Source organism: Diceros bicornis, chromosome 13, assembly GCF_020826845.1.
Source record: "Diceros bicornis minor isolate mBicDic1 chromosome 13, mDicBic1.mat.cur, whole genome shotgun sequence".
Taxonomy (NCBI): Eukaryota; Metazoa; Chordata; class Mammalia; order Perissodactyla; family Rhinocerotidae; genus Diceros; species Diceros bicornis.
In genome coordinates this window covers 43326330-43614687 of record NC_080752.1, presented here as the reverse complement: position 1 = coordinate 43614687, position 288358 = coordinate 43326330, and the positions used below count along the sequence as shown (strand labels likewise).

At 43.0% G+C, this 288358-nt stretch overlaps 7 protein-coding genes and 1 non-coding gene across 20 annotated transcripts in view; 3 read left to right on the top strand and 5 right to left on the bottom strand.

Annotated features, from left to right (window-relative positions):
• Positions 1 to 20970, top strand: part of PTAFR (platelet activating factor receptor) — a 24785-nt gene extending 3815 nt beyond the window's left edge. For 2 of the 3 annotated variants that reach the window (XM_058553408.1, XM_058553411.1), the window contains one exon: positions 16447 to 20970. In XM_058553408.1, coding sequence (XP_058409391.1) covers positions 16493 to 17521 — 1029 coding nt within the window. In that variant the 5' untranslated portion in view covers positions 16447 to 16492 and the 3' untranslated portion in view covers positions 17522 to 20970. Of the gene's footprint in view, positions 1 to 3520; positions 3598 to 16446 lie in introns of all 3 variants that reach the window. The other variant, XM_058553410.1, reaches the window with a different exon arrangement.
• Positions 20971 to 66045: 45075 nt separating this feature from the next.
• Positions 66046 to 165956, top strand: EYA3 (EYA transcriptional coactivator and phosphatase 3). 6 transcript variants are annotated; one of them, XM_058553397.1, is made up of 19 exons: positions 66055 to 66147; positions 92432 to 92468; positions 93170 to 93270; positions 104786 to 104829; positions 108732 to 108811; positions 113267 to 113333; positions 116185 to 116321; positions 122401 to 122538; positions 129405 to 129490; positions 132532 to 132715; positions 135167 to 135306; positions 139954 to 140037; positions 141886 to 141975; positions 144024 to 144082; positions 146600 to 146760; positions 148976 to 149090; positions 150359 to 150480; positions 159940 to 160040; positions 162263 to 165956. In XM_058553397.1, the coding sequence occupies exons 3-19, from the start codon at positions 93238 to 93240 to the stop codon at positions 162341 to 162343; spliced, it is 1722 nt and encodes a 573-aa protein (XP_058409380.1). In that variant the 5' UTR covers positions 66055 to 66147; positions 92432 to 92468; positions 93170 to 93237; the 3' UTR covers positions 162344 to 165956. The 6 variants fall into 6 exon arrangements, with proteins under 6 accessions (XP_058409378.1, XP_058409382.1, XP_058409380.1 ...); XM_058553396.1 differs by lacking the exon at positions 66055 to 66147 and adding an exon at positions 67415 to 68358; XM_058553395.1 differs by lacking the exon at positions 92432 to 92468 and having other exon boundaries at positions 66046 to 66147.
• A 3231-nt stretch (positions 165957 to 169187) lies between these two features.
• On the bottom strand, positions 169188 to 176224 carry XKR8 (XK related 8). Its single transcript, XM_058553407.1, has 3 exons — positions 175776 to 176224; positions 173562 to 173758; positions 169188 to 170850 (listed from the first exon to the last, which is right to left on the bottom strand). Exons 1-3 carry the CDS (start codon positions 176066 to 176068, stop codon positions 170141 to 170143), a joined length of 1200 nt encoding a protein of 399 aa, XP_058409390.1. The 5' UTR covers positions 176069 to 176224; the 3' UTR covers positions 169188 to 170140.
• A 125-nt stretch (positions 176225 to 176349) lies between these two features.
• Positions 176350 to 200029, bottom strand: SMPDL3B (sphingomyelin phosphodiesterase acid like 3B). Of its 2 annotated transcripts, XM_058553401.1 has the most exons (9): positions 199773 to 200029; positions 189930 to 190143; positions 187278 to 187375; positions 182483 to 182626; positions 181278 to 181450; positions 179960 to 180140; positions 179741 to 179874; positions 177462 to 177540; positions 176350 to 177325 (listed from the first exon to the last, which is right to left on the bottom strand). In XM_058553401.1, exons 1-9 carry the CDS (start codon positions 199831 to 199833, stop codon positions 176718 to 176720), a joined length of 1692 nt encoding a protein of 563 aa, XP_058409384.1. In that variant the 5' UTR covers positions 199834 to 200029; the 3' UTR covers positions 176350 to 176717. The 2 variants fall into 2 exon arrangements, with proteins under 2 accessions (XP_058409384.1, XP_058409385.1); XM_058553402.1 differs by lacking the exon at positions 177462 to 177540 and having other exon boundaries at positions 176888 to 177325; positions 199773 to 199966.
• Positions 200030 to 212088: 12059 nt separating this feature from the next.
• RPA2 (replication protein A2) lies at positions 212089 to 230363 on the top strand. The gene is made up of 9 exons (XM_058553393.1): positions 212089 to 212215; positions 212469 to 212575; positions 216314 to 216415; positions 216548 to 216661; positions 222096 to 222170; positions 222893 to 223009; positions 228075 to 228182; positions 228361 to 228455; positions 229658 to 230363. The coding sequence occupies exons 1-9, from the start codon at positions 212206 to 212208 to the stop codon at positions 229740 to 229742; spliced, it is 813 nt and encodes a 270-aa protein (XP_058409376.1). The 5' UTR covers positions 212089 to 212205; the 3' UTR covers positions 229743 to 230363.
• Positions 230364 to 231290: 927 nt separating this feature from the next.
• THEMIS2 (thymocyte selection associated family member 2) lies at positions 231291 to 248315 on the bottom strand. 3 transcript variants are annotated; one of them, XM_058553391.1, is made up of 6 exons: positions 248187 to 248315; positions 245742 to 245882; positions 242617 to 243027; positions 237180 to 238246; positions 234764 to 234920; positions 231291 to 234334 (listed from the first exon to the last, which is right to left on the bottom strand). In XM_058553391.1, exons 1-6 carry the CDS (start codon positions 248278 to 248280, stop codon positions 234279 to 234281), a joined length of 1926 nt encoding a protein of 641 aa, XP_058409374.1. In that variant the 5' UTR covers positions 248281 to 248315; the 3' UTR covers positions 231291 to 234278. The 3 variants fall into 3 exon arrangements, 2 of the variants coding, with proteins under 2 accessions (XP_058409374.1, XP_058409375.1); XM_058553392.1 differs by lacking the exon at positions 248187 to 248315 and adding an exon at positions 247804 to 248145; XR_009221886.1 differs by lacking the exon at positions 237180 to 238246 and having other exon boundaries at positions 234253 to 234334.
• Positions 248316 to 267997: 19682 nt separating this feature from the next.
• On the bottom strand, positions 267998 to 285876 carry PPP1R8 (protein phosphatase 1 regulatory subunit 8). 3 transcript variants are annotated; one of them, XM_058553388.1, is made up of 7 exons: positions 285797 to 285876; positions 283865 to 283925; positions 278457 to 278610; positions 276437 to 276657; positions 274668 to 274812; positions 271077 to 271141; positions 267998 to 268377 (listed from the first exon to the last, which is right to left on the bottom strand). In XM_058553388.1, the coding sequence occupies exons 1-7, from the start codon at positions 285850 to 285852 to the stop codon at positions 268024 to 268026; spliced, it is 1056 nt and encodes a 351-aa protein (XP_058409371.1). In that variant the 5' UTR covers positions 285853 to 285876; the 3' UTR covers positions 267998 to 268023. The 3 variants fall into 3 exon arrangements, with proteins under 3 accessions (XP_058409371.1, XP_058409372.1, XP_058409373.1); XM_058553389.1 differs by lacking the exons at positions 276437 to 276657; positions 278457 to 278610; XM_058553390.1 differs by lacking the exons at positions 274668 to 274812; positions 276437 to 276657; positions 278457 to 278610; positions 285797 to 285876 and having other exon boundaries at positions 283865 to 283911.
• On the bottom strand, positions 281914 to 282079 carry LOC131413283 (small Cajal body-specific RNA 1). Its single transcript, XR_009221945.1, has one exon. It is a non-coding gene; the product is annotated as a small Cajal body-specific RNA 1 (non-coding RNA).
• Positions 285877 to 288358: the final 2482 nt, after the last annotated feature.

The window sequence follows — 288358 nt, the reverse complement described above, 5'->3', positions numbered from 1 at the left end:
GTATGGCCAGCATGGCCAGGCTGGGGCACAAATGTTAAGCAACAGGGGAGGTCAGAATAGGAGGTAACTCATTTATTAAGCACCTACTATATTCCAAGCATTTTGGAGGTTTATCTGCCTTCAACGTCAGGGCTGTCCTGTGAGGTCAATGTTAATATTATTCCCGTTGCATAGATGAGTAAACTAGGACTCACAGAAGGGAAATGATTAAACTGTGGTGTTTTGGTGGTCCCAGGGAATCTAAGGGCTGGGAGTGGCTGAGGCTGGTGAGTAAGAGTTTGGAAGTGAAGGATGAGGGATAGTGTGACTCTGTGTGTGTGAATATCTATTTCGTAAATATTTCTTGAGGGTTTGCTGTGTAGGAAGCCCTATGATGCATATTGATGAAATGCCAGAAGGCTTACCCAGGGAGTTCATAACCCAGAAGGAAAGAGAAGTCAACAGCCACTATAAAGCAATGTGATGTGTTGTGTTATACGAACCAGAGGTGGCACCTCTAACTCTGTCTGGGGTAGAGAAGTAAGACTAACAGTAGCCAACATCACTGAGCTCTTATTATGGATCAGGCATTTTCTATTTAATCCTTACAACTAGCCTATGAGGCAGGTAATACTATTTTTTTTACAGATGAATAAACAGAGGCTCATGGAGGTTCAAATAATTGTCTTGGGCAAGAATTGGCTGATAGCATTCTGCCAACTGTCCCCAACTGCTATAAAAAAATGTGACTGGTTCCCAGAAGCTTTCAGGGTTAATGAAACATCTGGAAGCCTGATGGGGGTGGCTTCAAGCTGGAGTGAGCTTGATTGAGCAGTTGCAATGACAGTGGTGCTGTTTTGAAAAACATTTGATCTGATTTAATCAGCAGATTGTCTGGATTTCCTGTAGATACAGCTTTTTAGAGCTGTTGAGCGTGAATACCTTGAATTGTGCTAAGCACTTTACACACATTATTCATTGACTCTTCACACCACTCTGGGGAGATCTGTGCTTGGAATATGATCAGCTCCACTTACAAGGGAAGGACTTGAGGCTCAGAGAGTGATGTGGTTGGCCATGGTCATGAAGCTAGGATGTTTACAGAAGCAGGATTTGAAGCCGGGTTTGTCTGACTCCAGAGTCTGGTCTTAACCACTGTCCTTCCCAAATACCTTAGATCCTTTATCTCACTGGATGCTCACAAAAGCTCCATAAGGTAGATGTGTCATTGTCCCCATTTTACAGGTGAGGCCCAGAGAGGGGAGACAATTTTAGCAAAGGTTGCACAACTATTAAGTCATAAAGCTGAGCCGTATGATTCCAAGTTAGAAATATACAATGTACTTTCAAATCTGCCATCTCTCAGGCCAATTTTTTAAATTTATTTTTTTTATTCTGGTAAAAGACACATAAGATAAATTTACCCTCTTAACAATTTTTAAGTGTACATTACAGTGTTGTCAACTATATGCACATTGTTGTACAACAAGTCTCTAGAACTTTTCATCGTCCATGACTAGAACTCTATACACATTGAACAACGACTCCCTATTTCCCTTCCCCCAAGCCCCTGGCAACCACCATTCTACTTTCCATTTCTATGAGTTTGATTACTTTGCAGACCTCATTTAAGTGGAATCATGTGGTATTTGTCTCTTTATAATCGGTTTATTTCACTTAATATCTTCATGTTTCATTCACATTGTAGAATATGACAGGATTTCCTCCTTTTAAAGGCTGCATAGTACTCCATTATACATATATACCACATGTTGTTTATCCATTCATCTGTTGATGGACATTTGGGTTGCTTCCACCTCTTGGCTATTGTGAATAGTGCTGCTATGAACATGGGTGTACAAATACCTCTTTGAGATCCTGTTTTTAATTCTTTTGTATATATACCCAGAAGTGAGATATCTGGGTCATATGGTAGTTCTATTTATAATTTTTTGAGGAACCTCCATGTTTTCCACGGCTGCACCATTTTATAGTCCTCCCAATGATGCACAAGTATTCCAATTTCTCTACAGCCTCACCAACACTTGTTATTTTCTGCTATTTTGATAGTGGTCATCCTGCCTGGTGTGAGGAGATATGTCATTGTGGTTTTAATTTGCGTTTGCCTGATGATTAGTGATGTTGAACCTCTTTTCATATGCCTGTTGGCCCTCTGTATATATTTTTCTAAGAAATGTCTATTCAAGTCCTTTGCTCATTTTTAATCATTTATTTAGTTACTTATTCATTTATTTTGTTATTGAGTTGTAAGAGTTCTTTATATATTCAGGATATTAACCCCTTATCCAATATATGGTTTGCAAATATTTTCTCCCATTCTGTAGGTTGCCTTTTTACTCTGTTCATTGTTTCCTTTGCTAAAGTTTGATGTAGTCCCATATGTCTATTTTTTTTTTTTGAGGAAGATTGGCCCTGAGCTAACATCTGTTGCCAATCTTTCTCTTTTTTCTTTTTCTCCCCAAAGCCCCTAGTACATAGTTGTGTATTCTAGTTGTAGGTCCTTCTAGTTCTTCTATGTGGGACACTGCCCCAGCATGGCTTGATGAGCAGTGAGTAGATCCCTGCCCAGGATCTGAACTGGCGAACCCCAGGCTGCCGAAGTGGAATGCGTGTACTCAACCGCTGTGCCACCAGGCCTGCCCTCCCATATGTCTATTTTTGCTTTTGTTACTCGTGCTTTTGGTGTCGTACCCAAGTAACCATTGCCCATTCCAATGTCACGAAGATTTCCTTCTATGTTTTCTTCTAGGAGTTTTATAGTGTCAGGTCTTATATTTAGGTCTTTAATCCATTTTGGGTTAATTTTTGTACAGTAAGCCCCTCTTATCTGCAAGGGGTACGTTCTAAGACTCCCAGTGGATGCCTGAAACCATGGATAGGACTGGACCCTATGTATACTATGTTTTTTCCTATACATACGTATGATAAAGTTTAATTTATAAATTAGGCACAGTATAAGACATTAACAATAAATAATAATAAAATAGAATGATTATAACAATATACTATAATAAAAGTTATGTGAATGTAGTCTCTCTCTCTAAATGTCTTATTGTACTGTGCTCATCCTTCTTCCTGTGATGATGTGAGATAATACAATGCCTACTAATGAGATGAAGTGAGGTGAATGACATAGGCATTGTGACGTAGTGTTAGGCTACTATTGCCTTCTGACAATCTGTCACAAGGAGGATCATTGAGCCACGATGATGTGGATGGCTGGATGTCAGGAGCAGACAATGTAGATGGTTGGGGATGGTGGGAGATCCAACAAAGGGATGATTCACATCTCAGGCAGGACGGAGTGGAATGGTGTAAAATTTCATCACGCTACTCAGAATGGTGTGCAATTTAAAACCTATGAATTGTTTATGTCTGGAATTTTCCATTTAATATTTTCATACTGCAGTTGATTGTGGGTAACTAAAACTGTAGAAAGCGAAACTGTGGGTAAGGGGGGACTACTGTATATGGTGTACAACAAGGGTCCATCTTCATTCTTTTGCATGTGGGTATCCAGTTTTCCTGGCACCATTGGTTGAAGAGATGATCCTTTCCCCATTGTGTAGACTTGGCACCCCGTTTGACCGTATATGTGTGAGTTTATTTCTGGGCTCTCTATTCTGTTCCGTTGGTCTATGTATCTGTCTTTATGCCAATACCAGACTGTTTGGGTTATTATACTTTGTAATATATTTTGAAATCAGGAAGTTCGAGGACTCCAGCTTTGTTCTTCTTTCTCAAGATTGTTTCGCTATTTGAGGTCCTTTGGATAAGATTCCATATAAATTTTAAGATTGCTTTTTTCTATTTTTGCAAAAAAGGCCATTGGAAGATGGGCACAGATGTTAGCCCAGGGCCAATCTTCCTCAGCGAAAAAGGAGGATTGGCAACAGATGCTGGCTCAGGGCTAATCTTCCTCACCAAAAAAAAAAAAAAAGCCATTGGGATTTTGATAGGGCATTGAATCTGCAGATTGCTCTGAGTAGTATGGACATCTTAACAATATTAAGTCTTCCAATCCATGAACATGACATGTCTTTCCATTTATTTCTGTCTTCTTTAGTTCCTTTCAGCCGTGTTTTGCAGTTTTCAGTATACATCTTTTGCTTCCTTGGTTAAGTTTATTCCTAAGTATTTTATTTTTTTTGATGCATAAATGGGATTGTTTTCTTAATTTCCTTTTCTCTTAGGCCCATTTTTAAACCTTCATCTTACCAATGAGGAAACAGAGACTCAGAGTCCTGGGTGAGTTTAGAGTTTGAACGAGGATTTGATTCCATCTCCAGTGCTGCCTGGCAGGAGTAAGATGGGTGCAGAGCAGACCCTCCCCTCCCTTTGCCTTGTTCAATTCCCAACTTTGGGGAGCAAAAGTAAAAGCAAGGTCCCCAGGTCAAAGGCATCTCTTCCTGGGGACTTGCAGCCTCCGGAGCTCCTTCTTAGGCGCTATGACAGGTCCGTGAGCGGACGAGTTGGCCAAGGAGTGGTTTGCTTCCAGCAGAGGTCACAGCTTGGCCTAGGAGAGATAGGATGGGCCTTGGAGTTCAAAATCCCATTGGCCACTTCCCAGCTGTGTGACTGTGGACAATTCTGTTTCCTTCTTTGATCTCACTTTTTTCCCAGGGAAAATGGGCATTTCGTAAAACTCACCTCGCAAGCCTGATTTGAGGAAGAAATGTGATCATTGGTAAGAAGTGTCTATACGTTTAACTAGTAAGTGATGCCCAATGCCCTGAGCTTGGGTGAGCTGCCTCTGGTCCCCTCCAGTCATGCCCTCCCCACAGAGCAAGGAGTCCTTGGATCCACGTGGGAGTGCCCACTTGGAGCCTGCGCCCCTCCCACACCCCACTTCTAGTCCCCGCTCTTTGATGAGTGAACCCCCAGGCTTGTGGGGCTGTGAGGAGCTGCTGGTGCATGGGACGCACATGAAGTTGGACATGACTGATTTTATAGCTCATAAATATTTAGACATTTGTTGTACTCTTGACCCCAAATGGCCCCACAAATGTTAGCGGCCAATCTGACTGGTAAACCCAACTTCCCAACCCACAGTCTGCAATGGGGAAGTAACCAGCAAATACTTCCTTCTGGCCAGATCCTGCTGGTCCCTCCCCTCTGACTGTGCAGCTGAGGATGGGAGCTCTTTCTCCAGATTCCCTAGGGGCTGAGAATGTTTCCAGACGGACTGGAAATGGTAGGCAGAGTGGGGGTTGGCTGGAAATGGTAGGCAGAGTGGGGGTTGGGGCTGAACGCTCTGCAGGGCAGAGGGTTGGAGATCCAGGTGGCAGAATTCTTCTTGTCTCCATGAATATTTATGGCCTCCCTAGCCTACCCCCAGCTGAGTACTGGGCCTGGGCCTGCTGCCCAGCCTCGATCCATCAGGAAACCGTGCGCTCATGTTAAGATGAATGGTCTGAGCCGTCTCCTCCTTCTCCCTCCATATGCTCATTCCCTTCCTGAGCTGTTGAAAGCTTTGTTGGCATTAGCCTAAGGCGCTGTCTGGAGCTGGCAGAAAAGCAACATGCGGGTCAGAGCCCCTGGGGTCAGTGGTGACCCATAGTCCCCTCTCCTGGCTCCAAGTGGCTGGGCCAATGGGGAGAAGGAGGCCTGGCCTTTTGTGGCCACTTTGTATGCTTATCTTTGGAACCACTGTTAGGTGGTTTTTGCAGATGATTTTGCAGATGAAGAAACTGAGGCTCAGAGAGGTGAAGTCACTTGCCGAATGTGACACAGCAAGTAAATGGCAGAGCTAGCTATAAACCCAGATCTTTCTGACTCCAGAAGCCTTGTTCTCCCCACCCTACTATGCCTCCTCCAGAGAGACTAGACACTTTTTCTTCATGCCAGTTTCCTCTGAATAGTCGTCAAGGGCTTGGTGATACATTCATTCATCCAGTCCCCAATGTCTGGGGATAAAGAGATAAAAAAGATCCAGTCCTTGCCTTCAAGAAGCTCCCTGCCTGGCGAGGAAACCACTGCAGACATCAATACTTACAACGTATTGTGTCAGGTGCTACACTGAGGAATGTACCCAGTACCATGGCGACCCAGAAGGGAAGGCAACTCGTTCTCCTGGGGCAATCAGGGAAGACGTCCCAGAGGAAGCACTCTTTAGATTAGGTTTTAAAGGATGAGTAAGATTTTGCTAGGTAAAGCAATAGGCAAAAGGCACTCTCAGTAGGGGCCATAGCATGTGCAAAGGCACAGAGATTTGAGGAGAAATGGAGTTTTCAGAGAAGCAGCAAGAAGTTTGGTGAGGCTGGAGTAGAGAGTAAGTAGTAATAGAGGCTGGTAGGAGATGAGGTGGGAAAGGAGCTTGGACTAGATCGTGGGCCATGGGGAGCCATAGAAGGAGTTAGGTCAGGCAAGTATGTGGCTGGCAGTGTGTTGAGGCACAGCACTTCTCAAACTTCAGTGGGCATGTGAATGACCTGGGGAGCGTCTTAAAATACAGATTCTGATAGAGCAGGTCTTGGGTGGAGGCCAAGATTCTGCATTTCTAACAAGCTCACAGGCGATGCTGATGCTGCTGGTCCAAGGACCACAGTTGGAGTCGTGAGGTTGCAGAGGGCTCACACTGTTTTGTGTGGAGGCTTCTCTGGGGAGCAGGCAGCCACCGGTGCTCTCATGTCATTGGACAGATCAGGCCTCTGCCGTCTTCCTGAGTCAGCCCTCACAAAGGGGTCAATCTTGTTGGTTACTAGATATTTGTTCACTTGACAAATGTGTACCAAGCTCCTGCTCTGGCCAAGCTTGTGCCGAGTTCTGGGGATGGAGAGAGGAATTGAAAATGCCACTTTCTGAACTGGTCTCTCTGCTTCCACTCTTGTCTCTACCATCTAGTCTCTGCCCAGCAGCCAGAGCGAGTCAGATTATGTTACTCATCTGCTTGACATACCCCAACAGCTCTCCGATGCTCATAGAATAAAATCCAGGTTCCTTCCTGTGGCTTAGGAGCCATTTGGAGCCTGTTGCTCTCTGATCTCATCCCACTCTTCTCATTTCTCACTCCCCTAGGGCCACGCTGACCTTTCGGTTTCTTGAACGTGACAAATTTACTTCCATTTCAGAATATGACGAACTTATTCCCACCACAGATTCTTTGCACATGATACCCTTTGCCTGGAATACTTTTCTTCCAGATTTTCTCTTGATTTGTTTCTTCTCACTTTTTAGATTTTAGCCAGGGGAAGATATAGGTTTTGCAGGACCCTAAAGCTTATACAATTTGGGAGGCCCTCTTTGAAGAAAAGATACTAAATTACAAAAGTACAATTAGATATAAGGCCTAGGAGGGGGCCTTGAAGTTTAAGCTTCTTTGGCTTCGTGGTAAATCTGCTTCTGGTTTCGTTTATATGTCACCTCCTCTGAGAAGCCTTCCCTGATCACTCTATTTAAAGCAGCCCCTCACTCAATCTTCGTCATGTCACTATTTTTGTTTCTTTTACTGAATTCATCACAATTTGAAATGACCTTGTTCATTTATCTCTCTACCTATTCTTGTCTGATTTACCTGACTAGTGTAAGCTCCTCAAGAGCAGGAATCTTGCTTGTTTTATTCCTGCAGTATCCCCAACACAGTGCCTGGTACCCAGCAGGATGTCAATAACTGTCAGGTGAATGGATACACACAATCTCGGCCCTCCAGGAGCTTTGGTCTAGTGTTGCAGGAGGACATACACAGGCAGTTTCAGTGGGATAAGAAGCCATGAGCTATGGGAGCCCAGAGGATGGGCCCTTAACCAGACCTGGGGGCAGAAGGCAGGGTGTGAAAGACAGGGAGGCTTAGGAAGAACTACCTGGAGGGAAGATGGCCTGAGTGGTCTTAAGGGATGATCAACAGTCAACCAGGCAGAGAGAGGGAGGGAAGCACGAATAAAGGCGTGGAGCTGTGAGCCCTCAGACCCAGAGGAGACTTGGCTGGTTACATTTTGGGTGATTTCAAGGGTTATGTTGATGCAAAGGGGCAGCTGGGTACTAAGTGTGGGACAAGGGCCAAGGGAATGGGAGTCACATGGGGACCAGGACCTGGGATTGGGTGGAAGGCAGCAGGAGTAGGAAGAGCCAGGGTGATGGTACTGGAGGCACCAAGGGCAAGCCTTTGGGCAAAGGCAGGAGTTCCAGCCAAGACTCCCCACATTGATTCTGGTCCTGTATCTGGAAAGAAGAAGCCGACCACTGCTGGGCCTCCTGTGGAGGCCATGCGGACTGAGGAGGCTCTGGGGTCTAACAGATCTGAGTGTGTCACAGCTGACTCTGGGAAGCTGACTCTGAGATGGAGATTAGCCTGCAGGCAGATGTTTCCTGGAATATTTTAAAGCAAAGCCCAGATATTGTATAATTCCACCTATAAATACTTCAGTATGTGTACCTCATTGATAAGGAATTAAAAAATAAAAAAATATATAATCATAATATAGTTATTATACTTAACAAAATTAACATTAATTTCATAATTCCATCGAATTCTTAGTCTATGTTCAAGTTTTCCCAATTATCTAACAAATTTTTTTTTTTTTTGTGAGGAAGACCAGCCCTGAGCTAACATCCATGCCAATCCTCCTCTTTTTGCTGAGGAAGACCAGCCCTGAGCTAACATCCGTGCCCATCTTCCTCCACTTTATGTGGGACGCCGCCACAGCATGGCCTGACAAGCGGTGCGTCGGTGCGCACCCGGGATCCGAACCCGGGCCGCCAGCAGAGGAGCGTGCGCACTTAACTGCTACGCCACGGGGCCGGCCCCACAAATATTTTTTTTACAGCTAGTTTGTTTGAATCAGGATACAAACAAGGTCCACACACAACATTTAGTTGCTCAACGAAGCTTCTTGAATGAGAACTTGACATTCTACTTCCTCATCTGTCACTTACTCCTCAACTTGTGTTTCGGAAGCTGCTCTCCCTCTGATCGCGGAAGATAGATTTCATGCTGCTACATGCAGTGTTTGCTTTTCTGTCGACATCTCCCTGTGGCTTTTCACACTGTTGGCCACTTGCTCCACACTCTTGAAACTTTCTTCCGTTAGGTCTCCTGCGTGGCGCTCCCCTGGCTCTCCTCCTACCTCTCTGACCAGCCTGGCCCTGCCTCCTTCATAGGTTTCTCTCCTCCTCTGATTTCCCTTTTAATGTTGGGTTCTTCAGGGTTTAACCCTGGATCCTGCTGGATGTTTCACAGGCACTCCAAAAGTGATAGATCCCCAAGTGAATTCATTGTCCTCATCCCACACTGTTCCTCCTCAGTGTCATCTCCGGGAAGATAGACACCACGCCAGCCCCAATCATCTGGGCAAGAAACCTGGCAGTCCTTGACTCCTCCCTTTCTATCAACCAATATCCCATCCATCACCAAGTTCTGTCCACGCCATCTCTCAGATAACTCTCATAGCCATCCATTTCCCTCCATCCTCTCTGCTATGGTCCAAGCCTCCTCCGACCCTGCAGACAATTGTAGGGGTCTCTTGGCTGTCTCGTTGCCTCTGGTCTGAAGCCCCTCCAGTTCATTCTGTACACAGCAGTCAGAACCATCTTCCCCAAATCCAGATCCAGCCTTGTCCGTTCCACACTCCGTATCCTTCAGTGACTCCCCATTTTCTGCAGAATCGAGCACAAACTCCTTAGACTAATATTCAAGACCCTTCTTAAGTTGACTGACGCTTACTTTGTAGACCCTATCTCTCCTCACCCCACCTCACACTTTAAGTTTTAGCCAAACCGAATGTCTCAAGTTCCCTGAGAACAACATACATCCTTTCCTATTCTTCCAGGCCTCTGCGCATGCTGTCCCCTCTGCCCAGGATTCCTCATCAGGCTAACTCCTTCTCTTCCTTCAGCACAGGCAGGAGGTCGCTCCTGATGATCAAGTCTGGGCTGGGAGCATGATCTCAGAATTACCCTGACATCTGGAACCTCCACCATCATAACACTTATCACTTGATTTCTGAATCTCTCTCTTGCAAAATGGTCTGTGAGCCGCTGAAGGTCTGTTCTCTGAGGCCTCAGTACTCTGCCCAGGGCCTGGAGCAGTGAGTACTTGTCCAGTGAATGCATGAATGAGTGACTGAATGGGTGAGTTGGGTTAATCTGCATGTGTGCCCCATTCACATAGTGAAAAGATTTTTTAAAAAATCAATTAATGCAAAAAAAAACAATTCATGATGAATAAAATACCAAAATTTTAAATGAAGACAGGATCATAATAGTGCCAGGCAGAGTCATATTAAAGCCTGAGGCAAAAGGAAGAATCAGTAATACTGATTTTGATTTTTTAAAATATTGTGTTAAAATATTATTTATCTTAAAAAAATATTATTTATCGTGATTACTGAGGTTTTAGGCACCCCTTTAAATTTTGCACCCAGGTGAGCGTCTCACAAGCCTTACCCTAGTACTGCTCCTGGTAGGAAGACTTTCTCAACAGGCCTGGGTAGGCATGACACGGGGGCAGGGTCCAGGAGGATGTCCTGGGTTAAGTCCTCTGGCTGGAGAAAGATAGTTTCCAGAGGATAGTTGTCCCCACCCCACTGAGCTGGAGTCTAAACCCAAGAAGAGGAAGGGACTGACTTAGCAGTGGGGGTAGGGGGTGGGGTGGGTAGAGATATGACTTCCTCAAAGACCCAGAGTGAGCACCACTCACTGCCCAGCAGTGGGCTGCCTCCTTGCCTCTCTCAGGCCACAGGATCAGGGTCCCCCAAGTCCTGAGGGTCCAGCAGGAGAAAGAAACTAGGCTAGTCCTAGATGAATCGGCATCTTGGGCTCAAAGGAAAGGGGGCAGGGCTGAGATTGTAGAGATGCAATTTTCAAATCTTCTGGTCTCCAGATCTCCTTACATCCTTAAAATACATTGAGGGCCCCAGAGAGCTTTTGTTTAGATGGATTATAGCTATCAATAGTTACAATATTCAAAATTAAAACTAAGACATTCTAAAAATTTTTTGTTTTTAAATATAAAAACCAGTAATAAACTCATTCCATGTTAACATAAATAATATTTTTAGTAAAAATAACTGAAAATTTCAAAACATAAACAATTTAGAGAGGAGTGACATTGATTTACATTTTTCGCAAATCTCTTTAATGTTGGATTTAATAGAAGACAGCTGGATTCTCATATCTACTTCTGCGCTCAGTCTGTTGTGATATGTTGTTTTGGCTGAAGTATGCAAAGAAAATCTGCCCTCACACAGATGTTTGTTTGCAAAGGCAGGGATATTTTAACATCTTTTTCAGATAATTGTTGATGCTCTTCTTTGATACTACATTAAAGCTTCACAAATGGTAGTTTCTTAAAGGTTAGTTGCAATGTGGAAACTGAATCATACCAATGAACTTTTTGTGATCTGTTACTCTGCAATGTATTGGTCTAGCTTGCCCTTTGAATCTTTTACCTACACATAATTTTGAAATATTATGCCTTCTTCCTTTGAAAAATATGGGTTCACTGAGTTGTGTAGCTCTTTCACATCTTGACCTGTCATTATAAGATATCAAAAAAATTGCATTCATTGATATCACCACCTGTCTCATCAGAAAATTCTTTAGGTATTGGAAAGCTGTCAAGCTCATGCTGGCAGATACAAGTTTTCCAGAAATTCTAATTTTCTCTTGAAAGTTCAAATTTTATCTATGGCAACAAATACTGTCATTTGTTTTCTTTGAAGTGACAGGTTCACTTCGTTCATGTTTGAGAAAATGTCTGCCAGATACCCAAGTCTGAAAGCCAGTGTGCAGTCATTTTTTCGAGTGATAATGGTGACCGAAAAACACCTCAGCTCTCAACTCAAACAATGGCGTGCGTGCTTTTCCTGAAGACAACCACTGTACTGCAGTCTGCAGGAGAAGTGTTTCACGGGTATTTCCCATTTTGACACACAGAAAATTAAAAAGATGTGTACTCAAGATTTAATCAAGTCAATAATTTCCTTGCCTTATCAAGGACATTTTAAAGTGAAATTGGCTTTTTAAAAAATTAAATTAAATTTTTTTACACTGAGTGCATGACTGTGAAGAATATAACGCCTACTACTGCTGGATGCCGCTGCCCCGACTTGTGCTAAGGAGCCAGCAGTGTTGCTCATCATTTGGTACCATCAGTGCAAATATGAAAAAGGCAAATAATCTCTTGGTGTTACTATAACAACAGTTTTGATGTCATGGATCCCCTGAAAGTTCTCAGAGATGTTCCTCTCTCCTCTCTCATTTCCACAGACCACCCTTTGAAATCTATTATCCTGGAGCTATGGGATCAGATGGTGGGACTACCTTTAGGAGTGGATGAGGTCCCGGCCGAGTAGAAGCTAGCAATTTTGCTGCTGCGGAAGCAGCATAAAACTCTGTAACTCAAATCAACTATGCAATTTACAATGTGACTTGAGGGTGGGTTTTTTGTTTTTAAAGGAATCGCGATGATTTATTGGAATAATGGAACCTCTATTTATCTAATTTAACATAGGCAAACCACCACCACACTAAAGGGGGCAAAGCACAAAAATTTTCTCAATGAACAAAATTCCAATTAGACCCCGTTGTTTCTTTAAACTCACCTGTAAGGATCCATAGGCTTCTTCAAGCATTTCTGCTGCTGCGGGGCTCCCTAAGGAATGGTCATAAGAGGAAGGCTTATCACTCATTCCTTCAGTTACTGGTTCATGGTGCTGGGAAAAGTGTTGGATAGACAGATAAGGTCCTTCTCCACCTCGTGCTCACATCAAGTGCAATCAAATGCGAATATGATTACAACTGTGCTAAGATTTACGAAGAAGTACAGGGAGTTTTCAAGGGGAGCTGAACTGAAGCATGAGTTGGCATAGCCAAGTGGAAGTTGGGTGCGGGTGGGGAAGAATGGTCAAGGCAGCGGCATGGGTGTGTGTAGAGGCTGAGGCAGGAAAAGTTTGGGCTGGCTCGGAGACCCACCTGGGAAGTCCATTTTGGCTGCAGCCTGGTGGGAATGTGGCGCGAGATGAGGGTAGAGGGGCAGCTGGAGGTTAGGACAAGGGCCGTCAGGTGGCCCTCTTTTCAGTTCCTGGAGCCTACCAAGCTCTTTCCTGCCTCGGTCTTGGACCCATGTAGATCCCTCTGCCTGGAACAATCTTCCTCTGCTCCTCTTTCAGGCATCAACCGAAACGTCATCTCCTTTCTAAGTAGATCTCTTTTTTTATTCTCCATATCAGCGCCCCATTTTCTTTGCATAGCAACTATGTTTGTTTACATTGCTTTTGTCTGTCTCCCCCATGACACTGTAAGTTTCCTGAGTGCAGAGCCCTGTTGGTCGTGTTCACCCTGTATCTCTGTGCCTAGCAGTGAGCCTGACATGCAGTTGGTACTCAGAAACATTTGTTGGATGAAGGTGTGAATGGACAAACGAACACAGAGCTGGTTTGAGATCCTGGCTCCATCCTTCAACAGCTCTGTGACCTTGGACAAGTCACATAACCACCCTATACTCAGTTTCCTATTCTGTAAAAGGGAGACTTTACTTCCTATCTCAAAGGGCTTTTGTGAGACTCAAATGAGGTGTGCATGTGGAAACACCTAAAAGGGTGCCTGGCTCCAAAAGGGGTGCTCCAATGTGTTAATTATCTTCTTTACTTCTCACTCTCAATTCTGGGCTCTTTTCACTGCATTATGATATATGATAGCCTAGGGCCCTGCTGAATTCCATCTGAGTCTCTTGCCATCCCTTCCCCACTAGCTGCAACAAAACATCAGAGGGGCTTCCAAGCTCATGTGACAGCAACATAGCGGGAGGAACAAGAGGGGAGAGGAAGGAGCGACTAGTTCTGATGGAGAGTGGGTGGTGGCAAAGAACTGTTGAAAGTGGGCCGGACTTTGGGTAGCGAGGTTATGGCTGGTTTTAATCTTCTTCAATATATTTCAAAAAAACTTTTTGTCTTTGAAATAATTTTAGAGCTTCAAAAAAGTTGTAAAACAGTACAGAGAGTTCATGTCTGCCCTTCACCCAACATTCGCTAATGTTCACAATTTACAAAACCAGAATAAAATGATCAAAACCAGGAAATGAACATTCATGCAATACTAACTAAATTATAGACCTTATTTGAACTTCACCAGTTTTTCTTTTAAAGGTCTTTTCTGTGCCAGGATATAATCCAAGATCTCACATTACATTTAGTTGTCACATGTCTCCTTAATAGTCTCTCATCTATGACAGTTCCTCAGTCTTTCCTTGTCTTTTGTGACCTTGACACTTTTGATCAGTCATTTTGTAGAATGTCTCACAGTTTAGGTTTGTCTGATGTTTTCTCATGACTAAATTGAGATTACGCATTTTTGGCAAGAACACCAGAGAAGTGATGTTGTGTCCTTTTCAGTACATCATATCAGGGGTATGTGCTGTTGACATGTCTTATTAATGATGAGGTTAATCTTGATCATTTGGTTAAAGTATTGTCTACTGGGTTTCTTCACTGTATACTTTTAAAATTATATTTAAAATTTTTTAACTGCTAGAGTAATAAATGCTCCTAAAAAGTTCAAACAAACAAAAGTACAAAGTAAATAAACTTCCTACCAACCCCACTTCACTTTCCCAGTGGTTACTTACCACTGTCAACTCTTTGGGGTGTATCCTAGATCATTTTCTGTTCATATATGCATATATAATGGCGTCATACCAACTTGTTTTGTTTTCCTTAACAATGTTATCTGGGGACAACTTTCCATGTCAAGTACAATCAGATCTAACTCACTCTTTCTAATGACTGGCTAGTATTTCATTTCCTGAGTGACACAAGTATTTTACTTCTCTGTATTTTCCCAATGTTTTATAAGCACATAAATTATTATTATTTTTTTTTTTTGGTGAGGAGATCAGCCCTGAGCTAACATCCGCCAATCCTCCTCTTTTTTTGCTGAGGAAGACGGCCCTGGGCTAACATCTGTGCCTATCTTCCTCCACTTTATATGGGACGCCGCCACAGCATGGCTTACCAAGCAGTGCGTCGGTGCGCGCCCGGGATCCGAACCAGCGAACCCCGGGCCGCCGCAGCGGAGCGCGCGCACTTAACCGCTTGCGCCACCGGGCCGGCCCCAAATTATTTTTTAATATAGAACATTTTACCATCAAAATTTTTATTTCAAATTTCATCAGTAGAAAAATATACAAGTTTTGTCAGAAAATTAAAAATTTTACAATATAAATTTTCATGTATTTTAGCACCATAAATAGATAAAGCCAAAGAATAAAAAGGTATGTACATATATATTTTTTAAATTATTTTATTGAGGTCATATTGGTTTATAAGATTGTGTAAATTTCAGGTGTACATTATTATATCAGCTTCTGTATAGACTGCCTCATGTTTACCACCAATACTCTAGTTTTTATCCGTCACCATATGTATGTGACCCTTTACCCCTTTCGCCCTCCCTGCACCTCTTCCTCTCTGGTAACCACCAATCTGTTCTCCTTATCCATGTGTTTGTTTATCTTCCACATATGAGTGAAATCATACACTGTCTCTGTCTGGCTTATTTCAGTCAGCATAATATCCTCAAGGTCCATCCATGTTGTCGCAAATGGCACGATTTTGTCTTTTTTTATGGCTGAGTAGTATTCCACATCTTATTTATCCATTCATCCATTGATGGGCACTTGGGTTGCTTCCAAGTCTTGGCTATTGTGAATAATGCTGCAAAGAACACAGGGGTGCATGTCTTTTTGAATTAGTGATTTCATGTTCTTTGGATAAATACCCTGTAGTGGAATAGCTGGATCATATGGTATTTCTGTTGTTAATTTTTCGAGAAATCTCCATACTGTTTTCCACAGTGGCTGCACCAGCTTGCATTCCCATCAGCAGTGTATGAGAGTTCCCCTTTCTCCACATCCTCTCCAACACTTGTTATTTCTTGTCTCATTAATTATAGCCATTCTGACGGGTGTGAGGTGATATCTCATGTAGTTTTGATTTGCTTTTCCCTGATAATTAGTGATGTTGAACATCTTTTCACGCGCCTGTTGGCCATCTGTATATCTTCTTTGGAAAAATGTCTGTTTGTATCCTCTGCCCATTTTTTGATCAGGTTGTTCATTTTTTGTTGTTGAGTTGTATGAGTTCTTTATGTATTTTGGAAATTAACCCCTTTTCGGATATATGATTTGCAAACATTTTCTCCCAGTTGGTGGCTTGTCTTTTCGTTTTGTTGATGGTTTCCTTTGCTGTGAAGAAGTTAAAAAAGGTATATTTTTAAATGGAACAAGAGAAAAGAAATTGAACTGCCATGGGTTTCATTGAATCTCAGATGTGATCCATTGTAGAAACACACCATTATTTTCTGTAGAAAGAAAAAAAAATGCTGCCAATTAATTGAAAGATGCCATTGATTTTAGGGTTTTAAAAATGTGCAAAATGGTAGTCTTGGAATTGATGAAATAAGATAGTCCTTTGTTGGCCCTTCATTAACCAGAATTCCCGTCTGGTCTTCCAGGCACAGGCAGGACCCTGTAACCAGCTGCCTCTTCCAGCCCAGAGCGATGCAGTCAAATAATTTCTCTCGTGTGGACTCTGAGTTCCGATACACCCTCTTCCCAATTGTTTATAGCATCATCTTTTTGCTGGGGTTTATCGCCAACAGCTATGTACTGTGGGTATTTGCCCACCTGTATTCTTCCAAGAAACTCAATGAGATAAAGATCTTCATGGTGAACCTCACCGTGGCTGACCTTCTCTTCTTGCTCACCCTGCCCCTGTGGGTCGTCTACTACTACAACCAGGGCAACTGGATTTTCCCCAAGTTCCTGTGCAACCTGACTGGCTGCTGCTTCTTCATCAATACCTACTGCTCTGTGGCCTTCCTGGGTGTCATCACTTACAACCGCTTCCAGGCAGTGACAAAACCCATCAAGACCGCTCAGGCTTCCACCCGCAAGCGTGGCATCTTTTTGTCCCTGGTCATCTGGGTGGCCATTGTGGCTGCTGCATCGTACTTCTTATTCATGGATTCCACCAACACGGTGCCCAACAAGGACGGCTCAGGCAACATCACCCGCTGCTTTGAGCATTATGAGAAAGGCAGTGTGCCGGTCCTCATCATCCACATCTTCCTGGTGTTCAGCTTCTTCCTTGTCTTCCTCATCATCTTCGTCTGCAACTTGGTCATCATCCGCAAGCTGCTCATGCAACCGGAGCATCTGCAGCGCAACGCAGAAGTCAAGCACCGGGCACTGTGGATGGTTTGCACAGTCTTGGCTGTGTTCATCATCTGCTTCGTGCCCCACCACATGGTGCAGCTGCCCTGGACCCTGGCTGAGCTGGGCTTCCAGGACAACAACTTCCACCAGGCTATTAACGATGCACATCAGATCACCCTCTGCCTCCTTAGCACCAATTGTGTCTTAGACCCCATAATCTACTGTTTCCTCACCAAGAGTTTCCGCAAGCACCTCACCGATAAGTTTTACAGCATTCGCAGCAGCCGGAAATGCCCCCTAGCCACCACGGAGACGGGCATTGAAGTGGTCATGCCACTCAACCAGATCCCTGTCAATTCCCTCAAAAATTAGTCCCTGATTGTTGGGGCCAGGCCCAGAGGCTTCTCCTCCATGGACATCACAGACCAACCCGGGAGAATAAGGAGTATCTGCTGTGGTCTGGGCACCTCCTCCCTGGGCATTGGTGTCCATTAGATATGGAGGCTACCTCCCCAAGGTGGGATGATGGCAGAGCCAGACTGCTGGAAAATCTAGAACTTGAATGAGCCCCTTCAGCCTCCTTTTGGCGCATGCCATAGTAATCTTGGCTGGTGACCTCAAACTGAACCCATGAGTCTGATAGCTCTAGGAGGCATGTCAGGACCAGGGGCAGACCTTGGGGGCAGACTCTGAGCCACCCAGTTCACCCTACCAGGGCAGCAGCCCCAAGCAAGTGTGGCCTCAAGTTTTGGGCAACCATTCCCTTTACCACTATAAAGGGAGAAAAGTGGGTTTTGGGAAAAGGACACTCCCTTAGCTGTGTGACATTATCTTTGGGGCAGACTTTTGAGCTAGGATGGCGCTGCCCTGTCTCCACCCACAGGCACAAGGTCTTTGTGACACTTCTTAGGGGAAGTGGCTCGGTGGAACCATCTCCTGACTCACTCAGCAATCTGTCCTGAATGGTGACTAGAGAAGATAAAACATGCAGAGACCAAAACCTAGGATGGGGAGCTTGTTTCTCGAGGCAGATATGTCTCTCTGTACAGGCCTCACCTGAAGCCTGGGTCAGTTCTGGGAGAGTGGGAGAGACACAACCTGCACATCCATCTGTCTGTCTCAACAACAGACCCTGATGAAGTACCTTTTATGGGGCAGCCACCCACTGTGGGGTAAAGGCCCCTCAAAACCAAACTCAGGTCATCCGGGGCACCACCATGCCCAGAGGCTTCCACGGGAGTGGACACTTAGGCTGGGAAGAGCCTGGGTGTGGGTGAGGTCTCCAGAGTGGAAGGAGCCTGTCAGATCTCCTCCCCTGCCTCACTTTCTGGTGAGTCCCTCCTAATTTAGCTTCCAGGAGGTGGGAGGAGTAGTTATAGTCCCAAGGGTCCACAGGAACTTTGAATTCTGGGTGCAGAAGAGAGGTGTCAGCTTCTCCCGAGGATCTCTACATGCTTGCTTATGACTTTTTGGCAAATGTATTCAAATGAGCCTCCTCTCACACTCTGAGCTGAGTACCTGCAGTATGAACCTGGCAGCCTCACACCTTGGGGCTTGGAGAGCCTTCCCTGGTTTCCAGAGCCCCATGGTCCTTCTGAGAAATCTCCCTAGCTTGCAGCTAGAGTCCTCATAAGGTTGGGATCCTTATTTCCTATCTACTAGGCAAGCACTGGATTGCTGATTTTGATAAATGCGTCCCAATGGGCCAGTAACCTGCTTGGGTCTGCGGTGGTCGCTGTGGGCTGGACTAGCTGATGGTGACCAGGTGGATAGTGCAGCATCCTAGAGCTTTGGTGTCACTCAGACCCAAGTTCAAGTCTTGGCTTTGTCACCTCCTGCCAAGGGACTGTGAGCTGAATTTCCTACCTCATAGGGTTGTTATAAGTGGTGAATGCTGAAGCAGACACCTCTTGGTTGGGGTGACTGCTCATCCCAGATTCTCCCTTTTTCTGAGAATTTGTTCCCCTCAATCCTCCTATAGGAGCTGAATAGATGAGAGGTGAGCATCTGGCTCTAGTTGGGCCAGTCGGTTTCTCTCTCTCAGGAATAAGCAGCAAGATTCAGGGATGCTATTTCAGGCTCTGCAAGTCTCTTGCCTGATGATCCATAAACTCTGGAGCTGTGAGTGAGTGTATGTCTATGTATTTGAGGCTTGGGGGGGTGGTGGCGATGGGTGGCCACCTGTATGAGCTTATTAGAGAAAATGGCTCTGTTCAGAGAGAAGACGGAGATGCCCAGAGCAAAGCAGAGACCAGAAGGAGACCCCAGGAGCCTGGAGAGAGGAGGGGGCGGTGCTTCCAGGGGCCTGCTGCCTCTCCTCCTCCAGGCCAAGCCCTTCTCGAGGCTCAACATCTGCACTGTTTCTTTTGAGTCCTGTGAGATTCCCTTGTTAGGATACATTATCTTATTTCGCTTGAACTGATTTGAGGTGTCATCTATTACTTGCAACCAAAAGAGCTCTGAATGAGATAAATGCTTATATGCTAAAGCACAGTGTTTTTCAAATTTTGGTCATTCACGTACCCTTCTCACAATTTTTGCAATATCTATGTACCATCTATATGTTTACATAATAAATATTTTTCTTTAAATTGAGTCACTTTTTAAAACTTAAATTTAAAACGATGCTTTATAACTAAATTGTAAATGAAAACTAATATTACCTGCTACACATAGAAGGTAAACACAAATATAAAGCATATAGCTATTAAAATAAAAATATCCTTGGTGTCCTGTCTAAAGTCACCTCATATGCCCCAGCGACTTGCATAGCACACTTCAGGAAACACTGCTGTGCTGTGTATAAAGTGCACAGGGTCTACACTCAGTAAGTGCTCAATAAAGAGTAACTCTGACAGTCCCGAGATGGTAACTTGTGATTGCTCCCTTGCTTCTCCCAGAATGTTGCCCTAACACACAGGCCAGGGTCTCACTCCCTGCCAGCGCCCATGGGGGTGGGAGGAGTATTTTAGTTTGTAGTCCATGCTACAGTCCTGCTGACTTCACCACTCTGAATCCAGCCACCTTTACTCCCCTGTGACTTCTGCCTGGTTGTGACCTTCTCAGATGTCTTCTCTTCTTTTTGACCTAGCCTGGAATTCCTCCTATAGGCAGGCTTTCCTTTCTCCAGGCAGGGTAATTGGCTTCCTTCTAGCAGCATTTTAAGGCTGGGAGAGTCCAACTTTTTTATACCTTAATTACAGTGGTTATTGAAGTTTATCCATTTCAATGTCTGTTTTCCCTGTCTTGGGACAGAAACTGAATCTTAATCTCAATGTGTCTAGGCCTGGAATTGAGATCTGTCTGTCTCCAAAGCTTACTGCTTTCCCAGGGTGTAGCGTAAACAGACATATTGACATATCCATGCACCTGTTTTGAAAGGGTTTAAGGAGGCTCTTCAGGGACAAATAGAGAAGGAATTTAATACATATTCTTCCAAAGTTCAGGATAAAGATATTAGTAGTTTTCATGCAACTTTTGAGATTCTAGCCTCTAAGATATTCCTTTAGAAACTCTAAACTCAAAAGATATTTACAGTCTTTGGAACTCAGAGAGGAGGTTGAAGTAGCTACATGTCAGTTATTTTATTAATCAAAATTGTACAAATATTTCTGTTGATATTTTAAAGAAGATGTCCGGGATTTTCAGAGGATCAGAGCATTTTGGAGCTGGGAGGGTCCAATCTCTTCATCTTAGTGAGGGGAACATGAGACTCAGAGAAGCTAAGAAATTGCGGAAATTACACAGCATGGGACTGCAGCCAACACAGAATTGGCTGCTAATCTGTGTCTCTCGTTTCTTGCAACGGTGTCATGGATTATAGGACATATAGGATTATATGAGTTGTAATCCTATAGGATATAGGATTATATGAGTTGTAATTCTTTAGATGAAACATCACCAATTAGGATTTCTAGGCCATCTTGTACGTAAACAAGGCTTCACCCTTCATTTTCCTCTTATCTCAGCCTTTAGCCCAGGGAACTGCCAGTGATCTCCGTTGGAGAATGTTGGCGCAGGCGAGAACTGGCCCCTCACTTCATTGAGATGAGTCATAGGCACAAGAGCAGTAAGTGTAGGTCACAGATGACTAGAACTGGGCGTGTTTATGCCCAGTTCTAACATAGATGGTCTTTACTCATCTATGTTAAATCTGTGCTTGAGACCTAAAGCTGCAAACAGGTATAATAAAACCTCTTTGTAAAACATCTGATTTTTGTGCAGACTTGTATTTCTGTAATACAAATTATGTTTCCCCTGACATCCTGCCAGCAAGCATCCTCCCACCTACCATCCATCCATCCGTCCATCCATCTGGGTATCCAAAAAACACCTATGGAGTACCTGTTTTGGTCCAATAACTATGCTGAGCACAGTTTTTATCTGTTGTCTCACTGAAACCTCACATCCTCCCTGAAAGGTAAGTGATTCCATTCCCACTGAAATGAATAAAATAATAGGGACCGGGGCTGACTGAATAAGACAGTGGCTGCCTCCCAGGCACTTGGTACAGAGGGAAAGGGGCCTACTTTTTGTTAAGCCCCAAACATTTGCTTGTCTCTTTCACAAATCTTATCTCATTGAGTCCTCACAACCACTGTACAGAATTGATATTTTCATGCCCATTTTACGAATGGGGAAATTGACATTCAGAGTGGTTCAGTGATTTGTAAAAGAGCTAGTAAGTGGCAGAATAATATTCAAACACAGACCTACCTTAGTAAATATGGGTCCCTTCTCTTTTCTCCTCCCCGCTGTGATGGTACCCTCACCCGAGCCTCTCTAGGCACTGTGCTAGCTTTGGTGTATGCTGGGGTAGGGGTCTCTTGAGGGGACTAGTAGCTGGCAAGGGCCCCTGCCTTGCTCTTTCGAGTGTCCTCTCTGAGGGCTCTTGTGCTCCCCATGCATGCTGAAGCCCCAGCAGCAATGACTTCTTTCCAGGCTGAGGCTCCTATGGTCAGTTAGGGAGGGCGCTCCTGAAGGTGGATGGTGTACATGAATGCAGCATTTCAAAGAACTTCTGAAGCCAGGGTGTCATTGTCGCTGAAGCTCTAAGTGCGTTAAGTGGTCACCTGGCTCCTGACATCTCTGTAAGAGAAGGGAAAGAGATGAATACTCAACAGTTGCTGATGGCTTATCATGTGCCAGGCACTGTGAGGACAACGTCACACCATTATTTGTGGATAGAACTGACTCTTCCCTCTGCCTGAATTACATTTTCCCCCAGATATCCGTGTAGCTCACTCCCTCGCCTCCTTGAAGGCTTTGCTCAAATGTCCCCTTCTCAGTGAAGCCTGCCTTGACCGCCTCATTTAAAACAGAAGCTTAGAGAGTGAAGTGATTCCCCAAGGCCACCCAGTGAATGGCTGGGTCTGTCCAGCTCCAAATCTCATGCGTTTTCCATTCTACTACACTGACTTCCTCCATAGACATCCTTCATGACATGGGATGTGAAGGTCCTTATCTTCCACCTTCCAGATGAGAAAAACTAGTATCAAGGAGATGGCCTGACTTATCCAAGGTCACACAGCAATCACTTGGGAGAACTAGGATGCATTTCCTTTTTTGTGTGTGTGTGTGAGGAAAATTGGTCCTGAGCTAACACCTGTTGCAAATCTTCCTCTTTTTGCTTGAGAAAGATTGGCCCTGGGCTAACATCTGTGCCAATCTTCCTCTACTTTGTGTGTGGGACGTTGCCACAGCATGGCTTGATGAGTGGTGTAGGTCTGTGCCTGGGATCGGAAACTGCAAACCCCAGGCTGCTGAGGCAGTGTGCGCAAACTTAACCACTATGCCACCGGGCCGGCCCCCGTAGATCCATTTTTTTTAACCTCCATTTTTCAAAACCCTTCTCTTGTACATCTTTCTGTCTGAATGAATGTTATTTTCTTTCACCACCATTCTCCAGTCTCATCTCCCACAACAGTTCTAATGCATTCAATAAATATCTTTGACTTTATGTGTATCCTTGGAAAAAGTAGTGTTATTTTTTGTGCATTCTGATTTTAAATTTACATAAAAGGCATGATTTACATAAATTGGGCTATGGACCTCATTCTGGGTCTCATTTTTTTCCCACTCAGCATTGTTTTTACAGTTTAACCATGATGAAGTGCATACATCTGGTTCATTGATGCAAACATCTGCTGCCTGGTCCTCCGACGTGTTCACCTGCATTTTACTGACCTATTCCCCTGGCAATAGACACTTACATTGCCTTCAACTAGCTTTTCTATAAACTATGCTGTGAGTAGATCCCTCCAGATGTTCCCCTATGGACCACTGTAAGAATTTCTCTGGGACATATATCCAGGAGTGATATTCTTAGGTCATAGGCTACACTCATACTTAACTGGATGAAGAACTGCCATATTGCTTCTGGAATGGCTGCACCAGTCTATACTCCTACCTATAGTTACATGAGAGTTTTTATTTCCCCAAATCCCTACCCACACTTGGTATTGTCCAACTTTAAAATTGCTGGCAGGTGTGAAGTAAAATCTTGTTTTTGGTTTGAATTACTCTCAGATTACTAATGGGTTTGTAATCGTGTACTCATTAGTCATTTGAGTTTGAATTCAGGTAATTCTGACTCCAAAGCCTGCACAGTGTCATGTAATGATCAATAAGATGGCCTATGGGGCCATCTTGAGAGGTTCAATTTCTGTCTCCACCTAGTCTGTGATGTAATGTTTCTGGGTCTCTGTTTCTTCATCTGTAAAATGGGAATCATTTTACTGTCGACAAAATAGGATGGTTTTGAGGATTTAGAATTGCTTAGAACACCAAATAAGTACTTAGTGAGTGTTATGTCCTGTCCTGATAGATTGTGTCATTCTCCATGTAGACTGGTTTTTCGCAAAGTTCATATTGTGTAATCCTGAATTTCCCTTAGAAATGTGAAACTATAAAAGAGAAGAACAGAGTGTGACCAGTCTGACTTTCTTTTTATTTAACTTCCTAGGTCATTCTAAAATACATTCAGAGAGTGTTTTAAGAATTGCCACATACATGAGTCAGGGGATTTTGGCCTTTGGAAGGAAATGATTAATCAATTCCTTAAAAGAAAGGATGGAGGGTGGAGAGAAAGAAAGGAGGGGACATCAAAGGACATTCTCAACAGAGTTAACAGGCAACCCACTGAATGGGAGAAATTATTTGCAAATCATATATCTGATAAGGGATTGATATGCAGAATATATAAATAACTCCTACAACTCAACAATAAAAAACCAACAACTCAATTAAAAAATGGGCAAAGGACTTGAATAGACATTTCTCCAAAGAAGATATACAAATGACCAACAAGCACATGAAAAGATGCTCAACAAAAGCAAATCAAAACCATAATGAGATAAAACCAGAAACTAACAAGAGTTGGCAAAGGCTGTGGAGAAACGGAACCCTGGTGCATTACTGGTGGGATTGTAAAATGGTGTGGCTGCTATGTGGAAAACAGTACACAGTTCCTCAAAAACTTTAACATAGAGTTACCATATGACCTAGTAATTCCTCTTATGGGTATACACCCAGAAGAATTGAAAGCAAGGACTTTAACTCCAAAGTTCATAGCAGCAATATTCACAATAGCCAAAGGTGGAAGCAACCCAAGGCCATCAAGGTATAAATGGATAAACAAAATGTGATATATACATACAATGTAATATTATTCAGCCTTAAAAAGGAAAGAAATTCTGACACATGCTACAACACAGATGAACCTCGAAGACATTACGCTAAATGAAATAAGCCAGACAGAAAAGGAAAAATATCATATGATTCCACTTATACAAGGTGTCTGGAGTAGTCAAATTCATAGAGACAGAAAGTAGAATGGTGATTGCCAGGGGCTGGGGGAGAGGAGCATGGGGAGTTATTGTTTAATGGGTATGGAGTTTTAGTTTGGGAAGATGAAAAAGTTCTAGAGATAGATGGTTATAATGGCTGTACAACAATGTGAATATATTTAATGCCACTGAACTGTAAACTTAAAAGTGGTTAAAATAGTAATTTTATGTTACCACAATAAAAAAAGAACTTTTTAAGAAAAGGGAGGATGAGTCAGGAAGAAGTGAGGTGAGGAGGGAGAAATTCCGGCTCCCAAAGGAGCCGTTCTCCCAGTGGGCCCATCATGTTCAAGGTGCTGTTGCCTGCCATTGATTCAACAAACGCTGCTTGAGTCACTGTGTGTGCAAGAGGTTAGTCAATAAAATTCCATACACATGCGATATTGTTGGTATGTGTGGCTGTCTGAGGCAGCATGGCCTAATGAAAACAGAACGGGTGTCCTTCTTTTATTCCACCAATGTTTAATGATTGCCCGTCATAGGTAGCACTCTGCCATGTGCTGTGGGGACAAGTGAAAAGAGAGGAAGTCTCTGTCCTCACACTCTAGAGAGTGGCACATGTGTTAAAAATGCATAGAATAGAGTGTTATGTTTGCTATTCTATGGTCTGCTTGTGAGAGTCCACTGTGAGCATCTCTTCCCAATTCTGTGTTCAGAGATATTGTGTTGACAGTTTGAAATCAGCCATGTTGGGAGTATAACCACAGAAGTTAGCAAATGCTACAAATCTTTTGAATCTCAGCTCTGTCACTGGCTATATGATCCTGGGCAAATCACTTCACCTCTCAGCCTCAGTTTCCTTATTTGTAAAATGGATATAATAAATGTCATTTTCTTTCTCTTCCCTCTCCTAGGAAGAGGATAATTTGACACTTGGGATGGGGCATTGGTTGTTCTTGGATGACAGGGAGCCTGTCTCTCCTCAGATAACTGCTGATCCCCCTACCCCATCTCCTCAGTTGGCACCAATGTTGCCCCAGGCTGGGGGTTGTCCAGAGAGAGCAATGGCCCTGAAGTAACTCCACACACACTTATTATGTACCCTGTGGGCACTGGGGAGAGGGAAGAGAGGACTAGAAACGAAGGAGATGATTATTGTTTTCCACAGTTCATTGTTTCGTTGTTTATACTTGATTTATGGCCTGATAATGGCTCCTAACCATTATGGATGTTTCACAACAAATAAATTTTAACTATAGCTGCAGCCAAAATTAGTTTAGGAAGGCAAGATGGGGAATGGGGAAGAACTTGGGCCTTAGAGTTAGGTCTAGATTTGTTCTGTCAGTTCTGGTATCACTAGTTATTTGGCCTTAGGTTACTGATTGCCTGTCTTAGAGCCTCAGTTTTCTCTAATTTTAAAAATGGAGATAATGACAACTACTTCACAGATGAGTTGGAAGGCTGAGGGGAGGCCAATGGAGAAGAAACCATTTTGCAATCTGTCAGGCACCATTACATGTGCCATCGAATGTGAGCAGTTAACTGTGGTAACATTGCTGGTTGCCCAATATGTAGTCTTGTTCTCTTCCTCTTCCAAAATAGAAGAACCCTTATTTTATTTGGAGTAACAATGCACCTAGCTTCAAGACTACATTTCCTTACAGCCAGGGGTAGCCCTGTGACTAAGTTCTGGCCAATGACATGTAAGTGAAAGAGTTGATAGTTCTTCTGGAAATGCTGCTTCAAGGGAGTTGACTCAGCTAAGCGAGCCCCATCTGCCTTTCTCTCCTCTTTTCTTCTTGCCTGGAATTTGGTGCTCTGGCAGCTGTCTTTGGCCTTGAAGTGACCTTGAAAATGGAAGCTATTTGCCACGATGGTAGAACAGAAGGATACAAGTTGCCTGGGCCCATGATATTGGTGGAGTACTATTCCTGCCCTCTGCTGCCTACTTCTGGACCACTTTTATGCGAGAGAGAAATGAAAGTCTCTCCTGTTTAAGTCTATGTTATTTTGGGTTTTCCATTTTATGCAGCTAAATCTAACCTTTATTGATACTGCTAGATGGAGCTGTGGGAGACACAAGTGGAGAGCAGCTACCTCTTACTGAGCACCAGCTACGGGCTCATGTGGTTTACACATTTACGTGGTTTCAGTCTTCTTACTTGACTTCTCAGCAGCATTTGATTCTGTTGACCATCCCCTTCTTAAAACTCTCTTAACCCCTGAACAATGATCAGCTGCTAAGTAGCAGGGATGGGACTTGAATTTGGCTCTAGATGGTGGAGGAGCTGTTAAGGTTCTCGGTTGCAAGCAAGAGACACCACCTCTGCCAATTTTCAGCAAAAAAGAATTTATTGGGTGGGGCTCAAAGAATTTATGGGTAGCTAGAGAAGCACGTTTGGGGACAGACAGAAACCAAAGGAGAGATGGAGGCCCTAGGAATGGGTTGCAGACACATTTACGCCTGAGTACTGCCACCACCATGATGAATGACCTCCAACAAGATCTCCTATCTTGGCGGCACTATCTCAAAATTCAGATTCTCAGGGAAGGTGTTTGATGGGATTAGTTTCCATCATGGTCCTGTCCTCTAGGGTGAGAAGAAGAATATGGCTTCTTTAGTGAGATGGGTCGTTTGGAGTTACTTGTTGAGGGTGGTGTATCAATGATCTAGTGCTGCAGTAATGGTGCATGGCAAACGATCACATGCTCCAGAAGCATACAACAACAAGCTCATATATCTGGTGGTCTGCTAGGCAGCTCTACTGCTCCTGCTTGGACTTGCTCACATGTCTGCAGGTTGGCTGGCCGTAGGCTGATCTAGTTTGACCTTGGCTGGAAAGACTAGGGCCTCTGGCTTTGCTCCTCCAGTTGGCTAGTTCTCACACATTCTCATGGGTAATGGTGGAGGCACAAGGGGGGCAAACCCCATCACATAACTGCTTTTTAAGTCCCAGCTTGCGTTACACTTGCTAATATCTTATTGGTCAAAGCAAGTCACATGACCAAGACCAGCATCAGAGTGAGAGAGCAATGCAAATTTCACTGTAAAATGTGTAGATATATGGGGGCGAGCCTGGTGGCATAGTGCTTAAGTTTGTGCACTTCACTTTGGCACCCTGGGGTTCATGGGTTTGGATCCCAGGCGTGGACCTACACTCCGCTCATCAAGCCATGCTGTGGCAGTGTCCCACATGCAGATTAGAGGAAGATTCGCACAGATGTTAGCTCAGGGACAATCTTCCTCAAGCAAAAAGAGGAAGATTGGCAACAGATGTTAGCTCAGGGCCAACCTTCCTCACCAAAAAAAAAAAGTGGATATAGGGAAAGGAGAAGAGTTGGTGCCATTTTTGCAATTCACAGGGAGAATTGTGTGTACTGCTAAAAGGAGCCAATGTCTATGACAGAAACTGAAGTCCAAGTTCTTTCCATGTTCCACACCACCTGGGGCTCCAGCCAAAAGAGATTTTCTCCTGGATGGGCCTCTGTTCTCATTCAATGGTATCAGTAGAATGTCAGGTCCACGAGAGCAGGGATTTTTGTTGTTTTGTTCACCATGTAATCCCACTGCCTAGAACAGTACCTGATACATAACAGGTGCTTAACAAATAGTGGTTGAATGAAAATTATCTTGTGAACTTACTTTATGCATCTGATCAGGTTTTCCACTTTTGTGGGTAGGTTGTATGCTATGGAAGAAAGGACTTAGATATGGAGACAAACCAACTTGAGCTCGCATCTAGGCCTCATCATTTACTACCAGGTGACTTTGGGCAAATTATCCAGTCTTCCTGAGCCTCAGTTTCCTATAGTAGAAACCTTTTGGGGTGACTTCTCAGTGCAACTTCCTCATTTGCATCGTCACATGTTTAATGTGATGCAGCCTCTAATATTGTGTGACCCTGTCCTCCTCTCTCAACCCTACTCAACTGATTGGACTGGGGGTGTGGATCTGACCCAAAATGGGCCAGCCAGAGTCTCTTCTCCAGGAATTTGGATTTCCAGTCTTTGTCTGGTTGGCCTCTTGAATGGAGGAGATAGGAACTCAGGAACTGGCTATGGCCATTTTCCACCAATGGTCTGCAGCAGGAGAGAAGAGTATTATTCCAGACTATTTCTTAGGCCCAGGCACCTCTCAGACAGCTAGGTACATAGCTAGGTAACCATTGGTGTAATGGTTAAGGGCATAGTCTCTGGTTCTAGACTACCTTGGTTCAGATACTGGCTTTATCACTTACTAGCTATGTGACCCTGGCTGAGTCATTTAACTTCTCTGTACCTTGGTCCTTGTGGGAGATCAAGATTTGGCCATCCTAAAATATATCTCTTTACCTTGATTGTTTTCTCTGAGGGACATTTGACCTCCCCCACTAACTGCCTAAAGAATTTGAATGGTGGCTCCTTCTTGGAATAGATCTTCTATCATGATGGCTATAAAGATAATGTAGGATAGAGGTTACAATAGGAAAGGCACCAAGCCCATTTTATCAAAAACTCTGTCTCTCCCTGACCACATTATCTATAGATGACCCTGAAAAGAATTGTCTTCCTGCCCTCTGAAGTCCCAAACCACTACCCACCCCCAACACATTCTTTGCCTTTAGCTGCAATACTTAAGCAAGCAGCTTAGACAGAGGGACGAGTTGCTCATTTCTGAGTTTCTCCCGTGTATATATGTTATTAAACTTGGTATTATTTTCTCCTGCTAACCTGTCTTGTTGATTATTTGGCCAGCCATAAGAACCTTAAGGAAGAGGGCAGAGGGAGATTCTCCCTCTTCCCGCAATATCCTCATCTGAAAAATGGGAATGATATTAATACTTTCTTCATGGGGTTGCCATAATGATTAAATAAAAGTGCATAGAACAATATCTAATAAATCATAAGTACTAAGTAAGCACTATCTGTTATTATTATTCATGTCCATGGATTTCAGGTCACACCTTTTGATCCTTAAAATTAATACCCCTTCCTCACCCCCTGACCTTTTAGGAAAAGCTCACTTCAGCAGATTGTTGATTCCAATGCAAAGAACTGAACAAATACCTTTCTTCATCTGTGAAGTGAAGAAAGTTAAGAATCTTGAGTTTTTAGAGAGATAGTGAGGATTAAATGAGATGAGTGAAACCCTTGGCACACTGTAGGTACTCAATATGTGCATGCTTCCCATCCTTCCTCCCCTGCCTTCCTCAGACTCCAAGTGTTTTCGCTCACCTTGGCCAGGCTGGGGCCAAGTGTGGGAGACGGTACTTCTGTTGAGGATGGTCCTGCCCACAGCTTGGTTTGGGCCCTTTCCAAGGTGAGTCTGATCTGCTCTGACACGGTTCTTAGAACCACACATCTCACTACCTCATTCTGCACTCAGAGGAGTGAATCGTTGATCCTAAGGTGTCTTCCTCCAGGAAGACTTCATATCCGGATGTATTCTAGATTTTCTCGTTGCTGAGGAAGTCACTCAGGGCACAGCAGTCCTTGGGGGGATGAGTGGGGCAGAGAGCTGAACCTGGTTTTTCTTATTTGTCCCCTGCTGGCACAATCCTTTTCCTTGGGAGCTACATAGGAAGGGAGAAAGGTGTGCTGCTGGCTTAAAAGGACAGAGGCAAGAGGCTTGGAGATGTGAACAGAAGTTCTTGATTCATGTGATAATATGCCGGGGTGGAGAATAAGTCCCTGACAGGAAGTTTTCTTCCTCTGGGCCGGCTGCCTCAACTTTCCCAGCTCCTCCCTTTGAGGCCTCTCTAAGCCGGCCCAGCCCACCCCCTGGGCCAAGCCCGGCAAGGGCAAGAAGCATGGGTAAGTGGAGTGGGAAGTTCTAGAACCAGTTTTGTCTCCTGCATCCATTTGCCTCTGGGTGGGGCAGGTAGGGGGGTGATCACCAGAGATGAGTCAGCTGTAGTCATTGTCCCTGACTCCACCCCTTCTCTCCTGTGAGGAAAACAGTGTGGACACTGAAAAGGCCATAAAATGTTGGAGAATATTTCTGGGGACCCATAAATCCATAGTGTTGCAGCCTTTTTGTTCTGGCATGTTGGCCTGGTCCTTGACTGGGATTCTGCCTCAGTTTCCCTACCCAGTTTTCCAGTTGCTCATGAACATAGCTTCAGACTTTGTCTAGTACCTTCCTCCTAGCTGCACAAGTCAAGCTTCTGCCAAGGCCACACCAAGTTCCCCACCCGTCCTTGGATCCCAAACCTGGGACTGCCTGACTTCCTGTCCAGGATGTTCCATTTGAGCTGGTCAGTGTATCTTTTTTTTTTTTTTAAAGATTTTTATTTATTTATTTTTTCCCCCCAAAGCCCCAGTAGATAGTTGTATGTCATAGCTGCACATCCTTCCAGTTGCTGCATGTGGGACACGGCCTCAGCATGGCCGGAGAAGCCGTGCGTCGGTGTGCGCCCGGGATTCGAACCCCGGGCCTCCAGCAGCGGAGCGCGTGCACTTAACCGCCAAGCCACGGGGCGGCCCTGGTCAGTGTATCCTAGACACACCCGCCAAGCATCCTCCCCGCCTCCACCAGCCCAGCATTCCCCATGCCTGTGTCGACCGACTACAGTAATTATATTCCGAGTCTTTGTCAAAGAGACAGCCTGAGGAAGAAGCGTAGGCTCTAGATTCAGACACTCTGGGCTAGGATTCTGGGACTGTTATCACTTACTTGTGTGGCCTTGAGCTGGTCACCTCCCCTCTCTGAGTCTCAGTTTCCACATCTATCAAAAAGGTTAATGATCCTCTACCTTGGGGATGAGAGGATTTAACGAGATGATCTATCCATAGCACTTACTTAGCACGTTGTAGAAGCTTGAGAAATGGCCGCCCACTGCCCCTTCTCCACACACCACTGTACAAGGAAAAGGAGTTCTGTATCATCATTACTCTTCAACTATTTAAGTCATCCCTTGCCCCTCAGCTTTTCATAAGCCTATTATCAGATCAAGATAGCAGCATGTGCTGGGGGCTGTCTGGGAACAGGAAATTGCGCTGGAGTAGCCAGTCACTGAAGACAGAGACCAGGCAGAGGCAACAAAACAGTGGTGGACCATGCAACCCTGGAGGCGGACTGCTTGGGTTCACATCTTAGCCTTAACTCTGTTGAGCTATGGGCAAACTACGGTATTTCCTGTAGCCTCAGTTTCTCCACTTGGCATATGAGAGGCAAAATAGCATATACCGCCTAGAATTGTTTTGAGGATTAAATGAAATAATCTGTGTTGAGTGCATAACATGGGACTTGCCACAAAATAAGCACTCAAAACACCTTTGATACATAGGTCATTTCCAAGTTTTTGCTACTTTATTTTTTTTCTTCTGTACATAGTTTAATTAGAATATTGCTCCAAGAGATGAATTATTGCCTCCTAAATATTTTGCAAAATTGCTTTTAAAGGGGTGGTCCCAGTTACAGTGTCACCATCAAATTGTGTACATATTGGTTTTGTCATATCTTTTTGTGTGTGTGTGTGTGAGGAAGATCGGCCCTGAGCTAACATCTGCCAATCCTCCTCTTTTTTTGCTGAAGGAGACTGGCGCTGGGCTAACATCCATACCCATCTTCCTCCACTTTATATGGGACGCTGCCACAGCATGGCCTGACAAGCGGTGCGTCGGTGCGCGCTCAGGATCCGACCCAGCGAACCCCGGGCTGCTGCAGCGGAGCGCACGCACTTAACCGCTTGCACCACCCGGCCGCCCCAGTTTTGTCGTATCTTGGCCAGCACTGACCATTATAACTATTTTAAGTTTTTACTAATATATAAGATGCTTCATAGTTGACTCAGTTTTTGTCCCTTTAACAGCAAATGTGACCAAGATGTGCCAATAAGTAAAAGTTTATCAGAACTGGAGAGGGATAATTTCTTTCAAGAGGGAACTTAGGAAAAAAAAGATACACTTTGTAAATATCTTGAATTTGAGGATGTTGTTCTTGTCAACTACTGCTACTTCTCTTTTCTGAGACATCCATATCTATACATCTTGTTTAGCTCCCTTGGCTTTGGCACTCGTAGGTCTGGAATGTGGAAGTGTCCCAAACGATGATGACGATTTAACAGCTCGAGGCAAACTTTCGATGAAACTTTGGATCAATTTCTATGTCCCTTTGAACATGCATTTTATCATGACAACTTTCCAATTCAGAGGAGAAACTTAAATTTCTCTAGAAAATTATTGAAGATGATGAGCCTCAGTTTCTCCATCTGTAAAATGAGAGGGGAGGATTGGGATGAAGGAATCCCCAAAGGGCCCTACATTTGAAAGGGAGCAGCTTCAAAGGGTCTGCAAAGACCTGAAAGGACTTGGTTGGCAAAATATGTCTTGGGAGGAGAAGGAATTAAGCCAAGACTAAGCAGCATCGTGATTCTCAATGTCCTGCTTGTTCATCCCAGGAAACTATAGGACTACAGGGAGTTAAGAAGCCAAGATTCACTGTCACAGATTCACTGTCCTCCACCCCCAATCACATCCTTAGAGATACTGAGATGGACTCTGAGTTTCCCACTCTTCTGGGTCTGGGAGTTCAAGCCAATTTCATTTAACATCTCAGTAATTCTTGAGAAATTAAATTATTGTTTAAGTTTAAATTCTTGAGAAATTAAATAAACAAGAATTGAACTTCTCAAGAATTACTGAGAAGTTAGTACTGAGAATTTCTCCATCTAGGAAGCCAGTTTCTTTTTCTCCTTCATTGAATTTCTCATTTCCAATACTCTGCATTCTTCTTCTTTGGCATTTTTATTTGTTACTGTCTGTCTCTCTTGCTAGAATATTAACTCCATGAAGGCAGGGAATATATCTGTCTCATTCATTGTTGTATCTTCAGTTTCTGGAAGATGCTAGGTGTTCAAGAAATATTAACAGAGTGAAAGGTGACCTTGTGGGCTGGAGATGTGGGGGACATCCATGCTGCCAACTTTTGGGTTACATATATTCACTTTCTTTATAAAAATGGTCCTGTACCATACGTAATTGGTAGAGATAGGATTTGAAAACAGGCAGGCTGACTCCAGAGTCCCTATGCTTAACCATGACACTTTGTGGCTGTGCAAAAGGAAGGCTGCATAGCCATTAAATCCATGCAGCGAAAGAATATTTATTGACATGGGAAAATATTCACAATTCGTTGAGGAGTGAATAAATCAGGCTTCAATATACAGCACTTACCTCACAGGGTTATTGGGAGGATTAAATGAGTTAATGCCTGTAAAGAATATAGAACAGTGTCTAGCACAAGGAAAGTTCTTGATAAGTGTTGCCAAAGTAGTCGGTGAGCCATCTCTCATCTTCAAGATTTCTTAGGGAGAAGTCAGTCCCTGGGCCACAGTGTGGAGAGGCACCCTGTCATTAAAGAACTGCCTCCCTGGGCTTGAAATAATGTATGCTACGCCTCTCCACTTCTCTCCCTTCCCATCCTGGGGTGGTAAGATGGTGGGAACAACAGTACAGACAACAGCTGTCTCCAAAGTTATGTCTTCATCAAATCCTCTCTCCTTTCCACATTCTGACCACATTTTAATAACTTTGATTTGGCTGAGGGGTCCAAAAGTGGTAAAACTGGTTCTACACCTGTCCTTTGTAACTTCTACACAGGAGGTGGCCTCACATTCGCTTTGGGATATGATATCCATGTACTGGCATCTGTGGAAACAGAGGCAGGGAAAGGCCCCCTTTCAGCATCCTATTATGTGGCTGCTCTTATTGCCTTGGGTTCTGTGAGACCCTTGGGTTCTCATAATAAATTCTTCCTTTTCACTAGCTTGAGTGGGTTTCTTCTACTTACAACCAAGTGATTTCTGACCAAGATACAGGTCCTAATAATGACCTGACACTGTTGGGGTGTTCCTCCTAAAGTGGGCAGGAGTAAGAAGCATCGGAGCAGAGAGTCTAAGTCAAAGTCCCCCACAAGTTCAAAGGCCTAAAATGGGGCAAAAAAATGGAAGAGAGAGTTAAGGGCCAGGGCCAGGGCCCCAGAGCCAGACTGCAATTGAAGAGGAGAATTTTGAAATCAAAGTGGGGGGGCATCCTGGATAATGGCCCACTTCTGCTTTGCACCATTTTGCTTTGTGGACGCCACAGCCTGTAATGTGCAGCTGGCTTAAAGGAAAAAGGTCAGGGAGCGGGGCCACCAATATCTCCAGGCCTCTGGCCTTTGGTTTTTGTTGAATTGGTTTTGGAGTGGGATTATAAAGCCGGAAGATTTGATGCTTGGTATCAGCTACCGATGGGTTTGCTCAAAATGTTGCCAATTAGCCCTGCCATTAGCCATGTGTGAGCATATCTGGGAGCACAAAGGTGCAGAGTTACAGGCAAAGGAGTGCCCTCCTAGCATGTCCCAGGCAACTTTATGCCTTTAAGGGAAGGACAGCTGCAGGAGGAGGAGCTGCAGACAAAACACGTCAGGGAAGACAAGGCACTCATCTAGCATCCAGCGTTCCTGACATTCCTCTGGCTTCCCTCTGCTGTGGATTCCTGACTCCCACTTCTTGATTATTCCCAGTTCCTGGGCTGTGTCCTTTACAGGTTAGGCTTTTTCTAACTACATCCTCCTTCCCCCTTCACCTGCTGGCCAGTCTCACATGAGGAAAGGGTCACTGGTTCTTGCCAGTCTTTGCCTTTCCAGCCTCGAGTGGCTTCCTTGAACTCCTGAGCCCACTCTGAAAGGCCTACTGGACTCTACTTACAGGTGCTATCTGGCCAGGGCACCCCGTGCCTTCGTCTATTCTCATAACTCTTAGTGAGGCAGGATAGCAGAATGGTTAAAAGCATGGGACCTGGAACCAGATTGCTGAAGTTCAAATGCTGGCTCCTCCTGTTACAAGCTGGATAACTCTGGGCAAGCTCTTCAACCTGCTGGGTCTCAGTTTCCTCTTCTGTAAAATGGGGATGAGAATAACCTAGGGTGGTGGAGAGGGTTAGACTGAGTTAATATATGTAAAGCCAGGGGTACTAACCTAATCACAATGAGTGAGACGGACAGTCCTGTACAACAAGGAATCATCTCACCCGAAGTGCCATTAGTGCTCCTAGTTGAGAAACACTGGCTAAGAGCATGGAGCCCAAATGCCTGGGCTGTATCACAGATCTGCCACTTACTAGCTTTGTGACCCTTGACACTGAATATTTCTGTCTCAGTTTTCTCATCTGTAAAACAGGTGCAATGATATGATCTGTAAAATAAGAACAATGATAGCTTACCTCATAGGGTTGACCTGAGGCTTAAATGAAGTAATATACACATTTTATTTTTTTATTTTTATTTTTGCTGAGGAAGATTTGCCCTGAGCTAACATCTGTGCCAATCTTCCTCTATATTTTAGTACATGGGCCGCCAGCACAGCATGGCTGCTAACAGAGCAGTGTAGGTCCACACCTGGGAACCAAACCCAGGCCACTGAAGCGGAGCGCACAGAACTTAACCACTAGGCCATGGGGCTGGCCCCATATACATTTTATTTTATGAATTTTATAAAGTATATTATTTATTCATATTTATTTTAAATATATTTTAGGACAAGATCTGGCACATAATAAGCTATACATTTTAGTAACTCTTACTATTACTTGTTCCCCTTATCTGATGTTGTAGGCATAACTGGAGGTGGCATATGATATATTATAAGCATTTTCCCCACATCATAAAATAAATCCTCTTTGACTACTTCTTTTGAAAGTTATCTGGAAGAAAAGTTTCTCTCAGGAAGTTGTTAATTCCTATGTGTGTTACTCACAAGACAAAACACTTTCCTTAGGACAGGGAAAATGAAACCGGTAATGTCCTAGTTAGTGGTGAATTAGACCAGCCTGCAGAGCTAAGTTGTTTGAGTCACGGGTGGTTCAATTGCAAATAACAGAATCCGTCTCACACACTAGCCTAAGCAAGTAAGACATCTTGGGGGAGGAAAGAGAGGGAAATCTGGATGAACTCAGTGGCAAGAAGTAGACAGGTCTCATGAGGAACTAGAACCAGGAACTGGAAACTTTTCAAAATAGATCCAGACTCCCACTCTTCCTCACCACTCCCACCACCACCACCCTAGTCCCAGCTGTCATCATCTCTCGCCTGGACTGTTGCAACGTTCCCTCAGCTTCTCCTCTTGTCCCCCCACAATCCATTCTTCACACAGCAGCTAGAGTGATCTTTTTAAAATGTAATAATATTGTGTGCACAAACTTTTCAGTGGTTTCCCATTGTACCTGAGGGCAGGAATGTGTCCCTCTTGTTCACTGCTGTATCTCTGGGTGTGGCACATAGTCATGCTCAATAAATTTGTTGAATGGAAATGCACCAGGATTCACTCCTCTCTCCTTCTCCCTCTGAGGCTACGGGGTTTCTTGTCATGCTTTGTGCTTCTCTTCCATGGCTCCGCTCTGGCTTCTTGGCACCCACATTCAACGGGGCACAAAATGGCTGCCCCAGCCTGGAGCTGTGTCACCTCCTAGCTTCTGCATCACTTGCTAACACGTCTCAGAGTCCTAATTCCAAGTTTCCAGGAGAGAGAAGTTGACTGGTCCGGCCTGGGTGAGGGGTCCACCCCTGCCCACTCTGTGATGGCTGGGGACCGCTGAAACTCACTCCTGTGGGAAAGTCATCTTCAGAGAAGAGGAGCATGGGCTGGCAGACCACCCCCAGCCTGTGCACCACTTTGAAAGGAGGGTTTAGGTGTGGAATCTTCAGTCCTCAGGGAGTCCAGTCCTAGGTTTGGCTGGGCAGTTACCCCTTGTCAAGAAGATCCCAAATAGAATCTAGGATATGAAATGGATATAATAAACTAGCTACTATTTTTATTGAACTATTGAACCACGTGCCATGCATAGTTCTAAGAACTATATAAGTATTAACTCAATCTTCCTAACAATGCTATGAAGTTGGTGCCATTAAATAGATAAAGTAGGTGCCATTAAACTTGGAGGCACAGAGAGATTGTCAGTGATAGAACCAGAATTCTAACCAAGCGTTCCAACCCCAGGCTGCACCTGTTCCTTAACTACCTAAACAAGATAAGGATATAACTCCCTCTTGTGAGGAGGAAAATGAGGTTCAGAGAGAGAAAGTAAAAAAATGTACCCAAGGTCATCTGGCTATAAAGTAGCCAAGCCTTGATTGCAACAGCTCTATAGCCCTTAGACCAAACTTTCCCCATCACATAGCCCACTACAATTTTTTTTAAAAACAGCTTTATTGAGATATAGTTCACATAGTGCACAATTCGCCTATTAAAAGCGTACCATTCAATGGTGTCTAGTATTGTCACGGATAGATACAATCATCATCACAGTTAATTTATCCACAATAATTTTATGGATAACTCCATCCCCAAGAGGGGAAGTGATTAGGCAAAAGTCACACAGAGAGTAGCTGCTAGAACCCAGGACACTGTCCCAATCACTGTGAGAATGCTTCTGGAAAACCCCCATGAAAATAACTGTGTGTGTCAGAAAAATGATGGCTTGATGTGGTGCAATGGCATGGGACAGAGCTGGGAGGAGGCAGCAGCTGGCAGGACAAGAAAGTCCCCATCCCACGGAGACCATGACTGTCCAAAGCTGAAACTCTGGCCTTCACGACCTCCCCTGCCTACCCAGACAACCTCTTTTCTTCTTTTACTCCTTTGACAAACATCAACAGTTCTTTAAGCTTCAGTTCAAATATCTCCTTTACCAGGAAGGCTTCCCTGATTCATACTCTTAGGCTGGGCTCAGCGCTCCGCTATGGTGCCTGCTGGATGTCTTTCTCTATCACAATAGTACAGCTTCTCTCTGTCTTGGTCCCTCTGCCTTTGCTCAGTCCCCCCTGTGCTAAGTGCATGGACTTTGGAACTAAAAAGGCATGGATTTAAAGCCAAGCTCTGCCATGTCCTAGCTCTGGGAGCTTGGGAAAGTGCATAGTAGGCCCTCCAAAAATTCCAGTTCCTTTTACTTTTTCCTTCTGGTTTCTTGGAAGGTGCCTATTAAGCCTCAGTTTGCATTGGAATCCTGGTGTCCTCAGGTCCTACAGCCTTCTGGGATGTGGCAGACATATTTTCATTGCTCAGCCTGTCTTTTTATGGGAAATCATTCCTCATCCCCCGAATTCAGCTCAGTCCTTGTGGTTTGGGTGGTCCTGACCCCAAGTCTCAGGGGTGGGCGGAAGACCCAAGGCTGGCCCATCCAAGATCTACATCCTTTGTCCCCAGTGATTAGTCCAGAGCTAGGCCTGTGAGTTAATCAGAATCCCTTCATTAAATTTGTTATATGGACATTAGAAGAAAGAACATCCCTCTCTCTCTCATCATTGTGATTTACAAGGCATTGAAGGCTTGGCATGGCCAGTAGCCATCTTGCAGAGAGTGAAGCCAAGCAGAATCAAATAAACCTGAAAGATGGCAAGAAAGAGCTCTCTGATTGTCTTCCTGATCCACACATGCCAGAAGTCCTCTTGGACTTTTATTTCCTTAAGCTGGTCTAGGTTGGATTTCTGACATTTGCAACCAAAAGAATTCTAACCAATACACGGGTAACTTTAATATGCAAACAGGGTTGCTGGGTCTATGGTGGCCTGAAGACAAGCCAACAAGCTGTGGATAGCAGACCAATGAGAGGCAAAGAACTTGGGCCCTTGATGACACCATTAAGCTGTTGAATTAACCAACCCTGGAGCTCATCTAAATTAGGACTTCTTGTTACGTGAAACAATAAAATTTCCTTATTGGTTAAGTAAGTTTGAATTGGGTTTTTCATTACATGTAGCCAAAACCATGCTTAATTTGGTCTCCAGCCCTCTGCCCCTAATTCCTGTGATTTTGGCAAGGGATAGAGTGGAGGTGGGGTGACATATCCCTGGCTAGCCTAAGGAACAGTTTGCTTCTCACAGTTGCTCTTATTCCTCTGATGCTATTTTTTCTCGCAGGCCCTCTCAGCCCCTTCCGGACACATTCCTGATTCCTTCATTCCTCCAAGTATTTCTAACACCTAGCAAGTTCTACTGATGTTTTGGGGGAAACAGAGGGAGAAATTCAGCACAGTATAGGCATCAACTTAAAATTATCTATACGCCATCACTGTCCTAAAATTTCATGGGCCATTACTGGCAAGAGGATTTTCTTTCTAGCTATATCCCTCCTTGGGAATGATCTTGATACCATCTCCTCCAGCCTCTCTCCAGCTCCATTCTAGTTTCCAGCCATCTACTCCGAAACTTTTCTTACTCTATAATACGGAGTATAAACTTCAGGCTGAAGCTGACCCACTGAACACTCATTAAAATGTCCTTCGAAACAAAGGGCCAGTACACTTGAAAATGACACGGGTTTTTTCTTTAACAAAATTCAACTCTTAGGCTGGCCTCTGTTTCCCACCAGTTTTGGGGAAGCTAAAGAGAATACTATAACAAATAATTCTCCTCTGCTCCAAGCAAGCTTCCAGGAATTAAGGGATTTTTCCCCTCTTCTATCTATATACAATTAATAGTTGCCCCTGTGTAAATACATATTTTTTAATAACAATTTTATTTGAGATATAATTCACATATCACAAAACTCATCATTTTAAAGTGTACAATTCGGTGGTTTTTAGTATATTCATTCATGAGTTTGTGTAACCATTCCTACCATCTAATTTCAGGTCATTTTCATCACCCCAAAAAGAAACCCCGTACCTATTAGCAGTCACTTCCTCTTTCCCCTTCCCCCAGCCCCTGGCAACCACTAATCTTAACAACTGATTTTAAGAGAAAACATTCAGTGTTTCACCATTAAGTGGGTTGTTAGCTGTGGGTGTTTTGTAGATTGAGCAAGTTCCCTTCTATTCCTAGTTTGTTGAGTGTTGTTATCATAAAAGGGAGTTGGATTTTGTCAAATGTTTTTTTATGCATCTCTTGAGATAATCATGAGGTTTTTGTCCTTTATCCTATTAATATGGTGTATTACATTGATTGCTGTGTAAATACTAACATGATGATTTTAACACACTCCGTGTTGCTATGCTAAATCATCATATTGGTTTACAAGCTCAAGTGGATCTCATTTTAAGAAAATTTGATAGATGACAATCTAGACTTACACGACTATAGGCACGCTTACTTAGGTTAACAAAGATTTTTCTTCTCTACGAAGTTTTTCTGAAGGAGAAAATTCACTGTGAGCATATAAAGGAAGATGCAAAAATGAGATGTTTAGGCTTTTTAGGAACTATCTGTTAGGGTCAGTCTCTCTGAGGCTGAGAAAAGTTGCAGCATATACGATGACATTGTCCTGAGCAGTGGCCTAACTGGTCAAAATGGGCCCCAATGCGAAGTCTACAGCCTCCTCAGGCTTCTTAAGGCACCAAAGCAGCTGCCTAATTGATCCCCAACCTCCAAGGGGCAGGAGTCTCCTCTCTTGGGCAGGAAAATAGAATGAGGTTTGAATAGAGATAATGGACCACAGGAGTCCACCTTCTCCTTCCTTTTTTTCCCTTTCTTTTTAAAATTCTCTCTTCTGGAACTTTCTGCCTTGAGCACAGAAGTTGCTGCAGCAGATCTCGCTCCAGATGGAGAGAGTTGTGCGTTCAGCTTGGCTGGTTACCACTTTGAGGACATCCATTTTTGTGTGTCCAGCATTGCTTCCTTTGGGGAACATCCCTCCCACTCCCACTCCCACCCCGTATTGATACTCACAGGGCTGCCAATCACAGGACTCTACCTCTCTGACCACAGGAGTGACTCAATTCTGAGTCAACTTGACTTTCTCAGGGCTTTGGAACCTTGAGTGGAGACATGTGGGGATGGAAGGTAGTTGGAGCTGAGTCATTGGACCTGTTTACCTAGAGCAGTGATTCTCATATGGGGTCCCTGGACCAGCTCAGCATCTGGGAACTTGTTAGAAATATAAATTCCAGGCATTTACTGAATCAGAAATTTTGGGGGTAGACCCCAGCAATCTGTGTTTTAACAAGCCCTCCAAATGGTTCTGCCCTAGAGAAACTAGAAGTTTCTGCTAGTGGGATTCCCAGAGCTTACCTGGGTCTTGTCTTTTCCCGTCACTTGGCTGTTGAGATCTTCCTTAGATTCTTTGATCTCCTCAATGTCCTTCTAAGAAATTCCTTTTTGTTTTTTTTTTACTTGAGAGAGTCCGAGTTGCTTTCTGTTGCTTTCAACCTAAAGAGCCGGATTGACGCCCTTTCACCTAATCCATAGCTGCACAGACCCTTCCTGAACCACGGGCCTCCCACACACAGGCTGCGCTGGTTCAGCCTCACCTGGTCTTTGTGTTTAGCTTCAGCTGCAACCATATTAACTCTTTTCTAGACCAACGCATGGCTTCTGACCAAGCTCCATCAATGACCTGCCTGTTACTAGTTCAGTTGCCTCCCCCAGTGACACAGGCCTTTGTATCTTCCAAGACTTCTTCATAAAAACATCTTCTCCTATTCCTGCATTTATTTGACTCCTCTCTTTTCTCATCTTAGCTCCCAACCCCCTTTTTAACTATTAATAAGAACTATTAGCATAACAGTTTTTTTTCTCTGTTGGTAGGGAATAGAATTAGCTGGTTTTTTTGCTGAGGATGATTTGCCCTGAGCTAACATCTGTTGCCAATCCTCCTTTTTTTTTTGCTTGAGGAAGATTAGCCCTGAGCTAACATCTGTGCCAATCTTCCTCTTATTTTTTTGTATGTGGGTCGCTGCCTCAGCATGGCTGATGAGTGGTGTAGGTCTTCGCCTGCGATCTGAACCCGCGAACCTGGGTGGCCAAAGCAGAGCTGGTGGAGCTTTAAGCACTTGGCCATAGGGCTGGCCCCAGAATTAGCTGTTTTAATAAAGAGATTCAAAAATACAGGATACTTTTTTTAAAAAAAATCTCTTGCTTAATAGTTGCTGTTGTTTTATCTCTTTAAGCATATGAGTGGTTCCGAGTGAGTCCAGAGGTGAGTAAGTGGCTCTGCTCCAGGTAGTTATTTAAAGACCCAGGTTCCTTCTATCTTGTTGTGCTGCCATCTCCTAGGACACTCTTGACGCAAGCTCTTCACCACTACATCTACATTCCCAGCCTGAGGGAAAGGGGAAAAAGAGGAAGTAGATGGCCAACAATTTCATTTTAAGAAATGATGTAGAAGAACTGATGCTCATATCAATTCTATTCACTTTCCAATGGTGAGTACTTGCATAGTCACACCCAGCTAGCTACAAGGAGGCTGGGAAATATGATCTCGAGCTGGGCCACCAAATGCCTGCTACATCCTGGGATGAGAATTACTTTGTTACAAGAAAGAAGAAGAAAATAATGGATAATGGAGGACAACTAGCAATTTTTTTACACTTTCTAACCCTGAGTCTTATATGCACGTTTTAAAAGCTCAGATGCCTTCAGGGGCAAGCAGGTGATTAACTGAGTAAAGCAGTCTGAGGATAAGACTAGAGGAGTGAAATGACTGTGACTGTGAGGGTGACAAAGTGGGCAGCACCATGTCCTGTCTAAAGGTGGCAACAAGCTAGTTACCTATCCAATGTCCCTTCTCTCTTCTTTGCTAACAGACTTCCAAGTTTGTTTGGGTGGTAGTGTAACTAGGGCATAAATCATGATTTTCTATCAAATGAAATTTCTGTTTCTAGTGTCCCTCACCTCTCTGGGAGTGTCCATGTGACTCAGCCAATGAGAGAATTAGGGAAGTCTAGTGGGGGACTTCTGGGAAAGCTTTTGCTTTCCTAGTAAAGAGTCAGCCGTGACTGAAGCTGCCCCTTTCCTGTCCTTCCTGCTTTGGAGGTGAGTGTGATACCTGGCGCTGGGGCAGCCATCTTATGACCATGGGGTGACAAACATTAGGGGAACCCCAAAAGAACTGTGGTGATCTTGAGCAAGAGAGAACAAAGACCAGAGGCTGCCTTCCTCCAGATGTCTTGTTACATGAGAAAAACAAAAACCAAAAACATCTGTTTCTGCAATTTAAAATTGTTTAATCTCAATTGTTTAAGCAGTTTAAAATTGGTTTATCTGAACCTCATGGCCATTCAAAACTGATTAAATTCTCCCAGACCTTTTCTATGTGTATATTTACTTTGTAAAAATATGAAATACATATACTTCTTTGTAACCTGCTTTCCAGATGTACAATAAATAATGTGCAGTATTCTATGATATTAAAATAATGTACAATATTGTAAGCATCTTTCCCTGTCATTTACTATTGTTCAATATTTTTCATTTTAATGACTGCAGAATATCCACTGCATGAGTGTAGCATAATGCATTTAATCACTCCTCTATCATTGGACATTCAGGTAGTTTACAGGTTAGTTGTTTTGTTTTTGAGGGGAGGTTTGCTATTACAAATGATGCCACAGAACATCCTTGCAACTAACTTGTAAACTTCTGAACATATCCTTGTAATACATTCCTGATTCTTTCTTTCTTTTTTTTTTTTTTGAGGAAGATTAGCCCTGAGCTAACATCCTTTGCCAATCCTCCTCTTTTTTTGCTGAGGAAGATTGGCCCTGGGCTAACACCCGTGCCCATCTTCCTCTACTTTATATGGGACGCTGCCACAGCATGGCTTGACAAGTGGTGTGACAGTCCGTGCCCGGGATCCAAACCTGCGAACCCTGGGCCGCTGAAGCAGAGCGTGTGAACTTAACAGCTACGCCACCCGGCCTGCCCCCCGATTATTTGTTTAATTTTCTAGAGATGAAATGACTGAGTAAAAAGTAATAAATAGCACATTCTCTTAAGTAAAATGATACACTTGCCTTTGGTTCCATTTCTGCTACCCTGAGTAACCGGTCATTTATTTATTCATTATCTATTCACTTAACAAGCCCAAGAGGCCCACCCTAAGCACTAAGGGGCACTAAGGTGAGTAAAATGTGGTCCCTGTCTTCAAGGAGCTCATAATGGAAAAGCAGAGACAGCAGGACAACGGGTAATGACAAGACGGAGTAGGAGGAGTGACAATTGCGGTAGGCAGCTTCTAACAGGTTTCCCAGTGATCCTTGCCTCTGGGTATTTATGCCCTTGTGCAGTTCCCTACTTGTGAGTATGGGCTGGACCTAAGTGAGCTGCTTCTCATGAATGGAATATGGCAAGAGTGACGAGATGTCACTACTGTGATCTGGTTCAAAGGACTGTGACTTCCACCTTGCTAGCACGCTCTCTCTTGTCCTCTCATTTGCACGCTTTGATGAAGCCAGCTGCCGTGCTTGCTTGATGGAGAGGCCTACATGGCAAGGAACTGAGGGAGGCCTCTGGCCAGCCGCTTCTGAGGAACGGAGGCCTCAGTCCAACAGCCTGTGAGGAACTGAATCCTGCCAACAATCATGTGAGCTAGGAAGTAGATCTTTTCCAGTTGAGCCTTGAGATGACCGAGGACACAGCCAAACCATGCCTGGATGCCTGATCCACAGAAACTGTGAGAGAATGAATGTGTATTGTTTTAAGCCACTGTATTTTGGAGAAATATAGTGGTTACGCAGCAATAGAAAACTAATACACAAGTGGAGTGGTACAAATAAGCACAGTGGGCGGTAGGTGCACACACGATGGTGAGGCACCAAACCACCATGGCGGGGAAGGGCTGCTTCTGGTAAGACTTCTGAGAGGAGGGCAGGCTGGCACTCCATTTTGCAGCCTAAGAAGGCATTAGTTGGGGGAAGAAGGGAGAGACAGCATTTCCAGGCAGAGTTTGCAGAACAATCAAGCTTTGTGACCATTTCTCTAACCTGCTACCAGCTCACTTCTCACACCCTTGACTAGAGGCAAAATTTACTGTGAAATCAACAGAGCTTAAACTTCAGGGCCGCTCACCTGTGCATACCGCTTACAGAGCCCAGGAAGGCCCTAGCAGTTTTGTATAGATAATTTTACATTCTTTTTCTTCAAGAGATCCACACACTCCAGGCCCCTGTCTCAGCAGATCTGCCAAGACCCTTCCACTTCCCTGCCACTCACCCCTCCCAATCTACAGCGTTGACTTACCAGCATATTTTTTGTATTTTATTTGGCTCTGTCTCTTTGGAAACTGTTTCTCAGCAGCCCAGCCGTCCCTTCCTGCCTTCGCTTCCTTAACCTAAACAGTCTAGGTTCTGTAGTCTTTCCTCACAGGCCCTACTCTCTAACTTTTTAATCATCTTTATTGCTATTTTTGAAGTCTCTCAGTTTTCCCTTAGGTAGTGGTGCCCAGAGTGGATGTGTTTTTCTCAGCAGCAAGTCTGGCTCCTGACCAAATGGCATCTGAGCAGGGCCACTTTGGGGCTGGCTGAGTCCTGAAAACAGCCTCTGTGCCCTGTGTCGCCCCACCCCCAACTTCAGAATGACTAAGATTGAGAGAAATAAAAGAAGAAGTGACTAGAGAGAAGGTAGAAGGGCCAATAGGGGAAGGGGAGCCTTGCTATTTCCTTAGGGATGGGACCTCTCTTTTAGGACACTGGTGGCAGTATTTCAAGACAGTGATGATCTGTCAGAGGGAAGCAAACTGACATTATCCATGGCTACTCAGCGCCAGACACGTGGTCTTTCCAGTGATTATCTCATGTAATCCTCACTACATCCCTGCAAGTTAAGAGCAAGACTTCCCATTTTATAGCTGCAGAAATTGGGGTTCAGAGATGAGTAGTGTGTGTGCCTCACAGCCAGCAAGTGCAGGGTCAGGCCCAGCTGACTTGAGAGCCCAGGCTCCAGCTCCACCTCACGACCCCCCATCCTTCATTGGTTATCTCGGGGGCTTATCACCTACATTCAAGTTCTAGATGAAAATGGCTGGGCATTGCAGCAAAACTCCACCTGGAAATAAGTTTAGTAAGTGAAAAGTTCAGGCAGGCTAAATTCTTGTTTCTGGAATATCTGTGTAAATGAAGAAGACCCACCACTGAGCTGGGAGCCCTTCCAGGGCTGGAATTCATGTCTAGAGAGAAAAAAAAATGACAAGGGGTCTGGCCCAGTGGCCTAGTGGTTAAGTTCAACACATTCTGCTTTGGCGGCCTGGGTTCGGTTCCCCAGCATGGACCTATACCACTTGTCGGTGGCCAAGCTGTGTTGGTGACCCACATAGAAAATAGGGAAGATTGGCACAGATGTTAGCTCAGGGCAAATCTTCCTCAAAAATGACAACAACAGGGGCCGGCCCTGTGGCTTGGCGGTTGGGTGCATGCGATTCGCTGCTGGCAGCCCGGGTTCAGATCCCGGGCACGCACCGATGCACTGCTTGTCTGGCCCTGCTGAGGCGGCATCCCACATACAGCAACTAGAAGGATGTATGTATGACATACAACTACCTACTGGGGCCTTGGGGAGAAAAAGGGAAAAAAAAGAAGGATTGGCAATAGATGTTAGCTCAGGGCCAGTCTTCCTCAGCAAAAAAAAAAGAGCGTAGATGTTAGCTGGGGGCTGATCTTCCTCAAAACAACAAGAGAAGGCAGGAGATCTAGGCCCCAAACCAGAAGATGGGGTTGAGAAGCTGGACAGACTCTAGCATGGCAATAACAGTGAAAGTAATGAGAATAATAACTACAGTGTATTGAGTGCTTACGGAGGCCAGGCACTGTGCTAGATGCTTCCTATAGGTTAGTGCACCTTATCCTCACAACAACCCTGCTAAAAAGGGAGGATTATCATTCCTATTTTTAGGTTGGGAGCCTGAAGATGAAGAATCTTATACACAGGTAGGCAGTGGGGATATAGGGACTTGAACCTAGGTCTGTCTGGCCTCGAAGCCATTGCTTTTAATCGTTAGGCTTTACAAAGTCAAGGAGTATGCGAGCGGGAGAAGTGTAGTTCCTGTGGATGAAGACAACACTGCGAAGCGAGTGTTAGCAAGTGCCATAACTTTGGAGGGTGTGGCATAGAGGTGGCTACGGCTCCCCTAGACCTAGTTCTCTCAGGCAGCAGAAGTGACTCAGGGGATCCTCGGAGCCAGCAGTTGAGCGCTGTGGAAGGTTTCTGCAAAGGAAGCTCTTGGGTCCAGAGTGGGTGGAGAGAAGCAGAGTTTCTCAGTATCCATTGACCTCTCTCCCGATTGGCTCAGGAACTTGATGGGGGAGGGGCTTAGGCCTCAGGGATGCTGATAACGAAGCTGGAGCAGGAAGATGGAGCTTGCTCGCCCTCCTGGTGATACTGCCCCAGCATGCTGGAGTCCCACACCTGAGTTTGGTGCCTGTGGCTCCTCCTTCTGGGACCTCGGCTTAGTGATTTAATAACTTTGAGCCCCAGTTTTCTATAAAGTGGGGATAATCAGAGTATACGTAGCCAAATAATGGATAATAATTGTGCCGTTGGGAGAATTCAGTGAAGTGATGGATATAAAGGACGAACACAGTGCCTGGAATGGTGGGTGCCTGATAAATGGCCGCCATATTATTGCCAGATTCCATCCTCAGCAAAGGTGGTGATGCTTTTTCTATTTTCCGCATATTTTCACTGCCGTTGCCAACTTTTGTAGGAAAGGGAGACTATATTCCAGGGACTGAGTAAATTGAATGCCTCTCTCACCTTTCATTTGTTCATTCTCTGAATGCTTTTTACTGGTTTTATGGTTCACAACTCATTTCACAACTGTAATTTGTCTCATGCCTAGAAGATTTTAACTGTCATATAAAAGCAATAGATTTTTCAAACTAGGAATTTTCTCTATGCTCTTTTTCTAGGTCTTTTGTAGACAAAACATTGCATTAGCTATGGTTCGTTGGTTAAAAACATCAGTGACCAATGCTGGTCTTACTGACAGCAACAACAATGAAAATATGTGATTGGAAAGATATGGGATAGCTCACTAAGAAAAAACTGAATGTCGAGCCTCAGAAAAAGGCCCCAGGGTAGCTCCAAGGATCTAGGGAGCAGGAGGTGAGGAGCAGTCTCTCCAGGCACTATCAGATGTGCCTAGTGTTAATCTACCCAAGGTTAAATTCTTACAAGGGAGCTTTGATTGACCTCACGTGGGTTGTGCACTTACTCCCTTGTTCCAGGAAGGAGAGGGCACCTTGACTGAAATTCACAATGGGTGAGCATACACTGGGGGAGAGTGATGCCCGGAAGGTAAATGGAGGTTCTGTTACGGGAAGAGGGGTATGTATGCAGGGTGAGCACAAACAGCAGGTGTCCTCAACAAATACTGTTCTCTCTGCGTTGAAATATTGATTCAGAATTTTTCAAGTGTTCTCAAATATGCAGAATAGTTGAAAGAATAAAACAATGAACACTTATAGACCCTTTGTCAAAATTCAACAATTGCTAACATTTTGCTACATTCGCTCTAATGTCTCTCTGCATTTTTTTTATTTGGTGAACTATTCGACAGCTGCAGACAGCATGGCCTTTACACTTTAAATACTTCATGTACCTCCTGAAGATAACAACACTCTCCTACTAACTGCAATACCATTACCACATCTAAGAAAGTTAATAAATATTCCATAATACCTTCTAATAGCAAGTTCATGTTCAAATTTCCTCAACTGATACAAGAATGTATTTTATAGATTTTTTTTTTTTATCAAATCAGGATTGAATCAAAGGTCTCTCATTGCACTTGGTTGTTGGGTCTCTTTATTTTCTTTTAACCTAGAGCAATTCTCCTACGTTTTTGGATTTTTCATGACATTGACAGTTTGGAGAGTCCGGGCTAGTTGTCTTGTAGAAAATTTTACATTGTTTTCTCTCTGTATTTTTTATAGTAATATTTTAGTGTGGTAAAATATACATAACATAAAATTTGCCATTTTAACCATTTTTAAGTGCACAATTCAGTGACATTAAGTACATTGGCAATGGGCCGGCCCGGTGGCTTAGCGGTTAAGTGCACGCGCTCCGCTGCTGGCGGCCCGGGTTTGGATCCCGGGCACGCACCAACGCACCGCTTCTCCGGCCATGCTGAGGCCGCGTGCCACATACAGCAACTAGAGGGATGTGCAGCTATGACATACAACTATCTGCTGGGGCTTTGGGGGAAAAAATAAAGAAATAAAATCTTTAAAAAAAAAAAAAAGTACATTGGCAATGTTTAACAACGATCACTACTATGTATTTCCAGAATTTTTTCATCCTCCCAAACAGAAACTTTGTACCAGTAAATAACTCCCCATTCCCTCTTCCCCCAGCTTCTGGTAATTTCTATTCTATTTTCTGTCTTTCTGTCTTTATGAATTTGCCAGTTCTAGGTACCTCATCAAGTGGAATCATACAGTATTTGTCCTTTCGGGTTTGGATTATTTCAGTCAGTGTAGTGTTTTCAAGGTTCATCCATGTTGTAGCATGTATTAGAATTTCATTCTCTGCATTGCTTTTTAAAGTTAATCTGTTAGAGTCTTATATTTATTTTCTTATAACTTTTTTTTTTTTCGCTGAGGAAGATTCACCCTGAGCTAACATCCATTGCCAATTCTCCTGTTTTTTTTGATTGAGGAAGATTAGCCCTGAGCTAACACCTGTGCCAATCTTCCTCTATTCTTTTGAATACACCACCACAGCATGGCTGGTGAGTGGAGTAGGTCTGTGCCCGGGATCCAAACCCGGGAACCCAGGCTGCCGAATTGGAGCACACAGAACTTCAACCACTCAGCCATGGGGCCAGGCCCTAAGTACCTTTTTTCGCATGAGGACATGTATTACCAAATTTAAGAGGATCTTCCCAGACTTTTTTACTGGTCAAGTGAATTAGATCTAGATCAATGAGATCATATAGTGGGTTAATTTATCACCAAACTGGAATAAAATTAACCTTCTATAACAAACATAGTTTACAGCTTTAAATGAATAACCACTGTTTTCTATAAAAAACATTCTTTCAAAAATGTAGTTTCCTATAATAAAAATTATTAGCCTCAGAGTTATAAGTAAATACTCCTTGGAATTATCAAAACAAACATTCTAATATTATAGAAAAGCTCTTTGTATTTTTAATTAAAAGACCGTCTATTTTTATAACGACATGATTCAGAATTCATTTAGATCTAAAATTTTATGGTAACTCCTATATAAAAATTCACTAACCTTCTTCCTTATCTGTCCAACAAAGAAGAATGGATAATCCAGTGTTGGGCATTCCCTAAAGCACTTGGATTAACAGCTTGTCGTATTCTCAAATTTCATAATAAAGATCAGGACTTTAGGGTTTATTATATATATTTTTTCTCTATCTCTAAACTTGTAGAAGCTTTATAGCATAGATTCTACATCTTCATTCTTTTCTGATTTTGAGTCACTTATATAGGTATGTATCTGGCGTAATTCTAAGCACTTTACACATATTTAATCCTCATACAACTCTATGAGATAGGGCTTTTTCTCTTCTCCTCCTCCTCCAACTCTTCCTCCTTCCTTTTTTTTTTTTTTTGTTGTTGTTGAGATAAGTGCTTTTTAAAATCTCCATTTTATAGGTGAGAAAATTGAGGTACTGAGAGATTACTTGACCTGCCCAGTGTCACACAACTCTCAGTGGGAAAGCTAGAATTCAAACAGACACACTCTCTCTCCAGGGCTCTTGTTCTTAATCTCTATACATTCTCCCTATAGGAAAATTATAAAAAAAATTAAACTTGACAGATACATATAACATAGAAATGAATAGTTTCCTTAATCCTATCCACAAGAAATATCCATTACTAACAGTTTATGTTTTAATTTTAAATCTAATTACAGAGTACACAGGTAATAGCATTCTTGGGGGAAGATACAGCCATAATTAAAAGCAAATATTAATTCCATTAACAGGAAACTTCCAAGAGGCTTCAGTTTGACCCAGCTCAAGCTCTGGAATTGGACAGGGATAAGGAATGGGGATGGCTCAGCTTAGCTGTGGGCAGCAGGCAATGATTCCTACAGCAAGGGGCTGCCTGAACAGAAGGGGAACCAAGAGTGGAAACAGGAGGCCAAAGTGGGTCAGACTAACGCTAAATAGGGTGAAAGCAGGGGCAGAAACCAGGTATCCCAGATGAGTCCCGCCAGAAACTATGATCCAGCACCAGCAAGGCGAGGGGCTGGTCTGTGGTCTAGTGTTGCCCAGGAGGACAGTTCACAGTTATGTGGAATCCCAAGGCTGTGTTAAGACAGCTGCTACTGGACATCTGTGCAAGGAGATACTGTCTCAAGTGTGTTAATCAAAATAGAAAGGCATCCTAGTAGAAGAGTGTTTGATATGGCAGGAGTATGACCATGAGTGGGAATCAGGCATCCAGAAATGATTCAAGTGGGGGCCATTGTAGACAGTACAAGAATGGGTATACACAATGGCCTGTCAGTGGTTCTCAAATGTTTTGATCTCAGGATCCCTTAACATTCTTAAAAATTATTGAGAACTCAGAGTGATGTCAGCACCATGGCAGAGTGAGCTTGCCCCACTGAACTCTCCCCCTCTAAGACACAACAAAAAGGACATTCATATTCCAACAGAAGCTATTCACACAACACAGGGGATGTCTGAGGCACCCAGGCAGCTGTACACCTGAGGACTGAGGTGCTGGAATCCCCAGAGTAAGTGGAAGGAGGTAAGAGGAGCTCCCTTCCTTCCCCAAGGACTGTGACCCGGACACTGAGACCACGCAGCTCTCAGAGGAGGGGGAGGGGCAGCTCGCCACATGAAAACTGGTGCTCTCCAAGATCACTCACAGCCCATGGGGATCCTCCTATGGAGGGAGCGGAACTGTTGCAAGGGTAGTTTTAACAAGCTAGCCCCTCAGGGGAGCAGAGAGTGACAGTGAGGCGAGGAACCTCTGAGATCAGGGAGGCAAAAGTAAGCGCCCCTCCCCCACCTGGCCCACCCGACTGGCGCTTCAGCACAGCCGTGCTTCAGCTCAGCCCCGTCCCCAGAGGCAGCAGCCCCCAGGCTCCTGGGCCCCACCAGCAGGGGCAGCATGACTGCGCCCCACCCCCACAGGGAGTGGCCCCCAGGTGCCCGGGCCCACCCAGCAGAGGGGCGAGCCTGCACTCCTGCCCCAGAGGCAGCGGCAGCTCAGGCTCTACCACACCACAGCGCCAGCTGCTCCAGCTGGACCAAGCCATGGCCCCAGCTTCCCTGGCTCCACCTTGCCACGGCCCCAGCTCCTTCAGCTGGACTGTGCCCACCCCCAGCTCCTTCGGATTGATCACTCCCCCTCCCCCTGGCTCCAGCTGCTTCAGCTTGCCCTGGGCTCCAGCTGACTTGGCGCCAGCAACTTCAGCCCACCGCACTCCAGTTCCAGCTTCTTTAGCCCAGCAGTGCTCCAGATCCTCCTCCTTCAGCTCAGCACACTCCAATTCCAGCTTCTTTGGCCCAGCTCACTCAAGTTCCAGCTTCTTCGGCCCAGTGGCGCTCCAGCTCCTCCTTCTTTGGCCCAGCGCACTCCAGTTCCAGCTTCTTTAGCCCAGCAGTGCTCCAGATCCTCCTCCTTCAGCTCAGCACACTCCAATTCCAGCTTCTTTGGCCCAGCTCACTCAAGTTCCAGCTTCTTCGGCCCAGTGGCGCTCCAGCTCCTCCTTCTTTGGCCCAGTGCACTCAAGTTCCAGCTTCTTCAGCCCAGCGCACTCCAGCTCTTCCTTCTTCAGCCCAGCGCACTCCAGTTCCAGCTTCTTCAGCCCAGCGGTGCTCCAGTTCCTGCTTCTTTGGCCCAGTGGCACTTCTGCTGCAGCTGCTTCAATGCACCTGCACCCGATCCCCAGCTGCTTCGGCCTAGCTGCGCTTCAGTCTCAGCTGTTCCCACACTCCAGCTCCAGCTGTTCCCACACTTCCCCCCCAGCAGCCTCCACTCAGCCACGCCTCAGACCAGCCAGGGGCCTACAAGAGTGCCTGTGGATTGAGGAGGGCCAGAATATACAGCCCTTGACCGCCGCCCAGTGGCAGCGAGAGGAAACTGCAACCATATATTTTCACTATAAGGAAAAGTAAGCCAACACCGACAGGCACCATGCAAAAATATATTAAATCTCTAGACCAAAAGGAAAATGACAAGCAGCCAGAAGTCAACCCGGAAAGCACAGAAATGTATAACCTTAATGACAGAGAATGCAAAATAGCCATCATAAAAAAGCTTAATGAAATACAAAAAGACACAGACAGACAATTCAATGAAATCAGGAGTTCCTTCACAAAAGAGATTGAAACTATTAAAAAAAAAACAATCAGAAATCTTAGAGATGAAAAATACAATAGAGGAGATAAAGACAAATCTGGAATCCTTAAGCATCAGAGCTGACAATATGGAGGAAAGAATTAGCAATATTGAGGACAGCAAGGCAGAAGTGCTCCAGATGGAGGAGGAAAGAGAACTAAGACTAAAAAGAAATGAAGAAACTCGCTGAGAAATATCTGACTCAATTAGGAAATCCAACATAAAAATTATAGGTATTCCAGAGGGAGAAGAGAGGGAAAAAGGAGCAGAGAACTTGTTCAAAGAAATAATATCTGAGAACTTCCCAAACCGGGAAGGAACTGGAAATACAAGTGAATGAAATAAATAGATCTCCTAAATATATCAACATGAAAAGACCCTCTCCAAGGCATATAGTAGTAAAGCTGGCAAAAGTCAATTACAAAGAAAAAATATTAAGGGCAGCTAGACCAAAAAAAAATAACATACAGAGGATTTCTTATCAGGCTTTCAGCTGATTTCTCGACAGAAACCTTACAGGCTAGGAGAGAGTGGAACGATATATTCAAAATTCTGAAAGACAAAAACTTTCAGCCAAGAATACTCTACCCAGCAAAAATATCCTTCAGATATGATGGAGAAATAATAACTATCCCAGATAAGCAAAAGCTAAGGGAGTTCATTGCCACAAGACTCCCACTACAAGAAGCGCTCAAGAAGGCCCTCATCCCTGAGGAAAAAAAGAGACAGGAGATACAAAGTTTTCAACAAGGAGGAACATAGGTCGACAAAACCAGAAAAATTGCAGTTCTCTATCAAAATAGATTAGCAAACACTTAATTATAAAACCAAAGATCAAGGGAAGGTAAGCACCATGCATAAATATAACCTCATCATGTTAAACATGAAGTCACAACACAAGAAGGAATAAGATGTGACAACAATAACTTAGAAGGGGAAGAGGAAAGGGATCGAATTGACTTAGTCTAAGGGAATAAGAGGCCATCTAAAAACGGACTATGACATCCACGAGATTTTTTATACAAACCTCATGGTAACCAGTAACCAAATAATCAGAACAGAATCCCACACAATAAAGAAAGAGAAAACTAAGAGAATCCCCATACAGAACTACCAAACTGAATTGGTAGTCTGAAACACACGGGACGAGAAACAAAAGAACCGGAAAAAGAGCGATAAAATAACAACAACAAACTCCCATATATCAATAATTACCCTAAATGTACATGAACTGAACTCTCCAGTCAAAAGACGCAGAGTGGTGGGATGGATTAAAAAACAAGGCCCAACAATATGCTGCCTCCAGGAAACACATCTCAGCTCTAAAGACAAACACAGGCTCAGAGTGAAAGGATGGAAGACAATACTCCAAGCTAATGGCAAACAAAAGAAAGCAGGTGTTGCCATACTTACAGGAGACAAAGTTGACTTCAAGATAAAACAGGTAATGAGAGACAAAGAGGGGCAATATATAATGATAAAAGGGACACTCCACCAAGAAGACATATCACTTTTAAATATATATTCACCCAATACAGGAGCATCAAGGTACATAAAGCAACTATTAACAAACCTAAAAGGAGATATTAACAACAACACAATAATAGTAGGGGATCTTAACACCCCACTCCCATCAATGGACAGATCATCCAGACAGAAAATAAATATGGAAATAATGGACCTAAACAAAAAACTAGATGAGATGGACTTAATAGACATACATATACAGAGTACTCCAGCCAAACACAGCAGATTACACATTCCTGTCAAGCGCACACGGAACATTCTCAAGAATAGACCACATGTTGGGAAACAAGGCATGCTTATATAAATTTAAGAAGATTGAAATCATAACAAGCATCTTTTCAGACCATAACGCCATGAAGTTAGAAATCAAGTACAAGGAAGAAACCAGGAAAGTGACAAAGCTGTGGAGACTCAACAACATGCTAGTAAACAACCAATGGATCATTGATGAAATTAAAGGAGAAATCAAAGCATATCAAGCATATCTGGAGACAAATGAAAATGAAAATACACTGTACCAACTCATATGGGATGCAGCAAAAGCGGTCCTGAGAGGGAAACTCATAGCAATACAGGCCACCTTAACAAACAAGAAAAAGCCCAAATAAGCAACCTCAAACTACACCTAACAGAATTAGAAAAAGAAGAGCAAACAAAGCCTAAAGTCAGCAGAATGAGAGAAATAATAAAAATCAGAGCAGAAATAAACGAAATTGAAATAAAGAAAACAGTAGAAAGGATCAATGAAACAAAGAGCTGGTTCTTTGACAAGATAAACAAAATTGACAAACCTTTAGCCAAACTCACCAAGAAAAAAAGAGAGAAGGCTCAAATAAATAAAATTAGAAATGAAAAAGGAGAAATTACAACAGATACCACAGAAATACAAAAGATTATAAGAGAATACTATGAAAAACTATATGCCAACAAATTGGACAATCTAGAAGAAATGGATAAATTCCTAGATTCATAAAACCTCTCAAAACTGAATCAAGAAGAAATAGAGAACCTGAATAGACCAATCACAAGTAAAGAGATTGAAACAGTAATCAAAAACCTCCCAAAAAATAAAAGTCCAGGACCCGATGGCTTCTCTGGAGAATTTTACCAAACATTCAAAGAGGACTTAATACCTATCCTTCTCAAATTATTTCAAAAAAGAGAGGAATATGGAACACTTCCCAACACATTCTACAAGGCCAACATCACCCTGATACCAAAGCCAGGCAAAGATGATACTAAGAAGGAAAACTACAGACCAATATCCCTGATGAACATAGATGCAAAAATCCTCAACAAAATATTGGCAAACTGAATACAGCAATACATTAAAAAGATCATACACCATGATCAAGTGGGATTTATACCAGGGACACAGGGATGGTTCAACATCCACAAATCAATCAATGTGATACACCACATTAACAAAAAGAGGAATAAAAACCATATGAGCATCTCAATAGATTCAGAGAAGGCTTTTGACAAGATCCAACACCCATTTACGATAAAAACTCTCAACAAAATGGGTATGGAAGGAAAGTACCTTAACATAATAAAGGCCATATATGACAAACCCACAGCCAACATCATACTCAATAGGGAAAAACTGAAAGCCATCCCTCTGAAAACAGGGACAAGACAAGAGTGCCCACTCTCGCCACTCTTATTCAACACAGTACTGGAGGTTCTTGCCGGAGCAATTAGGCAAGAAAAAGGAATAAAAGGAATACAAATAGGCAATTAAGAAGTGAAACTCTTGCTGTTTGAAGATGACATGATCTTATATATAGAAAACCCTAAAGAATCCATTGGAAAACTATTAGAAATAATCAACAACTACAGCCAAGTGGTAAGGTACAAAATCAACTTACAGAAATCAGTTGCATTTCTATATACCAACAACGAACTAGCAGAAAGAGAACTCAAGAAGACAATCCCATTTACAATTGCAACAAAAAGAATAAAATATCTAGGAGTAAATTTAACAAAGGAAGTGAAAGACCTATACAATGAAAACTATAAGACATTATTGAGTGAAATCAATGATGACATACAGAAATGGAAAAATATTCCATGCACTTGGATTGGAAGAACAAACATAGTTAAAATGTCCATACTACCTAAAGCAATCTACAAATTCAATGCAATTCCAATCAGAATCCCAAGGACATTCTTCACAGAAATAGAACAAAGAATACTAACATGCATGTGGGGCAACAAAAGACCCCATATAGCTAAAGCAATCCTGGAAAAGAAGAACAAGGCTGGAGGCGTCACAATCCCTGACTTCAAAACTACAAAGTGATAGTAATTAAAACAGCATGGTGCTGGTACAAAAGCAGACACACAGATTAATGGAACAGAATTGAAAGTCCAGAAATAAAACCTCATGTCTATGGGCAGCTAATCTTTGAAAAAGGAGTTAAGAACATACAGTGGAGAAAGGAAAGTCTCTTCAATAAATGGTGCTGGGAAAACTGGACAGCCACTTGTGAAAGAATGAAAGTAGACCATCTTCTTTCGCTATACACAAAAATTAACTCAAAATGGATCAAAGACCTGAAGGTGAGACCTGAAACTATAAAGCTCCTAGAAGAAAATATAGGCAATACACTATTTGACATTGATCATAAAGGAATCTTTTTGGATGCCGTATCTACTCAGACTAGGGAAACTAAAGAAAAAATAAACAAGTGGGACTTCATCAAATTAAAGAGCTTCTACAAGGCAAATGAAACCAGGATCAAAATGAATAGGGAACCCACTAGCTGGGAAAAAATATTTGCAAACCATATCTGACCAGGGATTAATCTCCATAATATATAAAGAACTCACACAACTGAATAAAAAACAAACAACCCAATCAAAAAAATGGGCAGAGGAAATGAATAGACACTTTTCCAAAGAAGATATACAGATGGCCAATAGGCACATGAAAAGATGCTCAACATCACTAATCATTGGGGAAATGCAAATCAAAACCACACTAAGATATCATCTTACACCCGTTAGAATGGCTATAATCACCAAGACAAAAAGCAACAAATGCTGGAGAGGCTGTGGAGAAATGGGAACCCTAATCCACTGCTGGTGGGAATGCAAACTGGTGCAGCCACTATGGAAAACAGTATGGAGATTCCTCAAAAAATTAAAAATAGAAATACCTTATGATCCAGCTATCCCACTACTGGGTATCTACCCAACGAACCTGAAATCAACAATCCAAAGAGGCTTATGCACCCATATGTTCATCGCAGCATTATTCACTCTAGCCAAGACATGGAAGCAACCCAAGTGTCCTTTGACTGATGACTGGATAAAGAAGATGTGGTATATATATACCCTGGATGCTACTCAGCCATAAAAAAGGAAAATCGTCCCATTTGCAACAACATCGATGGACCTGGAGGGTATTATGTTAAGTGAAATAAGCCAGAAAGAGAAAGACAAACACCATATGATTTCACTCATATGTGGAAGACAAACCAACACACAGACAAATAGAACTGTTTGGTGGTTACCAGGGGCTAGGGGGGTGGGGGGTGGGCACAAGGGGTGGAGTGATGCACTTATATAGTGACTGATAAACAATAATGTACAACAAAAAATTCACAATAAAAAAACAGCATCATTGAGGCATAAATGACATACAATAAACTGCACATATTTTTAAAAAATTATTGAGAACTCCAAAGAGCTTTTGTTTATATGGGTTATAGCTATTAATATCTGCTCCTTTATAAATTAAAACTGAAAAAATTTTAAAACACAAAAATACACCAGCACATATTCCATTAGCCATCAGAGCAATGACATCATCGCATTCTCTGGAAACTCTACCACGCTTTTCAGAGAATAAGAATTAAAAAGTAAACTACTGAGTTGGTATTATTTTAAAAGTAGTTTTGATTTCACTTACTCCCTGATTGTGTCTCAGACCTCCATACTTTAAGAACCACTGGTGTAGATAATTTGGAGCATCTTATATTTGTGTAGTACTGTATAGTTTCCCAAGCTCCTTGAATCAGGAAGAGTATTCTTATTCCCATTTTTTAGCTGAAAAGCACACCCTTGTGGAGCAGGGGAGGGACCAGGCTGTCCTGCTGAGATGGTGCCCTGTGACCCTTCATGGTGCCCTGGGACCCTTCACTGCAGCAATTGCACTTCCCAAGCTTCCTATGCTTCCTGGCACTTGCCCTCTGCTACAACACTTGGCGTTCTGCTCTTGGCTTTCTCTCTGCCAGGGGGCTGATCATGTTCACAGTCCCTGGAAAGCTGTAGAGCCATCTGGGACTCCAGACAGTCTGGGAGGAGTTAAAGGCAAGAACATCAGATGCTTGGATTTCCATGTGAGGGATTCTAATGTAATCATCAGGTAACTATGGAAGGGTCTACCTAGAAGGCAGAGCTAGTGGGAACTGAGTATTTCAATTTTAATGTCATACCTTCTCACTCAGGTTTCAGTGGAGGAAACAAATCATTCTAGGTGTTTTAAACAGAAAGCAATTCATTTCAGGAAATTGGGTGCTTACAAAACCATTCAAAGCCTGGAGGAGAGAGAATCAGGAGACCAACTCCGGAATTACTGATTTCAGGAACATACCTCTACAACTAAGATTCAAGGGTCAGAAAGTTAGGATTGGATAATTCTGCCTTTGCGGCCGCTGTTGCTACAACTGCCTTTCAAAACTCATGGAGCTGGAGACTAGAAACCGAAATACTGCTGCAGAAAACCCCATGTCTCCAATAATGATCATATTGGCCAGTAGAAACAGCCAAAGTGCAGGAAAATGGCCTCTTTCTCACCTTGCAAATCTTACTCAAGTGCATCTAATTGAAATACCTAGTTTTCATCCAGAACCCTAGCTGTAAGGGAGCCTGAGAAATGCCATCTTTAACCTTCCCACCTCTGCAGCACAGGAAGGCTCACTAGAAGGAAGTGGGAATGGGTGTCGAGCCCTAGCTGAACCTATTCAACACACTACATTTCTATCTATAGATTGATTGGAATGTGAGCTCCATGAGGGCAGAGGTTTTTGCCTGATTTGTTTTCTGTTGTGTCCTCAGAACCTAGAGTGTTACAAAGTAGTTGCTAAATAAACAGGTGGATACACATCAAAATGAATGTTTCCTCGGGAGCTCTTTTAATGAATATCAGACAGATAACAGTAGTGGCAACAGGTCTAAGTGACTCTGACAATGGCTGGGGTCTGTGTTGCCTGCCTTGAATCTGGGTGAGCTCTATGACTGCTTTGACCAATAGACTAGGATGGAAATGATGCTGTGTCAGTTTCCAGGCCAGCCTTAAGAGAATGGCAGCTTCAAAAGTTGTCTCTATGGAGCCCTGAGCAGCCATCTAAAAAGTTCAACTACCTTGATGGAGAGACCATGTGGAGAGGCTCTGAGACTACATGGAGAGGGGCCAGCTGAACCTAGCCTTTTAGCCATCCCCATTAAGAGCCAGGCACATGAGTAAGGCTGTGTTGGATCCTCCAGACTAGGCTAGCTGCCAGTTAGATTACTACCAACTGACTCTGGTTGATGCCAAATGGAAGAGAGGAATCACCCAGCTGAGCCCTGCCCAATTCCTGACTCAAAACTTGCGAGATATAACACAGTGGTTGCTTTAAGCCACTGAATTTTGGGATAGTTTGTTCTGTAGCAATAGACAACCAGAATACACTTCAAGTGTGGTCTTAGTAAATACAAAGCTGACTATGGTAAGGATGCAGAAAATGTCCTATTTGTTTATTTCTGCTGGTGTAGTTTTAATTCTGTATGCATTTCTATGACGTGTTCCTAAAACACCTGAGTTTTGTTCAAGAATCATTCTCTACAAAGCAAGAGATCTTGGATGTTACCAAATGATACTGATTTGTTGGGGAAAAAGTATGAACAATAATAGTGACCATGTGGAAAAGGTGCCTGCGGGTAAAGTGAAGACAATATATTCAGGAGACGGGAAATGTTTTGCTCTGAAGACAGCAATGGTTACTGCATATCTTGAAAATGAGAATTTATTCTACTCCAAAGTTTTCTTGCTGGTAGAAATTTGGACAAAACTGTGAGAAAGACTCTAACCATCTCTACGCAGGGCCAAGTAGGCAAAAAGCGACCTGCATGCTTATTATAGCAATGACCAGATTGCTATAGATTGCTTTTTAATTAATTCATTAACTATTGTGGTAAAAAACATATAAAATTTATAATCTTTACCATTTTTAAGTGTACAATTGAGTAGTGTACAAAATATTTCCATTGTTTTGAAACAGATCTCCAGAATCTTTTTATCTTGCAGAACTGAAACTCTATACAACTTAAACTATTCCCCTTTGCCCCCTCCCTTCAGCCCCAGTAGCTGCCATTTTACTTTCTGTATTTATGAATTTGACTACTTTAGATACCTCATATATGTGGAATGATATAGTATTTGTCCTTGTGACTACTTCACTCAGCATAATGTCCTCAAGGTTCATCTATGTTGTAGCATTTGACAAGATTTCCTTCTTTTTAAAGACTGCATAGGGCCGGCCCTGTGGCTTAGTGATTGGGTGAGCGCGCTCCGCTGCTGGCGGCCCGGGTTCGGATCCCGGGCGTGCACCGGACCCACCGCTTCTCCGGCCATGCTGAGGCCACGTCCCACATACAGCAACTAGAGGCTGTGCAACTATGACATACAGCTATCCGTTGGGGCTTTGAGGGGAAAAATAAATAAATAAAATCTTTAAAAAATAAATAAATAAATAAAGACTGCATAGTATTCCATTGTATGTATATACCACATTTTGTTTCTCCATTCATCTGTCAATGGACATTTGGGTTGCTTCCACCTCTTGGCTATTGTGAATAGTGCTGCTATGAACATGAGTGTGCAAATTTCTCTTTGAGACCTTGCTTTCACTTCTTTTGGATATATTCTCAGAAGTGGGTTTGGTGGAACATATGGAAGTTCTATTTTTAATTTTTTGAGGAACTGCCATACTGTTTTCCATAGTAGTTGCATCATTTTATAATCTCACCAACTATAGATTGTTTGTAGAACCTCAACTGTCATGAATATAATAAGATATTGCTTTAAGTACAATAGAGAATATCAACAGAAACAAAATCCAGACCATTGTAGTTCAGATACATCAATCAGGAGAGTTTAAATTGATACCTGTTATAAAACATTGACAATACACTCACTAATCCTTTTTTAATGGAAATATATAATTCAGAGGCCTTATTTTTAGACACTTTTATGTAATTAGGCTTATGTTTTGATTTACATTTTGGCTTTTGTTTAGAAAGATTTGGTTATAACATTTTGGACTATTTTAATAGCTCTTCTTTTGTGTTAAATTTAGAATGAAATATTTCAAATCTACAGGAAAGAATACAAAATAATATAACAAATGTCTAAGTACTTACAAGCCAGCTTGAACAAATCATATTCTTGCCATATTTCTTTAGATATGTCCCCAGGAGTAGTGCAGTAGGGCAGGAAAAGAACCCTAAGAAACATTTCCACTCCTGCTGACTGTGACAGCAAGCAAAAATGCATGAAATCAGAGAAAAGAAACTAGTAACTAAATGATCGTACTTGGCTACCTATTACTCTTCCTGTAGTTTAAGAGGAACACGGCCCAGTAGCTAAAATCAGGGGCTCTGAAGTCAGATAGACCTGTATTCAAGTCCTGGGTTTGCTTCTTTCTAGTTGTGTGGCCTTGAGAAAGTTGCTTAACCTATCCTTGCCTCAGTTTCCTTATCTGAAAATGGAGATAACATAATAATTCCCAAGGTTGCTGGGAGGATTAAAAGAGAAATGTGCACTCTCATGTATTTACTATACATAATGACTATACAGTTAGTGACACATAGTGAAGCTTCAACAAATATTAGTAATTACTGGTTGTGTTTATTGAGCACCTACTATATGCCAATCACTCTTCTGGTGCTGAGATCCAGCAGTGAACAGAAATAAAGACTCCTGTAGAGCTTACTTTCTAGTGACAAACAACAGTGTAATTTCAGATGGTGATAGGGACCATGAAGAAAAGATAAGATATTGGAAGGAGGTGCTACTTTAGACAGGAGACAGGAGGTCATAGGAGGCCTGTATGAAACCTTCAGAGGTGAAATTGAACTGAGCAGCAGAAGGAACCATTCATTGGAAGTTTGGGAGAAGAGTGTTGAAAGAGAGGGAATGGTATGTGCTTAGGCCCTGAGGCAAGAAAGCTTGGTTTGTACAAGAAGCAGAAATGACAGGATGACAGAAGCTCAGTATGTGAGGGGAAGGGAGCGTGGGTACTACGTCTGAGAGTTAGGACGAACAGGCCAAAAAGAGCCTTGTAGTAAGGAGCATAGTAAGGAGCTTGGACTTTATTCTTAAGGGACTGTGAAGACATCGGAGGGTTTTTATTGCTAGTAGGTACAGCACCCTTTGCTCCGAGGAGGACTTTGCGTGCTTTCCTGTAGGTCTGTTTTAATTTATGTGTATGTTTATGCTGCAGGAGTAACTTTTCTGAGATACCACATTGGTTACTCATGGGCTCCCCCTGGTGGAGTTGGTGGCTAAGCTCGCATAGTTTCAGTTGCGCAAAAACAAAGAAAATGAGCAATTTATCCCAAAGTAAATGAGCAATTTATCCTTTCGTTCAACATTTATGGGGCGCCTACAATGCGCCAGGCTCTCTTGTGGTGCTGAAATGCATCCATGAACAAAACAAATAAACATCTGTGCCTTCATGGAGCTTAAATTCTGGGGGAGGCGGGGGGGGGGGGGGGGGGGGGCGTTGGGCGGGGTGGTGAGGAGAGACATTAAACCAAATTCACCAGCAAATTATTGGATGGGATAAATGTTATTAGAGAAAAATTAAGGAGGGAATTGGGCTAGGAATGCAGAGAGGATGGTAGTATTTCAATTTAAAATATAGTGTCAGGGAAGGGCTCATTGAGAGGGTGACATTTGAACAAAGATGTAAGGACGTGACAGGGTGAATGATGCAGTTATCTGAGGGAAAAGCATTCCACGCTGAGGGATCAGCAAGCACAAAGGGCTTGAGTCTATGTGCAGGCTTGAGGAACAAAAAAGGGGCCAATGTGCTTTGAGCGGAGGGATAATGGAGAGGGCAGAAGATGAGATTAGCTGTACTGCTGAGTGTCACATCTTGAGGGTCCTGTAGGCCAAAGTAAGCATTTTCTTTTCTTTTCTTTTCTTTTTTGTGGGGAAGATCAGTCCTGAGCTAACATCCATGCCAATCCTCCTCTTTTTTTTTGCTGAGGAAGACTGGCCCTTGGCTAACATCTGTGCCCATCTTCCTCCACTTTATATGGGACGCCGTCAAAGCATGGCCTGACAAGCAGTCCATTGGTGTGCCCCCAGGGTCCAAACCGGGACCACCAGCAGCGGAGTGCCCGCACTTAACTGCTATGCCACAGAGGCGGCCCCAGGATTTTCATTTTCACTTTGAAATAGGAATCCACTGGACAAACGACACGATCTGATTAAGGTTTTAACAGGAGTCTGCTGCTGTTGTATTAATAGATTGTGGGAGGGCAAGTGTATAAAAAGGGCAAACAATCACAATGACTGTGGCTTGTAACAACAGAAGCAGCAAATGGTCAGATTCTGGATAAATTTTTGAAGGCAGATCCTGCAGAACTTGCCGTTGAATTAGACGTGGGGTGTGAGAGAGAGGAGTCAAAGATCTTAATAAAGATCTTAGCAAATGTTATCACAGGAAGAGGCGATCAAACAATATATAGCCAAAAAATGTAGGAAAAAAGTATTTTAGAGGTGTATTAAGCAGTTGAGTGTGTAACTTTTCTGGATTTTGTGTTGTTGAAATTTTAAAAATTTGTAATTTATGATTTCTTTTCTCATTTAAAGATTCATTTTTATAATTAATATTTTATTTGTAATTTTGAATTTTCTTAAAGAGGACCCCCAAATTGAATAAACTTCAGGCCCCCACAAAACCTGACTTCAGTCCTGCTCCTTTCCCATAGTTGGGTAGTAATTTAAAGTTAACGAAGTATTAAAAATTTTTGTTTCTGATAAAATTATTACATAAAACAATGTGCACGAAATAGAAGTTAATTGTAAGCTCAATACAGTATTAGGACTAAACTAATATTGGGGATAAAAACATCACCTTGGGCTAGCCTCTCCCAAGTGTCTTCTAAAATTTCCCACCCATTCTTCCTCCCACAATTTTTCTAAATCTACCAAATGCAGCCAGCATTTCCCCTCACGTTCGCTTTAGGAAGGGATTACACGCATTTTAAAAGACCTTCTTGAAAAATGAGCGCTTAAGTATTTTTTACCGGAGCCGCCTGTGCCTCTGTGGCACCACGGTCCGGACGCAGGGAAAACCAGCCCACCCGCACAAGCACCACGGTGGCGCCGAGTGGGGCGTAACCAGGGGCGGGGCTCCCGGGCCGACAGAGTGGGCGGGGTCTAGGCGCTGCCCCGCTCCGCCCCGCCCCGCCCGCTCCGCTTGACGCATGCGCTCAGAAGCTTCTGGCGGAACGAGGTGTGGACTGTGAGGTGACCCTGGCCGCTGACTTCCGGTTCCTAGGGATGTGCATCCGGGTCACGCTAGCGCCGCGGTTTCCTCCACCCGCTTGGTTTTGCTGTGGGTCTGGACCGGTCCCTATGTCCTGCTGTGGGGCCTCTGGCGTCTTTGGGTGAGTCTCCGCCGCCGTCAGGGTCTGAGTGCGGCCGGTCGAGAGCAGCCTGTAGAGGGGCCGGTCAAGAGTTCTCTCCTGGTCCCTGTGGGTGAGGGTTCTCATTGCCTGTCCCTTGTCTCTACAGTGCTTCCCTCACTTCAGCCCTTTCCCTCACGCTGGCCTCGCCTCTTTCACCTGAGCTTAGCCTTTCTCGTCTCCGCGTACCTCTCGCCTCGCTGTTTTTCCGCAGCCTCATCCGCCCCTTACACGCCTAGATTTCTTGCCTTTCTCCTCAGCGCTTCCCTCAGCCACTGCCTCTCCGTTTCCGCCTCCTCTCTCCTTAGTACCTCTCATCCCCGACCCCCGATCCCGGGATCTCGCTGTTCTTCCACCGGGCGGGACGGCGCTCCTCCTCTCTGGGCTCACCCTCCTCCACTGCGAAACTGAACCTGTCTCTCTGTAGAGTCCTACGTCCTCGACCCGCAACTTTCCTCACCTTAGACCCCTACCTTCTCCCGCGACTAGTAGGTGTCTTCCATGCTTTGCTGGGGTTCTCCCGCCTTTTCTTAGCTAGAAGAGGGCTTTACCTAGTCCCGGATATGGGTCGATTTACCCGGTCTGGGGGAAGTTTTGCCTGGAGGCGCTGAGTTGGACTGAACTCTGGTAGCTTCCGTAGTTCGGGAACAACAAAGGGGTTCCCAGTTCCCGGTTCTTTGCTGGAGCACGGTTTGGGGGGCTCTCTCTAGAGCGGGCTAACAGGTGGCAGGCACACGGAACTGCTGGCGGTTGGGCTTGTGTGATCTTGTTAATTGACAGGTCATGAGGACGTGCTGTCATTTTGGCGTTCTCTCTCCGATGAGAATGGAGGTACACAGCTGGGGCAAAAATGCGATGTTCTGGGACGATCAGCTCTGTTTTCTGCATGGGCTTTACTTATAGGACAGTTGCTATGGCAGAGGACAGAGTTCCTTGGGAGATTAGCCCCAGATTTATAAGTTTATTGCCGAAAATTTTAGTACGTTGTAACTGAAACGTTTTCTGCTAAAGAGTTCACTATAGTGATTTCAAAGTACATTTTCTTTAGTTGAACTTAGCGTGCACATGGATCTTTATTCTTGCCTCTTGTACGTTGTCTTCATTTTTACTGTATTGACAAGTTTTTCTGTTTTTATTCCTGTTTCCTCCTAAGCCAGACATTACAGTACTTTATTATTTAGAATATTTTTTTATTTATTTATTTTTTTACTGTTTCCACCCTAGTCTTCAGACCACCTTTTTCTCGTTTTGAGACTTAAGTTTCTCTTGAATTTCTTAAGTTTCTCTGGAGGCTTTTAGTCATCTCTAAAATGAAGGGATTGGATTTAATAATGGTTAGTGTCCCCTTTCCCAAATTTTGTGATCTGAGGTATATTTTGAGACACAGGGTTGGATAATTTTTATCTTTGTTTTTCCAATGTTTATGGTGTATGTCTAGCATTTGACTGCAAATGTTTTTGTGTGATCAGTTCCTGTACTCATATAAATTGTGCTCTAAAATTTAGTACTTCATTGAACAGAATAAATACAGCTTTTAGCATCTGCTTCTCTTTTGACTAATGAGTTATAGAAAAGTCTCCCTCATTATATGATAAATATACATATGTGAGCATAGCATAGACCTTGGCTTATTCCAAAACTGAGCTGCTCCCTTCAGCTATTTTTAGCAAAGGACTTCGGAGCTTGGCCATATTAGTCCTAGAAGCCACAGAGAAGGACCCTTCTGGTTGGCTTTCAGGACTTATCTGACTGCTGAGGGAAGCCCTTTTGAAAGCTTCTTACCATACCTCCTCCCCAGCACCTACACTGGACATTCGAGCTTCTGTTCAGCCTGGCCTCATCATTTCTTATCCTTAAAAGCTAACCGCAATGAGTATGGGCTGACTCTCTCTGTTTCCTTACCTCCAAGTTTGTGGACTTTTTTTTTTTTTAGCCGTGGGAACTTCATAGATAGACCTATATTTGGATTGATGCAAGGCCCTCTTTCAACTTTTTTCATTTCTGAACTTGTTATTTCTTGAGCATGTCTAAGTCTAAACCTATGTAGATTTCTACAGTTTACAGCTGGAGAGAACCATCGAGTTCATACTTACCCCTTCATTTTACAAATAATGAAATCAGGACTTAAAGAATTGGTGATGATTTTTCCAAGGTCACTTTTTACAAGTGAAGAAGTCCTGTACATGCACTCAGGTGGGTTTTAGTTCCATCAAAGCTGTGTGCTGGAGAGCACAAATAGTATTTAGTGGTTCATTTCAATAAATTTATATCATAGGAATGAACATTTTAGGATAAGAAACCTGTGACGCAAATTTTTAAATTCAAATCTGAAGTCATTTTTCCTTCAAAGAGGGAACTCTAGAAAGAAACTGTGTGGTGGTGAAGTAGAAGTTGCAAAGTCTTAAAGTATCTCTTTCTCTCTCTTTTCTTCTAAAATTACTTTGGCCTATTATGATATAGATTCTGTATAAAAACCTTTATATGAAATGAACACCCCATGGTCTCATTGGATCAGTTGTGTTCATGCTCCTGGTCTTTGTACAGAACGCTGATAGACTTTCTAATTACTGAAAAGTCTGCACCTCTTACCAGCTGCCAAACAAACAAATATCACTAGAGACAGACAGACTTAGTGTATGTGTTTTTAAAGCTCAGGAGAGGAATCGTTGTAAATTTTCTGTAGAAATTTCTACTTTAGTTTGGTGAAGTCTTAGTTTGTAATTCTGAGGGCTCAATTTAAAATACATTTCTGCCCCTTAGTTTTATGCCTAACGTGTTTTTTGTGTTGACTTGTTTTGATTATTTTTTTTTCCCCCCCAAGCCCCAGTAGATAGTTGTATGTCACAGCTACACATCTTTCTAGTTGCTGTATGTGGGACGCGGCCTCAGCATGGCCGGAGAAGCGGTGCGTCGGTGCGTGCCCGGGATCCGAACCCGGGTCACCAGCAGCGGAGCGCGCGCACTTAACTGCTAAGCCACGGGGCCGGTCCCTGTTTTGATTATTTTTGATTGTTATTTTTGGTCATTTTAGTTGCTTCTGTACTTTGTTTTACTTGTTTTAATTTTTATCCTTGAACCTTAAGATATGTTTTAAGGAAAATGCTAGTTTTAAAAATTTAAGAAATAAAATACACCGCTTTCGTGTCCTTACCATTTGTACCTTGTGGTGTGATGGTTTCCGTGATCTGCCTAAGCCCACTTCATGACTTCATTCTTTTTGTTTTGCTTACAGATAAAAGGCACATAGAACTTCTCTTTTGGTAGTTGTTTGTATTTTTGTGTTTTGCATATAACAAGATGTTTTTATTGTAACTTAGCTGTGATTTAAATGGAGGAAGAATAGTTCAAAATAGAAATGTGTATTTAAGAATGTTAGAAATAGTTTATTCTTTGCATACATTCATTTAATTGGTTTATATCAAGGGGTTAAATTGTAAAGTGGAAAATAGGTGGACCTTCTATCTGCTGATTAATTTAAAAAATACAGGTGCATGTTCTTGTACAGAATATATGGCTTAAGCTATAAACTGCCTTATTGATATGTTTTATTGGCAGAGAACATAGCAAACAATGAAACATCAGCCACGTTATCATCTTGATATTTTTTATTTGGTCCCATCAACCTAAGTCCTAGGGTATCTAATTATTAAATGTAGAAATAATTAGGGCATTTTCTCTATTTATAGTATATTAAAAAACAGATAATTGAAATATGGGCTTCATAAAATTAATCTTTACTGTTTTCCCCTTTTAAATATGTAGTAGTGTTTTAAATCAGAAAAGAAAATGTATAAATAGTGCTGAATTATTGTAAGTAATTTAACAAATCGGCCCAAGGCAGTCAGTGCTTAATATCTTAAAGATCTTACTACAGATTGTGTTGGAAGCACTTTAACTTATTAGCTTGGTTGATATTTGTTCTAGTTAGATTTGTTTTTATTCACCCTAGAAAATAGTTAGCAGCAATCTTTGTAATACATTTCTTTCAGCAAATTTCTTTTGGATACCCACTATGTACAATTATAATAATACATATATAGGCTGTTTATGTGAACTAGGTGACATTATAAAGGCTGACATTTACACTTAAATTCTAAATATGATTTTATTTGTACATACCTGAGTTGAACTAAAAGACTTAACGTGACCTGCATCACCAGGGTGTAGCAAAAAAAAAAAAAAAAAGACTCAACATAATTAGGATTAAAATAAGCTTTAATCCTAAGAATATGTCACTTCTTACTAGTGACAATGGTATATGATTTTTTTAAACTAGATTTTATGATTTTCTGTTGTTTTCAATACACTCTGATTTCTCATCATTATTTGTTTAAGGTTCTTGCATTAATCTGCATCACAGCTTAATTAATATAAAATCATGTCCTTTATAGGTACAATTAAATAATTTTCATTTGGGATTCTTTTTCACAACTGAACTGTAGAAATCTGTAATGGTAAAACAGTAAAAATAAAAGCAAACTTTACATAGCCCTTACTATGTGCCAGGAACTATTCTAAGTGGTTTACATATATTAACTCTTTAATCCTCACAACTCTGTGAAGTAAGTACTTTTCCTATCTCCATTTTACAAATGAGGAAACGAAGGTATGGAAGTTACATAACTTGTCCAAAGTATGACAGCTAGTTAGCCAGAAAGCTGGATTTGAACTTAGTCTTTCTGGCTCCAGGGTTCATGACCTTTTTGTACAGAGTTCTACTAGTTTAGTGATTTCTTCTTTTATAGGTTAAGGTTAGAAATCCATTTTCTCTGAAACACAAAAGACTACTGCTTTTGGTGAGGAACCTTAGAGGGGAGTTGTACCTGGTCAGTTGCAAACCCTCTACTACCTATGTTTCTTAGATGGCAAAAACCATATATTAAGAAGATAAAACAGGATCAGGTCCATTGCTCTTAAAAAAAAAAATCTTATGGAAGTTAATTACTTTTGAGTTATTTGGAGACAAGGCCATATATTTAATAAAATGCATTCTATATTACTAAAATATCTTACTCCTTGATGTTAATTTTTTTGATGTGCAGAGTATTAAATAAATTTATGTAATAGTCTTAAACTCTGAAATCTTAATGTCCCTAATATGAATTTAACAACTTTGAAATATAAAACAGAAGACTAAAACTGAAATTTCTGGTTTACCTCTAGTCTCATTTCCAAATTTGGAAATTTGTGCAAAATTAAATACATCTATCTCTTATGACTACCATGTTTAGAGTAATGTATTTAAATTACTGTTTTTATTTTTACTTTAGAAAAGAGGAGAGGAACTTTCATACACCAATTCCTTTTTTAATTAGAAAATACAACTAGTCATATAGAATATTATTAATCATATTAATATTATTCTTTTGTGCTTTTGTTATTCCCAAATAAAAAAAATTTTTGTTGCATCTCTAAGAGAAGGAGATGATTTTATATTAGTTGAGGTGCGGCTTAATGCAAGAGTCTAGGACTCAGATATGATGAGAAGTTATTTTTCTGGGTATTTTGAAAACAACTGAGAATCTTGTTAGTATGTATTTATTTAGTGTCAGTACCTGACATTCTGTGAAATTGTTGTTTATTTGGAATAACTCTGTTAAATTATTGATTCTTACCCAGATGGTTTCCTTTTTTTTTTTTTGTTCTTTTTCAGAGGCTTGCCTTTAAAAAACTATAATTTAGAGAACTGCCAAAATTCTGAATGTCATTTCATATGTAGTTTGAAGTGGATATTTTCCTCCTTTTTAATTGGCCAGTTTATTATCTTCTGGTAAAGTGGCTTTCAGACTTTTTTGATCATGGCCCACTATAAGATACATTTTTCATTGTTACCCAGTACTTATACATACACATACACAAATGCACAGAGAGAGTAATATTTAAAGTTGAAACAAAAGTTTCATGAAACAGTATTTATCTTTACTACAGGTGATGCATTGTAATATTTTCTTTTCTATTTTGTTATATTGTATTTCATTCAAAACGAACTGTTGGTCTCCACTAAGTTGTTATGATAACCTATTAATGCGTTGTACCTGCAGTTTGAAAAATTCTAGTGACTGCTAGATTTTTTTCCAGTATTATATTTTTGGAATTGAAAATGTTTGGGTTTGCTAGTTTTTTTCTCTGAAATATAGCTTGATTCTGTTAAGCTTTTAACCTAAATAATTGTGCATAATGATTGAGAGAGGGAGACCCTATTGTTCTGATTATTGTTGCTGTCATCTCTGTTCTTTACTGTGTCTAGGCACATCATTTTTGAAACTGCAGTAGTATAGAATCATAAGATTGAAAATGCTCGGTCACATGCAGAGCTTCTCTTGTTAGAATCCTTTGCTAGTTTCCATCTGACAGTCAAAGTTTAGGTCGATTAAGTTGCTTTTCACAAACTTTGCTTCTGCTCTTGGCAACTAGTCAAAAGATTACAAAGCTGCTTTATTCTGTTTTCTTCTGGCCCCAATTCAGTCTTTGTAAACCAAGAAAAGAGAACTGAAGAGTGAAGCAGTTTGCTCCTGTGTATATGGTCAGGTGAAAGTAACACGATTGAAGAGTCATTAGGGTTTGTTACAGTGGACTGCATTTATTTATTGTCCTGATTCATTTCCTGTAATCACAAAGGGGGAAAAGATAGTAGACATATCAACAGTTCCTAGCATATCACAGCCATTAGAGTGAGGCAGGGTCAGCAGGCATATTCTACTATTTTTACCACTACCACCTCATAACAATGAGCACTTTCTATGTACCAGGCGCTATTTAAAGCGTTTCACTTTTATTAACTCATATTTACTTGGCAGGCCTGGGAGAAGAATGAGAATGAGAAAGGATAAAGAAGAAGACTTGCCTTCTTAGTATCTTCTCATTACTTGGCTTGTGAATTCTGGCTATTGGTGACTGCAGCATGGCACAGCATACATTTTTAGCTTGGTCAGCTTTTTAAAATTATCAGTCCTGTCTGTGATGTTTTATATTTAGGCACGTAGCTGTGGTTTGAGATCTCAGGCTTTAATGCTAGGCTGCCTGGCCTTGAATTCCAGGTTGGTGACTTACTAGGTACATAACCTTGGGCAAGTTACTCTCTGTGCTTCAGTTTTCTCATCTGTAAAATGGTGATGATAATAAATAGTACCTATCTTATAGTAGACTTACTGAGAGGATTAAATGAGTTGATATATGTAAAGTACTTAGAACAGTGCCTGACCCTTAAAAAACATTCCGTAAGTGTTAGCTATTAATAACTCACAACTCACAGTTGGATCTCCTGAAAGTATTTGTGACCATGATGAGTTCTGCATATTTGCTAAGTAACAGGGTGTGATTGACATTCAATGTTATATTGCCCAGGCACTTGAAAACAGCTTTTTTTGGGGACTTGTAGGAAAAGTTCTTGTGTAGGGTATTTGGGTTCAAAGCCAAGTGACAAAAGGTATCAGGGCTACAGGTCCAACTTGTTTAAGCTTTTGTAGGAATCTCTAGTTATTTGGACCTTACCCTTAATAATTTTAATATTTTGCCCTTTGAAAAACTAAGAGGAACTAGTTAATGAATTGACTTTCACTCGAGACCAGGTTTCTTTTCTGAGTCTGTTTATATTATGTCTAAGATATTTATTTGTTTTGTTTTTCTTTAACAGTTATATCATGCTTACTTTGTGCCAGGCACTTTTCTAAGAGCTTTTCAGATATTAACTCATTAAAACCTTATGACAAGTTTATGAGAAAGACACTTACTTTTGTTCTCATTGTACAGTTCAAGTAACTGAGGCCCAGGAAAGTTAAATAACTTGTCTAAGCTCCCACACCACTCATCAATGTCAGAGCTGGGATTTCAACCTAAGAAGTCTAGCTCAAGTTAGTACTCCAAACTTGCCAAACCTGCCTCTTACAAAGATGAATTATGTTGAAAAGGGTAAGATAAGTGCTAAAACTTACTTCACTTTTTTTCGCTCTCTGTGCTGAAATGACAGCACTGAAATTATGGGTGATGGTTTTTTGGCTGATGGATTTTTGAAGGAGCAAATAAGTTCAGAGAAATAAAACGCTAATAAAAGAACTGAGCCTAGATTTTATAGTTCTTCTGACAGCTAAAGATATAAATTTCAAAAGACTTAGTTCTGTTAGTATAGTGTAAGGTAAATTTTATCTGAATATTGGAGAGCTAATTGATATATAGATGTGATATATAGATCTGTAGAGTGATATATAGAATTTTGACTTTAGAAGATGAATGCAATAGGGTACAATTTTTCTGTATAACTGGAAGCAATGCATTTATATAATATTCATGTTGGAGTATACTATATGTCAGGCCATAGCACCTACAGAAAAAATTGTAATTCTCTTAGAAATATTAACCTTACAGGTCAAAGGAGAATGGAAATAAAATTTTGGTGGCTGTGAGTTCTGTGGAGTCTGAATCTCCACACATTAGACAAATTCCTATGCTTTGTGATTGACAAGTTACTGAAAACTGAAGAGAGGTCTAAGGGGGGAATGTAGTAGAAGAACTGTTGGATTATTCTTAAGCTCACTTTGACACATCTAATTCAGATTAATTTATTCCTTCTCAATACTTTTTACTGGAGTTTTGGAATTTTTCCTGTAGAAAACATCTCCCTATTTTATTGGAAGCTTATTGGTAAAAGTTTGTGTTAATTTTTATTAAAGATTGTTTTATGGACAACTTCAAAGGATGATTTTCCAAGAAGTAATTAGAAATTGTAAAAACAATTCTTCTTAGAGAATCTGTTCCTAGTACAATATTTTTTCTATTAAGAATTTGGTACAGCCTAAATGTATTTTTAAAAAATTCTTTCTTAGTAGGTTCTGATAGTATTCTGTTAAGTGTAAAGTTACTATAAATATTCCTACAGCTGACAATACCATGGTATGTTAGTCAGTCATGCCTCCCAAATAAAGTAGCCAGAAGAATTCACCAGCTTTACTACAGTCAGTTGGCTGAGCTGTTTATTTATGGAAGGAGTTGACTGGCATGGTGATGGCTTTTGTCTGTCCCACAGAAAGTCCAGCAGGGAAGGTATAGTTGGTTGCAATTTTTTGGCCACAGAAATGTGATTTCTGCTGATGCCAAAAGGCTCTCTTAGGGTCACTCTAAAGAGAACCTTAAAAGAGGTCACCTGAGTGTAGGTCTGCTGGATATTTGTCTCTACTTTGGCAAGACTCTTGAGTACAAGGGACTCTGAGTGAACATGTTAGATATGTTAGGTGTTTTTTAAAAGGTAATAAATGGAGAAAGATTGCCATCAGCTGATGAGACTTTGGTGAATTTCTGAAAGATAGGAAGCAGTGAGATTGGATCAATAGAGAAACTAGAAGAAGAAATCACAGCTGAAAGTATATGTAGAAGTTTCAGAAATCTACCAGACTCCAAGTAAGCAAATATGAAGAACTGAAGGGTACCTGGAGCATTCATCAGTTTCCTGGCCTTTGCTCTCGATTTTGAGCATCTAGTGTTTGTCCCCTGAAGAAAGCTCAGAGAAGTGCTTTCCAAACACATTGAACAGTCTGCCTGGGGAGGATATGTATTTCCTTATGGTCTATTCTCCCCATGGCATTTAGTGTATATACATCAAATCATGTCATTCTCTTGTTGAAGCACCTATTGCTTTCCCAAACTCCATATCATGTGTTGCAGGGCTGTGTGTGATCTGGCTCTTGCCTGATTCTCAGGCCTCGTTTCCTACCCCTTGTTCACTTGGCCTTTCTGCTATTTCTCAAACATGCCAAGATGTTATCCTTTCAGTTTCTTTACACTTGTTGTTTCCTTCTGACAGCCTCCCTTCACATCTTATAGCTCTCTCCTTTTCATTATTCATATCTCTGCTGAAATGTTACCACCTCAGAGAAGTTATCACCCTATCCGAAATAGCTCCTTCAAAGCCCCATTCTCAGAGAATTGTCATTATCTGACCTGTCTGGTGGTTCCTTAAAGACCTCATTCGCAAGACTGCCTGTGTTTGACCTGACTTGGAGCTTACTCTGTACAAACAGCCCTTTCCCCCTCAGGGTGTTCATTGAAAACAGTTAGAGGCAACTATTGAACATCTCGGCTGCCTGTGGCAGTGAATAACAGTTGGGGCAGATAAGTAGGGTACCAAAAAGCTTAAAAGGAATAGCTGTGGAATGAGATGTCCATAAGGGGATTTGTAAAACTCTGATATATTTCTGGGAATCTAGAAAGCTGTGCACTTGTTTAGGGCTGTGTGCGTGTTTAGGAAAGACCTGAGAAGGCCCTAAGCTCTCAGTTCATCTTGAGGCTCATCTTGAGCCTCTGTGCAAGCAGGTAGTGAAAGCTAAGACAGAGTTGTAAACTGACTGGCTGAGGGTTAAAGGTGGCCCTAACATATATATACAGAGCTCGTCAGTACAGATTGGGAGATTTGTTGGTGCCAGGCATCTAAGGAAGTCTCTGTCTAATCATTAGCTGACCGTTAAAACTAACAGCAGAGACTTCAGTGGCCACATGTGATAAAGAATCTAGACTCTACAGAATTAGTTTCTGTATTTCCTTGAGCTATTTTATTTTTCTTACCACTGCTTGAATAGTAATTTACTTGTTCTCTATCTCTTCCTTCCCATTAGAAAATAAACACAATGAGAGCAGGGACTCTGTCTTTTTTGCACAGTGATTTATCTCCAGTGCCTAGAACAATGCCTAGTACATAAAATATTTCTTGAAATAATGGGTAAATGAATGACACAGATATCAATCCTCTATCCACTTTCTGTCTTCTAAAAATTCATTGTCTTTTGTCCCCTGAAAACACTATTTTTGTTTTCTTTTTTGTATATTTTATCCATTTCATTGCTTTACTATTATTTTTATGGGGTGGATCTCTGGAGAGAGAGGATATAAATGGGTGTGCTTCATCAGTTCTCTTCAACCAGAATGTTCTGATTCCTGATTTTCGTCAACAGGAAGTTCATTGAGAGTAAACTGATTTGGATGAAGTTTGGAAGGTTATATGGCAGAATTCAGCAGTCTAAAGAAGAGAATGAAATAACTACATACATACATATGTGTAAAATCCTATGCAAATAAACTTGACAATCTGGATGAAATAGATATTTTAGAAAAATGTTACCAAATTTGACCCCAGAAGAAAGAAATCCACTAGACCAATAACAGTGGAGGAAATTAATAAAATTATTGGAGGACTGCTCCACAAAACCTTTAGACCTACATGTTTACGTAGGTATGTTATTTCAGATAGCCAAGGGACAGATAATTCTGCCTGCTCCAGAGCATGGTAAAGAAGGAAAAGTTTGCAGTTCTTTTAAGGAAACTAATGAAATATTCATTCCAAAACTTTATGGACAGCACAAAATGGGAAACTATGGAAGAATATTATAAATATCAATGTAAAAATCTTAAATTCAGTACTAGAAAATAGAATTCGACAGTACCTTAAAATAATATTCTACAACTCAGGGGTTTCATCTCTGAAATAAATGCATATGTGGTTCAATATTAAAAAATCTACTAACATGCTATATTAATAGGTGAGATAAAAACGGTATGGTCGTCTTTTTGGGTGCCAAAAAGTATTTGACCAAATTAATACTCATTCCTGATAAACCTTCTCCCATGTAATTAAAATTGATGAATTTTTATTTAACATGATTACAGAAAAAATTTGTTTCAAACCAAAATCAATCTTATGCTTAGAAGTAGTATGCTAGAAGTATTCTCATGAATGTGAGGAACAAGAAAAGGATTCCCAACAGTTAGCACTGTTACTTAATATTACAGTGGAGATGTAAGCCAATGTCATTAGGCAAGAAGAAGAAATAAAGAGGTTAATATTGGGGAAAGAGGAAGCAAACTGTTTTTATGCAGCAGGGGAATGTATATACATAAAACTCAAAAATCAACCATCTTACTGTTCTCGTTGTTAGAAACAATACGACTTTGGTAATGTGGCAGTTTACAAAGTGATGTACCAGTATCAACAGCTTTCCTACATAAAGTAACTTCTTTAGAAAATATAATGAAAAGTATAACAAACAAAAGGATAAAATACCAACATAAATAAAATAGAAAGGATCTACCAAGAGATATTTTTAAAAAAAGATTAACTGAAAATATGTACTGTGCTCTGAGATGGGAGAACTCAAAATTGTAAACTTATCATTTTCCCCTAAATTAGTTTATATATTTAATGCTATTTCAATTTAAATTAAAATGTTATTAGTTTTTTAAAGCTTGACAACAGTACTCTGAAATTCATTTGGAAAGTATAAAATCTGAGAAAGGAGAATGAAGAGAGACTAGCCTTTCCAAGTATTAAAACATATGAAATTACAAAAAAAGAAGAAAGCCTCTACAGCATGTTACAAAGTTATAATAATTCAAGTTGGATTTTGAGGAAGTACCAGATAGACCGGTGAAACTGAGCAGAGTCTAGAAATTGCATATATACAGGAATTTTAGTTTATTATAAATTGCCATTTCATATCGTTGGAGAAAAAGGCAATATTTAGTTAATGGTATTAGGTGAACTGGCTAAGTATTTGGTAGCTCAAACAAAAATAATAACATGTAAACTTAACAGTTATTATGGATCAGGGTTACTATTATGAGCTCTTTATGTTTATTACTACATTTAATTCTCCCAACAACCTTGTGAGGTAGATACTATTATTGCCCCCATTTTACAGATTGGGAGATTGATGCATCGAGTCACACAGCAATTAAGTGGCAGAAGGTGGGATTTGAATCTAGGCAGTCTCGTTCTCTTAATCACGATGCTATTATTGCCTCTCTAAGCATGTACGTAAATGGAAATAATAAAGCCAGAGAAGTTATAGAAGGAGGGATGAATGAAATTATTTATGAGTTGGGCTTGGGGAAACCTAAATAGGGCACAAAACCTAGAAGCCACAAAGGAAAAAGATTGACAAATTTTATTTCCTAAAAATTATAACTTACATTTGGCAAAATATGCTGTAAAAAAAAGTCAAAAGACAAATGACAAGGTGAGAGAAAATGTATAAGGGAAAAGGCTAATTTCCATAATTTACAGTGAGCTTACACCAAATAATAAGAAAATGATCAACAACCCCATAGAAATTGGGCAAAAGGTGTGAGTAGGCAATTTACCAGAAAAAATGTCAAACATCTGAAAACCTTGTTTTTATTTATAATTAGTGATATAAATCATGCTATTTGAGATCATGTTTTACTTACTGAATTAGGCAAAAATTTTAAAAGATTGATGGCACTTGGTGCTGGTTAAGGCACAGGGAAGTGGGCACTAATTGTTGCACTCTTTTCAGTAGATTGTCAGGGTTCTTTCGGTCTGGCAGATCTGTCCGGGTTCATCAGGGAAGCAGAACTGCTTAGGAGAAAAAAGTATATATACACGTACACCTGTGTGTGTGTGCGTGTGTGTGCGCGCGTGCGCTAAACGGCTTACCCTTGTGGGTGAAGGAGGCAATTTTCAGGAAATAGTACAGATGGGGCAGTCAGCATCATCAAATCCTGCAGAAAATACAAATAAGATGTGGACTGAGAAAAGATCACTAGTGAAAAATCAATTATGAGTTCCACCGGAAAATTTTTACAGTGGTATGGAAACCAGAATACAAATTAAAGGATTGAAGTTTTTAATTTCGATGAAGTCAAATTTATCCTTTTTTTTTCTTTTATGGATTTGCTGTGGTGTCATACCTGAGAAATCCACTGGATTATGAATGCCTTCTGGAAGTGGTCCTGCCTTATTCATTTATTCTTCTGCTCTCAGTGCATAGCAAGATGCTTCTGAATGCAAAGGGGATTAACATTTTGGGGGGACCTAGACTGTGTGTCAGGCGCTGTGCATTGTGCTAGACTCTTCTCCTAAGTATTCATTGATTGAGTTTTAAAATGAATCTGTATTTACAAGAGAAATTGAAACTGACTTGCCCAAGGTCTTATAGCTGGTAGGTGACAGCCACATCCTTTTGAGTCCGAATCCTATCTCTTTCCCTTGTGCTAATTTGCCTCGTTATATAACAAGCTCCTATAGTGATTTGGAATGATTGACTTTATAAAAACTGATCACAAACTTCTGAGAAACATCAGTCTCATAAAGCAAGCTTGCTTAACACGTTTTTGCACCCTTTTGGTATTATGCCTATAAGCCCTTTAAATATTTTTTGAAGAAAACAATTCTTTTCCATGTTAACATCCATAATGTCACTCCAGTGAATGATATGGACTTTTATGTGACTTTTCTCTTTTAAAACTTAAACTACAGAATTCTCTTTGGGATTTTTTTTTCCTCTTTGTTTTTGTCTGATGTGTTTTCATGGTATCATTGGATTTGCAAAGTATTTCGCTGTAGAGTAATTCTTCTGGCTTGATAACTGTATGTTTGTTTTGCAGAGATCTTTTACATGGTTCCTTGCCTGTCTCTTAAGTTTTCTTTCTTTCCTTCCTTTCTTCTTTCTCTTTTTTCTTTCAATAAATATCAGCTTCTATTTTAGGTGTAATTGCTTCTGAATGATTGTATATTGTATAGATCTACCTTTAGTGGCTTAGCATGGGGTAGAATTCTTCTACCACTCCAATTAGGTAGGGAAAGAATGTCTGTTTGAAGGTAGTCGGATTTAAAATAAAAAATAAGAATTTATACAATTTGACCTTATTCAAGTCATCTATTTAATGGAAAACTCTTCTGTTATGATGATATCAAGTAACATAGCGAACATTTCACATCTCTGTACTCGTAAATAAACTGTTGCTCCAACTATGTTTATCATTTTATTAGCCAACATTTCAGATCTCTGTACTCATAAATAAACTGTTTGTTGATCCAACAGTGTTTATAATTTTGTTTATATTACAGTCAAATTTTATTCAACTTCATATATGGTTAATTTTCTTTCTAAAAATCTAAACAGATCCTATTATAATTTTTTGAGAATAATTTACATACAGTAAATTCATCCTTTTAAGTGTATAGTTCTGTGAGTTTTACAAATACATACAATCATGTAACTACCAACACAATCAAGATATAGAACAGTTCCATCATCTCAATAAAGTTCCCTTGCGCCCATTTGTAACCAGTCTCTTCCCCCATCCCCAGCACCTGGCACTGAGCTGTTTTCTGTTCTTATAGTTGTATAAAGAATGTCATATAAATGGAATTATACAATGTGTAGAGTTTTGAGCCTAGCTTCTTCCATTTAACATAATGCATTTGAGATTCATCCAAGTTGTTCTGTAAATTGCTGGGTAGTATTCCATTCTATAGATGTACAACAGTTTATCCATTTACTAGTTTGAAGGACATTTGAGGCGTTTCCAGTCTTCGGTGTATATTTGAAAAAAGCCACTATACATATTCATGTACAGGTTTTTGTGTGAACATAAGTTTTCATTTCACTTAGGTAGATATTTCAGAGTGGGATTGCTGGGTCATATGGTAAGTGTCTGTTAAGCTTTATAAGAAACTGCCAAACTCTTTTCCACAGTGCCTATGCTGTACCTTTTTGTATTCACACTAGCAATGTATGAGAGTTCTAGTTGCTCCGCATCCTTGTTCCCACTTGGTATGGCCAGTTTTCTTTTGTTTATTTTAGCCATTCTAGGAAGTGTGTAATGATATCTCATTTTTTAAGATAAACTTTTTATTTTGGAATAATTTGAATTTTGGAATAATATAATAATATTCTGGAATAGAGTTCCAGAAGTGTTTCAAAGATAGTACAGAGAATTCCCCTGTACCACTCACCCAGCTTCGCCTCTTGTTAATGTCTTACATAACTATGGTACGTTTGTTAAAACTAAAAAAACCAACATTGGTACATTACTATTAACTAAACTCCAGACTTTATTCAGGTTTCACTTTTTTCCACTAATGTCCTTTTTGTATTCCAGGATCCAATCCAGGATACCATATTGCATTTAGTATAACTTGATTTTATTTTATTTTATTTTTGAAATCGTTTTTAGGGGTTATTTTTTTATTTATTTATTTTTTGTGAGGAAGATCAGCCTTGAGCTAACATCCCATGCCAATCCTCCTCTTTTTTTGCTGAGGAAGGTTGGCCCTGAGCCAACATCCGTGCCCATCTTCCTCCACTGTATATGGGAAGCGGCCACAGCATGGCTTGACAAGCAGTGTGTCAGTGTGCACCCGGGATCTGGGATCGAACCTGCGAGCCCTGGGCCGCCGAAGCAGAGCATGCACACTTAACTGCTTGCGCCACCAGGCCAGCCCCAGTGTAACTTTATTTTAACTTTTATTTCTCACTCTTAACATGTCATAACCAATTTATAAGATACTGCTATCAGTCTTCCTTCTATTTATTGCAGGAATATTTTTTTCAGTTCCTGTCTATCCCAAAATGCTATACATGTCATTTACTTTTCTTTTGGTGGATGAGTTTAATTTGTATATTGACCTTTTTTGAGTTGCATTCATAGATTCCAAAGTTTGAGACCACTGGCCTCTGTAGATTTGATCCCTTCATTTTGGACCAACCAGGAAGTAATACAGAGAGCTTCTGGGAAAATTGTTTCAGTTAAGTCTTTATCAAAAAAAGAGTAATTTCGGGCCGGCCCCATGGCTTACTGGTTAAGTGCACACGCTCCGCTGCTGGCAGCTCAGGTTCGGATCCCGGGTGCGTACTGACGCACTGCTTCTCCGGCCATGCTGAGGCCTTGTCCCACATACAGCAACTAGAAGGATGTGCAGCTATGACATACAACTATCTACTGGGGCTTTGGGGGAAAAATAAATAAATAAAAAAATTTTTAAAAAAATGAGTAAGTTCTTAAAATTTACTCATCTCATTTACTTTGTTGCTTGAAGTTGGCATTAACAGATTTAGTTGGTTAAATTAGCTAAGCCTTTATATTTTTATTCTGTTTCAGCTGTACATTTTAATGTTTAGTTAAATGGTATTTTCAACACTGACATGAGTTTTTGACAGCAACCGAAACACACTAATCATGATTTTTTTCAGAATATGTCTTTAATACCTGGCGTATTCTACCCTGTATTCTATTTTAGTGTTTTTCTTATGGTTTCAGATATTCTATAAATATTTCATGTTTAAAAAGAATTTTAGGGCTCTATTCAAGACTTATAAAAAAGAAAGCCTCAAAGAAAAATACATGCAAAATAAGTCATTTGCTGAGCTAGAAAAGTCACATTTTTCTAATGACAAAAATTTCTGATTATCTACTACCATCCTATGATCTGTTTATTAATATTCATAATACAGTGCTTAGCACAGTGTTACAAAATTTAAAATTAAATTATGGATACTACTCTGTAGATATCACAAAATGACTTCATGAGAGAAATACAAAGTAGGAACTGCAATCAAAATAGAAAAATATGAGCTTCAATCATGAGGCATAGTTTGCCTAAGGTTGTTAGTTAAAATCAACTGGAAAGGAGGACTTGTGTATCTTTCAGGTTTAAATCTAACAGTAAATCTTTCCGAGCAGAACACATGAAACAGTAGAGTATTAGTGATTATATGATGATTTTATAGGGCTGTTTTGCAGATACTAGTACTTGAGTTTGTTCTCAAGGCATTAGAGGGGTCAATAAGGCTTCTCAAGATCCATGAACCACCTGGGACCACCAGTGTTACCGTGTTACCCTGGGAATGTCTTCCACTATAAATTTAGAGTTTTGCCCAGAGTGAAAGCAGGAGAATGCTGACTTAGTAGTTATCTGATGGTTCTATTAGGCAAACTGTCCAATTATTTGGAAAGTTTTTGAGTGTTTTACGTTTGCCTTATTTTTCTTAACGATTGGAAGCATTTTTGCAGCTATATGTATAATCATGTTCTGTTGTCTTGTTTACATACTTTTCTTCATTCCACACCTTCATTTTCAACTGGTGTATTTCATTCATTGGCCAGATGGTCAACAAACCCAAGCAGAAAGGTAATAGCAGCAAACAAAAAACAAAATAAATGTTTTGCTGTTTGTATTAGTTTCCTGTGCTGCCATAATAAATTACCACAAATTGGGAGGCTCGAAAGAACAGAAATTTATTCTCTCAGGCTTCTGGAGGCCAGAAGTCTGAAATCAACGTGTTTGCAGGCCTGCACTCCCTCCATAGGCTGTAGGGAGAATCCATTCCTTGCATCTTCCAGCTTCTGGTGGCATTCTTTTGGCCATGTCACTTCAGTCTCTGCCTCCATCTTTGTATTGCCTTCTCCTCAGTGTGTGTGTTAAATTTCTCTCTGCCTTTCTTTTATAAGGACACTTGAAATGGCATTTATGGCCTACCCAGATAATCCAGGATAATCTCAAAATCCCTAGTTTAATTACATTTGCAGGGCCTAGCGGTTAAGTGCGCGAGCTCCGCTGCTGGCGGCCCGGGTTCGGATCACGGGCACGTACTGACTCATTGCTTCTCCGGCCATGCTGAGGCCGCGTCCCACATACAGCAACTAGAAGGACGTGCAGCTATGACATACAACTATCTACTGGGGCTTTGGGGGAAAAAATAAATAAATAAAATTATTAATTACATTTGCAAAGACTCTTTTTTCCAAATAAGGTAACGTTCACTGGTTCTGCGAATTAGGATGTGGACCCGTCTTTTGCCACAAATCTGTTTCATGATCGCTGTGTATATGTGTGTTTGGGGAACGGGGTTCCTCTCTCTCCCTCCCTCTTCCTCCCTCTCCCTCTCTCTCCCTCTCTCTCCCTCTCTCTCTCTCTCCCCCTCCCCCTCTCCCCCTCTCCCCCTCCCCGCCCCCCCCTTAACTTCTCCCTCCCTCCTTCTCTTTCTTTCTTTTTCTTTTCTTTGTTTTTTTAACTTAAAACTTTAGCCTATTAAGGGAGAGAAACCTAAGGGCTCCTAACCTCTAAGTAAGTAGTACCTGTGCTGTGACCTCTTGTTACAGATGTGTTATTAAAATATGATTTAAAGTATATCATTCCTTGCTTTTGTTTGAAGAGAACTTTTTAGTTAACACAGACTTCAAAATGATGTTCCTCAAATCAGTTAACAAAAAACTTTGTAAAGAATTAAAGTTGTGATTTAGGCATCCCTGGTGAGAAATGGAAAGAGTGAAGATTTGAATTTTTTTCTGCCTCTAAATATATTGAAGGTTCTTAATGAACTGGTTTTAAGTAAATATTTAGAGGAATCAAGAGCCTAGAAATTGTGCTTGATTGAACAAATACTTATTGGATACCCACTATGTGCTATCAGATACTAAAGAGAAGAAGGTGGTCTCTGCCATTGTGGAACTTAGGATCAAGATTCTACAAGAATCTTAGGACCAAAGGAAAATTAGTAGTTTTAACAGAATTGTTAACTGCCAGATTTACAGACCATAGTAGAGGTCAGAGGAGTAGTTTTGAAGAATTCTTATTTATTAAGTAATAATGAAGCAGGGAACTCTTTCACTCATAACTTTGAGGTTTTAGTAGGTTGGGAGATACTTGTTTTTCTAAAATCATGATGCTTATCTCTGACTAGAAATGGTAAAAATTTATTTTCATGTACCTTGTAATTAAAATTACTTGTTTCATTAAGAGTAGATCAGAATCTGTATGTTATAAATTGAAGACATGGTTGCAAAGAGAAATCAAATTTTTATTTTTGCTAGACTGTATAAGAAGTTAAAAAGTAAGATAAAAAAAGAATCTCATTTTAGGATTTTTAGGAGGTCCTTAAAGTGCCAGTTAACACATTGAAAAAGAAGTTTTGAGTTTATAAATTTAAAACATTTTAAAACTTTAAGAGTATGCTACTATACCATGAGGTCAATGTAATGTAACAGAATAGTTAGAGATTTAATGAAGGAAAAGGAATAAATAGCCTAGGGTAATATTAGGATTGTAATTTTAAAAGAGAAGGTCATATGCTCAATTCTACGTGAAGGGAAAAAAAGCTTCAGACAAGGGAGTTGAGTCTTGCGTTCTACTACTGGTTTTGCTGCTTAAAGACTTCATGAGGCAGTGCCTTCACCTCTTTGGTGTTGGTTTACTCAACCCTAAAATAAGCATTACCTCTAATAATCTAATACTCTTTATTCCTTGTAGCATCTTATGTGATGTATTTTCTTATATTCCTAGAGTAGGTAATTTCTGTCCAAAAGGGTAAAACCAGATGTGACATGTCTTCTGACATCAAATTCTTTAACTATTGGAAGTTCATTGCTTTTGCTCAGAACCATAAAATGAACCAACCCTGAGTTTGTGTGCAGGGTCTAACTTCTTATGAAAGAGATAACAGAGCAAGAAGATTAAATGAATTTTTCTGCCTATAGTATTGTCATGAACTTCTTTAAGATTTGGGGGTAAGGGAGGATTACTGCAATTAAAATTGCTTTTCCCTCAAAGTTGAAATTTTTTTCTGAGGAATAACGGTGGGGCAAGAACGTAGAATTTATGTCCAATTTTAGCTTAATGTGTTGAGGAACCCTTTTGTAGAAGTGTTTTATTTGTTTTGTTTTTTTTGTGAGGAAGATCAGCCCTGAGCTAACATCCATGCCAATCCTCCTCTTTTTGCTGAGAAAGACCAGCCCTGAGCTAATATCTATGCCAGTACTCCTCCTTTTTTTCCCCAAAGCCCCAGTAGATAGTTGTATGTCATAGTTGCACATCCTTCTAGTTGCTGTATGTGGGACGGCGTCAGCACGGCCAGAGAAGCGGTGCGTCAGTGCGCGCCGGGGATCCAAACCTGGGCCGCCAGTAGCAGAGCGCGCGCACTTAACCACTAAGCCACGGGGCTGGCCCCTCTAGAAGTGTTTTTAAAATAACGTACTTAAACATTTTACTATGCAAACCTTAAAACATTCAACATTGTACCCCTTTGTATCTGCTTTTGATTCTTATCAAATTATATTTAAGCTGTTATTATTATGCTATAATTGATGTAAAATCTTAAGTTTTTTCACCTTTAAATGAGCTTGTATTGAAATAGCTTACAGTTTCCATTTTAATGTAGAATGTTCAATAGTATTACAGCATAGGTAAACCATTCTCCACATGTTATTTCTAATTTTTCACTTCTGTGAACAACAAACTTACTCTATTTTTTTAAATAGTGTTAGCTTTTTACTCTTCTTTAATGGCCAGGGAGGGGAGGGGAACTACAAAAAAAATTGTTCAGGCCATGGGCAATTTTTTGACCTCTTTTATATTCTAACCAGAGGATAGTCTAAAGATACATACAATTTTACAGCTGTGCCTGAATATTCTTATCATCTTATAGCCCAGATAACCTTAGATTTTGTTGTTTAGATTTATTTTCGGGAGTTTAATAGATGTGAAGTGATATCTTAAAAATATTAAAGTTTGTTCAGTTAGTAGTGAGAATCTTTTTCCCAAGTGCTGATTTGATCTTGGTGGTTACTTAAATGATCTGTTTGTATCCTTTTTATGGATGTATATGTTAGTCATTGTGGGCCTCGTAACAGATGATCAGTAAATATTGAAGTGGTTGGGTTTGTATTATAGACATTAAGCTTTATCTGTCATAATTACTGCAGGTATTGCTTCCATTTGTTATATCCTTTTAATCTTAGACTTATTTCTCACTGCATGAAAGTTTATTTTATATAACTGGATCTGTCGATTTGTTGCTTATGTTTTCTTCTATTGCTCAGTATATTATCTCTTTTCCACAGATGAGATAAATATGCTGCTCTGTTTTCTCCAAAATTTCTTGAATGCTTATTTCCTCATATATTTAGAATAAATCATAGTGTATGGTGTAAATATATTTTTCTCCACATTGGTATTCAGTTTTCCTGACAATATTTTTAAAATATTGATTTTTCTCCCCTTATAAGCACTTTTAGATTTGATCATTGTTTTGGTATTTCTAGTCTCATGGGTTTTTTTGTATTTTTTTATCATGGTAAATATGCATAACAAAATTAACTATTTTAAGCATTTTTAAGTATACCATTCAGTGGCATTAATTACATTGACAGTGTTGTGCAACCATCACCACTATCCTCTAGTCTCTTTATATGGTATATTTCTACTTTAACCTATAACATTATTGCTGTTATTCTCAGGCAAATTGTCTCTGAATCTCAGTTGCTTGTCCGTAGTATAAGGATGATACCACCTGTGTCTTAGGATAATATGGAGATAAAATTAGGTAAGACAATGAATGTAAAAATACTTTACATTCATTGCATTATATATGCTAAGTAAATGATTGCTCTCTTATCCTTCCTGCTATAATTGGTTTTAAAGACTGGTGTAGGGCAGATCTTCCTTAATTGCCTCTATTAGTCTCCTCTCCTCCAAGATATTCATTGTTATTTTTGCTTAATTTTCAGTAAGAAATTTGTAGGTATTGGAATAAACCTTTTTTTACTTCTTATTTCAAACCTAATGTGTATATTCTATAGATTAGGAAGCCCAAATTACTACTTAGTATCATCCCCACCAACACTTTACTGCTAAAAAGCATTGTTCTGCAAGAGACCACAGAAATGTTTTCTTATGTTTTAAAACTGTTTTTCCTGACATCTTTTCTGATTTTGCCTTATAAGGCCTTTTAGTTTATAAATTAGAATTTATTTTGAAGAGATATCTTTAGGCTTTATGTTTGGTACTTTGGGTATTAGAACACTTGTTTCTGAATTCGTTGATAGATCCCCTTAAGAATAGATCAGTTATTGTTGAAAAACAATACTTAAAGCAATCATCTTGAAGCCATTAGAAGAGGATATTTTGCTTTTTGTTTTCATTCTTCAAGGCATGCGCATAATTATATTTGAGGATACTATGGAAAATATTTGCTAATTACCTACTTCTTTTAAATCCTAAAGTAATCCACATATTAATAAAAATGTTAAGTGATGATATACCACTTTTTTGATACTTCTTCAGACTACTTTTGTTTATAACTATTTTTGCTGAGATATATTTAATTTTGGGAAAAATTTTCCCAGGAAAACTTCTGTAGGCTTTTCTTTGGTGTGCTCTAAAAATGTATAATAAGGCTTTGGAAGGAGTATTAAATAGATTTCTAAAATATAGTGTAGTCAGTGATCAAATTTTTGAGCTGTTTTCTACTTAGAACTGTATCAAAGATATTAAGTTAACCCCTGAACATCTCTGTGCACACTTAGCCACATGCGAGTTTCCCCTCTAGGACCTGTAATCAGACACTGTTGCTCTATCTAGACACTTCTCTTGATGTTGTAAATTAAGAGTGATGTATACTTTGTCTTCATTGAAAACAATTTGACCTTTATTCTGTGTTAAAAAAAAATATGTGTATATATATGTTTTATATAAACATATATATTAAAATATAGGTTAAAATATTAAATTATATGTTATAATTATTATATATTATAATTATAGTAATTATATATTAATATATGTTATTTAGCATATATTAAAATATATTAACATATTTTTTATTTCCCTTCTTATACTTAAGAGCTATAATAACACATTGAAGTAACCTAAGTTCTTGCATGTAGCCATTTGTAATTACAGGATTATAGTATGTTGAATTTGGTACAAAACAGAAATTATGAGGTAGAAATCTAATTAGAATTTTGAAATAAAATATTTGCTACTAATTATTTCCCTTCTAATTTCTAAGGATTAAAAATGAAAATTGTGGCTGCCATATTACAAAAGGATCTTGCTTTATCTGTGAGCATGTGAAATCACAATATTTAAAATTGTGTGACCTTTTTGAATCAAACCAAAGTTCTTATTTTTTCATTATCAGAATTTGCAGATAGGGAAATGTGAAGTCTTAGAAAATACTATTTCTGTTGTCAATTGTAAATTTTCCCAGATTTCTGTCCATGAAGGCTTATAGATACTGACAAACTCTCTCCAAAAAAGATGATAAAACAGCTATATTTAGAAACCAATAGTGAGAATTGAAACTAGAAAATTGTGAAAAGACATTACTATCCAAATGCCTTAAAGGTACTTAAGATTAATTCAGAGCGTGTTTTGTAATTTCATTGCCTGTTTGGCTAAATTATAATTATATTCATTTAAATTACATAAAGAATTACTTTCCACTTCTATGTCAAGCCGTTGTATTATTGGATATTTTAAAAAATGAATCTCGTTGACTATGGAATAATGTCAGGTTACATTAATGGTTAAAAAAAATCACAATTAAATTAAACTCTAGAACCTAGTCCATGGAAATGAGAATACTAAGATTTGTATAGTAATTCTGTACTTTTTTTTCTTATCAAGTACTGGAGCACTGTGTCTGTGTAATATAACACTTTTATCTGGTTGCTAGAAACGTGACTTATGATTGTAAGCATGTGACACTTGTAGAAAATGGTGTTAGATCTTAATATTAAAAGTTTTAGCACATTGATAAGTGCTAGGAATGTGGTAAATACTTGCATTCTTATATTTAGTATGTTTTTATATTTCAGGTCTTTCAAATTACAGATTATTGGAAGGAAGGAAGAATACTGTATTGATGGAAAGTAGTATCTTAGATGCATGTTGTGATGGCATTACATAATTTATAGTCATTATTAATATATGTTATACACAGATGTAACAGAATGTATGTTTGCAAACTTCAGACATGACACATGTTGCCAATAGAATCCTAGAAGATTCTGTAATAAATCATATGCTTTCCTTGTAGATTGATTTTTTTTGTTTTAAAATGATCAAAATTATTGGTGGTCATTAACCAGTTACTTGATTTTTAAAGTTATTTTTCTAAATATAGAAATCATCTATGCCCCTTTATTCCCCTATATTGAAATGCTGAGAAATTAAAGATAATTTTTAAGATGGAAACAACAAAGGATGCTCATTTTCAAAGAAGAAGAAGTAGGAGAGGTAGAAAGGAATGTCTTCCAATTTTTCCCTTAAAGGTTTTCTTGCAACTTACCGTAGAATTTATTTCAAGAAAAATAGAAAATTTGTCCCTTTCCATTATAAAATCACTGTAGTATTACCATATTTCTAAAAAACAAAATTCAAGATTTTAACATTTAGTTTTGCAGGGCTTGAGAATTTATTTTCCCACTATTAAGAGTAGTATTTCTTAACGTTTAAAAAAATCTTTGTTCTCCTTTAATGTTCGTATTTTTACAATAAATTAGTTCTTGTATTTAAAACAACATTAAAGCACATTATAGAGTATCCTTTTTTTTTTTTTTTTTTCCATTTTCCTTAACCTTCCTCTTGCTCAGAGATAGATTTTATAACCCTTCCCCCATGAGAAGGAATATCCCTTCCCTCTCCCTTGCCAAAAATCTGCTAATTAGTGATTGCAATTATTGCAGTTATGGGCTTCAATTAAGTAAAACATGGAGTATTATCACATTTTGTTTAGGTGCAAGCTGATCACACAAAAATTCAACAAATGAAATATTAAAGGCATTACATTTCTCTAATGATTTGGCCCTATTTTGCTCTTTCTTGTGGAATGAAATCACATATGTACATTATGTACATTTAGACGGTATTAAAATCCCATAAAGGAAAGAAAAGACATTTCAATTTAAAACTAAGATAGAAATAAGCTAGTAACATAAAAATGTTTCCTGTTTCACAGTAGTGAGTCAGTTTCACGTCACATTGATTATGGTCTTCTGAGTAGAACAAAACAAGTCCAGGGAAGATAGCTCCTGTGAGCTTTCGTTATTGCGCTTTGTAATTCTGCAGCACTAGTTATCTACGTCATGTAGTATGAGAACTTAGCTTTTGAGGCTCTATGTATGAGCTACACGTGAGTGCATTGAGCATCAAGTGCTTCCGACCTTTAAACTTTTTTTTTCTTTTGACATTCTAGATCAGGGCAGGAAGTAAAGCTGTGTCAGAGTTGGACAGTTTTGCATCTAATTGGATCCCTTACGTGTGTTTTCTCTTCTTTTCCCATTCTGGAGTGTGGCTCTAAAATAAAGTGTGTTGTATTGCACCAAGATAGAGTAGTGGAAGCAATAGAAGTGTAGTGGTGGTATATTGGCACAACTGAAGTTTTTCATTTCCCTTTTCATGTTATTTATCTATTTTCATTACTTCTGTAATAAGATTCTATACTTGCTTTAGCTTTATGTGTTAAGTTGGTTACAGTTGTTGGTAGAAGAACTGAAAACAAGTGTGACCTGAGTGAAAAGCATAAGCAATCACATCTGTTTCGGAACCATGCTAAATTCATTTTTGTTAAATAGAAATAGAGTTTTTTATTTTTAGTTTTCTAATGTCTATCTGTCTCTCTTGCCAGCACGGCACAGTAAGATGTTCTTACCAGTAAATGTGGGGCTTAGAGTCCTGTTTTTCTTTTTTCCTTTTTAGTTTGAAGATCAGGACAGGAAAAGCAGGGTCTGAGAAGGTAAAGATTTTGTTTAGATAATTGACTAGACAGTATATTTAGTGGAGCTCGTTATTTCAGAATAAAATTGGATCCTAGCTTTACGTGATTATTTTTTCCTTAATTCTAAAATTCAAGGTTTTACTTTACTTATTTATTTGCGTTACTAAAATAGATCCAGAAGAATTGAGTTTTCCTTTAAGTTGATTACATATATACAGATAGTTGATTGTGAAAGTATTTAATTGATATTCCAATTTGTCCTATTTAAAGTCATTCTGTGTGTCTGTGTTAACAGTTATATAAATGTTCCACATAAAAGCAGGTTAGATGTTATCATAGCTTACTGACTTGCTAGGCTAGTTATTATCATTTTTTGAATGTAACTCTAATCCTAAAAAAAATTGTTTTAGTTATCTGCACATGGCTGTCGTTATAAAACGTTTAATGCATTAGGCACTCTAGTAACCATGTTTTAAGTACAGAAGAAGTGGTTTCACATGTTGGCTTTTGCAAGATACTATAAAAGTCATCATGTATACCATCTTGAATTGGTGCAGCATGTCAATTTTGAAAAGCCACGTGCAAGTTTGAGATTTTGAGATTGGAACTCACGTGGAAAGCTTGGGGTAGCAGAAGATTAAAAAATTATTCTCTGATGGCCTCAATGATAATGCTTTAAGAGTATATAAAGCTTTAAATCCCCCCTCTTTTTTAAACAGACTGTGAAGACTGCTGAGAGACACTTGCAATCCAGTCACATAAGCATAATACAGAAATATTAGTCCTCATGGAAGAAGAGCAAGATTTACCAGAGCAACCAGTAAGTATTTCCTGTAACAATTTAAAGTTGACTGTAGAAAAGCTAATCTTAAGAGATTTTAAATATTCAGTTAGACTGCAGATTCTAGATCAGAAATAAAAATAAGGAAAAGACTCCTTAATACTTTCCTTTTAAGAAAACAATGTTATATGTTCTTAAATTCATACTTTGTTAACTTAATGCTTAGAAAATTCAGCATTACAAAGTAAGTATTGTATTTGGAAATGGCATTTAAAAAAATCAGTGGCTATTCTTACAGTTTTTAGAAAATAAAAGAGAATATCTACCTGTTTACGAGTCAAACAGTATACAACATTTCTGCCAGAAAATTTAAATTTATCTTTACCTAAATTTCCGTGATTTAATTTTTTTTTCTTTTTTTTTTTTTTTGTGAAGAAGATCAGCCCTGAGCTAACATCCATGCCCATCCTCTTTTTGCTGAGGAAGACCGGCCCTAAGCTAACATCTATTGCCAGTCGTCCTTTTTTTTCCTTTTTCTCCCCAAAGCCCCGCTAGATAATTGTATGTCATAGTTAAACATCCTTCTAGTTGCTGTATGTGGGATCCCACCTCAGCATGGCTGGACAAGCGGTGCGTCAGTGCGCGCTGGGGATCCAAACCCGGGCCACCAGTAGTGGAGGGCGAGCACTTGACTGCTAAGCCACGGGGCCGGCCCTCCCTGATTTACTTTTTTAAAAAGTAATAGTAGTTGAAGAGAGTATAATTTGACCACTAGCTAATTCTTAAAAACAGGTAAGATCCTAATTGAATTCTTAATTTCTTTTAAATATTTAATATAAATAAATCATTTTAAATGTCTCCTAGTGATACAGATTTATTGCCTTGCTGTGACTACTTTTTGTTTTTTTTGTCTTTCTAAGTGTTTTTTGATCCTTAGCATTTAAAAAAGAACAGCAACAGTAATCATTCTTTTAAGATACTTTTATGTTGAAAGGTCTTTTCCTTTTGTCTTGAGTTTCTTTTTCTGAAGTTAGATAAATGCTGATTCAGTTTGCTATCCTGAGTGAGCCTCTTGCATTTCATATTAAGAGAGAATATAGAGTGGTACATGTTTACCTTTCTTTATGAAAATCCAACCTAGAAAATGTTGAATTTTGAAAGCAGATAATAGGGTATCTTCTTCATGTTCTAGATGTATTCTTATATCACAGAAGGATGGACACTAGCTTCCATTTTGTGTGTGTGTGTGTGTGTGTCAGGAAGATTAGCCCTGAGCTAACATCTGATGCCAGTCCTCCTCTTTTTGCTGAGGAAGATTAGCCCTGGGCTAACATCCATGCCCACCTTCCTCTATTTTATATGGGACACTGCCACAGCATGGCTTGACAAGTGGTGCATGAGTGTGCGCCTGGGATCTGAACCTGCAAACCCCGGCCCGCCAAAGCGGAGCACGTACACTTAACTGCTACGCCACTGGGCCGACCCCCTAGCTTCCATTTAAATAATGAAGTCCTTTAATATATTTTTAATATTTTTCTTTATATTGAAAAATGCATACTGATGATTACTTTACCATTATTCTTTTAGCCTTCTCACTTATGATAAGTTTAAAACTTAGGAAGACATAAAAAATTGGTAAAATGACCTTTTGAAATCTTGAAATGTCATCCCCTATCCCTGGTGGGACTTTAATAATCAGGGAAATGGCAGGGTTAAAAATCATCCTCAGCAATGTGTCTGGGATATACACTGTAAGAACAAATAGCTGAATTAGAGACACTAAATGTACCAAGGAAAACTATGTCATTGAGTTTTTAATGAAAGACAGAGATCTAGTCACAGTTTCGAAAGTGTTATGTAAGTGTTAGCATACTGTTGACATGGGTATTGTCATTAGTTACCCCTTACCTATTTAAGGTAATGAGAATTGTGAGGCTGACCTGCTGACGGGTCATCTTTTTTGCTCTGCTTCATTTCTTTGCCGTTCTGTTCAATTTCTATAACATGATGTGCAAAACCTGATTGTTACTTCAGAGAAAGGTGAGAAATTAAAGCACTTTAGAAACAAATTTTCTGCTGATAATAAGTGGTGAATGTCGTGGGACATCATTTCCTTATTGATTTGTGCCTGGGTCTTAATTTATAAACATGACTGAGTGACAGTACAGAAAGGTCAGTGCCGTTGAAAGAAAAGTTTAATGTTACTTACAGTTCCCTTAGAAATGAGAGGCGTGGCACGCCACATAGGGCCACAGGGGAAGCACCAGTTTTGGTCAGGAGGCAGAAGGGAGCCAGGGGAAGACACAGGCTACAGCCTTTCTTGGGATTTCTATAGGCGAGGTGAGGCAAGGCAAGGCAGGTTAGACAATTTAGGTTTGGCTAGTTTGAATAATTCCAGTGGGTTTTGGCGGCTAGGGGCTCTTATTAGATGTCTGGAATCTGGCCCTGGGTTGGTTTAGAGCAGGAGAGATACAGACTTGGTCTGTGCAGGTTAGATAAAGGAGGTGGTTCAGAGAATGAGCTCTGGACTGCAGGGGAGATGTAAACAATTTTAGCCCTTAGTTTGGCCCTGTGATTAGTGGATGCCGAATAGACAATTACAGAATCTAAGAAAACACAGAATACCTATGACCTGTTAAAAATAATTAGAATAGGGGGCCGGCCCGGTGGTGCAAGCGATTAAGTGCGCACGCACTCTGCTGTGGCGGTGTCCGGGGGTTCGCCAGTTTGGATCCTGGGCACGCACTGATGCGCTAGTTGTCGACCCATGCTATGGCAGCATCCCATATAAAGTAGAGGAAAATGGGCACGGATGTTAGCTCAGGGCCAGTCTTCCTCAGAAAAAAGAGGAGGATTGGCATCAGACGTTAGCTCAGGGCTGATCTTCCTCACAAAAAAAATTAAAATTAAAATTAATTAGAATAGGAGGAGTAAACATCAGGCTTTGAGGAGAAAAACAGGTTTTCACAGGTTGTAGTAGAGATCTAATATGTGAGTGGAAAGAATGGTCGTATCCCAAGTTGATGATGATAAGTGAAGTCAAGATTTTTAACCCTTCTGTTACCTATATGTAGAGAGAGGTATTACTGATGTGTATTATTACTGGAGTTATTTTAATCCCATCGTCTCTTCCTTACTGAATCATCCCTCTCTTGTTTCTCTACTATTTGCTTTCTCTATCTTAAGATTAGTTCAGGTCATTGTTTACAATGCAACATAAATCCTAGCCTCCAGTTCTTTCACTTTCTCTTTTTGCCACTTAATCCTCAATTCTCTACAATCAGAAATGGTTCTCTCTGTGGTCATCACTTACCTTGAACTCACTGAGTCTTTTTCCCCTAGTCTTCCTCTTTTTCAACTACTCTGAAGCAGCTCATATTATTGTCCAAACTGGAACTCTGTTGAAGAGTGAAAGGGAACACTAATCAGACTAGATTAAGAGATACAAACCAAGGCTATTCCTGGCGAACTGGAAGCACTTAAAAACTCCTTTATGGCCCTTGGGAGTGCTCTCTCAACTCAAGTTTTTAAAGGACATACATGCATAGGAAAAGTTTTTAGAAGAATATATACCAAACTTAATACTGATTATTTCATGGAGGTGAAGGGGCAGAGAATAAAGTCCTCTATATTTTATTTTATACATATCTGTATGGTTTGGATTTTTTAAAATATAAGCATGTGTGCCTTTTGTATTTAAATTTTAAAAAGAAATTAGTAATACTGTAGACAGAAGAGGTGGTAAATGCTTACAACCATAGTGTACTCTAGGCTAAAACATAGAAAAGGAATGAAGCTTGGGAAACATTCTTAAGAACAGTAAAAAGGACCTTAAGGGACTGGCCCGGTGGTGTAGTGGTTAAGTTCATATGCTCCGCTTCGGCGGCCTGGGGTTCGTGGGTTCGGATCCCAGACGTGGACCTGCCCACCACTCATCCGGCCATGCTGGGGCAGCGTCCCACATACAGGGTGGAGGAGGACTGGCACAGGTGTTAGCTCAGTGACACTCTTCCTCAAGCAAAAAGAGGAAGATTGGCAACAGATGTTAGCTCAGGGCCAATCTTCCTCACCCAAAAAAGACAAAAACCTTAAAAATTGTGTTTTGGGCTTGGTGGGTAAGGAGAAGAAAGGGATGGAACAAGTGGCTAAGAGAGAATGTCTTTACTCAAGCTCTAATTTCTTTTTATCTTCTCTATCAAGGGGAGTAATCTTCAAACTGTAAAGGCTAGCATATCTGAATTTTTTAAGATTTTATTTATTTATTTTTTCCCCCCAAAGCCCCAGTAGTTGTATGTCATAGCTGCACATCCTTCCAGTTGCTGCACGTGGGATGCGGCCCCAGCATGGCCGGAGAAGCGGTGCGTCGGCGCACGCCGGGGATCCAAACCCGGGCCGCCAGCAGCGGAGCGCGCGCACTTTTAACCACTAAGCCACGGGGCCGGTCCTGAATTTTTTAAAAAATATTTTATTCCCGTATTTATAAGCAAGTGCCTAAGTTATTTCAAATGAGTTTTAATCCTCCAGACTCATAGAAGTTTTATCCCATAAACCTAAAATTTACAAGCATGGCTGCCAAACCAATGTTGATCATCTGACAAATCACAGAGTGAGAGACGTGCTTGAAACAATACTATAAACAAATGTCACACTGTTCAGTTTTTTTATTCAAAGGTGGTGGCAGGGAGGAAGGAATTAGGTGCTGGAAACCGTAGATTAGTATTAGTTCAATGCTGATTAATGACAGCATTCTAAAACAGATTATTGAACAGACCTTTCTGGACACTTAGAAAAAGACATGACAATCACCAGGAGCTGTTATATATTGTCTTTAAGGACACTCAGCATTTTTATTGATAGCTGAAAGATTTAGGATATAAATGGATCAAGTATCTATGTGACAGCTGGCAAGAATAACTGATATTTTAAATTAAAGTATCAAAAGGTAACATGTATTGACTTAACATTACTTCTTCAGGGACTCACAGTATGTAAATTACAGTGTGAAGGTGTTATACTTGATCTGATGCTGCTCTTTATACTCTACTCTTCAAACTAGAGTCTGTACATTCATCAGAGAGAGGATCTCCCCATCTGTGGTCAGGATTCTTGCATTTTGGGAAGGTTGCTTTTGGTAACATAAAGTTATTTATAACCCTGTGATTTTTTTTTTTTCCCCAAGCAGACTAAGTGTGGGCCTGTTAGTATTACTCACTAGAAGTGCCCCTCCATCCAAAAAAGGGTCTAGGTACCTTATCTTTTATTTTCTGTCCTTGCAGTGTTGTGTCATGACTAAATGCTAGTTTTGTGTCTTGTGTGAACAAGGGATAGAAAGAGATTAAGTAGGTGAAATATTCTTTTTTCGTTTAGGTTATCAGATTTTCAGTAAGTGGAAATATATATGAATATAAATATATTTTTGCATTATATATATTTTTCTTATTTCATAGACCCAGATTTAGCAACTTTTTATTTTTCTGATTCCTGAAATTAGCACAAAGCTAAAAAGTTATCTACAGTAATCTAGTAAATCTTAGAGGGTGGTTGTATCATGGAACCAGCACAGTCCAGCAGTGATCTTCACTTGCTTTAGTTTACTCTGAGAATTGTCAAGTATTTTTAGGCCATCTTCTCTTACCTGAATTAATGCAACAGCCTCCTCAGGTTTTCTTATATTTAGTTGGTCCCCCGCCTGTTCATTTTCCATCTACACTTTATTAGAGTGATCTTTCTAAAATTCAGAGTAGATCATGTTATCTTGCTAATACTCTAAGGCCCCCTCATTACCCTCAGGGTAAAATTGAATTTCTTAATCTGACTTATAAATACCTTCATGATTAGGCTTCTGTTTACCTGTGTAGCCTGATTTTACCACCCCTCCTCTCAAACTCATTGCTCCCAATCATAGTGAATTTTCAGTAGGCTGGGTTGCATGTTCTCTCTCTCATCTGTGGACCTCTTTATACACGCTATTCCCCATGTGTGGATTGCTGTACCTACCTCCAAACACAAGTTCCCCCTCTTTGCTGGCTAAATCTAGTTTATCCATGAAGTTTCAACTTAGACTAATAATTCTCAATTGAATTAAAATCGTAGAATGTTATTAAAGGTGTTAACTGGTGAGAATATGTTTTCAACATGCAGAGAGTCAGAAAAAAAACCTTGAGAAACACTGTCTTACACAATACTTCTCTGGAAACTTTTTCCTGACTTACTAGGCCTAATATATCCCTTCATTCCTTGGCTACTTACCCCCAATAAAAAGACTGGGGTTCATGCCCCTTCTATGTATTCCATAGCATCTTATACATCTATCAGAATATTTATTTCACTGTTTTAGAAATTATCTATTTACTTATCTTTCTTTTCAACTAGACTGTGAGTGCCTTGAAGTTAAGGACTGTATTTTATCATGTTCCCTATCAGAAGGGCTTGATAGGGAACACTCAGTTGAATGAATGATAGCATGAATATGAACCAGAATTCTCATTAAAGGTATTTAACATTGGAGAATCTGCAGCAGGGTAATTATTAGTGGGAGCAATGCTGCTAGCTACTGTAACAAATATCCTCAGTGTCTCAGTAGTTTAATACAAAAAAAATTGTATTTTTCTCTCATATTAGTTTCATGTGGATTGACACTTTTCCTGGGCCAATCCTCCCTGAAGGCTGCTTTCATCTTGTGATGCCATTATCTTCAACTTGTGGACTTCATGATTGCCAAAGAAAGGCAAGAGAGGCTTGAAGGATCACATAGAATGTTTTTTTGTTTGTTTGGTTGGTTTTTTTGGTGAGGAAGATTGGCCCTGAGCTAACCTCTGTGCTCATCTTCCTCTATTTTATATGTGGGACGCCACCACAGCATGGCTTGGTGAGTGGTGTGTAGGTCCGCACCCGGGACCTGAACCTGCGAACCCCAGACCGCTGAAGTGGAGCAAGTGAGCTTAACCACTATGCTACCGGGCTGGCCTCACATAGAATGTTTTTAACGGCTGGTTCTAGAAGTGGCTTACATGGCTGCAACCTGACAGCAAGCAGGGCTGGATTGGGGATTAGGTTTCAGATGAATTTTGGGGGATACAGACATTCAGTCTGTAGCATCCCATGTGTCCAGGAAGAGGAAAAAGACTTGAACATTTATCAGTGAATCCACCATAATCTTCCCTTTGGTTCACTTGTTTCGTTTTTCACACATAAAGAACAGTCTATACCTCCTTTCCCCACACACTCCTCTTAAGAGAAGCAGCCCCAAATTCCATCATTTGCTGCATCCAGATCAGATCCAGGATCTGCCCAGTAGTTTCTACTAGGTCTGGATGTGACTTCTTTTGGAGTGGTAGCCTATGAACTTAAAAATCACATATTTTGCCGCCCATCACAAGTCACACCCAGTATGCCCTGGTGGAACAGGCAGTTGTCTCTGCCACAGGTGTTTACCTGTCTAGTAATTTGGAATGCTTATTCTCACTTTCTGTGTGCTAATTTCTTATGTCAGCTTCTGGAAGTCAAATTAATAATTAGATGGCTGTTCATAAGCATGATAAAGAAAATGGTGTTAATTAGTTTTGTGTGTGAAATTTCATCTAGGTTATGATCAAGCCCTTTTCCTGCTCTAAAATATAGACTTTCTAGTAAAATAGAATGATATGCTTCTCTTTGTTGGACACTGATGGATAAATTCTGACACAAATGTTCTTCCTTTTCATAGTCTCCATGCAGATTTTATTAGTTTTTTCATTCCCAGGATTGCAGTTTGTCTAGTACTAGTATGATTTAGCCTCTTGTTAAGACTTAGAAGCCACTATAATTGTATAGCCAGCCCTGGTGGTCTAGTGGTTAAGATCCGGTGCTCTCGCTACAGTATCCCAGGTTCATTTCCTGGTCAGGGAACCACACCACCCACCCGTCTGTTGTCACACTGTGACGGCTGCATGTTGCTGTGATACTGAAAGCTATGCCACTGGTATTTCAAATACCAGCAGGGTCGCCCATGGTGGACAGGTTTCAGTGGAGCTTCCAGACTAAGACAGACTAGGAAGAAGGACCTGGCCACCCACTTCTGAAAAAATTGGCCTTGAAAACCCTATGAATAGCAGTGGAGCGTTGTCTGATATAGCGCCAGAAGGTGAGAGGATGGCACAAAAATATTGGGCAGGGTTCCGCTCTGCAGGACACAGGGTCACTAGGAGTCAGAATCGACTAGTGGCACTAATGAAACTGTATGTTTGAAGTCATCTCAGAATAATTCTGGAATGACATTGGAGATGCACAATATAAATTTTCTTATCTAGAAAGTAGTATTTCTTAACCCTGTCTTGATATTTTAGGGATTCAACTTTGTTCCTGCTGTCAGTGGTGATAACACTAAACTTTAACGATTGTATAGCGCTTTGTCTTTCATAAGCAGCTCTTTCTCTTTAAATTTCATCTTCACAGCAGCCCTGTGAAGTAGGTAGTTGTATGTTTCTTTTACAGATGAGGAAGAAGCTGCAGAGAAGTAAAGACATACGGTGAATTAACTCTCAAAACTGAGCCTTGAGCCAGGATATTCTGAATTCATGTACTGGGTTATTTGTATTACTTTGCTCTGTTTAATATTTAAAGCATGATTATATTTTTTAGCAGAGGCACAAATAGAACCCTGATTCATGAATCTGCCAGTGGTTCTTCCTTTTTATGTTATCTTTAGTGATAACATGCCCATAAGATTATGTCATTTTTTACGTAACAGCTTTATTGAGACATAATTCACATACCCATTTTAAAATATACAATTCAGTAGTTCTTAGTATATTCACAGTTTTTCAGCCATCACTAGAATCAGTTTTAGAACATTTTCATCACTCCAAAAAGAAACTTCATACTAATAAGCAATCACCCCCCAATTCTTCTATCCCTTCCAACCCTAGGCAACTACTCATCTACTTTCTGTCTAAATATTTACCTGTTGGTGGACATTTCATGTAAATGGAATCATACAATATGCGGTGCTTTGTGACTGGTGTCTTTCACTCAGCATAATCTTTTCAAGGTTCATCCATGTTGTAGCATCTATTAGTACTTCATTCCCTTTTATTGCTGAGTAATATTTCATTGTGTGGATTTATTTTGGTTAACATTTATCATTTTATTTATTTATCATTATTTTATTTATCCATTCATCTGTTCATGGACACTTGAGTTGTTTCCATTTTTTGGCTATTTTTAATAATGCTGTTATAAGCATTCATGGACAAGTTTGGTGTTTTTTTTGTTTGTTTTTTTTTTTGGCGATGCAGATTGGCCTTGAGCTAACATCCATTGCCAATCTTCCTGTTTTTTTGCTGAGGAACATTGGCCCTGGGCTAACATCTGTGTCTATCTTCCTCTACTTGATATGTGGGACGCCTGCCACAGCATGGTTTGATAAGCGGTGCGTGTCCACACCCGAGATCTGAACCTGCAAACCCTGGGCTGCCAAAGCAGAGCGCATGAATTTAACCACTATGCCACTGGGCCGGCCCCCATATGCAAGATTTTGTGTGGATGTATGTTTTCATTTCTTTTGGTTATATAGGAGTGGAATTGCTGGATTATATGGTAACTCTATGTTTATAAAGGTTTATTTATTTTTATTTATTTATTTATTTTATTTTTTATTTTTTTTTTCTCCAAAGCCCCAGTAGATAGTTGTATGTCATAGTTGCACATCCTTCTAGTTGCTGTATGTGGGACTCGGACTCAGCATGGCTGGAGAAGCGATGTGTCGGTGCGCGCCCGGGGTCTGAACCCCGGGCCGCCAGTAGCGGAGTGCGCGCACTTAACCGCTAAGGCACGGGGCGGCCCCTAACTCTATATTTAACCTTTTGAGGAACTGCTAGACTGTTTTCCAAAGTAGCTACACTATTTTATGTTCTGTCAGTTTCTAGATTGTATTGTTCGAACCCTATTGTAATCCAGTGAAATCTGTATCCTTTGAGTTAGGTTACCTGCCTCTGGTGCCAAGGTAGCAAGCACATGCTTCCTATCCTTGATTTACGGGGGGATATAATTGTCCCAATCAAGGTGGACAATGGACCATGAAAGGTAAAAAATCAGCTGACAACACATTTTCTTCCCCCAGACTTTTTAGTTTGGTAGACATGACTTTAGGTACATGTTCTCCATTTCTGTTTCTGAGTACTTACTCTTTTTACTGGGTCAGCGCTGTAATAAATAAAAAGTGGAAAAGCATAGTTCTTACTTGAAAGGCCCTTATTTTAAGTTTTGCTCCAGGACCTTTTTTTGGGAGTTCAGTAGCTACATTTGTTACTCTGTGGCTCTAATACAATTAAGACTATGATAAATTAGATTCCTCAGTGCTGTAATTTTCTTTGTATGGATTATTGTTTGGAGACTATAGACTGTTTTGGTTACTCAACCAACCAGCTCTTTGATCACAAAGAGGGTCTTTGGGTGAACTAAGCAGCAATTCACCCCCATTATTGGAAAATTACATTACTATCTGATCTTATGTAAATACTGTCATCTTCAGGTGGGAAGGACAGTAAATTTTGTAGCAAGAGCCTATATTTTGTCATTTTTGAAATTATGGCAGACAGATAAACTAGAGTTTGCATTTTTCTTTTCTTTAGCCTTGCAGTTTTCAGTCAGAACACCATTTTCCATCATTACTTAAGTCAGCTCCTTTTCCTCTCACCTCTTTCAGTGAGGTTATGTCACACATTTGTAATACAGTTTAATTCTTTTGTCACAGTTTATATATCATTCTGGGATCCCTTGACTGCCTCGTTGGTTTATGGTATCTTTTATCATACAGAAGAAGGAATTTTCTTAGAAAAAATAAAAGTATGGAAAAAGACCAGAAGAGTGTGAAGAATATTTTTTAAATTACTGGTAACCTGGGGCCGGCCCGGTGGCGCAAGTGGTTAAGTAAGTACACTCGCTCCGCTGCGGTGGCCTGGGGTTTGCCGGTTCGGATCCCGCAGCGCCTGGCAAGCCATGCTGTGGCGGCATCCCATATAAAGTAGAGGAAGATGGGCACAGATGTTAGCCCAGGGCCAGTCTTCCTCAGCAAAAAAAGAGGAGGATTGGCAGATGTTAGCACAGCGCTGATCTTCCTCACAAAAAAAAAAAAAATTACTGATAACCTGATAAGAATTTATCTTTATTTTTGGCATATAGGTAATTTAAGTATGAAGACATTTCTGTTAAATAAATCAGTAGATGATAGCAAGATTGCCATACTGATTGTTTGATTATATAATTATATGTCTGTTAAAATTTAAAACCAACTAATTTGTACCCAAGTTTGGATACTTTATCTGGTAAACATTTTACCTTGAATTTGAAAAACACTTTTTTCATTTAAAAAAAAAAGAAACAAATCCATGTGAAAAACAAAGAAATCCATCTCTAACTCTAAAATAAAACAAGGGTTAATTAAATAAATCTAAGCAAAATAAAATGAAACAGTCACCCTGTAATTTATTAGTTAATATTAGCCTGCCATTTGATTAGCTAGATGATTTCAAAAACAGATCACTACATTGATGCCTTTATGTATTTATTTTTGCAGGTGAAAAAAGCCAAGATGCAAGAGTCAGGAGAGCAAACTTTAAGGTATATAAACTTGACTTTCTTTTAATGATTTATTTATAATTTTCTTCACATACTGATTAGTATATGGGCCTGATTTGGGTTGACGACTCTCTTTAGTTTTTAGCATCAGTCTTTACATTTTAAAATTATTTGGTTCAAGATAAAAATTTCTCTTCAAAAGTTTGTCCTTGAAACACATGAGCCCTGATTTTTTTTCTTATTCATGCATTATTTATTCAACAATATGTGCTAAACTCACTTTATCTGTCAGATCCTGTGATATATGGAGGAGACACGATGGTGAATATTCTTTAGTCAGATGTACAGTATACAAAATAGGAAGAATAAGCAGAAATAAGGGAAATCCAAGAGATTTGGCTTGAATTACCAAATGGATATGGGATGCCTTAGGCATTAGCTCCACTCCCCTTATAGACAAGAGGTAGCTTCTTTGCACCTCATGCTTTTGCTTCCACAGCACCCTGGTTTTCAATTTTCCGTGGTTCTTACCTCCTATCATTTGTCCACAGCCATATGCACCAGTAACTATATTATCTCTAACGTCTTAATTTCCAGAATCCTACTCTTTTACTACCACACGCTCCATTCCAGCTTGTTTATTCTACTGCCACACTAGCCATATGATGCCTTACTGTACACTTTCAATTAAATGATCTAGCATATTTTCATGATCAACCATTGACTCTTCCCCCAAAAAAGACTTCAGTATCTTCCTTATGCTGCTTAAATTATAAGATCTATTACTTTAATGAGTCCATTACAAGCATTCCATTACAAACATTCTTAATTTCCTCCTGTGTCATACTTCCCTAGCAAAACTACAACCCTGGTTAAGCCTGGCTATCCATCTATTCATACTTATTCTCAATCACCTGAACATTGTGAGAGAAAAACAAAAGACTGTGCTGACTGATCTCAGTTTCCATTCATGAGTACATCTCAAACAGGCACTTAAACACTCTTGGTGGTCCAACCACCTTTCCTGGTGTGTTTTATTTCCTAGTCTCTAAAAGCATCTTTCTTCTCTCTTTCCTTTCCTCCCTTCCTCCCTGCCTCCCTCCTTGCTTCCTGCCTTCTTCGCATCCCCTCTCCTCCACTTCACTCTACTCCCATTCACTCAGCTGAGGATCTTGCTCCCTAATTCAAAGAGAAATTAGAAACAATTAGATAGGAACTATCTCATTTGTCTGTCACCACATCTACCCACGTATCTGCTTCTCTACAGTATTTTTTGCTACCCTATCCGCTGAAGTTAATTCGCCCACACTTATCTAAGGCTGACCCCTCCAGTTGTACTATGGCACCTATCACCTTTGTCTTTCAGCAGCTTCTTTATTATGATAAAATATACATAACATAAAATTCATTATTTCAGTCATTTTTAAGTGTATAATTCAGTGGCATTGAGTACATTCACGTTGTTGTGCAACCATCACCACCATCCATCTCCAGAACTTTTTTCATCTTCCCAAACTGAAACTCCGTATTCATTAAACAATAACTCTCCTTTTCCCCCTTCTCTCAGCTCTTGGCAACCACCGTTCTACTTTCTGTTGTTATGATTTTGACTACTCTAAATACCTCATATTAGTGGAATGATACAGTATTTGTCTTTCTATGACTGGCTTGTTTCACTTAGCATAATGTCTTTAAGGTTCATCCATGTTGTAGCATGTGTCAGAATTGCCTTCCTTTTTAAGACTGAATAATATTCCACCATACATCTATTCCACATTTTGTTTATCCCTTCATCCGTTTATTGTGTTGATTATTCACAGGAGTTCTATTGAATGAGAATGAGGTATTCAGGATGCTCGCTATTTGGAGTTTGGGTGTTTTTGCTCTTTTTTTGCAGAGGATGATTTTGTTTTAGAACATTTTTTCCTGTCATGTACATATTGTTAAGTAAAATTTATATTTATATAACTGTGAAAATAATTATATTTTGAGACAGTATATAATTTTTCTAGATATAATCATTTTAAATATTTAACAGAGTGCTAGAGTTATTTCACTGTCTTGGCCTTGTTGTCTCTACATAATCTCTAGACACTCAGTTGAATATGTAGGGAGTTCTGCTATAACATAAGAGTCCAGGACTACAGGATTTTAGGAGCTGGTCCATTGTATACCAGACCATACAAATATACCTTCTAAGATACAGAATCGAGAAATAGTCTTTCAACAGCGGGTATAACAGTGAACCCCAGACTTATCCAGGTACATACAGACGACAAACCAGTCATCGTAGTCAGAAATGGGAAGTTCTTCTCTGGTTTTATACCCTTCTTCTGGAATCCTATTTAATTAGGCAAGAGATGGGGCTCAGAAGTCTGTATTTTTACCAGTCTTCAGGTAATTATAATAATAGACCAGTTTGGGAAACAGTGATATAACTACTCAGTATGGTTTCTTACCCTTATCCTTCAATTCCCATAGTCACATCTTAGTTAGTACATTAAATGCTGTTCTAAAACTACAGACATTTGAGTAACTAGATAAAAATAAACTTCATTTGGGGATTTAGCTTTAAAAATTAATTACATCTGTGGAAAAAATTGTTTGAACATTCAGAATATACCAGGGAAAAAAACTTTATTGACATTATACTTAAATATTAGAGGTCTGTTCAGAAAAGATATGAGAGCTTTAAGAATTTTGGTGCTGTGTATTTTTTATATAAGTAACATTTCTTTTTAAAATTCTGTTGTGTAGAAACTACTCTTACCTTTCGTTAGTCTTATCTTTCCAGATATATGGAGCCTCTGGTACAGTGTCTTCCATTTCTCCCTAGAGAGTAGAACAGCAAAGTAGTATTTCTTTCTAGGGAACATGAATGTGGGAAGGATGCCTGGGCTGGGGAGAAGTTGTAATATAATAATACTAGCTGTGGTTATATTGTACTTACTCTGTTTTAGTCTCTGCTCTAAATACTTTTCATATATTAACAAATTAATCCCTATAACAACCCTAATCCCTATAACAACCCAACCCTATGAGGTAGGTTCTATTGTTATCCTTCATTGACAGTTGAAGAAACTGGAGCACAGAGAAGCTCAGCAACTTGCTTAAAGTCATAAAGCTAGTTTTGGCAGATGGCATATGAACTCAAGCAGTTTGGCTCTAGAGTCTCTACTCTTAACTACTATGCTATACTGATAGTTGAGGGAATAACTGGAGAGTGGAAAGTAAGGTAGAAGGAAGAAGGAGGACATTGTGAGGGATGAAAGTGAGTATAATCTCCATTCCGGAATTTCAGCGAGAATCTTCCCAACACTGAAATGTCTAACATAATGACTTATCCTCCAGCTTATGTGATTTACCTTTCGCAATTTCTCTTAATTTTCCTTATAAGTTGAAAAAAAAGATGTTGCTCAGTCTTGGGTATTAAAAAAAAATTTTTTTTTGTAACTGGGGAGAAGAGAAATACAGTGGAATGAACCATTTTAAGGTTCAGAACCCTTTCTTGGAAGCAAGCATGTTTAATTTGAAAAAACTTCTCAAGTGATTGTGAGAACCACTGTCTGAAATCAGGCATCTCCCTACTTTCCTGTGGTACCTGGGAAACAAGGTGACAGAGCAGTTCTTAGGTGTTGTGGAATTTTTCTTTTACCACATGGTCTTTAGAGAAAATCTGACTTGCCTGTGACTTATCTGAAATTCCTGAGTGATATAAAAACTGAAGGGCTCTAGGGATATGAGAAAGAACAGTAGAATGCTGAGTGTACTAGCCCTGGCCCTAGCTCTTCAGGTAGCTGCTAAAAAACAAAAGTAAAGATATCGTGAAGAAGACTTACTATGCCTCTTACTTGTATAGCCTAGGAAGAAATGGGTTTGATTTAATCACTTTCAGCACTGCAGCAGATCAATCGGGGCTAATATGTTCATTTTGATTCTCCCAGTCAAGTAAGCAACCCTGAAGTCAGTGATCAGAAACCTGAAACTTCAAGCCTTGCATCAAACCTTACCATGTCAGAGGAAAGTAAGTACCATATTCTAGGCATGACGGAAGAGGTATTCCTATAACCAGGTGATGCTATTCTTTTATAATTGGTTTTCACTTGATTGCCTTTTTTGTCCAGAATATCCAGAAGACTTTCCTTTCCTTGTGTGTGTGTGTTCATCCTTTTGCTCTCCTGTAAGCTTTGTTGACATACCAAATGAGGAACAAAATCATGTGGAATCTACTCACCAAGGAGTCACACTTGGTGATTTGATTTTTGTTTTGAGGTTGGATGTTCTAAAGGTAATAGTGTCTTACTCAGAAAGAAAAGTTTGTGAGCCAACCTTTGACTGCTGCCCAGGAGGACTTGATATTTTTTCACCTTTCTAATAACCCAATGATTTTACCTATCAATCTAAGCAAAAAAAGAAAAGTAATCCCCTGAGAGCCCAGGATTGATACTGGGCCCTGAGGGAGATCCAACTCAGTAAGATACAGCCTCCACTTATCAACCCTTACTCACCTATAGAAGAGTTATATTCATGCATTAGACAAAATTTGTAGAGAGTTCTGTTTTTTTCTTGTGGAGATGTAAGCTTTCTCTAGCATACCCACTTACTCCCCCAAATTGCCTCCGTAGGGCAAATCGTCCTCCCTGAAATTAAGTAGCTGTGCTTTTCATATTTTACCACACACTTTAAAAGAATAAATTTGTGTAAGACACTCTAAAAAAAGACATTTGTTGTTTCTTCTCTTGATGGTTATGCTTAATCTTATATACTTCCTGTGTATTAAAAAATGGTATGACTTTTTAAAAAAATGGTATATCTTGAGTTATATATATTTCCTCAAAGGTACTATTCCAGTGGTTATCACACTTGTAGCATGTCTAAGAATTATCTGGAGTGCTTGTCTGTAATGTGGAAGTCCAGCCTCATCTTCAGAGATTATTGTTCAGTAGATCTGATGTGGATGGGAATCTGCATTTTTAAAAAGATAGCTAGGTGATTCTGATGCATATGGGAAACTGTCCATACTGTGAGAAACTACTCTAATCAATGAAAAGTGTCTCCAGTTTTTTGCATGTCCAACTCATCCCCAAGAAAAAGTCCTGTTCTTTACATACTTTAGGGGCCAGGAAGTAAGTGGAGTCTTGTCAATCCTTCCAAATCATTTCTCTTCCCTTTTTTCCTTCAAAAACTCTAGTTCCTTTGAAGTCTATATTTATGCCTCCTCCACTTTTCTTTTTACCTCAGACTGAACTCCTAGTCATTTTGCTCTTTAAAGACTAGATCTTCTTTGTTTTCTTCTCCATCTAAACTCTTATTATTCTTAGTGATTTCAACATCCATGTAAATGACCTATCCAATACCCGTCATATCCCTCTTATCTTCATGGTCCTTCTTACTCAGCATAGATTCTATGTTTCTTTATTATAATTACTCCCTTACAAGTGCCTTTAATAACTTTGCCTCTTGTACTCTCCTTGCTAAGCTCCAGTACTAGTTTAATCCAACTCTCCACTTTCTCTGTAAGTGCATTCAAATAGCTAAATGTTATTGGATAAATTATATACCCAGCTGACCATTTACTCACAGGGCCTCAAAAGGCACCCAATATGCTTGGAAATCCTTGTGCATTTCCCTAATGAGTTTTACCTTTTAATATTTCATACCACTTCTTTTCCTCTCAAAGCACCCATCCTCACTCACCTTTCCTTATTCTTACCTGATGACTCCTTCTCAGATAGAAGCTGTCAAGACAGGAAACTCCCTTATCATCCCACCACCACCAAATCTTCAAACCTACCTGTGTTTGTATCCATGTTTTCTTGCTTCGTTCTTGTCAGAATGGAAATAGTATTCTTGCTCCTGTCAAAGGTAAGCCCTTTTATTTGTGCTTCATATCCTATCCCTTCTCACCTTCCCTAAGAACTTTGGTACTATAGTTATCTTAACACCACTCCTGTGTCATCATGTTCGTCTCTTCTTTTTTTTTTCCCCAAAGTTTTCACAGTAAGCTTTTTATTATTTATTTATTTTATTTATTAATTTTTTTTTTGAGGAAGATGGGCCCTGAGCTAACATCTGTTGCCAGTGTTCCTCTTTTTTTCTTTTCTCTCCCCAAAGCCTCAGTACATAGTTGTAGAGTTGTAGCTCTTCTATGTGGGACGCTGCCTCAGCGTAGCTCGATGAGCTGTGAGTCGGTCCGTGCCCATGATCTGAACTGGCGAACCCCAGGCCACCAAAGTGGAACGTGCGAACTTAACCGCTACGCCACCAGGCCGGCCCTCTTCTTCTCTTCTTAATCTTTCCTGTCAGTAAAGAGACATGATGCAATACCATCTTAAAACACAAACAAAACCCTCCTTTGGCTCCACATCCTCCACTATTTATAGACCTTCTCTTTGTTCCATGACCTTTTGGAACCTCTGGAAAGTTACCCTCACTTGGTTTCTCACCTCCCATTCACTCTTCGGCCCTCTCAAATTTAGCTTCCATCACCACTCTTCCAGTGAAATTGCTTTTGTCAAGGTCGTCAGTTACTTTCAGAACCGAAAGTACTAATTCTGGTGGACATTTCTGTCTCCTGATATCCTGCCTCTCGCCACTTTTCCTCCCACCTTTCTCCTTTGCTGGCCCTTCTTCCTCTATCTGAACTCTGAATGTTGGTGGGCCTCAGGATTTGTTTGTAGTCTGCCATCTTTTCTCTTTCTGCATTTTCTCACCTGTTGCATCACTTTAAATATTTTATACATTGTTAATGAATTCCAAGTTTATATTTCCAGTCTGACTTCTCCCCTGATTTTGTTTGTGTATCTAACTGCCTGTTTGACATCCCCACTTACATATCTAAAAGGGAAGTCATACTTAAAATGTGTGAAAGCTTTTTGTTCACTTAACCCCCATCAAATCTATTCTTTCCCCAAACTTCCCCATCTTAGGAAGTGATTTCACTATCCCTCCAGTTGCTCAAGCTGAAAACCTAGAAATTATCCTGTATTCCCCTGTTTTCCTCATTCCTTATGTACACATCCATCAGAATGTCATATTAGTTTTACCTTCAGAATATATTTCAAGGTTTTGCCTCATCTCCACTGCTGCTACTCTGATGTAACAGCAGACTATGCCTTGACTTTATAATCCTTACATGGTTCCCAAGTACTGCAAAGATCATTTATTCTCATGTAAAAATTGGCCTAACTCTCCCAGGATATTCTGTCAGTCTCTTCAGAATTAAATTAAATCAGAGGAGGAGAAGGGTTTGGGTTTTTTTAAGTACTTGTCAGCAGAGAAGGAACCATCATGCAGAATTCAAATGAACACATTCTATGTGATGGATGGTATGAACTTTAGATCTAGTTGAGATCTCCTTCATTTTTGTCAAAATGATTATGGATGAATGTGATCTACAAATTTCCAGTAATTATTTTCAGAGGTCTTGAACAATGGCAATGAATAAGATCTTCTATGATAGACTCACAGATGTCAATTTGTCTTACTGTTGGGCATGAATTTGCCCCTCATCTGCTCTTAACCAGAGTTCCATTTTTGGGTCAGACACTCAGGGAACCCAGCTAGACATAAAGTTAGTTGGTTCACCCTTAGTCTCTATTCATGGTAGAGTAACCTCCTTTATAGATGTTGAAGGAAGTTCTTGAACAGTTCAGGAGTCTGGTACAAGTTCTTTATGATGTAACTCTGTCTACAACATGGACTGAAATAGTGCCTAATGAATAGGATTCTGCTATCTGTCACACTTGAGTTGAATATTTACAGCCTTTATCACAGATGAAGTCATTAGGGTCAAGCTTTCACAACAGCTATTCTAGATGAAGTCATTGGGGTCAAGAGGACACTAGCTGTGAAAGTCTCTTTACTTGATGGTTCATCAGAGCATCATATTGGTTCCTCAGGTCTGTCTCTGCTTTGCCAAACCTAAAGCCTTTACTACAAAGCTGAAAAAAGGGTAGTATAGAAGCATACTTGCATCATTTCTCTGCTGATTATAGACAGTGGTAGCAACAGTTTTCTAATAAAATTGGATACTTTCCCCAAATCTGTCTTCCTGCAAGTCATTCTAATGGTGTTTTACTCAGAATGGAGTAAGAACCCACAGAATGAATAAGCTGAAGAAATATAATGTGGTTTACCACATATGGACCTTGGTTTTTTAAGTTTGCCTATGAGCATAGCTGAGAGCTTAGGAGGTTGCTTCATCTATGGTTTTAGATCAGTGATAGGTAAAAATAGAGGTCATTTGGTACCAATCCTCAGCTCTTTTCCATACCCCACACATTCTAGCTTTTTTTACTGTCTCTAAACCTGTTATTAGAAGAGTGAGGTATTTTCTCCTATGTAGTCTTTCTAAATTTCTGATGTCCAAGCTGTATTCTGTTATTTAGTTTGAAAGACTATAGAGTGAGATATGCAATTTTCTCATTTCATTTTTGAAATGTTTTAACTTTTTTACCTGGTGATATCTTTCTTTCAGTTATGACATGCACCGATTACATCCCTCGCGCATCCAATGATTATACCTCACAAATGTATTCTGCAAAGTAAGTTGAATAATTATTTCAAAAATGCTTTTTCTCTAGGTTCATTGCAAATTTTAACTTAACTTATTAAGTTGACATTTAACTTATTTCCACCTTTCTTGTTCTCTCTGTCCCTTTTCCAATTTTTTTATTCCCTCTAAATGTAGTCTGTGTAATGTAACATCCTTTTACAAAGTAGATGGTTGCCTGGAATAGATCACTGTTACCTAGGAGCTCGCTTTAAATGAACAGACACTAAAAATGAAAAATACTTCTGGTGATGGAAGCATGTCACTGATTGACTTCTGATCATTCTGTCTTTCCTCTACCTTGATAGACAGATCAATGAAAACAGCTCAAGCCAGCCTCAGACTGGGATTTCTCAGCCTAATATATGTTCAGTGTCTTGTTTTAGGAATGTCCTCAAAGTACAATGGGGCTTGAAGTTAGACAGGTTTAACCGGTTTAAGTCACTAAGAGGCAACATTTTGGGCCTTCACGGGGTAAGATCAGCATTTAAGATCAACCAAATTAATCATCTTCAAGATGAGTAGGTACAGAACAGTGTGTATACCAAGCTACCAATTGTGCATTGATAAACAGGGAGCCTACACATACATAGATACATACAAGTGTACTTATTAAACTAGGGTATATTCTTATGTGCTTACATATGGAGGATACATAAAGAAATTGGTAACAGAGGTGAGTGATACCTATGGGCCTGTTATAAAAAGAAAACTGATATTTTTTTCCCTTCTTGTGCCCATTTTTACGTTTTGAATTTTGCACTAGTTAAAAAATAAACTGGGCTGGCCCGGTGACATAGTGGTTAAGTTCGCGCACTCAGCTTCGATGGCCCAGGGTTCGCAGGTTCGAATGCCAGGCACGGACTGATGCACCGCTCATCAAGCTATGCTGTGATGGCGTCCCACGTACAAAATAGAGGAAGGTTGGCACAGATGTTAGCTCAGAGCCAATCTTTCTCAGCAAAAAGAGGAAGATGGGCACAGATGTTAGCTCAGGGCCATTCTTCCTAATCAAATAAATAAATAAAAATAAAATAAACTAATTAAAAAGTCAACTCAATGAGTTCTCCAGATTCTAATCTGGTATTAACACTAAGAGCATTCTTGAGCCAGTCATTTTCATGTGGTTTTCCTCTTCTGCGAAATGAGTGTTCCCTGAGATCGCTATAAAGGAGATAAGAAAATACTTTGAGCTATAAAGACACTATATATAAAAGGATATTATGATCTTTAACATATCTCAAGATTAATCTATTTGAAATCACTGAGATTTTAAATCATTCCCAAAAGACTTGATTAACAACTACAACCTGAGCTATTTCCTGGTCTCATATCTGGCTAAGAAGAATAAAAATTTTCAAATTCAGTCTCTTAGAATCTACTGAGATATGAATATGTTGCATATTCCAAATTCATTCAAAAAATATTTGCATACCTGCTACATTCAGGACTTATTATTAGCCATGCCTTCTATCTTAATTCAGACCTCCTTTCCACTTATCTGAACCATTATAATATAACTTTTTTAGGTGGACCTCTATTTCCAGTTTCTCCTCCTCCTAATCCATTTTACAAAGCAATGTCACATTAATCTTTATTAAAGAACAGCTCTGATCTTGTCACTCTTTGCTCAACAATTGCATTGACTCCCAGTTGTTCTGAACTCTTTTAGCTTGGTATTCAAGGTCTTTGCTATCTATCTTTCTTTCTCTTGCTACTTCCTTCCCTTTATATACTTCCCTTAATATAATCTATGTTCCTTGCAGGCTGAAGCTCTTGCGTTCCTTCCTTCGTACCTTTGCTAGAGTTTTTCTCTTTTCTTAGAACACCCTTTCCCATTTCTGCACATCCTATCTGCTCAGCTCACGTACCACTTTTTTATAGCCTTCCTTCATTTTCCTCTTCCTCAAAGCTGAAAAAAATCTTTTCCCCTTCTGAAACACCCCTTCCTCTCAGTATTTTATTGTTATGACTCATATGGTACATATAACACTTACTTTCTTGCATTATACTTTCTTGCATTATAAGTACAGCATAACTCACCAGATAAAATAACCAGTATCTAAAAATTCAGTGCATAAAATGTGGGACCATCTTATTGCATGAATGGAAAGACCAGGTCATCTAGCTAGTCTTAAGTCCCAGAAGTTTCACTGCTGAATTCAAATCCCTAGCTAAACCTGATGTGGTTAGCATCAACTAGTGGCTGTATACTCTGGCTTAAATATCAGTGGGGAGATTCTGAGTCCTGTCTGAGACTTCCCAGATTTTATTAGTTACCTGGCTCCTGTTTTATAGGCTTGATCTGGCGACATTGGGGCCCACCCCTACTCTCCGTTTTCTAATGTGATTGCTTGCCTTTTCTCTGCCAGCCTCACCCTCTTTTCAAAGTCCCTCTCTTCCTCTCATAACTTTAGTTTGGCCCAGAGGGCTAGGTGGAGAATGAGAGCTAATTGAGATTCTTGTTCTTTCCAGTTTTCTGTTATTTTAGAGTTTTATTCTATATGTAGACACAAGGACGTAAACAAGTTTAATCCATCCTTGTATCTCACATAGGGCCTTGCATGTAGCAACCGCAATTGTTTGTAGCATAGTGTTTAGACCTTGGGAGGATATTTGGAAACTATTAGATTTTCCATAAAATTGTTTCTTAGGTTGGTGATAGTAGAACCAGGAAAGGAAAAATTAGTTCTACTTTCTGACCACAGTAAGAGACATTTAATGTGGAAAGTTAGTCTCCTCATTGCTGATTCTTTGCTTTTAGTGGTATTAGCTATTTGCCCTCTTTTTCATTACTAAAATAAATCACTCATGAAAGTTTTTGTTTTCTTGAACTTTTCTAGACCTTATGCACATATCCTCTCAGTTCCTGTTTCGGAAACTGCTTACCCTGGACAGACTCAGTACCAGACGCTACAGCAGTCTCAACCCTATGCTGTCTACCCTCAGGCAACCCAAACATATGGACTACCTCCTTTTGGTAAGGTATCCTATTATAAGCAGTTTCTAATAGTGTTGATTTTATCCCCCAGAAACTTCCATCTTTCCGCAAAAAGCAAGCATGGCTGATCAGGAAGCTGAGAGATGGATCGTTCTTTGCAGAGCACTTACTCAGTTACAGGTGTGATGGAAGTTGGGTATGCAACTTTCCAATAGTATATTTGATGCATGTAATATAAAATCATAATTTTTCAATACTCGTTTGTTTATCTACCAAAATTCAGCTGTTTCCAGGGTACTGAGTCTTGACTGTAAAGCTTGGAATCTTTAAGTGTTTAGAAAACTCTTTGAGGAATTACTGTTGATTTTACTTTTTTATACAAAACACGGTACCATGGTTAGGTAAGCATAATAAATACATTTTGAGGTGGCCAATTTCTTGCTAAAATCAAGTAATCTAAATATCCAGGTAGATTATACCTTATAGTTTACGCTCTTTTTTTTTTTTGTCAATTTCTCTCTTTCTCTTTCCTCCCCCTTGCCCCAAATTGATCAACTGTTGCTCTGCTGAACCAAGAAGTCATCTTAGAATGGGGGAAATCTCCAATTTTGTAGGACCTTATCATGTGCATAGAGAGTTTGGTTCTTCAGTTTTAGGTATCCTGGACATGAACTGTAAATTAGAAGGATTTATTAGAAGTCAGTTTGAGATTCTTTTGGGCACTTAATATCTATGCTGATTTTTCTCTCTGTTTGTTAATTGATAGATATATGCAATGTGCTTTTTGCCCCTTCCCTAGAACTGGTGTCAGAAAATTGAGAGAATACTGTATTATTTTGAAATATGCAATATGTTAATAAAATTATATCTCTGTAGCCTTTACTGAAACTAGCTGGGAATTAGAAAAATCTTCTAAACAGATCACCACAGATTCTGGATGTATTAGTGTTACCTGCTTTTGGCTACATTCCTACTTTTCCTTGCCCATTTGGCTAGTCTTTTATAATAGTTATAGCTTTCTTACTTTTAGGCTTTTAGCATTCTTTAGCTCCTGATAACTACTAGGAACAAAAATTGGGGGTTATGTTTAATGATAGTGGTAGGTGATAATTTCATGAGAGAAGAGAAACAGAAATGCTCATGTTTCTCGTTTGTATGTCTGTGCCTTCATGCCTGTCGTTATCAGCCAGTATACTAAAATCTTACGTTTGTGGTGTATTTAACCAGCCAAAACTCAGCAGTCCTTTTGGAAGCAGAACTCTCTGTGTTTATTTCTTTTTGTGTACATTAAAGTTAATTTTTCAGCAGCCAACTAGTAATAGGCTAGCAAGTATAAAGTAAGTATTGTCATACTGTTTTTCTTACCCTCTGTTTTGATTTAAATTCATTACTAGCAAGCCCAAAGCTGTTTATGACATTGTTGAACAGTTGATCATTCCTGCTGTTTAGTGTTAAATAAAACTCCTATTATATTTCTGAACTAGATTATTGAATACTTAACATAGTGCCATGTGCATTTAGGTCCTAGGTATTATGCATTTCCCTTGTATTAAAGAAAGAAAGAAAATTCTGTAAAACGATAGATCCCTGTTAAAAACTTGAAGGAAACATTGTTTATATTGTGAAGAAATATTGATAATAACAGGCTCTTTTATTAATCTGTTTTTGTTTAATATTTGGAGGTGAGGGAGACTTGTTTCATAAATTCTTCTGTCAGTAATTCAGAGAGAGATAATCAATAGCTTAATTTGAGCATTAAGTAATATGAGACTTATGGAGAAAGATTTAGGTTGGGGTAATATGAATGATAGATATGGCATATTCTCAAAATTTATAAAAGAAATTATAAAGAGATGTTTGTAATATTCTTTAAAGTGACTATTTTTTAAAGACATCTTCTTATGTTTTAACATGTGGCTTTTTTTTAATGTGCTCACTCAAATATAAAACACTTCATTTCTTTCTTCTTGTGAAGATTCTGGTAATCTTAGTGCCTGTTAGCAGTAAAACTAGATTAGCTAGTCTGTTATTTTATTTCAGATGTAAACAGGGCTTCAGAAAAATTTCATTATAATAATATTATCTAATATTTATTGAGTGCTTACTATACCAAAAAGTATGCTAAGAATGAGTACTTCATGCTTTACAGTATTGTCTTACTTCTTAGGACTGTTCTGAGAATTAAGTCAGTCATAGCATTTTCCCTTTTAATAGATGAGGAAACAGATTTAGAAGGATTGGGGGACTAGCTTGAGGTCATAACAGTTAGTAAATACCTGAGATTAGATTGAACCCAGATCTATTTAATTCCAGAAATGGTCATAAGTTTAGGTCTTTGTGAAAAGATAGTCTCAGAGTTGAGTTTGAAATTTAAAAGTTTCCTCCTCTTGAAGAAAGGAGAAAAGACTAGAGGAAATCTAGGAAGCCTATATTATGAGTGCTCTTTAACAGTAAAGGAATAGTGGTCATATTCTTTTCACACTGTCGAGAATGTGGTGGAATGGCAGAAAGAGGATTAGAGGTTTAACTTCCAGTGGTCTGTGAGGAAAAGGGTACTCATTTATTTTTAGGGGCTCATAAAGGATTGCCTTAGCTGCCACTGTTCTACCTTCTTTTAAAAGAACTTTAATGTGAGATGGAAATTTGACAGTATGTATCAAGAGCCTTAAGGATGTTCATGCTATTTCTCTCAGTAATTTCAATTCTAGGAATTTATTCTATGGAACTGATTGGAGATACCCACAAAAAGATTTACTAATCGAGATACTCATCACAGCATTATTTATAATAGTAAAAGATTAGAAACAACCTACATAGTGAATTGAAAGGTATGTGTTAAATTGCAGTGTATCCATAGAATGGAAAACTATATAGCCATTATAATAAATCATGTTCATAAAGAATATTTAGCATCTTAAGAAAACAGTTTATTATTTATTGAAGAAAGCAGTATGTAAAACTGAAAATACAATATAATATACCAAGTTAGTATTTTTTAAAAATATGTGCATGAACAATAATTTGGAAGAAAAATTGTGTATGTTAAGAGTATAGGCACTACAGATTTGGTCTCAGTTACCCTGGAACCATGCAAAGCAAAGACACAGTTCCAATATGCACAGGTTTCACTTAACACAATCACATGCAAAAGCAAGAAGTGCATGTATTTTTTTTCTGTGTGGTAAGACTATGTGATTTTTTTTCTTTACCTTTTCTATATTTTCCTAATTTTCTAAATATATATCTACTTATTTTATAATTAGGAAAAGTACTCAGATTAAATTCCTTAGAATTTATAATAGCTCATCCCAGTGACCTACTGAATCAACAAGCCAAGATATCCTTTCATGTCTTTTTTTCTAGCCCTGACGTACTTCAGTTGCTAACCAAATTAATCTTCTCTGAAGATCCACTACTCTGATATGTATTACTATAAACTGAACTACTCAGATTAGTTTGGTTAGTGACTAACCAATAATGAAGTATTTGTGCTGAGAAACTTGGGTAGTTTGTGATAAGACCCCAGTGTGGGGCAGCAGGAGGATAGCACTCAGAGACAGACTTCTTTGCCATTGTTAGACCAGCTGTTGCTCCACATCAGGCTCTTGGTGCTTAAAACGAGTTGAGAAGCTTTGTAGTTGTAGGCATAGAGCAGTGGACTAGGCGTCAGGGAAATCAGGATTTGGTTTCGTCTTGGCTATAGGCAATAGTGCTCTACGGTCAAACCATTTGGTCATGTTACCTATTACTTGAATTCTGGAAAGGATGCTTTTAAAGGAAGATATTTATATGCTTAAAAAGCAGGGCTACAGTGATGCTAGAGGCAGTGTCCATATTGTCTTTGATTCCTCTATTCTTCATAAAATAATTATATATTAAATAACTACTTCATATTTCTAGCCAAAAACATTCAAAAGTAGCTATTCCGCTACTGTCTTAGACATTTTGCCCTAATTTTTTACCTTATAAGAAGGGCCAGTTCATAGACATTTTACATTTTGAAACTTTAAGAAAATATACTAAATAATGAGACTAGCAAAACATTCTCAGTTAATACTATTCTTATTAATAAGATAGTATTTCAGTACAGTGTAATAATAAACATGTTCACAAATCCAACACCTCAGGTTCAGAACCTATTTAGAAAAAAATAGCATTGATTACAGTAAATATGAAAGTTATTGTGACATTGAATTGGCAGTTCATTTACTAAAAAATGTGATACTCAGCCACCAAGAATCATGGCACTAATATTCAAATTTCACTTCATAAATGTCTAAAAAAATCATTCTCAAATATTTTTATTGTTGAAAATCAGGTATTGCAAGGACTTTAGCTGTGGGTAACCTGGACAAGACTTTTTAAATGATCATGAAGTAAGGGGCGGGGGGCGACTCTCCTAATTCATACTAGAGATGTTGATATTCCTCAGTCTCCTCAAATAAGTTATTTCATATGTTTAATAGGGAGAAAAGAATATGACTTGGTTTTTTTTATGCTTTGAGAGTTTGGGGCAAGGCAATTACCATATCCCGTTGTCAACCTTTTAAGAGTTTCACATTTCCCTTTACTATTCTTATATTTACTGATTAACAGATTTTACAGATCTGAGTTGCACTAAGATATCCCAATGCCCTGGTGAAGGAGAGGTTCTTATTATCAAAGCATTATATTTCTGTAAATTCCTTACCAGATTAGGAATAGATGAACTGAGTTAATGTTGAATTTGAAACTGTGCTGGCCTTGGTATTAATTTCTTACCGGGAATGTGTTTGATTAATGAACTGTCTTGGATGTAATTAGCAGCTTCAGCTACACTGATCCAGCACTCATAACTATTCAGAACCCGGTGAACAACCAGGCAGTAAGGCCTTTTATAAATAGACTTTTGCATAGCCAAAATTATCACAGAAACTCTTCACTCATAAAAGACCTCTTTAGGCTCTCATGTAGAAGCAAAGCTTTGTTTATGTTTCCTAGTTTACTGCAAATGAAAAGGGAGATACAGCCAGAGACAGGAGATTGTCAAGAAGTGACAGATCACAGAAAAAAGACAAAGTGATATAAGAACCTAAAAATCATAGAACTATAATTGGGTTCTATTTAGCACTAAGCAAATGTCTTCACATATCACAGTAGTTTCTGGGATGTCTCTGTAATATGTATAGCACAGCACAGTATTGATATTTGTAACAATAATTCTGAGAAAATCTAAAGGTATGTTCACTGTTTCCTCCCTGCCTAAGAAGGAAGGAAAGGATATAAATATATTTTAGAAAGATTGTCACTCAGGAGCATCGTGATAAAAATAAAATAAAAATGAACAGCTATGATGTCTATCCGTATGAGATAGATTTATACGTTCTGAGATGGAAAGATGTCTCTCAGAGGTATTATGTGGAAAAGCAAATTATGAACAGTATGTATAAATCCCATTTTTATTAAAAAGAAGAAAAAAGATTAGTAAATAACATAGAAGAAATCGGAGTGACTCTTCTGCACACTGCTAATAGTGGTTAAGTCTGGATGATGGGATTGTATGTAACTTTATTCTAAGTTACATATTTCTATAATGTTTTTAATTTATAAAAATAAGCAGGTATGTCTTTCCTAATCAGAAGAAACAAAGGTAACAAAATAACCAGCTTAAGAAGGCAGAGAAGTATTTAATACATTTTAGAAAAATTTGGTGCTTGTTAATGGGTAAGTGAATTTTAAACTTACATGGAATGTCTCCCACCTTGACAACGTGGATAAATGATTTATCACTGTACGTGAACATCAAGCACTCTTTACAACAGATACTCCGGTTGGGTGTCAGTAGCTCTTTTTCTGAACCCTGGTCGATTTCCCCCAGCCATTGAAATGAACTTATATACATATCACTATTGGAGTTTTTGACAAGATTTTTGTTTCTATGACTCCACTCCTCAGTTCTTTGAAATTGTATTTGCTTGTGGTGTATTACAAGTGGGAGAATCAATAATTTTCTCTTGCAAGCAAATTTATTTTTGTTTTAAGATTTAGATTTTAAACGTACTGGCTGATATTTGAAAGCATAACCATGCTTCTCAGTCCCAGTGTGTTGTTTGTAATTGGTCCAATTTATCTGATTCAGGTGCATTGTGGCCAGGTATGAAATCTGAAAGTGGTTTAATTCAGACTCCATCTCCAAGTCAACACAGTGTTCTTACCTGCACTACAGGGTTAACCACAAGCCAGCCAAGCCCAGCACATTATTCTTATCCCATTCAAGGTAAATAGGCATGGTTGTGTGTGTTTTTTTAATTATATTATTGTTTTTTGTTTTTAATCTACCTGTATCTCCAGACAAATTGGGTAATACAGGAGCTCTGTCTTCTAAAATAGAAGGGGGTGATATCTGCATTTGTGCATGCTTTTTGTGTTAGGCAAACCAGAACCTAGGAGTGTGGTTCTTAAGTAGTTCAGCCTTTGTGAAATGCTTAGTAAAATTGAAGCCTTCCCTTTTGCATGTTGGTGTCCAGAAAACCTGTCTGATTTTGTTCTAGTCTCAGTGGCGTTTTGTCCTATAAATGAGCAGAAGACTCCATGGGATAGAACTTTGCTGACTTCTGTTATGTGAGGTCCAAATAGAGTGGAATGTGAGATGAGTGCTGCTTTGTGAGATGTGTGCTGCTTCCTGCTGTGGTCATACCTCCACCCCCATTTACTACTTCTTGGTGAGAGTATTTTTCTTGCTCAAAAATTTCAGTCTTGTTTCTATTTCATGATGAAAAGCATAGCATTAAAGCTTGAACTCTATCTCTGCCTTCCTGACTTCTTCCTCTAAAAGGTTAGAATTATTACAGGACTATTAGGAATCAAGACAAAGAAACTCAAAAGGCACTATGGAATTAATTCCCTACCCTTGCAAATACAATGCAGGCAATTTGTCGTTGCTCCAGATTGGGAATTAATGTCCATATACCTGGTGTCTCATCTGCCTCCTTTCTCCTGATTTCTCTTAGCTTTTAAATTTTATTCCTTATAAAATGGGTGCTAGAGGGGTGAGGGTGGGACAGCAAAAACTGGTCTGAGGTACTCTTAAGATATGAACCTTGGTGATGAAAAAATGTTTTGATGTAGATTATATGAGACAAAATATTTTGATTTTCAGTTTTACCTGTTTTCAGTTAAATGATTGAGAACTACTTCTGCTTGGTCCATTGGAAATAGAACTGGTCTCTACATTCCTAAGACCTTGCTCTGAGCTACATTTACCTCCTATTGTTTACTGAGTCTCCTCTTTTTATTTATTTTCCCTTGTTTTTTTCTTTGTCCCCTCCCCCTTCTTTCTAAAATGGAAACAAACCAGGAGGGAAAAAACTCAAGAGCATACTTTGCCTGTCTTCTCCTCTACCTCCTTTCATTTTTTTTTTTTTTGTGTGTGTGAGGAAGATAAGCCCTGAGCTAACATCCAATGCCAATACTCTTCTTTTTTTTGCTGAGGAAGATTGGCCATGGGCTAACATCCGTGCCCATCATCCTCTACTTTATATGGGGCGCCGCCACAGCATGGCTTGACAAGCCGTGCGTCGGTGCACGCCCAGGATCCGAACCTGCAAACGCCGGACCGCCAAAGCGGAACGTGCACACTTAATCGCTGTGCCACTGGGCTGGCCCCTACCTCCTTTCATTTTTATAAAGTGTTTCTCTAGGTTGGTAAGCCTTTTGGGTCCAACTACAGGCAAATCTAATAGCCAAGTCCCTCCTAAACAGATATATCCCTAATGACTACACCTAGGTCGTGTCTCTTCTTTTATATTAATAACCCTCTTCCAAGGTGTAGAACCACCACTCCTCTGTAGTTCTCTCTTGAGTTTGAGGAACCTGATAGCTGTGCTCTCTTCTCCTTTCTTGTAAAACAAGAGGAATCACCTTTTTGGGGTCTTTCAGGACCCACTGATTTAAAAGGGTCATGAAAATATCCTTTAAACTTCATTAACCACTATCCTAACTTATCTGTTAGTACATTTTTCTGTTTTGATTGATTCACCTAGTTTCCCCCATTTTGCTAATAATGATCATTGCTGGTATTTATTAAGTGCTTACTATGTTCTTAGCATTGTTTTAAGTAATAGATGAGTGTTACTCATGTAATCTTGACAACACATCTATGAGGGGAGTACTATTATTAATCCCATTTTACAGATGGGGAGCGTAAGACATAGAAAAGCGAGGTAGCTTGTCCAAGGTCACAGAGTTAGTAAATAATGAAGTCAGGAGGTAAGCTGGCAGTCTCGCCCCAGAGCATGAATGCAATATTTATGATTTTCAATATTAAAGTCATGGTATCAATATCAACTGTCCCATAATTGAGAACCTGTATGGGCAAATATCTAAATTCATTTTTCCTCCTTTATCTGGTTAACCTATTGGCCCATTTTATTGTTCATTAGAACTTCAGCACAGGGTCAAATTAAAGCAGAAGTTAATCATCAAGTTATTACTTTTTGCCATTTATTTTGAGGAAAAAATTGGTAGAAAACAAGTTGAAACAATTGGCTGAAATGAAATATGGGTATTATTGGCTGATTTGAATTACCTGCGTTCTCTGCTATCAGTATCACTCTCCTCACCCCCACTTTTCATTTCCTTTAGCATGGATAATGAATGTAAGCCATCCAGGGCTTCTTCCTTCCCCCTATGTAATTACCCAGTCATTCCACAGAATGAAAACAAAGGACATTGTATCGATTTTTTTTTTAAGTGGTCCAAACAGCAGTGTCTCCTCATCCCACCCCAAAGCATTCTGCAATTGACAACAGCCTATCTTCTGTGAGGAAGTTAGGGTAATTATCTCAAAAACCAAATTCCCCTTCTGGCTTGATCAACTCTGATCAAAACCTTTTCTTTAGTTTATACCTCAACGCTCATGAAAACCCTTTAACTAAGTATATCTGGCTTCTTTATATCAGTCTTTTCCTAGAATGACTGTGACTGTGGCCAAATCTCTGGTTATTTTCTTCAGTTGAGATGGTTTAAATGATTAATATTCAAGTGGCAAAATTACTTTCAGAAATTTCAAAATTAATTTTAACTCAATCTTGATTTTTAAAGAATGTCTTTGGACTCTCATATTGTTGGTGGTACACAATAATCTTTCATTGACCAGGAGATTTTTTTTAATAGACTATTTTTTAGAATAGTTGTAGATTTACAGAAAATTGAGCAAATGGTACAAAGTTATATATCTTCCCACCCTGCACACGATTTCCCCTATCATTAACATGTGTCATTAGAATGAGCATTTGTTATAATTAATGAACAATATTGGTACGTTATTATTAACTAAGTCCCTAGTTTATTCAGATTTCCTTAGTTTTTTCCTGATGTCCTTTTTCGTTTCATTTAATTGTTGTGTCTCCTTAGGCTCCTCTTGACCGTGTGGTTTTTCAGCCTTTCCTTGTTTTTGGTGACCTCGACATACTAGACGTGAATCCCACAATATACATGAATATACATGTATACGAAGTATACATGAATCCCACAAGTATTTATTGAGCATCACCTACTATATGCCAGGTGCTTTGCTAGATGTATTGGAGGTAGTGAATAAGATACTAAGAGTCTGCCTTCATGGAGCTTACAGACTAGTGGTAGAGACAGAAAACAAGCAAGTAAGTAAATAAGTAGATTTTGAAAAGTGTTTTGAAAGGGAAAAAAAGAATAGATTGCTATGAATGGGAAAACAAGAAAGGAGTTAGTTTTAATGGAGAAGTCAGAGAGAGTCTCTCTGAGGAAGCAGACATGCTGAGGAGGAGCCATCATGCTGGGAGGGCGAGAGAGACAGGCCGAGGTAAACAGTCCAGGCAGAGAGAGCAACATTGCAAAGGTCCTCAAGTGGGAAAGAGTTTGTCTTATTTTGAGTAACTCGAAAGCCAGGATGAGCAAGGGTGGTGGAGAGACTTATATAAAATTAGAGAGGTGGATAGAAAGTAAATCTTGCACCAGCTTTTATATGCCATTAACCCTCAGGTTAACCCTCTAGCTTTGGGGCAATGTCACTTAATTCAGCTGTACCTCTCACGGTTCTATAACCAGTCTTCTGATTAAAGCTATCTCTGTATATTGACTATGTTAGGTGGACCTCTAGTGGGGCATTGTTCTCAGAAGCTTTGTCTTTCTGTGATTTCACAGCTCCATTGTGAAAAGAGAAGTGAGGACTATCCAAAAACAGTTGGCCATGCCCTTGGCATTTGGAGAACTAATAGCCTTTAGATATATGTCAATAGGAGTTACCACTTGAGTTTTATTTGAGCCTCTAAATTTGTACTTTTTATTGCATATTTTATTGCTGCTGCTTTTGTTTTTTAAATCTGCAATTGAATATTTTTTTTGTTGAGACCTCCATATGTGTATATTTATGCAGGATGATTAGTACTTTTTTTGAGATGCCTGGCTTTTCAGTCATTGCTGTGTGGGACTAGGGCATGCAGTACTTGTGTACATTTTTAGATGAGTTTAGCTTGGGTTCAGTGATGATTACGAGAGCCTAGATAAGTATTATTTATTTAATTATCATCTAACTTCTGTCACTAGAATTTAAACTCCATGAGGGCAGGGACTTTGTCTTGTTCACTACTCTGTTCCTCAGTGGCTGGAACAGATTCTGGGCACATAGTAGACCCTGGTTTGCTGAATGAATGAATGAATGAATGAATGACACATGTTAGAAATGATTTGTTTGAGTTGGAGAAAAAGGTGTTAATTGAGCCCTATAAACTTTCCAGGTCACCAGGCCAACATTTCCTATAATAGAAGCCACGATTGCTGAGAGTAATTTGTGATTTTTAGTATGATACTTGTTAAAAACTTAGACAATATCAACAATTAGCAGATCAAGTCATTAAACTTCCTGGTTGAGATAATAAGAGTACGTGGCCAATTGTTTGTAAGGTCTACCTTTTTCCCTTCAGCCCAATTCAGTAAATGGTCTGAAAATTGTTAAATTTATAAAACCGCCTTGTCAGTCAGCATACGTTTTTTCCCATGTGTGTAGAGATCAGATATGAATGTTGTACCTCTAACCATTTATATTTTATTTAGGAGGTAGAACAGAATTAAAGGAGGAAAAGAGGAGTATATGCTAGAACGAGGGCCAAAGAAAAATTGAGCTAGAAATTTCTTTGCTGAAAGAGATAAACTTAAGAGACTAAATAAGTTCTTCATTTTCTTTCCCACCTTAAATCACCTATATTCAGTCTGCTTTATTGCAGGCCTGCCAGTGTAATGGACTGGTAATAGAATCTGGAATCTACTCAAAATTCTTTTCCCATAATAATGATTAAAAACTACTTATAGAGTCATCTAGCCTATGTACAGTAATTTTTTATTACTTCCCCTTAGGAAAAAAAAAATAGGTTAAGCCATAGCAGAGAAGAAGGTGAATATTGTTGGGAAGAAAATACCATCTGTAAAGTTATAAAATCTATTTCATTTAGTTGTTTATGAAAGTAAACTTTTAAGAGTCCTTTAGTTCCCCTGGGGAAGGGAGTACTGGGGAAAAGAAAATCTCACTGGATAGTCAGGAAATTTGATCCCTACCTAGCCACTGACTCTGAGGAAAGGGCACTGGATGAAGAATTGGGAGATCCCGCTTGTCATCTTGTCTGTCTGCCACTAGCTCCATGGCTGTGGACAAATTACTTGAACTCTTCTTTGTCCTACGTTCTTCATCTGAAAGCTGGGGTTGCAGCAATAGCTGTTTCTTGTGTCTAACTTACCTTAATCTCTTCTAGACTTTCTTCTAGGCAGAGTACCCCTGGGGAAAGGGATAAAAGATCCTTCTGATTTTGAACAGTACTCTCACGTTTCTGCTACATTTGTTCACTTTCCCTGTTCTTAGTGAAGGTTTTCCTATTAACGTTCCCTCAAAGGACTTTGTTGCTAATGGGATAGATAGTCAGATAGTCAGGTCTACCTGATGGCAAACACTTATGGTGTGTGTGACTACAGTGGGAACCATGTCTAAGGGTGCTTATGGTAAGTGAGGGAAAGGCGTTCAAGACCAGTACGTCACAATCTCAATTACATTGTCCACTTGAAAAAAGTCACTGTGGCAAATACTAGTCACTGAGGATTTGATTAAAACCCTGGTGGAATCTGTGATCAAAGGGTATGAAAAACTTAACCCAAATTCCTTGTCCTAAGACAGGCAGCCTAAGTACATTTTTACCTGCCCAGAATAATATTTTATATTTTCCAAGTTTTTCTAGTCTCATTGGTAAAATCATTAAATGCCAGATCATGGTGTTTGTTGATCCACATTAATAATTCATTATTTTAGTAGAGCACAAGAAGCAACTCCAAGCACTTTAGAATTTGGAGGACCCGCTCTGTTTCTCAAAGTGATTATGTTGCATCAGGAAAGGCATAATTTGGGGCAAGTGACAGTAAATATCACAATGTAGGATTTACATGTGGATTTACCAGAGCTCCTGTTTCTTCTGATTGTCAGTAGGTCACGTTGCAGGTGAGTCGTTTTTCAACTGCCAAAGGAGATGGACTGGAGTGATTTGGTTTAGCTTCTGATTTCATTGGTATAATTACTATGAGCCAGTGCATTGTATTATGTATCCTTCTAGGACTTTAGTAGGAGAAGTTGGAGACTCAAGCTGAAACAAAAAAATGTTTGAACTCTTTGATTTCTTTTTTTGTTGTTGTGAGGAAGATCGGCCCTGAGCTAACATCTACCGATGCCCCTCTTCTTTTTTTTTTTTTTTTTTTGCTGAGGAAGACTGGCCCTGGGCTAACATCCACGCCCATCTTCCTCCACCTTATATGGGAGGCCTGCCACAGTGTGGCCTGACAAGCGGTGCATTGGTGTGCGCCCGAGATCCGAACCGGCGAACCCTGGGCCGCTGCAGCGGAGCACGTGCACCCAACCGCTTGCGCCACTGGGCTGGCCCCAAGAACTCTTTTATTTCTAATAAGTCTAAATTAAGGTATGGCATGCAAAAGAGCAAAACTAGTATTTGTTTCCTTTGCCAATGTTTTTTATCTCCTTGTAGATCTGTTTACTTGACACAATATATTTTCAATTTCTTCTCCCCTTTTACGTAGTATCTGTAATATCTTTTAACACTCTCAATCCTGTAGCTTCAAGCACAAATGCCAGCCTGATATCCACTTCATCTACAATTGCCAATATTCCAACAGCAGCAGTTTCCAGCATCTCAAACCAGGTACGGTGCTACTTTTGTTAACCCTGTTTGATATAGTTCATCTAGCTCGCTCTTCCTCTCTTTTTCCATGATCAGTTTGCCAGTCTTTGAAACAACTAATATGGGCCATGGAGAGACATTTTTCTGAATGCCCTTAGGTCTAGGACCCTGGATGGTTTCTCAGGCTACCATCCAGTTTCTCACATTCCTCTGCTAAGTCTGTCGATGATATGGTTATATTTGCTCCTTTATCTACTATGTGTGTCTCTACCTACTGCCCCATTCCTGCTAGAAGGTAAACTCCATGAGAGTAGGGATTTATTTTTCTGTTTTGTTCTCTTATATATTCCCAGAGTTCAGAAAAATGCCTGGCACTCACATTAAAGGCACATAATAAATGTTTGTGGAATGAATAAATATTACTTTCATTTTTTTATTTAGCCACTCATTCCTTTGTGAATTCTGTGTGGTCTGGTCTTGATCACTGTTCTATTAACTCTTTATGCTTGGATCACTGGTAAACATCTTCAGTGTTTTAGTAGGGTTTTTTGTTTTTGTTGTTATGTTTTTGTTTGTTGTTTTCTCTGCAGCGATTAGTATTATCGACTGCTGTCTCTATGGATCTCTTTTTCTGGCTGCACTTAACATTACTATTCTGGTTCATTTTTTTTTTGTGACTGTTCTTGCATTTGTTCATTCTTTTAGTCCACAAATATTTGTTGGCACTCTTCAGGGTACTCTCTATCTCTCTCCCTTTCATAGCTTTTCTTTTTGATCCTGTCTTCTATCATGGATAGTCTATGTAGTTTTCCACATGTTTATTACTTCATCCCCAGGAGTGTTTAACCATATTCAGAATGTCCATTTACTACCTCCAGAATGAAGGTTCTAGTCCTGACCTCATGATATCTGTAAGCTTCCTGCTGATTGATGGACATTTTTTCTTTCATGTCCTGCTATTTCCCTAAGTTCATCATATCTAAAACCAGCCTTTCATTCTACCCTGTCTTCTGACTCCTTGTCCTCCAGAAGTGAAACCACTTTTCCTCATGCCTTCTCAATTCTTGTTAATGACACCATTTTTAAATAAACCTAGGCGTTAAACCAGACCAGTCGTCTTCAGTTTTTTTCCTTATCCATCCCTAATCCAACCATTTCTGGAATTCTTTCTTTCTTTTTCATTTTCGCTGTCATTCCCATGTTTGGGGTTTTTTCCCCTTTCATCCTGAATTACCATAGTTAACTGTTCATCTCGTCTCCAGTTTTCCCCTGTACCTGTCCATTTTCTAAAACACTATCCAATTAATTTTTTCTAAATGCCACTTTTTATCCTGTCACTCACCTACTCAGAATCTTTTTGTATTTTTTTTTATTTTATTTATTTTTTTACTGAGGAAGATTCGCCCTGAGCTAACATCTGTTGCCAATCTTCCTCTTTTTTTGCTTGAGGAAGATTAGCCCTGAGCTAACATCCATGCCAGTCTTCCTCTATTTTGTATGTGGGTCACCACCACAACATGGCTGACGAATGATGTAGATCCGCACTGAGGATCCGAACCCATGAACCTGGGCCACCGAAGCAGATTGCACCAAACCCAACCACTATGCCACGGGGCTGGTGTAGTTGATTTTTATTTGTTGATTTGAATTTGATAGTCCCCATTTCCTGCCCCCACACAAGGTATGCACCATTGCCTAAAGAATCCAAGCCATGTTCCTTAACCACTCATTCAAACCTACAGAGATCCTTTGTTTCAACCAGACTCAACATCTCTGTCGCCTGAGTAAACCTTTTCAGGGCCTATTCATGTTCTTATTTCCTCTATCTCAGAAAGCTCTCTGACTGCCACAATCTGAGGTGATAGTTGTCTTCCTTTGTATTCACTCATTTGACATATAATTTATTGCCAATTTTTTGGAAATTTTTTTTGTCTTCTCTCCTGCTAGATTTTTAACTCCCTTAAGTTCAGCTAGTATGACTTATTCTTTTCTTTAATATTTCCTTCTCCCGCCCATACACAAATACACACACTGTGAATTATATTTGGGTTATGGTAGATGCTCGGTTCTCTTTATAAATAATTGTTCTAGTCAGTTAGCTTCTTTCTACTTGTTGCCAACATCAATATCAATTGAATTTTTTTTAAGGTACGTGAGCTGTCATACCCATTTTTTATAGCTTTGTTAAGGTAAAATTGACATACATTAGACTGCACAGATTTAAATTGTACAATTTGATAAGTTTTAACATGTATGTGCTCGTGAAACCACCAAAAGTTCCCTCCAAATATGTTAAAGAAACTTTATTTTTAAAGAAAACTTGATTATTTTAAAAAGAAAGAGAGATACTTGGTTTTTAAACTGGGAAACTTGAATGTTAGGATATGTGCTCTTTTGTTTAAGCTCATCTATCCTTAGAAGCACTACCATCTAGTGCAGTGGTTTATAAACTTCCTTTTTTTTTTTTTTTGTGAGGAAGATCAGCCCTGAGCTAACATCCATGCCAATCCTCCTCTTTTTGCTAAGGAAGACTGGCCCTGAGCTAACATCCATGCCGATCTTTCTCCACTTTATGTGGGACGCCACCACAGCATGACCTGACAAGCGTTGTGTTGGAACGTGCCCAGGATCCAAACCTGGGCCACCAGCAGCAGAGCGCGTGCACTTAACCGCTACGCCATGGGGCTGGCCCCTATAAACTTCTTAAAGAGTAGAATCTTCCCTTCAGAAATTCTGTGCAGAAATTTATATAGAAATTCAGTACATAAAATAGAAAAAAAAAAGAACTATTATAGTAGAAAAAGGGACATTGTGTGTAAAGTACATGGGACCCTTCCATCCCTTCATCCCAAAGACAGCCCCTGAGGCATCTCCTTTTGACTCTTAGGTTTCCACAGAATGCATTTTGAAAATCATTGGTTTAGGTGGAAGATATAGATAGGTAAATGAGAAGTCAAATTAATGTTTTAGGAAAATAATGACAAATAAGAAGGACATGAAAGTCTCTTGTTATGCTCTTTCTAAGAGTCTTGTTTTCCTCCCTTATTCCCTTTGGCCTACAGGACTATCCCACCTATACTATCCTTGGTCAGAGTCAGTACCAGGCCTGCTACCCCAGTTCCAGCTTTGGAGTCACAGGCCAGACTAACAGCGATGCTGAGAGTACCACATTAGCAGCAGCCACATACCAGACGGAGAAGCCTAGTGTCATGGTACCTGCGCCTGCAGCACAGAGACTTTCCTCTGGTAAGCACCGCAGCTCTAAAAACTTTGACTTAAGGGCATTTCATCCAACAGGAGATGGTAAAGATTATTTTGTTCTGGTCTGAGTCACTGTTACCATGCTATTGGCTTTCCCTCAGGTGAGGAGTATTTAGACATTGGAACCAAACTGTGATGAGTATTTGGAAGGCTAAATGTAATACCTGATGCTGTGAACAGAAAAGTACCAAGAATGAAAAGACTGTATTTATGACTCCTACTCCACCCTCCTGGAAGCTTTAAGATGCTTCTCACAGGGCACTTCAGATTCTTGGCACATTTTGATAAAAGTTGGAGGACTCAGTTTTAGTCTACGCATATTTTAGACTTCCGCTAAGGCCTCAGAACAGCAGTCTGTTCTGTTTTCTGTGTCAAGGATCCCTGTAAGATTCTGAGGAAAGCTGTGGTCCTTTTCCCTCAAAGAAATACATAATATTTAACCTGCAAATTTAAACCTATACATTAAGCTTTGAAATGTGTTGATGAATTATGATGTCCAGGTTGTCCTGACATAAAGGCTTTATACAAACATTCAATAAACATATGCACATACTTTTTATTTATCTCTATTTTTCATGAAAATTTGGTGGTTCGCTGTCATGTCATATAACTTGAAGAACTATTTATTGTTAGCACTGATGCATTTTTAAAAACAATGCTCTTTGTGGCCAGCCCGGTGGCGTAGTGGTTAAGTTTGTGTGCTCCGCTTTGGCGGCCCAGGGTTCAAGGGTTCGGATCCTGGGCGCGGAGGTACACACTACTCATCAGGCCATGCTGTGGTGGCATCCCACATACAAAATAGAGGAAGATTGGCACAGATGTTAGCTCAGTGACAATCTTCCTCACCAAAACAACAACAACAACAACAACAACAGTGCTCTACATCAACTAAAGCAGCTTTCTGTGCATCCTGCCTTTACCTGTCTTCTAAGTAAATGGACATACACATGGTTACTGCTTCAAACTTAAATAACTTTGAAATAATTATGTGTTGATGACGTAATTTTGAATTTATTTCTCTAAATATCTTTCTTCTTCATAACAATTTTAACTTTTTAATAACAGAATTTCAAACATAGAGGTTGTCAGAATAGTATAGTACCTTATGTATCCACCATCCATCTTCAATAATTAAAAACTCATAAGCAATCTTCTTTCTTTTTTTTTTTTTTTTTGTGAGGAAGATCAGCCCTGAGCTAACATCCATGCTAATCCTCCTCATTTTTTGCTGAGGAAGACTGGCTCTGAGCTAACATCTATTGCCAATCCTCCTCCTTTTTTTTTTTTTTTTTTTCCCCAAAGCCCCAGTAGATAGTTGTATGTCATAGTTGCACAGCCTTCTAGTTGCTGTATGTGGGACGCGGCCTCAGCATGGCCGGAGAAGCAGTGCGTCGGTGCGTGCCGAGGATCCAAACCGCTAAGCCACGGGGCCGGCCCAAACTCATAGGCAGTCTTATTTCAACTATACTTTATCAAATTCCCTCCCCAAATTCCAGGTATCTTATCTCTAAAAGATAAGTATTCATTAACATAACCACAATGCCATTATCCCATCTAAAACAATTCAACAATGATTCCTTAATATCATAAAATACCAAAAGGTATTCATGTTTCCAGTTTTCTCATCTATGTTAGGAGTTTTGTTATTCTTTTTACAATTTGTTTAAATTTGGATCCAAGTAAGGTCCATACATTGTGATTGGTGGATATGCATTTTGTCTCTTGTAACCTGTAAATTCCCTCATCTCTTTTTTTATTCACCCTTGTACTTTATTTGTTGAAGAAACTGGATTATTTATCCCATATCATTTCCCAGTCTGAATTTTGCCAATTATACTTTTATAGGGTAGTTTAACATGTCCTACTGCCTTCTGTATTTTATTGTAAATTGGTAAATGGATCTAGAGCAGCAGTTTTCAACTAGAGGTGATTTTGTGCTGCCCTGGGGACATTTGGCAATGTATGGAAATATTTTTGATTGTCACAGTGGGTGTCGGGTGCTACTGGCATCCAGTGGGTAGAGGTCAAGGATGTTGCTTAACCAAACATCCTACAGTGCACAGGACATCCCCTCACAAAAATTATCTGGCACAAAATGTCAGTTGTGGCAAGTTGAGAAACCCTAATCTAGAAGCTTGATCAGATTCAGGTTCAGTTTTTTTTGGCAAAACAGTTTCATAGATGTGTTCTTCCATTGGGAGACAGGCATGCACATTCTAGTTATAACTCTTTGTGATGTTAGGAGCTATTGATGCTCAGTGCCTAGGTCTACATTCCCAAATTGCTTAGGTGAAGGTTTTCCAACCTCCATGAAGGTTTTCCAACCTGCATCCCAGCAAATGATTCTTAAGGGTAGAGACCCTGCTGACCCTCTTCCTGCTCTGGTTCTTAGAGCCTGTGACCACTGGCAATATATGTCTCACTTTTCCTCTCCAGGAGACCCTTCTACAAGCCCATCTTTGTCCCAGACTACACCAAGTAAAGATGCTGATGACCAGTCCAGGAAAAACATGACCGGCAAGAACCGGGGCAAGAGGAAAGCTGATGCCAGTTCTTCCCAGGACAGTGAATTGGAAGTAGGGGAAGAAACTCATTTGAGTTACCTACTTTGTTTTTTTTCTCATTTGTTAAGTTTATTGAACATATATCTGAAACTCATGGAGATTATGTGGTTCTATGTTGTGTGCCTTTTAATTCCTGGGCAAGAGAAACTGAATTGGCCAAGTGGAAAGAGAAGTGTTAAAACATATTTCTCTATGCCCATAACTTACAATATCACTTTCAGATGCTTTTCACCAAAAGCATTGAAAAAGCTTTTCTGAATTTAGGTAGCCAGGTAGTTTTTTAAGGGAAAGAACAAACTGCTTTATATTCCAGAGGAGAACAGAAAAAACAATGCATTATATTCAGAAAGCAGGTGTCATAAGTAATAGCATACTGTTTTCCATTTTAAAGTCTCAAAGTAAAATGAGAGGACTAGAGTGCTTTAGGACAAGTTTCTGTGAAACATGCAACCAGATCTGGTAACTTATTAATAAGATTGGCACTCACTTATTCTGTGGTTAAGCACTATAGGAATTTATTATGGGCATGTATTTGGCTTCATTATTAAAAACACTAGAAAGTCATACAAAATGCTAATAATAGTGGAATTTTGATATTAATCCTTTTGTTTTCTTTTTTCAATTTTTCTATAATGTAATCATTTAACAAGGGGGAAGAACTTTGTTTAAAGAGAGTCCATTGAGGGCCGGCCCATGGCATAGTGGTTAAGTCCGGCGTACTCCACTTCAGTGGCCCACGTTCGCGGGTTTGAATCCCAGTGTGGACCTACACCACTCATCAAGCCATGCTGTGGTGGCAACCCACATACAAAGTGGAGGAAGATTGGCACAGATGTTAGCTCAGTGCTAATCTTCCTCAAGGAAAAAAAAAGAGGAAGATTGACAACAGATGTGAGCTCAGAGCAAAATCTCCCACACCAAAAAAAAAGAAAATGAGTCCATTGATAGGTGTTAAGACATAGGTAAATTGAAGCTGTGTTTGGTGCCTCTCTTCCCCTTTGTTCCTGAAAAAAAAAAAGGAAGAAAGAAAATATAAAGTCCTGATACATTTTTTAGGAAAAACTGAGAACTCACTCATTTTTTTAAATTGTGGTAAAATATATATAACAAAATTTACCATTTACCATTTTTTAAGTGTGCAATTCAGTGGCATTAAGTACATTCACAATGTTGTTTAATTGTTACTACTATCTATTTCCAGAATTTTTTCGTGATCCCAAACAAAAACTCTGCACCCATTAAACAATAACTCCCTGTTCTCCCCTCCCACTAGCCCCTGGTAACCTCTCTTCTACTTTTCTGTCTCTATGAATTTGCCTATTGTAGATATCTCATATGAATGGAATCATACAGTACCTATCCTTTCGTGTCAGGCTTATTTCATTTCACGTAGTTTTCAGGGTTCATCCATGTTGGAGCATGTATAAGAACTTCATTCCTTTTTATGGCTGAATATTATTTCATTGTATGTATATACCACATTTTGTTTATCCATTCATCTGTGGAATTCACCTTTGAGCTGTTGTGAATAATGCCACTATGAATATTGCTATACAGATATCTCTTTGAGTCCCTCTTTTCAATTATTTTGGGTATAAAGTTAGGAGTAAAATTGCTGGATCATATGGTAATTCTATGTTCAATTTTTTGAGGGACCTCCAAAATGTTTTCCATTGTGGCTGCACCATTTTACATTCCCATCAGCAATGTACGAGTATTCCAATTTCTCCACATCCTCACCAACATTTGTTATTTCCCATTTGTTTGATAATAGTCATCCTAATGTATATGAAGTGGTAATTCCTTGTGGTTTCGATTTGCATTTCCCTAATGACTAATAATGTTGAACATCTTTTCATGTGTTTATTGGCCATTTATATATTTTTTTGGAGAGATGGCTATTCAAATCCTTCGCATGTTTTTGTGTGGTTTTTTTTTTCTCTTTTTGTGAGGCAGATTGGCCCCTGAGCTAACATCTGTTGCTAATCTTCCTCTTTTTGCTTGAGGAAGATTGTCCCTGAGTTAACATCCCTGCCAACCTTCCTGTATTTTGTATGTGGGATACCACCACAGCATGGCTTGATGAGCGGTGTGTAGGTCCGTGCCTGGGATCCCAAGCTGCAAACCTCGGGCCTCTGAAGCGGAGCACATGAACTTAACCACTATGCCACCGGCCTGGCCCCCCCTTTGCATGTTTTTTTTAATTGGGTTGTTTGTCTTTTTGTTGTTGAGTTTTAGGAATTCTTTATATAGTCTGGATACTAATCCCTTATCAAATATATGATGTGCAAATATTGTCTCCCATTCTGTGGGTTGTCTTTTTGCTCTCTTGATAGTATTCTTTGATGCACAAAAGTTTTAAATTTTGATTAAGTCCTATTTTTCTGTTATTGCTTGTGCTTTTGGTATTAAGAATATGAGGTTATGAAGATATTCACCTATGTTTTTTTCTAAGAGTTTTATTGTTTTAGCTCTTAAATTTAGGTCTTTAATCCATATTGAGTTAATTTTTGTATATGGTTTAAAGTAAAGGTCTAATTTTATTCTTTTGCACGTGGATATCCAATTTTCTCAGCACCTTTTGTTGGAAAGACTTTCCTTTCCTCATTGGATGGTCTTGGTATTCTTGTCAAAAAAAGCAATTGACCGTATATGTAAGGGCTTTTTTCTGGGCTCTCTCTTCTATTTCATTGGTCTATGTGTCTATCCTTATACTAGTACCAGATTGTTTTGATTACTGTAGCTTTGTAGTAAGTTTTGAAATCAGAAAGTATAAGTCTTTCAACTTTGTTCTTTTTCAGGATTATTTTGGCTGTTTGGGGTCCCTTGAGATTCCATATGAATTTTAGGATAAGTTTTTCTATTTTTTTAAAGAACACTGTTGGGATTTTGATAGGGATTGCATTGAATTTGTAGATCACTTTGGGTAGTATGGTCATCTTAACAATGTTAAGTCTTCCATCCGTGAACATGGGATGTCTTTCCATTTATTTAGGTCTGTGTTCTTTAATTTCCTTCAGCAGTATTTATAGTTTTCAGTGTACAAGTCTTTCACCTCAGTTAAATTTATTCCTAAGTATTTTATCATTTTTGATGCTATTGTAAATGGAATTGTTTTTTAAATTCTTTTTAGGATTATTCATTGCAAGTGCGTAGAAATACAGTTGATTTCTGAATTCATTTATTAACTGTAACAATTTTTTATGGATTTTTTAGGGTTTTCTACATATAAGACCATGTCATCTGTGAACAGAGATTATTTTACTTCTTCCTTTCCAACTTGGATACCATTTTTTCCTTTTTTTGCCAAATTATTCTGGCTAGAATTTCCAGTACTATGTTGAATAGAAGTGGTGAAAACAGGCATACTTGTCTTATTCCTGATCTCAGGGGTAAAGCTTTCAGTCTTTCACCATTGAGTAAGATATTAGCTGTGGGTTTTTCATATATGGCCTTTAGCATATTGAGCAAATTCCCCTTTATTCCTAGTTTATTGAGTGTTTTTATCATGAAAGTGTGTTGAATTTTGTCACATGCTTTTTCTGTATCAATTAAGATTACTATGTGGGTTTTTTCCTCTATTCTAGTGATGCGGTATATTACATTGATTAATTTTTGTATGTTGATCCATCCTTGCATTCTGGGAACAAATCCCACTTGGCCATGGTCTATAATTCTTTTTAATATGCTGCTGAATTTTGTTTGCTAGTATTTTGTTGAGGATTTTTGTATCAATATTCATAAAGGATATTGGTCTGCAATTTTCTTTTCTTGTAGTGTCTTTATCTGACTTTGGTATCAGGGTAATGCTGGCTTCATAGAGTGAGTTAGGAAGTGTTCCCTCCTCTTCAACTTTTTGGAAGAATTTAGGAAGGATTGATGTTAGTTCTTCTTCAAATGTTTGGTAGAATTCACCAGTGAAGCTATCTGGGATTCTTGGGATGTTTTTAATTACTGATTAAACCTCCTTACCAGTTCAAGGTCTATTCAGATTTTTCCATTTCTTCTTGAGTCAGTTTTTGGCACTTTGTGTATTTCTAGGAATTTGTTGCTTTTGTCTGAGTTATTTGTTGATGTATAGCTGTTCATAGTATTCTCTTATAATCCTTTTTATTTCTGTAGAATTGGTAATAATATCTCCACTTTGATTTCTGAATTTAGTAATTTGAGTCTTCTCTTTGTTCTTAGTCGCTCTAGCTAAAGGTTGTCGATTTTGTGGATCTTTTCAAGAAACCAACTTTTGGTTTTGTTGATTTTCTCTATTATTTTTCTACTCTCTACTTTATCTCCATTCTAATCTTTATTATTTCCTTCCTTCTGCTGGCTTTTTCTAGTTCCTTAAATTGCACAGTTAGGTTATTTATTGAGATCTTACTTCTTTTTCAAGGTATGCATTTACAGCTATAAATTTTCCTCTTAGTACTGCTTTTGCTGCATTCCATAAAATTTAGTATGTGGTGTTTTTGTTTTCATTCATCGCAAGGTATCTTCTAATTTCACTTGTGATTTCTTCTTTGATCTATTGGTTGTTTAAGACTATGTTGTTTAATTTTTCACGTTTGTGAATTTTCCAATTTTCCTTCTGTTATTAATTTCTTGTTTCATTCCATTGTGATTAAAAGGTGCTCACTCATTATTTTTTATATTTTCCTCTCTAAGCGAGTATTTCTGTGGGACTTGGATGAAACCATCATCATCTTCCACTCCCTTCTTACTGGATCCTATGCCCAGAAGTATGGAAAGGTAATTTGAGTCCTACTTCCTTTGTTATAACTGTCCCTCTCCTGACTATATGAGCAGGTAACCAAAATCAGTTTGTCTGCCAACTCCATCTTACCCTGTTGGCCTTTCACTTTCCTTGTAAAACTTCACCTCATGGCTTGTACCAGGCAGGCTGCATGGTCAGGCAGAGTTGATGATAAAGCTAGGTACTAGGCCTAGGACCAGTGCTGAAAGCTGAAGTTGTTCGAGAGTGGTATTTTGTAAAGACTAAGTATGGGAATGAGACTCAAAGCAGAGTGGAGTCTCAAGATTATATATTCCAAAGACTGCTCTGTTATCCCTTAAGTCACTTTTAACAGCCCAAACTGAGCATTTCATTTAGCCTAGTATATGCCAGATGTGTAAATTTAAAATATAGATAAAATATAAAATATCTTTCTAAAATAGATTACATACCTACTTAAACTAAATATACCAAGCAGAATTTAACTTGTTTAGTCATCAGTATAAACATCAATTTTAATAGAGGGATGAGCTGTTTTTGAGATATTTGCTGTCTATTTCTACACTAAATTACCTCCAGGCTCCTATTTTTCATTTTCTCTGAATAAATTTTATAAAAATATTTGCCTTCTTTGCTCTCTCACTAGACCCAGTTATTTTTTATTGTCACTAATATTTCTGTTAGAAGTATTTTCCATAGGCTTTTAGTATGTAAGCTGGCAAGCTGATATAAGTCCTTTTTCTTTTCTTCTTTCATATACTATATAACTAGTCTGGTTATAAAAGTATATAAAATAAGAGCATACAACCTCTAAGTGAAGGCCTGATGGTTCATTTTAAAGCTAAATGCATTGGTTTTCCTGTAAATCTTTTGTATCTTCAGCCTTTCTTTACAAACCTGATTGTTGATATTGTCAGATAACTGATTTCTGGTGTTATGCTGTGCGTGTGTGTGTGCAGGGAAGATAATGAAAGATAATGAGTGTTACAATAGCAATATTTTAGCAATAGTTAGAATTTCTCCTGAAACAGGGCAATTTCCACAAAAATTAAGTGCGTCGTTTTTTGTGTGGTTTTTTTTTTTTTTTTTGGTGAGGAAGATTAGCCCTGAGCTAACATCTGTTGCCAATCCTCCTCTTTTTGCTGAGGAAGATTGGCCCTGGGCTAACATCTGTGCCCATCTTCCTCTGCTTTATATGTGGGATGCCTGCCACAGCATGGCTTGACAAGCGATGCATAGGTCCTCGCCCAGGATCCGAACCTGCAAACACCAGAGCACGTGCACTTAACCACTACACCACCAGACTGACCCTGAGTAGTTTTGTTGTTTGGGTTTTTTTGTTTTTTTATTTTTTCCTGTGAGGAAGATCAGCCCTGAGCTAACATCTGATGCCAATCCTCCTCTTTTTGCCGAGGAAGATTGGCCCTGGGCTAACATCCGTGCCCATCTTCCTCTACTTGATACGGGACGCTGCCACAGCGTGGCCTGGCAAGCAGTGCGTCGGTGCGCACCCGAGATCCGAACCTGCAAACCGTCAGGCGGCTGAAGTGGAGCGCATGCACTTAAGCGCTGTGCCACCGGGCCAGCCCTGGTTTTTTTTTTTTTAAAGTGGGTTTTCTAAGTTTTTTTAAGTGGATATGTTTTTAAGTGGGTTTAGTTTTCTAGAAACTAGTCCTAAAACTTTTCATTCTGCATAACCCCAGATTCTTGTAACTGTGGTTAAAGTTGCATCACTAGTAGTTGGAAGCACTATTGTGGGTCTGTGTTGTTTTGGCCTTGAGCCAAAATAATGTTGAAATATTTAAAGATCAGAACCAGTGCTGTGAGTAGCAAGTCAAGCAAATTTTTCTCTTATTGTCTTCCAGGACCCAACAGTAGTGATTGGCTCAGGTTTAACAATGGAAGAAATGATTTTTGAAGTGGCTGATACACATCTATTTTTCAATGACTTAGAGGTAAGCATTTTAAATTGTTTCTGTGTTTCAGTGAAACATTGTTCGGTAACTATTTATTGAGCCTGTGCTTATTTTATTTAGAGGAAATGTGGTTAGACAAGGTGGGTATGGAGAGGCAAGCTGGCCACTTAGGCATGCGTAGGCTTGCAGGAATAGTGCTTTGGCTAGGTCACCTCAGTCTTGGTTCTGGCCCTCAATTTTATTGGCTCAAAAATTTGATTTTTGTTAGCCCATTTGGAAGTGATCTAGCTCTAGAGGAAATGCCAACCCGTCAGGCAAAACACTGATACATAAACCGACATTCCAATTTATTCATCTGTATTAAATTATATATAAGGTGGGTTTGATTGTTTATGCTCTTAATTATATTTTGACTGTTCTTCAATTTTACCTTCTTAAAAGATGGTCTCTTGATTTGTCAGATCTATAAATGGCTACTCTAACTCACTGTATTTTGTACATGCTTATTATCCATGTATAGATTAGTCTTGATGTCAAGAATCATTTTATAGTTAAGTGCAAGGAAAACTAGGAAACACTGAGAGCTTCTTGGTAAATTTTTTTAGCTTTGACATTTGAGTTCACCTTTGAGATGAACATGGTATAGTAGAAAGAGCACAGGACTGGGAGTCAGAAGACCAGAGTGTGAGTCCCAAGTTAGGAAAGTTATCTCCCCATTCTGGACCTCAGTTAACCAGTTATCCTACATAAGAAACTAGTAGCAGTTGTTCTATCTGGGGAGGGGAATGCATTGCTGGGACACAGAGGTGGGAAGGAGCAAATTTGTCACTTCATGTCCTTTTGAATTTTGACCGATGTACTACGTATATTACCTAGTTTTTTAAAATAGTGAAAATTTTAAAGTAAAATAAAATAGCATTTTATAAACACAAAGTACTCCTATTTCTTTTTAAATAACAATCTATTTCTCAACAGACAATTCTCCAACAAATTGAATTAATAGGGCTCTAAACTCCAGTACTTTTGTCTAAGCTCCACAGTACTTTAATCTTCCCTCAACTTCACATGTTGATAAGTTAGGACATCATAGTTTTTATTCAGCAAACATTTATTGAAAACCTACTATGTGCCAATAATTATTGCCAAATTGTATTTGTAATGATTTTCTAGACATAGTCCTCACTCAGGACTGAAAGTTCTGTGAAGAATTTGACCTGAATGTGTTCCTGCCCCCAGGTCAGTGGTTCTCAACTTTAGGGGGCATAAGAATCACCTGGGGAGCTTGTTAAAAATGAAGATTCTAGGACTTCACTCCCAGAAAGTCTGATTCAAGTAGATCTGGGATGGACCCAAGAATATACATTTTTAAAAAACTTCCCCAGAGGATTCTGATGTAGGTGGACATCACAACACTGCCTTAGGTGGTGTCAGAGGAGTGAATCTGTCAGAGTTAGGCAGTGGGTGGCATTTTATGTCAGTAGTAGCATGGGCTTGGTGGAAAGAACCTTGAACTCAAATTAGAAGACTCAGGCTCTTTCTAGTTTCATTTTATCCCTCACTAGTTGTATGACCTTGGGTAAATCATTTCACCTCACTTTTAGAACATGAGGAAATTGACTTAGATGACCTCTTCTAACTCGTAAGTTTGAACTTATAAATTTCTGTTTCAGTCATTCTCAGTTTTGATACCACACTCTACCAGCATCTGTTTCATCTGCAAAAATTTACTGGGTACATGCTATATAATATAAGGACACTGGACTGGACTAGAGGGGTACAAAGATGTAAGATATGGGCCATGCCGTAAGAGGCCTACAACATAATAGGCCTTACAGTCTAGTATAGGACATAGACACACTTGACAGTCTAAGGGAGCTTGTACTTATACCCATGAGCTGTTGGAAAAATGAACTATTGAAATAAGAGCATAACTGAGGGTTGGGATGGTTAAGGAAGTTTTCATGAGGAGAGAACATAAGGTATTTCATCACCCCATCATTATTTGTGGTATTTTTATAATATGTCATGGTAGTAGTAGCACTTCTTCTCCCTGGACTGAAATAATGTGTGATTTTGTCTTTTAACAGGAGTGTGACCAGGTGCACGTGGAAGACGTGGCTTCTGATGACAACGGTCAAGACTTGAGGTGATAAAACAATAATGTCTTTAAACATCAGTATACGTGTTACACAGGACGCTGTTTAGGTTCAGAGGAAAACAAAGATGAATAAGACACAGCCCTAAAAGATATCATAGTTAATGATGGCATGCAGTGTGAGAAGGTGATAATAGAAGGTGTGATGGAGCACAGAAAAGAAAGTAATTCTGATGGGTGTGGGGATCAGGTGGTGCCGACATTGGGGCAGCCTTTTCAGTGCAGTAGAATTTGAGTACAACCTTAAAGAATGGGTAGCAATCATGGGATGAGGAAAAAGCATTCCAAAGTAAAGGATATATTAGTTTTTCCTTGGCCAAATTTTCAGTCAGGAGAAGTGTGCTTCCAGACTAGTTGGGTTTAGATGTAAATAAGCATCAGGAATTTTACCAAGAAAACTAATTGTGGGGGTCTGATGGTGTCAGGAATAACCCTATGGAAGACAATCTTAAACATATCACAGTGAACACTAAACTAAGGAGGTTCAGTGGCAAAATACTTGCTCATTTCTCTCTTCGCTAATGTCTTCTTGCCCAGTAGTCTTAGCTAAGAATAATCAAAAAACTTGTCTAGCTTACATTTAAAGACTTTTAGAAAAAAGACTGTCACATCTTTTTGTGTGAATTTATTTTAATGTTTATCTTTTTCGTAAGCAAAAAGTTCTTCCTTATGTCTACCCTAAAATTGTTTGTCCCTGAATTCTCAAATCGAGAGCAGAACTGGATGTATCACTTAGTAAGGACCTAATCCTGTAGTGCTGAGAAGGATTGAAAGGTTTCACTTCAGGAGCAACATCCAGTCATGCATATTGTGCATTGCACAGACCTGGAGAGCACCATTCTTATGAGATTTTACTGGCCTTTGTAGGAAAAAGCATGGTCCGAAGCAGTTTATGATCTACTTTGAACCCTAGTTGTTGTTTTTTTTTTTGACTTATATGTGTGACTAATCAGTAGTTGCCTACCCCATGTCTTGGCAGCTTTATTTACTTAAATATAGAATCTCACACTTAACTTATTGAACTTGATTTTGTTTTGTTTTGTTTTGTTTTGATAATTTTATTTATTTATTTATTTTTCCCCCAAAGCCCCAGTAGATAGTTGTATGTCATAGCTGCACATCCTTCTACTTGCTGTATGTGGGACACGGCCTCAGCATGGCCAGAGAAGCGGTGTGTCGGTGCGCGCCCGGGATCCGAACCCGGGCCACCAGCAGCGGAGCGTGTGCACTTAACCGCTAAGCCATGGGGCCGGCCCTTGAACTTGGTTTTGACTTCTGATTGAACCAAGTAGTCTCTAATTCTGTCAGTCATTTTTTTTTCCTGAGGAAGATTCTCCCTGAGCTAACATCTGTGCCAGTCTTCCTCTGTTTTGTACAGAGGAAGTATGGGATGCCACCACAGCCTGGCCACCGACAAGTGGTGTAGGTCTGTACCTGGAATCCGAACCCAGGCCACCGAAGTGGAGCGCACTGAACTTAACCACTAGGCCACAGGGCCAGCCCCCTGTCAGTCATTTTTAAATCTTTATTTAGAAAGTATTAATCCCTCCCAGCCTAACTGTATTGCTTATCTATTGCTGTATAACAAATTACCCAAAGCTTAGTAGCTTAAAACAATAACCACTTATCATCTCATAGTTTCTGTAGGTCAGGAACTTGAAAGTGACTTAGCTAGGTAGTTCTTAATCAGTGTCTCTGAGATTGAAATCAAGATATTGGCTGGAGCTAAAATCATCTGAAGGCTTGATTGGAGCTGGAGGGCCTGCTTCCAACCTCTCACATGTGGCTGATCACAGGAGGCCTCAGTTCCTCATTATGTGTGCCTCTGCATGGGGCAGCTTGAGTGTTCTCGTTTGAAAGCTGACTTCTTTCAGAGCAAGTGCTCTGAGAGAGAACAAGAGAAGCCTAGTATTTGAAGTCTAACGCCGTCACTTCCACCACATTCAAATCCAGTCCATACCTAAAAAGGAGCAGAATTCGAAGAGAGGAATATTAAAGAATTTGTGGACATATTTTAAAGCCACCACAGTGACCCATGAACTTAATAAATTAGCCAACAGATCACTTAAGGAGAACATCCCCATTATCTTACTATTATTAGTATTTTGGGTTACTTCCTTCCACTGTTTTTTCACGTTTCTCCTTTTTACATATTTGCAACTATTTTGTGTGTGTGTGTACACAAAAATTTTATATTTTGATTTTTATTCACTGTAAGATGTCAGTAATGTCATTAATGGAAAGATGCTTTATCAGCCAAGCCAGCCTCTAGGGGATGCTGGTGCTTGAATTGTTCCTACTCATCCCTTCTTCTCCGTCCCTTCTTTGAGGGGTGAGATATAGGACTAATGAAAGATAGACTCTAACATACAGAGATTAAGGGAAAAGATTCTCAAAGCCATTAGCCTTGATGTCAGATGCCAGGAAAAGGACAGAGTCCCAGGTGGCATTCAGCCAACAACCCCATGCGGCATAGATTTTAATTTTTATCATCCTCTTTCTCTGCAGCAACTACAGTTTCTCAACAGATGGTTTCAGTGGCTCAGGAGGCAGTGGCAGCCATGGTTCCTCCGTGGGTGTCCAGGGAGGTGTGGACTGGATGAGGAAACTGGCTTTCCGCTACCGAAAAGTGAGAGAAATCTATGATAAGCACAAAAGCAACGTGGGTGGTAAGTGTGGCGTATGATCAGTCTAATATTCTATTTCCTTCTGATTTCCTGTGTTCTTTGCCAGGGATTCCGTAGAACTCCCTGGCAACTGCTTATCAATTTATGCCACAGTAACATTTTAACTCTGTATAAAAAAACATGGAGATTTGAATGAAAGCTTTTGGGGAGGAAGCTCTGCACTTCTCATGGACCTCTCTTAGCATAACTTTACAAAGTTCTCTTGTTCTTTTTAGACAAATGTCTTTTTAAAGGAAATGTTTTCCATAGATTATGTTTAATGACGTGTTTTATTCTGGAGTCAAAACTACTGTCAATACTAGTTAATAGGTTGCCATCTTTTTCTTGACTGATTTATATAATCATCAGGACAAGTCATGTAGAACTAGTGATTAGGTTTATAGTGGATGGAAAACTAGGTCCTGAATTTTAGGTTGGCAGTATCCATGTGTTACGACTTGAAGGACCTTGGAAATTCTTGCTGCCCAGAAATATCTCAAATGTCAGGTGCCGCTCTGCCTAAAATTCTGTTATTTGGAATTAATTAGCCATAGATTGTTCAAATTAGAAGAGACATTAGAGATTTAATCTAAATCCCTTATTTTGCATTTGAGAAAATTGATGTCCATCGTGAGGGTGATGAGGGCAGCTTACCCACGGTCACATAGAAGATATTTAAGCCTGTGAACCATCACCTTCAAAAATCTACGTACATACAAAATGTTGCATGAAGTTTCAGGCATTCCATAGACTGCCTAGAGGTATATTACCCCAGGTCAAGAGAGCCCTGCCAGCGTATCATGCTGCCTTACAGTGCGGTGCAGAAAGTAAAAAATAGGGCTTCCAAGATCAGTTTGCTTCATTCCTGTTACAGCCCTCTAATACCAGATAAAAATCACAGGCATCTGGACTTTGGGAATCTAATTTACTTTTATAGGTTTCTCTTTATATTGCTTTTTTTCCCTCATGATTCAGAGCCAGGACTTTTTATTTGGGCAACTCCAAGTCTTTTTCCTTTTCCTCTCACAGACATTAGCCTTTCTTTTGTTGGTTTTCATATATAACCTAAGTATCTGATCCTTTCCCTGCCCATTGAGTGCTTAGACCTGGTTTTCTGAAGAAAGTGATATAACCCTCTGTGAGAATCCCCCGAGCCTACCCTGGGGAACATATTAAAAGTAATGTCCACCTATATTTTGTAAAATATGAATTAACAGAAGTACTACATCATATTAGTTAAGTATATGGCATATGTATACTATGTTTATATCATACGTAACATATAGGTACTGATTTTGTTGTTGTGTTTTGTCAGAAATGTTGAGAGTCATCTGATTCTAGGCTTGCATTGTGAAACCATTAACCTGAAAACAAATTTTACGCAGTTCTACTCCTCATAGTAATGCCTTCTGTTTTTATGAAGTATTGGTAATAGAATACAGGATTTCTCTTTTTACCTTCAATACAGAAAATTCAGGGCCAGGTTTATTATTTTAATATTATAACTCAAGTGTCTGATAACATGCTCCCATCAGATGAATTCTGTTTTGTTTTGTGCTTAATCGTCTGATCTTAAGTAGTGTTTTAGTCTCTTATCAGCTGGAGTTGTTTCAGAAGTAAGTATAGTACAAGTAAATGACATCAAGAGACTTGGTCATTCACCCTGGAATCTCAGGTTGATGGTTTTGAAAGGGGTGAAAGCGCAGTCACCATGGGAGCAGTGTGTGGTAGTGGAAAGACTTCTGAGACCAAAAGCCGCTAACTTGCTGTGTAATCTTAGGCAGCTTCCTTTTCTCCCTGGGCTTTGGTTTCTTTAGAAAAAGATTGGAAATACAATGGACTTTTCCTGCTATAACACTCATTTTTCCCCCCGTTGGTTCTTGATATCACTTTAAAGCAGGGCTACTCAAAGTGTGGTCTACCAGTCTGCAAATTATGCTACTGGTTGGTGATGAAAGAAAGAGCTTGTGCCAGAATCTAATCACAATGTTTCTATCAGCTGATTTTGTTGTAGTTCTGCCCCCCTAGCAAAACATTCTGGTAAAGAAAGTCAAAAAGGCATTTTGAGTGGGCCACTCTATGGTTTTACCAAGAAGAGAAATATATTAGCTCAGTAGAATGACTCACACTATTTTTAAATTGAATTTAGAAGTTGCTTCCTCAATGTCAGCAAGGATATGTTGTCAAATGATAAATGTGTCTGCTTTCATTCTCAAAGGCCTCCTCAGTCCCCAGAGAAAGGAAGCACTGCAAAGACTAAGAGCAGAAATTGAAGTTTTAACAGATTCCTGGTTAGGAACTGCATTAAAGTCCTTACTTCTCATCCAGTCCAGGTATGGAAATGGTTCTTTTAGGTCTCATTCTCCCAGAGACACACCCTTTCCAACCCCAGTCCAGAGTAAGCCATTCCCTAAATTACGGTTTGGGATAGGGTGAGAGGAGTTTAAATGATGCAGGGAAGTATTTAGATTAAGTGAGAGGCAGCACTTTAGAGTTTTAAGAGAATATTTATATATAAAAGCCTTTTTCTTTCCCCTTACTTTTTGCTCACAAAATTAAAACTTAGTAACCCATAATCTCCAGCCCAGGAGATGGGCCTGGTGCTATCAAAGAATACACGCAGGAGACATATCACAAATATCCTAAGTACAGGAAGCTCCAAAGAACTGTACCAAAACCTACTCAGGAAGGCAGGATTCAAAAGAAAAAGGGTACAGGGGCCAGCCCCGTGGCGTGGTGGTTAAGTGCGTGCGCTCTGCTGCTGGCGGCCAGGGTTTGGATCCCGGGCACGCACCGATGCACTGCTTGTCAGGCCATGCTGTGGCAGCGTCCCACATAAAGTAGAGGAAGATAGGCACGGATGTTAGCCCAGGGCCAGTCTTCCTCAGCAAAAAACGAGGGCGATTGGCATGGATGTTGGCTCAGGGCTGATCTTCCTCACCAAAAAAAAAAGAAAAAGGATACAGTAAGCAGATTAAGGAGATTTCAGCTTGAAGCTTAAAATGGGAAATAAATCCAGTCATATATATACCAATACCCTTATTGCTCCCTCCCTCAAAGCGGGAATTCCAGATTCACAACCTAATAGAGTAAACAGTAAAACTAACACTGAAGGGTGGATATCCCTGAAGGTCAAGGACATGTGATATTAATGCGCATTCTGGAATCTATGTTGCTATTGTGTGAAGAACAGAGAGGACTCAAATCATATCTCACTTAAGGGCTGAGTTGCATTCGGATGAAATAGCACTGTAACTGAACGTCTTTGTTGTTTGTTTTCTAGAGTATGGTATCAGTGACATGGGTTGGTGGTATTTAGTGACAAGTGCAGTGAGCTAGAATGGTCAGAAGGGAAGTGAGGCAAGAATCAAGTTGCTACTCTGTGCCCACTATAGAATCTCTGACCTTTAATATGGAAAATAAATGAATCCGAGATAATTAGAGCAATACCTAAACATTGGCACTGAGCAAATATCATACCAGGCCTTTTGACGTTAATTTTTAATAATTAGATCCTAAAGAGAAGACCCATTTGAATTCTTGCTCCCAGGTTGGTTTGGTTTCACCTTTTTCTTTTCTTTTCCCTCTTTCTCCCTTCTAGAAAAAATTGTGTGAATGTTCTGATCACTACAACCCAGCTGGTTCCAGCTCTGGCCAAGGTTCTCCTATATGGGCTAGGAGAAATATTCCCCATTGAAAACATCTATAGTGCTACCAAGATTGGTATGATTTCTATTCTGTTTCTTGTCACCAGCCTTACAGTAATACTTTCTGCTTATGATGTACTTATTATTTACCAGTCCTTCTGTTAGGCACCTCATATATATAATCCTCACAGCAGTCTTCTCCAGATATTACTGATGAGGCAGTTTAAGCTTAACAGCTATGTAGCTTTCTCAAGGCTTCACAACTAGTAACTTACATAAACAGAATTCAAATCCAGGTCTGTCAGACTTAAAACTTATCATACTCTTTTCCTTTATAATATTTGAAAGAACATAATATCTAGTTTAGAAATCTAATTTTGCCTCATGTCAAATTTCTCTTTCATGGAGAGAGTGCTGCAGTATGGTATAATAGAAAAAGCGCTAGATTAAAAATCAAGGACTAAGATGTATACTTAAAGTGGCTAAATCACTTATACCCATTAGGATGGCTGCTATCAAAAAAGCAAAATAACAAATGTTGGCGAGGATATGGAGAAATTAGAATCCTTCTGCACTGTTGGTGGGATTGTAAAATGGTGTAACTGCTATGGAAAACAGTATGGCAGTTCCTCAAACAACTAAAAATAGAACTATCGTATGATCCAGGAATCCCACTTCTGGGTATATATCCAGAAGAATTGAAAGTAGGATCTCAAAGAAATATTTACACACCTGTGTTAACAGCAGCATTATTCACAGTAGCCATGTGGTGGAAGCAACCCAAATATCCATCAAATGAATGGGTAAAGAAAATGTGGTATATACCTACCTACAGTGGGCTACTATTCAGCCTTAAAAGGGAAGGAAATTCTGTCACATGCTACCACATGTATCAACTTTGAGGACATTATGCTAAGTGAAGTAAGCCAATCACAAAAAGACAAATACCATGTTTCCACTTATATAAGGTACCCAGAGTAATCAAATTCATGGAAACAGAAAGTAGAATGGTGGTTAACAGGGGCATGGGGGAAGGGGAGATAGGGAGTTGTTTAATGAGTATAGAATTTCAGTTTTGCAAAGGAAAAAGGTCTGGAGATATGTTGTACAACAATGTGAGTATACTTAACACCACTGAAATGTACATTTAAAAATGATTAAGATGATAAATTCTATGCTGTGTGTTTTTTACCACAATTTTTTGAAAAGGCAAGAGATAATAATAATAATGAGGACTAGGGTTCAAGTCCTAGCTCCTTCTCTTACTAGCTCTTACTTTAGGCAAATTACTTTATCTCCTGAGCCTTGGTTTTCTCATTTAAAATGAGAAACTGCCAGACAGGTTGTGAAAATCATGTGAGACTGTGTATATGAAGGTACTTTTTAACCCCTAAAAGTATTTTCAGTACCAAGTATAGGAAATAGTAGGTACTCAATAAATACTTGCTTAATTTTGGCACCAAGTTTATACAAAACCAGCTTGTTCTGCTGAGAAGACAGCAGAATGTCTGACTAATTGTTATGTGCTGCACATAGTCCAGGGAAAGAGGAGTATGACAGCCATCTCCTTACCCGTCCATATTGTTTAGTCTATGCTTACAGTTCCTACTTTCCTACTGTAGCAAAGGAGAGGGTCCTAGAGTCTGAAGATGAGCTATGGTTATTCATTTTTTAATCTGCTACATACCTGTTGATCAGCTTTATCCATGAAAAATTGGTCTAATTTTTTTTATACCTGAGGATCTGTGGAAGTTATAAGCCCACCAAGTCCTATTGACATTTATTTTTCTTCGTTCACCACGTATTTATTGATCACCTTTTATATGCAAGGCATTTTTCTAAGTACTGGGGATATAGCAGTGATCAAAAAAGACAAAAATCCTTTCCCCTAGTGGGAGGAAACAGTCAGTAAACAAGTAAATAAGTAAAACAGACTATGTTAGATGGTGACAAATGCTGTGGATAAAAATCGGTCAGGGAGAGAAGATCATGTTTTAACCAGGATAGTTAGGGAAGACCTCAGTGAAAAGTTATCTTTTAAGCAAAGACCTAAAGGAGGTGAGGGAGTTAGCCAATAGCATTTACACGGAGCAGGAGCATGCCAAGGAGAGGGAACAACAAGTGGAAAAGGTTGGAGGCATGTTCAAGGAAGAGCAAGGGAGGAAGAATGTTGGGAAATAAAGTCACAGAGATCAAAGGAGAGGGTGGAGAGATCCTACGGGTCCTTATAGATTATCTTAAAGACTCTGGCTTTTATTCTGATGAAATGCTGTTTTAAGCTTTTGAGTAGGAGTGACAAGGTCTGACTTACACCGTAAACAGATCAGTCTGGCTGCTGTGTAGGTTCTTGAGGAGGATAGCTGGAAGTCAAGTTAGGAGGTTATTGTAAGAATCCAGGGGTGGCAATGGAGGTAGTAGAACCAAGGTAGTAGCAATGGAGGTTGAGAAGTCATTAGTTACTGATTATATTAAGAAGGCAGAGCTCCAGGATTTGCTGATAGTTTGGATGTGAGGTGTGAAAGAAAAAGAAGTTAAGGATGACTCCAAGGATTTTGGCCTAAGCAACTCAAAAGATGAAGATGTCATTTACTGAGATGAAGAAGGCTATGATAGAAAGATTAGGAGTTTAGTTTTAGACATTAAGTTTGAAGTAATTTTTAGGCATCCAAGTGGAGATGTCAAGTAGGCAATTGGATATCTGATTCTGGAAGTCTATGGAGAGGTACTGTCTGGAGATAAGTAATTAGGAGTTCTTTGTGTACATGTGATCTTAGGAATAAGATCATAGGAATGAGCGCAGACAGAGAAGAATAGAGATCTAAGAACTAAGCCCTGGGGCCCTCTGTTATTTAAATGTTTGGATCTTAAGGTGAAACCAGCAAAAGTGTCAGAAGGAAAGGTATGTGAGGTAGGAAGAAAACAAGGAGAATGGTGTCTTGGAAGACAAAGGAAGGGAAAGTGATCAACTCTAGCAGATGTTGCTGATGGGTCAAATAAGACCTGGAAATTGAAGGTTGTTTTTAGCTAGATGGAGGTCATTAATAACTTTGACATACTGTTTGAGCAAAGTGATGGAGATGAAACCCTAATTGGAATGGGTTTAAGAGAGAATGAGAAGGGAGGAGCTGGAGACAGCAACTAGATGACAACACTTGAGAAGAGATCTGTTGTAAAGAAGAGCAAAGAAATGAGGCAGTAACTGGAGGGGTATATTGGCTTGAGAGGCTTTTTGAACATAAGAAAAATTATAGCAAGTTTATATGTAGATGGAAATGATCCCCTAGATGAGGAAAGATGATAATGGTGCCTGCTGTGTGTCAGGCATTGCCAAGGCACCAGGAATATAGCAGTCACAAAATCCTCTGTCCTTGTGGAACTTACCTTGAATCACTGGTGCTATGATAATTGGGTTATCCAGATGGGGAAAAAGGAAGAATTGTATTCCTTCTTTACACTGTTGGCAAAAATGAATTCCAGGTAAATAAAAGAACTTAACATGACTGGTACAAAAACAGACACACAGATCAGTGGAACAGAATTGAAAGCCCAGAAATAAAACCAGACATATACGGACAGCTAATCCTCGACAAAGGAGCTAAGAACATACAATGGAGAAAGGAAGGTCTCTTCAATAAATGGTGCTGGGAAAACTGGACAGCCACATGCAAAAGAATGAAAGTAGACCATCTGTTATCGCCATTCACAAAAATTAACTCAAAATGGATCAAAGACCTGAAGGTGAGACCTGAAACTATAAAACTCCTAGAAGAAAATATGGGCAACACACTATTTGACATTGGTCATAAAGGAATCTTTTCGGATGCCGTGTCTACTCAGACTAGGGAAACTAAAGAAAAAATAAGCAAGTGGGACTTCATCAGATTAATGAGCTTCTACATGACAAATGAAACCAGGATCAAAATGAATAGACGAGGGCCTGGCCCGGTGGTGCAAGCGGTTAAGTGCGTGCACTCGGCTGTGGTGGCCCGGGGTTCGCCGGTTCGGATCCCGGGCATGCACCAACGGACCACTTGTTAAGCCATGCTGTGGCAGCGTCTCATATAAAGTAGAGGAAGATGGGCACGGATGTTAGCTCAGGGCCAGTCTTCCTCAGCAAAAAAGAGGAGGATTGGCATTGGATGTTAGCTCAGGGCTGGTCTTCCTCACAAAAAAAAAAAAAAATGAATAGACAACCTACCAGCTGGGAGAAAATACTTGTAAAACATATATCCGACAAGGGGTTAATCTCCATGATATATAAAGAATTCGCACAACTGAACAACAAAAAAACAAACAACCCGATTAAAAAGTGGGCAGAGAAAATGAACAGACACTTCTCTAAAAAAGATATAAGGATGGCCAATAGGCATATGAAAAGATGTTCAATATCACTAATCATCAGGGAAATGCAAATCAAAACAACACTTAAGATATCACCTCACACCCGTTAGAATGGCTATAATCACCAAGACAAAAAACAACAAATGTTGGAGAGGATGTGGAGAATTGGGAACCCTCATACACAGCTGGTGAGAATGCAAACTGGTGCAGCCTCTATGGAAAACAGTATGGAGAGTCCTCAAAAAATTAAAAATAGAAATACCCTATGATCCAGCTATCCCACTACTGGGAATTTATCCAGTGAACCTAAAATCAACAATCCAAAGAGGCTTATGCACCCCTATGTTCGTTGCAGCATTATTCACTAGCCAAGAAGCGGAAGCAACCCAAGTGTCCCTTGACTGATGATTGGATCAAGAAGATGTGGTATATATATACAATGGAATACTACTCGGATAAAATCCTCCCATTTGCAACAACATGGATGGACCTGGAGGGTATTATGTTAAGTGAAATAAGCCAGAAAGAGAAAGACAAACACCATATGATTTCACTCATATGTGGAATATAAACCAACACATGGGCAGAGAAAACTGTATAGTGGTTACCAGGGACAAGGGGGGTGGGGGGTGGGCACAAGGGGCGAAGGGAGACATGTATATGGTGATTGACAAACAATAATGTACAACCAAAATTTCACAATGTTATAAACTATTAATACATCAATAAAAAAAAACTTAACATGAAAAGTAAAACTTTAATATTTAGAAAAAAATATAGAAGAGTATCTGTATGACCTTAAGGTAGAGAAGGATCTCATTTAAAAGACCCAAAAAATAGTATAAAAAGAACAAAAAATTATCGTTTTGATTGCATGAAGTTTTTAACTTTATATACCACGAAAGATAACATGAAGTGACAAGGGAAGCCACAGACTGGGAGAAGATATTTGCAACACATTTACTTGTTAATTAGTATACAGAATCTATAAAGAATTCCTGCAAACTGATAAGCAATAAACCAAATAATAGAAAAGTAGGCAGAAACCTTGAAACAGCCAATTTGCAGAAAAGGAAACCCAAATTGTCAGTAAACATATGATAAGTTCCTTAACGTCATCAATTAAGGATCTGCAAATGATGGAAATGTAAATTAAAATGTGATGCACTTCCCATTTATTAGATTGAGAAAAATTAAATATGACAGTGCCAAACTTTATCAAGGAAATGGAAACACTCTGCATATGAGATTGAAAATAGATATAACCCTTCTTGGAGAATAGTGTATCAATGTCTGGTAAAATTTGAGGTGTGCATAGCCCTTTGATCAAGCAATTCCACTTTTAGATATATATACTGTAGTGCAGGGATCTGCAGGCTATAACCCATGTGCCCAATTCTGCCCACTGCCTGTTTTTGTAAAGTTTTCTCAAAACATAGCCATGCCCAATCATTTCCATAGCTACTTTCACACTACAGTAGCAGAGTTAAATAGTTACATCAAAGATCATATGACCTACAAAGTCTGAAATATTTACTATCTGACTCTTTACAGAAAAGTTTGCCAACCTCTGCCCTTGAGTAATTCTCATGTGCACAAGGAGACATGTACAAGGATTTTTTTGATGGCATATTGTTCATAATAGAAAATAATTGGAAACAGCCTATCCATGAACGTGTCTGTGAACAGAAAATACATCAGTGGATATATTTAAACAATAGAGTACCATACAGCAGTTAAAAGTGAATGAACTAAAACTTCATATATCCATAAGGATGAATATGAAAAACAATGTTGAACACAAAAAACACATTGCAGATAGATATGTACAGTATATAACATTTATGTAAAGGTTAAAAATGTTCAAAACAATACCGTATATTATTTATGGATATATACTCAAAGAGAAAGGAGGGAAGAAGAATGGCATCAGGTAGGGAGACTTCAAATAAATCTGTAATATCTCATTCATGTATTTTTTTTATCTAAAGCAACTACAAAGTATTAAGATTTGACAAAGCTGGGTTGGTGGTAGGAATACAGGCATTTATTTTTATTACTCTCCTTTCTTTGTATGTTGAATTATTTCATTTACAAGGGATTTAGGGGAGGAATATGTCTGAAACCCACCCTTCAGATTTTGCTGTTGTTGCCACTGCCTTACTATGCCTTTCACAAGAACCCAGAGCACTCACTAAGCCTCCCGCATCTGAAAGGTAGATTTTCTGTAGTGCTCGTATATGGAGTCCTGGCACCCAAAGGCTCATCAAACTAATGGAAATAATTTTATTCCCTCTAACAGTAAGTGTGCTTATTTGGTGATTTTCCTCAGCCTCATTTTGTCCAGAGCCAATTTGCGAAACTACAGTGGTACCTGGCACCATGGTAACCCCAGTGAGAGGCTTGAGGCTTTTCTTCTTTTCTTCACAGAACTTTGAAATGGGAGCAAGGAGAGGAAACATCTGTTCAGTTCCTCTGAAATGATTTCAGAATTGTGGTTCTCTTAATTGCCACTCTCTGATCTTGGACATTAAAGAGAATTCTCAAAATCATTTCTGAAAATGTTTTTGATAAGGGAAACCCAGGAACCTAAAGCTCTCCAAAGGCTTGATAGGTTTTGCAGTTATCAATTCAGTTGTTTAACATTTGGTAAGCTGACTAGTCATTGGCCTTATTCTCCTGAACATGAAAGCTCATCTCTGGGATTGTTTTGAGAGTGTAAAATGGAGGAAATATATTTACCAACTGTATTGGAGTCATTTTTTCATGTAGCTACTTCTTCACTTTGAGCTGTTAATAACTCAGTCTCTTAATCCTTTTAGAGGAGACATTCCTAAATGTATTTCATCCCTGATCATCACGTGCCAAGCAATGAAAACATCTCTATGTCCGTGTCCTCTAAATATGAGACATTCGCCTTGTTGGGTCTTAGGAAAAAAGTCTAGAATCTGACTTAAGTTTTTTTTTTTTTCTATAGGCAGATGATAGGGTCGGCCCTGTGGCTTAGCGGTTAAGTGCTCACGCTCAGCTGCTGGCGGCCCAGGTTCGGATCCCGGGCGCGCACCGACGCACCGCTTCTCCGGCCATGCTGAGGCCGCGTCCCACATACAGCAACTAGAAGGCTGTACAACTATGACATACAACTATCCACTGGGGCTTTGGAGGAAAAGAAATAAATAAATGAAAATTATAGGCAGATAATAAATTAGACTGTGGGTCTAGCAGAGGCTGGCTTAGGTTGTAAGGATGTAATGGTTGGAATGGAATTAGACAAAGAACTCTTCAACACTTTGAACATAATAAGAATTCATTATTAGTTGAATTATTTAATGATTGAAATGTGGCTAAAAACGTGGACTACAATCATCCACTGAATCATTTGTGACATTAGTATGCATTTACTCTGCAAACATCAGTTGAATGCCTGATGTGAATGTAAGGCATGACAATGCTATTGTAAAATGTTAGCACTGAAAGGGACCTAAGTGCACCTAAGCCAAGCCTTGTATTATGAGTGCAAGACTGAAGCCCAGAGTAGCCTAATGTTCACCTGGTTTGAGGTGCCACTTGGGCTAGGGGTGTCAAAGACCTGCAGTTGCTCAGATGTGCCAAGCAAGACTTCTGAGTGTGGGTGGGTAGGTTCTTGTCAATTATGATGTAGTCATCTTAGATTTATGTATTTGTATATTTATTACAACAATTTCCAGCAGATGGCATTCAAGTGCCTTAAGGAAGAGGCACCTTTTTCTTATTCACACAGGTACTCTAGTGCTAAGTCACTGCATCTGGCAAGAAGAAAGGATGAGAAGGTTAATAGAGCAAGATGAAGAAGGAAGCAGAGTTAGGAACTTGCTAAACTGAAGAAGATGGCAGAAGCAGGGAATTAAAGTATAAAGAGATGATGAAGAAAGAGCAAGGGAAATAATTTAATAATTTCCTTTTTGTTTACTTATGCAAATAAAGTGTCTTTCCCACAGCAGTATCATCTGTGCATGTCAGTATCATCTGTGCATGTTTTAGGTGTTGTTTCCAGGTAGGATGTGAATTTTGATACACTGCCACCCACGTTAGACAGATACTCAGAACTGTCTGCAGTGGATTTAAATCACCCATTTTGGGGCTGGCCTGGTGGCATACTGGTTAAGTTCACATGCTCCACTTCAGCAGCCCAGGGTTCACAGTTTCAGATCCCGGGTGCAGACCTACACCATTCATCAAGCCATGCTGTGGTGGCGTCCCACAGACAAAATAGAGGAAGTTTGGCACAGATGTTAGCTCAGGGCCAATCCTCCTCACCAAAAGAAAAAAAAAATGTACGTCTTAAGTAAATCACTCATTTCCCAAAGTCCATTTCAGTGATACATTAGCTCAGTTGTAGTTACAACGTACAACAATGAAGAAATTCTGGATGTGGCAAATGTTGCTGCCATATTCTTTGGTACTCTGGGGCTCCTCCCCTGCTGAAAGACGTAAGGCCCATGCCTAGGACTGTTTCTGGAAAATGAAGAATTGGAGGGAAATGACTGTTTGCCTATTACTTATAACTAACAAGAAATCAGGGCCTTATGCTTTCACTTCTCTTTCCTGAACTACAATAGTTTCCCTTCAAAAATCATCCTTTCATCATGGCACAATGGCCAGAGCCTAGACTTGGAGTCAGAAGCCCAAAGTCTAGCTACTAGCTTGTTTGTGATCTGGGGCAAGTCAGTAATCCCTTGGGCCCCATTTTCGTCTGTAAAATAGGGCATGGTACCCATCTCACTGGATTATTTTGAGAATTAAATGAAGGGATAACTTGAAAACTGCTTTGTAAGCTGTAAAGTACAGGAGATATGGAAGAGGGAGGGGGTGTGCACAGCTATCACACTGCCTAGGCCCTTTAGCCTCCCATTTATAAAAATTCCCCCACACTAAGATTTTAGGGACTTCACCCTCAGTGTGAAGGTTAAAATAACCTAGAAAACACAATGCCTAGAAAGTCTGTTGTTGTTTTAATGGCATAATTTCACATTCTTTGTGCAGAGGGCCTACTGGATCTCTAGCTGCCACCCCTACTCCCCACCAAGCAAACTACATGGACTGCAACTTATTTTGTCTAAGCATAGGCAGGTGAATCTAACAGCAGCCCTTTTCTTTGGTGTTGAAAAAAAGATGGGGAGGAATGTTCTAATAGGAAATTTCTTTTTCTCATCAGGTAAGGAGAGCTGCTTTGAGAGAATTGTGTCAAGGTTTGGTAAGAAAGTCACATACGTAGTGATTGGAGATGGACGAGATGAAGAAATTGCAGCCAAACAGGTAACCATGGTAAAGAAAATAGTCTATGTAGGAATGCACTGAGCAGTTAGAAAAACGGTAAAACTCAGAAATCTTAGCAATCTGGTGTGCATTTACGGTGTTTTCTCTTCCTCCTCTTCCTCTCCCATTTTTCTTTAAAGAAAGAGAAAGAGGGTCATTTGTTCCCCAAATGGAGTTTTCCCTATAAGTTGTTAGGTCTTCCCCTTTTCCCTCCTCCCTGCTACTCAAAAATCTTAAAATCTTTCAGCCCTGCTACAGAGACCCCCATCATTAAACCCAGTGTGGACCCCATCGCCCATCTTCATCGTAGAGGGCAGTGCCTTCTCAGGAGCATGAGACTTGACTACAAAAAGGCAAATCATTCTGACTTTTCCAGTCTTCAGATTCTCAAATTCCAGTACAATCAATTGGGCACTGTTTAGAGAAACTCCTTTCTTCTGAACCCTGGAAAGATTGTTCTGATGTTAACTTCCTCACTATGCAGGTCCCAGCTCCAGGTCATCCCTTTTTTTTTTTTTTTTTTTTTTGCTGAGGAAGATTGGCCCTGAGCTAACATCTGTGCCAGTCTTCCTCTATTTTGTATATGGGTCGCCTCCTCAGCATGAACCCGGAGTGTGCTGAACTTTAACTACTACTCCAGGTCATCCCTAATATAGGAAACAGTGGATGAAAGAGTCTTGGCTATGGAATCTAAAATCAGATGGGTTCAAATCTCATCCATTTATTAGCTATGTGACTTTGGACAATTTACTTATCCTCTTTGAGTTTCCTCATCTGCTAAATGGATCTACAGAAGTTCTTTTCCTCTTTACCCAAGTTTTCTTCCAGCAACTCTGTTTCTTGGACTTGAAGGCAGTGGGTTGCCAGCTAGGACCACCTGTCCGGATTTTTTTCTTCATCCAGTTAACATACAAACTTTCAACAATTATTAATGAACTATGAGATTGGTAATCAGTTGGCATTATTACCTCATTGTGTTTTCATTTGCCACTTTATGTGGCAATTCAAGGACCTTGATTTTTTTTTCACATATTATCTCTGAAGCTTTGATTCTAAAGTGCTTGTTGACTCTCTGGTGAAGAAACTAGTGGGTATAGGCATTAGTGCTTCTTGGTCTGAAGAAGAAGGGAGTGGGGGAGATAAAGAACAGCTCAAGTCATTAGCAGAGTTGGTGTCTCTAAGCTGATGCTTATAATCATCTACCGTAGAATATATCCATTGGAAAATATCTTAGAGCTCTCTATCCAGTTCAGTCTCTACCCTGTGAGGGATCTTTTCTGCAGCCTCTTTGACAGAAGACTTTCTAGTCCTTACTTGAATATACCCAAGGATGAGGAGAGGGCTTCCCAGTTCTACTTCCCTGTTCTACTGTGGGGTCTTCCAAGTTGTTAGGATGTTCCTCCTTCCATTGAACTAAAATTTATATCTCTAACTTTCACATCCTAGTCCTAGTATGGCATTCCTGAGCACAACATAACAAGTCTGCTTCTCATTCTGTATATTAAAAGCTTTAAATGTGTGTGAGCAACAGGCTTGAGAAAACACTGAGCTACCTGCCAAAAGAACTGTTCTAGGACTTTAGTATTCTTGGAAACTTGCAACCAGTTTGAACAAGATGATCGGTAAAGCTAATTTCCTTCAGCTTCATAGAACATGATTTCCAACACTTGCATTTTTCAAAGCCCTTATTTAAAATGTGGCTTTTATTTTATATTATTTATATTATTATATATTATATTGTATATATTATATATTATTTATATGGCACAGTATTCTGGACATGATTCTGACCAGATAATAGGATTATTATTTTGCAGATCTGTACATTCTGCATCTTGGTCATGGACAAGATTTGAGCCTTGTAGCTCTGAAACTTAGAGGAAATTGACCATCTGTAAGGAAACATTAATACTAATTTCTTATGTGGGTCATTTTATTTGATCCTTAAGACCCTCCATAGTAGCTAGAACAAGTATATATCTCATAAAAGCACAGAGTTACCACTGAAACCTAATAAAAATCTCTCACATTTGTTAAGTGTCCTATGGTGTACAAAGTCCTTATACCTATGACTTATTTAATCCTTATGAGAGCCCTATGAGGTGGGCAGGAGCAGAGAGGGTTACCGAGTACCTTGGGGGAAGTCTGTGGAGGAAGGGGTATGGATAAATATAAGCTCCCAAAAGAAGTTGGGTTAACCAGCTATCCCCCCTCTCTTCCAGCACAACATGCCTTTCTGGAGAATCACAAACCATGGAGACCTAGTGTCCCTCCACCAGGCTTTGGAGCTTGATTTTCTCTAAGAACTGGAATGAAGAGCCTTCCCCATGAGCTCCTTTTCACTCCTGAAGGGAGCTAGAGACCGGAACCAACTGGGAAATCTCTCTCTCTCTTTCTGCGTGGAATGCTGGCGAGAACACAGTCAGAACCAACAGCCGCAAGGGACGAAGCTTATTTTTGCTAAGAGTAAACAGCAGCCCGTGTTCATCCTTGTACAGAAGCAGGAGACATTTGGATTGAGAGAGAACAATTGACTCACCACAGCTACAGTGCTTTTAATTCTTCTGGTTTTTGTTTTGTTTTATTTTGTTTCAAAAAATGAAGAAAAAGAAAAGGAAAATCTCGGGGCAGAGTTGCACTCGTAGTCCATGACCAGATTGAGAACTGCTATTAACTTGTGGTGATAGGATGAACGTGGCAGACTTTTATAATAACATCTCTTGCAGTCTTTATAATCTCCTTAGCTGTAGAACATATTCCCAGTGAATGTATATGTTATTTTTATAGGCAAGGGTCTGGTCTCTGAAGCAGGTTTTCCCTCCTTTCTTTTTCTAGCAAGAAAGGGGTATGTAAAGTTTCCTTGGAAAATAGTAATTAAAATATCTAAAATACCTCTCTGTGACAGTAGCACCTCTTTAGCTGCTCCAGCGGTCTGCTCTCTAGGATGGTTTTCTTCCATTCTTCCATCTCCTAGTTTGCGGAACTGTGGGGCACTGGACACTGATTAACTTTAGACTTTGATATTTCCCATCTTGGAAGCCTCAGTCCCCTTTCCAGTTGCTCTTCCCCTTTTACCAAATGGCACAACCCTGGAAACTCCTCCTCTTAGACAGTAAATTCTAAGCATTCAGCTTGACTCTTTCATTCAAAGACTGTGTCCCAGGGGGCTTACCTCCAAACTGGAGAGAAGGGACTAAGGCTTCTTACGAATTTCTGCTTCTTTGGCTCTTGAAACAAGATTTCACCTTTTCCTCCTGCGGATGCTCACCCCTACAGCCTTCTCATCCTTCTTAGTCATCAGTGCTGGGCTTTTGCCCCTTTCCTGCCCTCTGTACCTCACATCACCTCCATACAGCTCTGGCCAAACCCTGGGCTTTGGACCCAAGAATTTAAATCAAGTCTAAGAACAGGCGTATAACTACATTTTGGCCAAAACTACCAAAGTGTTTGACTTCCTTTGAAGCCTTTAAGGCCTATGAAGGGTATTCTGGGCATATATTTACCCAGATCTCTGTCTGAAACTGAAGAGGAGATTGTTGTGATCAAAATCCAATTTTCCCATGGAACACTCTTCCCACTTTTCAAATTCCAATCTAAAATGGGAAACTAAAGGGCCAGAAAGACTTTCCTGATTTAAATGAGAGTGCTGGCTCCCCTACTCCATGCCTGAAAACTTAATCCTGGGCCAAATGCAGGATCTCTCTCAGCCTGACTTCTGAGAAGATTGGCAGGTGCCAGGCACTAGTCCCAGCCTTACAGCCCAGCTATGTTTGTGGATGCTCCATCCTTCCAAGACCTACCTGGGCGTCTGCTTGAGCAGGATAAAATTCCTTAGAGCTGAGGAAGTTCAGCCTCTCCCAGGCTGCACAGAGAGAGGTGATTATATAGGCACCTCAGAGAAATGCAGTCTGGGTCTTCAGTAGGAGGCATCACTTGACCAGCCCCAGCTATAATTGCTTGTCCCCAGAGATTTTGCATATCCATTTCCAGAGATGTTGCAGCACAGAGGCCAAACTCCTTCCAACGCCAGGTCACCCAGATAGCAGCAGAGAAAGGCTGGTATACACATTCCTTCAGACCTGATTGAGAAAGTGCTTCATGACTCACAATTTTAGGGAAGAGGTTTGTGGGGAGGAGCTGAAGTCAGTGCTCATTACTTAGCCGCCTTTTTGGCCTCGTTTCCATTGATGGGGTGGGGGAGGGGACGGGGTTATGTAGTCAGATGCCAACCTTCCCTGGTCTGTGTTCAGCATAGTTGCCCAGTTGCTGCTCTGCCTTGCTTGATAATTGATCTTAGAAAGCTCTAGGATGGGTCTTTTCTTCTAGGCCCCAAGCCCTCTCGGTGCTGGCAGTATAGCTGTTGGTTTCTTGCCCTGGATGTAAGTGACCCTGTTGGTGCTGTGCTTCAGGCTTGTGAGGCTGTGGAGTGGTACCCCCATCGTGCACACAGGTCCACACACAAACACTTCTCTCTCCCTGCCCTTTGGGAGAAGCTCTTTATTCCCAGAATATGACTTGGACTCTTTTTCTCAAAATGGCCTTTTTCCCTCCTGCCCCGAGTGCCCAGCTTAAGTCTTTGCAAAAGGAACTTGAAATTGGCTAAGAGAGGTGAGGAAGCTTTCTGAGCAGAGCAGCCTCTGCTCTTTTCTGGTTGTTGCTGCCCTCGTTTAGAGGGCAGACAGAAAATGGGAGCTTCCTGGCTCCTCTTTCTAAAATGAATTGTCCAGAGAACATAGTGCTCTTCTTTGATCCTATTTTCCTCCCCAGCACAAAGATCTGGAAAGGAAAATAAGTGGGTAGCACCGAGAGCTCTTGGAAGCTGAGAGCCAAAGGATACTGTGCATCCTTTCATCAAGGGGGCAGGTCTCTTTACTAGAAAGAGTTCCTAATTAGCCACATGATGAATCTTTCCCCCAGCTGGGCACTGTGGGTTCCATAAGATGGGTCTGCACATTTCATGGTGAGAGCTGTCTCTAGCAGAGGATCTGGAATTGTCAGGTGTGTCCTGGATTTAAGAGGTGACTTGACTTTCGAATGTAAAATTGACTGTGCCTTAGCATCACCCTGTCCAGTGCCCCTGGGGCAGCTGGTGGTGTCCAGGAGAATGAATGCCTGCTCCAGATTTAGATGCCTATTTGGGCTTTTATTTGGTTTGGGGTGTTCCTGTCTTCTGCTCTGCAAGTTGTGGGGCAAAGCTAGTGTCCCAGGAGACCTCTGCCACAGCTTGTTCGCAGTTTACACAAACTCAGCTTTAAAGCTCCCAGTGAATCTGATTGGTGAACTCCACCTGCACCATATGGAGCTTCTAGATATGAATACCTTGAATGGGTGTCAGTGCCACTGAACCACAGGGAAGAGGAATATAGGGGCAGAGCCACATTCTTCCTTTTCCTGAGAGCAATGGTCTAAGACAAAGGGTGATCAGCTTGGGGGCTTCCTCTCCTTGCTCCTGCAGAAAGGGGCAGTTAGGGCCCCTCTTAAGCAAGCTTCTGTTTTTTTACCACTAAATTGATTTTCATCCAAAAGTTGGAACTCCCCAGATATTCATCCTACAGAAGCCAAATCTGAATTCTGAGATTCTAAAATATTTTAAACCACAAGAGAAAATCTAGTTCTGTCCCATCCCGCATCAGCAGGCCCTCTGTCCCTGCCTCTCCTCTTGTCAGACAGCTCTAGCAAGCGAGGCTCCTTGGCTGCTTCCTAATGCACTGACAGGAGCCATCCCATTAAGGACGACTTCTACTCAAAACATGACCCTCTGGACTTCAGATGCCTCATGTAGCAAGAAAAGGCATTATTGGTTGGATATATTTATGTGACTGCGGGCATTCGTGGCTGTAGACTCCTTGACCATAATGTTATATGTAATGGGAACTATCTTATAAACTTGAAAAAATAAAATTTTTATTTTCTATACGGTTTGCTCCTGTGTCTTTTCTGAATAGGATCAGCCCAATTGCCCAGCTGAGTAGGCTTCTAAGTAAGGCTTCATAAAAAATATGAAGAGCTCATTAGAAAGATGGCACCCTTTCAATAACTGAGTCATTGATTTCACCAAAAAATTAAAAACAAAATAACCACTTAGTACAAATAAATGTTCATGGAAAAATACATATTTTAAAATAACTTGCAAGGAAAAGTTTATTTCTTAACTGTTTCTAAAATATATTGCTTTTTAAAGTTTAGGACTGGAATAATAAGAGATTTCATTTGCTGTCAAATGTACTGAAATTTAATTATTAAAGAGAAAAATCAATACCTTGCTGTGCTGAGCTTAAGATGCAAAAGCAATAAAACTGACAAACTGATATCAAACCTTGTTTGATTTGGCCTGATTTCATGTCACATCAACTACTGTTTCTCCTTTCATTTTTTCAGATTTGGGTCTGGCTGTCCCTCACTAGTCTGGAAAACAGTCAAGAATCCTTTTGCATTTTATTCCAATGAAGGCTACTAGAATTCAGTTCTAGCTTCCAAGTACATGTCAGACTATAAGATATATTTTTCCCCAAATTAATTCCCCCGGAAAAGAGAGGGTTGCCTTGTGTTCTAGGCATTAAATCTTTTCATCAGAAGGTGCACGTTTTGAACCACACTGTAGGTGAAGCAAACTTATTAGTTGCTATACCCTAACTTGGTCATAAGTACAAATATTAGAGTACTGATTGCTTTTCAAGCCCAAAGAGGAAACATTTCCGTCTCCCCCTCCAATCAGTATAACATCTGCACATTTCTCAAAAACCTTTTGCTGACAGGTAAAAATTAGTAATTCAGGAGGTTTTTTATTCTTCAAAAACAACTTTCTAGGGGCCAGCCCAGTGGCGCAGCGGTTAAGTGCGCGCACTCCGGGGCTGCGGTGGCCCGGGGTTGGCCGGTTCGGATCCCGGGCGCGCACCGCTGCACCGCTTGTCAAGCCATGCTGTGGCGGTGTCCCATATAAAGTAGAGGAAGATGGGCACAGATGTTAGCCCAGGGCCAGTCTTCCTCAGCAAAAAGAGGAGGATTGGCATGGGTGTTAGCGCAGGGCTGATCTTCCTCACAAAAAAACAAAAAATTTTCTTCACATTTAAAAACTTAACTTCCTGATGGAAATCTTCAAAGGAAATTTTCTTTTTTGGGGGACATGGGGTTGAGGAACATTGGCCTTGAGCTAACATCTGTTGCCAATCCTCTTTTTGCTGAGGAAGGTCAGCTCTGAGCTAACATCCATGCCCATCTTCCTCTCTTTTGTATGTGGGATGCTGCCACAGCATAGCTTGATGAGTGGTGCACAGGTCCGTGCCCAGGATCCGAACCTGCGAACTCCAGGCCGCCAAAGTGGAGCACGTGAACTTAACCACTACACCATCGGGCCAGCCCTTCAAAGCAAATTTCTAACTAACTGCAAGTAATGTCACTGTCATCTTTGTAAAATTCTTGATTCTGTAGACTTTAAAACTGTATACAAATGAAGTGACTGCTAAATTCCACAGTTCTATATAGTACACTTATATACATTGTTTGGATTTAATTACATATCACCACCATTTGAAAATTTCATCTAGAGAGTATAGATGAAAGTTTAGCCAAAAAATTAAAAACACTTTTTTTTGGATTTTCTCAGGGCAAAGTGGGGAATTGTCTAAAACACATCTTCTCTTTTGGTATCTATGGCATCTCCCTTGAGCCTAATCTTCTTAACATATGACAGGAAGAAGTGTGGAAAAGTAAACATAGCAAATATTTTAGTGAAACCCTTAGGACCTATGTCCAAGGCTAGATTGGGCACTCAGCACACCCTCTGGGGTCTGAACCCCTCATATTCCCTATGAGTTGAGGAAAGTGATAATGATTTCACTTTTATGTGTGTTATGTTTTCAATTAAAAGAACGGTAATTTTCGGGGCCAGCCTGGTGGTGCAAGCGGTTAAATGCACATGCTCCGCTGCGGCGGCCCAGGGTTCGCGGGTTCGGATCCCGGGCGTGCACCGACGGGCGCGCACCGATGCACTGCTTGGCAAGTCATGCTGTGGCAGCATCCCATATAAAGTGGAGGAAGATGGGCACGGATGTTAGCCCACAGCCAGTCTTCCTCAGCAAAAAGAGGAGGATTGGCAGATGTTAGCTCAGGGCCGATCTTCCTCACCAAAAAAAAAAAAAAGAACGGTAATTTTCCAAGGCCATTATATCCTTTCTTTTATGAGATGATAAAAATAACGGTAGTTTTTATGTCCTTTTTTGTTAAAATTAAGTTGGCAACCATGTTGGCCATTCTACTGGCCCACGAAATTCAGGTCTGGAAATCACTGGACTGAATGACCTTGGAGATCCTTTCTGCCTCTACCATTCTATGTATGTAAAAAGCACCAGCAGCATCCTCCCAGAGCCTCTCCCTGCTCCCAACCCTCAGCTCTGTGTCATCCTTGGTTCCAGGCCAACAGAGCTGCTACAAGCCCTCCTTCACCCAGTCACTGCTGACTTGATGTCTGCGATAAAGCGCATCTGCGTGGCTCTCATCCTGACCTCCTTTAGGGCTTATCGGTTTCTCAGGGAGGCCTTCCTCAGCCATTCTATATAAAATTGCCACTCCCTCTCACAACACACACACACACTCTCTCTCTCTCTCTCTCCCCCCAGCCGTCCCCTTCCCAATCTTATTTTTCTTTTAGCACTTAACATTATGATACAGTTTTACTCATCCTGTTTGTGCCTCCACTAGAATCAATGACTAACGGAACTGAGACTATCCTGGGTCCTAGCACAGTGGTGACTGCATCCTTTTCTTCTGTCTCCAGTGCCCTTTTCCTGTTCCTTGTTTCTCCAAACCACAGTGCCCACATCCACATCCCCTAAGCCACCTCATCACTCACGCCCTCCCTGAGCTCCCAGCAAAAAGACCTTTCTTCACCTGGGCTCTCGTATTCACTTGCTGATACTCAAGGTGTTTGTAACTACTCCTGCCAGTCCCAGCAGCAGAGCTGGTTAAGAGTCACTAGTCAGCCCACATGTGGGTTCTGATGCCCACCTGAACGATCAACCCCACACTGGCTCACCAGCTCCTGAAACTTGGAAAACAAGGTTGAGAAGTCCTGCCTACGCCAGCCCGCTTCTTCTCTGGTCCCAGGCTTTTACCGGCTTTGAGAGGTGGACTTCGTATCCCTGACCCCTTCTTTCCAGGCAGCTTTGAAGTCTGCAGTAGATTTAGTTTAATGACACAACTAGGTTGGAGGATTTCGTGAGGTTTTAATAACTTAATAATACTGTTCAACAAAACAACACAAACGTGTGTCTCACTTGCAGAGAGACCTAAGCACACGCCTTCTTTTCCTCTCACATAGACTCTGAGGTAGAAAGTACACTGGCTAAAGTATAAAAAATACTCAACGGGCTGAGCCATGGCCCAGACCACAGGTTCACAAGGCACTTGGTTGAAAGGTAGCCCCTTGAGAGCAGAGGCAGAGGCTGGACCAGCTGCACTAAGGCCTTGGAGGGGCTGACAGGGGCCAGCCAGTTGGGCATCCCTGGCTCCCAGCATGAGCCTACTCAGCAGCAGCTGAAGGGCAAGGGATGAAGCAGGGGTGGCGGCTGATCTTGTTCCAGGTTCCAGGATAGAATGATGTTCCTGGCACATAAAATGCTCCCAGTAAACACTGGTTGAATGAACTGAATGACTGGGGTGGGTGGGGAAGGGGAGGAAGAATTCTAGAGAATATATCCTGGAGGTCCTGGGGCCTTCTAGCCCAGGACAGGGGAACCAAAGGGTGGGACAGCACCTCCACCAATTATTTGAGAGGTGGCCAGGGAGGTGAAAATACGAACGCTGGGATGCTATGGGGCACCAGCTATACTGGTTGCAGGGGAAGAAAAAAGGGGGTCTCTTCTTTCCTCCCAAAGTGTCTTGTACATAATCGGGGCCCTTGACCCTCCAGGGCCCAGCCATTCTCATCCTTGAAGGCAGGCCTCTCTCTGTCTTACTCAACTCAGGTCTCCTGTGCCTCCAGATCAGGCAGCAAGTGCTTGTTGAGAGAATCAAGGCCCATAGCAGCATAATTAGCTTATCTTCTGTATTCTACCAATTGATTCCATCTGTCCTTCTGTCCCCTGGCTAGGTCTGACCCTGCCTCAAAGGACTCCATTCACCTCTCCCTTCCATGGCAAAGCAGCCTCATCCCTAGTCTTGGGAAAAAAGTTCTGAGCCAACTGGGCCATGCGCCTGTTCTGAGGCAGCTGACGCCACTCAAGGGAGCAGAGGTCCCGGGTCCCGTCCACTCGGTCAGGCTCACGGCGGCAGCTAGGGTGCAGCCAGCAGTAGTAGACAAGCCTCAGAACAAGACCCAAAAGGAAGCAGACACCGCCCACAGGCAACAGCATCTGCAGCGGGACCCCACTGGGCAGCCAGGGGCTATGAGTCACCCAGGTGACCACCATGAGGATGCTGTCACTCAGAAGGAACATCAGGTGGATGGTGGCGCGGCCTCGGGTGTGGCCCTCAGCTACATTGAACCAGGAGAAATAAAGGATGGTGGCTACTGTCGCCCGGTACAGCCACTCAGAGCAAGGATCTGGCATAAAGTCTGTGCCCTGAAGCCAGACCCAGAACAGCAGCACCAGCCACAGGCCCAAGAAGTGCAGGGCCACATAGCGGGGGAAGAGGGCTGAGAACAGGGCCACAACCAGGACTCGGGGCCACAGCAACAGCAGGTTCCACAGGAAGTAGATCACGGAGGAGCCCAGCCGCAGGAGGGCCTTGGAGGGGAGGCAGATGCGCAGGGCCCGGTGGTAGTCAAGCAATGCCCACGAGATACCCAGGAAGGACGTGCAGATGCTGACCCCTACGAAGAGCAAGAGGAAACAGGTGAGCCCTGCTGGCAGGCTGCCTGGAGCTCCCCAGAGGTCACAGGTACCATGGGGTCCCCTCATAACCATTCGGAGCTGGGTATTAGAACCCCCAATTTGTTGAAGGGAAAACTAAAGCTGGAGATTGTTAAATAAGTTCACACAACCAAAAACAGAGCTGGATCCAAATATGAAGTCTGCCCTTCACCACTAAGCTGTACTTTTCAGGTACATGGTCATATTTCAGCTACCATGGTGATATTTCTCACGGATGAGAGAGTGTGACTTATATACCCCCATCTGCACCCGTCACCCAGCATCCAGCACCCTGGGGCCTTGGCCACACCCTGAGCATCTTCTAGTGCCCTGTAACCCTTCCTTTCCCAGAAGAGCCCAAGCCTTTCTTAGGTCTAAAAATCCATAGTCCCAGTTCCCTCTTTCTTAGTCTCCAAAAAGGAAGCAGGGAATCTCATGGGATGGCAATAGGCCACTGGCTGAACCTGCCCTGAGGGCAGGAGGGATGTCCCTGCCTTACAGATGGAACGTCCCCACTGCCCTCCCCTCCATACTCAGACTGGACCCTGGTCTTGATTTTCCCAGACTCGAAGTTTACAGTGGGGATCCTATCCTGCCTCCTGGTTGCCCACCCTGGACTAGAAGCACCAGGACCTCCAGGAAGCAATGGAAGCAGCATTGAAATGTCTCTAGAATGCTTCCTCTCTGCCCACTTCCCACCGCATCCATTCAACAGGTGTTCACTGGGAACCTGTTATGGGCCAAGAACCCACTCCCAGCCTGAATCAGATCTGTGGCCATCGTCCTTTCTAACCACCCCCACCCCCTAGGTCTCAGCAGGGCCGAAGTTCTCCCAGTTTGCCCAGCACGCTGCATTCTCTGACCTGGACAAGCTTTGCCCATGACCGGTAGGCCAGGAGCACATGCCCCACTTCCCCTGGCCTCCTCCTCCTTACCCTGCAAGTTCCAGCTTCAATAGCCCCTAGAGTCACCCATCCTGACCCCACCCCGCCCACTCCACTATCAGGTTTCCTCTAACACCCCATCCACTTCTATCTGGAGTCCTGGAGTCTTATCACACCCTAATTATCTATTTCCTTATCTCTGAGCTCCTTCAGGGTAGGAAACAGATTCTTCTCCCCTGGGATCCCTGGGCAGCCCAGTACCTGGCACATAATAGCAGCTGAATAAATGTTTGCTAAATAAAAAGTTGGGAGAGGGGCCGGCCCAGTGGTGCAAGCAGTTACGTGCACCATGCTCCGCTGTGGCAGCCTGGGGTTCGCCGGTTCGGATCCCGGGCGCGCACCAACACACTGCTTGGCAAGCCATGCTGTGGCGGCGTCCCATATAAAGTGGAGGAAGATGGGCACAGATGTTAGCCCAGGGCCAGTCTTCCTCAGCTAAAAGGAGGAGGATTGGCAGACGTTAGCTCAGGGCCGATCTTCCTCACAAATAAAATAAAATAAAAAAATAAAAAATAAAAAGTTGGGAGAATTCATCTCTTTCCTGACCCTCACCACAGCGTAGACCAGTCCTAGACACCCACTGCCTTCAAAGAGACAAACAAAAATATGTGCCCACTGAGTGCTGTGTGTCCCAGGATAAATCACTTCACCTTTCTGCACCTCTTTTCTCTTGTGTAAAATGGAGATAAATACAGCACCACCCTCTAGGGCTGCTGTGAACGTGAGCAGTGACGACAATAAAGCACTATGCACAGTGCCTGGCTAATAGCAGGCACTCGATCACGACGGCTGCTATTACTGGTATTTTTTTTTAATTAATATTACAGATTCGGATTAGCAAGCTGAAAGGAAGATTGAGTCCAACCTCCATCTTGAACAGCCATGGAAACTGAGGCCAGAGAGGGGAAGACTGCCTGGGTCACACAGCAAGTGATGGCAGAGTGGGGACTGGTTCCTTGGGAGGCTGTGGTGTGTACAGCAGGGGGCCCTCAAGGTGTGTAGGGGTGGTAAAGGAGAAGGGGGAGCCCTGGACCTCGAATCAGATGGCAGTTGGAGTCCTAGGTGGGCCGCCAGCTGGCTCTGTGACCTTGGGCAATTCTCTTCCCTTTTATAAGAGAAAACCCTCCCAGCACTCCTCACTGTACAAACTTCCCCCGGTTTATGAGGCCACCTGCCTCTCCCTTTTCAGATCACTCAACACATGTTACTTAACTACCTGCTTTACAGTCTATCATCCTGGCAGGGCAGGGGCTGTGTCCCAGTTCACTGTGGTGTCCTTGGCACAGGGACAGGCACAAAGGTGCTCAATAAAACTTGAGTGTATGAAGGAGCTCAATAAATTGTTTATTGACTAACAAATTGTCTATTATCTGTCAGGCACCCTACACACTTTATCTTCAAAATAGTAAACATTATCCTCAAAATAGTAAAAATTACAATTAAAATGTATTATGCACCAGGCTTCATATGCATCACCTCACTTAATCCTTTCATCAGCCCTATGAGGTAGGATCATTTATTATGTCCATTTTACAGATGAGAACAAACCCATACTCAGGTTGAATCATTTGTCCAAACTCATATGGCTAGAGAGTGACTTTGGATTTGAAGCCAGACCTGCCTGACTAAAGGATGTTCTCCTATTTGCTAAGCAGCCCTTATAAGAGTGAAAACATTTTGACATTTGTAGGAAACGTTCCCAAGCCATAGGGGGGTGCGTCACTCACACTGGTAGTACTCGACCTGGCCACTCTGCAGAATGATGGCCAGCACCAGCGTGAGCTGCGGTGTCGTCTCCAAGAAGGTCTCGAAGAGTCGCAGCATGCTGATGTCCAGGGAGAGGAAGTCGGCGTAGGCCATGTCAAAGTCGGAGGGCACCTCCTGCTGCCAGACCAACAGCCCCTGCCGCAGCCCCTGCAGGCACCTAGGCACATACAGATGCCCCAAGGGGCCAGGTTAGTGTCCTCGGCTATTCCTCTCTCCCCTAACCTATCGGGTGGATGCAGACAGACCTCCAATCCTAGCTTGTCACTAACATGCTGTGGGGCCTTGGGCAAGCGACTTCACCTCACTGAACTTGCTTCTTCATCTGTAAAATGGGGATAAACACAACTACTGCTGGCCAGGCAATGTCCCAAGCTCATCACAAATCTTGTCCCCTTTACTCCCTACAACATCCCGATTTTACAGATGGGGAAACAGCACCAAAGAGCTAATGAGGGTGGAATCAGGATTTGGATCCAAAGCTGTTTGAATTTGAAAGACATATGAAATTGCCTAAGGTGCTAGTTCTCAAATTTTAGCATGCTTAAGAATTTCTTGGGATCCTATGGGGCAGGGGAGCCATTGAGAGCTTCTAAGCATAGGCAGATAAGTCAGATTGTGCTTTAGAAAAATTACCACGGCTGTGAAGAGGAGGAAGGGTGGGAGGGGTTGGATTGGAAGCAGGGATCCATTTAAGAGGCTGTTGTAACAGTTCAGGGAGAAAGCATGAGAGCCTGACCAGAGTGGTGGAGACAGAGACCAGGGCGGAGTCAAAAGAGTCCAGAGTGGACAGACAGGCCTGGGTGACCCACTGGCACGAGGCAGGAATAGAGGATGCACCAAAGTCTTGCCCACTCAGAACTGATCTCAGTTGGCCACAGGAAAGGGAGCCCATATACTCACTGCAAATTCATTCATCATTGGTTACTGACACTTCCCCTGAATGGACTTGACAACACACTAAGGCAGCAGGCAGGCAGGCCTGGGTCAGGGCTCTCTCTCAGCAGAAGCCTCTGCCTCTGGTCCCCCAATACCTGGCAGGGGCCCCTGCCTCAGCCTAGTCACAGGCAGGAACAGAGACCCTGTTTCTAAACCAAAGCTCCATATAGTCTGTCTGCCTCACGCTCAACAGAAATAGGGAAGGGAGGATGCGTGGCGTAGTTGCGGATTCAGGGCTCACTGAGACCTGCCAGGACCGTAATAACTGTGCCCCTCCCCGCCCACCCCAGGTTTAACTGATGCCCGTCTGGTCCCTCAGACAAAACTGCAACATTCAAAGCTCCACTTGTCCCTCCTGGAGAATCGATGCAGCTTTGTCAAGGCAAGATCTGGACAGAAATTGTAAAAATGCATCCAAGAGTGAATCCTGGCTCCAGCCACCCCATCCCAACCCAGACCACACCACGTCCTGACTTCGTCACAGGACTGACCCCTGGCTTTCAGTTTCCCCAACTCTATAGGGCCCTGCCAGTTCTGAAAAGGCTGGCTCCAGGGGCAAGGATGAGTCAGACCCCATCTCTGCCCTCTTGCTCAGTCTGGGGGTTTTTCCAGGTCTCATTTTTTTCAGTCCTCATCAGAGGCCCGAACTACGACCATCCCCACCGGAACGGGGCGGGGAGGAGGGGGGCGGCGGCGGGGCGGGGGTTGTCAAGTGACTTGCCCAAGACTCCACCCACAGCTAAAAGAACAGCCTAGTGTTGAACCGAGTCTGGGGGTCTTTGCCATCACAACAGAGTCCAACATGTGCCAAGCGCCGGGCTAGGCGTTTTCCCTCTCTCCTCACAACAGGCCCGCCTGCCAGCCCTAATCTAGATTACTACTTCCTTTTAACAGAGGAGGAAACCCAGGCTCAGAGAAAGGCAGGAATGAAGCCACAGGCGGGAAAGCCAGGACTGGATACCAGAGAGGTCTGACTCCAAACCATGCGCCTCCCTTTTTTCTCTGGGCCTCAGTTTCTTCCCCTGTGCCAGGAAGAGCAGGGCTAGATGAGCGCTGAGGGTTGTCAGCGGGAGCTCTCTCTCTTTGAGGGACGGAGAACTTACCTGTAGGTAGAGGTGCCCAAGGGGCTTAGTTTCCTCTCCTGGGTCCTGGTCCTCTCCTCCCCACCCTCTTCCCAGCTGCAGGAAGTGCCGCTGGGCTCCGTTCCCCCTCCCTCCTTCCGAGGGCGGGGCGCTCACCTGTACAGGTAGCCCAGCTGCAGGAGATGCAGCAGCGCCAGGCAGCGGCCCGGGGGCTGCGGAGCGTGCAGGCCGGCGGGGTCGGCGCGCAGCCAGACCCAGCTGAAGAGCTGCATCGCGACCGAGGCGAGGCCCAGCAGCGCCAGCACCAGCGCGGCCCACAGGTAGCGACCGCTGAGCACGTACTGGCCCGCGGCCCATAGGTCAGCGCCCAGGTCGATCAGGAAGGCGGCGGTGCCCAATACGCCCAGGACCAGGTCCCTAAGGAGCGCGGCGTGGGGTGACCAGGGCATGACCCACCAGCCTCTCCCCCTCCTTCTCTTCTTCGGCTTGGACCCGCCCTCCGGGCCCCGGGGTCTTAGCTGCAGGAAGGAGGCGGGCACAGCCCTCGGGGCCGCCTAGGGCCGGGGCCTGCTGGGCGGGACTTCCCTGTCCCGCCCTGTCCGGGGAGGAGCAAGACCCGCGTACCTCGCGTCTGGGTTGTCCGTGGTCCCCCACCCCCGTCCTGCCGCGTCACTGACGGACTTGCGGGGCTCTGGCCTTGCATCCTGCCTTGGGATTCCCCCCACCTAGCCCTCCGATCCCCGAGGACCGCTGGGCCCTAAGACTGACCGTCCGAGGCGCACCGCCCTTAGCCTAGCAGGCTTCTAATTGCCTTGTATTGCATTTGTCCCTCCAGGAGGCCCAAGACAGCGAAAGGGGCCCAGAAATTAGCGCCGGCGCTAGAACTGCAATCCCTTCACATCTGCATTGTTGCAAAACAAAACAACAAAACAGAAAGGCCTGTCGCAAACTAGGTGTGCCTCAAGTTCGGGCCATGGGCACAGTACTGAGGGCACAGGACCAACAAGGCGCATCTCCTTGGTGGCTCATTTCGCTCTGATTATCCGCTCGAGGAGGAGGGGAGGACGTTCAATAGCTGCAAGGGAGTTGCTTTAAACGTTATGTACATATTAAAAGGAATAATGCACAGAATAAGATGCACGATGAGCATTGTTTTTCGGATAAAACATGAAAGAAATGTGCTTCTGGTGGGGTCTTTGGTGCTTCATTTCCTGATCCGGCTGTCCCATCCCAGTTCACTCTGCGGGGGAAAAGGAGGAAAAGCCCAGCTCTCGGGGTGACGCTGCCCCCATTTACCACCGGGAAGACGAACTCAGCGTGCCAGCGGGCGGCGCCCAAGGTCACGGCGCGAGCAGCGCGCGCAGGCCCAGCAGCGCCGCGAGCAGGAGCGCGAGCCTGGGCGCGGGCGCGGCGCCGGGGGCGCGCAGGCAGGCGTAGTACGCGTCGAAGGCCACCTCGCGCAGCGCGCACACGTGCTCGGTGCGGCAGGCCTCGCCGCAGGCCTGGGTGTCGTAACTGACCGAGTTGTAGACATAGTAGCGCTGCAGCGCGCCCTGGTCGCTGGCGATGCGGCCCAGTGCCGCGTGCATGGAGCGGATGCTCGCGTTGGGCACCCCGTAGGCCTCGGTCACCCGGTACTCGAGCTCCCAGCTGGGCGCCCCCTGCGCGTTCGCCTGGCTCAGGTTCACGAAGTAGGTCACCATGTCCTAGAGAGGGGGCGCGAGGCAGGCCGGCCATGAGCAGCTGTACGGTTCCACCCCAATCCTGTACCTTGCATTTGCCCCCAAATTCTCTATAGCCGTAATAATGACCACTATTAGTTACTGAGCATTTACTACTTACCAGGTATGCTTGGCAGACATCCTCTGATTGAATCTGATGAGGTAACTGTGCTTATTAGCCCCATTTCACCTATGAGAAACTGAGGCCTAAAGGGGTTAATGCCTTTGGCCAGGGTCCTACAGGTGTTCAGTGGCAGAGGCGGGATTGGAACCCAGGTTGTTTACCCCATGGCCCGTGCATTTTCTGTCCCAGCAAGCACAGAAAATGCTCAGTAAATATTTACAGAGTGAATGGATAAAAAGCAACTTAAAAGAAGTGGGACAGAGTGCCTGGCTGAGAGAGGTTATAGAATTGTGGTTGATGGGGGCTTGGGATACACCCAGGACCCCCTAGGACTCAGGTGCATTTTCAGGACTAGAATCTGGAAGGGTTTATCTGTCCAATAATATCCACTTGAATATATGGACCTGCTTCAGGGCGCTAGAGGTGGGGTAAGAGGAGCTGCCATGTATGGATGACAGCTTCCTGCTGGGCACATGACATTATTTCAGTTAGTCCTCCCCACCCCTGTGAGGTACTGTTACTCCCATTTTACAGATGAAGCAACAGAGGCCCAGAAAGGTCAAAAAGCTCATGAGTCCTGAAGCCAGGATTCAAACCTACGTCTGTCTGACTCCCTCCCTGAGAAGGATGTAGGGCCTTCTGCGTGCCCATGTGGACAACTGGCCATACTCTAAAAATCCTCAGGCCTCGTCTCCATCCACATTTACTCTGGAACAAAGGACCTGGGTTATCTCCTCCAGTCCCTGGTTTTAAATGGCCTTTCTCATCAACCAGATTAAGTCTCTATACCCACCTCTTCCTGGAACTCCAGCTTGAACACCCAACTTCCTCTTCCCTCGGCATTTTCATTTGGATGCCATTTAGACATCCCAAAGTGAACAGGTCCAAACCAGACTTCTGATCTTCCCTCCAAAACCTGCACTTCGACAGTGTCCCATTTCAGTAAGCGGCAGCCTCATCCTTCCAGGTGCTCAGGCCAAAGCCTTGGAGTCCTCCTTGACCCCTCTCTTGCTCTCACACCCCTCATCCAATCCACCAGCAAATCCTGTCCGCTCTGCCTTCGAAGTACGTCCAGGATCTGGCACTTCTCGCCACCCCACTGCTGCCACTCTGGCCCCCGCCACCCTCCCTTCTCAGTGGTTCCTGTGGTGACCTCCTCACCGATACCCTACTTCTGCCCTTGCCCCCAACAGCCTGTTCTCTGCACAGCAGACATGGTGACTTTGTAAAATTGTAAGTTAAAATATTTAATTCATCTGCCCCAAACTCCCCAAATGCAGAGTCCTAATGATGGCCTACGTGATCTGACCTCATCCCTCCCACTCTCCCCTTATCCTTCCACCGCAGCCACACTGGTCTCCCTGTTCTTCCTCTAACACACCAAGAACATCCCCACCCCAGGGCCTTTGACTTGCTCTTCCTCCGCCTTCCCCTGATGCTCACATGGCTTGCTCCCTGAATTTACTCAGAATTCAAATGTCACCCTATCAGGGACACTTCCCTGCCCCACCTACCTAACAGCACACAACACACCCTGTAACCGTCACTACTTGTCTCCTCAGTGTGTTTTCGTTTCTCCATAGCTCTTCTTCCTGTGCCATACTTTACTTACTCCTTTATTGTCTGTCTCCCATAAGAAGGTCAGATCCAGGAGAGCTGAGGCTGTTTTTGTTCACTTATGTATCACCTGAGCTTAGCACATGGCAGATGCCTGGTACATTTTGTTGAATCAATTAAGGAATAATATTTCTTTGTCATTTCAACAATCACAAGCACATCTCAGGAGGTGAGGGATGGCTCGATGCCTTAGGGGCCTGCTATGGCTGGGGCCTAGTTGGTGTAGGGAAGCAGTGGGTAGGAGGCCCGAGGTCACACTGTGGGAGGCCTTGACTATGAGGTCAAGGAGATCCAACTTGTTTTGGGGGCACTGGGGAGCCATTGAAGGTTTTTGAGCAGGAGAGAGAGAAGTGCTTTAGAAAGATTAACTCTTTCTGTAATGTGTAGCAGATGAGCTACAGCAGGGCAGGGCTAGGAGGCTGTGATCCAGGGCCAAGAGAGATTTGGGGAAGAAGAATTGACCTGACTTGGTGGCAGGGTTGGGAGGTGGCTCTAGGGTTCTGAACCTGAGCTCTGAAAGGATGGAAGTAACTTGAGCTTCCTGAGGCTCAGTGGTCAGCAGAGGGTGGGTTAGCTGGGAGAGAGTTAGGGAAGGCAGTGAGGTGTCCAGGTCCCTCCCCTCCCTCCTCCTCTGACCCCAACAGACCAGGGCTCCTGACCTGCAGGCTCAGTGTGGCTTGGTCGTATTCGAACACCCGGATGCCTGGATTGTTGGCCCCGTTGACCACTCCAGGTAACGTGGTTTTCCATGGGGTGACCCCAGGTGTAATGAACATGACACTGATGGGGGCACCTTTCAGGAGAAAGACAGTGGGACTGAGAGAGGCCGGCCAGAGAAGGAGGGAGGTGGGCTGGCAGTTGCCCTTCAGGTTGAGTACCTGCATCATCATAGAACATTCGAAAGCTGTCGGTGTGGTGGTGCCCGAAGAACTGCCCTGCGATGACTCGATGGTGCTTCTGGACCACCTTCAGGTACTCCTCGTTGAAGCCCTCCCGGAACCATGCCTTGTTTCGTGTCTTCTCAAAGAACCCCGGGGGCACGTGGCCAATAATGTATACCTACAGGGAAGGGGTGTCCAGGAGGAGCTCCGAGATGTCCTCCTCAACCCCTCATTGCCCCCTCTCCAAACCTGCCTTTCTCCCCAAAGGCAAGCAGACAGGCTCAAATGTACCTCCTCCCCCGAAAGACTACCTCTGGCAGATTCCGGCACTCTCTGTACCCAGCAATGAATGTCCCACACACTTCCCCACTTCTGTGCCTTTGCCCGTGCTATGCCTGCCACCTGGAGTACCTTTCTCATTTTCACTTCTGTAAATCCTACTTGTAGTTCAAAACCTAGCTCAAAGGGCACCTCCTCATGAAACCTTCCTGATCCTTCGGAGACTAGTCTTCTCTCTTGGAGAGCTCAGGCCCTGTCACTAAACCTTCCTTGCCTGGTTGTGTAGCACATGCTATGTGGTAATGTGTGTTCACGTCTTACATTGCTTGAATCACTCAGCTAACAATACCTGGGCCCTTGGCCACCATTGCAAGAGGTAGAATGGGGGGTAGGGGGAGAGCAGTTAAGAGCATGAGCTTTGGAGTCAAACTGCATCTTGGACACCAGCTGTGGATCACCTCTCTGAGCTTCTGTTTTCACATCGGGAATAGCACCTAACTGGTGGAGTTTTCAGAAAATGAGATAATCCATATAAAACACTTAGCAACGTGCCTGATGCATAGTGAGTGCTCAGAAGCACCGGCCGTGAGATTCTGCTGGGATGTGCTGGTCAGTGCAGGACTCAGGAAAATGAGACACAGGGCTAGTCCTCAGGGAGCTGCCAGCCCAGCAGACTAGATGGACCACCTCCAGGGCAGGGCATCCCTTTATGTGGGCTGCAGCTGTGGCATGTCGGGGCAGTGGAAAGAGCACTGGACTTGGAGTCTGGAGACTGAGGTTCTAGTCTCAGCTCCACCACTTATTGTGTGACAGGACGGTCACCACCCCTCAGGAGCCTCACATCTGCAATGGGCTCCAGGGTCCCAGCCTCACATGCTGTTGTCAGGATGGAACAAGCCCCCTCCTGGTGCTGGGTTGATGAAGGACCCTCTGTGATGTGGGCATCTCGGGTTGGGTGGGTGAGTTTGTGCGGAGGCGGCAGACCTGTTCAGGAAGTGACCCCAGAGAGGGAGGAGGAGGTGGCAGCAGCCCTTACCATTTCCCCAGCTCGGGATGCATTGGTCAGCACGTCTTCCAGCCACTGGAACTGCTGGCCGGGGTCGGCCATGCCAGCTGTCTGCTCATTGTTGCTATAGTACAGATTGGTGTTGAGGACCACGATTCGCCCAGCCCCACTCGGCCCCAGCAACTTCTCAGAATAAAAGGCACCTGGAACATCACAGCCAGGGAAAATCTGAAGGGGTCCTCTGCCTCTGACCAGACACGCCTCTGCCCCCTTCACTTCACTCTCTCACCTTCTCCTTCCCTTGCATCCTCCCTTCCCATTTTTCCCACAGGAGGGGCATCATGAGTAAGACCAAAGATTCTGGAGCCAGGGTGCCTGAGTTCAAGCCCTGGCTCTATCACTTATTAGCTGTGCAACTTGGAAAAGTTAACCTCTCTATGCCTCAGTTTCCTCCTCTGTGTAATGGGAATAACAATGAGGTGTGTTTGCCCCTCCAGATCCACTGTCAACCCTTCTCCACTCAGCTCTCTGCTCCAGGAGCTGATCTATGTGAAGTAAATCAATAGGCTTCTATGCCATGGGCTTCTGCTTGGGTTTGGCCAATGGGGAGCCCCAACAGCAGGGAACTGAGGGAAAGGGAAGAGAGTAGGTAAGGGGAACCTTGGGCTGGCTGTGTCTCTGATCAGTGGTTCTCAACCAGAGGATCTTGTGCCCCAGGGAATATTTGGCAATGTCCAGAACATTTTTCGTTATTGCAACAGGGGTGTTTCCGGCATCTAGTGGGTAAAGGCCAGAGATGCCGCTAAACATCCTACAGTACATAGAACAGCCCCCACAGCAAAGAATTATCCAGCCCAACATGTCAATAGTGGCAAGGTTGAGAAACCCTGCTTGAACTGATGGTCACTGCGCCTTCCTGGGGTTGTTGCGAGGAGTCTAGTAACGTGCAGAGAATAGTGCCTGGCACACAGTACTAATGCTCAATAAATATTCACTTGTGATCCTCATTAGTGCCGTGGGGTTAAGAGCATGGGCACTGGAGTCACCCTGGTTCCTGCTCCCTAGTCTGCCTCTTCTAAGCTGGCTGACCTTGGCCAGTGACTTCGTATCTTCAAGCCTCAGTCTCCTTATCTGTAAAAGGGGGATAAAATCAGTACCTATTTCATGGGAAGGTTGTGAAGACAACATGAGACCTTGGCACAAGTGCTCCTTACAGTAGCAAACGGTGTTAGTACCTTCTCTGAAGAGAGCGATGGATTGGTTACTGAGCCAGGGTCTCCACAGTTCTGCTATCTGATTGTAGATGTTGTTGCTCCCTGCTGGCAACTGGCTTTTGGGGTGAAAGTCATGATTTCCCAAAGCAGCGTAGACTTGAGTGTCTGGGAGGAAAAGGAGAAATATATAAATATGTATGTGAAGGCACTTGGTGGTATTAGCCATTTTCAGTCAGCCGCCGGCCATCAGAGCTAATGGGGAAGAGCAATAAGGGAAAAAATCCACAGATGAGGAAAATAGAGAGATAAGCAGAAAACTACATTTAATAGAATCTGGCTGAACTTTGCTCAGACCTGAGAAGGAAGAGTGGTGAGTTCTCTGATCCTGTCCCTAACCCCATTCCCAGCAGAAAGTTTCCTGGTCAGAAAGGAAGCATCAGATGATAAGGAGAAAGCTAGAAAATCTAAATAATCCTCAGCTCCATTATCAGCCACTTGGTAATTTACTGGTCCTTGTTCTCATCAATTCCAAATCCATCATCCGGTTAGGAAAGGGGTCTAATTCTCTCTGGGAGGCCTTAGGAGTTTCACTCAATTGTGAGTCAATACATATTTATTGAGCACATGCTACGTGTCAGCTCGTCCACCTGGGAACCAGATACGCAAGTCCCAGTCCCAGAGGCCTTGTGGTGCAGTAGGGTTGACGGGTATTAAGTAATTAGAGGTGGGAGGGCTGTCACAAAAAGGGAAGAGCCGCTTGCTGTGGGATTGTATAACAGGGGTGGGGTGGGGGTCAGGGGAGGCCTCCCTGAGGAAGTGGCCTGTGAATGAGCCCAGGAGGGAGAGAGGAGCCTGTCAGACTCATTTCCTCCTTGTGAGTGCCTCATTCCTGCTTTTATTTTGCATTTGTCTGTGTCTGGCGTGTAGTAGTTGCTCAATAAATATTTGACGATAAACAAAAACTCTGAGCTCAGGGCACGGCTTTGTCCTTATATGAGCTTGGCTCACCCCAGAGAGTGACCTTGAACCATGAGGGAGGCTAGAGCCTCCAATTCCCACTTGGGAAAATGTTTGTTAAACCCTTCGCCCAGTTTAGCCTACAAGATCTGGAAATGCTGAGATCTCTGCCAAAGGAGGAGGTTGTAGGACTCCCATCAGCAATTCTTCTCAAAGCCAGAAGCCATCACTGGAAGTGCCTGGAAAAACCTCACCTCTCTAACGTGAATACAGGAAGCCATTAAGAATCCATTTAAGAAAAAACACAAACCCCGGGAATCCCAAGGGCGGATGAGAAGGAAGGGAATCTCTCCCATGTTTTGCTGCTTCTACGTTCCAGGCACTGTTGGAAGCTCTTTACAAGCGTAAGCTCCATGCAGGTACAACCTGGCATCTTGTTCACGGCCAAGTCCCCTAGAATGGTGTCACACCTATAGTAGATGCTCAATAAATATTTTTTGACTGACTGAGTGACTAGGTTGCCTTATTTCATCCTCACGACAACCCTCTGGGCAGGTACCAGTATTTTCCGCATTTTGCACAGGCAGAAAACAGTCTCCATAAGCTTGCCCGGCTAGAATGTGGCAGAGCCTGAATTGGGACCTGATCTGTTTCCTTTGCACACCTGCGTTCACCACTCGGCCGTGCTGGAGAGGCAAGGCCTGGTGTTCACGGCGACTCTGATGGGACACAAGTGGCGCGTGGCAGGAAGAACACATGACGTGGGACCCCACATCTCCAGTTTCAGTCCCTTCCTGTTCTCCCACAAATTGCTTCGGCTTATTTATCTATAAAATGGGGAGCATTCTGCTTGACGTGTGTTGTTATAATTCCCAAATCAGAAAATGCCTCATTTCGTCTCTTCCAGTTTCTTCTCATTTTAACATCTCTGCAAGTGGGCTGTGTCTTACTGCTGAGGCCGTGAGACAGCATTGTGTGAGACAGCAATGCTTTAATTGACAGCATTTTTTCCCTTAGCAATACATAAAATGACGCCTCTTACAGTGGATGGCATCTTGGATATGAGGAAATTCAATAAACGTGCAAGTGTGTTATGAACTATAAAATCTCCTAATTCACAGTTGTACGTTAAATCGTAGTAATAGAGCATTTTCTTATCCTTCATTTCACTTTTACTGCAGAAGCCCTATGTGGAATGGAGGAACGAGTGCTCACAGTTGGATCTGAGTTGGAAATCCTCCCTAGGAACCAGCTAGCTTTGAGCCATAGGTTCCTTATCTATACATTAAGAATAAAGAGATTGGGCCGGCTCCGTGGCTTAGCGGTTAAGTGCACGCGCTCTGCTGCTGGCGGCCCAGGTTCGGAACCCCGGGCGCGCACCGACGCACCGCTTCTCCGGCCATGCTGAGGCCGCGTCCCACATACAGCAACTAGAAGGACGTGCAGCTATGACCTGCAACTATCTACTGGGGCTTTGGGGAAATAAATAAATGAAATTATTAAAAAAAAGTATAAGAATACCTATTGTTGGAGGGGGGGAGTGCCCTGGTTTGACCCTAAGTGGTGACTTCTGCTAGAAGATGAACAAGCCCAAGCGTGTCTGAGTTGGGTTGGGTTGGGTCGAGTTACATAGACTGGAAGCCTCCAGGCAACTCTGCATAAGTTGATTTATGTTGAGGAAAGTGGGTGGCAGAAAGGAGGTTGCCTGGAGGATAGATGTGGATTGGTGACAGCAGCTTGGGCCCTCCTGGAGTGGCAGTGGGAGAGGTGGATAAGAGAGGTGCTCAAACCAGGATTTGAGTCCCCACCCTTGCCACATGACCTTGACCAGTTTACTTGACCCTAAGGCTCACATAGCACCTCTCTCTAGGATGATCATGACAATGAATGAGCTAAGGCATATAATGTTCTCAGAGGAGTGCCTGACAGCACAAGACACATAGATCCATATGATGCCAGCCCTGATATCACTTCCCCTACGTTAAACCCAGCATATATGGGGTTAAAACCAAAAGCACTCATCCCCCCTTTCCCTGCTTTCCCTAAGTTACATTCATATGCAAATATGGGTTTCTTTAACCTTTGTATCCCTAAACTTCACAAGGTAAGTAGAAGTTAAGTTTTGGCTAGTTGTGGGTCCTTTGAAGTTTTGTTCCAGGGAAACTGATGTCCAGAGGATATCAAGAAGCTGAAGCTTCCCAGACCCCAGCTCCTTGGCTTCCTGGTGCCAGAATCCACCACCCATCACGGAGGCAGACAACCAAGGACACCCACCTGCGGATTTCCTTATCTCACCAGCCTCCTCCCTGTGAGCAGCCACACAAGGCAAAATGCAGGCTGATGGGAAGACGCCAACCTGCAAAGCCACAGCTCGCCCTCCCCTGTCTAAAACCTTATAAACTTTGTAATCGTTAACGGGCAGCAGTTTCCTTCTTCCCGCCAGGACCCAATTTCTGGTAATGCAGAAAGATTGATGGAGGGAGTGTAGGACCTCCTGCTACAGATAGAGATAACAGCTGGCTCGGTGCCAGAACGTCTGGGACCCTCACGTAATTGCCCCACCAGATGTTTGCAGTCATGTAGACAGCACATTCTTTCCCATGGATTCCCGTTTAAAAACCCTAGCTGCTAACACTTCAGGAGGACAGTGGGTTTTGAGGCAATAGCCTGCCATGTCCTCATTTGCTAGCAAATTAAAAACTACTTTCACTGGGCTGGCCCTGTGGCTTAATGGTTAAGTGCGTGCGCTCCGCTACGGCCCGGGTTCAGATCCCAGGCACGCACCGACGCACCGCCTGTCTGGCCATGCTGAGGCTGTGTCCCACACACAGCAACTAGAAGGATGTGCAACTATGACATGCAACTATCTACTGGGGCTTTGGGGAGAAAAAGGGGAAAAAAAGGAGGAGGATTGGCATGGATGTTAGGTCAGGGCTGATCTTCCTCCAAAAAACAAAAAACTACTCTTTCTTTTCCTCAATCCCTTGTCATTGTGTTCATTGACTCGGCTACAGTGACAAGGTCCCGGTTTTCGGCAACACATAGAGTTATTGCTGCTGCTGTTATTATTTATTTTTATTAACATTATTCTATATCTGGGTCCCAGGGACCCATGACTAAGACCTTTAGAGGAAGCAGCTGTCCCAGAAGCCAAAGAAGGTGGGGGATGGGGGTAGTGGGCTGCTTTCCCAGGTCCCCAGCTGGCAGCCTGAGAGCCTGATTCAGCCCCCAGGACCTTGTGTTTGGCACAGCCTGCTTAAAAGCATTTTCAAGGGCCATTAGTTGGGGCATGCAGACCCCATTCTCACTGTCATGTCCCGTGGGGCTGCTGCCATAATCACTCACGGTCCCTGCCTGCTCTCCCAGGCTCTAGAGGCCATGGAAGCACCAAGAAACAGCACCTTGGCTGGAAATCAGCATCTCCCTGAGGTCTCAGCAGCCTAGATGTCTTGAGGGTGGTGGGTGGCAACTCCAGAGCCAGAACAGGACACAAGGGCTGTGTGTGAGCCCACGTGAGACTTACCACGGACAGTGCTTGTATATAACTGTAGGCACCTTGAGAAGAGGCTGTGAGTCTGGTGTGAAACAGGCAGGGGAAGAAGGCAGGGAAAAGTCAGGCATTTCCATTAATAGGACTCTGTGTATATCCATAGGCTGAGGAGCTCGCGTGTTCCTTGCAGGGTTGTTGGAAGGTAAGAAATGATCGCCATGAAGTGCCTGGCACAGGACCTGGCCAATAGCCACTGTTGTCAGTGGGTGGAGGCCATTCCCCCTCATCTTGCTGCTGTCATTGTCCCACTGAGCCCGGCACCGCCTGGGGTTCAGGGCATGCAGTGGGGGACCAATGGCAGAGTCTTACCTGGAAAGACCTCTCTGATGAGCTTGGTCAGGCGTTCCACAATTTCCAGCACGGCCGCCTCTCCCAGGTTCTCGTTGGGCACATGAGGGGTGTCATCGCTGCAAAACACCATCAAGCCAGTTTGGTGCCGGCAGCCCGGGAAGGGGTACGAGAAAAAAGAAGGGATGGCTCTGCTGTGAGAAAAGAGGCTCTGGAACTGGGCCTCGGACGCCCACTGAGGAGGAATGGCCAGGCTGGAGTGGGGAGTCACAGAGGACAGAGTTCAAACCTGGGCTCTGCCATTTACCTGCTGTGGGTCCCTGGGCTGGTTGTTTAACCTCTCTGAGCCTCCATTAGCTCATCTGTAAAATAGGGATAATAATGGAACCAAGCCATAGGGCATTTGTGAGACTTCAATAGAGGGATAAAATTATATATATAAAATGTAGAATAGTAGCTGCTGGGTGGTAATTAATATTATTTTTTAGAGAGGGAAGCTCTGGGGTTCCAATCCCATCTGCAAGCCCCCAGGGAGCTCGGGCAGAGAAGCCATCTCTGAGTTCTGCTCCTTTCCCCAAGGGTTCTAAAGAGTTCGGAGCTGGCTTCAGAGTATAGAGTTCAGACCTACTCTCGGGAAGGTTCGGGATCTGCCCCAGGACCATTTAGTCCCCTGTTCGACTGAGCTAAATTCCTGGATCTACCTTAGAAATGAGCAGCAAGGTGGGGACAGAGGAGGAGGATGGGAGAAGGCGGAGTTTGGGGACGGTAGGAGCCCCAACAATCTAAAGCCTGAGGACTCAGCCGCTGCCCAGGTAATCCCCAGAGAAGTTAATTAGCTTAATAGTGCTGACGCTGCTCCTAGCAGCTCACACTGGCCTGCTCTGTGCCAGGTACTTTCTGTGCATTGTACCCACACCCACTAATTTATTCTTCTTAATAACCCTACAACATAGGGTCTATTGTTAGTCCTATTTGATAGGTAAAGAAACCAAGGCACAGAAAGGCGAAGAATTCTGCCTACGTGTACACAGCTAGAAAGCGGTGGGGCCAGGGTTTGACTCCAGAGTCTATGCTCACACCCATTACGTCCTACTGCGTCTCTGATGCCCTCATGAGGGCAGCAGGAGGAGCCTTTCAGCTCTGTCCCCCCCGCCCCAAGGACAGGCCAGGAATCAAAAGACATCAGAACAAAATTGTATTTTTTTTTTCTAGTTTGGAGGATCTAATTCTGTCTGATAGAAAACACATCCAATTTCTACAGGTTACCCCCTAAAGGTTGGAACTCTCCCAGAGAAGTCTAATTTCTTAGAAATTGAAGAATTATAAAGGGCCTAGAGGTCATCTTGTGCAATCCATACATCTCTGCAAGGTCCCAAAGACTTCCCAGAAAAACCATGCTTCTGTTAAAGGATCATGAATTTCCCAAAGTGGTCTCCTTTCCCAGAGGGATCACATCTTTCAGAATGTTACACATTTCTCCAAGGTCCCCTCCTCAGAGAATTCAGAGGCTCCCCCAGCAAGAACTCTCGCGGGAGCAGGAGGCCAGCTTCATGGCCTAAAGCTCACTCTCTTCTTAGATTGATTCCTGAGCCCAGGGAAGCCAGAGCTGCCCAGGCCCCTCCTGAGAAACTGTCACATTTCTTAAGTGTCTAGCCCTGCCCCTCCCCCTGCTGACCACAGGGTCTATCTGAGGGTCATTCCTGGTCACTCCCATGTCACACTGAGGGACAGCTGAGGGCCTCGTGGGTTTGAGCCTGCCTTATACAAGTGTCCACTGCGGCTGGAAGAGGGAGCAAGAACTCAGAGCTTCTGCCAGCCTACCTCATCAGCTCCCTGGTTCACCACTTCCCTCAGGAAGTCCTCCCCAGTCCTGCCAGAGGGAGTCAGGGGTCCTGTGAAGTTCCCACATCCCCCCTTGACCCTCTCTCCTCGCTGGGGTATCGTGGTCAGTGGGTTTGTCTGTGTTGCCCACAAGACCGTGGGCTCCTTGAAGGCGAGTCTGGGTCCCTATTATCTCAGTTCCCCAGTGTCTACCTCGGGCTGAGCACAAGGCAGGCTGACCTACTGTGGGGGAGGGGACCTTGAGTGACAAGGACGGCGAGTGCTGAGGAAAGTTGGAGGACTTATGGCAGCATCCCTGGATGAGAAGCAGAAATGGAGTCTCTGTGGCTGAGCGGAAATCACCCCTTGAGCTGTCCCCATGCAGAACAGTGCCCTGGACCAGAGCAGCCCAAGAGTGGCCAGCAGCTGACCAGGACCCTTGGTCCCGATGCTGGACCACTTTCAGCCCTCCTACCTTCTTCCCTTCCTGCATTTGGATCTCTAGGGCTTGGAGTCCCTAACCCCCAGTGGGAGTGGCTCCAGTGTTCATCCCCCAACTTAAAACCCAGGAGTTTTCCACATGCCCAGACAGGCCACGACCATGTCTCCATCCTCAGAGACAGCTGCGTTCTGCTGAGGCCGGGAGACACGGAGATGATGGGCACAGACTTTGGAATCAGCCAGGCAGGCCCAGGGTCCCTTGGGCAAGCTGCGTCCTTTGAGATTCAGGTTCATCCTCTCTAAAACAGGGCTGGTGTGAGGACTAAAGGAGATGGGGTGGGGAAGGTGCCAGGCTGGCAGGTGGCACACAGCCATGGCCCGGCGCAAGGCAGCTGTTGTGACTGCTCTCACCCAGTCCAGAGGATGAAGTCCGGCTTTGGCTCGATCTCCTTCATGGCGTAGATGGAGGAGTTGATGAGGACCCAGGGAGAATCACAGAGGTAGTCACCCCAGGGGCCTGCGTTGGGCACCGGCTGGGAGCCGGCTGATGGGCACACCTTGAGGGGGTCTTCGGAGACCTTGTAGTCAGGGTCCAAGTGCAGGTCAGAGATGTGCCAGAACTTTCCTGCAGGGGAAAGGAGACCCTCCTCAGTGCTGGGCCCTCCCTGAGCCTGAATGGAGAGGAAGTCCGGGGGAACCCTGGGCTGGGGGAGGGGAGGATGCACGGGTGAAAGGAAGTTTTCTCCGAATGCTGGGTCCAGAGAAAAAGGGCCACAGGTCTGGCTTTGCCTAGGGAGGCACTGAGCAGAGCAGAGAACAGGCTTGGCTCTGTCCCTGCCCCGTGACCTTTGACAAGGCCCTTACCATCTCCCCATCTCAGTGTTCTGGCAGCAGCATGAGGTATTGGGCTGCATGACCCTCAAGAACTTTTGGGAGTTCTAAGCAGAGTGCTTGTTTTAAAGCCAAGGTGGGAGAGTGTCGGGATTAAGCGCTCAGCCTCTGGAGCTACATACTAGCTGTGTGACCTTGGGTGAGTTGCTTCACCTCTCTGAGCCCGTAACTAGAGTCAGACCTTATCATGCTCCAGGGAAATACATACAAAAATCTCACCTGGGAGAACTTACACACCAGATGCGTTGTAAGATCTTGCTAATTAATACCAGCAAAAACCTCAGTTATATGTGTGGAAATGTTTAAGAGTGCTAGACCAGAAAAGAAGGAATGTAATATCAGATTGGGACGCATTTCTCACGTGGGTGTACTTAGAGATTCTGGATGCAGGGTGGCAGCCCGAGCAGCTAGGGGTGGTCCTGTTTGCTGAAGTGGTTGACCAAAACCTGGTCTCAGCTCCAAACCAGGAAGGCCGAAATGCTAAAAACCTCTGTAAAACAGAGAAGGGAATGGAAAGCAACAGGCCCCGTGGAGTGGGTTTATCATCTGCACCTGGCACAGGGCCCGGTATAAGTCATTTCAATGATGCTTATTGAAGAGAGTTGAACAGGTTTGGCCTCTGCCCTCAATCCTGTGTTTCTGGCTAAGATGGGTTGAGGCCTGGGATTTCCTCACCCTCCACCATCGCTGTCACTTCCTCCATTTCCTGAGTCACTCGGAGCCAATAGTCACCACCCACCCTACCCCAGGAAACCGGGCCTGGGTGTCCCAGCTTCTGTCACTTTCAGGGCACCACCCAAGTCACCTGACAGTCAGTGCAGCTCTAGGACAGGCCCAGAGGGAAAGTCTGGCCCCCAAGCCTCACTCCTTGATTTTTCCTCCCAGATGCTTCCGAGCCTTTGCCCACCTCTCCTGATCGAAACCTGGTCTCAGGAAAAGATCAGAAACTTGTTCACGCTAAGGTGCAAATGACTGCAAATATCCCCCCCACGGTTATTATAGAGTCATCTTCACCACAGCCAGGAGGCATTGATCATTATCCCCATTTTGCAGATAAGGAAACTAAGGTTCAGAGGTCAACCTGCCTGAGACACATGGTAAACGGTGGGGGTCCTGTGGTTCTGGATCCTCTCCCGGGAAGAAGTGATTGCTAAGGGGGTAAAACTAGTGCCTTTTTATTTTGGATATATCTTTTTGTAGACAGTCTATGCCTGCTGAGTCTTTGTTTATAATGGGGGGAGTTTAAACTTTTCACGCAAATTGCGATCACTAGGATGTTTGCAATTACTCCTACAGGGGCAAAATCCTAAGCCAGAGGAAAGAAACTAACTGCCCCATTTCAACCAGCGAAAGGGCAGAGTTGGTGGGCTTCCCAAGCCCCTGCACTGACTGTGGCTGGGTCACGCCTGCTTCGAGCCTGAGGCCAGGCTGGCCAGGTCGCATGCAGTGAGAGGCGCTTTGTCCCCTCTTCCTTCTCTCTGGCGTGCGGTCCCCTTGCTTCCTCTCAAGACCAGGCAGAGACCACTCCCCTACCTCAAGCGGGCTTTCTCCACTAACCACAAACATCCAGCCGTTCTGCCCCTTTGACGTCAGCCCTCACACTGCTCAGTGAACATTTCCCCACTTCTGAAACTCCTTGTCTGCTAACGGAAGCTCCAGTGTCAGTTGCCGGTTTGTCTCTTCATTCCAGCCTGCCTGGAATTCCTAGTGACCTCTGTGTATGTGTGTGTGTCTCCGAAGCCCTGACTCCAGGAGAGACCAGGACAGAAGAAAGAATGGCACGGAGAACCAGGGGGCTCCACCTCCTTGGGCTCCAGTCTCCTCGTTGTGGAGGCGGATCACAGAGACCTCCTCTACCGCTCAGCCCAACTCGCCCCACTCATTGTCCTCACGGAGCCTCTTCCCCGTCTCCTCTACTGCCTTCCCCAGTCTTCCCTAGGTCATCACATGGCTGCTTTTTCCTCTCATTCAGGCCTCAGCCCAAAGGTCACCTCCTCAGAGAAGCCTTCCCTGATTACCTTTTCTCAAGTTCCACGTCCCCCAGTTTTATTTTCTTCAGACCACTCTCACATATGAAATGATCTTGTTGGCTTTCTTATCATCCATCTTCCCTACCTACCATGTCAGTTCCATGAGAGCACAAAGCCTGTCTTGTTCATCTCTGTCCTCAGCAACCAGAACAGTGCCTCGGATGGGAAAGATGCCCAGAGATATACTCAATGAATGAACAAGGCTGTGGGAAGGATGATTAGACTAGGAAGCACTCAAAGAATGTTAGCTAGGTGCCCGTAACATGCTTATCTCATTTCATCCCTGCAACCGTTCTCTAAGGTGGGATTCTTATGCCCATTTCACAGATTAGGAAACTGAGGCTCAAACTCGGACCTCTCTGACTCTACAGCTGAGACACAATATTGACTCAGAGCCCCCAGAAGGTGGCTTTTATAATACACATGTTACCCACCAAAGAATGGCAGCCACAGGCTTCTACGGAATTAGTTACAGACTGTGAGGAATTAAGCTCTAATTATCACGTCCTGGAGAAAGAAAGTGGGCAGAAGGACCCTGGACAGGGAGGCAGGTTATCTGGTTTCTAATCTAGGAGCTTCCTTATGTTTGCCTGGCCTTGCTGAGCCTGTTTGACATCTGCCCTGCTTGTCTGTGAGCATCAAATAAGGTATTGAACCAGAGAGGGCCTGTAGAGAAGAATCTTAATGCTGCACTGTCCCTGGCAATTACCCCTGGGGCCGGGAGCGAGACTGGGAGGGTGTGGCGACTCAGGCACTTTAACCCTTGATCCTTTAGACCAGAGCTTCTCAAACTTTATTGTGCAGATGCCTCACCTGGGGAATCCCGTTAAAATTAAAAGGCTTATATATTCATACTGCTTGAATCTTTTACAGTAAGAAAGGATTCGTGTATTTCCCTGAGTTTTAGGAAAGCGTATACCAATCCTAGCTGTCATTATTATTCATTAGTTACTGAGGATATGAATAAATTTGGGATCAAGAACAGTGAGTAGCTGAGGGCACAGACCTGGGTTGGAATTCCACCTCTACTGCCCACTAGCTGTGTGAACATGAACAACTTACTCGGTGCCTCAGTTCCCTCATCTGTAAAATAGAGGCAACAGCGCCCCCTACCTCTTGGGGTCATTGGGAGGGTTAAAATAAGATAATGGGTAAGCACTCAGCAATGCAAAGCAGCAGTTACTCTGAATTTGGTCCCTGGGGGGTCCTGCAAGTCCCCCTTTCCCCAAGGAAGAGAGATGGGATGAGGGGCGAGTGGCTGCACCCTCTTGCTGCCTGCCCCAGCGTCCCCTCAATGCTGTCCTCTGCAGGTAAAGTGCAGGTCCGGGGCCAGGACGTTTGAAGCAGAACAATGTGAAGACAGATCCTGTCTCCTCCTGGATGGTCTTTCTTGAGCGGAGGGCCTGTGGGCACAGCACACCCTCTAGTTTTAATTTTGAGCGCTCAGCTCTGCTCCCTGTTCCTGGGCAGGCAAAACAGTCTCCTGGCCCCCCTCCTCCTTCATCGAAGGGGTTACCGGGCCCCCTTGTCCGTTGGGGACGACAGACACAGGGCCAGAGCCTAGTAGCTTCGTAAGGCCCATGGAAACGTCGGAGACCTGAAAAAAATGGGTTGGCTCCAAAGTTTGGAAAAAAACTATGCCGTCAAAATCAATAATTCATTTCAAAAGCAATATTAAAAATTTCATTAAAGATCATATGTAACGTGAGCTCCTTTTACTATGATTCATGACGAGGTGGGGAAAACTTGCAAAAATCATTCCTAGAGCCTAAGATCTTAAACTAGCCAAAAGGTGAGTTTGCTTATGGTGGGAGACAAGAGAAAGAAGGCAGGAAGACACCTGGCCTTTATTTAGCACCTACTGAATGCCAGATGCAGTGCCAAGCACTGTACCCATGAGCCTTATGACAAAATTATGAAATGCAGGGCCGGCCCGGTGGCCTAGTGGTTAAGTTCGCATGCTCCGCTTCAGTGGCCCAGGGTTCATAGGTTCGGATCCCAAATACGGACCTACATACAGCTCATCCAGCCATGCTGTGGCAGCGTTCCACATACAAAATAGAGGAAGATTGGAACAGATGTTAGCTCAGGGACAATCTTCCTCACACACACACAAAAATTATGAAATGCATTCTATTATTGTACCCATTTCATAGATGAGAAAACTGAGCTAGTTAGCAGCAGATCTGTGACTCATATTGTGTCAGAACAGAAATGATCGCAGTGCACTTTACTCTGCCACTAGCCAGCAGTGTGATCTTAGATATAAAAAAAATGGTCCCTTAAACTTTTACAGCACCTTACAATGTACATCTGTGATCTCACTTAACCATCATATTTGATCTCCCCTCTGCTATTATCCCTACTTTATAGATGGTGAAATAGAGGCTCAAGGTCACATAGATATTAAACATAGGATTTAGGTTTTCGGGCTTAAGGCAGCAGGTTGATTTTGAAAGGGCATGCATGAAATTGGCAATCAGGGAAATCTTGTTTTGAGTCCTAGCTCCTCCACATAGGCAATGGCAACTTGAACAAGAGATTTCCTTCGCTGAGCCTCAGTTTCTTCATGTGTAAAATGGGGATAACTCTGCCAGTGGCAAAGTGTGGATGTGTGGATGAAAGGAGTACTCTCATAGGGAGCACCTAGCTGCAGGGTGGACAAGCCAGCCTGAGTGCTCATTCCCTGGGCCACTCTGCCTCTCGGGCCTCAGTTTTTCTTCTCTTCTGGAGCCTCTGTTTCCTCGAGTGTAAGATGAGAGTATTTCAGAAAGGTTATCTGAAGGCCCTGCCAGTTCTAACGCCCTGTGATTCCATGTCTTTTGTTTGTTATGTGTATAACTCACACCACAAAACGACCTTGGTCCCTAGTTCAGTCCTTTGTTTTTGAAGCTAAGCAATAACCTTGAACTCTTCCGTTGTAATTCCTCTTCTGTAAACTAAGGCCGTGCAAAACACAGAGGGTTCACTTGTTAAAGCCAACATTTACTGACTTGTGTTAACTGCATGAATTGTCCTCTCCTTTTTTGTGTGTGTGAGAAAGATCAGCCCTGAGCTAACATCCAGTGCCAATCCTCCTTTTTTTGCTGAGGAAGACTGGCCCTGAGCTAACATCTGTGCCCATCTTCCTCTACGTCGTATGTGGGACGCCGCCACAGCATGGCTTGACAAGTGGGCGTAGGTCTGCACCCGGGATCCGAACCTGCAAACCCCTGGCTGCTGAAGCAGAGCGCATGAACTTAAACCACTACACCACTGGGCCGGCCCCTGCCCTCTCCTTAAAACAGCTCCACTAGGTCAGCTTATCATTCTTGAGGGAAGTGTGTTCCTTCCCTGCTAACCCACACTGAAAGAACTTGTCTGTCTCTCTGCAATTAGAAGCTGCAGGAGGGGCCGGCCCCCTGTGGCGTAAGGGTTAAGTGCGCATGCTCCGCTGCTGGTGGCCCGGGTTGGCACCCCCCGGCGTGCACCGATGCACCGCTTATCAGGCCATGCTGTCGCAGCGTCCCATATAAAGTGGAAGAAGGTGGGCACAGATGTTAGCCCAGGGCCAATCTTCCTCAGCAAAAAGAGGAGGATTGGCAATGGATGTTAGCTCAGGGCTGATCTTCCTCACACACAAAAAAAAGAAACTGCAGGAGAATGCAGTGGCATGGGGCATGTGTGGGAGGAGACCATACCTGCAAGTTAGGGCCCCACCCAAGCTCTTGGCTAAGGAAGGTAGAGGTGGAAACCCCAGTTTTATGCAAAGCGGGGATGATTGCTAACTGGTTGGGTGTCTCAACGTTCTGCACTTCAGGAAGAGACTCGGATTCTGAAAAAACTTACAGGTGCTGTGGAATTCTTTTTAAATTTAATTTTACTTTTAAATTATAGATGTACACATTCCAGAATGTTTGGATAAGAGAGGAAAAAATAGCATAGAACCTATAAGACCCACCAACCCGAGAGAGGACCCATCAAAGGGCATGATGCATAAGGCAGCTGAGCTCAGGCTTGGTCCTGCCATTTCCCAGCTGCGGGATCTTGGGCAACGTGTGGTGTCCCCCTCTGAGTCTCATTTTCTTCACGTGCAAAATGGTATGATGGTAATAGTACCTACTTTACAGGGACTATAAAAACCAAATGAATTGTTCTTACTTCATTTCACAAATGTGTTTTTAAAGGACAGCATATGTCAAGCACCTAGCATAAGCATGGCCCCTTATAAGTGCTCAATAAATAAATGTTAGCTCTTCTTGGCTATTTTCCTTAGTGTGTGTTTATTTTTACATAGCATCTTTTATAAACAGATGGACATGTACAGCCTGGGTTTACATCCAGACTCAAACACTTACTAGCTTTGTCACCTCGGGTTAGTTACTTAACTTCTCTAAGGCTCGGTTTCCGTGAAAATCCCTATTTCACAAGGCTGTTGTAAGGGTAGTATGTAAAAATTTCAGCAGTTCCTGGCACATAATAAGTATTTAATAAATGTTACTTATTGTTTTCCATTTTGCTGTATTGTCTTGAAACTTTTTCACCAGGCAGTTTTACCATCATCTATTCAGCTCTTCCTTTGTTGTTAGCATTTTCCGTTATTATAAACAACGCCGTAATGAACATCTTAGTGCATTTGGGGGGAGGAGACATTCTTTTTAACCATTAAGACTCTGGGCTGACGGGTGCCCACTGGCATTTGGATTTCTAAGAAAATATATTTAAATTGAAAGAGTGAGGGTGTGGAAGATTCTTTCAGTCATTCCTCAGCCTCAGTTAGACTGGCAGAGCCCTAAGTTCCCCAGGGGGAACCAGGTGTCCGCCTCCAAGTGGAAGGAGGAATGCCACTCTCAGCCTTCTCCCAAGCAGACGCCCTCACAGGGAATGACATGGCCTCTTAGGACTTGTCCCAGAGGTATTTCCACCTTTAAGTCACAGCTTTGGATCCAAGCCCTTCCCAGGCATTTCACTCCGGTTTCCTGCCTCCAATGCTTCTCCTCACTGGCCTCTGAGATGCCCAGCCACGTCAGCAGAGCAATTTGCCAAGGCTCCCAGCTGCTCCTAGGTAGTGTCTGAAAAAGTGGACTGATCAGAGGCCACCAACCCTTCGGACTCCAGCCTGGGAAAACGGAGCTCCACAGGGGCAAGCAACGAGCAGAACCCTGGGCCAGTCCTTCCCTCTCTCGGCCTCAGTTTCTGCAGCTGTACCAAAAGGGTGTTGGATCATATCTAAGGTCCCATTCAAAGGACTTCAGAAAAGGGCAATCTAGAATCCTAAGGAAAACTACAGGTCCAGCCCTCCCACTGACTCCTCTCCAATCAGACAGAAATCTAACAGGTGTCTCAAACTCGACATATCCCAAATCCTTGCCGTTGCCTCCTCCCACATCTCAGCAGATGACAGCTCCGCCCTTCTAGTTATTGAGACTGAAAACCTTGGAGCCAACTTGGAGTCCCCCTTCTCTCACACCCACCATCTGTCAGCAAGTCTTGTCCAGAATCAGACAGTCTCCCACCACCTCCGCTCCTAGCACTCCAGGCTGAGCCCCCATCCTCCCTCACTGGTTGATGGCAACAGCCTCCTCGCTGCTTCTGTTGCTTCTCCTTTACTAGGGTGACCAGCCATCCCAGTTTGCCCAGGACTGAGGGAGTGCCCAGGGCACCAAAATTTAAATGCTAAAACTAGGAGAGTCTCAGGCAAACCAAGACAAGCTGGTCACCCCGCCTTCAGCCCACTACAGTCTCTTCTCAATACAACAGCCCAAGGGTCCTTTTTTTTTTTTTTATAATTTTATTTATTATTTTTTTTCCCCCAAAGCCCCAGTAGATGGTTGTATGTCATAGCTGCACATCCTTCTAGTTGCTGTCCAAGGGTCCTTTTAAACTTATGCAAGTCAGATCACATCACAGCTCTGCCTAAAATCCTCTAATGATGGGGCCAGCCCGGTGGTGTAGTGATTAAGTTCACATACTGCTCTTCGGCAGCCCGGGGTTCACAGGTTCGGATCCCAGGCACGGACAACACACCGCTTGTCAAACCATGCTGTGGCAGCGTCCCATATAATGTAGAGGAAGATGGGCACAGATGTTAGCCCAGCGCCAGTCTTCCTCAGCAAAAAGAGGAGGATTGGCACCGGATGTTAGCTCAGGGCTGATCTTCCTCACACACACACACACACACACACACACACAAATAAATAAATATTTTTAAAAAAACTCTAATGATGTCCCATTTCACTCTGAGTCCTTAAAATTGTCTACAAGTTTATACATGAGCTGGCACCAGCCCCTCACGCCCACCCCGTGATCCCCCAGCCTCATCTCTACCTCCCTCCCTTGCCCGCTCTGCTCCAGCCACTCTGCTTCCTTGCTCTTTTTTTGTGTGCGTGTGAGGAAGATCAGCCCTGAGCTAACATCCATGCTAATCCTCCTCTTTTTGCTGAGGAAGACTGGCTCTGAGCTAACATCTATTGCCAATCCTCCCCCTTTTTCTCCCCAAAGTCCCAGTAGATAGTTGTATGTCATAGTTGCACATCCTTCTAGTTGCTGTATGTGGGACGCCGCCTCAGCATGGCTGGATAAGTGGTGCATTGGTGTGCACCCGGGATCCGAACCCGGGCCACCAGTAGCGGAGTGTGCGCGCTTAACCGCTAAGCCACGGGGCCGGCCCCTGCTTCCTTGCTCTTCTCACACACATCACCTGTGCATCCAGCTCAGTGCACTTTCCATCCACTCTCAATGGAGTGTTCTTCTCTTAGACGTCCACGTGGCTCTCTCCCTCACTGTTTCAGGTCCCTACTCAAATGTCACTTCATTAGACAGCTCTTCTCTGGCCACCCCATAATTACCCCCTCCCCCACACTCCCGACTCCTTTTTCTGCTTTATTATTCTCTGTAACACTTGTTATCTCCTGGAATACTATGTAGTTACTTGTTCATGTGTCTTTTGGTCTGTTTCTTCCCAAGTGAAAGAATGCTTCACAAGGACTGTGGCTTTGTTTTCTTTTCTTTTCTGGTTCCTAGAATAGCACACGGTACATAGAAGGCACTTAGCCAATATTTGTGGAATGAATCCGTGAATCTCCTGCCACCTTCTACCTCTACCACCTGGCTGGCTCTCATGTACCCACGCCTCTTAGCAAAGTCAGTGTCCCGCCCCTGGCCAGCTGTTGCCCCCACTTAAAATCTTCTGGCTCAAACTGCACCCCCACCGCCCACTGTCTCACTCTCCCTGCCCTAGCTCCCTGCCTTGCTATTTTTAGCCACTCTGTCAGCTTTCTGAGAGCAGCTTCCAGCTCCCAGATCCTGAGTTCATAGTACAAAACAAAGACAGCCAGGTACTCGCAGCGCCTACCTCGTCCAGCCCTGGCGACTGCCCAGTGGGCCAGGAAGATCAGCAGCTTCAGCACGCGCATCCTTAGGGCTCGCCTCTCGGGAGCCGCGGGTCCTCCAGGAACTGTTATCCACGCCGCAGGCTTCCTAACTAGGTTTAGCCACGTGCCTGAGCAGAAATTCTCGTCCCATTACGGGGCGTTCCCACTCATTCAAGGCACTGGCTCATCTGGCTTTTCCTCCTTTCCTCAGCAGGGTGTGAGCTCGGTTTGCCTAAAGAGACAAGCCTCTGGACTCTGAAATAGGAAGTAGCACCTGTCCTGTCAGTTCCTCAGAGCATGTCAGTCCAGCCAGCAAGTGGTGAAACTCACCCAACCCCGGTCACCGAGAATCAAATGTCATCCGCTTTTGGAGCTTTTACGTTGCCCCAGCCCAGCAGAACGAACAAACCTGTATAAAAGGGCTGGCTTTTGCCATCAAAGGAACTTAACTGCTAGTTGGAGATCAAGATGCTCGACCACAAATGAACCAAGGCTAGGAGTCATCCGTTCATTCATGCTGGGAACCATGTCCCAGGGACACAGAGGGGACCCAGGGAAGCCCCTGCCCTCACGAGGGAGAGGTAAACCACTGGACTGCAGTTTAGCATGTTAGGTGGCTTGACAAGCTCAGAGGAGGGATCTAACCCTCCGAGGAAAATGAGAGGGCTTCTGGGAGGAGGTAACACAGGCTTAATCTCTTTTTTTATTATTGAAATTGTCAAACATAAACAGAAGTAGAGGGAATAGTGTAATGAACCTCCAGTACCTACCCTCCAATCATACTTTATCTGTACCCCCACCACATCCTCATTGGATTATTTTATCTTCAGAAGTAGAGGGAATAGTGCAATGAACCTCCAGTACCTACCCTCCAATCATACTTTATCTATACCTCCACCACATCCTCATTGGATTATTTTATCTTTTTTTTTGTTTTTGGTGAGGAAGATTGGCCCTGAACTAACATCTGTTGCCAATCTTCCTCTTTTTGCTTGTGGAAGATTGTCCCTGGGCTAACATCTGTGCCAATCTTCCTCTATTTTGTATATGGGACCACCACAGCATGGCTTGATGAGCAGTGTGTAGGTCTGTGCCTGGGATCCAAACCCCAGGCTGCCAAAGCAGAGCATGTGAACTTACCACTATGCCACTGGGCTGGCCCCCTCACTGGATTATTTTAAGGCAAGTTCCAGAGATCATATCATTTTGCCCATAAACACTTTAGTATATATCTCTAAAAGAAAAGGACTCTTCTTCTAACACAATGATAATACTATTTCAGAGCTAAAAACATAATAGTAATTCCTTACTATCACCATTTGGATATTTGGTCAATGTATAAATTTCCCTGCTTGTCTCATAATCTTTTTTTACAGATGGTTCATTCAAATCAGTATCCAAACCAAATCCACACACTGCATTTGGTTGATATGTCTCTTAAGTCTTTCTTAATTTGTAGACCTCTCTCCCTCTGCCTTTTCCCCTTGTCCTTTGTCAAAGGAACCAGGTCATTTATCCCATGAAATTTACCATATTCTGAAGTATTTGGCTGATTGCTTCCTGGTGGTGTTATTTAACATGTTCCTCTGTCCCCTGTATTTCCTGTTAACTGGTAGTTAGATCCAGAGTTTGATGACATTCAGGTTTGATTTTTTGGCAAGACTTCTCAGGTGGTCGTGTGTCCTTCCTGCTGCATTGCATTGCAAGGCACATACAGATCTTCCACGACTTACAATGGGGTTACATTCTGATAAAGCCATCGTTAAGTTGAAAATATCATAAGTTGAAAATACATTTAGGGCCGGCCCTGTGGCTTAGTGGTTAAGTGCACTACTGGCGGCCTGGGTTCGGATCCTGGGCACGCACCGACACACCGCTTCTCCTGCTATGCTGAGGCCACGTCCCACATACAGCAACTAGAACGATGTGCAACTATGACATACAACTATCTACTGGGGTTTTGGGGGCAAAAAGTGAGGAGGATTGGCAATAGATGTTAGCTCAGAGCCAGTCTTCCTTAGCAAAAAGGGGAAGATTAGCATGGATGTTAGCTCAGGGCTGATCTTCCTCAAAAAAAAAAAGAAAATACATTTAATACACCTAACCCACTGAACATCATAGCTTAGCCTAGCCTACATTAAATGTGCTCAGAACACTTACATGAGCCTACAGTTGGGCAAAATCATCTAACACAAAGCCTATTTTATAATAAAGTGTTGACTATCTCATGTAAGTGATTGAATATCGTACTGAAACTGAAAAACAGCATGGCTGTATGCGTACAGAATGGTTCTAAGTGTATCGGTTGTTTACCTCCGTGATCGTGTGGCTGACTGGGAGCTGCGGCTCGCTGCCACTGCCCAGCATCACCGGAGAATATTGTACCGCATATCTCTAGCCCATGAAAAGATCAAAATTCAAAATTCAGGGGCCGGCCTGGTGGCGCAGCAGTTAAGTGCTCACGCTCCGCTTCGCAGCCCAGGGTTCGCAGGTTCGGATCCCGGGTGCGCACCGACGCACCGCTTGTCAAGCCATGCTGTGGCAGCGTCCCATATAAAGTAGAGGAAGATGGGCACGGATGTTCGCCCAGGGCCACTCTTGCTCAGAAAAAAAAAAAAGAGAAGGATTGGCATCAGAGGTTAGCTCAGGGCTGATCTTCCTCACACACACACAAAAATTCAAAATTCATAGTACGATTCCTACTGAATGCATATCGCTTTCGCACCATCATAAAGTCAAAAAATCATGTCGCACCATCGTAAGTCGGGACCATTTGTAATTGTATAGATGTCCCACCAGCTTAATCTTAATGTATAAGTAGGAGGTGGCCAGAAGAGGAAAACGGGGCAAGGGTGTCCCAGGCAGAATGAGCAACCCCTGCTAAGACAGGGATGCTGAAAGATCGCAGGGAGCTGTGTTGGGTGATACCGAGGCTTGGGGTCGTAAGTTGGGGAAGCAGGCAGGAGCCCGGCCACGTGCCGTGCGTGGTTGCTGGAGCTGAAAGCTGTGGCGAGCTGTGGAAGCGTCTCAAGTAGGGGAGAGACACAAGGCAATTAGCGTCTTAGGAAGACTGCACTGGCTCTGTGGAAGCTGGATTTTCGGGGGACCAGCAAGGATGCCGAGGCAGAGAAGTCCTGGTAAAAGCGGTGAGGGTCTACACTAGGGAGTTAGTAACTAGTAGTAGAAAGGAATTAGATTGTGGCTGGGGAATCAATTGAGGTGTTAAGTTGTGTTCTCGCTGTATTTTTTTTTAACCCTGATCTAAGCAGGTAGCAAAGATCCCTTCCTTTGTGGGAGGGTACGGCCAGGTGGAAGGCCACAGCTTCTTGAAGACAACCACCTCCAAGCTTTTGTCCCCTGACCTCCTAGAGGGGAGAGTGGAAGTGAGGTGGGAGGAAGCACCTATAAGAGAGGGCTGACAGGCCCAGCCAGGGTAGCAGACAGATGTTGCTGGATTCCAAACGTATCCAGGCTGCCTCCAGGAAGGAGCAAGTCTTCAGACATATAGTCCTTGGATATTTACTTGGGTTTAATAAATATTGGATGTCTATTGGCTTCTGGGCCCTGGGACACAGTGGTGAACGAAACAAAGCCTGTGCTCTCCTGGTGCTTACATTCGGCAGAAGAGAAGGACATGCCACAGACGAATCAACAAGGCTCCGGCCTGGCAAAGCCCCCAGGGTCACAGTTACTGCAGAACCCTGGGCCCCTCAGAACTGTACAAGCTTAGTCAATGGGCCTGGAAACAACTGAAGACCAAGGTCCAGCCCTATTCAGGGCAGTGGATCACCCCAAAGAGGAGGAGGGCATCAAAACAACAACCAGGACCGAGTTTTCTGCCAGCGCAGAGGGAAGAGGGCTCAGAGAACAACTGCTGTTGACTTAACAGAAAGAAGGCAGTGTGACTTTTCTTGCACCTGAGCCTGTGGCCTGATTCATAATCCCTGGAATGTATCTAGGGCACATCGAGGTATGCTTGAAAGGTAACCTGTGGAACAGGTAGGAGGCAAGGAGTCCAGGGCAGGCGGCTCCCCGAGGGCTGAGCAGGGAGTTGGCATCAACTAGGCTTGAAATTGGAACAAGGGGGATAGCTCTGAGGGGGCTTAGGTGCTCCTTAGAAACCCGTCTGAGGGGTACTAGAGTCCCACCCGGCTTTGGGCTGAGTGCAGCGGCTTCTTTTAAATACCTCAGCTTTTTGGTCAGTGTCCCCAGAAGGCCCACTTCACTACCACCACCACTAACCCATAAGGTCTCTCTGTGCAGGGAGAAAAAGTTGCCCCCTCCAGGCCTTTGTGTGATTTAGAAATAGGCGCCTCCATTCCAAACAGATGCAGCCGGGGCTCAGAGTGAAGCCAGGGGGGATTTCGGTCCCCACTCAGCCCTCTGCCAGGCGCCTGTTACCTAAATGATAGTGGCTTCTTCCTGGGCCCAGCCTGACCTGCTGGACCTGAGTTTGCTAGAAGAGGTAAGTGGCGCAGAGAAATCTGAAGGATTGGGACTTTGCCCTCTTAAGTACAAAAGATTCCCTCTTCAAATTGCACAAAGTATTTATTTGATTCTTGGCAAGTGTAATTTCCAGAAAATCCTCATCACTCTTAAGAGAAAAAAACGTTGTATAAAAGCTGATAGGAGGCGAGCATTCTTCATGTTTTGCTGTAGCCGTTTCATCCTATCTCCTCAGCAGTGCATATAATCAAACACTCTGGTAGCAAAGCCCTTGGTGATGACTGGGGGCAGCCTGCAGGTGCCAGCGACCTTTGCCCATTCCCAGCCTCAGGGCCTCTGGGAAGCCAGCCTGCAGCTGTGGTTGCCCTGGGGTTCAAGTCCACAGAGGGCTTAGTCCAAGAAGGTGAAGAACGGGGGCTAGGATAGAATCCATGAATGTTTACATCTCCTCCAGTAGCTCTAAAGCAAAGACACATTGCCGTTTTGCATTCATTCATTCACTCATTCATTTAACAAGTATTGATTAAGCTGCCTCTGTGTGCCAAGCACTGTGCTGGCGATACAATAATGAACAAAAATAGTTTCTAGTTTAGTGAGAGAAATAGGCTCTAGTAAGAGTCACACAGTAAAATTATAACTGTGATGTGCCCAGTTTGGATGCTATTCTAAGGACCTCAAACTGTCTCCTATAGATCACAGGAAACCACTAAAGTGTTTAGAGCAGGGGAGGGAAAAGATCGTAGAATAGTTATTTGAATTTTCCCCTTGCAGCAGCAGTAACTGATCCAAAAGAATGAATATCTAATGATGAAACCTGGGAGGCCTCAAATTATACCATATAATTTGTGTCTTCTTTAAGCTGGGCTTTTTGTGATGGTTAATCTTTAAAGATCCCAGAGAGAAATTCTGAAGTTGGCCACTATGACAAACTCAGCATGACCAAATGCTAACTAAAGAAGCTTTGCTTCTGCTCTTGAGTTCCTGAGGTATTTCTCCTTGTCACTCAGATTCAAAACTAGAGTTAGTTCAGGGCTAGTGTGGCTCTTGGCAGTTAATAGGCGCTAAATGTGTTGAATAAATGAAGGGTGGAATAAATAAGACTGATTGGATGAATAAAAGGTTAATAAATTAAAGACATCTTAAACCTTCCCCTTTCCTATGGCTTCTGCCTTATCTGTCCCTCTCCCACTCCCTCTGCCTCAGTTCAGGCCTACAGCATTGCTACCTGGGTTGTTTCCCCAGCCTCCTAACAGATCATCCTGCCTCCAGTCTTGGGTAGTCCCTGGCCTCACTATACTCCCTCCCTCTGACAGCAAGATCATCTCAAAACTTGGAAGTGATCATGGAACTCCCTTGCTCCCAAACCTTCAGTAGCTCCCCGTGGCTCTGGGAAAAAGTCCAAAGTTCTTAGCATGACATCCAGATTGGGCACTGTCATCTTTTGTAGGAATCTCTCTTTCCATCTGTCCTCCTGGGAACACTTGCTGGGGCACTCTTTAAAATAGCAACTATTTTTGAGAAGAGCGAGTATAAGCCCTTTTCACCTCTATTTGTTTGATGGGACAACAGCATCAAAGTACTGAGTGTTTGGGGGTAAGGAAGTGCTGACAAGGGTGAACGTACGGGCAAAAAGGAGACACAGAGAAGGACAAAGCATGATGGTTAAGAGTTGGGCTCAGGCATCAGCAGATGCCTGAGGTTAAGAGTTGGGCTCAGCACATAGAGCTGGGTTCAATCCGGCTCCTCTCTTTACCAGCTCTGTGACCTCAGGCTGATTACTCAGTGTCACCCGGAATGGCCAGGCACACCAGTGCACCACTAAAAGGTTCCAGGGGCAAGGAGATATTCATCCAAAGGTCAGCCAGGCAGAAGGGGCTTAGGGCAGCCAGAGACCCCGACCAGACACCTCTGAAGGGTGACTAACCATCTTGGTTTGACTGGGACTGGAGGGGTTCCCAGGACACGAGACTTTTAGTTTTAAAAATAGGAAAGTCCTGGGCAAACTGGGACCAGTGATCACCCTGCATCTTTGGCCCCTGCTAGCCTTATGTGTTTAATCTAGTGTGCCACGCAAACATTATTTTCTACTTGTGCCTATGATATGGAAAAGGTTAGGGAGCTCAGTTTCCTCATCTGTAAAATGGGGATGACAATAGTGCTTTCCTCACTTGGTTGTTGTGAAGATTAAGTGAATAAAGCAGGACATCTCAATCCTGCCCTCTTGACCCAGAGGCACACCCAGATCCTATGTCTTTGCCAATGTAATGCCCTTTGCTCCAAGATATTAAAAAAACTATCCACAATTTATCTGTCCGTGCAACAAATGTAAGGTATAGCAACATGCTATGTTAAATTGGAAAAATAAATGTAAACTACTAACCTTAAAAAATAAATGCTTTCCTTGCTGAGTGACTACTAAGAGGGCTCTAAGAGCAGCAGCTCCCTGCCCATTGATAACTCTCATAAGGCTCGTGTGTACTGTTCTCCCTTCAAAGGAGGGGTGCTGAGTTGATGTCTTGGGAGAAGAAAAAAAAATCAGTGTGGATGGGAGTGGAATGTCCTCCTGTTGCCAGAAAGCCAGAAGGCCTTAAAGAACGTCAGCAGTGTTAATAGGACAATGGAACCAACCTCTCACTGGCCAAGATGTGACAACTGCAGCATCAATAATAACACGATTATTTCATTATTGTTATCGTCAGAGTTATGGGAACTAGTTGAATCTGTGGAAGGCCATGAGTTCATGATGAAAATCCAGATGGAAGTTCCCAATAGAAAAAGAGCACAAAAAGGTAGTTGAAACACAAGAATGGTGACTATAATAATGTTTAACTTTTTTATTTTAATAAGTAACGTTAACACATATGAGTACTTTGTTTCTTTTATTAATTAGATGTCTGTTTATAAAGTGTACGTGTGTACTTGTTTCCATCTGGGTAAGGAAAGCAAGTCACAGACCTGTGAGAAAGTCAAATAGTCTCAGACAGTGGGGACTGGGGCGGAACAAGAAGGGCTAATGGGCTGGGCTGCTTACGCACAATAACCAAGAAGAGGGTGAGGACAATAACCCACTCTGAGAACTAATTAGCCAACCATCCTGGAGTCCTGCTAACTCCACAGACTCAATTCTTCTTCTAGGAAGTAAAGCCTTCAGGGGGCCCTATGAATATAACAAAATCATGTATTAATAGGAAAACATGAATTTTCAAAATTGCAAAAATCCCCATCAATGTACCAAACAGGACAGCAGGTTATATAATGCTGCCCAAGTGAGACTGAAAACCTGATTTTGAGGAAAGACATCAGGTTGCAAAAAACTAAACCTATGAGAAAGGTATGCCTTAAAAAGTCTTATAAACATTACAAAAAGGAAGCTTGGCCTGGTCATCTGGGGCCTGGTGACAGTCCCCTCGGACCATACGAGCAAGTCTTGGGTCCTGACCAAGAATCAATTGGTGGAAGACCCAGATCCAATAACCTCAATTGGACTAAGATGACATTTCTTTTTCATTTCAGTCTGATTGGGTTTTTGAAAGCCAAGAAAGGAGTAAAAATAATATTACAGAAACCCTAGGACGACAGTGAAATAAATACATAAAGCAATGATCCAAGGAAGCAGGGGGCAGGAGGCTCCAGATTTTGTGGGGCCCGAAGCTGATACAGTTGGTATGGCCCTATTTAAGAAAAAGAATGCAAAGTAAGGTATAAAAGTAAATATGTATCTAGATAAATAAGGGGCCTGGGAAGAGTCTGTGCAAGTGAAGGGTCCCGAAGCTTTAACTTCAGTAGCTTCACAATGATCCACCATTTTTGTGTTTTATCTGCTCTTCAAGATATTGGAAGTATTCATAAGAATCAGCCATACTAAAACTTCAACTGCAGTTTAAAATTTTAAGGATATTTAATTAAATTTGTAAACAACATTTAAATACTGAAAAGATTGATTTCAAGTTTTATTAGCTATGAGTTGAATAAATCGAGCATTCAACAAATATTGTGAGTGTTCTGTGTCACATATAAAAGCCTCTCTAATATTATCCAATTCATGATGATTATTACTGGTAGAAATAATCAATACAATATAAAACTGAAATGGCTACTCCACCTACTAAAATTATCTTAGACAAAAAAAAAAAGTTTAGAAAATCCCATCTGGTGTATAACATGGAAAACTGCAAAAAAAAATCTCCTGAATCAAATTGTACTTGATCGCAATAATGAGCACCCATAAAACTACAGTGGCAGATGTGAAAAATCAGTAAAATTTGGTATGGATCAAATTTGAATGATGAATTAAACCCTCATTGTAAAGTTTGCCCAGGAGAGAATTAATTCACATAAAAATGATTTCAGCAAAATTAAAAATGGAAAAAATTAGAAATGGCTAAATCTCACTGTGCAGAAAGTTGAACAGGGAATTAAGTCTAAGTGAAATTTTATCAGTGTTGGGACAGTTCTGATTAAAATATATGTATTTATAAAGTGGAGGCAAAACAATCTTGGAGGTTAAAATGGCAAGTCAAAAACATTGGGAGATAATGCATATTAAGCATTTAACAGAGATAATGCATGTGTCTGGCATGTGGAATGTACTCAATAAACACCAAAGTGGATTTAAAAGTTTTTTTTAATTGTGGTAAAATACACATTACATAAAATTTGCCATTTTAACCATTTTATGTGCACAGTTCAGTAGCATTAACTACATTCATGTTGTTGTGCAACCATCACCGCTATCCATCTCCAGAACTTTTTCATCTTCCCAAACTGAAACTCTGTACCCAGAAAACAATAACTCCCCATTCTCTCTCTCCCCCCAGTCCCTGGCAACCACTATTCTACTTTCTGTCTCTATGAATTTGACTATTCTAGGTATCTCATATAAGTGGAATCATACAATATCTGTCCTTTTGTGACTGGTTTATTTCACTTAGCATAATATCTTCAAGGTTAGGGCCGGCTCCGTGGCTTAGTGGTTAAGTGCGCAGCTCCGCTGCTGACAGCCCAGGTCCGGATCTCCGGCGCGCACCGGCGCACCGCTTCTCCGGCCATGCTGAGGCCGCGTCCCACATACAGCAACTAGAAGGATGTGCAGCTATGACATACAACTATCTACTGGGGCTTTGGGGGAAAAAAATAAATAAATAAAAATTATTAAAATATATATATATATCTTCAAGTTTCATCCATGTTGTAGTATACGTCAGAATCTCCTTCCTCTTTAAGATTGAATATTATTCCACTGTATGTCCACACCACATTTTGTTTATCCATTCACCTGTCAATGAATACTTGGGTTGCTTCCACCTTTTAGCTATTGTGAATAACGCTGCTATGAACATGGGTGTACAAGTATCTGAGTCCCTGCTTTCAATTCTTTGGAGTATATACCCAGAAATTGAACTGCTGGATCATATGGTAATTCTATTTTTAATTTTTTGAGGAACCATCATACTATTTTCCATAGCGGCTGCACCATTTTACATTCCCACTAACAGTGCACAAGGGTTCCAATTTCTCCACATCCTTGTCAACACTTGGTGTTTTCTGCTTTTTTAATTGTAGCCATCCTAATGGGTGTGTCACTAGATTGTTTTTAAAGGGTGATTTCTCCTCCTCTCAGTCTTGCTGTGGGTTTTCCTGATAGCAGCCAACGTGGACTGGAAATGGAAGACTTCTTGGAAATCCCATCGTGTGACAGGAAGACTTCAACTTGACGAAACTAAACCTTGAGAGATGAATGTACTACCACACACACACACACAAAAGGTAAATACCAATTATTTTAGTGTTGATTGAGAACTGTGCCCTCTGCTCAACTTATCAGATCATCAAGCTCTTGAAAAGATGTGGAAAATTTTTTGATGTTTTGCAGTTATTTTCATTTCATTTGATTTATTTTTAAATGTATGATCCTCACAGCTGAATTTATAACTATTTGAATCCCAAATGAAGCCAATTAACCCAAGTGAACCCACATCTTAAATTTCCCAGAATAGTCTTAAATCATTTTATCCTATAGGTCATAAAATGCTCTTACTTGTCAGACTATGTAAATTTCAACCCCCTTGGCTTAGTATAATAACGTCATCTTGGTTAGCCTCAGGCTTTTGTCCTCGGCTGTATCTTGTTTATTTCTCAGCCATGATCTGGAGGCTTACACAATTTACATAGGAAAGAGATGGCACACAAGCAACATCTGGTCCACAGGTTATCTTTTCTTTGGCCTACATAGTGTTTTAAAATTTACTTATAAACACTTAAAATTCAGAAATCTTTACATAAAAATCCAGATTTCCAGCATCTGCTAAAAAAACTTGGATGACCTGGGTCCACGTTCTCTACATCAATTACTATTTACCATTACATTTGTGTGGTTGTTTTCCTTACTGTGGAGAAAAAAGTAAAATTATTTTCCCTGTTATCCAACCCAATACATTTACAGTTTTCCTGCCTGACCCAACTTGTCCTTTGAGTTTGTGACCCTATTCCAGGATGTTCAAGAGGGTACAGTAACCACCTTGGTTGATGGAATCAGACTTCCTGGGCTTGAACACCAATTCCCACAACAGCCTCTCTGTGCCTCCGTTTCCCCATCTGTAAAATGGGGATAATAACTGTACTTACTTACCTCACAGGATTGAGTTAATAAATGTTTAAGATAGTGCTCGCAGCTTTAGAAAAAGAAAATAAAATGGACCAGGAGCCCAGGGACCATGTCTATCTTATTTACAATTGAATCCCAGTGGCCAGCACGGAACTTGGAACAAAAGAGGCATCAATAAATTTGTCTGTGTGTGTGTGTGTGTGTGTGTGTGTGTGTGTGAGGAAGATCAGCCCTGAGCTAACATCTGACAGTCCTCCTCTTTTTGCTGAGGAAGACTGGCCCTGGGCTAACATCCATGCCCATCTTCCCCCACTTTATATGGGACACCACCACAGCATGGCTTGCCAACCGGTGCGTCGGTGCGCGCCCGGGATCCGAACCAGCAAACCCTGGGCAGCCGCAGCGCAGGGCGTGCACTTAACCACTTGCGTCACCTGGCGGGCCCCAATAAATATTTTTTAATAAATAAATGTGGAGAAGGGGGATCTAACAATCTACTGTAGCAGTATTTAAAGCAAGGAACCAACAGACGTCTTCTACTCTCTATAGGAAAGGCACAACCATGGTATATGAAGAATAGTTGAAGGAACGGAGGATGCGCAGCTGGATTAGACTGCGAGGGGACCGCGGCGGGGAGGTGTGAGGGGAATCCACAGATCTTTTGAAAGGCCATCTGGGGAAAAGAGTCAAGGTTTCTTACGGCCTTATTAGGGAAAATCAGGACCAGCGGATGGAGATACGAGAAGAGAACCTGGCTCCTTACGGGAAAGAACAAGCAATCCCAAGAGGCACACTGTGTTCCTGGGATGCGCAAATACCGCGCGACTGCGGGGCGGAGACGCCGAAGCAGGAATTCTACTACAGGCCCTTAGATTAAGGCGTCGTCTGATTGGAGAGAGTTTGGCGGGAACAGGAGGGCGCCCACCGAAGGAAGTGATGTAAGATGTCGCTCACTGGACAGGGGTGGGATTACATGTCCCAAGTGTGGAAGTATTATGTTGATTGGTTGTTTTCTTGAGACACCGCCCTGTCAGCGTCTCGCCGCACCTTGCTTCCGGTGGCGCAGCGTGTTTTGCCCTTAGTAAAGATGGCCGCACAGGCTTCCGGCCCCATTGGGAGCAGAGTGCGCGTTTTCAGGAGCGTGACCGGAGAAGACCGGAAAAAGCGTAGGATTCGTGAGCATTGATTGGCTGAAGCGAGAAGCGTTCGGGGCGCTGATTGGCTTCGTCATTCGCGGGAAGGTGTTTGTGGCGCCAGCGAAGAGTAGATAACAGCGCTGCGGCTGCGACAGGGTTCTGAGGTGTCCGGCGAACCCACCAGATCGGAACGTTCTGGGCCTCTTTCCTGAGGGAGTCGTGATCAAGATGTGGAATAGTAATGAGTGGGGCGGAGGAGGATGAGAGTCGCAAGAAGGGCATCGCAAAAGGGCGGGGGTCGGAGAGGCGTGTGGCGGGGGTGGGGGAGGCGCGGGAGCTGCAGGTGGGGGCGTGTAGGGCCCAGGGGAAGGGGGTGGGGAAAGTTAGGGAGGTGCTGGGAGTGGCTGGGAGGCGTGAAGCCTGAGGGGACCTGCGGAGTTTTCAGAAGCATGGAAAGCAGCCCAGATACTAATACTGTTATTTAAAATCAGGTGGCTATGAAAGCTATGGCAGCTCCACCTATGGGGGAGCCGGCGGCTACACACAGTCCCCTGGGGGCTTTGGATCGCCGACACCTTCTCAGGCTGAAAAGAAATCAGTAAGTTGAAAGAGTATTTTGTTCCATTTTATCCTGTCCTGAACCTCCGAACTCATCCACGAGGGAAAATTTAGGCGCGAAGGGCGTTAAACATGAACTGCTTAGATAATTATCAATTATTGTCTTATCGAATCTCATAATTAAGTGGTGTAAGTTTGAAAAACGAAATCTCCCCCTAATTTTGCATCCACTGTTAACTTGGCTTTATTTTGGAATTTACCAATATAGCTAATCAGTCTTGTGGAAAAACTGGACTTGTATTAATCGCCTGTTTTACATTCTTCGAGTATTCAAATTTTATTTATTAAATGTAGTGAGTGATAAAAAAGCAGTCGAAAGAGCATGGTCTTGGAAGTCCACTAGATCTACATTCTGTGGTTCTGACACTCGACTTACAGGGTGTCACTGGACAAATTTCTTAACTTTCTTGGGAGTCAGTTTTGTACCTACTAAATGTGGTTAATAATACATACCTTACAAGGTTGTTGTGAGAGTTAATATATATAAAATGCCTGTGGTACAGTCGCTTTCAGTAAATGGTCCCAGATATTTTTATTAAAGAGAACACGAAAATAAAACAAAGAAATAAAAAGAACACGAGCGTTGGAGCCAGAATACATAGTCTCCAGAATCAACTTTGCGTTTTGACTGGCATTGTGAGCTTAGTGAAGCCCCTAGAACCCTGTGGCCCTTGGTTTTGCTCATCTGGTAATGGTACCGGTACTACTTCTATCACAGGGTGTTTCTGAGAAGTGATAAATAAGGTAATGTATAGGATAGTGATCTGGAAAAACCTGTCCGAATGCTTGGTGTTCAGTCTTGCAGAAATGAGTTTGCATTTAACAACTGCTGTTGATCGCATCCTTTAAATACAGGGTTGATTCGTCGTCTCTTTGGGTGTCAATCAGATATGGTGTTAAGATTCAGTATTAGCAGGTTCTGTGTTTTGTGTACAGGTTGATAAGCTTTTACCTGAACTGTTAATTCAGGGGCGTGTGCTGGTGGGAAAGAATTCATTGATAGTTCCCATACATTTGGATGTTGCTTTATATTTTTCATATAAATTATTTCATATAATCCCATAAGGCGTTGATTGTTTACTGCATTGCACAACAGAGGCTCAGGGAGATTAAGGGACTACTTAAGCTCAGATGGCTGCTAAGTAACTGGAACCAGACGGGGCACACACAATGCTGAGCAGATCCAAAATCTGGTGAGCAGCTTCTGTCTATTGTAGTTTTCTTTTTCTCAGGAAGACCAGAGGGGACTCCAGTCCTCTAACTTTGTCTTCCTTGAGGAGGAAGAAAGAGGAAGGAGAAAACAAAAGATAAATGATTGATTCTCATCTTTTCTCCCTTCTTCCTTCCTGTTGTTAGAATTTTTGTCTCAGAATCCCTAGCTTGGGCAGTGTATTAAGACAGCTTTTCAGATGATGATGGTTATAAACTGGAGACTCAAACTCAGATCTTTTTGTTTTTAAATCTAGTGCCTTTTCCATGGTAAGTTAGATAAATGCCCTATCTAAAATGTTTCCTATGGACTATAAACCTGTTATATTTTACTGAACCTTGTGAAATTTCCAATACTGACCATTTTTTACCTATAAAAATGATGGTTTCATACAGTACTATCAGTAGCCTGTGTTCATAGTCAGCTAGAAAATAATCTTTTTCAAAATTAAACATATTTGTGTTGGTACATTCCCTGTGAATCTTTTTGGAACAAACTAGGAACTCCTTGCAATCAGTTCCTGGCACATAATAGGTGCTCATTAAAAAAAAAAAGAAATATCTGTGATTTGAGATGAATTTGAAGGTATTGCTAACACCTCAATCATTATATCTAACTTTTTTACCTGAGGAGTAATATTTGTTGAATACATACTACATGTAGAGATTGGCATTAGCATTTTTATATACATGATATGTTTTGTTTACAATTTGAAAGGTGGATATCCTTATTTTACAGAGAGGTGGTGGTGTGTCCAGAGCAGTGGAGCTGGGATTTGAACACAGGTCTATAGGACTGTCTGGCTCCAAAGCCATTGTTCTTGCTCCTGTTAACCATAGTGGTTCTTAGTTTTCTTATGCTGAAAATATGATGAAAATCTCACCTGTGATAGGTGAAAACATAACATATAGTAGAGAATGAGAGCTAAAACATGGGACCTCAGCAAATTTCAAATCTGTAAATACTAATATATCATATAACTTCACATATAAAATACCATAAAGTAAAATTTAAAAACATAGTTGATTCCTTCATATCCTTATTAAAAGCTATTGAAGATATAAAGAGTGAGGGTCAATAGCTGACATAATAATTACTAACATTTATTGAGTACATACAATGTACTGGGTAGTATTCTAGGTATTTCACCGTATATTTAATTTTCATAATGATTTTATCATTCCTAGTTTTACAGATGAGGAAACTGAGGTACAGATGAGTTGAGAAATGTGACTGAGAACACATTGCTCCTGAGTGGTAGAGCCATAATCTTAAGCCCCAAGTGTGGCTGCTGCCTTTTGTGGCCTGTGCTGGTGGTTGGCTAGGCTTACTTTATACCATCCTGGCAATACTCACCATTCAGAATGATGCTTCAGCAAAGTGAGATGTTGCTAGTGTCATGGACCTTCAGGGCAAAGCTGCGACTGTTAAATCCATGAAGGCCAGGAGTCTACTCTTTTCTCTCTTATGTGTAGAACAGCTATTGGGTTACTTCCTGTTGACTTCTGACAGGACTCTGATCTTTAATCCACCATGCATTTTCTGCCTTGTACATATTCCCTCTATGAGTTTGTGGGAGTACATATTTGCCCTCAGCCTATAATGTCCATTCGTTACCCACTTTTTTCACTGTCAAAATTTTCATGCTTCAGAGTCCAGCCCAAATGCTCCCTCTTCTCGAAAGTACCGTTAAATTTTTCTAAGATCCCACACAGCGAATCTCATCCATAGTGTCAAGACCAGGTTTGTTAACTTACATTTGTACCTCCCCTAGGTTAAGAGTGTGTTGAGGGCAAATCCTATCCCATTTTTCTCATGTTTATGTCACCCAGACAACCCCTGGCCAGTGGTAGCAACAGTAAGAGTTTGCACTGTTGGTAGGCTGCTTTAGGGTGTGACTTGAGTGTCCTCACTAAACACTCTTCTGCCTGTCACATCCTCTCCCTTCCCTTTAAGATGTCCAGTGTGGCTCAGCACTTATCCCATTTCCCCCAGGACTTGTATCTGTTGTCAGAACATCTGTCCTAAGGGAACTATACTTCTAACTTTTTGTTGTATTTTATCACAAGACTTAGAGCAACTCCAGAGTTCTGTCTCTGCTGGCCATTGCTCAAACCTTTTCCAAATATCTCATCTCATTGGTGACCTGAACAGCCAGCTCCAGCTTACCTTCTTCCTAAAACTGGAGTTTCCTCTTTAAAGGTCTGGAGGCAAGTCATCCTTCCTTATGCTTTCCCCGTGCTGGCCTACTCATTTTGGTGAATCCCTAATGCAACACAAACTCACCCATTCATTAGGAGCTTTGGAGTCAGACAGACCTGGGTTTGAACTCTAAAGTGTGGCATTATTGTTAGCTATATGACCCTCGTTTCCATCTCTGAAGCAAGGATAATGAGGTTTATTTTGAAGATTCAATGTTATAATATATGTAAAGTGCACATAGCAGGTGTTAAATGAGTGTTAGTTACTATTTTCTTAATTGAGTTTATGCATACTTTTTCTTTTCAGAGAGCCCGTGCCCAACATATTGTGCCCTGTACCATATCTCAGCTGCTTTCTGCCACTCTGGTTGATGAAGTGTTCAAAATTGGGAATGTTGAGATTTCACAGGTATGTGAAATAATTTATGGAAGAGTCACCTAATCATATGAAGAATGAAATAAAACTTACTTCATTTAAAAATCCATAAATGTTGCTTTGGTTTCCAGGAAAGCCAAATTCTTTTTTTTTCTTCTGATCTAGGTCACTATTGTGGGTATAATCAGACATGCAGAGAAGGCTCCAACCAACGTTGTGTACAAAATAGATGACATGACAGCTGCACCCATGGATGTTCGCCAGTGGGTCGACACAGATGTAAGCGGTTGTTTTTAAATCAGGGTGGGGTTACTTTGGGACTTTGGAGATGTCAAACTTTTTTAGTCTTACTTTTTACAAGTTTTCCTTACTATAAAAATAATACGTAAGCAGGACATCAAAGGCAGGAACCCTAAAATGAAAGGTGAATACATTTGATTTCATAAAAGTTTAAAACCTTCTAAACTTCCCAAAATACTGCAAAGTTAAAAGGAAAGTGACAGGAGACGCTAGAATGTAAACTATTTGAGAACAAAGATTTTTTTCTTGGTCACCACTGTTTCCCCGGCACCTAGAACAGTGCCTGTTACATAGTGGGCCCTCAATAAATACTGTTTAAGTGAATGGAAAAATTTTTGCAACACGTTAAAAACATTTAAAAATTTTAATAAAAGCTGTTACAAAGCAAAAAAAAAGCAACTGCCCCTTAGAAAAATGGGCAAAGAAGATACACAGATAATTCCTAAAAGATGAAATACAAATTACAGCAACAATAACAAAAGCAGGTTTAATAAATATTAAGATACCATTTTTAAATTGGTAAAGGCAAAAAGGATGACAGTGTCCACTTCTGGTGAGAGCAGTAGCTAGCACAATGCGTCTAGCACTTAGTAGGCACTTAGGAAATATTTGTTGAAGGATTTGTCCTTGTTTGTCTAGGGAAGTGGATACCATCCTAGCCTGATGGTATAACTATAAATTGGTATTACTTTTCTCAAAAATCAGCTGGTGATCAAAATCATCCATAAAAAATATTGACCTGGCACTCCACTGCTGGAGATTTGCATTAAGGAAATAATGAAAGACATGCAAAGATTCGGTTGTAAGATTGTTGATCATAGCGTTACAGTCATGCGCCGCATAATGACGTTTCAGTCAATGATAGACTGTGTATACTATGGTGGTCCCATAAGATTAGTACCATATAGCCTAGGTGTGTAGGAGGCTATAGCGTCTAGGTTTGTGTAAGTACACTCTATGATCGCACAACAATGAAATAGCCTAAAGACATATTTCTCAGAACATATCCCCGTCATTAAGTGACATATGGCTGTATTCATAATAAAGAAAAATTAAAGCAATCTCAAAATGCTAGCAATAGGGTATTATTAATTTAACCATGGATATATTTATGAAATACAGCACATGATGTAGAAATGTATGTATTGTCACAAAGTGTTTACTATAAATTGTCGAGAGGAAAAGAGCATGTTACAAGATAGTATGCATAGTATGACCCTATTTTTGCAAGGTAACGTGTATGAATGTTTATATAAACATGGAGAAAAATAGACTGAAAGAAAATTTATGTGTATTTGCTTTTCTTCCACTTGCCATTTTATTTATTTATTTTTCAATTATTTTATTGAGGTCATACTGCTTTATAATAACATTGTGTGATTTCAGGTGTACATTATTATTTATCAGTTTCTGTATAAATTGCATGGTGCTCACCACCAATAGTCTTTTTTTTTTTTTTTTTTTTGTGAGGAAGATCAGCCCTGAGCTGACATCCATGCTAATCCTCCTCTTTATGCTGAGGAAGACCGGCTCTGAGCTAACATCTATTGCCAATCCTCCTCCTCCTTTTTTCCCCAAAGCCCCAGTAGATAGTTGTATGTCATAGTTGCACATCCTTCTAGTTGCTGTATGTGGGACGCGGCCTCAGCATGGCTGGAGAAGCGGTGCGTCGGTGCGCGCCCAGGATCCGAACCTGGGCCGCCAGTAGCAGAGCGCGTGCACTTAACCCCTAAGCCACAGGGCCGGCCCCAATAGTCTAATTTTTATCTGTCACCATACGTACGTGCCCCTTTACCCCTTTCGAGCCCCGCCAACCCTCTTCCCCTCTGCTAACCACTAATCTGTTCTTTTTATTTTTCATTTGGGCAGAAGGGCTCTTGGTTCTTTATATTGTTTTTAAAACACATTCATTATACAAAATTTGGATAATAAACACTTTGTATGCTATTTTCACTTCAAAAACCACAAGTCATCTGTAGAGAAATAATTTATTTTGGTGATTAAGCATTCTTTGTGTGTGTGTGTGTGTGTGTGTGTGTGTGTGTGTGAGTAGATCAGCCCTGAGCTAACATCCATGCTAATCCTCCTCTTTTTGCTGAGGAAGACCAGCTCTGAGCTAACATCCATTGCCAATCCTCCTCCCTTTTTTTCCCCAAAGCCCCAGTAGATAGTTGTATGTCATAGTTGCACATCCTTCTAGTTGCTGTATGTGGGACGCGGCCTTAGCATGGCCAGAGAAGCGGCGCGTCGGTGCGCGCCGGGGATCCGAACCCGGGCCGCCAATAGCTGAGCACGCACACTTAACCACTAAGCCACAGGGCTGGCCCACCATTCTTTATTTTTAGCTTCTCAGGAAAATACAGGATAATTTATTCAACAATTATTGGAGTACCGATTCTGAACCAGACTGTGCTTGGTTTCACGTGTACAAAGAATGAAAAAGACATAGTCCTTGCCATCAAGTGGGGAGATAGGTACTACAGATGCCTGATACTTGCTCATATAAAATATACCATGCTTACTAATAAAACATTTAAAAATCACCTGAGGGCCGGCCCCGTGGCTTAGCGGTTACGTGCGCGCGCTCCGCTGCTGGCGGCCCGGGTTCAGATCCCGGGCACGCACCGACACACTGCTTCTCCGGCCATGCTGAGGCTGCGTCCCACATACGGCAACTAGAACGATGTGCAGCTATGACATACAACTATCTACTGGGGCTTTGGGGGGGTGGGAAATAAATAAAATCTAAAAAAATAAATAAATAAATAAAAATCACCTGAAATCGCACATCCCAGAGATGACTACTGTCATAACACATTTTGGTAAATACCCTGTCAGACATTTCTCTCTGCGTATTTGTACATATAGATGTATGCATACAGCTTTACATAACGGATGATACCATATGCAACTGCTCTATAATCTTCTGTTTTCACTCAAAACTATCATGTGGAACTGATTTCTTTTTTTTCTTTTTTTTTTTTTGCTGAGGAAGACCGGCTCTGAGCTAACATCTATTGCCAATCCTTCTCCTTTTTTTTCCCCAAAGCCCCAGTAGATAGTTGTATGTCAAAGTTGGACATCCTTCTAGTTGCTGTATGTGGGACGCGGCCTCAGCATGGCCGGAGAAGCGGCGCGTCGGTGCATGCCCGGGATCCGAACCTGGGACGCCAGTGGAGTGCATGCACTTAACCGCTAAGCCACAGGGCCGGCCCGGAACTGATTTCTAATGTCAATAAATATAGATTTACATCATCATTTTTAGCAACTGCCTATTCTGTCATAAGGATACATCATCCTTACTCAATAGTATACTCAATCAGGGAATGTTTAGCTTGTTTCAGTATTTGCTATAATAGACAATGCCCCAGTGAGCATCTTTGTGTGTCTCTTTTCATGATTATGAGATAATCTTAAGATGAATTCTTTAAAACTAGGTTTTCTAGCTTTAAATCTACATTTTACATTTTTTAAGTTTTAATCTTACATTTACATTTTTACTGCCTTCCAAAAATGTACCAGTTTACACTTCATTAATGCATGCAAGTGCCCGGTTAGTTTTCTACACCCTAACGGTGGGTTTTATGAATCTTAAATTTTATATGATAGTTTAAAAAATAGTCTTATCAGTGAGAATTTTCTCGTTTTTTTAATTTGTATTTCTTTGGTTTTAGTGAGGTTGAATTTTTTTTTTTTTACTATATTTAATGTTACTTTGTGAGTTTTTTGGTAAATTGTCTCTAAGTCCATTGATTCCCCCACCCCCAGGAATACTTGTTTGTTTATTTTAGTTTGTAACAGCTTGAAAAATAGTAACCTCTTATCATAATTATACAATTTCTCTAGTTTGTCTTTTAACTTTAAAAGCTTATCCTAGTCTCAAATTATTATTTTTTTATTGTTCATGTTTTCTTCTATTATTTCTATGATTTTTTATTTTTTTTATAATTACATCTGATCTATTAGGAATATATTTCAGGGGCCAGCCCGTGGCTTAGCGGTTAAGTGCGTGCGCTCCGCTGCTGGCGGCCTGGGTTCGGATCCCGGGCGCGCACGAGGCACTGCTTCTCCGGCCATGCAGAGGCCGCGTCCCACATACAGCAACTAGAAGGATGTGCAGCTATGACATACAACTATCTACTGGGGCTTTGGGGGGAAAATAAATAAATAAATAAAATCCTTAAAAAAAAAAAAAAAAAGGAATATATTTCAGTAAAAGGAGAGAAGTATGGAACCAGCTTTGCTTTTTCCAAGTAGTTATAAAATGTTTTATGTGGGAATAAAAAGTTTTATCTGTGGTATAGATTCAGCTATGGACGATAATAGATAGGTGGAGTGAAATGCAAAAAAATAGTTGATGATCTCCAGCTGGTGGGATTTGAGGTGTTTTTTATTTTTAAATACGTATATTTTATTTTCTGGTTTTTTATAATCATGTATTTTATAATCCAAAAAGAACTTTAAGACTCAGCTTATATATTTTTCTTATAAATAATATGTACATATTTTAGAAAACTCAAAAAGAAATATTAAAATCATTTGGTGAGCATCCCAGTTAACTGCTTGTTAACATTTTGGTGTGTATTTTCCCATAGAGGGGAAATCAGCTTTTTTTCATGTTACATCTGGTCTTCCCAGACAATAAATAGAATACTACGTTGTCATTTGCGGTGGTATGAAGTATGCCCTTATTTGAATGTGTGCTCATCGTTGGATAAGGTTGTTTTAAAATTTTTAGTATTCTAAATTATAGCATATACATATTCTTAAAGCTAAATCTTAATGCTTGTTCTTTTTTCTTTTTTTTTTTTTTTGCGAGGAGGACCAGCCCTGAGCTAACATCCAATGCCAATCCTCCTCTTTTTTGCTGAGGAACACTGGCCCTGGGCGAACATCTGTGCCCATCTTCCTCTACTTTATATGGGATGCCGCCACAGCGTGGCTCGCCAAGCGGTGCGTCGGTGCGTGCCCAGGATCCAAACCGGCAAACCCCGGGCTGGCACAGCAGAGCTCGCGCACTTAACCGCCCACGCCACTGGCCGGCCCCTTAATGCTTGTTCTTAATTATTTCCTTAAATTCCTAAAAGTAGATTTGCTATGCCAATAAGTATGTCCACCAGAAAAAAGTTGTGTGCCTAAGACCATTGAATGAGAGTGCCATAATTATTTGCTTTTTTGATAATATGCATAACATAGAACTTTGGAACTGGGAATTACCTTTAGAGATATTTTTATTCTAATTTCTGATTTTATAAAAAGTAATAAAAAAGGGCAAATTAGTTAGTGCCATATTAGGATCCTTTAGCTCTTTTACTTTATAACTTTCTCTTTCTGCACAGAATTTAGAAATTTTAAAGAGACTTTAACTAACATCACTAAAACCTTAGTGATACGTTTGTATTTTATCTTTTAGGATGCCAGTGGTGAAAACACTGTAGTTCCTCCAGAAACGTATGTGAAAGTGGCTGGCCATCTGAGATCTTTTCAGGTAAAGTCAGAAAAAAATAACAGTTAAAATGTATTTGCATGGAGCAGTTTCTGGATTCATGCCTGACTTTAGGATACTTAAGACTTAATAAAGTCTCCATGTTTAAAGATTTTATTTATTTATTTTTTCCCCCCCAAAGCCCCAGTAGATAGTTGTATGTCATAGCTGCACATCCTTCTAGTTGCTGTATGTGGGACACGGCCTCAGCATGGCCAGAGAAGCAGTGCGTCGGTGCGCGCCCGGGATCCGAACCTGGGCCGCCAGCAGCGGAGCGCTCGCACTTAACCGCTAAGCCACGGGGTCGGCCCAGAGTCTCCATGTTTAATGGGAGTTATATTGAGGTTATTTTATTCTCTTCTTCAAAAGGAAATAGCGGGTTTTTACCTTAACTTAAAACTAGCAGAATGTAGAGAAAGAACAGGATCTCTGCCTATAATTGCCCTTTGTGGCATCTATTTGGTGTAGCTTGGAGTCTGGAGACTAGCCTCTGCTTGGTTGTCTAACCTTGGGGAAGTCATTGAACATCTCTGAGCTAGTTTTGCTTTTTTTCTCATATTATTGACTATATATGAATTAACCTTGAGTTAAAAATTTTAAGTATATAACACATTTTTCCCATATTGGCAAAATATTATAACCAGGAAAAGAATCACAGTGTTTTGATCTGAAATTAACTTGTATTTGCTCGTCCTTTATTCACATTTTTCTCTTTATTTTAATAGAACAAAAAAAGCCTGGTCGCCTTTAAGATCATGCCTCTGGAGGATATGAATGAGTTCACCACACATATTCTGGAAGTAGTCAATGCACACATGATGCTGAGCAAATCTCACAGCCAGGTGAGCAGCTTCACTCTCATAGTTTTTTCTCTTTCTTGGAAGAACATAGACAGCTTCTGTGCTCTGGCGTTGATTTCCTAGACGTTTTGAAGGTTGAGCCAGAAGAAAGGCATCACTCAGTCCTCAGAATATTTTCCTCATGAGCTATGCCATGTTATTTTATTCCAAATGAAGCACTCATGTTTCTCTTAGCATTACAAGTTCCTCCGACCCCACTAGCTTGGATGGCTGAGAATTAAGACAACCTTCAAGTGTAGACACATAACCATAGGCTGAGCTCCTAGCTCCAGGATTGTCAGTCCGTATTCAGAGGAAAACTCCAATTAGGACAGCATTTTGCTGCTTTCCTTCCAACCTATTGGCTAAATAGGAAAAATCATGCACCGTTATTTTGTGCCTGAAGTTATATTTCTTGCTTCATATTGACATTTCTCGACATTATTTTCTTTTGTATGAATTTAATTTGGCAAGTCCATCCAGGACCACATAAAGGGTTTGTTGATTCTTGTATTAGAATATCCTTGGATGAATGTCCTTCTGGTGGTAATGTGGAGGATTGGTTACAGTAGGAGAAACTAGAGAACTGATGAGCCATTAAGGAGGCTCTTATATCCTATTCTGTGCCAAGCACTTTGTTAAGCACTGGGGATACAGAGATAAATTCATTCATTCCTTCATTTAAAAAGTATTTATTGAAAATAAATACATGGACAAAGAGAACAGATTAGTGGTTACCAGAGAGGAAGGGGGTTGGGGGTGTGCATAAGGGGTAAAGGGGCACATATATATGGTGACTGACAAATAATAATGTACAACTGAAATTTCACAATGTTATAAACTATTTTGACAACAATAAAAAAAGAAAAAGTATTTATTCAGCCTAGTATGTGCCAATCATTATTCTAGGCTCTTGGAATATAGCAGTGAACAAGATGGATAAAGTGTCTGCCCTCAAACTTATATTCTTGAGAGAAATGGGCAATAAACAAGAAAACAAATTATGTAATTTTATGTGGTTATAGTTGCTCTGAAATAAAACATAAGCAGAGTAGAAGAAAAGAGTGATGGAGGGAATAAGAATGGTACAATTTTAGATAGGAGAAGAACATTCTAAGCAGAGAGAATAGAAAGTCAGAAGCCATGAGGCTCAAACAAGCTTGGCATACCTGAGGCCAGCAAGAAGGCCAGAGTGTCTGGATGAAGCAGGTGACAGGGAGAGTGGTAGAGAGATGTAGGCAAGGAGGCAGGAGGACCCAGATCGTGTAGGCTTTGTAGGCCACAGTAAGGATTACTTTTCTAATTGATACTAAACCTTTAGAAGGTTTTGACTAGGGAGTGATGTGGTCTGATTTACTTTTTAAAAAGCTCACTTGGGCTTCTGTATGGAGACTAGACTATGAGGCACCAAGAATAGCAACAGAAGTAATTCAGGGGAATGGTAATGGCAGCTGGGATAAGGATTGGTTGGATTCCAGTATATTTTGAAGGTAGAGCTGACGGGACTTATTGGTGGGTTAGATACAGGATATTAAAAAAAAAAGGGAGGGTTCAAAAATGACTCCTAGGTTTGGGGCTTGAGCGACTAGCTGAAGCTAGCGGGTTTGGAGGGTAAAATCCAGAGTTCTGTTTTGGACTTACCAAGTATGAGATGCCGGTTAGATATCCACGTGGAGAACAGAATGGACAGTTGAATATATAAAGCTGGGGCTCAAGGGAGAGGTCAAGACTAGAGCTAGAACTTTGGGAGTCATTGTTGTACAGGTGATATTTAGAGCCTTAGATGAGATGAGATAACTAGGGCGTTAAGAGGTCAGAGATCTGAGCTCTGGGACACACTAACCTTCAGAAGTCTGGAAGCAGAACAGGAACCAGTGAAAGTCAAAAAAGTTGCCGCTGGGCAGGAGGAAAACCAGGAAATGTGATTCTGTAGAATATTCTGAAAAGAGTATTTTAAGAAGAAGGAAGTGGAGATCAATTGTAGAATGCTGCCTAGAAGTCAAGTAAAATGATGAGACAGGTCTGCTGTTGGATTTGGAAACATGGATCTTCAAAAGAGAGGCTTCAGTGGAAGATAGGGTAAAAGTGAGTTAAAAAAAAAGGGATTGGATAGAAAGTTTAAGGTGTTTATTTTATTGCTATACTTTATAATATGTATATGTATGTATCAAATGTTACATCGTAAAAATGGTTTTAAAGTGAGACTGGGTGGTTAGGGAGTAGAAACTGGGAGTATAGACACTTACATTGAGGAGTAAATAAAACAATCCTTGGGGCCGGCCCCGTGGCGTACTGGTTAAGTGCGCGCGCTCCGCTGCTGGCGGCCGGGGTTCGGATCCCGGGCACGCACCGATGCACCACTTGTGAAGACATGCTGTGGCGGCCTCCCATATAAAGTGGAGGAAGATGGGCACGGATGTAAGCCCAGTGGCAGTCTTCCTCAGCAAAAAGAGGAGGATTGGCAATGGATGTTAGCTCAGGGCTGATCTTCCTCACAAAAAAAAGAATAAATTAAAAAATAAATAAATAAAATAATCCTTTCCCTGAAAGAGTTTGTGTTAAGCATTGGGGGTTCAGATCACTTAAGCAGTGATAAGTGGCAAGTGCAGGGTGCCATGGAACCACAGAGAAGGGTTTCCTATCCTGACCTGGACACCAAGAAAGGTCCCCTGGAGGAGGTGATGCCTAAACCAGCACGTGAGGCCATTTCAGCAGAGGTGTCTGGGTAAAAAATAGTATTCAGTTCAGTATTAGTGGCTTGTAAAATGTAAGACTTCTGTTTCACCAGCAGGCAATGTGAAGGCATCTAGCTTGAAAACAAGGGACCATTGGGGCCGGCCCGGTGGCGCAAGCGGTTAGGTGCATGCGCTCCGCCGCCACGGCCCAGGATTCGCTGGTTCAGATCCCGGGCACGCACCGACGTACTGCTTGTCAGGCCATGCTGTGGCAGGCGTCCCATATAAAGTGGAGGAAGATGGGCATGAATGTTAGCTCAGGGCCAGTCTTCCTCAGCAAAAAGAGGAGGATTGGCAGATGTTAGCTCTGGGCCAATCTTCCTCACAAAAAAAAAAAAAAGAAAGAAAACAAGGGAGCATGATTGATTTTTGTTTTTTTTATTACCTCAAAGCATTTAATGAACATTTGTTGAGTGAATGAATCTCTCGACTGGATGGGATTTCTCCTAATGAGCTTCCACAGTGCTCTTACATCTGTTATGGGTACTTAACATAGTTGATCTTCTGTCATCCTTGTTTATTCAGTTCAATAGATTAAACATTGACTGAGCACATACTGTCCACCAGGCACTGTGCAAAGATGGAGGGGCTTGTAGAGGAAAGTGACAAGCAAACAGTATGATGGCTGCTATGAGAGGGGATGGGCCAAGTGCTCTGAGAGCCAAGAAGGAAGAACCTGACTAACTTGGCTTAGGGAATGTCAGAGAAGGCTTTACAAAGGCAGTGGCAATTAAGTTGGGCTTTGAAGGGTGAGAAGAGTGTTTACCAGGCAGATGAAGGGAGGAACGTCCAGGTAGGGAACAGCATGTTCAGGTCAGAGGCATGTTTGTGGATGGCAAGAAGTCCAAGTGCAGCTGGGGAGTAAAGAATGTTGGAAAGGAGTGAGCAAGAATAAAATACAGATTTTGATGTCTAGTTGTGGTAGCTCTTGAATGTCTAGGAGTTTTATATCATTTTCACAGGCAGGGGGAGCCACCTGAAAGCTTTTAGGCAGAAGAGTGACATGATCAGAAGTTATTACTTGGTAGCAATTGAGGAGAATTGATTGGAGTAGGAGAGACTGGCAGCTGAGATACCAGTCAGGAGGGTGAGGAGCATCGACTTGAGCTACACTGAAGATTGTATCGACGGGCCTTGGTGATAGATTGTGGAAGGTGAGCGAATGGAGACTCACAGATGACTGAAGTCTGCAGGATTGGGTTTGGGTTTACTAATTGAGATGGAATATAGCAAGGCAAGCAGGTTTGGGGAGGGAATTAAATTTTTTGAAGTGTGTGAGATACCTGGGTGGAGGTAGACGACTGGGGACGAGGATTTGTGGCCTAGAAGGGGGTCTGGGATGAAATTCTAGGAGAACTATCAGCCTTTTGGGAGACAGGTAGAAGAAAAGGTTAATGAGGGGGTACTGAGAAGGTATGGTTTGATAGGTCACTGGAGAACTGGAAGAAAATGGTATCAGGAAGCCTAGGGAGGGATGCATTCCAGGACGAGTGTGGGCAGCAGTGTTTGTCTCTAAGAGGTTAGGTGTTGTGAGGACCAAAAGAGACTGTTGGATATGTTGATTGAAAAGTCATTGGTGACTTTGGTGAGAACAGTTTCAGAGGGGTGTTTGGGGAGAATCCAGTCATGTGTCGCTTAACAATGGGGATACGTTCTGAGAAATGCACCATTAGGTGATTTCGTCATTGTGCAAACATCATAGCGTGTACTTACACAAACCTGGATGGTATAGCCTCCTACACACTGAGGCTGTGTGGTACTAATGTTATAGGACCACCATCGTATATGTGGTCTGTTGTTGACTGAGACGTTGTTATGTGGCACGTGACTGTAGTGGTGGGCTGAAGAGTGACTAAGGAGAAAGGAAATGAAAACAATAATTATAGCCTATTATTTTTAGAAATTGGGTGGTGAGAAGAGAGGGTGATGGGAACTATGTCTTCTTTTCTCTCCTTGTAATGCTTCATGCCTGGGTGACACTGAGTAAATGCTTGAGTGATTAAGCACCAAGGATAGATACGATTAGAGCAAATCTGGGTAATTTTCTTCTCAGTGCTAATTTTCCTCTGGTTCCTCTCACATCACAAAGAAAAGAAGAAGCCAGGTGGTACTTTTCTCTCTGTTTGATATTATGTGCTTCAGAGGATTACTTCACCTTCCTTTGAAATACTTAGTAGATAATAGCTGTCCCTTCCAATGTAAGCAATGGTTATTGGGAAAACTCTGCTTGAATTGTTTTTTATAAGCAGCTTATTAACAAGTTGTTTAAAATAGCAAGGAGTGTATTTAAATTGGTGAAGTTTCTAATGTTATGAACTTCTTTTTTAATTCAGCCCTCAGCAGGGAGAGCACCTATCAGCAATCCAGGAATGGGGGAAGCAGGGAACTTTGGTGGGAATAGCTTCATGCCAGCAAATGGCCTCACTGTGGCCCAAAACCAGGTAAACACTGAGTGGTTCCAGAAATGCAAAACACAGACAATCCTAAATTTATTACTTCCTTAATGATTCTAAGGCTGTCTAAGTACCCAACTCATTTCTCTCTTGTAAAGGGACTCAGATTTACATAGGGGAGCTGATTCAAAGTAGTTGCTAAAATCTTTCTGATTTAAATCTTCAGGTGCTAAATTTGATTAAGGCTTGCCCAAGGCCTGAAGGGTTAAACTTTCAAGATCTCAGGAACCAGCTCCAACACATGGCTGTAGCCTCAATAAAGTGAGTATTTGGTTTCCGTCAGCTAGGGCTCCAGAATTTTACCTATTTCACCTCACCAGGGTTTCCTGGTAATGAGAAGTGAGTTCAAAAATTTTTTTTCATTTTTCTTGATGGAACTATCTGTTAACTGCAACCTTATTGACAGAAGGGAAGTTGTTTAATCGTGGAAAATAGAAAAAGGACTCACAGAGATGATGCTACCCATCACATCACTCGTTCATTTGTTCATTCAACAAATACTAAATCCCGTTATGTGCGGGGATATAATTTTGAGCAAAAATTGACTAGATAAATCTGACCTCTTATGGGTTTAGTCTGGAGGAGTGAGGTCCTTAGCTCCCGGTCCTCCAGTGTACAGTCCCATTGGCGTGACTGTCCCCACTGTGGAGATGTGTGCTTCAGGCTATCTGAGCCTGAAGCCATTAGACAGTCCCTCCAACGTCCTTGTCCTGATTCCATGTTAGGCAAGCAGCTTCCTGATTCCAGTGAATTAATCAAACAACTGAGTATTGTGGTGCTTGTGATAGTTGTCACTACAAATCAATTGATATTCTAGGCCTCCATAGAGAAGAATTGCTGGGGTCTAACTCCATTTCCTGTCCTATAAAATGAAAATATTATTCCTATCTCAGACTTGCTTTGATAATGAGGTACAGAATCACTGTCACATAGTAGATGCTCTATAAATTTTTACTGTTATTAAATATGTTACTGACACTGACCCTGAGGGCCTTGAAATGTTTGAAGGTGTCATACCGTTTCTGGAAAGACCTTTCCATTACTTCCTACAACTTCTCAGAGGAGGAGCTAGAGGATTGGTGGGTGGAGAGGAGGAACTTTTAAAAATAGCTGTTTATATTAGGAGATTTTATGTGCAAGCTGGACTATAGCTTTTGATTCTTGTTTCAATTTGCTTAGACTGATATTTAAGGCAGGCCCTATTGTCTTGCCTTTGCACAATTTGGGAGAGGGATCCAAAGTGGCCCTCATAGCCATTGTCTCTCCATGGATTACCTCGGTTTTGTGATTTTACTGGCATTTCTCCCTGCAAGAGCCCTCTGTGAGCAAAATAGCTGTGAATTCTTAGCTAAGATAGAAAGTGGGGAAGTGAGTGAAGTTTACATATTTGGCCATATCCAAAAGGCAGTTTCCTTTCTTCTGCATTGGTTTGAAAATGAGCCTTTTTTTCCCTTTCTTTCTAGGCAAGCTGTGGATTTTCTTAGCAACGAGGGACACATCTATTCCACTGTGGATGATGATCATTTTAAATCCACAGATGCTGAATAACTGGATCTAATTGGGTACCTGAGATATTTTCCAACTGGACCTATTTTCACAATCTGTTGTTTCCAGCTGTGCATATGTTTGGCCAGTTGAGTTCTAGGAAGTAGGTTTTATCTATACTTGGTCTCAATTGACGTCCTTTTGAAATTTACTGCTCTTCTGGTTTTTTGAAGCTCCAAGAGAGATCAACTGACAAGAACATAAACCCAGGCGGAATTTCTTAAAGTTACAAATAAGCTGTTTACAACATAAGGATAGATGGATTTGGAGGAGAGATTCTACCAAGAAAGTTTGGCAGTGTTACTTAAACAATACTCGGGAGTTCTATTCCTAAAATGTTTTCTTTTGAGAGAAGATGAGCAAGACTAGGGCATATCAGCAGAGAGCTAGCCCAGAAACCTGCTAACCTCTACCTGTTTTTGTTCCCCACTTTAGTTATGTGGCTTTACTTTCAGAATTGCACTTTCCTTCATCTTGTCATGACTGCTGCTGAAAGTGTGTTTTTATGAACATGAGGTTCTTGAGTGGTGGCCTCAGGGGCAGAGGAGAGAAAGAATTGTTATTATGTTTTGTACAAAGTAAGTACATCCATATGTTTAATAAAATAGTGCTATTATTGCAGAACTTGTGAAAATGTTGTTTTCTTTTTAAGTGGTATAATTAACTGCTTTATCAGGTGAGGCAGTGGAGCATAGCTTCACTTGGACTTGAAATCCTGGCTTTCCCGCTTTTTAGTTAGGATCTTGAGCAGGCTACGTTAGCTCTGAGAGGCTTCATTTCCTCATTTATGAAAAGAACAGCGTTATTTCCTTATAGGTTTCTTGTGAAAATCGAATAAAATAACATTTGTAAAGCATCTAGCATTGCCATTAATAGGGGTTAGAAAGTAACCCTTAATTTTGACTCTCTAGCAGTGTATGATCACAGAACTGAATCGAATATCTACCATTTGACCTCAGATGAGACTCTCTAAAGGCCTACAGCTATTTTTTGGCCAACTTAATCAGCTCCATTTCTCGTGGGAGAAGAAACTAGTTCAAAGATGTTTTTGACAACTTCAGAAAGTAAGCTATGTCTTAAATGAAAGAACTAATTCTAAGACAAGTTAATGAGGTGTAACATGCAAATAAAAATTCTATAACTGCTTTCTGTGTGTCTAAATGAGATCTTCTAGCAGCTGTGTGGAAAAGGCTCTACCCCCCTGGTTTCTAACAATGAACAACAATCTGGCTGTTATTTTATGTATATATAGAATAGTTCCCATCTGGTGAGCTATGTTAATGCTTAAAAGTCAGTCAACCAGTATGTTTATTTGCAAATATGTCCATTCTTGATTAGTTCCTAAAGGACAGTGGCTAAAAACAGGTTTAAAAATCATACATTTGAATTTGGAATGCATGATAGGATACTTTGATGAGTGGTTGACATCTCTTTCTAGTCGTCATGCTAGTGCCCTCAGATGGGCCTGGCCGATAGCAGTGGTTCTGGGGGGAAGTCTTTTTTCTTTTGATTTTGAATTTGATGATTTAGCAATTAAAAACTACTTACTCATTAGTTCAACAAGTGTTTATTGAATACTTACTTTGTCAGCCCATTGGTCTAGGAATATAAAGTAAAGATAGGAGTAAAATAAAACTAGGAATATAAAGTAAAATAAGAGATTGTTGTCACGGGATTTGCTGGTTCAGCATTCCTGGTAGAACAGAGCAGCTGCCCAGTGGTACTGAATGCCCCGCTATCTTAGCATTTACACAGTCTCACAGGAGTTGTGTGGTTTCTGAGCACTACAGAGGCCTGTGCCAAGGAGGAACTTTCTGTCTCACTTTCTTGCTTATTGCTTGTTCCAGAGCATAGGAAGTCTACTCCTCAGCAGAATGAAACTCCAGCCTTTGTAGGGCTTCTACCCTGCTCTAGCAGGAGGCACTTGCATTTTGGGTGTTTGTGGTCACCTGGGATGTCATGTATTCAGCGTTCTCTTGGCACGTTGTTAAGACAGCAGGAACAGTGATGTGACCCAAGTTCTTAGAAACCTCCTAGTGTCCCAGTCAAGGAGTGAGTCCAGGCTGCTCCCAGGAGAACCTTTTTCTGGGTATACTGGTGAGAAATGAGGCTCCTTAGGAAATAGTAGTACTTTATTGAGTTTAACTAGAGAACGGCCAATAAGGATTAGTGTCTGACCTAGATTAATAGATTTGTTTTATAAATGCAGTTGAGGGAATTCAAAACTCAATAAATTTTTGAGCATCCATCCCCAGTTTATATTCAATCATTTATCAGTTATTTACATCTATTACTGTATTGGTGTGTTATATACATTATATTCAAAAATAGAAATGAAAAAAGATATTAAAAATAAATATGAAAGGATACACTAATAATTCTTTTCTGTTTCCCGGTGGGTCATCGTGTGGATTCCCAGGATTGTGTGCTCACTTTGGAGACCACTGCTCAGGGGGAGTCCCTAGCCCCATTATAACACCCTCCCCACCACCCAGCGGCTTATTGCAGAGGTAAAGACGACAAAAGCCTTTGGTCCATTCTTTGCCAACCTCCATTGCTCTGAGAAAATTGTGGTTTTTAAACATGTTTTCCTTTTAAGTCCAGCTTTCCTTGCTGTGAAATTTCTTTCTCCTCCTTGCAGCATCTGGCCACTCAGAAGTCCCCTTCTGTAGGAACTGGTAGCCCTCTCCTCTGCCCCACTTTTGTGATCTTGCTTAATTTGGTGCCAAGGTTAAGTGCAAACATGGAAGTGAAAACTACTGGCATTTTGCATGTGGGCTTGGCCCCTAGGGGTACTGTGCCAAGGAGGAACTTTCTGTCTCACTTTCTCACTTATTGTTTGTTCCAGAGTACTCTCTTCCTCAGGGTCTTCCTGTGCAGCGTAGATGGTCTCTCTGGAGGAAGGCCTGGGAACTGGTGGGACGATGAGGATGAGGCACTAGATACTGGGGACTGGCTCAACAGCCTGTAGTAGCCACTCAGTAGTCACCTGGAGACTCCATGCTGGGGTATGGAAGCCAGGAGGCCAGGGAGGTGCAGTGGGGGCCAGATAGCCAGAGACACGTTAGCAGGCAAAGGCAGGACACACTCAGGTGCAGTGCCTGGAATCTAGGAGCTGGAAATTTGACCTCTTTCAGCTCCTACCTCATCTGGAGACTCAGATCATCTTTTTGTCCATTGCCTGTCCTCTGGCTGTGGTGCTTAGTTCTGTGACTGCATCAGCCTAGGAACCTACCACCACTTTCAGGAAATGAGGCCTGTGGTTTTATCTCACTGAACAGGCCTAGACCTTGGAAGCTGAGTTAGTCTCTGCGTGGACACAGGCGTGTACTTGTTCTCTTATCTCCATGGTAGTGGATGGTAAGGCTCTCCAACCAGTCAGTACACTGTCTCCACAGTCTAGGAACATAGTGTATTTCAAACACTGGGTGATTTGCATGACTAGGAGCCGGGGGGGGTGTGGCAAGAGGACAGGCACAGCTACGTGATCTTAGTCAACAATAATTATACATTTTTTCTTGAGTGTTCATTATGTGCCAGGCACTCTGCTAAATGCTTTACGAAGATTATCTTATTTGAGCCTTAAAACAATCTTGTGAGGTAGATGACTGTTAGTTTCATTTTACATGTAAAGAAACTGAAGCTTAGGTTAAAATAACTTGCTCATAGTCAGCTCATAGGTGGTGAGCCTAACCCCGGCTCATGACTAGTCTGCCTCCTGAAGCGCTTGACCACTCACGCTTGTTTTCTTTCTTTTTTTTTTTTTTGTGAGGAAGATCAGCCCTGAACTAACATCCATGCCAGTCCTCCTCTTGCTGAGGAGGACCGGCTCTGAGCTAACATCTATTGTCAATCCTCCTTTTTTTTTCCTCTTTTTCCCCAAAGCCCCAGCAGATAGTTGTATGTCATAGCGGCACATCCTTCTAGTTGCTGTATGTGGGACGTGGCCTAAGCATGGCCGGACAAGCAGCGCGTGAGTGCGCGCCCAGGATCTGAACCCCGGCCGCCAGGAGCAGAGCATGCGCACTTAACCGCTAAGCCACGGGGCTGGCCCCCTCACGCTTGTTTTCTGATCTTTAAAATCAGGCCAGTGTCTACCTCAGAGAGTTGAGGATGTAGATAGGGTTTGTAAAGGTTCTGGCTCACAGACAGAACTTGATAAGTAATATGTTATCATTTTTTCCGGAAGTTCAGACGTCATTTTTATTCTGTGGTTTTAGAGTGAAATACTCTTAGATAGTCACCTACAGCTATCGTGCTGAGTGCTACAGAGCTGGGGAGACAGTCCTGGTCTCTCAGAGGCTTAGAGCCTTGGTGGGGGAGGAGGAAGAAGATTGGCTAGCCCTCAGTGGCAGGAACACAGAACCTAAGGGAAGCTAGTGCAGTGTCCATCCCATTTCAGTCCCCACAAAGCCATTTCCTGTCCGCAGTCTGATTTCTGTGAGACCTTGTCCAAGGTCTTGCAAAGGCTTGTAACAGTTGGCTGGTATCTCGCATTCCCTGAGGAGCAGCAGTTAAGAAGTGTGGTTCCTCCAGCAGCTAGACGGTGTTCCGAAATTGCTCAGCTATTTCTTCGTAATCGTGTTCATCATCATCTGCAAAAGAGTCTACGTCAGTGAGGATCTTTGGCCTCAGGCAGGTTTCTTCCCTTCTTTAGGGTACACTGGACAGGGAAGAGTTGGTCTGGATGCTCTAAGATCCTTGCTAGCCCAGAAACCACAATTTGTTCTGTCTGAACACTTTGCAAACATTCCTCCTATATGCCTTGGGGAGAGTAGTGTGTTGGGGGAGGAACTCATTTTTTTGCCAGGGCTCTGGAGCCCCTAGGAGCAGGTCAGTAGGGACCCTTCAGCCTAAGCCCACCCTGTATAGGCCTGTTCATCCCACTGGGACAGTAGAAAGGTCTGCCTGTGGGCAGAGCCCTGCTGAGAGTATGACCAGCACCACCAGAGATGAAAGCAGCAGAGGAGCGGCAGGGAGGGGAGAAGCAGGGACAAGGGTGAGCAGCACTGACAGGGACTCACCTGGAGCCTGTATATCGGGCTTGGTGGGCCTGAGGCCCTTCTTGTGGGCAGGAATCTTGCTGTACATATTTGACCTATCTTTGGCAACCTCTGGTAAGGTCTTCTTCTTGGCTTTGGGCAGCAGAGGGGGTTGCTGCATTTCTAAGACTTGAGAAGACTAAGTGAGAAAAAGCAGAAGTCAGCAGGGTCCCAAGAAGTGGGGTGGCAGAGTCCATGAAATGTAATTTCCTTAGAATGTTACTTCCCCTGCTCCCCTCTACTTCCTTTTCAGGGTAGGGCTTCTCAGGATACCAGTGTTTTTGCTACAAGCATATGAAATGTTCTTTGGCAGGGGAGAAAAGGCCAGAGTGAGAGATGATAGGGTTGGGGGCTAGAGACAGTGTCCCTGAGTTCTCCACAGAGAGCTTGGGTCAGTGTCCTTCAGATCTGTTGCTGAAGGGGGAAAAAGCAATCACAAAGCCTCAGAACAGAGTGCCAGAGCTGAGAGGCATCCCAGAAGAAAGGACTTTTATTGAACCCCTACCTCGTGCCAGATGCTATATGCATATCTGCTCATTTAATCCACAGGTGACTCTCTGAATAGCTGGATCACTTCCCAATTTACACATAAGGAAACAGGCTCAGAGAGAGTGCCGTGTCAGACCTCACACAGGATCCCTAGCTGGGCCAAGGTTTGGACCCAGAATCATGTCCATGACCTCTGAAGCCAGTGCTCTTTCCACCACACCTGCTTTAGACAGCAAACAGGATAGCTCCCCTGATCAGCATCGGAGAGTACTCATGCCCAGAGAGCAGAAGTTGCTGGTTCAGGGCAACAAGCAGGAACTGGGCCCAAAGTCACTTCCATGAGGAGCCAAGGCTGGAACTGAGGTCTCCTCTCAATTCTTTGTACCATATTCTTTCCAGCACTGTTGGAAGGCCTGTGTTCCAGATGACCCAGTCCGTTCTTTGTCCTGTCAGAAAATGACTGCCTTATCCGCTTCTGGGGCTGAGAACACTCAAGATTCATCTTTTTTACTTCCACTGCCATCCCACTACCTACCCACACAGTATGAAATATGAGTCTCCCCAAATCCCAAAACGATATGCTTGCCACAGTTCAGCAAGTGGTTTTTATATAAATCACCCCCTCCTCTTCTCAGAGCAGAGTACGTAGGCGCTCAGGCCATGTGGTCAGACCCGATTTCAAACCCCAGCCCGCCACTTGCTAGCTGTGTGATCTCAGGTACTTTACCTCTCTGTGCCTCTTGTTTTGTCAATGGTAACAAGAGATGATATCAGTGCCCCCCTCAGAGGGACAACATGAGCACTAGGTGGGGCAATGCATTAAGGTGCCAGCCACAAAGTAAGCACCCAACAGGTGGCAGCTAATGAGACAGCACTGTGAGTAGTGATGTTATGTCAGGCTCACTGGGAGAAAACGGATGCTCAGAGAAGGAGTACAGGCCACAGAGCGAGTCAAGGGGATGTACACTTAGTCTCCCTGTCTCTGTGGCTGGTTCTTTCCCCCTTTTTATGATTCAGTTTGCTTCAGTGCAGTGCCCACTGGCACCTCCTCTGTCCACATTGGAGCAGCAGGGTCCCTGCCCCACAGAACTCTCATTCTAGTTACACTCAAGTACAACTAACTGAAAACTACACCTCCCTACCCCCAAGCTCCGTACAACACACAGTGTGAACACAGAAGAGGAAGGACGATCGCTGCCTAGGAGGAAACCTCATGAGCCTGAAAGGAGGAGGAACATTCCTGGCAAAAGGCCCGGCATGTGTCAAGTGCTGGGCAGGAATCCTGGCACACTGAGGGAGCTGCAGGATGTCTTTGTGGCTGGAGCGTGGCCTGCAGAGTGGGTGGTGGGAGATGGGCCTTGGAAAGCAAGACTGAAGTCAGCTTCTAAAGGACCCTGGATGCCATATTAGGGGTCTGCATTACCCCCCGGCAATGGCGAGCCACTGAAGGTTTCAGAAGGGGGGGCCAAGGCCCGTCGTTGACCAGGGGAGGATTTGGGAGGCTGTTCTGACAGCTGTGGGGAGAAGTTGAAGAGGCTGCTGAAACAGTTTAAGTGAAAAATGACGAAGCTGGAACTAGGGAGTGACAGCAGGGGCGGCAAAGAGAGCCCAATGACCGTGGAGTCAGAATGCTTATGCTGCAGTGCAGGCCTCCCATGTATGAACTGTGCGACTTGGGGGAGTCTCAGGGTCTCTGAGTCTTCATTTTCTCAACCATGAAATATGGATAATCACTCCAACCTCAGGATTGTCAGGATCAAATAAGAATGATAGGTGCAAAGCGTGTATGTTTATAAACTGCAGGTTCTATACAATTGTAAGAGAAGCGTGACACTAGACAGACAAGAAATGGCAGGACCTGTAATGACCTCGACAGGTGACCCTCCTGCCCCTTCAGTTATATTGATACCTTATTGCCTCTCTCCTTGCTGCTCGGCTGCTTCTGCTTGCTGAGGCCCTGACGTTTTGGGGGCCGGGGCGGGGGGGTTTGGCTCTCAAAGGCGGGTAACTTCCGAAGGTGGTAGTAGAAGGCCTCCGTCAGCTCCTCCACTGTGGCTACGGGGAGAGACCCAGCTGGCGGGCCTGGCTGCCCCTCGGCCTCCACAATAGTCAGGTCCAGCCACCGGGGAGGGATCTCAAAGCACATCCCAGGCTTGGAGTCCAGGCCGACCACCAAGAAGGGTTCCGTGATCTTCTCCTCCAGCCGCAGGCCCGGGAAGGAGGGCAGAGGGTCAGCAGTGTGGCTAGTATCCTTGGCCACCACCTTGACCTCACAGGGCAGTGAGAACTGGGTAGTCAAATCCTCCAGGCTGTAGCGTCGGCCATCGCTCATCTCCTCCACGAAGCCGCCGGAGAAGTAGAGGGGCAGCACAACCTGTTCTTGGTCCTCCGCCTCCTCTTCCTCCTCTTCCTCCCTGGTCTGGTCACTCAGCCGCTGACACACCAAGACATCTACATCCCTGCCTTGAACCCCATGGGCCTGGCCAGACCTCAACACCTCCAGCCTGTCACCCACAGCCAGGGAAGCGAACCCGGAGTTCTCCACTCCCTCGCCCTCATAGTCCTTCGTGGCCACCACCCGGAGTGGCCGGCCTGGCTGGAGAGCACCCAGAAGGTCATAGGCCGTGGAGAACTCTCTTGGCCGCCGCCGCAGCTTGCCCTGGTAGGCCCCTGAGACCATGAAGTGTCTGGGCACCTTCCGGCCCTTGGTTGAGACCAGGACCCGCCAAGGGGGTGAGGCCAAGCCATAGATGCAGAGCCTCTCGCCTTTCTGCAAGGAGCCCATCCACGGACTGAGGAAGATGGGGGGCCCCTCTGGAACTTCCAGAATCTCTGTGGGCAGGGGGAAGGGTCCTCCTCGGGCCAGGACCTCGCTCAGCAACAGCGGTTGGATGAAGTGGACGTGCTGAGAGGTGGCAGTGATATCTTCCACGTCGACCTCCAGGTTGGAGGGGATCTTGACGATGGTCCTGCGCACTGCAGAAGGGGAGGTCAACTCAGGGGCACATCACACGCCACCCCGGTGGTTCACCCTCCACCCCAGCAGAGAGGTCTGGACTGACTGGCCTCTTTCTGTTCTCATCTTTTCCTTCCTACCAGCTTTTTCCTCGTGTACCAGATTCCTTGCCCACTCCTTTCCTTCAACCTCTTTTTAAAAAAGTTATTACAGAAATTTTTAAACATTTATAAAAGTAGAACAGTATAGTGAACCCCCATATACCTATCACCTAGCTTCAACATCTAACTCATGGTCCATCTTCTCTTATACACCATCTGTCTAGTCCCCCTCCACTGAATTATTGTGAATCAGAGTCATCATGCCATCTGTGACTATTTCAGTGTGTATCTCTAAAAGGAGGAATAATTAAAATGAGCAAAAACATAACCATAATGCTATTACTACAACTAAATAATAGTAATTCTCTGGTAATTCCTTAATATCATCAAATATCCAATCAGTTCAACCACTTTTTAAATTTTAATTAAATTTTGAATGTAATTTTGCAAGCTGCCTTTCCAAATCCTTTCTGGATTTAAATAAAGAGATAAAACCAAATGAAGAAAAACACTGACTGAACGACCTTGGGCAACTTGTTTCCTCTCTGGGCGAAGATCAGTACCTGGTGTATAGACTCAGGAGGCGGCTCTGTCAGAGTCAGAGGAAAACTGGACCCTCCACTGTACTGTTTGATCCACTGAGCAGGGAACAGCCTCCCCACTTCACAGATGAGGACACTGAGGCTCAGGGGATGCTGACTTCCCTCAGGTCACATTGTGGGATTTTTGCTTTGTGCCAGATGAGCTGATAATTGGTTGAAGCTGGGAGATGGGCACATGGTTCATTGTACTGTTCTGTTTTTACTTCAAAATACTTTATGGATTACCTGAGCTGCCTCATTATCCAGCGCAGCCTCCCAAGCCCCACTCACCATTAAAACCCCTGGCTCCCCAGACTGTGGTCTCTTACTACCATTTCCCACAAGAGCCCAGGGCTCCCTGGGAGAGAGCCTACTTCAGTTTCTGGGGAGGAAATGTTCAAGATGAGCCTGGAACATTTTATAGCACAAAGCAAGAAAATCTATTCAAGACTACGCAGGTATGTCAAAAGGATTCAGGAACCAACCTGAAAAGGCTTCCACTGGCCAAAGCTGAGATAATTTGAGCATCAATAAGAATAATAACTTCAGTGGATTGGAACATTGAAAACATTTCATCTGTGAGTTCATTAAAAAAAAAAAAAAAAAGCCCACAGGGCCGGCCCAATGGCCTAGCGGTTAAGTTTGTGCGTTTCGCTTCGGCAGCCCACAGTCTGCCAGTTCGGATCCTGGGCACGGACCTATGCACCACTCATCAAGCCATGCTGAGGCAGCATCCCATACAGAAGAGCTACAGCTCTATAACTATGATACACACACAGCTGTGTACTGGGGCTTTGGGGAGAAAAAAGAAAAAAAGAGGAAAGACTGGCAAGAAATGTTAGCCAATCTTCCTCAAAAAAAAAACCCTAAATAATCACCCATGAAGGATGCTAGGGAACCAACTTTAAAAATAGCCAAACTATTTTTAAAACTAGTAAACAAAGGTTATTTCTTAGGACATTCCTCAGTGCAGCTGGTGGCAGCATGCTGAGCAGGGATGGTGGATGAAAACGGCAGACCCTGGCCAGGTCTGGCCAGTCAGAGGCTGAGCCTGAGTGGAGGTAGAAGAATGGTGCCCGGGGCCTCTACATAGACAAACACAGCGCCCTGTATTTCCTGTACAAACTGTAACCAATGAGTAGATGACGGGAAGTTTCTCTCTACGTAGTTTCCCAGCTAATAAATGAAGAAGGAATGATAGGATTCACATATCACCATGGCAATTCCTAATGAAATCATGGATCTAGGCAACAGCCTAGATCAGCAACAGCAGCTCACCTCACAAACATTGGCCCATCGGTTGTGGTATTTGCCCCACACCACATGGCAAGGTTGGTGCTGCAAGTTCGTCAGGTTGGAGGCAGACACAGAGCCAGGTGGGGAGTCCCTGGCCCACACCTCATGCAGCAATGAGAAACCGTGTGCCTCCGGGGTCTGGTCAGGCCTCTAAGTGCCCATTTACAGCTGTGCAGAAAAGCGCTAATATGGCAGGCCTGAGACTGCTCTCCCTAGAAAGGCCTGGCTGCAAAGTCCTTGGCAAGCCTTTGGGAACGTGGATTTCGGGAGGGTCCCCAGCATGCTCTGATAAGAGTGGCTCACTGTGCCTAAACTGTACAATGTGGCTTATGCTGAACACCTTCTTTCCTTTCAGGAGTCTGGAATTTTGGTACGTGCTAGACAGGGTGCCTACGTGACCAGCCCCCAGTAAACGCCTGGGGCACTGAGTTTCTAATGAGCTTCCCAGTAGACACCACCTCATGCATGTTGTCACAGTTCAGTGCCGGAGGAATTCAGCGTGTCCTGTGTGACTCCCCAGGGAAAGGACTCTTGGGCGCTGTGCTGAGTTTCCTCTGGACTTTACCTCATGCGCCTTTTCCCTTTGCTGACTGTGTTTTGTGTCCTCTCACTGTACTAAATCACAGCTGGGAGTACGGCTATATGCCAAGGCCTGGGACTCCCCTTAGTGAATCATCAAACCTCGGGGGGGGTCTCGGGGCCGACACAACAGGACATACAGGGTATGGAGGAGCAGGTTAACACCACCACTAGGATGCTCACAACAAAATCCAAAACGTGAGAAGGCCTACAGGACAAATGGCCTAGTCCTTTTAACAGATAAATTACAAGAAAAATAGAGAAGAAAGGGGAACCAATAGATTAAAAGGGACTTAAGAGATATTAACAGTCAACAGCAATGTTGTGAACTTTATCTGGATCCTGCTGTGAATAAACTGTAAAAAAATTTATGAGGGGCCGGGCGAGTGGTAGAGAGGTTAAGTTCCCACACTCTGCTTCAGTGGCCTGGGGTTCACCGATTCTGATCCCAGGCACGGACCTACACACCATTCATCAAGCCATGCTATGGCAGCATCCCACATACAAAATGGAGGAAGATTGGCACAGATGTTAGCTCGGTGTCAATCTTCCTCAAGCAAAAAGAGAAAGATTGGCAACAGATGTTAGCTCAGGGCCAATCTTCCTCACACACACAAAAAAAACAACTTATGAGGAAATTCAAACAAGAAGTGGTGGTATTAGGAGTTATTATTAACTTTTTTGATATGATGATGGTATTGTGTGTCTGTTAAAAAAAAAAAAGAGTGATTTAAAGCAGTGATTTTTTTGTGTGTGTGAGGATTGGCCCTGAGCTAACATCTGTGCCCATCTTCCTCCACTTTACATGTGGACACCTGCCACAGCCTGGCTTGACGAGCAGTGCATAGGTCCACACCCAGGATCCAAACCCGCAAACCCTGAGCCACTGAAGCGGAGCGTGCGAACTTAACCGCTATGCCACCAGGGTCATTTTTAAAAAGAGACACATATTGGAGTGTTTACAAAAGAAATGATACCTGGGGTTTGCTCTGAAATAATTGGGTGGGGTTGGGTGGGGAGAGATGAAACAGGTCATGAGTTGATAATTGTGATGTTAGGTGATGGGGTCATGGAGGTTCCTTATACTACTCCCTGCTTTTGTATATGTTTGAATTTTTCCATAATAAAGTCATTTTAAAAGATTTTTTTTTAAAGGCAAAGAATCCCTGCTTGGCTCTGTTGTCTGCCAGCAACACTGACCAGCTGTTTTCTAGGTAACTGCCAGGAAGTGGAACCTCGAACTCTCTGTCCTCCAGGGAAGAGGTCCCCCGGGCACCATACCTCTACCTACGCTCCGGCTTGGCCTCCGACCAGCCAGACCTGGCCTGGTTCTGCCTGTTTCATCAACCCTGCTCTGCATGGTGCCACCAGCCTGCACTGAGAACTGTCCTAAGAAATAACCTATGAAACAGCTGGCGGATTCACTCAGACAGTGCCTTTTGTCACCCAAACAGAAGCCCCTTCAGGAACAATCCTGTTATCCCCAGAGGCAAGAAAATATGTTTCTCCCGAGTAAATGGTCACTGTTTCATTTTGTAACACTATGTCTCTTTGTCCTAGCTGCTAGCAAGTTCATAACCCAACATTTGCACAATTTAATAAAGTACCTCACTTTTAAGTTATCCCATTTCCCTATCTCCTTTTATACCTAACTTCTCACTATTTGGGAATCTTTATTCTGTTGCTTCATATATACTGGTTAAACCACCTGGAATCTCTAGATTATCACTCAGATTGGGCGGCAGATGGGGCATATCTTTCATCAGAGTGGCTCCCCAGGGCCCCCTCTTTCCCTCCCCCACCATCCCCCACCCAGCTGCCCAGGCAACTCACGGTGCATGATGGCTTGGAGCTCATACTGGGGCCTCAGGATCAGAGCACGCCAGGGGATGGTGGGGCAGGTGAGGAGGAGGTCCCTCATGGCTGGGTCCTTCAGGGCTTGGAGCAGGGTCCGAGGGGCACCAGGCTTCCATTCCCAGAAGGGCCCCTGCTGGGACAGGGGCAGGTGCAGAATGACCCGATGGGCTCCTGTACCCAGCACACAGCGGGCACAGCAGGTCCCGAAGCGCGTTTCCACAGCCTCAAGCATGAGGGGCTCGTCCTCAGGCACCACCCTGGTGTCGGTGGTGATTCTGTGGGTCGACAGGAAGCAAACGGGCAGCTTCTTGGAGCTGTGGGTTACAGCAGAGACCAGCTCCTCCAGGGTTCCATAGCTCTGGGGGCCCGTGAGGGGACTGAAGCAGCCTGTGGGGCACAACAGAGGGTGTCAGGGTGGGGCAGGCCTTTGCTGGGTCCAGAGCCTCATATACCAGGCCCTGGTCCGGCTGCAGAGAACCCAGCCAGAATCCCCCAGGACAGGTGCTAAGGGGCATCTGGGCTGCAGGGCTGAGGGACAGCAGGCAGCAAGTGACCATGTGTGAAGGGACAGTGAGCGGCAGAGGTGGGGACAATGCCTTCCGATACAGACAGGCACAGACACAGAGGGATTGTCACCAGAGACAGGGAACAGAAGAGGGACACGTTCCCCAACAGACACACTGACGACTGCCATGTGTGCCTACCTCCTGACCCCTACCTGCCTCTGACTTTGCCAACTCTGCCTCCAGGTACCTCACCTCTGCTCCAGTCCCGTACATCCAACAGCGATCCCCCCATCCTGGGGCAGCGCCATTGTCCCTCTCTCCCAAACTAGAACCTGGGACCTCTGCCCACCCTCCTGACTCCTGCATCCTGTCTGCCAATTCTGGCTGCCTGACTGCCCTCTCTAGCACCGCATCCACGCTTCTCCTGCCACCGGACTGGCCTCAAATACCCCCCGGCCGGACACAACATCGCTTCCAGGGTTTTCCTGCCCAAAACGCTCAACAAGAATCTAATCAAGGAAACACACAAACCTGGGCTGAGGGACATTCTATAAAAACACTGGTCTGCGCTCTTCAAAAATGTCGATGTCAAGACAAAAAGGCTGAGGAGCTGGTCCAGCTGTAACCCACAGCTGGACCTTCTCCTGCAGGCAAGGGGGGATCTGGGGTTGGATTGTGGGTCAATGGCAAACCCGGCTGTGAAGGACATTATCAGGGCAGCTGGTGAAATCTGCATACAGACTGTGGTTAGACAGTAGCACTGTATCATTATTAAATTTCTTGATTTTTTTTTGTGTGTGTGGCGGAGGAAGACTAGCCCTGAGCTAACATCTGTGCCCATCTTCCTCTACTTTACATGGGGACGCCGCCACAGCATGGCTTGGTGAGTGGTGTGTAAGTCCACACCCACAATCTGAACCTGTGAACCCTGGGCCACCTGGGCCACCAAAGCGGAGTGCACAAACTTAACCGCTACGCTACCCGGCCAGCCCTAAATTTCCTGAATTTGATCACTGAACTATAGTTTTGTGAGCAAATGTCCTGTTTTTAGGAGATATACTAAATATTAGGAGTACTATTTAGATGTAAAGGGGCATCATGTCTGCAATTTACTCTCAAATAGTAAAAAATATACATATGCACATACATATATAGTAATATATGTTCGTGTGCACATGTGTGTGTGTGTGTATGGAGAGAGAGAAAGCAAATGTAACAAAATATTTAACAATTGCTGAATCTGGATAAAGGCTTTACCATAGTTCTAGCAAGTCTTCTGTAAATTTGAAATTATTTAAAAAGAAAAAGAAAACCTTCAGGGGCTGGCCTGGTGGCGCAAGCGGTTAAGTGCGCGCACTCCGCTTCAGCGGCCCAGGGTTCGCAGGTTCGGATCCCAGGCGCGCACCAACGCACCACTTTGCCAAGCCGTACTGTGCTAGCATCCCATATACAGTAGAAGAAGATAGGCATGGATGTTAACCCAGGGCCAGTCTTCCTCAGCAAAAAGAGGAGGATTGGCATCGGATGTTAGTTCAGGGCTGATCTTCCTCACAAAAAAAAAAAAGAAAAGAAAACCTTCAAAATACAAAATAAAACACATCACTTCCATATGTAAAACCCTCATTGGCTCCTCAATGCCTTCAAAATAAAGAAATGTGTCCGCTCCCCCCTTAAGACCCCTGGTGGTCTGGCTCTTGCTCACCTCCCCGCCGCTGGCCCCTCACCAGGAACCCATGGCCTCACCCGTCTGTTCGGGCAATCACAGTAAATGATATTGAGAATGAGCCCTCAGAGGGCGCCTGCTCTGTGCCAGGCCCTGCTCTAAGCGCTGCGTGCACGGCACCTCATTAACCCTCACATCAGGCCTGACCACCCCCTCACAGAGGAGGAAGCTGAGGCACAGAGAGGCCACGAGAACTCGCCAAGGCCACAGCGAGTAGCCGCCAGAGCTGGGACTCCCATCCGGGCTCTTGGCTTCAGCGTCCCGGCCCACGGTCCCCCACGCTTCAAAATAACTGCAATAACTGAGCTACCTGGGGTTTCTGGAGCACCAAATGTGCACGTGCTACTCCTTCTAGCTGGGATCCTTCCTTCAGCTCAGGTGCCACTTCCTCCAGGAAGCCTGCACAGACCCCTGAGTCAGGCTACTCCTGCCCGGAGCCATCCCTAAACTTGCCTACTTCTACTGTTGCCCTCCACTCACTGTCATCCTGGAAGCTCATCCTGAGGCCCACACTCCCAGCCCCCAGCACAGGGCTTGGCACACAGCAGGTGTCAGTAAATGTTTGGTGAGTGAATGTGTGAGCAAACACAGAGACAGGCACATTGACAAAGACCTGGAACAAGGAAAGTCCCAGCGGAGAGGCAGGTGTTCAGAGACATGGACAGGAAGAGGGCACAGCCATGCCAGGCTCAGGGCATCATCAGACCGCTGAGGACATCTGGGCCTGGAGGCTGTGTAGTGGTGGATATGAGAGCTGCGTGTGCAAACCCAGAGGGGTGGGAGCGTGTGCTGGGGTCGGCAAGCCCAAGAGTGAGTCCGCAGGTGTGCCTGGAGGCTGCCAGGGCAGTCGGGGAGACAGGTGCCAGCCTTACCCTGGAAGTTGGGGGCGAGCTCCATGGTCTGGCCCGTCCTCGGGTTCTCGCAGACCACCTTCTGGAGGCGAATCTGGGTGACCTTGATCAGGTCCCCCGTGGAGAGGCAGCACTCATTCCCAGAGATCTCGTAGATGGAGCCTGTGGAGATACAGACTCAGTTTCCCCGTTCAGCAAGGGTCAAGCACTGGGCGGCCTGTGCCCTGTTCCCCAACAAGCTCTGCTCTGCCACACCTTTGCACATGCTGTTCCAGCTGCCTGGAATGCCCTTCCCTGTCTTTCCCTATCTAATGACCACCGGCTCAGCTGCCTCGGGCAGCAGAAACCTTGCCTTTGCCTTCTATCAGCGCTGGACGGACCCCTCTGGTACACTTCTCTGGCCTTCACATCCCTGTGCCTCCTACCCTGAGCTCACAGGGCAGAGCTGGTCCATCTCAGCATCACTGCAGCCGGCACAGCCATAGCCTCTAAGTACGTGTTCAAGTCAGGAATGAGTAAATAACCCAGTGGATCCAGACTCCTTTATTGTACAGCTACGAAATCAGGCCCAGAGAGGGTCTTTAGATGAATTGTTTTTAAAGGAAGCACAGGAGAGAATGGAGGGCCACTGACAGGTGAGCCCAGTGGGCAGTGCTCTGGGCCCCCCCCCCCTTCAAGCACGGCAGCCCCACCTTTCAGGTGTCACGTGCTTAAAGCAATGTCCAGAACATGGGAGGCGCTCAGTAAAGATGGCTCTCACACAGAGGGCACAGGCTCTCCATCCCACTCACAGGGGACAGGAAAGTGCAGGTGGCCGAGCTGTGAGGCCACCTGACCCCACCCCAGCCCCAGGGCAGCCCCAGCCGGGCCCTTCACAACAGCCTTGAGAAACCGGTGAAGACCTCACCGCTTCTCCCCAGGAAAGTGCACGCAGGCTCATAAAACACACGCTTGTGGCTACAGCTTCAGGGGGTGGACCGTGGAGGCCGGGCACTTACCATACACCTGGCGCCTCAGTCCTGAGGACGCATCATGGCGTTTAAGACCCGTGACTGCTCTTTTAGGGAGGGACAGTTTCCCCTACCTACAGAAGGAAACTGAGCCTCGAGAGGCTGAGTGGGTCGAGATCATCAGGTAATAGGAGGCAGAACTGGGTACCGGAGCCCAGGGCATTTGCCTCCAAGGCTGGAGCTCCTAACCACGCGGCTGACCGCTTCCGAGCGTCCCGCTCGGCCACCTGCCCCATCAGTGTCACCACCTGTCGTCCTCCACACTCACCCCCATCTCCACACTCGCACCCGTCAGGCTCTTCTCTGACCCTAACTTCCGCCACTTCCCACCAGTGGGGTCAGGCAGAATGAGGAAACTCAGGTATTGTGACACACAGTAGGCAGGGGATGTCGCGAGGAGAGCGGAGCACAAGTGTCTGCAGAAAGCCCCAGGAGCTAGAGGCAGGATTTGAACCCAGATCCGTCAGATTCCCAAGTGGACCTGGCGAGACCCACTGTGTGGTGGCCCTCCACGTGTCTGCCCCTCGGTCTAGGACCCACCTGGGGCCTCAGAACTTTACTGGAGGCTACTGTGGCAGAGCAAGGGAAGAGACAAAGGGAACAGGACGGGGCAGGGCACCCAGGCATTAGTTTCCTCTTAAGGAAAGAGCGTGCCCCCACCCCAGAGCCTCTCGGTTGCCTCTCTCTTCCACCTCCCCCTTCCCCACTCAGCCGTTCATAGCTCCTCCCTCAGCCTCACAGCAGCCCCCGCCTCCCCTCTGCTGAGCAGCTGCCCTCCCCCTTCCACCGCCTGTCAATCCCTCGCCTCTTGCTCTTTCAGGCAATAACTAGTGACTGAGTCCCTGCTGTGTATCCGTCCCTGTGAACCAGGTGGGCAGATGTGCGGGCAGGCAAGGAGCAGGGAGCCGGGAAGGCTTCCCCGAGGAGGAGCCATTTAAGCTAACTGAGAGCTGATCAGATCAAGTACTGCCCATGCCAAGCAGAGGGCAAAGGTGGGTTGGAGGGACTGAAAGGCAGTCGTGTAGATGGGCGTCAGGGGAGGAATGGGAGGGCACACGGAGGGGAGGACTGACCTGGCACTTAAGAATCAAGCAAAAGTTACGCGTCATGAGCGCCCTAAAGCCGCGTCCACAGCACAGTCGTGATCAATGCGCACAGCGGTTCCACCTCAGCGTGGCTCGGTTCCATCCACCTTCCGAGCCTGAGCCCACTGATTTCTCATCAGCATCCTGCGGGGCAATCAGCGATCCCCCATCCCACGGAAGCAAAAGCCGAGGCCCAGAGAGGCCGAGTGTGGCCCCAAATCACACAGCTTGGGCAGTGGCAGCGTCGGGATTCGAACCCGGGGCGCAGTTTCCCGGCCTTCCAACGCCCTGAAAGCGCCTCTGCCCCACACCCAGGGAGAGCCTGGCCGCGGTGGGGCCGGGGGTCGCAGGGGTCTCGGCCCTCCACTCACCCTGGAAGTAGACCCCCGAGCAGACCCGCAGCACGCGCGGGAGGGAGGCGGGGTCCAGAGCGCAGACGAAGTCCTGCAGCGACGCCGGCTCCATGGTCGCGGCTCGGGGACGCCTGCTGAATGGCCCGCCGCCCGCCCGCGGAGCCGGCAGCCCCGCCCGGCCCCGCCCCGCCAGGATGGGTGGAGCCGCTCCCGGAGGGGTGGGGACCCGGCCCCGCGCTCTTGGGTAAGCGATTTCCCGCTCCCAGCCTCAGTCGCCGCGTCTCTAAAATGGGGTTGCAGTACCTACCTCTCACGGTTTAGGTCTAGATCAGGACCTGACACCGGGAGGCTCTGAGTCGATAAAAGCTGGTCCCCACGTCCCTAGTCATCAGTGATGTGCCCCATGGTGGAGGGGGACGATGATGAAGATGAAGGAGAAGCCCCAGAACACCGGTACACCCCCGCCCCCCGCGCGGTCCTCCCGCTTAGAACGAGGGAACGCGGCCCGCCTTGTGTAGCTGGGTCTCTAGGAAGACACGGCCCTGCCCTTTGGGTCTGAGGAGGAAGATATAGTGTCAGGTCTCCTGAACCCCCTCCGGGACACTCCGTGGTCCTGTGCTGGCGGGGAACTTATTACCGCTCCTCTGGACAATTCTAGTTACAAAGTCTTCCTTGGGCTAAAGACAAATCTGCTTAGAACAGATACGAACCGGTTCTCCTGACCCCACAGAGACAGATGAGGCTTTTCCATTGCCCTGTCCCTCCGGAGTCAGACCGGACAGAGGTTCAAATCCCAGCTCCGCCTATTGCTTCTTATACAACTTTGGGCAAATCACTTCGATTCTCTGAGTTTCGATTTCCGCATCTGTGAAATAGAGGAGAGAATCTTTTGTGAGGATTAAATGAGATGATATAGGTTTGCACAAAATGCTTTATTTCATTTTTTGTCACTATAAAAGTAACAGAAGCCTTATCAGAAATAACAACAAAAGTTTAGAGGGCTGGCCAGGTGGCGCAAGCGGTTACGTGCGCGTGCTCTACCGCTAGCGGGATCCTCGCCCATGCACCGCTTGTCAGGCCATGCTGTGGCAGTGTCCCATATAAAGTGGAGGAAGATGGGCATGGATGTTAGCCCAGGGCCAGTCTTCCCCAGCAAAAAAAAAAAAAAACAAAAAAGAGGAAGATTGGCAGATGTTAGCACAGGGCTGGTCTACTCACAAAAAAAAAAAGAAAGAAAAGAAAAAAAATAAAAGTTTAGAATAAAAGGAATAAACCCTAATTAAAAACATTTGACACATAAAAAGAAGACATTCTTTTCCCACCACCCAAATATACTTACTACTACTAACATTTTACTGTGTTTCTTTCTAGCCTTTATTTTGCCTCTGTGTGTGTGCGCGTGTGCGCATGCCCGCTCGCGTATGTGTGTGTTGACTTACAGTAAAGTTGCAAAAATAGTACAGATTTCCCAGACATCCCTCAGCTAGTTTCAGATCCCCTAATGCTGTCATCTCAGGTTACCATGGTGCAACCAACATTGCTACGTTACTGTTGACTGAGGATTTATTTGGATTTTATCTGTTTTTCCACTGATGTCCAGAATCCTGTCCAGTATTCTATATTGCATTTAGTCATCATGTCCCCTGTCTGTGACGCTGTCTCTGCCTGTCCTCGTTCTTCTTATGACCTTGGCGGTCTTGAGAAGCACTGGTCATGTATTTTGCAGAATATCCCTCAGTTTTTTTTCTGATGTTTTCCTAGTGACAGACTAGACCGGGGTGATGGATTTCAGGGGAGGATACTTCCAAGGTGGGGCGCCCTTCTCATCACAGCCTCTCCGGGGGGAACAGGACACGCCCACATGACTTCTCACTGTGATGTTAACCTTGATCCCCTGGTTGGGGGGGTGCTTCCAGGTTTCTCCACAAAGTTGCTATTTTCCCCCCTCCATACTCTGGAGAGTGTGGAAATAAGTCACTCAGTGCCGCCCGCTCTCGGGGGGAGCTAAGCCCCACTTCCTGGGGGAGGGAGAGCACCCCAAAAATTACTTGGAATTCCTCCGTAAGAAAGGTTTGTCTCTTCTCCCCCATTTATTTATTTATTCAATTATTTATTTATGTCAGGATGGACTCATGTATATTTATTTTATACTTTGACTTATAATCTAATGCTATATTATTGATTTTGTTGCTCAGATTCTTCCTGCTTTGGGAGTTCCTTCCAGTCAGCTGCTGGGTCCCTTTGCCTTGTGGTTCTGTTCTCTGAGCACTTCCTTACTGTGTGGCCTTCTTGCTCCAGGCTTATCTTGTCTTTTCCCTGCCCCCACCCTACAATCAGCCATTTATTCCAGAAGCCCTGGTTCCTTTTGTTGGAGAATGAGGTTTACAAACCACGACCTGGTTGCTGAGAGGGCTCCTTGCCCCTGGGTTGCCTGTTCTTGTTTGTCTTTTTTCTTTCCTTGCCTAAACATTTGCAGACACTGCTGTCTGCCCCAGGACCCAGCCAAAATCAGGCCCAGCCCTGACCTTCAAGGTGAGATCTTGGGTGATAACACTCAACAGAAAATTTCAAATCCTCTCGTTTCACTTTGCTTTTATCTTGTGAGCATTTTCCCGGACTCCTGGGCACAGAAGTGGATTACTGAAGTTAGTAGACAAAGGCCTGCTACGACCAACATATGGAAACCAGTTCCCTGCCATTACAATTTGCAGTTACTATTTATCTGTGTAATTATTTGCTTAATGTCTCCTCAGCAATTGACAGTTGGCTTCTGGAGAGCAGAGACCAGGGTACCAATCTGCTTTCCTCCCCAATGTATCCCTAGCATGTCAGACAGGGCCTGGCACACAGTAGGTGCTCAACAAACCAGCATCCTTGATGACTCACTGAATGAATGGATGGGAAATGCTTCCTTGGGATAGATTCTTGAAGCAGAATTTCTGGGCCAAATGGTGTGCTTGTTTTGACAGCCTCTCAGGGAGTATTTCAGTCGTGTTGAGAGACTGCTGGGCTTCCAGTGGATCTGATAAGAAAGGAGGACTTTTGCAAGAGCTGAGAGGAGCGGCACACAGAGGCATGCAAGGGGCCTCAGGCCCAGGAGGAGGGTCTGCTAAGCAGAGGAGATGGGACAGAGGGGGCATTTCTACATGGTTCCGGAAACATCGGCAGGTGTGATTCTGTGAGCACCTACTCTGAGCAGGCCCTGTACAAGCGTTCACTAATTTAATCCTCCCAACAAGCAGACAAGACAAACATTATCATTCCCACTTTACAGATGAGGAAACTGAGGGTCAGAAAAGTGAAGGGACTTGCCTAAGATCATGCAACAAGAAAGTGGAGAAGCTAGGATTTTAATCCAGCTCTGCTGGGCTCCTCCTGTGGGCTGGAGAAAATGGCAATTCTTCATCTCTTCCCGACATGTTTCAGCAGGCCGTGGAAGTCTGACAGATTTCCTGCTCAGTCCAGTTTTGCCTAGAATTGCAGTAAAGGATGAAGAATAAAAAGATGGGCTTTGACGATAGAGCAGCGCTCAAATCCAGGCTCCACCACTTCTGAGCTGTGTGACAAGCTCCTTAACCTCTCTGAGCCTCAGTCTGCTCTATACAACCGGGACTGGTGGGAGCAGGGGTGTTGATGAAAACAATAGTGTAACACAGGCACATGGCACATGACAAGTGCTCACCGTCTGTTATCATTATTATTTCCTGAGGGCCTCTTGTGCCTCTGACATTTCTCAGAGATCTCAGATCTCATTTACTTCTTTCAACACTCTGCTTTCTACTTTAGGAAAATAAGATTCTGAGAGGGAAAGTGTCTTCCTTTTCATTACACAACGTGCAAACGGAGGAACTGGAATTCGAAGCCAGGCCTGTGGTCGCCATGACTCAAGCCCTTTCCGTTTCCCCACGCTGGGGGCACCCGCTGGGTCTCCCCTGGCTCCTCAAGAGCTGAGCGGGCCGCGGAGAGGACACGAGTTCACACAGAGGTGGGGGGGTAGGGTGGAGAGGAGCCGCGAGGAGGATGGTGACGACGACGGAGACCCGGAGTTCCTCGCGTCACGCCCCGGACTCCAGCAGAGTCGTCAGACTCCGAAGGTGAAGGTCTCGGAGCCTCCGGGGGGCGGACGCGCGTCAGAGTAGCAGGGTTCTCAGGGTGACGGGGGTGGGGCGGGGGCTGGGCCCCTGACTGCCGCGTTGGCGCCAGACACTCTTGCCCGTGGCATCGCGTCGCCTGGTGTTTTCAGGCAACGTACAAGGGGGCGGGGTGGGAGCAGGGGAAGGGGCCTCAAGTTGGCGCAGCACGGGACGGTGGTTGTTACAGCATCCTGCTGTTCACTTGAACGTCCACCCACGGCACTTTGGCCCAAGGCAGTGGAAAACACACTAGCAGTCCGGAAGGTCAAGACCCGGTGTGGGAGAGAGGCGGAGGGCGCCTCGGCTCCGAGGGTGAGCGAGATGGCCGCAGGCTCGAAGCCCTCTGCCTCCATGGGCTTCCCCAGGCTCCTGTGGACTTCTTCCTCTCTGCACCAGTCTGATGGCTGCTCTGAGGTGGCCTTGAGAAATGCGCTCTTTCACAAGTCCCCTGGCAGTCTGTCACATGATGATCCTCCGGGTGTGGAGGCGCCCCACCAGAACAGATACACATGGGGCGTCCTCTCCCTGGGAGAGCCAGATCCCATATCTTGCCAGAGGCTCGTGCAGAGACAAGGGCCTTAAAACTCACGGGATGAGACCAGAAATGCTCAAACGCTCACCGTCCGGGGACCCACGGGGGCTTGAAGGGCGATCTGTGGTCTTTTCTCTGTTTCTTAGATTTTCTATAGCAACGTCTGTAAAGACAATATGAACAGCTCCCTGCCAAGGATTCCCTGAGGCCATTGTGGAGACCCTCCTGGAGGGATGCCCCTCCCCTCGCAGACTTTCACTGGGGGGAAAAGGCACTTCTGGAAAACGATATTCAATATCCTTATATCCTCAAGGAGGAGAGCACGTCTGGTTGTAAAGCTTTGAGGGGCTGACTGACTTGTGCTCTGGTGTGCTGGGAAAGTAAGCTTCAAGCCCTCTTGCTTTCTTGACCTTGTGAAGCAGGGGGCAGGCAAAGGACCTTTTATAACCTCATTTGTGGGGAGGAAGATGAGAAGGAGGGGCAGGGGTGAGGAGAGGTGGGGGGAGGAGGGGCAGAGAGGAAAGAAGAGGCGAGAGAGGATAGGAGAAAGGAGAGAATAAAGAGAGAGGAGGGGAGGGCAGAGAGGGGTAAATGAGGAGTTTTGGGAGCCTGAAGGGTCATCCCGAGAAATTTCCACAGCCCAGTCGCATGGCCTCAGGGAAGGCACAGGGGATGCTGGCCCTCGAGGGGTGGGGGTCCCGAGACACCCTGCAGGGGCCAAGATCAATAGGGGTGGCAGCTGAGGAGGGCTGGGCAGGAGCTGCTTGGGCCTGGGAACAGGCCAGATCCCCCGGGGGGTGGGGGGGGGAGCTGGGGGAGGAGCAGAGCTGGAACACAAAAAGTGAAACCATCAACCTTGGGCCTGGGGAAGTGGTTTTGAGCCCAGAGAGGTTTTGCCCATGTACTTCCTAACTGGGACCAGGTGGAAGCCAAAACCCTCTGCTGTCTGCGTCAGAGGCTTCTCGCTCCTGCGGTCGGAGGCTTCTGCAGCAATTGCTCAGCTGGCGAACAGAGGGAAGCAGACGCACCCACTTCTGGGAGCAGGGGTCAGGCTTTGAGTTCCAGACACTACGAAAACCTCTGTGTAATTTCTGGGTTTTAAGAGCAGTAGCTGGGCCTGCTGCCTCTTTTCAGCAGAGGTTAAGTGAAAAGTTCTCTCTTTTTCAAAATATTAAAAAAAGAGTTACCATATGATCCAGCAATCCCACTTCTAGCTATATACTCAAAAGAATTGAAAGCAGGGGGACTGGCCCCGTGGCTAAGTGCGTGCGCTCTGCTGCTGGCGGCCCGGGTTCAGATCCCGGGCGCGCACCGACGCACCACTTGTCCGGCCATGCTGTGGCGGCGTCCCACATACAGCAACTAGAAGGATGTGCAGCTATGACATACAACTATCTACTGGGGCTTTGGGGAGAAAAAGGGGAAAAAAAAAAAAAAGAATTGAAAAGATGGACTCAAACAGGTACTTGTACACCCATAATAGCAGCATTATTCACAATATACAAGAGGTGGAAGCAAACCAAGTGTCCGTTGACAGATGAATAGATAAACAAAATATGGTATATACATAAAATGGAATATCATTCAGCCTTAAAAAGGAAAGAAATCCTGGCACATGCTACAAACCCGGATGAACCTTGAGGACATTATGCTCAGTGAAATAAGCCAGTCACAAAAAGACAAATACTGTATGATTCTACTTATATGAGGTGCCTAGAGTCATCACAGTCATAGAGACAGAAAATAGAATGGTTGCCAGAAGCTGGGGAGAGGGAAAATGGGGAGTTGTTGTTTAATAGGTATCGAGTTTCAGTCTTGCAAGATGAAAAAGTTCTGGAGATTGTTTGGACAACAATGTGAATGTACTTAACACTACAGAACTGCACACTTAAAAATGTTTAGGATGGTAAATTTTATGTTATGTGTGTATTTTATCACAATCTTTTTAAAAAAAAGTTATATTGGACTGTTTCTAAGCCTAAATCCAAGGTACAGCCTTGTTTATTCTTCAGCAATGATCCGACTGGTGTTGAGGTCCAGGTTGTAAACAGTGTTCCCCACAGACTTGGAAGCATGGCTCCACGCTCTTGTAGTAACATGTCTGCTGTTGGGGAGTCCAAGGTCATTCTTACTCCAGACCCCTCGTGTGTGAAGGTTGAAGCCTCTTCTCTGTCCCTGGTGCTCTGATATTTCACATGCTCAGCCATCCGCAGATCTTTCATTCTTGCTTCTGGGCACTTGTGGGTCTTTTTAAGCCCCTCAGTTCTAGAAACATCCTTGCTTTTCTCTCTTTCAGGAGATCCTTTGAGTTGTATGTTGTATCTTCTGGACCAATTCTTCGTCTCCCTGCCCTTCTGTTCTACTCTCTAGGAGATTTCAGAGACGTCATCTTCTAACCATTCTACCACTTTTAATAATTTCTGCTTATGTATTTTTAATTTTTAGGAACTTCTTTAAAATTCTACTTTTTACTCCTCCTGTTCATATTTCATGGATATTATATATCACATGGGAGAGAGGGAGTTGCCAAAGATTGTCTTCTGCTTTAACCCTGCTCCAAAAAATAACGCTTAGAAGTAACAAAGATATGACAATTGTAACATAATTATCACAGCTCAAATTATCAATTACAATAGCCAATTGCCATCATGGGCTTATTTTTGGAATTTGGAAATTACTTCCACAGAGTGTTGTACAATCTGAAGTCTGGTTGTCTTTCATGACCCACTTGTGCAAACAACCCTGCTCAGGACAGATTTATATTAACACAGCTAGCATGTTTTTAATGAATAGTCCCACAAATCCACAGAGTGGACAGGAAAACAAGAAAGATGCTCTTGTTAAAGTTCTCGTTTCGACCCCTATCATGTCTGATTCTTAAACTCATTTTTATGATGGAGCATGGTAAGCATTTCTGTTTCTATAGCTTCAAGGGAAGAAAGACAGCTCCTTCTCATCTTTCTGAGGCTTGTTTTTGCAGTGGTTGTTAATTAGGAAGATTTTCATTCTTAGGGCTAGGCACTGGAATTGTATTAGTTAACACGATAAGAAAGAGCAGGCCTGAGGAGGCCAAGTTCTAGAACTAGAGAAAAGACACAATTATTTAATAATTCCATTATTTAACCATACTGAAACCCAGAACATTTGATGCCTTTTTTACAATATTATAGTTTGAGGTCAGAAATATCTTCTTAGAAGATGGAGTTTCTGTTCTTGTTCTCCTCATTGTGTGGGAGGGTGATTCTTGAAAAGAAGAGGGAAAGAGGATGCAATGCCTCTACTCCACCTTGAAAAGGCGAACTTGGAGCACACAGATTGTGTTGTACTTATTCCCACCACAGGGCCTTTGCATATGCCATTCCCTCTGCCTGGAATGCACACCACTCCCTTGCCTGGGTAACTGTGTAGAGAAAACCCCATCCTCCCAAGAAATTTTCCCCACATGGAGTAATTCTCTGTGACACCAGGTGGGTGTCCTACAATTCAACTCAATTCTGACACTATCTACCTGGAGTTAGCATCAGATTCCACAGGATTCCCACAGGACTACCCCCTGCCCCCTTCAGATGTGTTGCAAGCCCCGGTTATCATCTGTACTTCCCACCAACTGGCTACAGATCAGAGGTTCAATTAATTTGCTCGAGCAGCTCACAGAACTCAGGGAAACACGTTTCCCAGTTTGTTAAAGGAGATGATAGAGAGTACAGAGGAACAGCCAGATGAAGAGACACATAGGGCAAGGTCTGGGGGGTTCTGAGCCCAGGAGCTGCTGTCCCTGTAGAGTTGAGGTGTGTCACCCTTCTGGTACATGGATGTGTTCACCCACTTGCAAGCTCTCCAAACCCCATACTATTGGGATTTTATGGAGGCTTCCTCAAGTAGACATGATCAATTATTAACTCCACTTCCAGCCCTTCTTCCCTCTCTGGAGAAGAGGGGGGGCCAGGGCTGAAAATTCCAAGCTTCTAATCATGGCTTGGTCTTTCTGGTGACCAGCCCCCATCCAGGAGCCCACTCAGAGTCACCTCAATAGAACAAAAGATGCTCCTAGTGCCCTTAACACTTAGGAAATTATATGGGTTTTAGGAGCTCTGTGCCAGGAACAAGGGGCAAAGACCAATACATATATATTTTTTATTATCTCATCATAACCTTTTTCATCCTCCACTTAAACATACATCCTCAAGAAGACTTCCCTGACCCCCCCACACGGAGTTTGGACCCTTATTACATCCTTGCACGGTACCGTGAGGCCCTTCTCCATAGCCCTCCTCACAGCTATAATGTTACATTTGTGGTTTCTCTTCTTAACAGCTCCTCCCCAGTAGGCTATACACTCCATGAGGGCTGGGCGTGTCTTTTTGTCGCTATTTCCGCAGAGCCTGGAGTTTGTTGAGTAGATGATGGGAGGATTCTGGAATGTGGGGTCTGCCCTCGCTCCCCTATCCCCCACACCTTCCTCTAGATCCTGTGAGAATGACCCTCCCTGAGGTAGGGAGATGGGTCCTGGGAGTCAGGTGCCCTGGGTTCCTTGCTTGTCTGGGTCACAGCCTCTTCCTCGTGATCTTGAGCCAAATAATTGTCTGAGTCTAAAGCATGTGCCCTCACCACCACGCTTCCCTTGGCCTGGCTTCCAGAGGTGCTGCAAAACTTGCATTCGATGCAATCAGTTCAGGAGAGCTGCAATGCCACACCTGGCTCTGAGTAACACTCAGGCCACAGCAACAGCTGCTGCCACCTCTTAGCCTCAGTTTCCCCAGCTGCAATGAAAAGAGATTGAAGTAGAAGGTCAAAGGTCCCCCCACTCTGCCTGTTAGGATTTCTCCATCTTCCTCCGCTCCAGGGCCCTGTCCCATAGCCCATAGGCACACTTCCGCCTGATGTCCTCTGTCCGCTCCGCTGGGTCTGTCCCGTCCATCCCCGGCCTGGGCGTTGCACAAACTTGAATCTTCATACACATGCAGGCAATGGGAGGGCCTGGGGGCCTGGGAAGGGGAACTTGGCTCACCAAGTGCAGGCACTGTGCTAAGTGCTGTATGTGCGTTGTTTCATCAGGCTCACAATACTCCGAGGTGTAGGTTTTCTTGTTCTTTCCATTTTACAGATGGGAGAACTGCCACCTAGGAAGGTGAAGCAGTGGGTCCAAAGTCCTGCAGCCAAGGAAGAGACTGAACCAGGGTCCCAGGTTCGAACCAGCCCGCTGTGCTGCTGGGAGCAGGAAGCCCCAGGGCAAGTTCCCTTTCTCAGGGGCCTCTCTCGAGCCCTCCCTGCAGGAACTCCCCATCTATCTCCTCATTACCCTTCCTTCCTCTAATGGTTTGGGATTCTTGTTGAAACATGACTTCGGTTTAGTGGCGTTTCCTCCCAACACCACTGGGAGATCACTGGGTTCAGGGTGGAGAGCCTCTGGGTGGCACAGGTGAAGGGACACAGCCCCTGGACTCAGGCTGCTCCTTCTAGCTGAGCAGGAGGCTAACACCACCTGCTTATTCAGCAGGGCGGCATCCAGGGATCCAGGGAGGGAAGGAGGGTGAAAGAGCTTTGGAATGCGTTTCAACTCGGTGCCGTCCACGTTTCTGGCCCACTGTGGGGTCCTGGGAATCTGTGGTAAACATGACAGACGCTCTCTCCCTCCCTGGCCTCAGGCGGGGAAAACCCAGTGGGTGACGGTTACTCAAGCAGACCTTCCTTCCGTAGCCTGGGGACCAGGGAAGGCGAACGCCACCCAGAGGAAGTGATGGGCGAGCTGAGGATGAGTGAGAGCTGAGGGGGGAGGGCAGCGGGGAGGATGCGCATTGAGGAACTGAAAGATGTTTCAAGTGGGAGTGGGCCTTGGAGGCCCCAGCAGGGAGTAGGAGCAGGCCCTGAGCGGCCCCAGCAAGGAGTGTGGCCTCTGTTGTTGCCAATCCTCCTGTTTTTGCTTGAGGAAGATTCGCCCTGAGCTAACACCTGTGCCAATCTTCTATTTTGTATGTGGAACGCCACCACAGCATGGCCGCCAACGAGTAGTGTAGGTCTGCGTCTGGGAACCAAACCCGCGAACCCTGGGTCACTGAGGCGGAGGGCATGAACTTAACCACTACGCCACCGGGACGGCCCTGGAGTTTGGCCTTTGACCCAAAGGTTTTGGGGATGAGTTTCTGATTGATCAGAATGAGGAGTGATGTGATGTGAACAGCATTTTAGCAAGACTCCAGTGGAGGTGTGGAAGATGGCGTGGCGGCGGGGAGCGGCACACAGGGGGCTGTTGCAGTGCTCAGAGGAGAGAGGAGGGAAGCCCCGCCTAGGGTGGTGGGCAGATGGGAGAGGCATTTAGGAGGCAGAAGGAAGAGTGAGGAATGGAGCCCATGGGCTCTGGGTTAAGCCACTCACCCCTCCCATCTGGGCAGGGCTGCCTCCAGCTCTGGGCAGAGTCTGGGGGGCCAGGTGGCTGGGGCCATTGGGACAAGGAGGGAGTGTGCCAGCCCGTCCCAGGCTTGCCCCCCAGCACTGCTGTCTGTGAGCTGCTGATGGCAACCTTGTGCCTGGACTTCCTCTGATGAGCGCCCACTTCACCCTCAGTTTTGAGCTTTCCCAGAATAACGGGGGCCTGAGTCCTGGGGCCAGGCTGCCATCTCCACCTCCAGGTGAGCGTCAGGTTCCAGAGTTGCTGCTGCTGCAGCTGTCTGTGCTGGGTGCAGCGCAGTGCCTCCCCCTCTGCTTTCTAAAGAAGCCTGGAGCAGTGAATTATAAGAGAGACAGAAGACCTCTGTCCCAGCAAGTGATTCCAGCCGCTGGGGGCTCCAGGGAGCAAGGTGAGACCTAGAGACTGCAGAGACAGAGGAGGAGGGATGAGGGGAGCGGGCCTCCCTCCACCCTGCCCTGAAGCCCTGCCCGCCCTGAGCCCTCTGGTCTTCCAGCTCCTCAAGTAGAAGTCCTTGGAATCCTCCACTCTGCCAAGCCTTCAGGACCTCTCTATGTCCATCTTCCAAGCCTGTGTGTCCAGCCTGACCTTGAGCTTCAGGTGTATATACAACTGCCCACTTGACACCTCCCCTGATGTTCTATGGCATGAAGTGCCTCAAACTCAGCACCTTCCCCGTAACCTGCTCCTCCGGTGTACCCGTCTGCAGTGAATGCACCTCTGAACCCCTAGATGCCCAGGCCAGAGACCCAGGAGGCACCCTGGGTCATCTTCCTTCTCCCTGGACTCCACCCCTTCTCTCCAGCTGCCATTGTGACGCAGGTCACATCATCTCACCCTCTGACAGCCGTGCTGCTGCTGGTCTTCTCGCCTCCAGCCTCGCCTCTTCCGCAGTACTGTCCCCCTCCTGCTGTCTGCTCTTAAAATGCCCCCTCCTGCTTAAACACTTCCATGGCTCCCCCAGGCCCATTGGTCTGAGCTCTCGAGGACCTGGCCCCTCATGTCTTGACCCCTGACAACTCCCAAGCTCATCTCTTGCCTTCTGCTTCCAGAATACCGTCTTCAGCCACCTCGAAGCACTCACACTCTCCCAATCCTGAAATCCCCTCTGCTTCCCCAGGCCTTTTGCACATGCTTGCAATACTCCTCCCTACTCTTGTGCCTGGATCACCTCATTTACCCATCAGATCACAGTCCTGATAGCTCTTTTCCAGGGAAGCCTTCCTGATAGCCAAGCTGGTTAGGAGCTCCCTTGGCTTGCTCCTGTCCCAGCACCATTCATTCATTCAACAAATATTTACTGAGTGCCTACGATGTGCTGGGCCGCGTTCTAGCCATTTTTGTTTTTTTTTTTTTGGTGTGTGTGTGTGTGTGTGTGTGTGTGAGGAAGATCAGCCCTGAACTAACATCCATGCCAATCCTCCTCTTTTTGCTGAGGAAGACCGGCCCTGAGCTAACATCTATTGCCAATCCTCCTCCTTTTTATTTTCCCTTTTTCTCCCCAAAGCCCCAGTAGATAGTTGTATGTCATAGTTGCACATCCTTCTAGTTGCTGTTCGTGGGATGCCGCCTCAGCATGGCCGGAGAAATGGTGCGTCAGTGCGCGCCCGGGATCCAAACCCCGGGCCGCCAGTAGCGGAGCGCGCGCACCCAACCGCTAAGCCACGGGGCCGGCCCCCACTAGCCATTTTGAATACATCATAAAACCAAACAGACCAGAATCCTTGTCCCTAGTGGAGCTCACATTCAAATGTGGGGGGAGGGGGGTGGAGACAGGCCATAAACAATAGAGAGCGGATGATCTAGCGTGGGAGAGGGCGATGAGTGCTGTGGGGAAACAGAATGAGGGAAGTGGATGAGGCGGAAGGATGGTGGGGCAGGCTGCAATTTTCACTGGAGATTGTGGCCTTGGGCTAAGGCCTTGTCAAACCCTCCAGCCAAAGACTGCCAGGAACATAGGGCAGTTAACATTTGGGTTTCTGACTCATAGTGAGGGATGGTGTGCTCCATGGGGACCACGAGGTGACTCAGTAAGAGGATGTTAGAAAGGACTTATGATAGGATTTGGGCTTGGGTTAGACGGTTTGAGAGGGTTTAAGGAAGAAGGGCTTTGCTCTGGATTGGACGCTGTCAGGAAGCAGGAGCAATTCTATGACAGGGGATCTTAATAAACTTTATCTAGGAGGAGGGAAGACCAGACCAAGGCTACAGCTGTCATTAGTAAGAAGCAACAGTCCCTCATATTAGCTAGCGTAGGGGGATTGTATTAGTTTCCCAGGTTTGCCATAACAAATGACCACAAATTTGGTGGCTTATAGCAACAGAAATTTATTCTGGCACAGTTCTGGAGGCTGGAAGTTTGATATCAAGGTGTTGGCAGGGTTGGTTCTTTCTGGAGGCTCTGAGGGGGAATCTGTTCCATGCCTCTCTCCCAGCTTCTGGTGGCTGCTGGCAATTCTTGGCATTCCTTGTCTTGCAGATGCATCACTCCAATCTCTGCCTCCATCGTCACAGGACTTCCCCTCTGTGTCTCTGTGTCTTCTCCTTTTCTGTCTTTTATAAGGACAGTCATCATTGGATTTAGGGCCCACTCTAGTCCAGGATGATCTCACTTCAAGATCTTTATCATAATTACATCTGCAAAGACTCATTCCAAATAAGGTCACATTCTGAGGTTCTGGGTGGACATATCTTTTGGGGCCACAAGTCAACCCACCACAGGGATAGTTGGTCATTTTTGTGCTTTGGACAATGTACATGTTTTGCCTGTGTTCAGACATGATAAGAGAGTGGTCCTGTTTGTCTTGATCCATTACAGTCACAGAGGGGCCTTGTCTGACATTGATGTTCTGTGGAATTGTTTATCTTCAGCCAGGAACACCAAGGCCCAGCTGTGAGTGTCAGGCCAGATCCTGGAGGCCAGGCTTTTCTGTCTCTGAACTTGAAGGCAAAGAGGGAACGAGCCATGCTGACATCTAGGGGAAGAGTTCCAGCCACAGGGGCAGGGGGCAGTGAGCCTTGAGGGCTGAAGGACCAGCCAGACCCCAGGGTGACTGCGATAGAGTGAGCAAGGGGGAGAGGTAGGAGGACAGGGAGATAATGGGAGGTGGTACAGAGCAGGGCAAGACTTGCAGAGTAAAGACTGGTTCTTACTCTGGAGGAAATGAGGGGCCTCTGGAGTATTCTGAGCAGAGCGGTGAATATGACTGGCGTCATTAGCAGGCACGATTTTGATGGAGTCTTGGGGCAAAAGCCTGACTAGAGCGGATTCAAGAGCGAGTGGAGGAGAGGGAACGGAGACAGCAAGATGAGAGTTCTTTCCAGGAGTTGTACTACAAAGTGGAGCAGAGATGGGAGGAAGCTGAGGTAGCTGGTGGGGAAATGGAATCAAGAGAAGATTTTTGCTTTGTTTCCCTTTAAGATGAGAGCAATAACAGTGAGCTTGAATGCCACTGGGAATGATCCAGAGGAGAGGGTGGTCTTGACTGGTGTCAGTAGGAGAGGCCATAACTGCAGGCGAAGGGAGACAGGCTCCAGTGTGCTGGTGGCGCATGGCTGGGTGGAGGAAGACCATGGTAATGGGGAGAGGTGAGGGGGGCCGAGGCAGGCAGGCTGGGAGACTCGGTCATCAGAGGTTCTCTTCTGAGAGCCTCCTTCCACGCCTCCCCTGCACCTCCTGTTAGTAACCTTGCCCCCAGGCCATGAGAGCAATAGTGTCTGCAGAGCACTTGGCACCTAACCTGGCCTTGGTGTGGAGACAGCACCTGCTGCTCCACAGACCCCAAAAGGGACCAGAGATGGGGACAGAAAGGGGAGGAAACTGAGGGAGAAAAATCAGCAAGGGACCAAAATCCAGAGTCTCTTACAGACCTGGGACACAGGCAGTGCAGCAGCTCCTGTGCTGTTCATAGTCTGAAACCTCAGGGCCAAGTTTGATTCCCTGCTTTACCACTTGTCAGCTGTGTGACCTTGGTCTGGGTGCTCTCTGAGCCTCGAGTTCCCCAGCTGTAAAATGGGACACTACTAACCTCCTCTCAGGAGTGTTGGGAGAATTAAGGAAGACAACACACATAAAGTGCCGGCGGGTGCCAGACAATGAGCCAGATTCTTTCCTTCCTCTTCTCCTCACCTCCCACCCCCACAGCCCTGAGGGTGCACACCGGCTACCACAGTGGCTCTAAGGATGGGTGCAGAGCCCCACCTGCTGGCTGACTCTGGAACTGCACCTCTCTCCTGTTCAGAAGTGGAAGCCTCGGAATCCAATTCCCGCTGCGGACAGGCAGTGATTTTATTTCACGGCAACAGATCCCATACCAACTCAGTAGATGAGCACTCCAGAGCCTTCCCACCACCCCCACCATATGCTGGGGGCTTTAATCCATCCCCATCCTTTGCTCCTGCAGCTGCCCCTGCTTGGAGTGCCCTCCCTTCCACCACTTGAAAACATCAAAGGTCACCCCTCTGAAGCTGTCCATGACCCTCACCCCTTAGCGCCCCCAACCCTCCTGTAGACAGAACTACTGCGGAACTTTCTCTTCGGGGACTTTCTCTTCTGTATTCTCGCAACATTTGGACTTAGCTCTAGATTGGCTGTGTGAGAGCAGTAGAACACCTGTCTCCCCTGCTTAGAGGAGACTCACTTGAGGTCAGAGGCTGCCTTATTCGTCTGCTGCCAGAGGGATTTTCTAACACCTGAATGTGACCAGTCACTGCCCCTGCCTGAAATCTCCCCAAAGAAGTCTCCCCCATTCTGGGTGAGGGTGTGTGTGAGATGTGTCTCTGAATTTTCCAATATTTCCACATGAGTATGTCCACTAATTTTTTTTTTTTTAAGTGAAGGAAAAAAATCCTTCAGTGGCTTCCTAGTACTTTCAAATTCCCCAGCAAAGCTTACAGGGTGGGATCTGGCCTCTGCCTTTCTGACCCATTGCTCCTCCCACCCACCAGACATCCCACAGCCTCCTTCCACAGCTCCCTCACACTGGTTCCTCTGCCTGGAGAACCTTGGTCCACATTCCTCCACACAGCAAATCCCTATTTGTTCTTCAGTGCTCAGCTCAAATATCATCTCCCTAAAAGACTGCCTGACCTCCAGGATCTTGCTCATCTCTGCTGTACTCACCCTGTCCATCCCCCGATTAAAGCTCTCAGCCAGGCCATCGTAAGTGTGGGCATTTCCCTCTCGAAGGCAGGCCTCTTGTAGGCAGGGGGAGCGCACGCCCGTATGCTCAACTCATGCATGCTTAATCCATGTTAGTTGAAAGTGAGTCCCCACTGCCATGGTTTGTTCACAAGCAAAATGAAAGATCCAGACAAGATCTCATAAATCCTTCTGACTCTAAAATTCTATGATTTGCAGATAATGTAAGCATATTTTAAGCAAGCTGTCACAAACAGCTGATCCTCAGCCAGGATCACCTGGGGAATGGGCTGGTTCCTGTCAATAAGTGTCCTTCTCCATAGAATGCATCACCCTTTCCTGCTCTGGGGAGGGGAACATGGGTCCCCTGCTCCCTCCTTAGCAAATGGCCCATCAGGGGACATAGGACTCTGGGAAAACCAACAGTTGCTTCTCATCCAGGGTGGGCCTGTGTCCCAGGATAGGGAGAGGCTGTGTCCCTCAGCAGCATCATGCTCACCTGGGCAATAACCACTTGCCAATCCTTGTGGTGAAGGGAAGGGGCTTCTCTCTCTGTGGTCATCGTCTAGAGCTGTATTAAGGGCGAGCAGCAAGGGCTGGCCCCGTGGCTTAGCGGTTAAGTGCGCGCACTCCGCTGCTGGCTGCCCGGGTTCGGATCCCGGGCGGGCACCGACGCGCCGCTTCTCTGGCCATGCTGAGGTCGCGTCCCACATACAGCAACTAGAAGGATGTGCAGCTATGACATACAACTATCTACTGGGACTTTGGGGGAAAAATTAATAAATAAAATCTTTAAAAAAAAATAAAATAAGGGCGAACAGCAACTGAGCCCCTTTGGCAGTGCTCATCTGTGAGGGCACTAAAACATGATCAGAATAAAGCAGAAATATGGTGCCAGGTAAGCCAGGATTCCACAAATACATGCCTCCTTATGTCATGTGACTACCAAATTCAGCCAGTCCTTCTTCCACTACAGTCAACTGGGCCCTGGAAGGGAAAGATACAGCTTTGCCGGCCCCGATATTGAGCTTTCTTTGAGACACCAATGCAAGTTTCACTCTGCAACTCAAATTCTGAAACCAAATAATGCATGACATAATCTCTCTCAGAGGAAGGGTTTATTTTATTATCTAAACTAGATCTAAATCCTTTAATATATCTTCCAATAAGTTTTCCATTTAGGAAAGAAAAATTTTTTTAAACTCCAACACAAACACCTAGTACAAACAAATACAGCTACAGCCTACCCAGCACAATGGCGTGCCACCCATGGGCCAAGCGTGTTCTCCACCTTAACTCATCCTGGAGGCTGTGTAAACCTGTGCTCAGGCTCTGGATTCGGATTGGAGTTTCAATCCTGGCTTCACTACAGTGGGATCATAGGGAAATTTATTTCGTCTTTGAGCCTGTTTTCTCATCTGTAAAATGGGGATAAAAACAGTATTCCTCTTAGGGCTATGTAAATCACATGACATGCTGTAAATGGTTGGCAGGGCAGGTAGGTGCTCAGTGCGACTGTTAACCAGCACTAACAGTAACCTTCACCACAAGGAAGGTACCCTCATCAGATGAGGACGCTCTTTTTTACAGTAGCTGGCAGTGAAGTCCATTTCTCATATAGCTGGGGTTTTATGGGTCTCTGTTCTTCAGCAGGTGCTCCTGCCACGAGTCCACACTCTCGACCCAACGGCTGTGGAACCAAGTTGGCATCTTATTAAAAAGCCACCTGTGTAAGTCTCACCACACACAAAGTGCACTTCCTGCACACAAGGTTCTAGTATGCAAGACACATCCATTCAATCTAAACTCTGGGGCCGGCCCCGTGGCTTAGTGGTTAAGTGCACACGCTCCGCTACTGGCGGCCCAGGTTCAGATCCCGGGCGCACACCGACACACCGCTTCTCTGGCCATGCTGGGGCCGTGTCCCACATACAGCAACTAGAAGGATGTGCAACTATGACATACAACTCTCTACTGGGGCTTTGGGGGAAAAACGAGGAGGAAGATTGGCAATAGATGTTAGCTCAGAGCCAGTCTTCCTCAGCAAAAAGAGGATTAGCACGGATGTTAGCTCAGGACTGTTCTTCCTCACACACACACACAAAACAATCCCAACTCTGGCTGAGAGCCCTTCCAGAGGTACTCAACTACAGCTTCCTTTGCTCCTGCGCCACCTGAGCTATAGCTCAAATGCATGCAGCTGTAACTAGAAATCGAGTGACCAGGTTTAAACCACTCCCACCTCAGGACAAGTGCCCCAAAGCCCAGTCTCCCCTCGTCAGGTCTGCGGTTCTGCCTCCTGATGAAGGGCAGCAGGCACCTCTTAACCCACTTTGCTTGGTGAGGCTTCAGTCTGGGGACTGGAATCTCTAATTAGAATTTCCTCATTCATCAGAGGGCATCTTTATTTGTGGTAATAAAATGGGGACAGAGCATCACCTCCCAAGCCCAATAGCTATATGTTTGACAAACATTCCCTAATGGCAGTGGGAATCGGTGATGGCAACTGAATCACAGACCGCACCAGAGTGACAAAAGTTACGTTTAATTTACAATGTAATAAAGGTTACAGGTAAAAAGCTACACATAAAGCGTGAAAAGGCCTATTACACAAATGTACAAATCTCTGTACAAAGCTCATATCAATGTTTCCTACCTTCGTCTCCTATGTTTGTTAGCCAGGTCTAGTCGTGGAGCTCTGGATAACGAGAGCTCTCAGTAAGGGTGGGGGGCGGGGGGAGAGCCTCTGAACCAACACATAAAAATGTCCTCTTAGAGACATCGGTTACTTGCAAAGTAAAATCTTTTCCTTTTTAATTGGAATTGCTCTCAGTGGTCATATCCTTAAAAAATTGCCTTCATAACACACTTGAAAAGGAAAGCAATGCCTTAGAGAGTAGAGGACAGTACTCGGGAATCGAATGAGAAACCTCGGCAAGTAGAGGACTCAGGTTTGATAAGAAAAACAGGTCAAGTCAAACAATACTGTAAATTTAAAACTATCAACCTGTGTCTATGGCACTGGTCACAGACGAAGGAAAATCAAAATGTTCTCATTCCAACAGAGAGGACAAAAGAGAAAAGCCTAACTACTGGATCTCAAAACCACTGACCCAGGAAAACATTTCTGAGTTTAAACCTTAGTTTAACTAAAGAATTCTACACTCTCTTTTTGATCGACCTGGGATCCGTGGCAACTCTTGTGCTCTCTGGGACTTGCAGAGAGAGTAAATATAAATTAGGCTGCTGGACCCACAAGGCTGGTGATACTACTGTCACCCCCACAGCTCTGGATTCAACCTGAAGGCCTAGAGTTTCTCCCCAGGGCATGTGACTTGAAATAAAAACGATCCTAGAAAGGGGAGAAAAGAAAAAGGAGGTAATGAAAGACCTGGGAAAGAGCCAGGGCAGTATATTTAAAAGGATATATGAAACCTCTCTCTACACTGCAAGTGTTCTGAAGACAGGTCTTTATGGGATATTTCAACCCCACCCCCAGTTTTAATATTACATGGTTAGGACCCCAGGAGACATTCTGAAAGACGATACTGCACACATGGAAAGTTTTTCTCCCTAGCTCATTAGCTCCCCCATCACCCTTCCACCCAATTCCCACCCAATCCCACCCTTCTCCATGACCAAAAATATCAAATCAGTAAGGAAGGTGTGGGCTTCTTGCCCGGCCAAGCCTCTTTTGCATATTTCTTCTTTTTGGGTTCGTTGACAGCTTCGGGGTTATAGACTGCAGGGTTTGGTGCAGGGTTCATGGTCACTGCTGACGGCACAACGGGAGTCAAGTCCACATCAGGGGCGAGGTTCGGGTAGGGCATGGGCAAGCCACCGATGAGTGCTGTCCCATGGATGCCGTGCGGCTGCGAGCCGGCTTCACTGTGCGTGGGGGGCAGGCCCCCGTAGAGTCCTCCGCTGAATGCAAAGTTCTGCATGCGCCTGCTCCCTGATTCTTCCAGGCCCAGGGAGCCAGGGCCCTCCACCCGTTTCTTCTGTGGTTTACAAGGAGCAGAGGAGACAAGAGGAGGGCACAAGAATGGTGTTAGTTAGCTTTTTCTATTCCAGACCTAGAAAAACTGGAGAAGGCCCCTAAACATCTAGCATCTTTTGTTTCCCAAACAACCTACTTTACTGTCCTGCAATCTCAGGGTTTGAAGAGACCTTACAGTGGTCGTCTACATCCCAAATACTGCTCCACACTGTTCACACCCTACGTCACACCGAGAAAAATGAAGACAATGTGTGAGCTTTCATAAAGTAAAACTTACCCAGTTCAAGTAACTACTCTTTATCCTAAGGTCAAACCCCACTCCCTCTCTTTTCTGATGTTAAAATGCCCGTTTAGGAAACAGAGGTGATAATAGGTGGTAGCAGGTATTTAAATTTTTCTTTTTTGGGAGGAAAATAAAAAGTTAGTATCTTCATGTTGGAGACTCAATTTTTAAACATTACTCTGAGAGCAAAACAAATCTGTGACTGAAAGCAGTTTACTAGTTGCCTGGGGCTGGGAGTGGGAGGGAACTGACAGCAAAGGGACATCAGGGAACTTTCTGGGGTGATGGAAATCTTCTATATATTAAGGATGGTGGTGGTCACCCAGGTGTATACATTTGTCAAAACTCAAACTGTACACTTAAAATGCTTGCATTTTATTGTATGTAAATCATACCACAATAAAATTGACGTAAAAGTAAAAACACCTGCTAGTTTTGTACTTTAATGACAACAGAACATTCCAAAGGAAGAAGAAAAAAAGAGAGAAAAGAGCTCAAGGGGAAATGTGGCATGAATACTATGGAGCTGCACAGTAAAAGTTTCATCTTGTACTTTTCACACTGGACTAAAGTTCATGAAAGATCCCCCTCACCTCTCTACTCCTTTTTTTTTTTTTTTTTGGTGAGGAAGATCAGCCCTGAGCTAACATCCATGCTAATCCTCCTCTTTTTGCTGAGGAAGACCGGCTCTGAGCTAACATCTATTGCCAATCCTCCTTTTTTTTTTCCCCCCTGAAAGCCCCAGTAGATAGTTGTATGTCATAGTTGCACATCCTTCTACTTGCTGTATGTGGGATGCCGCCTCAGCATGGCCAGAGAAGCGGTGCGTCGGTGCGTGCCCGGGATCCGAACCCGGGCCGCCAGTAGCGGAGCACGCGCACTTAACCGCTAAGCCATGGGGCCGGCCCATCTACTCCTTTTGAATTAAACCAAGACTAACCAGGAACTTGACACATCTTAGCAATCTAGTTTAATATATTCTAAAGATTATTTTTAAATAAAACTGTGTATATGGGGCCGGCCCCATGGCTTAGCAGTTAAGTGCACGTGCTCCACTAGTGGCGGCCCGGGTTCAGATCCCAGGCGCGCACCGACGCACCACCTCTCCGGCCATGCTGAGGCGGCGTCCCACATACAGCAACTAGAAGGATGTACAACTATCTACTGCGGCTTTGGGGGGAAAAAAAAAGGACGAGGATTGGCAATAGATGTTAGCTCAGAGCCAGTCTTCCTCAGCAAAAAGAGGAGGATTGGCATGGATGTTAGCTCAGAGCTGATCTTCCTCACAAAAAAAAAAAAAAAAGTGTCTATAGCAGCTCTGACTAGTAGCTTCCAATCATTTTTTGAATACCTCTATTAATAGGGATCTCACTGCTTCAAAGGCCATTTGTTCCCTTTTGGACAGTCCTACCTGTCAGGTAGTTTGTCCACATGTTGAGCAATCAGAACATCTCTATAACTTCCACGTCTTGGTTCTTCAATATACCTGATCTTTTTTTTTTTTTTTTTATAATTTTATTTATTTTTTTCCCCCAAAGCCCCAGTAGATAGTTGTACGTCATTGCTGCACATCCTTCTAGTTGCTGTATGTGGGACACGGCCTCAGCATGGCCGGAGAAGTGGTGCATCGGTGCGCGCCCGGGATCCGAACCCGGGCCGCCAGCAGCAGAGCACGCGCACTTAACCACTAAGCCACGGGGCCGGCCCAATATAGCTGATCTTTAAACCTAATCCAGATCTGGGCTGGCTTTCCTATCTGTGCCATTCCTATTCACAAAATAAAGGCATGGCAAAAGCCAGAGGCACCATGCAGAAATGCAACAACACCTCTTCCTCGCCTAATAGCCTTCTCTGAGTCAGAAGGGAAAGGTTAAAGAAAGATGGGCTCTTCTACCCTCTGCTTGGAGGTCAATTTACAGACTCACATCGCATCATAATTTACACGCAGCATCAAGCTGGCTGGTCACCTGCAGCCTTTCTATGACACTCCAGGCTCCCCTAGACATAGATGGGGTAAAAGTATTTCCACAGGATGAAAAATGGGAGAAGAACAAAGAATGCGTTTTAAAATTAAGCACACGTTTAACACTTAACCTACACATAAAAGAATAGGTTTTTTTTTTTTATGAGGAAGAACGGCCCTGAGCTAACATCTGCCAATCCTTCTCTTTTTGCTGAGGAAGACTGGCCCTGGGCTAACATCCACGCCCATCTTCCTTCACTTTAAATGGGACGCCACCACAGCATGGCTTGACCAGCGGTGCCTCAGTGTGCGCCCGGGATCTGAACCGGCGAACCCTGGGCCGCCGCAGCGGAGCACACACACTTAACTGTTTGTGCCACCGGGCCGGCCCTAAGAGTAGGTTTTTAAACCAGACTATATGGCATTTCAAATACTGTTACGATGTGCTTCCTACCTTGACTGGGACCACTGCAGTCTGCACCATGTTCCGGAAGCGACCAACTGAGGGATCCACATCCTCTGCAAAAACACATGAGGGAAGGGTTAGTTTGGTACCATACTGGGCAGATTAAGGGTATAGGGCTCACCATGAACAAAGCACTCACAGCAACTCATATGAACAGTAAAATACAGCTAACACTCCAAGTGTTCACTGTGTGCAATCCTCACAACAAGCCTATGAGGTAAGAATTACTACAATAAACATTTAATAGATGAGAAAACAAACTCAGGCTTGGAGGAGTAAAGTGACTGGCCCAGTCACCCTGTTGGAGAGTGGAGGAGCCAGGATTTGAGTCCAAGCAGCCAGAAATGGGCCTGTGCTCTGGACTGCTGTGCTGTGCTGCCTTCCCTAAGTTCTTTCCCATTCCATATACTTCCCTCTTTTGAGGGGAGAAACAAAATGACAGATATTATCAATCCCATGTTAGTGATAAAACAACAACAGGTCAAGAGGTCACATACCACATACCTTGCTAATGCCCGCTCATTAGCAAATATCAGAATTAGGATTCAGACCCAAGACTTCCAACTTAACTTTGCCTTTTGACCTGAACAACTGTATACAACAAAGACTTTTACTAAAGGATCTGAAGCCCACTATCCAGGTAGGCGAGGAGAGCAGCTCCCTTTCCACAGCTTACACAAACATTATTGTACACATAAAGCTTCTAATATCATTCACTCTGCAGAGAGAAAGCATGAAGACCAAGTAAGGGATGTGCTTGCAGTCAGTCACTCTCTCATGCCTCATTTAGTGGACATCACACATGAAAATAGAGTAAGATACTGTCCTGCCTTTAAGGAGTCCACACGTATAAAGCCAGATAGGCTACAATACAATGGAAGTGGTTCAAGAAAGGTGCAAAACCGTGTTCTTGGAGCACAGAGGGGACAACTGGGCCTGATCGCCTAGGATAAACAGGAGTTTTCTCACTGATGGTTGAGTGTGTGGAAACAGGCAGGCACAGACTTATTATCATTACTAGAAAAACAACTCCAAGCCCCTTTTATCTTAATATAGTGGTAGGAAAGGAACTGTTTCCCTAATAGATGCTGTACATCTTATTTTAAAAGCACTGAGGGTGCTTGCTATTTAAAGAAACACTCTTATGAATCCTTCTGAAAAACAAATATTCCCTATTTAATTTGAATAATTAAGCCCTGATTTATTTCTTTTAAGTCTGGCTTTTCACATATTAGGATGCCTCTAAAGAATACACTCTGATATTACATTAACAACCAATCTCTGTTCAATGAATGAACAAATGAATGGCTTCCATATGGAAGAAGAAAAGAGGAAAAGATATCCAGGCTCATTAGGAAGGAGACAAGGTCTATAAGAAGGCACCCTTATCTTTTCTCTCATCCCCATAGGAGCCCTGTTCCAACCATCCCTTCAGCAAGGAAAGCTAAATGAAGCACAAGAGCCACTACAGCCCAAGAGGGGTGGCTAACGGGGATGCGCCTCACATGTGCAACAGGCCTGTGGAGGCGAGGGGCTAAGCCTCTCTGGGGACTCTGTCCTGTGCTGGCTGAATGGTGCTCAGGCCTCTCACCCTCTCTTCATTCTCTAGCCATCCTACTCCTAGAGAGAGGCTACACTGTTCCAGGATATCTCTGCTCCTGGAAGATCTACCAACAAATTCCTTGCTAAGTCTACTGGTATGGGAAAGGTTGCATGGGTAAAAGGCAAAAGGGGTGGCAGGTGATCGTGGGGATAACGGCTAACATTCATCAAGGGCTTACTGAGTGCCGAGCACTGATCTGGGGTATTTTTATATATATTAATCATTTAATCTTCCCAACAATCCTGTGAGGCCAGTAGTCTGTTAAGTCACTTGGCCAAGGTCACACAGCTACTAAATGGAGAGGTGGATTTCAAACCCAGGCCCTCTGATTTCAGAGACCATGCTCTTAGCCACTATGCAATATTCTGCCTGAATACACTGCCTTAATAAAGCTCTGGGGCAATAATTTTCAAGGAGAAAAAGAGTCGAGCAGCTTCTGAGTCCTGAAAGTGACTTAAAAGATTGCCTGGTCCAGTGATTCCCAAATTGCTGGCTGTTCATCAGTACAAACAAGAGCTTGTTTAAAACTACACATTTCTAAGTCCAATCCCTAGAAACTCATATTCAATAGGTTCTAGAGCCCAGAAATAAGCTTCTCAGATTGGTCATCCATCCCTCGGGCACTCACTACTTTGAGAAGTAATCCATTCCACTTCACGCACCATCAGAAAGTGAACATGTAGTCACTACAACGAATGCCCCGATCTCTTTCTCAGGAATCCTTCACATTCTTCTTCCAAATATAAAAAGGATTTGTTGCTGCGTTTTATGCTGAGCCAAATACTTGCTCCTCACTGGCTCTGGTTTTGCCACTCCTTCCTCCCTAAGGCCAGCCCTGCAAATATCTGACCACAGTGGCCAGGCCTCCTCCAATCTGCTCTCCCTCATGCATGGTTCCCCTACAATCTCAGCATTCAGGGGACCGCTTTCCATGGCTGTGAGCCTCCTTCTCCCACAGGGCTACATAACACATTTGGTGGCTAAGGCTATGCTTACATTTCGTAACACGTTTGGGTGAGTTCTGCTCAGAACACAGGCCAGAAGGGTTATTGTCCCCCATTCTTCTATTAATACAATCTTACACTGTACTTGATTAGTTCCCACATCCCCCTGATGACTCAGACCGTATTTTCAATTAACTAAAATCTCTAGATCTTCTTTTTTTTTCCATGAGCTGTCACTGAAGCAGATCTTCTCTATTTAAATAACTGATATTTTGAACCAAAATGCAGGACTTGAAAGTTATTCTCACTGCATTTCGATTTGGGAAATAAAAGCAACTTGTTAGTCTGGGATCCTTGTTTCCATCCATTGAGATTTACTTTCCAATAAGGTTTTTTGAATCCCAATTCACCTTCATTATATAAACTATACCTCCCAGTTCTATCTCATCCACCTACCAGAGTACTTAAGATATGTGTAATATGAGCCCACTAAATGAATGGTGAATGATGGAACAAACCAGTAAACTTAGTGGCCTTCTCATAAACTGATGCTCTCATCTTGCTGATATTTCCAAACAAACTATCTATAAATTACTTCCTGACAGAAAGACAAGTCTTCAACGTAGTTAATAGGGGCAGCAGAAGGTTCTCCAATCTTAGAGTTACTAATCATACTCAGAACCCCATAAAGACAATAACGTTCTGCTTTGAGGTAAAGACAGCAAACACCTATACCTTACTTAAACCTCCACTATGACACAGACACACTGGATCAGCAGAGGAGAATTACAGCTTTGCTCTGTATACTGAATTCTATAGGCCTTTCCTTTAACTATTTTTTTCATACTGCAACTAGCTAATGCTTGAGTGTTGACAGTACTCCACCAATGAACTGTAAAACATCTCTCTCTTTAATACAGCACCTGTTATCCTAAATCTTGTTGAGAAACATTATAACTGACCTATAGGTTGTGTACACTACTCTCTGAGACCACAGCTTTTTCATCACAAGAAACTAGGAAGATACCGCACCTGGGTTGATGATCTCGTCATCCTCACTGAAGGTCACCCGTGAGTTCTTCCTCTTCCTCTTTGGTCTCTGAATGTCCAGATTCCCCTCCTCAATGGTAAGAGTGGAAATCCGCTTATTGTGGGCAGTGTTGAACTCTGTTAGGTTCTAGGCCAGGGTTCACATAGGAAAGACAGGAGTCAGTACACAGGGACTTTGAAGGAGAATATATTATTAAATAAAGGGCAGGAAGGGATTAAGGGCTAACCTTGACCTCCCCAGACAGATGAGATTCTTTTTTGTATTCAGAAAAGATTCATTACCATCCCTGGACTGCTAATATTAACAATCCTCCTTTGACAGAATGTGGAACATCCTCATTGACTAGTGAAGCAGTGATATTCAAAAGGAGGTGAAGGGACTTGAGCTGAGAACAGGTCATCTGGGCATGTATCCTTGAGTTGAGGTTTTGGGTTTTTTTTTCTTTTTGAAGATAGGCTATCATGTCTTCACGCTGAGAATTAAAGGAATGTGACTGGGAGGAACTCCAAGAATTGTTTTAAAGTAACAAAACAGAGACGAGAAAGGACGATTGACAGCTTCTTTCCCAGTTGCTTTCTCCTTTAAAACTCATAAGGACATTGCCACTCCACTTAACATTTGGCATTAACATTTTGTCACTCCCCATCCCTGCACATGGCCCCCTTCCTATTCATAACCATCCATCCATCTCAATGATTAAGTTGGCCTCAGCACTGCTGTCTGCCTCCTCCCAATCCTCTGGAATTATTCTAATCTGTATTGCAGTTTGAGAAACTCCAATGAGATATTCCAAATGTCTTGAGGATGAAGACCTAGAGAGGACCTAACATACTGAACTTAAAAGACAGGGAAGCATGGAAGCAACCTGGAGGAGAAACGGCCAAGAGTGCCTGTCAGCAAGGTCCCTGGCTATGAGGCTACTTCTTTAGAACAAAACAACTTCTAAATTGTAATATTTCTATTGTGCTTTTCTTCCTAAGGACTGGGAAAATGCCTTGCTGTACAAGAATAGTAAATGCATGTGGGTGGTTAGGGACATAGTTGCATTTGGTCTACCTGAATAGACCAGTCGCACCAGTGCAGTGACAGACATGCAAAGGACGACAGCCACCTCACAAACTACTGGGATCAGCCTCTAGAAAAAGAAAACTTTAGCGCTTTAAAATTAAATCTTATAAAATTCATGGCCTTCAGTGCAGCCAGGACCATAAGAACAAAAATCTAGTTCTATCAGAAGATTCCTGGACTATTTGAACAATATCAATAAAAGCAACATAAATGAATGAAAGCTTCAGTCTCTCTAAGCCAGTGCTGTCCAACTGAACTTTCTAGATGACGGAAATGTTCTCTACCTGTACTATTCGATATGGTAGTCACTAGCCACAAATGACTACTGAGTACTTGAAATGTGGTTAGTAGCTACCACACTGGACAGTGCAGCTCTAGAAAAATTTAACTCCCAACCTTGGCTTCTAACATCCAGTGAAGGTGCACAAGACAACCAGAAGGGTCTACTGGCAGGAGACCAGTCTCCTTGTTAGCCCTGGTCATACATAACCAAACTCACATAATGTGGCTGTCCAAGGTGTGTCACAGCTGGCCACGCTACATTGCCAAAGTGGCAAAGGCCCATTACTAGGCTCAAGAAAACCTGCTGCAGGTCACTGGCATTTCAAGCTACACAGAACAGTTATATACTGCAAAAACCAGAGTTCCAAAAGACATAACAATGACAAAGACATGAAATTACATCAAGCTCAGTTTCCTCCTCTGGAAGCCCCAGTAAGCCCTTGAGTTCATCATCCTCTCCACCCATCTTCTCATCTCCTTTCACAGCCGATGGCAATGTCTGAGGCTTCTCACGTAGAGTGTATGCCCTTGTGGATGCGCCAAATGAGACTGTGGAATCGATGGGAATTTGCTGAGGCTTGTGAGGTTCCAACCGAATGTGACCCAAGAAAGTGCCGTGTGCTGGGAATAACCAAATCAGAAATGTAAGAGAGAGAGAGAAAAAAAACCAACCTGAGTTGTGGAGAGCAGCTCCTCCCAGCACATCAATTTTGCTTTTTAAAACGACAATGGCACTAGGTTCACTTTGCATCCCTTGTCATGGGTCACAGTGAAAAGGAAAACTCCTTCACTGAGTCTTGAATCTCTTCAGTGGATTTCTTACACATCTCAGACCTGCTGTTACCCGACATAATAAATACCTCTCCTTGCTCTCTGCTGCTAGACAGGCTTGGCTTCATTCTGGGTCCAGCAGGAATGGCTCCAACCCAGCAAGAGCCATGCCCCAGAAGGCAGGAGACAAGCATCGCTGTGGTCTGACCTCTCCAGCCCCAAGTCTAAGGAACAAAGGCCCTGGTGGCAGCTATGCTTGGGTTTTCCCCAGGACAAGAAAGGAGGAGGCTAAAACAGGTGCAATATCAATGCCAAGGCAAGCCAAAATCCTACTGGAGAGTTTGAGTATTTTTCCATGTCTGTATTTTGCATGTCATGAAATGCAGAGAAAAAAAGAGATAAATTTGCAAGTAGGAATTGTGAGACACGGCTCTTCAAAACCATTACATAAGCAGATTGGGGTGGGGGGGTGTGTGTGTGTTGGGGGTGGGGGGAAGAAGCAGAACACGATCAGCCCAGGAAACAGGATCCTTTACATTTTACATTGCAATTATACACAAGCAAAATGAAAAAACCTCTGGGCCCCATGCAATCAAATCTCAATTGCATTTCTGGGATTATCTTTGGCAAAATTGAAAATTTTATTAGTTGGAGTGTGCTCATGGAATTAAAATTGATATTATTAGTAATCAAAGCAAAATGTAACTTGGGGGCCCGGCCCCGTGGCGTAGTGGTTAAGCGTGTGCACTCCGCTGCTGGCGGCCCAGGTTCGGATCCCGGACGCGCACCGACCCACCGCTTGTCAGGCCATGCTGTGGCGGCGTCCCATATAAAGTGGAGGAAGATGGGCACGGATGTTAGCCCAGAGCCAGTCTTCCTCAGCAAAAAGAGAAGGATTGGCATGGATGTAGGCTCAGGGCTGATCTTCCTCACACACACAAAAAGAAAAAGTGTAACTTGGGATAAAGAACCCATTACAAAAAATTAAATTTTGGGGCTGGTCCAGTGGCGTAGTGGTTAAGTTCAGGCCCTCTGCCTTGGTGGCCCGGGGTTCGCCAGTTCAGATCCCGGGTGCGGACCAACGCACTGCTTGTCAAGCCACGCTGTGGCGGCATTCCATATAAAGCAGAGGAAGATGGGCATGGATGTTAGCCCAGGGCCAATCTTCCTCAGCAAAAAGAGGAAGATTGGCAACAGATGTTAGCTCAGGGCTAATCTCACCCCCCCACACACAAAAAAATTAAATTTTGCTCAAACAAGTATTTTTTTTTAATGTCCTGCACCACTACTCTACTACGTTAATGGAATTAATCACAGCTTCTGCTTAAATTGGACCAAAATTTATCATGGTCCTATTAACACTTGAATTCCCATAGTCCTTAGCTCCTGGGTGCTTTTTTTGATTATCTATATATATTTATTGCCTCCCCCACGACACTGTTTCCCAAAACCCTCTTTTCTCTCCAGTCATCAATTATTTCAGGAAAAAAGAAGATATCACAGGAATAAAGAAGGGTTGATTTAAAAACCAAACATAAACTTCTTCCTTGATGAGCAATAAAATACGATTTTGAAACTGAAGAACCCAAAGCATTTTCACATTGCCCAAAAGGGAATGTGTGAAACGGGATGGGATGTGAGTTACTTACTACTGTTGAGATCTATTAGGAAAACTCTCTTCAGATGCTTGTGGTAGACCAAGGCAGCGTGGACCCGAGAGCAAGACTGGTGGTCAATGGTAAAGTCACACAAATCAGGGTTTCTCCCAAATAAGTAATACTTCTTCTCATCAATAATCAGTTTCTAAATAAATATTAAATTAAATATTACTTAAATCTTGTTTCAACAGAGTTTAGCAAAAATTCTTCCAATCAAATAAGTAGAGGATCTTGAGTAGATAAAATTCCTCGCCAAGATGAAAAAAAATTTTTCTCTAATATTCTTCATGATAAAGAGCTCAGAATAATTTACTAACATTTTTGGGGCATGAATGGCAATTAACTTCCCCAAATATAGTGGTCAAGCGTTTAGTGTTGGTATGAAAAGAACTTTTCCTAATTCTATTAGATGAAAGTGTCCTGTAAGATTGGTTGTCTTCTATCCATTGGAAATTTAAGATTTCACTGGATCTTAATTTTAGGTTGAGCAGGAAATAAAATAATGTCTATAAAATAATAAGACTGCTTTTCAGAAATAAACATTCAAATGAAGATTATTAATTGGTTAGGAAAGGAAGGGGGTGTAAACACCTAGATCTACATTCTAATCATGCTGCCACAGTCCCAAAGTATTTTTGGAACCCTCTTTAGGAACTGGTATTACATTAAACATCATTGTATGAGCCTCTAAATCTAACTTTATGGGCCGGCCCCGTGGCTTAGCGGTTAAGTGCTCGCGCTCCGCTGCTGGCGGCCCGGGTTCGATCCCGGGCGCGCACCAACACACCGATTCTCCGGCCATGCTGAGGCCGCGTCCCACATACAGCAACTAGAAGGATGTGCAGCTATGACATACAACTATCTACTGGGGCTTTGGGGGAAAAAAATAAATAAATAAAATTATATAAAATAAATAAATAAATAAATAAATCTAACTTTATTTTCCCATTTCACTTTGGCCACAAGAGTATTACTCAGAGTTAACTCTAAGTGAGTATTTGCTGTGTCCAAATATGGAACTATCTCACAGGGCAAAGATTTTCCAGATTTAGGGTAGGGGAATGTGGGGATTAACATTTATTGAAGGACTATTATTGCCAGGCATTTTAAGCATTATCTCATCTAATCCTCAAAACAACTTTGTGAAGCAAGTATCGCCTCTATTGTTAAAGATAAGAAAATAGATTCAGAGAGATGAAGTCACTCACCCAAGGCAGCCCAGCTGGTTAAGTGGCATATCTGGGATTTAAACTCAGGTGTGAATGACTTGCATTGCTAACATTCTAAACAACAGTGCCATGGGTGTGAAACAACTCTAAGGGAAGAGCTCCAAAACGTTTCTAGCTGCTGCTGTGGCACTGGAAAAAATTAAACTATAATGCCCCAATATAACAGCAGAAAGGATTTCACAGACCAGCAAACTGTTACTAAAAAATTGTGGGGGCTGATATAGCATTGTTAACTTTTAATTTTGCCAAATGAGGACTTTTTAAGGAAAAAAAAAGGCACCGATCAGTATCATCATAATCATTTTATAAAAGTCATTTTAACAGCAAATAAGTAGGAAGGGTAAGGATAAAGGATCATTCTTTGAGCTGAACTTAGCTTTATCAAAAACTCCCTGCACTGTCCTTATTTTTCTTTTAATCCTAGATCAGTAAAGCCTTTGCCACAGACTGATTGTATGCTGGGCTGTCATAGATGAAGGATTCTAGATGAATTTTTGCTCACACTTCTTTCAGTTCTAAAAGTCTATAATTTGACCACTTTGAAGAACAACCCTCATTCAGCTATGTTATGTTTTTTCTTTAAACACAAGGTCTCATTAAGCTCTAGCTCATATTTCACACTATACTCCTTCTAAAATCCCTGAGAAGAAAGCCCAATGCTGAGTAGAGAAGTACAGTCAAGTTAGTATGGTACCAGGCTAGGAATCAAGAGGCTTATATTTCATTCCTGGCTATGTCACTGAACTCACAGTGGGCTACTATTCTCCTCTATGCTTTAGTGTTCCCTTTACAAAAGCAGAAATATACCTCATGCACTGATAACAGTAGTAACTGCTGAGCACTTATGTGCCACACACTGTGCTGTGAGTTTTATGTCATTTCATCCTCACAACCACTCTGTGAAGTGGGTAGGTACTATTATTCTTATTTTTATAGATGACAAAATTGAGGCATAAATAAATTAATTAACATTCAAGTTCACACAGCTAGACATTTATAAGTTGGATTAGAAATTCAGGCCTGTCTGACTTCAGAGTCTACGCTCTTTTAATCACTGCATTATGTATTTTCTTCATTCTACCTGCATCAAAATATACACCACATGGCAAGGAACATTTTAGGGAGTGAACAAGTACTATGGGTCACACTCTTAATTTTTCTTTAAACAATCACTTACCCAGTCTTTCAAACTTAGCCTTAAGGCTCAATTAATTCAAGCTAGTCCAGGTATGTGGGTCACCTCTGGAAAACCCTGTCCAGCAGTGCCCATCCGCTGCTGCTGGCAGAGCTTGTCCCAAGCCCATACTGCTAGGGAGCACCAAGATTTAACAAAAGCCTGACAACTCAATCAGACGATGATCTCTATGTCTGTTTAGAACCAAGTTTTAAGACTTGGGTTAAAAAATAGACATTGCTTTAGAATTGACAGAGCCCTGCAATTTCAACATCTTGTTCTCTCTAGGTCGTACAATGGGCCCTCTATATCCGCAGATTCAACCAACGTCAGATTGTCAGGCCTGCAATGGTTGCATCTTTACTGAACATGTACAGACTTTTTTCCTGTCATTACTCCCTAAACAATACAGTATACCAACTATTTACATTGTATTGGGTATTTATAAGTAATCTGGAGATGATTTAAAGTATACGGGAGGATGTGCATAGGTTATATGCAAATACTACGTCATTTTATATAGGGATTTAAGCATCTGCAGATTCTGGTATCCGTTGGGAATCCTGGAACCAATCACCAATACTGAGGGACAACTGTACCTATGCAGGTTAAATCTCACTGCATTTCGCATTCATATTTATATATACACAGATTATGTCCTCAGAAACTTAAATTTGCTAACCACAGCGCTCAGGCTTGTCTCAAGGAAACAGTATATATGACCACCAGCTCTTGGGTTCTAATATAACAGTGACAAAATTTCTATGATTCTGAGGTGCCAAAGACATACCAGAGATTTAGGTGCTCCGAAGGGAAAAAAAAGAGAAAGGGCCTCCAAATCAAATATATACATTCACTGTTAAAGGCATCTCAATCATAGAAACATTAAAATGTAGGGGAAAAGTAGTATGTCTTAGAATAAAAGAAATGTGTTAATTTTTGGACAATGTGCTTCTTCTGTCCAAGTGAATGAAACGATGCATTGGTCTTTCAACAGTCACTAAAGCCACAATTTCTTGACTAGCTCTGGCTAGTATCACTATCCAGTTGTGCCTCTGAGTTATAACTCAGAGTGTGTCTTTACACACTGGGCTTAAAAGACTCATGGCTTTTGTTTTAATATTGCACTTCTTAAACCCAGCTATCACAACACATCACAAGCCTTTGACACAAGGCTAGGATATAGATAGCTCGGTTAGTATCAAGTGCTGCCTAAATCCTTAAAAATAAGCACATCTCAGGTCTATTCCTCTCAGAAACAAAGCAGTGATGTCTAAGGATTGTAACTTGACAATCACATGTATACTCAGCACACCTAAGTATACTGAAAGACAGAGAACACTACCAGCTAATGGAAACCATAATCAGAGGGATGTTTGACAGGTTAGAATTGCTTTGAAAATATAAACTATTTCACAAAAGAATATGATGGTATCATTAAGGCTAGCTCTCCTTGTCTGTTTCTTCTTGTTGCAAACTAAAGATTACTAAATTCTAGTAAAAAAACAGATTCCTATATGTCTTCAAAGCTTCATGTTATTTAGCAACAATATTTTATATCTGTGGAACAGTCTATAGTAAAAAAGGTTTTACAGACATTTTAGCTCAATTATTTCCTTGAATAATCTTGATGTTTTGTGACCTTTAAGACAGAAGAACCCACGACAAAGGGGCTCTAAGTGGCTGACTAAGGGCATGATGAATTAATAACAGAATTCATCACAACTCACGCCTTAACACTTTGCAAAATACCTGGGTATCTCTACAACATCCTGAAAGTGATAACAACGTATTTATAAGACATCTTTCAGGAGATCTCACAGATAGCTTTTCAACCACGGAATGCAATGTTTTTTACTATATACACCAAAGAAAAACAACTGCACTCAATAATGGGGCCTTGAACCTAAATTCTATCTGAGCAAGAAAACTAAAAATTGGTCTAACACATGGAGACTCGCAACTCCAGTCATAGTGGGCTTAATCTCCATTTCTTGGTAAATAAATGGTACCATAAGGATTTTAAAAAAACCTTACATAACCTAATAGCTAATCAAAATTCACATTCTCTTGAAGTTCTATGTGGTGTCCATTCCAGAGACTTGTATAAAAGCTGGAATTCTTCTAAGCTTTTCCTTTACAGGACTTATTTCAATTATAATCACGTAGGGCCGGCCCCGTGGCTTAGCGGTCGAGTGCACGCACTCCGCTGCTGGCGGCCCAGGTTCGGATCCCGGGCGCACACCGACGCACCACTTCTCTGGCTATGCTGAGGCCGCGTCCCACATACAGCAACTAGAAGGATGTGCAACTATGACATACAACTATCTACTGGGGCTTTGGGGGAAAAAATAAATTAAAAAAAAAAAATTATAATCATGTAATTTTTTTGTGTGATTGTCTCTTTCCCACCGGACGATTTCTTTGAGGACAGGAACCACGTTTGTTTTGTTTACTGTTGTAGTTCGTATGCCAAGTACAATGTTGGACTGGCACGTAGTAAGCACTCAACACACTTTGAATGAATGAATGAATTTCACCACCATTCCATTCTCTTTTTGAGCAAGCGTCTTAGTTTACTATCTTCTTTGAAGGGCTTGGGCCTGAATCTCATAAAAGCAACTTAAACTCAATCTACATCATTCACTTTCTCCTTCAGTTATTGCATATCTTGCACCTTCCACACAACTCCATGCACTTAGAGAAAGGGAATTCACCAAGTTATAGGGCTTCCAATTTGACTGGGGCCCACAGGCCCATGATTTATTAAAACCCTTCATTTGGGAGGTGAGAGAAGTCATAAAAAACTGAGTGTCTGTGGGAGATATGAGGTTTGAATGTGTTATATCACTATGTGCTTTTAATAGAAAAAAAGTCAGGATGAACAAAAGTAGCATTGCTGGAAAACAAAGCACAGGAGAGGGGGTGGAAAAGTGAGTCACTGGCAAAAATCTTCAGTGTGGTGGGAAAAAAAGGGAAGACATGTATTTCCATACCTCAATTAGTTTGTCTCCTTTGACTACATCCAGATGTAAACCAGGTGGGGGTTTACCTGCCCTGAAAAATAAGAGTGAAAAAAAGCATTTCCAGGATGAGTTCGTAAATGCCATTTACAATTATTGTCCCATTCAACATTGCAGCTCTCCTACCAGCCTATAATTAGTTCATGTTCAAGCAGAAATGTCATGTACTTCACTGTTATTACAGCTCCTCTACGTTTGACACTTACTTCCCCAGTGATTCAATTGCTCTAAAACAGATTTTAGTGGATCTGTATTTAGAGCAGCACCAAAGAAACCCATATTTTAACACTGGCTATCTACCTCGGAGACAAAGCAGCATAGAGAGTGCAAGTACTATAGCTGGGGTAGTCTGGTCACTTGGAGTTTGAATCTAAGATTCGCTACTACCACTAATACCATATAAAGGTAGAATAAATCAGTTGGTGTTTTGGGCTAATCAAGATTAGTCTCATCACAAAATAGGCAGAGGGTGTTGTCCTGAGCTCTGAGACCAAATCAGAGGTACACAATTACAGAGCTAGGGCAATCCAAAATCATGCCCATGAACCCAAGTACCAAGAAATACAAGAGATAGTTGTTGAACAGGTCTTTCTACAACGGTTTGTTTAAGGGAACTTTTCTCTCTACTCCTATAACCACACCATTCAAGGGGGATATACACATGTCAAAGCACCTAACACTGTGCCTGGTGCATACCAGATTCTGAGGAAACGGTAGGTGATCTCAAATAGTCTCTTCTAACTACAAGTTTACTGTCCTGGTCCAACTTCTAAAGTTAATGCAGCAAGGAACTAAAATGGACAGAGAATTTGTAGACTGAAGCAACTAGGTGTTACAAAAGTGCAAAGGGACTCAAAGCCACACATTCACTTGCTTCCTGTGTTTGCTCCTTTGAAGTTTGAAGAAAGAACAATCTTGCCAGAATCCCTATATTTGCATACAAAAAATGCATCCATCCACCTGCCTGAAGATGCAACACAGTCATCTCACAATCCTGCCCCAACTCCTCTGGCAGCTACTGAAAGGACAGTGCACTGGACAACAGCCCATTTTGTCCAGGAAGAAGGGAAAGCAATGTTTCATCCAAAACATGCTTTCTGAACTCCTACTATGTGCCTGGCTCAGGCCTAAGAGCTGGGAATATAAAGATGCATCAGACAGCCCTTGCCCTTGAGGATCTCAATATAACAAGAGATAGAAACGAGTAACAAACAATACACTGTGATGAGCTACAGCAGAAATAGCTCTAACTCGGATGGGTCTCCTTGCAAAGCAATGCATATTGCTTACTCAAAGACTAAATTAAATTATTCCACTATTTCCAAAAACTTGCGAAGGGATGGAGGGGTTCATTCCAATAATTACTGATGCCCACTTGTGCCCGGCTTCGCGCTGGTCGTTGAGAACGCAGTGGCAGGTCAGAGCCGTCCCTGCCCTCAGGGAGCTCCCAGTCTACGAGAGATAGACCAGGACCGCATCGGGGATGCAGCAACGACAGAGGGATGCGGGGCTCTGAGGTTGGGCTGGGGCCGGGAGGCCAGCTCGTGCGCGCTCGGGACAGAGAGCAGGGGGACAGGTACAGTGCTCCACAAGAGCACCAGGCACTCAGTCAGGAGTTGGGGTAAGTTCGGGGCCAAGGCCCCGAGGCGCCCCACCAACCAGCTGATTGCCCGAGGGTCTGCCTAAGCGAGCGCCTCAGAGCCCCCAACTCTGGGTTTCCTCAGTTCCTGGGCCCGGGCTCCAGGCTCCCGGTTCCTCCACACGCCGCTCGGCCCGACGGACAGTTCTCCCTCAATCGGTCCCAGCGTCTTTGAGCCGTTCGGCTCACTGCGAGAAATGAGCCGCCCTGCCGGCCCAGGCCACGCCAGGCCAGGCCACTCCAGCCCAGGTCGCCCCGCCACTCACCAGGTCGGGCAGTCGAACAGCGGGAGGCTGGAGCCAGAGTTCGCGGCTGCCGCCATCTTGCGTCTCCCCCTCCCATTTGGCGGGCCCGAAGCACGCCGGGAAACTGGAAGACTCAGAGGGGAGAGGCGGTATCCTAGCAGCCTGCGCATGCGCGCGCGCGCCCACGCACACGCGCACGCACGCACGGGGTCTTGTGGCAGTGGAGACTGGGATCTAAGTTTGAGGTCGTTTCAGTGTTTGAGAGTTGGCTCTTTCTGGAAGAGTCTACGGAGGCTAGGGCTTTCCTTGGCCGCGAGGTGTCTGAGGAAAAGGGGCTTGTAAGGAGGGGCGTCGATCTCCCCCTACGTCCTCCTGCAAACACGCTCCCGGGCTCCAAAATCTTGCAACTCTATCCTTACTCCGGGCTTGCACCGTTAGCCTTTCGACCCCAATCTGGAGAGAAGCTAGAGGGCAGAGCTCAGAGATTGGAGTGATCACTCATTCTGTTTCTCCTCCTCCCGCCTCTCTCCGCAGTGCTGCATGCACCCTACTCACTTCTCATTCCTAATCCAAATCTGGGTCTTGAGGCTTCTATAGATTATCTGGGAAGCTGCTTTAGGGGGTCATCTAGTCTGTTTATGAAAACTCTGGACAAGCTGGAGCCAGGGTTGGATCCGGTCAGAAGGCAGGCGTCCAAATCTTCATTGTGCATGAATGAAATGGTTAATCAAGTTGTGGCCCTTTGGAGTTTTAAATGTTGGTCATAGTGACTAGATGGTGTAAGGAAGCATTAGGATTCAGGCCTGCCCTAGGCCAACAGCTGGCTGAAAGAAACCACCAGCAGGGCCTCGGGGTGTAGTGGCTTTGTCTATTCTGGACAAGCATGTATTTTATATGGATCATCTCATTTAATCCTCACAACACTCTTGAGATAGGTATTATTGTGATCCCTGAGGAGAGGCTGAGAGAAATTGGGTTGCCCAGCCTCATCCTAGAACAAGTGAGTGGGATTCAAACCTAAATCTGTATGCTTTAGGTTTGAATCTGTATGATCTGTATGATCTAAATCTGTATGATCATGGCAAAGGCCATGATCTTTAATCACCACTGTCTCTCACACTTATGTTGGTACGATAATATTATTAGCATGCAACTGATGCCCAACACTTTTTAACTTTTGCAGAAAACATGGGAGGATTATCTGACCCGTTTCTTTTTCTTTTTTAAAGAAACCAATTGCAAAAATTGGTCACCCATAAAGAGGCGCTGCACAGCAAGTTATCTCTTTCTATGATGGAGTTCTTTTCTTGATTACCTGCTACTGGTCCTCTTAGATTTTAAATCGAACATCAGCCTTTTCAAAAGATTTTGCCCTTGGTGACATCTCCAGGTATCAAGATTTAACTGCAGCATAATATTAACTTGGAATTTTAAATTATCAACTCTTAGGCAGGTAGGAGAATCACCTTTTCCTCTGGCCTTCAAAAGCAAAATAAACTCATCCAGCAAGGATGTTAATTGATCAGATCACTTATCAAATGACCTTAATATCCTCCTTTCCAGCCTTGTGATTCCAAAGAAAGACTAGGCTTTGGGAAAAACACAAATTCTAAACTTGGTTTCAAAAAACAGGCTATGGCTCCCTCCTTTGAGCACAAGGACATGATTCTTGAGAAGGAATTAAATAGTTTCAAAAGTGTCTTGAGTGTAAAAGAAAAGAACAAGGTACTTTTTTGTGTGTGTGTGAGGAAGATCAGCCCTGAGCTAACATCTGCCAATCCTCCTTTTTTTTTTTTTTTTGCTGAGGAAGACTGGCCCTGGGCTAACATCTGTGCCCATTTTCCTCTGCTTTACATGGGACGCCACCACAGCATGGGTTGACAAGCGGTGCATCGGTGCACGCCCGGGATCCGCTTGTGCCACTGGGCTGGCCCCAAGAACAAGGTACTTTTATCTACAGAGATTGTGCAGAGATTTGAAGTTCCACACCCTTTTCAGGCATGAGGTGGTGTTGAAGCCCTTTCTAGCTATCAGTGACCTGATAACATTTTTTTGTGTGTGTGAGGGAGATCAGCCCTGAGCTAACATCCGTGCTAATCCTCCTCTTTTTGCTGAGGAAGACTGGCTCTGAGCTAACATCTATTGCCAATCCTCCTCCTTTTTTCCTTCCCCAAAGCCCCAGTAGATAGTTGTATGTCATAGGTGCACATCCTTCTAGTTGTTGTATGTGGGACGCGGCCTCAGCGTGGCCGGAGAAGCGGTGCGTCGGTGTGCACCCGGGATCCGAACCTGGGCTGCCAGCAGTGGAGCGCGCGCACTTAACCACTAAGCCACGGGGCCAGCCCGACCTGATAACATCTTATGTCAACTTTGCCTTTCAATTTCTCAAGCTTCTGTGTGTGGTCCATTATTTAATCCCTTCTAGTGCTGACTATACACCCAAGAAACCTAAAGCTATATTCTTACCCTTACAATTCTTGACTCCTTGGCCATGTCCCCTGTTTCCAGCACAGCTGATATTCACACTGGCCTGTGATGTAATGGCACCTTACACTTACCTAGGCCTTATAAAGCAATGTGCTC

Coding starts and splice junctions, on each gene's coding strand:
- PPP1R8 (XM_058553388.1), bottom strand. CDS start 285,852: ATGGCGGCAGCCGCGAACTCTGGCTCCAGCCTCCCGCTGTTCGACTGC. Junction 271,142..274,667: donor TGACGAGATCATCAACCCAG/GTGCGGTATCTT, acceptor GTGTTTTTGCAG/AGGATGTGGATCCCTCAGTT. Junction 268,378..271,076: donor CTGCAGTGGTCCCAGTCAAG/GTAGGAAGCACA, acceptor TGTAAACCACAG/AAGAAACGGGTGGAGGGCCC.
- XKR8 (XM_058553407.1), bottom strand. CDS start 176,068: ATGCCCTGGTCACCCCACGCCGCGCTCCTTAGGGACCTGGTCCTGGGC. Junction 173,759..175,775: donor CAGCTGGGCTACCTGTACAG/GTGAGCGCCCCG, acceptor GTATGTGCCTAG/GTGCCTGCAGGGGCTGCGGC. Junction 170,851..173,561: donor CCAGGTCGAGTACTACCAGT/GTGAGTGACGCA, acceptor TGCTCTTCGTAG/GGGTCAGCATCTGCACGTCC.
- THEMIS2 (XM_058553391.1), bottom strand. CDS start 248,280: ATGGAGCCGGCGTCGCTGCAGGACTTCGTCTGCGCTCTGGACCCCGCC. Junction 234,921..237,179: donor GCAAGGAGAGAGGCAATAAG/GTATCAATATAA, acceptor TTTCTCACTTAG/TCTTCTCAAGTCTTAGAAAT. Junction 234,335..234,763: donor GCCCGATATACAGGCTCCAG/GTGAGTCCCTGT, acceptor ACTCTTTTGCAG/ATGATGATGAACACGATTAC.
- RPA2 (XM_058553393.1), top strand. Junction 216,416..216,547: donor GGAATGTTGAGATTTCACAG/GTATGTGAAATA, acceptor CTTCTGATCTAG/GTCACTATTGTGGGTATAAT. Junction 228,456..229,657: donor ATGGCTGTAGCCTCAATAAA/GTGAGTATTTGG, acceptor CTTTCTTTCTAG/GCAAGCTGTGGATTTTCTTA.
- EYA3 (XM_058553395.1), top strand. CDS start 93,238: ATGGAAGAAGAGCAAGATTTACCAGAGCAACCA. Junction 141,976..144,023: donor TATTTTTCAATGACTTAGAG/GTAAGCATTTTA, acceptor GTCTTTTAACAG/GAGTGTGACCAGGTGCACGT. Junction 149,091..150,358: donor TTACTTCTCATCCAGTCCAG/GTATGGAAATGG, acceptor TCTCCCTTCTAG/AAAAAATTGTGTGAATGTTC.
- SMPDL3B (XM_058553401.1), bottom strand. CDS start 199,833: ATGCGCGTGCTGAAGCTGCTGATCTTCCTGGCCCACTGGGCAGTCGCC. Junction 182,627..187,277: donor CATCAGAGAGGTCTTTCCAG/GTAAGACTCTGC, acceptor TTTTCCTCCCAG/ACACTCAAGTCTACGCTGCT. Junction 179,875..179,959: donor AATGTTCTATGATGATGCAG/GTACTCAACCTG, acceptor TTCTCCTGAAAG/GTGCCCCCATCAGTGTCATG.